General features: G+C 56.5%; 5 protein-coding genes across 22 annotated transcripts; 3 read left to right on the forward strand and 2 right to left on the reverse strand.

Annotated features, from left to right (window-relative positions):
* The first annotated feature begins 2116 nt into the window (after nucleotides 1–2116).
* On the forward strand, nucleotides 2117–132444 carry SCUBE1 (signal peptide, CUB domain and EGF like domain containing 1). Of its 3 annotated transcripts, XM_032647262.1 has the most exons (23): nucleotides 2117–2204; nucleotides 5852–5983; nucleotides 23844–23972; nucleotides 48785–48919; nucleotides 72156–72281; nucleotides 76811–76927; nucleotides 79568–79657; nucleotides 95185–95301; nucleotides 101661–101783; nucleotides 104246–104362; nucleotides 105869–105991; nucleotides 115164–115283; nucleotides 115634–115738; nucleotides 116720–116836; nucleotides 117623–117760; nucleotides 118457–118660; nucleotides 121701–121862; nucleotides 123179–123346; nucleotides 125290–125451; nucleotides 127031–127228; nucleotides 128761–128913; nucleotides 129299–129378; nucleotides 131566–132444. In XM_032647262.1, the coding sequence occupies exons 1-23, from the start codon at nucleotides 2117–2119 to the stop codon at nucleotides 131716–131718; spliced, it is 3057 nt and encodes a 1018-aa protein (XP_032503153.1). In that variant the 3' UTR covers nucleotides 131719–132444. The 3 variants fall into 3 exon arrangements, with proteins under 3 accessions (XP_032503153.1, XP_032503154.1, XP_032503155.1); XM_032647263.1 differs by lacking the exon at nucleotides 79568–79657; XM_032647264.1 differs by lacking the exons at nucleotides 127031–127228; nucleotides 128761–128913; nucleotides 129299–129378; nucleotides 131566–132444 and adding an exon at nucleotides 126082–126357.
* Nucleotides 132445–150685: 18241 nt separating this feature from the next.
* On the forward strand, nucleotides 150686–168631 carry TTLL12 (tubulin tyrosine ligase like 12). Of its 6 annotated transcripts, XR_004351740.1 has the most exons (15): nucleotides 150689–150952; nucleotides 154659–154831; nucleotides 156905–157103; nucleotides 157896–158055; nucleotides 158135–158268; nucleotides 160840–160916; nucleotides 162140–162256; nucleotides 162340–162534; nucleotides 162859–162970; nucleotides 163694–163845; nucleotides 164215–164296; nucleotides 165300–165441; nucleotides 165915–165983; nucleotides 166609–166747; nucleotides 167202–168631. XR_004351740.1 is itself a non-coding variant. In XM_032645264.1 (14 exons), exons 1-14 carry the CDS (start codon nucleotides 150749–150751, stop codon nucleotides 167351–167353), a joined length of 1965 nt encoding a protein of 654 aa, XP_032501155.1. In that variant the 5' UTR covers nucleotides 150686–150748; the 3' UTR covers nucleotides 167354–168631. The 6 variants fall into 6 exon arrangements, 2 of the variants coding, with proteins under 2 accessions (XP_032501155.1, XP_032501157.1); XM_032645264.1 differs by lacking the exon at nucleotides 165300–165441 and having other exon boundaries at nucleotides 150686–150952; XR_004351737.1 differs by lacking the exons at nucleotides 166609–166747; nucleotides 167202–168631 and adding an exon at nucleotides 164627–164734 and having other exon boundaries at nucleotides 165297–165441.
* Nucleotides 168632–172021: 3390 nt separating this feature from the next.
* Nucleotides 172022–183673, reverse strand: TSPO (translocator protein). 3 transcript variants are annotated; one of them, XM_032646615.1, is made up of 4 exons: nucleotides 183536–183673; nucleotides 175105–175315; nucleotides 172936–173074; nucleotides 172022–172458 (listed from the first exon to the last, which is right to left on the reverse strand). In XM_032646615.1, exons 2-4 carry the CDS (start codon nucleotides 175284–175286, stop codon nucleotides 172270–172272), a joined length of 510 nt encoding a protein of 169 aa, XP_032502506.1. In that variant the 5' UTR covers nucleotides 175287–175315; nucleotides 183536–183673; the 3' UTR covers nucleotides 172022–172269. The 3 variants fall into 3 exon arrangements, with proteins under 3 accessions (XP_032502506.1, XP_032502508.1, XP_032502505.1); XM_032646617.1 differs by lacking the exon at nucleotides 183536–183673 and adding an exon at nucleotides 183424–183527; XM_032646614.1 differs by lacking the exon at nucleotides 183536–183673 and adding an exon at nucleotides 179183–179572.
* Nucleotides 183674–190352: 6679 nt separating this feature from the next.
* On the forward strand, nucleotides 190353–198492 carry MCAT (malonyl-CoA-acyl carrier protein transacylase). Its single transcript, XM_032645500.1, has 4 exons — nucleotides 190353–190859; nucleotides 192030–192117; nucleotides 194692–194909; nucleotides 197910–198492. Exons 1-4 carry the CDS (start codon nucleotides 190440–190442, stop codon nucleotides 198327–198329), a joined length of 1146 nt encoding a protein of 381 aa, XP_032501391.1. The 5' UTR covers nucleotides 190353–190439; the 3' UTR covers nucleotides 198330–198492.
* Nucleotides 198493–199385: 893 nt separating this feature from the next.
* On the reverse strand, nucleotides 199386–219120 carry BIK (BCL2 interacting killer). Of its 9 annotated transcripts, XR_004351756.1 has the most exons (6): nucleotides 218503–219120; nucleotides 206507–206656; nucleotides 205165–205272; nucleotides 204804–204948; nucleotides 204333–204432; nucleotides 203674–203708 (listed from the first exon to the last, which is right to left on the reverse strand). XR_004351756.1 is itself a non-coding variant. In XM_032645506.1 (5 exons), the coding sequence occupies exons 1-5, from the start codon at nucleotides 218658–218660 to the stop codon at nucleotides 204406–204408; spliced, it is 588 nt and encodes a 195-aa protein (XP_032501397.1). In that variant the 5' UTR covers nucleotides 218661–219120; the 3' UTR covers nucleotides 199386–204405. The 9 variants fall into 9 exon arrangements, 7 of the variants coding, with proteins under 7 accessions (XP_032501397.1, XP_032501398.1, XP_032501396.1 ...); XM_032645506.1 differs by having other exon boundaries at nucleotides 199386–204432; XM_032645507.1 differs by lacking the exon at nucleotides 204804–204948 and having other exon boundaries at nucleotides 199386–204080; nucleotides 218503–219117.
* Between the last annotated feature and the right edge of the window lie 10868 nt (nucleotides 219121–229988).

The raw sequence follows: 229988 nt of genomic DNA on the forward strand, positions 1-229988 counted from the left end.
GGCCACCACCCTGCTTCCATTTCCTCCTTGATCTGGGGGGACAGAGCCTGGAAGAAGAATCCCCTGCTACCGTCAAGCTTGGGAGGCACCTGGCCAGGGGTGAGAGGCCCCCTGAGGAGCAAGCACATTAACGGGCATTGTTTCTAGTTGGTTAGAGCCCCTGAAAGGACCTGCCCTCCTGCCCCAACTCACCGTTCTTGTCCTGTTACCTAACGCACAAGAACTTTCTCCCCCAGAAACCCGAAGCCACACCACTGGGAGGAGGGCAAAATAAAGCCTGATAGCAGGGTCTCCCAAATTAAGCCACCAGCTGGAGCAACCACATGGAAGGAAATGTCTGGTGTGATGGGGGGTAAGGCTGGCCTTCTCTGCACGTGGGGGACCCCTTGCCTCGGCCAGCAGGCCAGTGCCAAGCTGTTTGTGGTATGAAGTCAGAGTGGGAGCAAGGTGGCTGGACAGATTCAACTTTCCAGGGCTGCGGAGACTGCCTACAGAAGGTTGTGTGAGTGTTTGTGTGGTCACGTGTCTGTGTGTGAGAGGCTGCGTGCTTGAAGTGTGTGAACGTGTGTGAGGGTATGTGTCTGTGAGGATGTATGTGAGCGTGTGTATGAGTGAGAGCATGTATGCCTGAGGGTGTGTGTTGGAGGGTGTATGTGAGTGTGTGTGTGTGTGTGTGTGTGTGTGTGTGTGTGTGTGTGTGTTGGGGGCAGGATGGGAGCTGGTGGGGAGAGGAAAGTTGGGTGTGGACTGGTGCAAGCAGAGTGGACAAAAAGAGGAAAGTCTTGTCTTTCAGGCAGGCCTGGAGAGCAGGAGAAGAAAAAAGGAGCTCTTATTGGTGGTTGTCAAGGAGATGGGCCTTGGGGTTTGCTGAACTTTCTTCCCTTAAAGCGTCCTGCCTGGGGCTGAGAAGGGCCATTTATTTCCAGCCTCACCTCCCAGGCGGGGGTCTCAGGTCTGAGTCCCAAAGGAGTCAGGTGTAGACTCCAGGCCAGGCCAGAGCAGTTCTTGGGTGGAAAGACCTGAGGCTTGCTCTGCCTGCCCCCAGCCCACCATCCAGCGGCTCTGGCACTCGGAGGCCCTAGGCCTTGCATTCTGGGGCTGGGGCGTGGGGAGGGGGGCGGTGGTGGTGGGCATCAAACTTTGCTGGGTAAGAGGTCAGCCCCAAGATGGGCTGCGCTGGCCAGGACTGACCGCAGAGCAGACACGGAGTTTTCCTGGCGTCCCTCCAGACGTGGATCCTGCGGCACTCCTATGACAAGCACGTTTATAGGCCATTGTCCCTTGGGGAGTGGTAAATAGTTCATTTGTGGGTTTTTTGTTTGTTTTTTTAACATCTTTATTGGAATATAATTGCTTTACAATGTTTTGAACGTAAATTTTTAAACGGATCTTCAGGATTTTTTCCTGTCTGGCTTCTTCGCCGCTGCATTGCCAGAGACTGGCACACAGTAGGTGCTCAATAAACATTACCGAATGGACAAACGGGCAATTCTAATTTGAGCGATTTGCGTTTCTTTCACTACAAATGGATGCCGCTGGGCCTTTCTCGACCTCCGAGGGAGGGTTGGCAGGCTCCCTCCTCTCCCGTGTGTGTGTGTGTGTGTGTGTGTGTGTGTGTTAGCGCGCTGGTGGGTTGATGGGTACTGCCCCCAAAGGAGCGGCCACCCTCGACGACAGGGGCTGGGGGGCGCGGGTGGGGGGGCGGTGATCCAGGGACAGAGGGAGGGAGAATCCTCAGAGGCAGCTCCAGCCTGGCCTAGACCGCGTACCCCACGGCCGAGCGATCCGGCCCCTAGCCCCCACCTGCCGCCCGCCCCGAGAGGAGGGGGCGCCCCCAGATGCCCGGTCCGACCCGCCGACCCGCCCCGCCCCTCCCTTCCCCTCCCCCCGCTGGCTGGGGGTCGGCCCCCATTGGCCGGCCTCTCACGGAGCCCTGCCCCCCGGCAGCAGCGGGCCAATGAGCGCGCGGCTGTCAGCTCGTCAGCCGCGCCGGCTCGGAGACTGTGAGCCCGAGCGTTGGCCGCGGAACCAGCAGCTACGAGCGCTCGCCGAGCGGCCGGTCGGTGGGGTCCTCGCGCCCCGCACGCCCGCACGCACGGCCCGGCCCGCAGTGAGCATGGGCGCGGCGGCCGTGCGCTGGCACTTGTGTGTGCTGCTCGTCCTGGGCGCGCGCGGGCGGCTGGCGGGGGGCAGCGGGCTCCCAGGTAAGCCCTGAGCCGGTGGGCGGCGGGCGCTCGGCGGCGGCGGCAGGGTCCCGGCCGGGCCCCCAGCCCCGCGCCGTCGGGAGGGCCACAGCCCGCGCGGCCCCGCGCCCCGCCCTGCCTTTTTGCAAAGTAACTTCTGCGGCCGGCGCGGGGCGCCCCTCCCCGCAGCCCGGGCGGAGCGAGGCTCCCGGAGCCCGGCGGGGCCGCAGCATGGGGCGGGGTGGGCTGAAGCCCCGTGGGTGGGGGGAGTGTGAGGGCGGGAGGAAGAAAGAAAGCACGACGGCCCGCCGAGGGCCCCCCGCCATCCCCCGCTCCCCGCCTGAAGGTAGGAGGGAATGGGGACCCCGGAGCCAGACGGGCTCTCCCCCAGGGGAGACGGGAGCGCGGGCGGCAGGAGGCCCAGAGGGGAGACCCGGAGGAGGTGAGCAAGGGGAAAAGGACGGACGCAGAGAGAAAGAGAAGGGGGAGGTGGTAGATGGAGAGACAGACGGACAGAAAAGGAGGCACACAAAAAGACACAGGAAAAAAAAACCCAGAGAAAGACAGACTGGAAGAGTGGAGACCAGAAAGACCAAAGAGGGAAAGGAGGGAACCGAAGGGACTAAGGAGGCAAATGAGCAGCAGGAAGGAAAAGGCTCAGAAGAGGGAGGTGTGAGGGCAGGACTAAGGGATGGGAAGGAAGAGAGAAAAGGAGAGGTGCAAGCGGAGAGGCACCGGAGAAAGGGGGGAGGACTGGGGGAGGGAGGAGGCGGCGAGACAGAGGGAAAGAGAGGAGGATGGAGATGGCTGGAAAGCTATGGACAGATGGACAGACAGGAGGGGGAGGGCTGAGGGAAGACACAGACGAAAGGAGATGCGTGGGAACCAGAGGGAGGGGAGCCCAGACATCGGACACGGTGAGGGGGTCCAGGAGAGAGAGGCAGGAGACACAGGAGAAGGGAACCAGCATCGAGCATCAGGCATGGGGCATGGTTAGGGCAGGCAGCAGAGGCGAGGTGGGAGCTCCCCACGGATTTCGCAGGGACCCCGGCACTCCACCCCTTCCCCTCCTGCTCCCTCGGGTGTCTGGAGGGGGCTGTCCCGCAAAGCTGAAGACACATTCTCTCCTCCCACATCTGACCCTGTCCCATGGAGGAGCTTCCTTCCTTTCCCTCCTTGGAGGGAGGGGAGAGACCCTGCTGCGCTCTCCCTGGCTTCTCTGAGCTCCCCAGGCTGCTGCGTGGGGCTCCCTGGGGTCTGTGTTTGGTGGCAGGAAGTCTTTCCTGGGAGTTACACCCTGAGTGAGGATGCCGGGCCATTTAAACTATTCCACAATTGGAGCTGAGCTGTCTTTCCTGTGGCCCCAAGGGAAACTGGGCCCTACTGCCACACCCCCATGTGTCTGTGGGTGTCTCTCCTGGGCTTTGAGGTCCCTCAGCCCTGTTTGATTGTTCCTGTATGTGCCTGTCTCCCTCTCTCTTGGTCTCTCCGCTGTGTCTGTCTGCACTCCCCAGCCCCAGCCCCCCACCCCATGGAAGCCTTGTGCTATGAAACCACTAATGTCAAACAAGCACCTGTGATGGGAGCACTGGGCTGGGCTGTCCAGGCCAGGACTGTGGCCAGGGAACCTGCAAGAACCCATGGCCTGTGTTTCCTCTCCCTCTGTCCTCAAACTCGCGTGCCCTCTCCCCAGCACCCACCGAAAGACATGTTTAAAAGGTGTGTTGGGAGGTTGCCCCCACTGCCTCTTGGCTGACATCCATCCATTTCCATCCCACGAAGACACGTACCTACGTGTGAGACTGGGGGCACAAGGGGCTCCAGAGCCCCAGGCAGTTTCCCTCCCTCATCACTGTGCACTGACCCTTGGGAAGTGGGAAGAGCTGTATCTGTGATCCATTGCCCCTGCTGGTCCTGTCTCAGAAGCGGCCCCAGTCCTCTCCCCCTAGAAGGGTGCACATTGACCCTCTCTGGTCTCTGGCTTCCTGCCCTTGAGGCTGTGCCACCCTTCTCGGGGGTCCCTCTGTGGTCACTTCTCCAGAGGGGGATGTTCTGCTGGCCCGATGTTCCTGCTGGCCCCTGGCCATCTGATGGCTGGCTCTGGTCTCCTACACAGACTGCCTCCTGGCCCCCATTCCACCTTCCTCTGGGCAGCTGTAGAGGATGGGCTGCTCACCTGAGCAGATACAACCACCCTGAGAAGGGATGCCACCTTGTGCGTGCGTGTGTGTGCGTGTGTGTGTGTGTGTGTGTGTGCGTACACGAGCATGCAGGGAGGTGATTCTGGTGTGTTTCTTTTTGATGCCTCTCTTCCTTTAGGGGCAGACTGGGGCCTTGGGGACTAGGGCACAGGAGGAAGAGTCCTGGGCTGGGGGCAGTGGTTCTCTCACAGAGGCCCCCATGCAGATTTAGAGCCCAGAGGCTATTCAGGGGAGTAATTCAGAGTGGACAGTCTTGAGGGCCAGACAGGCTAGGGAGTGGCCGGAGGCGTGAAGAGAGGAGGACATTCCAGGACTTCCCCAGGCTTGCCCCTGGGGGACTGCCCTCAGGGTGGCTACTGAGAGTTCCTTGTGCTCCCCTCTGGGTCCTTCTGCCTGTCTGTCATCCATCTGTATTCTATTCTTGGCTGGCTGGAAGCAACACGGCATGTAGCAAAGCTCTGGACCTGCTGCCCTGAGGCGGAGTCCAGGCTCTGCTCCTAATGAGCTACCGACCTGCTACAGGCTTTTCTGGGCCTCAGTTTCCTCATTTGTAACCCAAGGAATGAACCTAGATTACAGCTACGGTTTTCTGGCTGTGCTGTTCCGTGCTCTGAGGGTCCTCTCCCTGTCTGAGCTGTGGGGCGGGGGGAGGTGTATACACAGATACACAGAATCTATTCTACATTATTTGCCCAACAGCTGTTCCAACTGAAGGTATATACGGGTTGTTGCGGGCAGGAGGTGGGGAGTGCCAGGAACCCTCACAACCTAACTTTAACTTGGGTTTGGAAGTTGGAATAAGAGAACCAGGACTGAACCTAGATTTCCGAGGTGGGGAGACTGGGGAGACCGGAAGCGTTCCTTGAGACCCGTTAGCCCCATCGAGGGTATGGGTCTGTGGAGGCCAGGTGAAGAATCCTTTATTTCCACAGCCTAGGGGCTGGGTGGGGCCCACGTTCAGATCTCCTTCGTGGGCCTGCTGGCCTCTGCTTCGTGGCCTCTGCTCAGTGCGCCATGCTAGCCTCCATTTCCCCATCTGTAACCCAAAGGGGATGGATTTCAGTTCCTCCGAGGACGCTTCTGGCTCTAAATTCTAGAATAAGGAGAGTGGAGGAGGGATGGAGAGATGCTTTGTGAGGAGAGCAAGACATACAGAGAGGCTTCTCCTCGCTCTGTTCCTCAGCCTCCGTTTTCTCATCTTTTTAGTGGGAAGAATAGCTCTACTTACTGGAATTGTTGTGACAATAAATAAGACCTGGCATTTTGGTAACGTTGTGCTTGGCACAGGGTAGCCACCCCGAAGATGCCACCAGCCACTGCCTGTCACACCAGGTGGTCATATGATGGCTGTTACTGTTAATTACCCCGGTGATCGATGGAAGGGCGAGGGACAGAAGGAACTCCCTGCCCCGCGCCTGCTGCCCACTTCTTCAGGCCACACCTCACTCGTGGTTCTCCCTCCAACAGGGGCCGTCGACGTGGACGAATGCTCGGAGGGCACAGACGACTGCCACATCGATGCCATCTGCCAGAACACGCCCAAGTCCTACAAATGCCTCTGCAAGCCAGGCTACAAGGGGGAAGGCAGGCAGTGTGAAGGTGAGCCCAGCCCTCCAGCCAGACCCGTGGGCGCCACCGTCATTGCAGGCGGCCTCTGTCAGCCTTGGGAGGGAGGCTGCGGGCTTCTCCGGGAACCTGTGCTGCTTCCTTGGAGGAGATATTTGGAGTCGTGGGGTGCTTAACTCTCCCTGGGTTTGAAACTTTGGTTTGTTTCTCTTTTTTTAAAAGAAATTGAAATGGAGCACTGAGTGATATATTTGTCCATCTGTCCCTGACTGGATGTGTGTGGGGTAAAGGCCTGGGGTGACCCCACCAAGGTCCCTAGTTTCAAATCTGAAGCTACCCGTGTACCCTGTGTAGCTTCCCCAAGGGAGCTGCGCCGTAACAGCCACAGCGTCTGTGGGGCTGGCTCAGGTCTTCTGTCTTGAGGATGAGAGCTCGGGCGGAGACTGGTGGCTGTGTGATGTCCGTCTGTCTGTCCAGCCTTCCTTCCCTGCACCTGGGGTGCTGGTTTGACCGCGTGGCCTTCGAAACCTCCTCCCTAGCAGGCTGAAGGTTGGAGGGAAGAGCAGCCTCAGCTGTCTTCAGAGCCAGGACTTTCCAAGCCGGACAGAACCTTTGGGCACATTTGTCCCGGAGGGTCTGTGTGGTCATTCTGCCTCCGAGGGTCTGGGGCAGGGCCCAGCATCAGGGGGCTGGAGACAGCTCTCTACGTGACTGCTGTGCACCCCTGAGTGAGAATCAGGATTCAAGTCTTCCCTGTCTGCCCCCGCTTCACAGATGAGGAAAACTGAGGCTCAGATTGGAGGAGCCTCTCCTGCAGGGTGCCCATGTTTCACAGTGGCAGGGCCAGTACTCGAACCCAGGTCTCTTAATTCCCACCCAAGGCTCTCTCGCATCTCCTTATCTTCTCTCTGAGCCCTGCCAGCTTCCCTTTTCAAAGTGTGAGACTCGTGTTAGGAAAGTGGCACCTGAGAACAAGGTGGGTGCCTCTTCCTTCTGTATATAGCTTTACAGGAGCTGGGTTTTATAGGAGACGTGGCTCTGCCTCCTTGGGATGCTGACGTTGTTTATCCATCTCCTTTGTTGAGCATCTGCTTAAGGCTGAGTGCTGGACAGATGACACTGTCCTGGGTCGCGCCTGGTTTGGCCACATCCCTGGCCTCGCTTAGGGCCCAGAAGCCGGAGTGGGGAGCTGGCGCCTACCCACGGACCTCTGGAAAGAGGCCAGGCTGGAGGCAGATAGAGCAGGCTGGCTGCTGGCAGGGCCCAGACCTTAGCTTGGTGGTTCCAACTGACACATGTGAGGCTCTGTGCAACTGTTTTCTGACCTTCTGCTCTGCCCTCTGGCAGGGCCCAGGGTGACCCCCATCTCTTCCGGTTTAAGCCCCTGACCCAGCCTGTTCCTTCTCCAGCCCAACTCCTCAGGTCGCCTCCTGCTGTCCCCTGCCCAGGATGCCCATGCTTTGTGTCCTACCTGTTGCCCGGAAGTCCTGCAGAGTCCACTTCCAGCTTTCCGGTCTGCTTGAGCCCAGGTTGGGGGTCACACTCACTGGGTCCGGGGGCCTGATGTCCTCAGTGTGAGGACAAAAGAGAACGAGGCTTGTGAATGTGCTTCAGGAACTGCCAGGAGCCCTGTCTCTCCAGCCTGGCTCTGGCCTCTGCCCTCACTTCCTGAAGCGCAGAAGGCCCTGTGCCCTGGCCACACATATATATACCAGGCCAGTCCGTGTTTCTGAGACCCAGCTCAGGTTTTCCCCCTTCTGGGAGCTCCTTTCCCTCCCTTTATGTCCTGGCTAATTCCTAATGAATCTTCAGGGCATCTGAAGATTGAATGACACACTGTGTAGCATACCAGGGCCCTGGCAGCCTCAGTGGCTGGCTCACGGTAGGTACTCGGTATACAGTACGTGCTGAGCATACAGGGGAAGGTACCTTTACTGCATTGTCATCATCGTCATCTCTTCTCACCACCTCTCACAGTGGTTTTAGGCTCAGATGACATCATGTGTGGTGAAGACCTTTGAAAATCGCCCACTGCTGTATACCTCAGAGGTGATAGTTAGGGTGCAGCCTGGCCCCTCCCCTAAAGGAGCTTCAAGCCTAGTTGGGGTACATGAGCTGAAATTATGTATCAGTGGAAATTCTTAAAGAACCGGTGAGGATTGTACGGGCGGTAGTTCAGCAGCTGTTGAGCTGCCGTGTGGACAGCCTGGAGAGCAGCCATTGGGCGCCGAAGGAGGGGCCGTTTGGCTCCTTGCTCCCGAAGCGCTCTGTGAATGAGCGCTGCTCTGCGTTCTGGGGACCTGAGTGGACACTGTCCCACTTGCACTGAGGTTTTCTCATCCTGGGGGACCCACCTACAGTCATCGGTCAGAACCGGTGGAGCCTGCTGGAGTGCTCACCCGTGGGCCATCAGACCCCCACTGGCTTCCCCAGGAGGACCTTGCAGAGATTTCTGGAGGCCATGGAATCTGGAGGGGCTTGCAGGCCCTGGGCAGTAGTTGCCTAAAGGGCCTTGGGGATCATCCAGGTGTTCACTTCCCGGCTCACAGGTGGAGAAATGGAGGCCTGAGAAGGCAGGGGTCTTGTCTGAGTTGGGACTAGAGCCCAAGTTTGGTGGGCCCGTTTCTCCACGCTGCCATTTCTGCACACAATTATTGCTATCTGGGGCTCTCCGTTCTGAGAAGAGGGAATGAACGGTCAGTACTCAGTTGAACATAGTGGTTAAAGCGTGGCCTTTGGAGCCAGACCGCTTGGGTTTAAATCCTGCCTGTGTAGCCTGGACAAGTTACTGGACCTTCTTTTGTTTATTTGTGAAATAGAGATAATAATAGTCCTACCTCATAAAGATAGTGTGAAAATTAAGTGAATTAATGTATATAAAGCATGTGAACAGAGCCTGACACAGAGGACACACCGAATGACCATTAGCTGCTGCTACCGTGATGGTGATGGCGGTGATGGCGGTACTGACAGTGATGTTAACAGTGGTGACGCTGACGATAGCGATATTGATGATGAAGATGTAGTTGTTGTTGATATCGATGATCACAATGTCGTCCAGTATATGAAAGGGGTGAAGCCTTGTCTTTCCAACAACTCCCAGCTGGGAAATGGGGTGTTCTGGTTCATTGACTATTCGGATAAACCGTATACATATATCCATATCACCACAGAGACATACAGACGTGTGTGCCATTCACAGATGACCGTTTACCAAGAATGTGCAGTAAAAGATACGAGAGACAGAAGGCTTTCCTTTGTTCCACTAGCCCTACTCCAGGATTGGCAAATACCATGCTGCCCCCTTCTCCCATAGCAGACATCAATAATCAATCACCAGGCCCTCCAGACAGCCATTTCTACTTTAGATGAAACCTGCTTTCCCTCCCTGGGCCCCTTTATCTGCAGGTCCTGAGCTGGTGTGGGTTTTGCAGAGCCTGGGGTTGGAGTCTGGGGGGAAATGAGTTGCCTTGTCCTGGAGATCTGACAGACTTTGCTGCTTACCGTGGTAACCACAGAGGGCAGATTCTCAGCAAAGCAGGTCCAGAGAATGTGGCTTCCACAGCCTCCCTAGCTCTCCCCAGGGTGAAGTCAGCCTATGGCCCCGCCACGTGGGACTGAGTGAGCCTTTCGCACCCTTCACTGTGTTGCCTTGAAACTCCTGCTGCTTGAGGAAGACCCTTTAGGAAACCTGGCACCTGAAGCAGCCGGAACCCCCTTCCGGGGACGGTTTCTCACACGCCTCCAAGGCCATCTTGCCATGTGGCCAGTTCACGTGTGACGGTGATGATGGGGCTTCCACGTGTGCAGCCACTGTGTGTCCAGGGGGCAGCCTGGGGCCACATGTGGTCAGCTTAACGCTGGCAGGGGGCTTGCTGTAGCCAGAGTGAGGTGCCTCAGACATTGTGAAAGACCCTGAGCAAAGCTGAGGAGAAATCAGTGTTTTCTTGATGATCTGCGTTTTGACAGGGTCTGAAGTTGCTTGAGGTAAACTCATGGATGTGCAGAGCTGGAGTGAACTCTACCGGGCCTCCAGCGCAGCCCCTGGGTTTTACAGATGACCGCCCCGTTTGTTGCCCTCTCCAGGCCCATACAGCCCTCGTTTAGCCCACGTCACACTACGTTGATGTTTCCCATGTGTGGGCTTCTCCAAGGCAGGGTCTGTCAGCTATGACCCCTAGAACCCAGCACCAGGCCTGGCACAGGGCTTAGAAGGCCTCTGTTGGGTGAAATGGTAGATGGATGAGTCCCAGCGGTCACCTCCTCCAGGAAGCCTTCCCTGATGCCCCAGACAGGTCAGCTGTCACCTGTAAGCATCCCTCCTTCAGAGCTCCTGTCACACTGGGTTGTGATGACCTATGTGACTTCACTCAGGGTTGGGCCCAGAGCTGGTGTTGGTGGGCAATGAATGACCCTTATCAATCTCTGGGATATCAGGAAAGGCCTCCCAGAGCCTCCCAAGCTTTGTGGGGCTTTTTGTTTTGTTTTTAATTAATTAATTAATTTTATTTTTGGCGGTGTTGGGTCTTAGTTGCTGCGCGCGGGCTTTCTCTAGTTGCAGCGACCCCGGGCTACTCTTTGTTGTGATGCGGGGGCTTCTCACTGTGGTGGCTTCTCTTGTTGCGGAGCACGGGCTCTAGGCGCACGGGCTTCAGTAGTTGTGGCACGAGGGCTCTGTAGTTGTGGCACAAGGGCTCTAGAGCACAGGCTTAGTAGTTGTGGCGCACAGGCTTAGTTGCTCCGTGGTATGTGGGATCTTCCCGGACCAGGGCTCAAACCCGTGTCCCCTTCATTGGCAGGCAGATTCTTAACTGCTGTGCCACCAGGGAAGTCCAAGCCTCCCAAACTTTGAAGATTTTATAGATGAGGAAGCTGAGGCCTGAGAGGGGAAAGGATTAGTCCAAGGATATCTGGTGGGGACCAGTGGCAGAATTAGGTTGAGGAAATTGGGCCCAGGGAGGTCAGTCTCTAACCACGTCACCCAGCTGAGAGACGGCAGGGCCTGGATTCCAACCCAGGTCAGCGGTGGGGTCCCAGCAGTGGTCCAGGCCCCCATAAGCCTGTTTGAATGCAGTGGAAGGAGTTCCTTAGCTATGGAGTGTTAGAGGGGGCTGGGGAGACCCTTTCACACCTCCCCTCACTGCCATCAGCTCATCTGAGCCAGGCCCTGTGAGCCCTGATAGCTGGGAGATACCCCCTCAGCTAACCACTTTGAACTGCTGTCATTCTCTATCCTTTCCTCTCTAACCACACCCCAGCATCACTGTCTTTATCTAGCTCCTCAAACTTGCCAGCTCCTTCCTACCCCAGGCCCTTTGCACATTCTATTTCCCCATCCCTCTTCATTTAGCTAAGCTGCTATATCCCCCCTCACCAGGGGCCTTGTGCATGGGCCTTTAGGGGGCCGCCAGGGCCAGCTCTGTGCTGGCCTCCTGGTCTGAATTAGTTGGTCCTGTGTGTACTCTTTCTGCCGAGGGGGCAGACTGGGGACAAGGAAGGGGCATTTCATCCCCTTTAAATGCTTCAACTCATTTAACCTTAATTGCTTTGTTTTCATAGACATTCGCTAAGGAAAAGGACCAAATTATAGCCTGAATTGGGTCTTACTAATCTTAATTAAAAGCTCTCATTTATAATCAGGACCAGACCCCAAACGTGGAGAAAACCATCCTCATATGGCTTGTTTAAATAACTGAGACCCTCTTGATAATCACTGTTTAGTCTGAACCAGCAGTGCACATCACCCCTTCTATGTGTACTTAATTTTTTAGACCATTTATTCAAGTGGTTTATTCCACTTGCATGTTCCAACTCGGGCCTTTTCCAAAATGTTATAATGAAAACTCTTGAGGGAAATAACTTTTTGTTTTGGCCACAGTATATCAAATATATTACTGTTTTCCCTTTTTTGTGAAAAGGAAAAAAATGACAACCTTATGGGCATCAGAGATCACAAAATTAGCATGTATGTAATGAATGTAAGTAGTCACTTCCTGAATTTTATATCCCCAGGGTCTACTTGTCAGTCACTCAAGTTAGGTAGATTACAGGGCATGCTATTAAGTGTTTTAACAAAACTCCTAATAACACATACAGTGATCCATTTAGTTTAACATCAGAAGAAAACTCTTAAGACCAGTTGGCCTTCTGAGGGAATAATGTCTATGACCTTATTCAGTCATTTTCGTCATCATTATTACACACTTTATTGAGACTCCAGATAAAATTCTGCTTTCTGGGAGTCCAGGAAAGGGCAGTAAGAGGTGGGCTGGGAGCGGGGAGGAGGGGAAATTCTTCTTCAAGTCTTAAAACGTGCAATTATGCATGCTAATGTGTGCCCTGCTGAAGATGCGCTCAAGTCCAGCAGACCAGCGGGCAGGAAGAAATTGGATGTGACTTAAAATTCCAAGCTGCTGTCAGCCAGCAATTAGGCAGCGCTGCTTACAACTGGTCCCAGATCTGCTGCAGAGTTTAGGCTTCTTGGAGTCCACGTCCATTTCGGGAAGGAAAAATTGAAAGCTCAGATCGTTGGCGTTTAAGCATTGGAGGTGATTGGCTCCCTCAGCCTCAGTTTGCCCATGTGTAAAATGTGTCCACTGGACTAGATACAGTTTAGCGTCAAGAATGTTCACTGAGTACCTACTCTGTGCCAAGCCTGGTGCTGGGGCCAGGACGTTTTCCTGACCTCCCTGGTTAGGGGAGAGACAGATTGGGAAAGACGTGATCATAACAGCACGTGGAAAGTACAGCAATGGAAATCCAGACCAGACTCAGTGGGGGTGAGGACGAGAGAGGGCGCATATCTCTGCCTGGGGAGGGGGGAGTTTGAGAGGGCTCCCTGGAGAGGTGTCATCTGGGCTAAGTTAGGAAAGCAGAGCGGGTCTCTGACGTTCCTTCCAGCTCTGATGCTCCACGGGAGTGTCTGTAGCAAGGATGCAGAGGCCTGCTTTTGTCCTTGCCGACTCAGTAAGTCCAGCAAGTGACTTAACCTTCCTGAGACCTGGTTCCTTACCCATCAAACGGGAGCAATGACACCTGCCTCCCAGAATGTGCGTTGCAGTGGGCTTGGGGAGGGGAAGCCACCTCGCCGTATGTGAGAGTGCGTTGAAGACAGCGCCAGGGCCTGCACGTCGAGCTTTCTTTCTTCTCTAAATCCCCATTTCTCCCAGGGTTAGAGGACCTCTGCCCCCACCCCCTCCCCTCGTCTCCAAGCTCCCCAGGCAGCAGGCCTCTTCGGCCCCTTCCTCCAGGCCCTCTAGCTTCCTCTTGGCCGCTTCTTGTTACAGAGGCTGGATTTGTTTTTCCATTGGAGGAATGCTAACCAGAAAAAACCATTATTTCTAAGAAAATAAACTACGGGCCTGTTGGCCTTTGAATGCTACTGAAGTGGATGGCAGCCTTCCCCAAAGGCCTTGAGACAAAGAGTGCCAGAGGGCTTGTGTGTGCCGGCAAGGTCAGGGGGTCTCAGAGGGTACTTGGAGGGGGTCCTCCAGATGCGCCAGGGCTGCAGCCCCTGGGAGGAGAGAGTGGAAAATCCCATCTGGCCAGCTTGGACTCCTGGCCTGTTAATTATGGCTGCTGCTGTGGCTCAGCCCCGCTCCCTCCGTGGGCTCCAAGATGCACCCTCTGTCCCGGAGCCACCCTGCCTCTGTCTGGGCCTCCTGCCCCTTGAGTCGAGGGGAGTGGAGCTGGGTGTAGGTCCGTGGAGGCCTGGGTGCCAACCTGTATGACCTTGGGCAGGTCTGTGGACCTCTTGGGCCTTAGTGTGCGGACTGCAGAGTTCAGGGCTGGGGCCAGGATAGCCCAGGCCCCTTTGGAGCCCTGCAGCGGGCAGCTCTGTCTTCAGTGTGCCCCTTGCCACGGTGGCGCACAGTGCGGGCTAAGTCTGTAGGGGTTCCAGGTGGGCCCCAGCTGGACTGTGAACCGCCCGTCCCTTCCCACTGACAGCCCCAAAGGCAGGCCTGGCCCAGCCGGAGCGCTGGCGGCAAGGCTGTCTCCACGTGAGATGTTCGTCTGTCTCTGGATCACCCTCCCCCTCTAGGCTGGCAGCTCCTCGTGGCCAGGGTCTGGACTGAGGGCCAGGGGCCAGGACGGGGAAGGTGCTGGTATAGGAGGGAAGAAGTCGGGGAGGTGGCTTGATCCTCCACGAGGACCGTGGGCCCTGGCTCCCTGTTCACGGAGACGTGGGGAATTCTTCAGGTGATTGTGTCAAGGTTAGGATGGTGGAGTCTGGAAGCAGCCTGCCTGGCTTCTTCCAGTTTTGGCTTTGCCACTTACTAGCTGGGCGGTCTTGCGCGAGTCACTTCAGCTCTCTGAGCCTCAGTTTCTCTTTCTGTGATGAGAGAAGTTAAGCCGTTCTTACCTGGCCTATAGTAAGGGTTTAGCCACCTGCCATTAGAAGGTGGGGGTGGGGAGTTGTTCCCGATCTTATTGTCATTAGAGAGAAACTCCACTGGGGATTTGGAGAGAAAGAGAATGAAATCAAACTGCACCAGGGCGGCTCCGGCCCTTGCTGCTGGAGCACAGAGGGTGGCCTGTGAGGTTAGGGGAAGACGCCTGGGCTGGGAGTCTTGGTTCAAGCTGCTGTCGGCCTCGACCTGCTGATAGGTTAGCTCCGCAGTTTCCCTCTCTGGGCTCGGTTACCCCTTCAGCAAATCCAGGGGCGCATCAGTGGAGCTCTAAGACCCCAGCTTACCCATTCCAAGCGGCGGCTCAGGCTTTCAGGCAACTTTCAATGACCCTCTTGTTGAGTTCCAAGGGGGTTGGGCCCGTGGAACAGCCCCTCTGAGCCTGCAGTTTGCTCAGCGGGTGGGAGAATGACCATGCCTCTGACTGGTGGGAGAGAGGTGGGAGCCTCAGCTCTGGGCTGGCAGCCTCCTGGGGCTCCTCCTCACTTCCATCTTGAACACTCGGATAGGTGAGCTCTCTGCCAACCAGGGTGCTTCGGTACCCACCGGGCCCGATGTCGGAGCCTGGGGACAGACCCCAGTGAAGGGTCCAGGGTGCTTTGGAGGGAGAAAAGGAGTAATTAACTGGTCCTTTGGGTTTGCTAGGCCAGTCCTGCCTGTTACTTGGGAACCACAAAGCCCACCTTGAGGCCGTGCTGGGCAGGTGGCATTCGAGGTCAGTCCAAGGTGAGCATCTGCACCCCAGAGACTCGCCAGCACGGTGGACGAGAGTGCCGAGAGCATTAACTTAGGAAAACAGCTGTGTTGAGATATGATCCACATACCGTACAATGCACTCACTTAAAGTATACGATTCAGTATTTACAGAGTTGTGTATCCATCACCGAAATCAACTTTAGACCCTTTTCATTACAACAGAAAGAAACCCTATACCCCTTAGCCATCACTCCCCAGCCCCCCAGTCCCCAGAAACCACTAATCTGCTTTCTGTCTCAATAGTTGTGGCCTTTCTGGAGACGTCATATAAATGGAATCCTACAAAACGTGGCCCTTTGTGACTGAGACGGCATCCTCTGAAGTCAGGTAGCCTGGCTCACTTCCTGGCTCCACGGGTATTAGCCGTGTGACCTTGGGCAGGGCAGGTAACACCTATGAGCCTTGGTTTCCCTTGCTGTCAGAAAAAGATGTCGGTACCCACTGCTCAGGGTGCTCATAGCAAAGGGCCTGCGTACGGCCTCACACGTCCACGGAGGCTCCAATCAAGATGGCTACTCATTCGTTCAATGCCGAGCAGACTTTTGAGGAGACACCATGCTACTGCTGAGCCTGCAGCCGAACAGGACACAGTTCTTGCCCCATGGAACTCACAGCCTCGAAGGACACATACATCACCAGTGAGAGTAGCAATAGTGTCCATTCAAGGAGCTGTGGCGTCCAGAGGGGTGGGGAAGAGCCCTGTCTGCCAGGGGATTTGCAAGAGCTTCAGGGAGGAGCTGATGCTGGGGCTCAGTCTGCAGAAGGGTGTAGGTGTCTGTGAAGGGGAAGGAGCTCCGGGCAGCACAAGCAGAAGCGTGGAGGAGGCCCGAAGCCGTCCGGGCCACTGGGAGAGGTCAGCCAGCAGCTCAGACCCCATGGTTACCTTGGATCATGGGTTGGCTGGGGGGAGGACCTTCCCACCCTCTGGCTGAGCCATGGTCATTGTGTGCAGTTAGGAATGAAAAAGTATATAGATTTGTGTTGGTTTTGCATGACCTTTGACCTTTCCCATAATTAACTGCTGGGCCCACTTCTGGCATTGTCTCAGCAGAAGGGAAACCTGATCGATGGATGCCAGGGGTCCACCGAGAGCGGGTCTCATTACTCAGTCATTACAAACCCAGAGCTTAACCCTGTGCCACCGGCAACGGGGGGGAGGCTTAATCCTTCCTGCTAGGCGGCCCTGCGAAACTACCTTCCCGCGAATGTAATTAGCCAACAAACTGGATTAAGATTTATTCACCAATAAGGACTCAACTTCCTAAGCCATACATCTCTCCCAGAATGGCTGCCTGATCTAAGGAGTGCACGGTTTTTCCTAAAGCCCCCAGACAAAGGAGAAGACATGCAAACGCCCAGCCAGGGAAGAGTTCTTTGTTAGAGCATTTGGTCTCCACTGTCTGCAAGGAATTTTGAGAAAAATGCCAATTTCAAGGGGAAACGCGAAGGTATTTCCGGTAGTGATCCCTGAGAGCGGAGAATCCCCATTTTGAGAACCTTTCCGGTCAGTCTGATTTTTAGGACTAAAATGCCCTAAGTGGTATTAAAATGAGAAGAATCTCTGACTCGTTGTAGTAGAATCTCTTATAGGCACTACAGAGTAGATATATATTTTACGGGGCAGCGAGAATCGGTTTTGAGTTAAATGAAGAAAGCCGTGCTCATCCCACTCGAGTCCTTACCAGTGTTGCTGGCACATAACCGCAGCTGTGGGATCGTGTGTGCCTACTGCCGTTTTACTATAGGAAAAGTGGAACTGCCTGACCTTTTAAAATCCCATGAGCAGCTCCCCGTGCTGTTTTTCTCTGCTCCATTGGATGTTGGAAGCTGTTTTCTGTTGGGAATTGAGTTCTCATTAAAAAAAAAAAAATCCAGGCTGGAGAAGGAGCAGGGATGTTTAAGGCGAGCTGTTGAGACTTCTCATCCTCAGCATTCAGGTCAGATTTTTTGTCCTGCCCACTTTCTCTGGTATGAACCATCTCTGTCACCGCCCCTCAACCTCAAGAGCAGGTACAGACCTTGGAAATAAAAGCAGTGATGCACGTGACATCTCGTCCCCACCTTTCTCCTTGATAACTTTTTGGAGCATGAAGCACCTTTTATAAGTATTCGTCTCATGCACCCCGAGGATGTGGCTCCAACGGGAACAGAGCCTGCGTCTGAACGCAGCCCCTGGCTGGAGGCCTGAAGACAAGGTCCTCAGCCATGCTAGGCCTCGTTCTCGGCATCAGTAAAATGGAATCAGCAGTCACACCTGCTTTCCACACAGCTTCATCACTCCGATCTCTGCTTCTGTGGTCCTGTGGCCGTCTTCCCTCTGTATGTCTGTGCTTTCACATGGTTTTCTCCTTCCTGTCCTAACATCCTCTCTGTGCATCTATATCCAAATTTCCTTCTTATAAGAACACCAGTCACTGGTTTAGGCCCACCCTACTCCACTGCAGCCTTACCTAAAATTTGATTACAACTGCAAAGATCCTATTTCCAAATCAAGTCCCATTCACAAGTACTGAGGGTTAGGACATCAACACTTCTTTTCAGGGGACACAGTCCAACTCACAACAGTCCTTTAAGAGTAAATATCTAGATCAGTCTCCCAAGGCAAAAGAAATAAAAGCAAAAATAAACAAATGAGACCTAATCCAACTTAAAAGCTCTTACACAGCAAAGGAAACCATAAACAAAACGAAAAGACAATGTATGGAATAGGAGAAAATATTTGCAAATGATGTGACCAACAAGGGCTTAATTTCCAAAATATACAAACAGCTCATACAACTCAGTATCGAAAAAACTAAACAAAACAAAAAACCAAAAAACCCAATCAAAAAATGGGCAGAAGATCTAAATAGACATTTCCCCAAAGAAGACATACAGATGGCCAACAGGCACATGAAAAGATGCTCAAGATCACTAATTATCAGAAATGCAAATCAAGACCACGATGGGGTAGCAGCTCACACCAGTCAGAACGGCCATCATCAAAAAGTCTACAAGTAATAAACGCTGGAGAGGGTGTGGAGAAAGGGGACGCTCCTACACTGTTGGTAGGAATGTAAGTTGGTGCAGCCACTATGGAAAACAGTATGGAGCTTCCTTAAAAAACTAAAAATAGAGCTATTATATGATCTAGCAATCCCACTCCTGGGCATATATCCAGAAAAGATGAAAACTCTAATTCAAGAAGATACACGCACCCTGATGTTCATAGCAGCACTATTTACAATAGCCAAGACATGGAGGCAACTCAAGTACCCGTCAACGGACAGTTGGTTTAGAAGATGTGAGATACACACACACGCACGCGCGAGCACACACACACGCACACACAATGGAATATTACTCGGCCATAAAAAAGAATGAAATAATGCCATTTGCAGCAACATGGATGGACCTAGAGATGATCATACTAAGTGAAGTGAGTCAGACAGAGAAAGACAAATATTATATGATATCACTTACACGTGGAATCTAAAAAATAATACAAATGGTGCTATACGCAGAGCAGAAGCAGACTCACATATATAGAAAACAAATTTATAGTTATCAAAGGGGAAAAGGAGTGTGGGAGGAAGAAATTAGGAGTATGGGATTAACAGATACAAACTACTAAGCGTAAACTAGATAAGCAACAGGGATTTACCATATAGCACGGGGGACTATATTCAATATCTTGTAATAACCTATAATGGAAAATAATCTGAAAATATATAACTGAATCACTTTGCTGTACAGCTGAAACTAACACAATATTGTAAATCAACTATACTTCAAGTTTTAAAAAAAGAGTAAAGATCTCGAGAGCTTGGCTCTGCCCCCCTCCATTCCTTTACCCTCTCTGCTCTCCAACCGCCTGTTCCTCATTCTCTGACCTTAACAGTCCTTAGAAAGTGGTCCAACATAGAGAACAGACGGGTGGCTGCCAGGGGGAGGGGTTTGGGGGAGGGATGGAGCGGGAGATAGGGGTTAGCAGATGTAAACTAGTGTATACAGGATGGATAAACAACAAGATCCTACTGTATAGCTCAGAAAACTATATTCAGTATCCTATGATAAACCATAATGGAAAAGAATATTTTTAAAAAGAATATATATATATATATATATATATATATATATATATATAACTGAATCACTTTGTTGTACAGAAGACGTTAATACAACATTGTAAATCAACTATACTTCAATAAAAAAAATTCTTTTTAGGTGGTCTGAGACTGATGGGCATCTTGGAGGCCTGCAGGACCTCCTCTGGGGCTGATGGCTCTTTGTTATGTTTTTTTACAATAATAAATCTACTAGCTTTGGCAGGGATTTTTTTTTTTTTTGGTTGATTTGTTTATGTGTTTATCTCTTATGTATTAAAGGAGGAGGCTCACACGATTTTAAAGAACAAAAATTCAAGGCACATACACAGAAAATCAGGGAAGGTTTGGTTTGTGAGCAGACGTTCTCCATTCAGGACGGATGCTGGTTGGGTGGGTAAAGCAGGTTGGCCTCGGAAGCCTGTGAGAGCACTTCAGGCCTGGGGATTGGAGAGGAACCGATAATTCTAAGGGGTGCTCAGATCTGGGGGAATTCTCTGGGACTGGATTAAGGGAAGAAATGTGAGCAGCAAACGTTCCTGCACTCTTCAGCGAATCAGCACCCACTGTGGCCTACATTATGGGGAGTCAAAGGAAGGAAAAGGCTAGAGTTGTTTTATGGACTCTCCAGCAATCTCTTTATAATGTCTTTTGTGTATGGTGATCGAGTAGTTTATCATTTTGATAGTGAAAATGTTGCTGTTAAAAATTATACCCAGACAGCAGGCATAAACTGGAACTATGCCAGGCAAATATGGTTGTGTGATTATCCTAATTGGGGAAAGACGATTTTCTCAGACCTTATCACCCTCAAAACAGCTTGTTCAATGGAATTTTATGGATGTGGTGACTCTATAACTGATCGTGTTTCCTTCCTTGCCTTGGTTTCCAGGAAACTCAGAGTCCTATTTGAGGCCTTCCTTTTGTCATTGTGCTGGAATTACCAAATGTATTTCTGCATACACTGCCCAGCTTTCCCTTATTCTGCAACCCTCATTTCTTTTTCTTCATCCTAACATCTGTTCTTTTTGAAAACCTTTTTGTATGTATTTTGTAGGCTGTTTAGATGCAGGATGTTTGAAGTCACTGATGGATGGATGAATAGGTGTTTGGTTGGATGGATGGGTGAATGTTTAGCTGGATAGATGGATGAACAAGTAGGGGTGCGTGTGTGTGTGTGTGTGTGTGTGTGTGTGTTTGGATAGATGCGTGGGTGTTTGGATCAATGAGTAGATGGATAGATGGTTAGACATTTAGATGAATAAGTATTTAGATAAATAGATGCTTAGGTGAATGGAAGGATGGGTGTCTGGCTGAATATTTAGATGGACGGATGCATGCTTGCATGGGTGGATGTTTGACTGGATAAGTGGATGGGAGATAGGTGATTGGATAAATGGAAGGGTGGTCAGCTGACTGGATATTTAGATGGATAGATTTTAGCATGCATAGACAAATGGAAGGATGGTTGGGGTGAGTATCTGAATGAATAGCTTATTGGAGGGACTAGATGGACGGATAGTGGGTGGGTGGATGGATGTTTGGATGAGTGGATGCATGACTGACTGGCTGGCTATTTGGGTTGATGGGTAGGTGCACACACAAGTGTGGGTGTGTATGGATGTGGCGCAAGTGGAAGGATGAAGCTGTGAATGGACGTTTTGATGATTAGCTTACACTTTCTTGGTACATAGGGTAAATGTGCCAAGAGTGAAATAACATATATAAAGTGCTTTGCCTATCAATGCCTGGCATGTCATGGGCATTCTAACTTACTAGAAAGGATATGGGCTTTGTAAACTGAAAGACACTTGTTTTGATCCTTGCCCTACCACTTACTATGTGACCTTGAGCAATTACGTCTCTGCCCTTTACTTTGCTTAACCATAAAATGGAGTTAAAATACCTACTCCAGAGGGTTGCTGTGAAAATTAAATAAGCTGGTATATGTTTCAGGAGTAGATACCTGCATACTGAGGTACAGCATGAGAGAGAGAGAATTCTTCTGCCCAAGCATGGAATAAAAGTCCTTCCCCTCGGTCTGACTGATCCAGCCTAAGTCATGTGCCCACCCTGGGACCCGCAGCAGTTGCTATGCCATCTACTGTCTGAGTTAGACTATTCAGGCTCCACCTGGACAGGTGGAATCAGGCCATCTTTTTTTTTTTTTGGCTGTGTTGGGTCTTCGTTGCTGTGCGTGGGCTTTCTCTAGTTGCGGTGAGCAGGGGCTACTCTTTGTTGCGGAGCACGGGCTTCTCATTGCTGTGGCTTCTCTTTTTGCGGAGCACGGGCTCTAGGTGCGCAGGCTTCAGTAGTTGTGGCACGTGGGCTCAGTAGTTGTGGCTTGCGGGCTCTAGAGCTCAGGCTCAGTAGTTGTGGTGCACGGCATGTGGGACCTTCCCGGGCCAGGGCTGGAACCCCTGTCCCTTGCATTGGTAGGCAGATTCTTAACCACTGCGCCACCAGAGAAGCCGTCTTCTTTTGAGTCACCTGCCTGAATGAAGGAAAGGAGGGAGGCAGCAGTTCGCGAGCTGCTGATTCGGATCGGATGAGAGATGATGCTCACGTGTACAGGCAGTGGACATGGGTGACCAGTCAGCAGACTGTACCCACGTTAAGAGTGTAGAAAATTCACGTGTTGGTAGCTGATAGGTGTCAGTGGAGAGGTGGAAGGATAACAGTATTCACTGGGATGGGGAACCCCAGGGAAGTGCAGATTGATGAGTTAAAGTTGGGCCGTGTTGCCTTTGGCGTGAGTGTGGATGATCCAGGGGGAGAGGTGGTTGGATTGGTGTATCTCAGGCTCTAGCAAAAGGTCGGGGCTGCAGAGATTGGGAAGTAATCAATATCTGTCTTTATAAATCCATGTGCCCTTTCAAACACAAAATCTTACATCCTGCTTTAATGTTATTTAAAACGTCTAAGTGCATTAAGTATAATGATTAAAAACAATTCAAATGACTTACAGAATTGAGCCTGCTTCCCAGCTGACACTGATGGCCTCTGCAGCAGGAAACCCCCTGCGTCTTGCACCTTTGGGGATCCAGGCAACCTTATTCTTCCCTCATCGTGGCAGGGTGGGTGGGCACCAGGAGGAGGCTGTGCAGCTCAGACCCTGTATTCTAGCACTTTCAGTGCTGCAGTTTTCAATGAAGTTATTCCCTCTGCTGGCAGTGTCCCAGACAGTGCTTGATCACCTCCAGAGTCAGGGAGCTCACTACCTCCTGAGACAGGCCCTGTCTTCCAGATGGACATACCTACCCGTGAACATCAATTGGCCCCCTTGGCTTTCCCCTGCTGTGAGTAGCTCTGCCCTCTGGACCGCTTGGAGAGAGCATGGAGCTGGATGTCTCCCTGTGCCAGCTCCTCAGGCACTTGCAGGAACGGCCAGGGTTGCTCTCAGTTCCCTCTCTTCAGGCTGGCCCCTTCCTGGCTTTCACAGCTGGAGCCTGGCCTCAAAAATCCCTCTTCGACCAGGTAGAGGAGAGACTGCTTCTTCCCATGTGGTAGCCTCTTGCAAAGCACTTCTAGTACTGCTGAGACGGGGCAGTACTGCTCCTGGTTTGCCTGTGGGAACACTTCCGGTTCCACTGGAGAACTTCTGGTTCCGCTGTGGGACACTTCTGGCTGCCCCCTTTCCTGCTTCTCTGCAGAGCCTGTGGAGGTCTGGGTGGGCAGATTGAACACCCCCTCCCTTCTGCTGCCTTGGGGGGTTGCACTGGTCGAATCCCACTTACAGCCCTTCTAGGTGTGTGACCGCTGGCAAGGGTTTGGCCTTCTTGTGCCTCGGCTTCTTCGATGCCCTTGTAAAATTGGAAGAACAACGATCGTGCCTGTGTCTCAGAGTTAGCATGGGGACTGGGTCGATGATGGCGCGCGGTGTCGCCCCCCGGGACTTGGGCATAGGAACAGCTCCTTGAATGTTAACTAGACTCGCTTCTGTTGCTCTCCAGGGTCTCTCAGATCTCTCTGGAACTTCAGAACTGATAGCTCTTTGACCCCTGATGGGAAATGTTGAGAGAGACTTAAAACAGGAAAAAGAGGGACCTTTACAAAGGCTATTGGCCATTGTTTACGAGACAGAAGGCTTTGTTGTGACAAGGAAACTGGAGCGGTAGAAATTCAGACTTCAGACGCTGATCTGGAAGGAAACTCTGGGGGGAGTATGTGGACTTTTCTCTCATTCCAGAGGCTACATATTTTGGTGGTGTGCAAAGTTCATTTATCTCATACCCCCTGCCTCACAAGTAATGAGGTCTCCACCTCTGGGAAGCTTTCAGATATCCTGAAAAGAGGCAGTTTGGGGGGATTTTAGACGGGGTCCCTGCGTGCTGTTAGTGTTGAGAGGGCTTCAAAGGGGGAAGATAGGGGTGGGAATCTCGCCTGCTTCTCTGTAGGGGGGATCTGAAAATCACCCCAAACATGCCTGGCATGTGGCCCTGCTCCCCAAGGCGGTGGCCAACCTCGTGGCAGAGCCAGGATCTTCATCTCTGTAACCTTTGGGCCCCCCGCCCCCAGCAAGGACTTTAGTAAACACCTGTTGAGTCATCCCCTAACCACTCATGTCCTGGTGACTTCAGCAGTGGGGAGAGAGGGGACCCCCGGGCTCTTCCTCTGACACCTCTCATGCACCTCATTTTGCAGACATCGACGAGTGTGAGAATGACTACTACAACGGGGGCTGTGTCCACGAGTGCATCAATATCCCGGGGAACTACAGGTGCACCTGCTTTGACGGCTTCATGCTGGCACACGATGGACACAACTGCCTGGGTGAGTGAAGCAGCTGTGCCCTGCCCGCTGGGCACACCCTGCCTGTTTCTCAGCTCCAGCTGGCAGCGCGGGGGGTCGTGGGAAGGATTGCCCTCTTTTGGTTCCTTGTCTTAGTTTGCTACGGCTGCCGTAACAAAAGAGCACAGCTTGAGGGGCTTCAACAACAACAATTTATTTTCTCACAGTCCTGGAGGCTAGAAGTCCGAGGTCACGGTGTTGATGTGTCTCTCTTTATTCTGAGGCTTCTCTCCCTGGCTCGCAGCTGGCCCCCTTCTCGCTGGGTGTTCACATGGTCTTCTCTCTGCGTGCAGGTACCTGATGCCTGTCTCTCTCTCTCTGTCCTAATCTCCTCTTCCTGTAAGGACACCAGTCATATCGGAGTAGAAGCTATCCTAACAACTCATTTTCAACGTAATTACCTCTTTAAAGGTCCCATCTTAAATACAGTCACATTCTGAGGTACTGGGGCTTAGACCTTCAACATACGAATTTGGGGGAAACCACAGTTCAGCCCATAACAAGGATTCTTACACACCTCCAGATTCTCCTGGTTCAAATACATACATTTTAAAAACAGTTGTGTAAAACTTATGAGTAATGCAAACTTTCTGGGTAAAATTGGGAAAACGTAGAAGCACAAGATAAAACTGGAAAGTATCTTGGTTACGCTGCTGTGTTTGCCTTCAGGCGTCTCTCTGCAGCCAGGTGTGGTTACACTGTAGTTGCGATCAGGTACCTGGCCCCTGTTATCACCCTTTTCCTAGTTGCCTCATTGTTTGATAAGTGACTAACAACCCGGGGTTGCTGTAACTGAGGGGCTTAAGCTACAGAAATTTATCCTGTCATGGTTCTAGAGGCTAAAATCTGAAGTTGTGGTGTCCACAGCGTTGGTTCCTTCTGGGGGCTTTGAGGGAGGACCTGTTTCATGCGTCTCTCCTAGCTTCTGGTAGCCTCAGGCTTTCCTTTGCTTGTAGATCACATTCTCCCTCTGTTTTCACATTGTCTTTGCTCTCTGCATGCCTGTCTCTGTGACCAAATGTCCCCTTTTTCTAAGGACACGGTCATATTGGATTAGGGTGTACCCTACTGACCTCATCTTAACTTGGTCATCTGCCAGTAACCTATCTCCGGAAGGGGTTACTTTCACCGGCACTGGGAGTCAGGACTTCGCCATCTTTGGAGGGATGTAATTCAAGCCATCATAGAGGTGGTTTGCAGCCTGTGGCAGGAAGAATGTCTCCTGGTAGAAACCACGTGGTCCCAGAGCAGATGCCCCGGTCCCCCAAGCCCTCTTCTGCTACCGGCTGCTGAGTGACCTGGGGAACGATGGCTGGAGCCTAGAGGGTAAGACCGTGGACTTGGCCGGAGTGTGGTGTGGCTGTGAACCCGTTCTTGACATCTCTGAGCCTCAGTCACTTGTCGGTAAAGGGAGGGTGTGAAGAGCAGCTGTCTCACAACGCTGCCGTGAGCAGAAATTGCGATCCTGCCGTGACGGCTGAGAAGTGTGGCCGTCCCAGGGCCCTCAGTCCTCAGAGCGGTTCCTGTAACAGGGGTAACACGCTGTCTGCCTCACTAGGTTGTGTGTGAGGACACAATGGTGCAGTGAAGTGGCTGGCCCTTGGCGAGTATAAATAGTCAACAGACAAGCATTAGTGTTACTGTAGGTGACTCAGCCACCCTTTCGTGGTTGGACGTTGAAATTCCTTGCTTATTTCGTTTGTTTTTACCGTCAGAATCCAGAGGTGATTCTGGGCATAAAATTTCTTTTCTTGTTTCCCCAACTGTTTCCTTAGCAAGTCTTCCTGGAACTACTGGGTCAAAAGGATCATTTGGACTTTTTTATGGCTTTTGATGCAGTGCTTCCTGGAAGGGCTCAGTAAAGCTCCCATTGCAGCAGCTGGCTTTCTGGTGTGCGGCATGGGAAGCTGGCTTTCTGGTGTGCGGCATGGGAAGCTGGCTTTCTGGTGTGCGGCACGGGAAGTTGGCTTTCTGGTGTGCGGCATGGGAAGTTGGCTTTCTGGTGTGTGGCATGGGAAGCTGGCTTTCTGGTGTGTGACATGGGAAGCTGGCTTTCTGGTGTGCGGCATGGGAAGTTGGCTTTCTGGTGTGTGGCATGGGAAGCTGGCTTTCTGGTGTGCGGCATGGGAAGCTGGACATCCCAAGTGCTCCGAAACATCCAGACTTAGTGGTGTATTCATCTTCAGTTCCTCTGCCTGTTCCTGTTGAAGGCATATTGGATCTCAGATGAGCTTGTTATGGGAAACAGATCCATAAACATGTAATTACACCCTTAAATAAGTGCCACAATGGAGGTCTGGACTGTTAAAGCCCAGAGGGGTCTGCAAAGAGCTACCCCTGCATGGGGTTGGGGGGTGGTGGGGCCTGACTCCTCGGGGGGACTGCATCGAACAGGATCTCCAAAGGTAGGCGAGCAGTTTACTGGGTCGAGGGCAGAGCCTGCGTGGAATGCTGTGGGTGGCTCCTTGGGGCTGGGCTGGGGGGGGGGGTGGGGTGGGGGGGTGCTGGGAGGAAGAGCGGGAGGTGGGGCTGCCGAGGCAGGCAGAGCCTTTGGTGAGATCGCGGAGAACCGAGGCTGTACAGCGTTCATTGTGCCGGACGCCAGGTTCAGTGCTGTTCAAGTTTTCTCCCCTTTAATCCTCCCAAGAGCATAAGCATTTAACTTTACCAGTCGCTCGGCCCTTTTTTCAGATGATAGAGCACATTCCAGAAACTGACTAGTCCGTGAAAGCAGAGCTGACGGTCTCTGTGGAGCAGCAGGCAATATCCCCAGTGGTCAGGAAGACGAACCTTGGGAACTGCCAGTTCTGGGCTCAGATCCTGGTTCTGCCAGTTTTCAGCTGTGTGACCTTTGGCCTGGAGGTGATACTCGCCTCCAGGCCTCAGTTTCATCACCTGTAAGACAGAATTCGCAGTCCTCTGTCTGGCACGGCTCTTGCGAGGACTGAGTGGGATCGTGGATGGCAAGCATCTTGAGAGTGCCTGGCACCGAGCACACAGACGTGATGGGCATCCGGCTGGTCATCGGCTTGCAGACCAGATGTATTGCGGTGGGCTGGTCCGATGCCCCCGAGGCCTCGTGGGGGCCCGGCCTGCCGTCTGCAGCCCCCGGGTGGTCACCTGTTTGTAAACACCCTTGTTCTGTTTTTTTTTTTTTTTTTTTCCGGTACGCGGACCTCTCACTGTTGTGGCCTCTCCCGTTGTGGAGCACAGGCTCCGGACGCATGGCTCACGGGCCCAGCCGCTCCGCGGCATGTGGGATCCTCCCAGACCGGGGCATGAACCCGCGTCCCCTGCATCGGCAGGCGGATGCTCAACCACTGCACCACCACGGAAGCCCATCACCCTTGTTCTTGGCTACGGCAGGTGTACCCAACGCCTCCAGACTAATGGAGTCTGTGCAGGTCTTTGTTTCAACAGGATTTTCACGGTGGATTCTTTTTACACTCATCAATTTAAGGAACTGGGTAAGACTCCACCCACCCCCGCCTCCGAGCACAGATTGCAACTTCCTACGGCTCTAACTCACACATACGGCAGCCGACAAAAGGCTCTCTCTGTTGCTTCTCTGCTTTTAGCTGGGGCAGACGCTTCCCGACAGACCTCCTTATGTTTGGGCTTTTTCCTTCTCAAGACAAAACTCCGGCTCTAGAGAAGACAGACCTTGGCTCCCACTGGCTCCAGCCCCGCCTGACCGTGTAAGCTCTCAGAGCCGCAACTCCCTTACCCATGAAACGCTGAAAAAGTACCCAGCACAGTGTCAGGATCATGGAGGCTTATAGACACTGGCTGAAAGAAGTAACACTGTACGAGGAAGCTGGACTTGCAGTTGGAAGATGTGACCCAAATTCTGTCACCACCACTCATGAGTTCTATGTTGGAGACCAGTTACTGACTCTCCATGTGTCAGTGCCCCTAACTGCAGAGTGGGTCAGAAATGCCTGTCTCGGTGTCACTGTGACAATTAAATATGAAAGTAGACCTGGAGAGCTGAACGTACTGATGTGAAATTCTCCGCGGGTGCTGGGTGTTGCAGAGGTTTCAAGCCGGCAGCCCACAGCCCTCCTCCAGCCTGTAAACGTGTTTGGTCTCTCCCCGCCGTGTTGATGATATGACCGTGACGATGGTGGTGGTGACTGAATTATTTGTCAACATTTATAAATCAAGGGGTGTCACATAAAAATCAATATTTCCAGCACTGTTCCTGCTTGGCCATAGTCACCCGGCCCCTGACTTTGTGGGACTTGGGCAGGGGTGCATATCCCATGTGGTCAAGTGTGGAAGTCATCACGAAGCTTCCAACTAGAATATGTTCAATCTTTTGTACCTTGACAAGTGTTCCTAATGCCTTGGAAGGCTAGACTGGAATTTAGAAACCTAGGACTCCTTGGGGTTTTGTGCCAGAAAGTGGTAGCATGGGCAGTGCCTGCTCTCTGCCCCTTCTTCTCACCCCTGGCTCCATCCTGCACCACAGGGAGCCTGAGGACACCCTAACCTGAATGTGTAAGCTCTGACCATTTGCCCCCAGACCATCTTCCCTTTGGCTTGGTCCTGTTTTTTGTCCCTCTGAGAAGAGACAGGCTTGGGCCATTTGGACAGGGAATTTGGGGGTCTCAAACACCCAGAATGTGGTCTAGAAGGATGGGTATGTGTTCCAGGTGCCATGACCCCCTGTGGACTCCTTACTGTATTGGAAGGGCTGCAGCCACAGGAAGGGCAGCACAGGGACCCTCAAGGCATTGAGCCAAGAGCAGGGGCACCTCTTGCCCACGTCTCAGTGTGGAACCAGCAGCAACCGGCAGGAGCCGCACCACGGCTGCCCCCTTTGGAGGGTGTGTGTACATTCCCGATTGCTGCACTCCCCACCATTCCCTGTTGCTCACAACCTGTTGGTCATTTAACTGCCTGCTCCGTCTCAGTAGGAATTGTGTTCACGCTGCCTGATGAAGCTTCCAGCACAGGGCCTGCCCTCAGTGGGTGTTTGGTAGGGGTGAGAAGCTGACTGAGTGGTTGGAAGGTTCTGTGTTCTGCATTCTCGCTGCTTTGTGCGGTCCTGACCGTCTCTGGTCAGTCACTCTGAGCCCTACTCCACAACCCATCACCCGTCAGGGACAGTTAGGCCTGTTTGCGTCTCCTGTTGTTTTGTCTCCAAGTCTGGGTCAAAAGTCTCGTCCGGTTGTAACATTCCGCTCTCAACCACCGCTGAATTCCTTCGGGATGGTGGCTGGAACCGAGCCTGGTCAGCACAGTCTGAAAAGCATTCTGAGCTAACTAGGAGGAATGAGGCTGATGGCTGAAGGGTTATTTTCTTGCCTGGGTTTTCACAGTTGAACCTTTTCTCTTTTTTTGAGCAAATGAGGTTATTTTCTTGTGGAGATGGCTTGCCTGGGACTGTGTTCTGGAGGGTGGCCAAATCTGTCCTCTGGGGAGTAAAACCCTGTTTCTATTTGACATCTTTATTGAGGAATTTCTCAAATATAACAGAAAATGACACCAGAGGGAATTGAAACCATGATGAGATCCTTGCTCAACCCCAAATGACTGCTTTTAGCATTGTAATTACTTGAAATAGCAGTAGTTCTGTTTGAAAAATATTATTCCAAACTCCATGCAATTGGACATAAGAGCAATATTTAGGCTAATAGAATAAGATTTTTTTCATCTTAAATTAAAACCAGCAGTGGGTAATTTTTTCCCGACTCCACAAAGCAAGGCTCCTTTCTCCCTAAAGCCATTAGTTCACTTAGCCAGATGTTTTCTGCGACCCCGGTCTTTATCTTGACTTACTGAAAAATACGGTTCTCAAGTTGCCCACAGTCTGAATTTCGGACTTGCTTCTCAGCACTTTTTCCCCTGATGAAGAGGAGTCATCTGGAGCCAGGTTCAACAGAACAGTTGTTTTGTTAACCGGATCGCTACATTCCCGTTAACACTTACGGAGCACCTACCGTATGCCCGGCCTTGTGCTAGGTAGTCAGCTTCTCTTAGGTGAGATGAGGAACTTCGGCCGCACCTCTGCCGTGCACCTGGAGTCGCCCAGGATGTCGTGCTCACGTTCTGTCGTTCAGTTCTCACAGCATCCATAGGCAGAAGCCATTAGTATCCCCTCTTTACAAATGAGGAAACTGAGGCTCAGAGAGGGAAAGTGACCTGGGTGAGGTCACACAGCCAGTAAGTGGTAGGGCTGGGACCAGAGCCCAGGTCTGTGCGTTTGCCAGTTCAAGCCTGTAAGCCACTGCCCGCCCCTTGCCTCATGGCACCCGGAACAGAACCAGCTCTGGGAGGCTGGTCCGGATCAGGGAGGGGCTTCCTTCACTGGGGGTTAGATATGCCCTGCTCTGAGTTTGAGAGTCACTGAGAAACCCTGGCGTCTGCCAAGCCAGCCTGGTGGGTGGCGTGCTGGAGGGCGTGAGGGCGGCCCCTGCTCCAGAGACTTCCCCCAGATCTGTCCTGCCTCCCAGGCCAAGGCAGGATCTTGCTGCCCACGCAGGAGCCTTGTGTCACCCTTGAGCTTCTTTGGGGCGTTGTCTCACCCCGTGTGAACAAGCGGAGCCCTGTTATGACCGAACCCGCTCGTGTGGCTCCCATCACTTTCACGGGAGCACCCGGTTCTTCTGCCCGCCGGCTCACGAAGCCCTCAGGCCAGGGTGCTTGCTGCCAGCCTCCTCTCCTCACCTCTCATCCTTGCCCACCTGCACCCTCTGGCCCGGCCTTCCTTACATCCACACGGTCCTCCTACCCTTCCCTGCTGTTCAGGGCTGCTCCCTGAGACCCCTCCCCCAGCATGACCTGGTGAGGTCCTACTTGTCATTCGAGACCCAACCTCCATCTCCCTTTGCTCCAGGGTCTTCTGTGACCACGTGGCACACACCTGCACTGTGGCTCTGCGCTGGGGTCCTCCCTTCTTCTCCTGCAGGCAGAAGCTATCTTGTTTATCTCGTCTTCCTCCTCTGAACCTAGTGTGGCGTCTGGCATATCACAGGCACATAATAAACATTTGTAGAATGAATGAATGAATGAGTCTGAAGAGGATCCTCAAGCTCGCCACACTTCTGTGCTGGGCACATAGCAGAGATCCAGGCGAATCAGATGGGGCACGTGTCGCAGGGCTCCCAGGCTCGCGAGAAACACAGAAATGTTCACGCTTCTAAATGACAGGTAGAAAGGGCTGTATCCGCAGTGACACGAGCCTCCAACCTAGTATTCATCCATTTGTTTATTCAAAGAAGTTGTTCTGAGCACCTGCTGTGTGCCAGACCTGGTTTTAAGTGCTGAAGACACAGTGAGTGGTGACCGAAAGCAACCAAGCACCCGCACTAGGGAGGGGGGGAGACAGTGCACAAGTAAACTCACAACTCAGTAAAGTAAGCTCAGTCAGGTCAACCCCAGTGAAAAATAATACAATAAGGTGGTGGGAAGTGATGGGGGCAGGATGACAGTGTTGGAGAGGGTGGCGTTCCTGTTACTGTTGCTGCATAAAAACCACCCCACACTTAGTGGCATAAAACACCCCTTGACTCTGCTTGCAGATTCCGTGGGTGGGGGATTCAGACAGGACGCAGCAGGGACGGCTGTCTGAGCTGCACGGTGTTTGGGGCCTCAGCTGGGAAGACGTGAGGCCAGAGATGACTTGATGGGGCTGGACTCATCTGGAGGCTTCTCTGCTGACGCCTAACGGTTGGTCCTTCCACATGGGCTGCTGTGGGCTTCCTCACGGCCTGGCCGCTGGGTCCCAAGAGAATAAGACGCAAGTGCGTGGAAGCTTTCCAGTCTAGTCTCAGAAGTCACTTTCACCCAGCTCTACCTGTCAAGGCAGTTACAAAGGTCCATCCACGTTCTTGGGGGGCGGGCACTTGGGGGAGGGAGCCTCAGAGAGGAGGAGGAAGCTGCCCTGTGAAGATCTAGGGAAGACCTTCCCTCCAGGCAGAAGGGAGGACAAAGGCGGTGGCCCGAGGTGGGGACAAGCTGCGCGAGTTTGGGCACAGGTCACTGTGCCTGGAGGATCTGGCAGGAGGGAGAGGGTCTGGAGACGAGGTCGGGAGCAGGCAGGGCCCAGTCATGTGCAGCCTTGTAGACCCTAGAAGGGAGTTGGGATTTTATTCTAAATTAGTTGGGAAACCACGGGACATTTTAACCAGGGATTGACATTTTAATTAAGAGATTTGCTTTCTGGCTGCTCAGTAGAGAATGTATTACCTGGAATAAGAGGCAGAGACCCCTGTGGCGATTTGGGTCAGAGATGTTGGTTGGCCAGGTGACAGTGGTGGCAGTAATGAGAAGCGGTGGAATTCATGTATGTTTTGAAAACAGGGCCAAAATGAATTGACGATGGACTAGATGTAAGAAGTGAGGGGAAAAGAGGAATCGAGACGGACTACTAGTTTTTTGTTCGTTTGTTTTGTTTTGCTTTGTTTTTGCGGTACGCGGGCCTCTCACTGTTGTGGCCTCTCCCGTTGCGGAGCACAGGCTCCGGACGCGCAGGCTCAGTGGCCACGGCTCATGGGTCCAGCTGCTCCACGGCACGTGGGATCCTCCCGGACCGGGGCACGAACCCGTGTCCCCTGCATCGGCAGGCGGACTCTCAACCACTGCGCCACCAGGGAAGCCCTGGACTGCTAGTTTTTTGCTCGGAGTTACTGTGTAGCTGTGCTGCTACGGCTGAGATGGGGAAGACTGGGGGGTAGGACAGATTCTGGGACGGGGAGCGGGGTGGGCTGAGAATCTGTTTGGCCAAGTTCAATTTGAGATAATCAGTAGCCATCTGAATGGAAAAGGTATACAAGTGGGGTCGTCAGGTCTGGGGTTCGGGGAGAACGTGAGAGCCTAGAGCTTCTAAACAGCGTCAAAATCCAGAGCTCTTAACGTTCATTCGTTTCATAAGATTCCACGAGCACCTGCCCGGTGCCACGTCCTGGGCTGGGAGCTCGCAGCCGGGAGATGGATGAAGTAGTCCCGGCCCTCAGGAAGCATCGGGACTCGGCCTCCCCAGCTTTGAATCCTGGATCCATCACTTAACTGTGTGACTGTGAGCAGGTAACGTCACGTCTGTGGGCCTCTGTGTCCTCGTCCGTACGGCGTGGCTAACAGCAGTGCTTATTTGACGGGGGTGACGCAGAGACCAGATGAGATAAGCTTTGCAAGGTACGTACCTGGCACACGACGAGGGCTCAGCAGATGTGAATTACCTAAGTATCACTCATTCCTGGTGTGCAAAGTCAGAATACTTTTTAAAGAAAACGGATGTCCTTTCTGAGCTGGCGGAGAGGCAGGGAGGCGAGCCTCGTCCCCGAGCTGGGGGTGAAGCTCAGGGGACTGTTCCTTGTGTTCCACACGGTGCTCACCACCTTCTCCTTCCCCCTGCACTGGCTCCTGTGCTCGTCCATCGGCACGGGTCACGTGGCATCAGGGCTTCCAATCCCAGCTCTGCCGCATAGTCATTTTGTGACCTTGGACCCTTGACCCCTCTTTCTCAGTCTCAGTTTTGTTTTCTACAAAATGAACATGATCCCTGTCTGGTAGGATCAGATGTGCAGGTGACACCACAGGGCAGCAGGCAGAGGGAGGAGAGGAGGAGAGGAGCCTGGGAGGCGGCAGCAGGGCCCAGGGGCCGGGCTGCACACGTGGGAGGGAAGCACCGCAGAGGCCCAGATGCTCCGGCGGCGCAGCGGTCACAGCTCTCCCTGCCGCCGGGCTGGTCCCCGGCAGGATGAAAGGGCCGCGCTCCAGCCCTTTTGAAGGCGCCCTCTCTCATCCTGGAGGACAGCTGGAGACAATGTGTTGCTCCCTTGAACCCCTAACGAAGGCTCGAGTTGCCTCTGTTTATTTGTCTTTATACTTCAACAGCTCAAATGCATTTCTTGCTGGGAAAAAAAAAAATGCTGAACATTTTAATGTAAAACTAAACAGCTTCAGACAGTCATATACTTACTCCATAAACACCAGTGTTTTTCAAGGTAAACTGGAGAGGTTTCTTCCTGTTCTATTTACGCCCTCCCGTCCCTGCTTTTCCCTAGTCTGGCCCACATTCAGGTGGTCTAAACACGCTTGGTTGGAGGGATTTGCTGTCCGAGGACAAGTTGGATTCAGACTTGCTTCTCCTCCCAGCTTTTTACAACTGTTAATCTGATGGAAATTCTTTGGCTTGAAGAAGAGAAACACACGGGACAACAGTATGCATCTTTATAAATGGGCTCCCTTCTTTCCCCAAGTCACGACAGAGCCAGGGAGATCGCGGAGCAGGGAGGGAGGTGGATGGATTGAGACCCAGGTTTTGTTTTGGGGGGTGGAGTGGCCTCCTCCAGCCTCATGCCTGCAGCCAGCTCAGGACCGGGGGGGCCAGGGGGAAGGGGTGGGGCAGAGCAGCGGGGGCAGGCGAGTGCTGGGGGAAGAGGGCAGTGGGCCAGGAACCAGGCTCTTCGGGCCATGGACTTGCCAGGGGACCTTGGGAAACTCCCTGCCTCTCCGTGCCTCAGTTTCCCCATCATCTGTGAAATAAGGGATGGGATTTGACCAATGGTTTTGAGATTTCATGGGGTTTTGTTTCCGTTTGTTTCAAGCAGAGTCATACAGTGGTCACATTACTCTAGCTGAAATGGGAGGCAGGACTGGCAGGGATGAGAGCCCTGCTCTCCATGGAGCCCCTCCCCACCTCCGCAAGGCCCCTGGGGCCAGGAGCAGTGTTTGGAACCCCTGTTTGGCCTGGCTGCTGTGTCAGAGCCCTCCTCCCTCCAACATCTTGTGATTCGATGACTTGGTGGCCTGGAGTGTCCTCAGGGACAATGGCCAAGCTCCTCGCCCCTACCAGCTGCAGTCCCTGTCTCCTTCTTTCTCAGAACTGTAATCTCCAGCATGGCAGACAGCTTGCATTTCCCTAAATGGTACCCCGCTTTCCTGCTGTGGCGTATCCTTACACCTGCTCTTCCTTCTGCCCGAATCACCCTTCCCCGTGCTCTTCATTAATGCTTTCGTTGGCTGACGCCTACCCGTCACAACTCAGCTCGGGCATCAGCCCCTCCAGAAAGCTTTCCCTGAGTTGCCTACCCTTCCCCTGGGGGCCTGCAGCCCCCTCAGGCTGCCCTCTGCCTCAGCACTGAGCTCCTGGCTTGTCCCAGGACACCGGGGGCGGGTCTCTCCTGCCCCGGGAGGTCCCGGAGAGCCCTGCTCCAGAGTGACTTAGCCCTGCGTTCCTGGGCCCAGTGTAGGCTGCTTGGTGTGATGGAGGGATGGGCGGTTGGCCGGTGAAGCGGGCAGGAGGTTGGATTCTGACTCTCCAGGAGAGCGCGGTTTGACAGTGGGGCGTGCACAAGCCCGGCACGGGGGCAGAGCTTCAGCGCTCTCAAAACTTCTGAGATCTGCGTGGCAGTAGCAGGGGTGGGCGGTGGGGGGCTCTTAGCAGCCCGCGTGACTGCAGCCCCCCGTGGCTGGCTGAGCTTAGGACTCCCCTGTCCCTGTCCTCACGTCCAGGCCCAGCTCCTTCTAGCCTCTGCTGTAGATGAGGGGGGAGCTGGGACTTGGAAGCAGACGCGACAGCCTTGGCTCCCAGCTCCCTTCCTAGCCGTGCTTCGGGGCCGGCACTTCACCATTCTTACCCCGAAAAGAGGAGTGATGGTGTTCCTGGGAGGGAGCTGCAGGCATCGGTCCGTGTGGCGGCAGGGAGGCACCCAGCGGGCGTCAGGAGCCTCCCCTTCCTGCTCTCCCTTTAGTTGCATGTTCAGGTCAGAGACCACATCACGATACGAGGCGGCCCCTCCCACTGGTAGGACCGTGTTGACATCTGCCATCGGTCGCCCTGTGGCAGCCTCACCTTTGAATAGGTCTCAGTTTGGTGACCTGGGGAAGAAGTCCTGCTCTGTCCCAGGACAGAGAATGCCAAGTCCATAAACAGCAAAGAAAAACACCCAGTTGCAGAGGACAGGCCAGGCGAGCAGACACGTTCCTTCATCTTTGTTTGCAGTTCATATGCCAAGGGCCGGGTCAGAACTCAGAGAAATAAACAGAAGATAAGTGTCTTGTGAAGCCTCTTTAAAAATACTTCACCACCAAAACATATGCCCCAAACCAGAACTGAACCGTGTGCCTAAAAAGGGGCATTGTCAACGAATAAGCGTGTCCCAGCGTGTCCAGTACGGTTCTTCCTCTGCCAGTAACCTTGCTTACTTTGGAGCAGTCTGTGCCCTGGCTGGTGGTGGGATCACCCTGGACGTTTGCTGGGCCTGGCTGCCTCTGCACAGATGCCGCAGCGACCATGCTTTCCCAGCGCCGACCGGCTGTTTATAGTGGCCGTTCGCCACCCCCACGCCTCGCCTGCTCCAGCCCCCTCCCTGGATCTGCCTCATCACAGCCACATGCAGCTGGAAATAGACGAGCCGGCAGTGAGGGCTGGCACTCCTTGTGTGTGGGAAGTAGGTAGCCATGGTGCCAGCCTCCCAGCTGCTTGGTCTGGGGTCTTTGTTTTGGTTTGGTTTTTTTTTTTTGGTTTTTTTTTTTTTTTTGCGGTACGAGGGCCTCTCACTGTTGTGGCCTCTCCCGTTGCGGAGCACAGGCTCCGGACACGCAGGCTCAGCGACCGTGGCTCACGGGCCCAGCCGCTCCGCGGCATGTGGGATCTTCCCGGACCGGGGCACGAACCCGTGTCCCCTGCGCTCTTGCTTCCTCCCACCTGGAGAACGTCTTCCCTTGCCTGTCCCGAGCGCTCTAGTCCATCCTTCTGCACCCCTTCCCCGGCCTTCCTGGCAGCCTGACTGGGTCCCACCACCCCCCCACCCTTGGACCGACCAGAGTCACGGCGCTCGTCACGCAGAGTTGAAAAGGTCTGTTTACTTATCCATCTTCCACAAGTGTAATAATCGCACAGAAACACTCAGAGAAGTCGATAGAAAAGACAGAAAACAATCCCGCCAATAGCTCGCCACCGCAACAGGTCAACAGCTTTCGCGTCCTCGTGTTCTTGTCCGATACCACCTGTGTGTAGAGCTGACTATATACGGTTATGATCGTGCATTGATGTTTGTACGCCGCTTCCCCCCGCCCCAGGAGACTTTTTTCCCTCTTGGTGTGTAATCACACGGCTGGGGTGTGGGACTGGAGTCAGAGTCCAGGATGTGGAGGGCCTGGCGGCCTGTGCGTGCTGAGTGAGAGCTGCTGCTGCTGCTATGGCCGTCTGGTTGGGAGAAATGATTTGTAACCTCTGGGTCAGCAGCTGACCCCCTGAGTGCCTGTATCTGCCAGGTCAGGGCGTCCAGAGATGATTTAGATGTGCCTGGCACTCTCAGGGAGTTCTAGGCTCTGTGCAGAAGTACTCCCAGAGTGGCATCCTTGGTGTAATGAGCACTGCACCAAGTACTGGGGGGGGGGGGGAGGGGGGCCATCTCACCCTGCCAGCAATAAGTGAAAGGTCACCAGGTGGGGGCGGAGGTGGGGTGAGGGCAGCAGGGCACCGCAGACGCAAAGCCTAGAGGCGAAAAGGCTCAGTCAGGTAGGAGAGTGGGCTCAGGCGCGGACAGTGGTGTGGGAGACGGTGGCCTGTCAGCAGAGCCACGCGTGCCAATTGCTCTCTGAGCCCGAGATCTGGAGATTTAAACCTGCAGATGTAGGAGTGGCAGGGGATCACCTTTGGCTGCGTCTTGGGCACGTCAGATGCAAGCCTGGCTCCTAGCCCCTCCTTCGACAGCCACCAGGGCCCTACGTGCTACTCCAGCTTCACCAAACCCGTGCAGGCGTGCGCGCGCACACACACACACACGGCAGGCATCCCACGCCCAGACACACCTCTCCCTGCGCTGGTCCTCGTGCAGTTTAGGCAGAGGCTCCCCTGCCTCTCAGCTTGGTTCCCGATCCCTGGTCTTACCCGGTCTTACCACTTCTCTCCCCCTGGTTGGGCGGCTCCCTGAGGGCAGGCCTTGGCCTCATGCCCACTGCCTATCCCCTGCCTTGTTGAGTGAGTGAATGAATGGGCACACACACGTGGCTAATCCCCGTTCTCTCGGGGAAGACGTGGGCATTAGAAAGGTGACTTCAGGTGAGACGACTGCAGACACACTCTAGGGCGGGGAAGTCAGCAAACCGTGTGCAGTCACAGGGGTCTGACGGGGAATGATGAGCAGTAAAAAAGCTTGTGGCCTTTGCCCTGGAATACCACTTCTGGGAATCCATCTGGAGGAAAAATCCCTAAAATAAAAAGGGCTACGGCTACCCAGACATGTCCCTCACAGGGGAGTTTACTAATGGGGTGGAAGAGAGACAGCGCACCGAGGTGGGAGGGGGGTCCCTTACGGCCTGGACAGCGGCGGGTGAGAAGGGCGGCCAGGACTGAGCCCCAGCATGACAAGGGCACTAACTCAGCTTTCAGTGAAGAAGGGTGGGACGGTCACGTACAGGGTGATTTGTTAGCACTAGAAGAAACTCAGGTTGTGAAAAAGGGCCGAAACACAATATGTTCATGATTGGGGTTGTAGCTAGAGTGTAAATTTGTTGATCTTTTGTTTTCCGCTGTTTTTCAAAATTCCTTGTAAATTCAAACTTTGGAATAATAAAAGTCTTATTGGACAAGTGATAGGGACCCATGCTAAGTTCTCGAGGGCAGGAATGCTATGGAAAGGTCATGCCACAACCTGGGCTGGAAAGGGGCGGGGTAGGGTGGGGCTAGCCATGGGGAGGCACACGGTCCTTCCGGGGCTTCAGCCAAGCCCGGTGCTGCCTTTTCCACGAAGCTCCCTGGTGCCCACATCAGCCTCCACCTCTGCCCTCTTCCAGCCCCTCTGCCTGCTACTTTCTTGAACGTGTCAACCCTATTGGCGTAAAACCATGTCGCAGTCTTGCTGTGGCTGCATGACCCACCCAGTGCCTGGCAATGAGGGACTGCTGAGCGTGGGAAGGAACAGGCCGGCTCGCAGACAGCCACGTGAAGGAGCCATGGCAGGCTGAGCCCTGCCACTTACAGAGAGCTCCCAGAGCCACTAGTGGAGGCCGCTGGTGGGAAGGAGGACGGGAACGGGCCTCCAGGAAGCACCCACAGTAGCCTGATAAGTGGAAAGGCTCGCATTTTATATTCAGCAGCTTTGGAAGGTGGAAGGAAATGCTGAGTTTCATTGGGAAGATGTGATGCTTGAAGGTATGCAGAATTCCAGGCAGAACCAGTGGTGAGAAATTTGTGCTGGAAGCAAGGCATTTGACCTGGCCAGAGTCAGGCGTGATGGACCAGCCAGAGGACCTGTGTGCATCGGGGCGGCATGGGGAGCTCCTGGGCCCATCTTGATTCTGTGGCATTTTTCCCAAGGCAATGGGAAAGACGTACCCTCTGCCTGCCCCATCCACAGGCCCGTGGAGGTCATCACAGCCAGCTGGGCCTGTTTCATTTCTGAGGATGTTCTCTAAGAATCCTGTCAGAGCATTTCCCCTTCTTTTCTTAGAGCGTCTTGCTTTGGTTCCAGGGCTTGGTTGGTTGGTTGGCTTTTGTCCCCTTCCCTCTTTCCAGTCCTACATTCTTATCCCCATCAAAAGAAATTTTTAAAAACTCCAGTGCCTCCCATAGATGTCCAACCCGGATCGTGTTTACAGCTGTGCCGTCAGAGGCCCGAGGGCGGGCGGACAAAAGCGTCCAGTTCCCATGCTGGCTCCGTCACCCACACGCTGGTGACCGAGGCCAGGCCGCTCACCGCTTGGCGCTCCTGCTGCTCCTGCCCCGGGCTGAGGCCGAATGGGACACTGTAATGAGAGGGGCTGCACAGAGCAGGGGCTCCAGGAACCGGGGGTTCCCTTCCGTCTCCTGCAGCCTCGTCTCCTGCCCACGCTAGAGAGATTAGAGGAGGAGCTGGTCTTGCCATAGACGAAGGGCAATGAAGTGTCATTCGGCAGGGCTTTCCACTGTCTCCAAACCCCCGCCCCCTCCACCCGCTCCTGAAGCACTACCGGTCAGAATGGCTTTTCTTCAGCTGAAGACTTTGGTCCTCATACTGGCGAAAGCACCCACAAAGCAGGAAGACACTTTGGGCTGTGCTGACTTACCAGGAGCCCCACGTGGCTCCGTTCGCTCACTGAGCCCCAAAGCTCACGGGCTGGCAGTGTTTGAGGGCACCTGTTCCCGCTCCATCCTGATCCCGCCACGAGCTGCCCACAGGCGGGGCTGTGCCCACCGCCACGATGGGGCTCACTGCTGGGCGAGGCTGAGGCAGGCAGGCATGTGAGCACAGCTCTTCTCCCACCAGCCCTCGCTCTACGCCCCGAGGACCCACCAGCCGGCACTCAGTCCCGTCACTCATCTAGAGCTGCCTCACTGGGCAGCCCCTCCAGGGCCACACAGCCCATCCCTGATGGGACGGGCCGGCAGCCAGGGCCTCGGGGCCAGAGCTGCCTCTCCCAGCCAGTTCTCAGTCAGTCACTCGGTCCGCAAACACGGATCATGTGCCCCGTGCGCTGTTTAAAACCCTGAGATACAGCCACACTCAAGATGTCCCTGTTCTCAAAGACTCTGTATTCTCCGGGGAGACAGAGAAACAATCACAAAGCAGACACCCGTGCGTGGACGTACCCGGTGACTAGCAGGTGTTTTGGCTGAAGCAGCTGTGGGTTGGGCTGCCACTTGCTGAGATGCAGAAGGCTGAGGGTGGGACCGGGCTGTGCTTTGTTCTGCTCTGTTTTCTGTTGTGGGAAGTGGAGTTAGGAGTTCGCCATGGGCCGTGTTCGGTTTGTCCTGCCTGTTGGACAACCAAGTACAGGCGCCGATCTCTGAGCCTGGAGGATGGTGGAGCAGGCAGGCCTAGAGGTTTGGGCAGTGTTGGCACGTTAAGTGGCCGGAAAAGCCATGGGACGGGGTGACATCTTCCAGGAACGGAGCCCAAGAGGAGCCCAGGCCTTATGGATGTGGCCCCCATAGGTGCACTGACCTCCTGGGGCCTGGGGCCACCCAAGGCTCCTTTAAAGGAGGGATTGTGCGTGAAATCAGAAAAAGTGATCCCACAAGGGTCTAGTATCGAGAATTATATATCTTATGTAGAACTCTTACAACTCAGCAGTGAAAAGGCAAACAACCCAGTTTAAAAGTGGGCAGAAGATTTGAATCGCCATCTCTCCACCGTTAAGCAGCTGGCAGGCGTGTTCCCCCAAGAAGGGCGACTCCGGCGGTGAGCAGGCCAGAGCCTACGTCAGGAGGGAGAAACTCCGGGAGCTGAGGCTGCTCTGCTGGGAGGCCGGAAGGCCGAGGCAAGACTGACCCTGCCGTATAAATAAATCGATTCGATTCAATTCAAAAAAAAAAAAAGACTGAGCGCTCCCTTCGGATGCGCTTTGTTGTCGGTTTTCCAACTTGGGGGGGACTTTGCCATCCCCCAGAGGGTGTTCCCGCCTGTGACCCCTGGAGCACTCACTTGTGCTGGCTTTGTTCAACAGTTGTTAACATGTGTCGGTGGCCTGCGTGCGCCAGACACTGTGCTAAGTGCTTTACCTCCGTTATTTTCTTAATTCCCAAAACAACTCCAGTTACTGTTATCCCTGTTTTATAGAGAAGGAAACCAGGGCCCAGAATGGTTAAGCACCGTGCCGAAGGCCACACAGCAAGTAACTTACTGAATCTTGTACCCCAGCTGGCGTGACCTGGGGGCCAAGAGCCAGGAGCCGTAGGTAGTGGTCACAGGGGGACACCACGTAGGTTATTATAAGGTGGAGCGGCCGTCAGCTGGAGTTCGGCAGCAAACTCCTGGTCCTTAGATGTTCCTTGCTGCTCGGCCATCACTGGGAGACCGCAGGCAGCAGCTGGGATTGAAGGTGAGGCCCAGATGAGGGATGCAGTGACCAGACCCCGAAGGCCAGCACAGCAGCCTCAGCAGAGCTCTGGCCCGCCCTGGGCTGGCTCCTTGGGTCTGGGTGTGAGCAGTGGGCTTGCTGGTCTGGAAAGCTGACCCCACCAGTCACGTGCCTCATCTCCCAGCGCCGAGCTGGGACTCAGGCCCAGCCCAAGGGGCTCGGCGTCAGAGCAGGGCTACGACGGGAGACCCTGTGTCTCCCACACACAGCCGACCTGCTGGGGGGCCAGGAGCCCCAGAGAAGGCGCCAGCTGATGCCTGGACCAGGAGGTAGGCGGGTCCCAGGAGACTCAAGTCACACCTCCCGCCTGCCGTGCCAGCACCTCTGACAGCTCGGGGAGCGTCCCGGATCTGGGAGAACCCAGGCCCCAAAGCTCTGAGACCCATGTGTATTTTACCCGGAATCTAATCCATCTGGTTCTCATTTATTTACACTTAACCCATCAAATGCAATTTTGCAAGAGCCGCTCGATAGCCAAGAGGACTTTCTGCCTAAGCCTCCCTTCTGAAAGGAGCCTCAGAAGGGGGAGGGCTGGGGCCTCAGCCCTCGGGGACCAGGAGGGCGTTCTCAGGGCTCGAGGTTGAGTTTGGTTTCTGAGATGGGCCAGTGCCTCTGCCTCTGTTCCCGGACCCGTGCTGGGAGCTGGGGTGCTGGGGCCGGGCACAGGGCCTGACACACAGTAGGCTCTTGGCAGCCAGGAGAACATGGGTGGGGTTCAGGCAGAACATAGAGTCTCTGTTTCAAATTGTGAGGCGTTCGTGGGAAGCACAAAGCAGCCAAAGCTGTATCCAGACTTAATTTTTAGTTATTATGAATAGCTGCGAACCTGGATTCTGCGTCCAAAATAGGACAGACAGTCAGCTATTAATAAAAACAAACACCGGCACCTTGGGCCAAGAAGCAGACCTCCTGGGCAAACCACAGGCCTGCCTGCAGAGGCCTTTCAGAAGCAGGCCGACCCGCGGCCCGTCGGTGCCGGCTCTGGGATGCCTTCTTGCTGGAAAACAGCCGCGTCCGTCCCACACACGGGCCCATCCCAGATAGGACCCTTCAGCAGCTGGCGGGAGTGGAGGCGGCCTTCTCCCTGTGAGTGGTGGGCACTGAACAGAAGTGGGCAGAAACCACAGCTGAGGTCCGTCTCTCCCGACCCCGGTGCCCGGACCTATGCTCTTGCAGGGCAGAGTGAGGCGGGGGCACCTGACCCCAGACCCCTTGTTTGGACTTGATCTTTGGTGCCGGGGTGCTGTGTCTTGTTCCGACTAGAGTCGTCCCAGTGGGCCCTGGGATTGCAAGGGAGAGACGAGAGGCCGGGCGATCCAGGAGCGTGTGGACGCCTGTAGGGAGAAGCTGAGGCCCAAGGCAAAGCTGTGCCCTGGGAGTAGAGGCAGGACAGACGGGCAAGGCGGAGAGGGAGAGTCACCAGGCTTGGTGACTGCTTGGGCGTGGGGCAAGCACCCGGAGGGAGGGGGCTTCTCAGGCCAGGGTGGCTGGGAGGGGGGCGGGCAGAGCCAGAGCGAGGCCCCTCTTTGGCCCTCCTGGGCGCCCTTGTCCCCCTCCCTCCCTCTCTCCCACCTTCCGTGTCCTCACTGTGCACCCGGCGTGGGGCCTCGGGCTGGGGAGCAACCTCCCAGGAGCCCAGGCCATATGTCTTCACCCCAGACGACATGGGACGATCTATTGCAGAGGGTGTCCCCAGCGCCACCAGCTGGGGCCCCCAAGGCAGCGACTGGCTGCCGTTCAGCTTCCTCCCCCTGCCAGCACCCTGGCCTGCCACCAGCACCCCGACCCAGAAGGGCGGGGGCTCCAGCAGTCCCAGACGCAGCTGAAGACAGGTCTGTGGGAGACGTGGGAGGGAGAACGTTATCCCGGGGAGGCTGCAGGCCGGGACCTTCCCAGAGGGTGACCTGGCTGGACCAGGCAGCCCACGATGAGCTCTGTGCCAGACCCTCACAGCACTGGAGCCTTTGGGGTCCTTTCTCCACACTCTGTCTATCTCTTCTGCTGCCCGTTCAAAGGGTTTCCCGAGAGGAGCCTCCTAGAGTCTGCCCCAGAACCCACGGGGCCTCCTCTCTGCTTTGTAGCCAAGTCCCTGTGCCGAGGAGCTCCCTGCCTTTTGGGAATGTTCAGCTGTGGTCATAAATAATGACGAAGGACCACGAGCTGCCAGCAGGATTCAGCGGTGGAGCGCTCACCCATCCCGTCCCACCCAGAGCTCGCTCAGGGAGCGTGGATTGTGGATCAGAAACAGGCTCGGCCTCCACCCGAGGCCTTGGTGGTTGGTGACACTCTGGCTTGTTGTCTTCCCCAGGGACTGTCCCCTCTGCCAGCAGGACTGGTGGGAGGGGGCCAGGAGGACCCAGACAGGGCTGGCTTTGCGAGCGCCCTGGGGGAATCTTCTTGAGGAGGGATGTGCAGGCCACAAAGCTTCCAGAACTCCTCTCCTGCCCAAGCAGCTGCGGCCCTTCCCCACCTGTGCCCCGCTCTGCACCTTCCACGAGACTTTGCTTCCGCATCTCTCACTTCTTGTTCTCCAGCCTCGGCTCCCATCACTTCCTCCACAAAGCCTCCGCCTCCACGCTTGGGTCCCTCACGCCGCCGGCGGCTCGCTGAGCAGGGGCTTAACCAGTGGTATTCACTTCGGGGAGTGGAGCACATAGCAGGTACTCAGTGTCTGCGGAGGGAATGAGCAAATGTGCTTCCGGTGGATTTCAAAGGCAAGAAGAACTTCTGTCTGGACCAGGAGGGAGAGGGCGTCCCAGGGAGAGGTGCACATGTGCGCGTGAAGGCACGTGTGATTGACGGGGGTGGTTTCAGAGAACAGCGGGCGTCGGTGGGGCGGGCAGAGAAGTGGGCAGGCTATGCAGAGCTCTGAATGAGCCCCTCGGCCCGCCCAGAAGGAACCGCCACGGCGCCCTGCTCCAGGGGACTGGCCTTGTGCGGTAGAGCTCCCTGTAACTGGTGTGTGCAGCACTCGTGTGCCCTTCAGTGTGTCCTGCTCACTCCTGAGCACCCACTCAGCCCGACCCTCTGCTGGGTGCAGGGATGTGCAGGAGACTCTGGGCTGACAACAGCCCAGAGCAGAGACAGGATGGCCAAGCCCGAGGTCCGGGGCAGAGGAAGAAGGTTGTGAACAAGGGTCTGCTTGGTCTGGGAGCCAGGGGTCAGCAAATTCTGCCCGGCACCAGGAAGACTTCGGAGAGGAGGGAGCTCTTGCCCTGGGTTTTAGAGACGTGAGCACGTGGGCCGGGGGACGATTGTAAGAACAGATGCCCGGGGAGCTTACACTCGCCTCTACGATTGGGCTCGAAGGATCCTCACTCAGAGAAGCCACGTCACGGAAGAGTAGAGTAAGGGCTTTGGATCCAGTCTCCCCGGGCTTCCTATCCCCCTCCACCAGTTCTAGAGCACTGGCAAGTCTCTTCCCCTCTCAGCTTCTCATGTGAGAATCGGCTTGATAAGAATAACGCCCCCTGTGTGGGGCTGTTGTGCAGATGTATGAAGACAGTGCCTGAGCTCCCCAGCCGGGCCCTGGCCAGCAGTGAGGGCTATTATTTATGATGACGAGGCTGCCAGCCCCACCAGTCAACGTGAATACTCATGTAGGAGGTGGGGGGCTCCCGCATAGGGGCCCAGCAGAGCATGGAGCAGTCAGTTCCCCAGGAGAGAAGGAAGAGGACCGCGCGTATCTCAAGCACTCCAGGAGGGCTTCCTGGAGGACACAGTCTGGGTCCTTCCTGTGGACGAGGCCTGGGCATACCCTCGGCGGGCCAAGAGGCCGGGGGCGGAACTCAGGTTGCCCGACTCCCAGATGTAGGCTGTCTCCTTGCCACGGGGCACCTCGTATAACAGAATGTGCCAAGTCCGTGGGGACCGAGGAGCAGTGTGCGCTGTGCTTGCCAAGGAGCTAATTGTTTCCCACAGTGCCTGCCGGGCCTGCTCCGGGCCTCCAGGGGAACCCAGTCTGTCCTAGGCCGGCGGGCAGGCATCTCAAGGACCCAACTGCTTCCGTTGGTACCATTCAGACCTCACCGTGGGTCCCATTTGGAGGGCTGGGGACACAGGGGTGTGAGGGGTATGAGGCCAGTCCTCAGCCAGTCTCTAGAGAAGGTGGTGATGACTGCAGGCTACCCAAAAGAATTCTGAGACTGATTTCCTGCCCAACTTGGGGGAGGCCTGTGTTTGGGCCACAGTGGAAAAAGGGTGCGGCGCGGGCAGCCCCCTCTTCCCTCCTGCTTAATCTTAGGGCTTTATCGTTTGGGAGCGAGGGTGTGGGGTGGGGAGGGGGAGAATGTTTACATGGCTTCTCATTTGTTTCAAATTATTCGTCTGCGTTGGAGTCATTGTTCCCCGCTAGTGTAAACAGTGGCAAGGCCCAGCCACCCTGCCAGCTCACTGAGGCTTTGTAGGTGTGTGACGTCAGTGCCCTTTGGTTCCTAGCTTCCAGTGGGGTGACAGGGTGGGCCAGGCCAGATGGGGGGAACCGGGGGGTTCACTGATGATGGGGTGGAAGTAGTGTTTCCACACTATGAATTCAGCGTTTGAGGGCCTGTATCTGTTGCTTGTTTTACCAGTTGAACCTTTGCGAGGGCTGGGGAAGCCGAGGTACAGAGCAAAGAATCTGAGAGCCATGGGAAGAACCTCAAAGAGCGTGACTCAGCCTGCACTGCGTCCCAGGAGCGGCTCCCCGTGTTCAAACCTTATCGTTACGCGTGTGCCGGCACGTGGGCATCGGAGCCTCTGGCAGGTGTTATTGGGACAGAAATGGGGCTGAGCCGGTATGCTGGGACTCTCCTTAGTTACTCATGCAGGCTGGCCCCAGCTTCGTGTTTGCAGATACTTTCAGGGTGACACCCAGCTTGAGTTCGTTTCAAGAGCAGCCAGTTCTTCCTCACCTTAGTCTGAACGCACTTGCTGGTGTGGCCAGCTTAGCAGGGCCTCCAAAGGCGCGTGCTCAGGAGCTGGACAGCAGGTTTGAGTCCTGCCTCTGCTCCAAGCAGCTCTGTGGCTTTGCCCAGGTTACTTCAGCTCTCGGTGCCTCAGTGTCCTCATCTGTAAAATGGAGCCGGTTACACAGCCTATCACTCAGTGTTGCCGCAAGGACTGAGCGTGTGGGTGGAGTGAGGCCCTGTGCCTGACACACGACGAGCTCTCCAGGAAGGTTAGCTTTATGTTATGAACAGGACACAGTGCCTGGCTCAGAGCTGTTCATGGTCTGGTGCAGGCGGGGGCGGACACCGCTGGGGTGTGGAGGGGAGGTGCCCCCAGCAAAGGTGACCCTGGCACTGGGCCTTTAGGGAACCATCAGTAAGACTCGTTGAGTGTAGAAAGGTCTTCCGAAAAATCCCTCTCTATCCTTCCCAGCTTCCCCCGGAACCCCCTGTCAGTCTCTGAACAAGAGCCACCTTTACCGTTTTAGCTCTAATTGTTGGTGGCTTTTATAGTTCAGAGCTCTCCCTCCGTCCTGGCTGCCACAGGGCTGACATTTGAGCTTGCGGAAGAATAATGACCTGCCTCGCCGTCAGCCTCAAAGGCAGCAGTGTGGTCTCATGGGTGGGGAAGTGGTCTGTTGTCCCTGAGCCAAAGTAGGACCCAGCTGACATAGCACCAGCACTGAGTCCTCCCCGGGTTCAGTGCAGGTCAGTCTGCCTGAGTCTGTACCTTTTCACATCCTTTTGGTGCCAGTACTAAAAGACGGCTGTGTTAAAAAGAACTGTTTAGGGGGCTTCCCTGGTGGCGCAGTGGTTGAGAGTCCTCCTGCCGACGCAGGGGACGCGGGTTCGTGCCCCGGTCCGGGAAGATCCCACGTGCCGCGGAGCGGCTGGGCCCGTGGGCCATGGCTGCTGAGCCTGCGCGTCCGGAGCCTGTGCTCTGCGGCGGGAGAGGCCACAACGGTGAGAGGCCCGCGTACCGCCAAAAAAAAAAAAAAAAAGAACTGTTTAAAAAGTTCAGTGCCAAAGCTAGTGAGTGTGTGTGTGTGTGCACGCCCATGTGTCGGGGGTCGTGGGATTGGCTCAAAGCAGCCAGTAGCTCACGTTGCCTTTGTGGTTTCATATATTTGCCTGTTAAAATGACAATACAGACACGGCACATTAAGGTTTAAGAAGCCGTTCTTTCATTAAACAAGCTGACAGTGTAGGGGGTTATGACTTGGGTAATTGAAACACGCTGTTCTGTTCAAGACCAGAGCTTCATAAAGAGTCCTTTCAGCCAATAGCACCCTTTGTGCCAGCAGCCTCTGGTCAAAAACGAGTGTCGGCCCTGAGGTCTGTCTCTCCCGGAGAGTGGGAAAGACCGCTCGGCAGCTTTCCGTAGCAGTCTTGGCAGCCAGAGGTCAGGGCCTTTTAAAAACCTCCCCTTCTCGGGGCTTTTGAAATCAGTTCTCGAGGCAGAAAGCAGGCTGCCCTGGCCTCCAGCCTCTCCCTTGCTGCAAGGTCTGTACTGCTGGCTGCAAATCTGAGGTGTGACTGAAGAAAGGGGACGGTGGGATTTGGTTTGCCAGGCTCTTTGAGCCGGGGGTAGATGGTGTTAGTTGCAGGTCTTTCTGGAGAGGGAGGGTTAGGTGACATCAGTGAGAGCCCAGGTTTGGGAGGCGGACCACCAGGCTTGATTCCTGCCTCTGTGGGACCTTGGATAAGTAACTTGGCCTCTCTGTACCTCAGTTTACTCATCTGTAAAATAGACCCAGACCTAGATCTGATGTACAGGGTTTCTGTGAAAATTAAAGGTGTTCATGCAGGTAAGACACTTAGAGTAGTGCTGGCCACACAGGAAAGCCAGGGCCAGCTAGCATCGCAGCCTTTGTAAGTGTCTACCTCTGTGGAGTAACGCCATGAAGTACTGCTGGAGGGCACCACCGTGCGGTACCACCGAGCGGTACCTCTGTGGTATCGCTCTGCAGCCAGGAGAACTGATGGCATCCATGTCCTTCCAGGTGACCACGCCTCACTTGTAGCTCCAGGTGTGATCTCTCTTGTCCCCTTCTCTTCCTTTTCTCACAGATGTGGACGAGTGTCAGGACAACAACGGCGGCTGCCAGCAGATCTGTGTCAATGCCATGGGCAGCTACGAGTGTCAGTGCCACAGCGGCTTTTTCCTCAGCGACAACCAGCACACCTGCATCCACCGCTCCAATGGTGAGTACTGGCTCGCGCTGCCCAGTCACGCCCCCTCCCCTGTGGAAACAAGTGGCCTCTGGGAACCCCCTCTCTGCATCTTGATCCTGGGGGCCTCAGGGTCAAGGCAGGGAACTCTGGTGCTGGCCTGAATGGCTGTTGTGTGCTTCTGGTGTCGGTTCTGCAGGGACACCTCCCAGCTCCCGCCCTCTGCCCCTACAGCAGGGCTGTCGGTGTTTCTGGTGTTCTTATGTGGGGACGAGATGGGGCCGCAGTTGGGAAGATGTGTCCGGAGAAGCTATTTTCCGTTCTGGGCTGGGGGCTGGATGTGGCTAGGAAGAGTGGGGCCCCATTCCCGACGGTCCCCTTTCCCTGAGCGGGGCTCGAGGTCTGACCGGGCCGAGGGCTCGTTTCTCAGTCTCTTGCGTGTTCACTGGGTCACCAGCCAGCAGAGGGCCTTTGGGGTCAGGAGCCGGCTGCTAGGCCGGGTGGGATGGCAGGCCAGCTCGGGGCAGTGCAGAGGGTCAGAGGAGGAAGACTCCAGCCAACTGGAGTGCCTGGGGAGCCTGGGGACAGCCCCAGGCTGGGACAGAGCCCGGCCTCCAGCTGAGCCCAGCAAATGAAGGCCCTCGGTGTCAGGGCAGTGGTGGTCAGTTTGGGCCCAAAGCAGCAGGGCTGTGCAATGGGACAGCCGGCCAGAAGCCAGGACCCACATGGCTTCCAGGCAGAGGGAGCAGCATTCTGGAAGGCGTGGAGGCACATCCTGGTTAAGATAATGGCAAGGCCCAGAATCTCCAGGCGGGCTGTGTGCTACAGCAGAGCGGCTGTGCCCTCCTGCGGCCTGGCTGTGCTGTGCCTTCAAGAGAGTAGATGCGGAAGGAGGACCAGGCAGCCCCATGGTTCCAGCCTCAGCCCCTCGCCGTTCGCTGACCCTAGACAAGGAGGAGGTGCTGGAGGGGCCCTGTAGGGCCTCCTCATCTCTGGTCTGTGGCACGGTTCACACTGAGAGGCAGCGAATAAAAAGGGCGGGCGCTGGGCTCCGGGTCCGACAGGGTGTGAATCCAGCTCCGCCACTCCCTAGCTGGGAGCCCTCCCTCAGGCGGCTCTGCAGCTCCGAACCTCAACTTCCTCATCTGCAAAACGGGGGACCCGGCAGGGTCTTTGGAGGATAGGACCAGATCCTGGGAGTAAAGTGCTGGCGTGCGCTAAAGCTCACAGAGGCTGTGAGGGGAGACTTGGGCGCCCTGGGCATGATCCTTATTTGAAAACAGTTCCTGAGATAGAAAAGCAAAAAACATTTAAGAAGTACAAATCCCAGGGTAATTAAGCAGAACCAGTCTACCGGACTCCTTAGAGCTCTTAGTGTTTGTTTAGGCGGTTTCCTCAAAGGCAAGACAGCCCGATAATCCCCATCCCTGCCGGGTCCCCAGAAGGACGGAAAGGCCGAGCTCCGAGGTCCCTGGGCACCTGTTCCAGGCGCGTTGTCCAGACGTCCACGGCACTGTAGAAGGCCTCCCAGCTGTGGGGCTGTGGAGTCGAGCTGCCCAAAGCGAGGACCCTGGCTCCACACTGAGTTTTATAAAAAGCAGATTTATGAGGAAGAGTGTGAGTGTTGGGGGTGGGACAGGAGTCCTGCTCTCATCGGGGAGAGGGGCTTACCGGGCGGCGGCTGCTCTGAGCCAGCTGTAACGTCCCCGACGCCGGGACGGCCGGAGCCCCCGTCAGCCGGGCTGTGTGTGCCCTGTTCCTTTGAAGAGCAGCTTTCCCGCGAGCGGGGCTCCAGGTGCAGCCGTGCCCCCCGTTGAAAAGAGGGTGAACGGGAAGGGGGAAAAGAGCATGATGCAAGACAGTGGCCGGTTTGGAACCAGGTCCTGGTTTGGCCTGTGAGCATGGGTTGTTCTAAGGACGTTACAAAGCAAACCTCAGCATCGGCCGGCGGTGGGGGGCACGATGATGGGGGGGACAGCAACAGTGGCTGCTGTGAGGTCACACGCTTACTCTGAGCTGGGCCCTCACAGCAGCCTGGCGAGGCCAGGGTGTTATGACCCTGCAACAGGTGAGGACCCTGCCCAGTCAAGTTAGGGGACCTGCCCGAGGTCATACCTTAGGGACACGGCAGTCAGGATTCCAGCCCAGGTCGCTGGCTGTGACATGATGAGGCCGGTAAGGAAAGAAACCAGGGGGGAGGAACAGACGGAAATAGGCAGGCGCTGAAGGCCTCTTTGAGGAAGCCACGTGTGAGCTGAAATGGAACAAGAAGGGAGAGCAACTGTGAGGCCAGGTGGGGTGTGTGTAAAGGCCCCGAGGTGGGAATGGACCAGACTCCCGGGAAACGCAGAATGAAGGGCGGGATGGTGGGCACAGTGATCCCAGGATGAGGGGAGCTTGGCAGGGGCCAGACCATGAGGCTGGTGGAATGTGGGCGGGAGTTTGGATTTCGTGCAGGGAGCAGCCATGGGAAGCTGGGTAAGCAGAGGCGGGGAAATGATGCTGGAGGGGAAGGGCGGGGGACTTCTAGGGAAACCAGATGCTTCGGGGGCTGGGCCTCAAATTAATCGTGCAGTGGAGCCTGGAGTCTACGTGCCTCACCCCACCCAAAGGCCTGGGTGGCCAGATTTGGATTTATAGGTGAAGCCAGGAACCTAGATGTAACCAGAATACAGATTTGGGGGACTAACCCCAATCTACATTAACTGACAATGTTAGTTGTCAGTTCATCTGGGCAATGAATCAATCTAAAAAACAGGAGACAACTTCTTGGATACCCGCCGAAGGACAAGCGGCAGCATTTCCAGGGTTCCCGAAGGCTCTGTGGAAGGTCCCAAGAGGACAGGACAAGTGCGCAGGACGTTGGCCAGCCGCTCGGTAGTGCCTGTGGGCGGGGACGGGCCTGGGGGACTGGCCACGCTGCTCCCTCCTGAGCCTCTGTTGGTTGTCAGGACAGTTGCTCATCGTGATTGTGTGTTACCTTCAGTGACGATTGTTAGAGCTCAAAAGAGCATGTTCAAGGTGCTGAGACCCAGCTTGTTTTGTACCTAAGTGGCCTCTGTTCCCCAGATCAGATTCCTCATGTCACCTGACTCTTCCTAATGCCTGTCAGCCCCTTGGAGCCTCCCCTGAGCTGGGTTTGATTAGAGGGGGCCAGACACGTGGGCAGGGTCTGCTCCAGGCTCCCGGCCGAGAAACAAGGCCACGGGGCTCAGCCCTTCTGAGCGGCCCCACCTCCCAGGCGATGACACAAACCCTGGCCGGAGGCGTGTGGATCTGGCCAGGCTGGGGTTGCGGGTTTTAGGTTCTCAGCCATTCTCACCTCCACTGGTCACGTGGCCTCTGCAGTTACTCCTGCCTCGCTGGGTCCCCTCGTCTATAAATCGGGACCAGCAATCCCTCCCAGGCGAGTGAGGGCTCCGTTAGGGGAAATGCTTTGAAGGGGTCAAGTGCAGTGCCCGCCCTAGGAGCGGCAACTCACATAGACAGCTTCTTTAGGCCTTTAGAACTCATGCTTGATTTGGGGACACAGACTGTTCCTCTCTCCCAGCTCTGGGTGGGAGGGGACCCACAGCTGTGGAGAGCCGTGGCCTGTCTGTCTCTGCTCAGCACTTCTTTGAGCCGGTTCTGGCTCCATCACAGCCCGCACTCACTTCCCACTCAGCCTCTGGTCCAGCAAGCCGTTAAGTCCCTCTTCCACCCCACGGCCTGGGGGAAGCCGGGCCAGGCCACTCCCAGCCTCCGCCTCCCCACTGTAGTCATGCTCCCAGGGGGCCTCCGGGGTCCCAGAGTAGACGGGCCACCAAGGAGCTAGCACGTTCGAGCTCCCTCCCTCTCCCGTGCCTGCTCTTTTTTTAAAAAGACTTATGTCATATCTATGCTCCAAGAAGGTGTTGACTCCTGGATGAACTTTTCCCTTTCCTTCCAGGGACGAATCCTTTCTTTCAGTCTGAGCAAAATTGATTTAGGGAGACGAAGGAGCTCCAAAAGCTCTGACGAGCTGTGCGATGGCAGGTCACTCTCCCATTCATTCATGTGGTGGGTGCTGGCTGGTCCCCAGGATCCCCATGTGGTCAAAAGCAGGCATGATCCCTGTGAAGCTTTGCATCCAGAAAGGGGATGAAATGCTAAATCAGGATCCTAGGAGTTACCTTATGATAGCTGAGAAAACCACTCTGGAGGGAGGGACCTAGCGGCTCCAGCGTGGTCGTCTGAACTGCAGAGACAGTAATGAGAATGGTCTCCTGGCCGGCCTGGTGGAGGATTGCTCTCTCACCGGCACTGATCCTGGGCCACCACTGTTGCCGATGGTAGCGGGTTTGAGACATGTGTGCCCTCTCCCCAACGCAGGAAGCTGTCCTGCATGGCCGGGCTCTGAAGCCTCACCAGGTGCCCGCAGTGGTCCAATCTGTGGTGGTGTTGGAAGGCCCCAGAGTGAGAGGAAGTGTCACATCGTCCCCGCAGCTGTAGGCAGCAGGACAGGCTGGCAAGGGTGTTTAAGGGCCTGTACCTGTCAAAGTTCATCCCCGAGGGCCCTCTGGCACAGAGGGGACCTGTCATCTCTGTGTTATGGCATGACTAGGAGCACAGGTTCCAGGGCCCCACCGCCTAGGCTGGAATCCCAGCTCCAGCACCTGTCATCTGTGTGACCTTGAGCAAGTCAATTAACCTCTCTGTGCCTGGTCTGTACAATGGGGATAGTCCAAGTCCCTACTTCACAGAGTTAAAAAGATACTGAAAAGAAAGTCTCAATAAATGTGGGCTCTTATTATCGTTATTTATCACAGATGAGGAAACAGGCCCCGAGAGGGCAGGGCCTCACCCTCTCTGGGCCAGTTTCCCGAGCCAGCAGCAGAGTCGGGGCCTGGGTGCACACTGAGCGAGGCTCTGCTGCGTGCTGGCTGCTGGCTGAAGCCTGAGCGTCAGCCGAGGGTGAAGAGGCGATCAGGAGTCAGGCCTCCTCCTCAAGGAACTCCCTTCCGAGGGGTGAGCCGGTGGCCCTCGCACCTGGCTTTGTCTGTGCTCAGGGCAGGACATGCCCATCAAGACAGCCGTGCATCCAGCACTAGCTCGCTCGCTGCTTGACTCGCCCAGGGCTGCAGAGGTCAGACCAGCCCCTGCCCTCCAGGAGCGTCCAGCCCTGTCCTCCCTGTGGAGGTTTGAGCAGCGCGCCAGGCCCCTGCTAGGCACGGGCAGTCGGGAACCCAGACATAAAGAGGACATTGGGCCTCTGTCTGCCCCTGCTGCTCCCCGGGCCACCCTGTCTACTGACTGGTGCCCCACTCAGCCCTGGTGAGAGCGCCCAGTCACTGCACAGCCTGTCCTGAGCCGGCCCAGGAATCACTGTCAGGCTCTGCCTCGTCTGTGCTCAGAGGGCTGCCTGTCTCCCACCCCCCACCGTTGCTGGCCACCGAAGGCAGTTTTCTACCTGCCGCCTGCGTCCCTGCAGCCTGGGAGTTCCCTGTGGGCGGGGACCGTGTTCCCCACCCCTCTGTGTCCTGTGCTGACATGGGGCCCATGGCAAAGGCCTGAGGGAGGAGGGAGAGTGACGCTCAGTTCTTGGCGGCTCCCTGGGCCCGGATGCTCCATCCACATCCTCGGGTTGTGCAGGTAGGTTCCTGGTCAGCACGTGCTAGTGGACGCTGTGGTCTGCCCAGGCTCTGGACCAAGCGGTAGGGGCCCAGAGGCTCTGAGAGGCCATCGCACAGCTGACTGCACGCCGAAGCCCTGCCGTGCTGCCTCCTTTCCCACGTTGGAGGCACTGGAACTGGCCACGGGGCAGCTGAGCATCCGTGTCCCTGCAAGGCTGAGGCCCGTGCAGAGCGGATGCCAGGCTGGCATTCTCTCAGCAGGGGCGTCACGGGTTTACCTGAGTGCGTTTCATGTTCTGTTTAATATCCTTCTGAGCCTGTTTAAATGCACATATAAACATGGGTAGGAAACCGCACTGCCCGCCCACCACCGGCATTCCTGGTGACACTCAGGGCCGCGTTTTCACAAAGCTTAAGATTTGGCATCAAGGGTAATAGTGGCTCCAGCCAAAATCAGAGGTGGGAGCCAGGAATAGGAAGTCTTGGCTTCTTCTGCATTCAGTGGTGATGGTGACGGTGAGAGCCGCACGTCCTGGGGGCTTACTGCATGCCAGGCACCGTGACGAGCACTTGTCACGCACTAGCGTGTTGCATCCTTACAGACTAAGGAACCGAGGCACGGAGAGGATAGGAAACTTGCCCAAGGATGCAGCCAGGGGCACGGCAGGACCCCGTGCTCTGGCGGGCTGGCCTCTGAGCCTGGGCAGCCTGTGTGGAGGGTTCCGATGAGGTTTGCGGCCGGCCCAGGCAGGGTGAGGCCTGCGAGAAGCAGAGATGTTCCTCAAGTGTGAGCGTCCCAGGTACCAAGTGTGCCTCTTCAAGCACCAGGAGTTCAAAAACATTTCGTAGTGGAGATCTCCTGAGATGGCCCACCCGATCCCTTCTCTCTTCAGAGGAACAGCCTAAGTTGGCCCGGCCTCTTTTCCCTACAATTCGCAATTTTTGTTACAAACTAAGTGACTGAGACAGCCGCTCCTCTGAAGGCCAGAGAATGCTTGTTAATGTCTGTCGCCGTGCTGAGTGGCCTGGCTTCTGGGCTGGAGGTGGCTCTTCTGATACTGCCGTTCCGCACCCCTGTCTGTAGGGGGTCTTGATGTGAAGCCAGCAGCCCTGGGTCCACACGCAGAGGCGGGGACTGTGTGAGCCTGAGGGCTCCTGGCTTCTCGGGAAGGGCCTTGGGCTCTGCCACAGCTGTTTGCTCACAGGAGCCGTTTTCACCTGTTTCTGAGTTTGCAGGTATCCTCTGGGAGCTCTCTGAGAGCTCATCCCTGCGTGAAGTGTTTTTAGGATCTGTTCATTTTGTCTGTAAGTTTGTACTCAACTGTAGCCAGAGACCAAACAGTAGGGTTGGAAGTTTGAAACTTTTTATTTTGAAGTAATTGTAGAGTCCTAAGGAAATGCAAAAATAGTAAGGCAAGATCCCACATACCCTTCACTCAGTTGCCCCCAACGGTCACGTCGTACGTCACTAGAGAACAGTGTCGAGTCCGGGAAGCTGGCGTTGGTACGGTGTGCGAGTCTGGTTCTCGGCCACTTTGTTGCGTGTGGCTCTGTGTAACCTCGTCAGCAGCCACGAATTAGCATTTTAATAATAACTGAATAGCTGAGTACTCGTCCAGGCACGTTATGAGCACTTTGCCTGTCTTAGCCAGGGGGCTATATAAGTTAACGTTCAAACCAGTACACTTTTGAGAGTGAAAGGAGGCGCTATTAATTGTGACAGGGCAGCAGGTATACACTGGGACCGTCCCACGCAGACCAAGGCATACTGTCACGCTAAAATTACCTCATTCATAACCCCTTGAGCCCTACGGGGTAGGTACTGTTACTTCCCACGTACAGATGGCAAATAACGAGGCCGGTGATGCGCCCGGGGTCACGTGGATCCTAGGAGTAGTACCAGGACTGGCACCTAGGCGGTCTGGGTTCAAATCATGACCACCTTCTGTGGCTGCCTCCCAGTGTTTAAAGAGACTACAGCTATCCCGTGGTTCACCCCTTCTTTGGTCAGCCATGGAAATTGGGTTCTAAAGAGAAGAGGGACTTCCTCACCCAGTGTGCCGGTCAACCTGGATTGGGGCTGTGATGCTCAGGTCTGCACCCAGGGTGTGGCGTGGCGTGGCGTGGCGTGGCATCGCGTACTGGGTGGTCAGTTCGGGCCCTGGGCCACAGTGCTGAGGGGCTCAGGCAGCAGCCTGTTAAGGTCACAGGGAACTTAGTTCTGCCTGAGGGCTGGGAGCCTGGGGGAGGTGGAGAGGGATCGAAGAAGCCCCTGAGGGTGGGTGGCCTCTGAAGGAGCTGAAGAGTGGAGAGTGGGCGGCATGGCCGGGGGCTTTTGGGGGGATTGCGCAGCAGTGATGGGAAGGAGAGGGCGAGAAGCTGGCGGGGCCCCCTGGGTCCAGACCTGGGTTGAGAGTAATGGAGGCAGCTGACATTGGAAAACAACGTGGAGCAGGGCTCTGAAGATGGAGAGGCAGAGACCCTAGACAGACGAGCAGTCACAGCCCTCTCTGGGCCTGAGTTCTGGGATGGTGTCTGAGCAGGGAGGGCCCTCAGACACTTGTCACCCTCCAGCACTGTCTGACTGAGGAGGTGATTCTGTGGCAGAGCCTGGTGGGCTGGGTGCCAGCGCTGGTCCTGACCTCAGGTCATTTCTGTAAGCCACGCAGCCTCAATGGAGAGGAAGGGGGACTCCGATATGAGCCCCTTCCCCGTACCTGATACTTTTCTCACGGGGTCACGTGTAGATTCCAGGTCCTGCCGCTCCCGCCCCCAGCGCCCTTCCTGTCTTCCCACCCTGTGGTCGTCCAGCTGGGCCCTTCGTTCAGGCCGGCCTGGCCTCTCGCCTCTGGCCGGGGGTTGTCTGCTGTCTAAGGTTCCAACTGTATCCCGGAAGAGTCAGTGTGCCTGCAGCCTTCCTTGCCCACCGGAGAGAGTGGGTCCTAGAGCCTGAAACCAGACCTGGCTGCCAGAAGTGAGAGGGTCAGGAGACCGTGTCTGGCAGGGGTTTGAACTTTGTTGTGACAGTGACGGGGCCCCTATCAGCCCCAGGGGTGGGCGTATGATCCACATTTGGGGAAGATCGCTGCCCACTGTGGGCTGGAAAGGGAGATGAAGCGATTTTCTGGGAAGTGGCCCTGGTGGCCGTCAGGGTCAGGACCTCACCGGGGGCCGTGTGGGTGGACAGAACGGTGGCTGAGCGGAAGGCGAGCGGCAGGGCAGGCAGGCCCTTCCGCAGAGAGGTGCGGCCCCCGCATCACGTAGGTGCGGAGTACTTCAGTGGCGGTTTGAAGGAGGGTCCAGTGGCTCTGGTCCGCGTGGGGCCTTGTTCTTGCGAGAGTCCGGAACCCTGGAGGGGAGCCTGGGGCCCACAGCGGGACCGGCCAGTCTCTACTTCTCATGAGGCTGAAGCCCGGGTCCTGCTCAGCCTCTGGCTCGGCGTCCTGACCGCAGGTGCCCGGGGCAACTCATACACAGTGCGAGCCCCCACACTCCTCGCCCACTCGGCCTGGGACCCGAGCAGGTGGCCGGGATGGTGGGTGTGAGCTCAGGAAACAGGCTTGGTCGGGGGGCAGGGGCTCGGGAGTTTTCTGAGCTCCCCGCAGGGGGCATGGGGACAGCCGTGCTCTGCCTTCTGTGCTGCACTTAAACCCTCACCGGGGCCAGGCCGGGGAAGGGGGCTGGGCTCCCCTGTGGCACTTGGAGGAGAGCCCTCCTTCCAGCCGCACTCAGACCCTGAAGTGGAGCACAGGCCCCGCGGCCTCAGCCGCTTCGGGTCAGCCACCGCCGGGAGCCTCTCCCTGAGCCCGCCGCCCAAAGCCCACACCGCCGCAGGACCGGCTGGGGACCCCTCGGCAGAGGTCCCCGGGCAGTCAGGCGCGGGTCGCTGGGGACGGGCCAGGGCAGAGGGCCGGTGGTTCTCAGGGGAGATGGCCGCCCTTGCCGCCCCGACCCGGCGCTCATCCCGGGCCCTCCCCTCAGGCTCCTCCAGGCTGGTCCTTGACCCTCCTCTGGACTTTGCCTGCTGTCGGGCCGCTCCCGCATCTCCTCCCGTCCCAGCCAGCAGGGGTCCTCGCCCGGCCCGGCCCCACCCTCCGCAGCTCGCAGTGCTCCTGCACCCTGACCGCTGTGATGCTCGCAGCTACCCCGGGAAGACCTTCGGGTGAGCACTGTCACCCCAGCGCGGGAGGGAACCCCAGCTGGGCCACAGTGCAAGGCGGCCCTCAGGATGGGAGGCCAGCTTTCTGACGCCCAAGGTAGTTTTTCTTCTCCTGTTCCACCCCCACCTCCGGACTCAAATGCCTGTGGACAGAGGCTCGCGGTCCCTCCCGAGCCACCCCAGCCGAACGCCAGCTTAGGGTCCTATCACTGTGCCTGGCTGGCCAGCTCCCATTGCTTCCTGGGCCGTGATTCCCACGTGATGGGGTGTGGGCCAGGCCTTGACCTAAGAGGCCCCAGCGTGCTTCCTGTAGGACCAGGGACATCCCCTGCCCTGTGCCAGGGCTTCCTGTCATCAGCTGTGGGTCCTAGGTTCCCCGTGGGTGTGTGTGGCCGGGAATTTTCTGTTTTAAAAGAGGGGGAACGGTGGCCATGCCGGAGAATACCCCACCCCAGCCTCAGGGCTGCCCCTCTGGCTGCTCCGTGGGGCAGGCTCTTCCCCCAGCCCCGGCCTACAGACCAGGTTGGCGGGAGAATAAACAGCTCTCGCATTTAGTGGGAGATTATGGTGCTGCCGGAGAAGGCCTGTCCCGGCCCCTTGCAGTCCAGAACGTCCCTTGAGGCGGGGACGATAAATCCAGCCCGTTATTTTTTACGAGCCTCCCATCCCATAAACAACTCCTTCGGTTGGTGTGCCCAGCTTCACGCCCTGGCCTCCTGGCCTGGCCTCCTGGCCTGGCCTCCAGCCAGCCCCTGCCAAGCAGCCCTGCAGGGACCCCAGTATTTGGTGGCGTTGGTGGTGGGCTTTCCTCCACGCTGCAGGAACTCGGCCTCCTAGTGTGGACGGCGCAGGGGTAGCTGGCCCTGGCCCTGGCTCCCTTCTCGGCTGCACGTCCTGGGGCCTCAGTTTCTCATCTGTGAAATGGGAAAACATTAGTGTTCATTATAGAAATTGTTATGAGGACCAAAATGAGAGAATATGTGTATACTCTGGCCCCTAGCGGAGTGCCTGGACCTGAAATCGGTAAAACTGTCCGCTGTCACGGGGCATCACTGTGTGCCAGGCACTGTGCCCAGACTGTGATGGGATGAGCGGATGTGCTGTGTAGCTGTATTACCCCATTCTGCTGGTGAGAAAGCCAGGAGATTTGTCCGCAGTGAGTAAGTAGCACAGTCAAGATTTGAACCCACATCTTACCGACTCCTGAGACCAACGATATTGAATGAGCAAATGGATAGAGGGGTGGGAGCAGGACTTGCCGACTGCCCGGAGCCCCTTGCAGCCCCGGGGCCCTGCCTCTCCACCCTCCTCCCGGGGCCAGGCTTCACCCTTCCGCTCAGTTAACTGTTTCCCCGGCCCCCCGGCCCATCCGCCTTCTGACAGCAGTGGGAGCCACTGTTCTGCGTGACCTTCTGGCCATGTCATTCCCCACTGAGGACCTTCTCGTGCCTCCTCTCCCTGCCGTGCGTGTCATGAAGCTGCCACAACGAACCCTTGTCTCTCCCGCACCAGGAGCTCGGCCTTCACCGCCTTCCGAGGCCCTCCAGAGCGTGGCCCCTCGCCCATCCCCCACCTGCCTTCTGTTCTCCCTGTGACCGGGGAGCCCTTTACCAGTCATGGGCCTTGCTGTGTGCTATTTCCTCTGCCTCAAGTGCCATTCCCCATCCCCCTCACTTCCTGGAGAACTCTTCGTCATCCTTCAAAGCCTATCTCGCTTCACCTCCTCTTGTGAAGCCGTCTCTGACTTCGAGGCAAGCGTGGCAGCCTCTCTGCACGAGCTGATTCCTCTACTGGAGCACTGATCCTCCCTGCTGCCTCAGACTCGACCCCTTGTCCCCCAGGCCCACACGGTGGCTGACCCAGTGCGTGCCCAAGTATCCGTTTACCGAGTGAAGTGACCGTTCGGCAGTCTGTTCAAGTTAGAATAAATGGTGGGAATCGGCGTGAGTTGCCAAAGGTGGTTGTTCATGCCCTCGATACGATCCCTGGGGAAAGGGAAAGGTGCTCAACATTTATTGAGTTCCTACTGTGTACCACGTCCTCGGCGCCCTTTAATCCTCAGAGGACCCTGGGAAGTAACAGCTGCCGCCCTGTTGTGCAGGGGAGGGAACGGAGACGCAGGCAGGGACAGCGGGCACAGCTGGTTTGGGACGAGCCAGCCCAGAGCCCGGTGTTGGCGACTCCAAAGCCCAGCACGTGGCGGGCAGTGGAGGTGAGGCACTGGCTGAGGCGCCTGGGAGCTGCTCGTGTCCTTAGGGAGTCTCCTGCTGCCACATCCCCCAGCGTTCTTGTAGCTTCTCTTCCAGGGCCCCCCAGAGCTGCTGGGGGATCACTCGCTCAGCCGCCACGTTGGCCTTTCCTGCACCTGGGCTACGTTCGTCTGGTCACCTGTCAGGAGAGAGAAACAGACCTGCTCCCTGGTCACAGCCCGGCCATGGCCTGGGGCCTGTGTGAGCTGACTGTCCCCCCCCCACCATGGCTCCCTTTAGGGTCCCTGTGGAGGGAGGGATAAGGTTGCCAGATAAAATACAGGACACCCATTTAAATTTGGATTTCACATAAATAATGAATGCTTTTTTTGGTGTAATTATGACCCATGCAATACTTGGGATATGCTTATACTCAGGAAATACTTGTTTATCTGAGATCTGGACTTAACCAGGCATCCTGTGTTTTTATTTGCTGTGTCTGGCAACCCTGGGGAAGGAAGGGGGCACCCCTAGCCTCAGGAGCCCAAGCAGAGTGAAAATCCAGGAGGCAAGTCTCACAGGCCTGTGGTCCCAGCCACCTGGGCCTCAGAGAGGCTTGGATGTGCTCGTGGTGACGCCTAGTGATCAGCCAGGGAACTTCAGGGGACGGGAAGAGGAAGGACGGTTAGCCCTGGGAGGGGATGGAGGGGGCAGGGGTCCAGGGTGAGGGGCGGCTCAGAAGGGACAGGCACTGCAGAGCTGGCCAAATGGGCCCGGGGTAGGGGGTGGGCAGGGCAGTCTTTACTGAGCACCACCTCCACCTTGAGGGGGTGGACAGGGACCCTGAGCTGGAGCCATCACCTCTTTAGGGCCCTTTAATGACCTCCCTTCTCCACTTCACAGAGGAGGAAACCGAGCGAGTTCCAGGCCACATACCTTAGAAAGGGCTGGAATAGGCATGGGAAGTAGATCTGGTAAAAACCAGGCCCGCCCCACCTCAGCGATGCCGACCTTCCTGTGGCAGCTGCAGCTCTGCAGACGTTTGTCCACGTGTGTCTGCACACACTACTGCGTGGTCCTCACAGCCATCAGGCAGGCTCCCTCCCGTCTCACAGGCGAGGCTTTCCAGGGGCTCCCAGGGCCAGGACTGGTCAAGGCACCAGAGGTGAGGGGCTGAAGGGAGGCTGGGGTCCGTCCCTGCTCTCCGAGAAGGCCAGCCCTGCCCCTCTGCTCTCATCTGGCACTCCAGGAGCCAGCCACAGTCCCAGCTGGCCATCCGTCCATCTGTCCACCTGTCCGTGTACACGGAATCTGCCCACTCAGTGAGCAGCTGCGGCAGAGGACTCGGTCTTAGCTGAAAATGCCCCTGTGACGTGTGTGCATCCTGGCTGGCTCTGCTGGCGGCCTCAGCACACGGCCTGCACGCAGGTGGTGCTCAGCAAAGGTGTAGAATGAGGGAGGGAGGGAAAGGGTGAGCCTAAAGGCTGGTGACAGCCCTGAGCCAGCAGTGCCTCGTGAGCCACCTCCTGATGTGACGGAAGGAACACTGAACTTGGACTTCCCTGGCTGCCCAATGGCTAAGACTCTGTGCTCCCAATGCAGGGGGCCCGGGTTCGAGGCCCGGTCAGGGAACTAGATCCCCCATGCTGCACCTAAGAGTCTGCCTGCCGCAACTAAAGATCCCGCGTCCCGCAGCTAAGACCCAGTGCAGCCAAACAAATCAAAATAAAAACATTTAAAAAAAAGGAAAACTGAACTTGAGGGTCAAGGCATGGGGAGTCAAGGGAGCCATTGGGAGTCAGGAGGTTCCACGTGGACGCTGTGCTCGCTGCTGCATGGCTCAGGGCAAGTCCTGTCCGGTGGGCTTCAGCCTCCTCAGTGGGAAAGGAGAGGCTTCATCTGGGTGCTCCAGAAAACCAGTCCATTCTGGCTGTTTGCTTGTATGTAAACTCAAAGCAGGATGGCTTGGTTTCAGAGACGGGTCTCTGTCTGTAAGTGAGCAGGGGCTTCGGGGCCAGCCACGCTGTGGGTGTCGGTTGCACACCTACAACGGCCTCAACTGTGGTCCAGCCACTGGGAGAGCAGAGCAGGATGAAAGGCACAGACAAGAAGCGGGCTGGTCCTGCAGAAGGAAGGGCCTGGTGTCCGGGAGACCCTACCTAAATATTTGTGGAAGGAAAGCATGTAGGCAGGTGAGCGGATAAACGTGGAGGGCGTCGGGGGTCAAATCACACGAGGGCTGGACTGCTGAGGCTGTACCAGCTGGGCAGCAGGTGCTGCGGGGGAGGCAGGGTGCACACTGACAAGGGCCAGTCCCCCCGGGGCCCTGGCAGGGGGCATCCAGCCTGAAGGCAGGGGTGGAGGTGGTGGGACAGCCCAAGGGTCCGTGTGCGGGGAGTGGGCAGTGGGGAGCAGCGAGGAAAGGATCGGGCTGATGAAAACAACGGGGCGCTGGAGGAAGAGCAGAGCAGAGTCCCCTCAAGGGCCAGCGAGGCAGCCAAGTGAGCAGAGGGCTGCTGGGGTGTGAAGTGAGCACTTGGCCAGGGGTCGGGTCCCTGAGCCACCACGCAAGGTGGGGGAGCCTCAGCATCATCACCTGTCTGGGGGGCCTGCTGACGGTACCTGGCACTCAGGATCGTGGAGATAGTCCATTAGGGAAGTTTGCAAAGAGCCTGGCATGGGGTCTGGCATTGAGGAGCTCTGGGCAAGTGGAAGCCCACAGACTTACTCCTGTTTCCCAGGTGGGGCCACCCCTAGGGATGCAGCCTGGGGTGGGCTGGGCTCGTGGTCAGCTGGGGGTCTAGCCTGGGGCAGCCGGCTGCTGGCGCCCCGGCCGGGCCTGGAATTGCCCGGGAGGATGTAATTTCAGGGCACAGGGTGGGAGACAGAGCCCTGCGTTCTGCTAAGCCCAGGCCCCGTAATGAGAGGCTCTCCCAGCACCATCCAGGCACAGATGCTGTTGGAGTGTAATTAGGGGATCGAGGTGGAGCCGGACCGGCGGGCGGCCGGGTAGGCGGCACAGGCTTGGGGCCAGCACTGCACTGCAGGCAGCAGCCGGGCCTGGGCCTGCAGACAGACACGTCCTGTTGCCCGGGTACCGGCCGCTGTTCTGATGCAGAGTCCAAAGCCCAGAGTGGCTGAGCCCAGGCCCCTCACCAGTGTAACCAGGTTTAGCGAACATCTCTCAGGCCTGAAATGGGCACTGTGCGGTGGCCGGGGGGTGGGGGGAGGGCAAAGGCATGACTCAGGCTTGGGCCCTGCCTCTCAAGGACCCACCCCCCCCAGTCTGGTGGGGGGAGCCCAGCAAACCCAGAAGTTACGGTTCGTGTGGTGGGTGTTATGAGAGAGGGGAGTCCAGAGGGCTGTGGAAGCCCAGGCCCCTAATCCATCCGAGGGACTTGAGGGGAGGGTGGAAACAAGGAGGGCTTCCTAGGAGAGGTGACACCCAAGCAGAATCTCAAATTGCTGGCCGACAGCCAAGTGTCCCTGTTCCCTAGAGCCATGGCAGGCAGAGCATGGGGAGGACCTAGAGTGCCATACTGAGAACTTTCAGCCTAACCCTGGGCCCTGGCTGGGGTGGGAGCGTTGACGGGTTTTTAGCAACGGGAAGATACAGTCAGGTTTATGCTCTGTAAAGTTCCTTCTGTAGCTGGAGAAGGGCAGGTCTTCAAGTCAGACAGAACAGGGTTCAAGTTTCAGCTCTACCACATCCTACCCAAGTGACCAAGGGCAAATTGCTCAGTCTCTCTGAATGGTTCTGTAAAATGATGACAGAACTACTTACCTTGCAGAGCGATATGGTAAGGGCCCGTGTTCTCACGTCTGCCTCTGTGCCGCGTGAAAAATCAGGCATCCTGGGGAAGTTGGCATTTGCTATGGGCTTGGAGAGACAGAATGTGGAAAAGTGGACGTAGCCAGGGAGGGCAGGGCTGGTTTGGGGAAAGGTAAGGAAGCGAAGGGACAGCTCGGGTTTCCCTGCCCCTCCCCTGGCCGTGAGTGCTCCATTGCCTCCTAGGAGGCCACGGGGAACGCAGGTTTTGAAGTGAAACACGGTACGCCTGTCTCGTCCGTGTCCCTTGGGCAAGTTACCGAGCCTTTCTTGGGTCCTACTCTCCTCACTTGCACGGTGGGGATAATAGCATCTACTTCGAAAAATGGTCCTGAGACTTAAAGGTGGTTGTTCACGTAAAGTGCTTAGGGCACAGAAGGCACTCAAGAGTGGTAGCTACGGTGGGTCGTCATCCGTCTGCAGCGAGTTTCAGTTTCCTGTTTTGCAGCCCAGAGCTGCCCCCATTCTGTCTTGCTTCAGGGCTGCCCCTAGATCCAGCCCCCTCACCTCAGTTATTAACCTCTCGGCGCTTCAGTGTTCCCATCCGTTAAGTGGGCCAGTACGGGACAGAAGCGCCCTGCTGAGGTGGTGGGGAGAATTCGTGAGATAACATGCGTAAAGCGTGTGGCTCAGCCTGGCACACAGGTGGCTCTGGGCGGACGGGCACAACTGTTGCGCTCGTCACCTCTCCCACGGTCCCATCCTTGCTGCCGCCCCTGTGCCTTTCCCCCCACGGCAGGACCTTGCTAGCGTTCCCTTCAGCGCCCCCATTAGAAGCATGTGGGAGCCCGTATTTGTTTCTCTCTGCCTGGCTCGGCGAGCTTGCCGAGTCTGGGCTGGGGAAGGCAGCAGCCTCTTCCTGTCACCCCCCACCCCCAAGGCTCCAGCCTCTTTCCTGGGCTCCGTAATTTTCTACTGATGAGGTGGAAGGGGAGGAAAATCCCTTCCTCCCGAGTTGGGGGAGGACGTAACAAGGTGATTGTTCTCTTCTCCCCGCTCTGCCGTTCCCAGCTTGCCTTCCCTTCCTGCGTGTTTAAGGGACAGGGATGCGGAAAATGATGTTATTGATGAAGTCGCCATAGCAGCGACCCCTGAGAGGCACACATTCCAGCTTTGTTACTCTGGGCCGGGGGGGCTACGAGAAAGGCTGGCCCCTAAGTACAAACAGATCGGCCCCCAGCCCCACTGCCCTGCTTTAGATGCATCCGTGAACTTTGCTCTACAGAAGACGCGATGTACGCACTGGTTTGGGGCAGGCAGAGTCCGCCATCGTTTACCTCTGTCCTTTGGGAAAATAGGCGCTGGTGGGAAAGGGCTGCGGGGGCCTGTCACCGGGCCTAGAGAGTGCAAGAACCTGGGGAGGGGCCCGTCAGAAGGAAGCTCGGGGCGCTTGGGAGAGGAAGGTGCAGCCCGGAGTTCTTGTGCATGGTGTGGCCCCGGCACGTCTTTCCCCAACCCTGATCCAGCCTCTCGTGGGCTTGTTTGCAAAATGGGCACAGCCATACCCACTTCTCAGGCTTACGGCGAGGGTTACACTAAATGAAAGTACAGTCAGAGCCCGAGTCCCTACATCATGTCTTCTGGAAAGCTGAGAGAAAGGGGCTCTGACGTGTGTCCCAGATCCGGCCTTTGTCCCTGTCCCCACACACGCTGCCACCCCTCCAGGCTGCTTCGTCCCTTTCAGGGTGGTAACAGTAGCCTCCCACCTGCTTCTGGCCCACGCTCTTGCCCCAGCAGGTTGCCTCCATGCAGCATCCAGAGATCTTTCCAACACAAAGTGCGTCGCTGCCCAGTTTACAACCTTCCAGTGGCTCCCCCTGCCCAGGATAAAGTCCCTCAGGCCCTTACCTGCACCCTTAGCCAGCCTCACTGGCCCAGAGGAGGGGCCTGCACCTCGAGTGAGTGCCTGGGAGGCAGGTCCGACAACTATTCCCTTTTCACAGGTGAAAACTAAGGCTCAGAGAGGTGCAGGGGTTACCCAAGGTCATGCAACAAGCGTCAGAGTCTGAATGCGGACCTGGCGACGCGTCAGCAAAGCTTCTGTGTCCTCGTTGCTCCCCGCCCCACCCTGGGCACCAAGGAGACACTCGGTCCGAGTTTGCAGAACGTAATTGGATTTGGATGGATTGGATCAAATTAGATTCGACCTGGCGGGCAGCCTGGCCTGACTGGCACCAGGCCCCTGAAGACCAGGATTTCTGGGAGCAACTCTGAAATTATATCTCACTTCCCCTCGAGGAGGGGAGATGAACGGGGCTTTCTGCTGGACTCAGCACTGCATGGTATCACGATGGGGAGTGAGGCCGAGGGAGTGGCTGCGCCTGGCCCCGGGGCAGCTGTCTTGTGGCCCAGCTCCCAAGAGTAGACACGGTACAAAGCAGGGGGCCACGGGAGGACAGAGGGAGACAGGGCCCTTCGGTCCCGCAGGCTCGCAGAAGCCTGCTCTGTGCCCAGTTCTGGGCTCCGCCCTTGTTCTGGAGAAGCCTGTGGAGACAGTGTGCCAGCCGGAGCTGGCGGGAACGGGCCGGGCTGCCTCAGAGGAGCTGGGATGGAGCTACAGCAGGGTGGGGGACCTGCAGTCCCTTCCAGTGTGGAGCCCAGGACCATTCTCCTGGAGCAGAAGTGCTTGGCAACACGCACCTTGCATGCCACCCCGCCCCGGGGTTCACCTTTCACATCCGAACTTCCACTTGGCCCCATGGGCCTCAGCAGTAGCCCTCCCAGTACTACCCCTGTTAGCTTGCAGTGCTCAGGACCGCCTTCCTGGGCGGACAAGAAGGGAGAGCCGTCCGCTCTACCCCTGAGGCTCTGAGGCACAGAGGAAGCCACGCCAGGCTCCACGTGTTCCCTGCCCCGCCCTACGCCTCCACGGTGCCTCTGCCACCGTGGCTTCATCTGTAAGGTGAGGGGCTGAAGTGGGCCACCCTGGGGTCTCTAAGCCTGTAACCCAGAGCCTCCCAGAGGGGCTGGGGCAGAGCTCCCCAGGATACTGTGCTAAGTGAGGGGGAGGGGGCTATCCACGAGTGCCTGCAGGACTTCTCAGAGCCTTTAACGTGCGTTGTGAATTCCCTACCTCAGGCGACCTGGGATGCTGTGTTTCATAGAACACACAGCAGAGAATGCCACAATAGTGCTTTCCAAATTCTCTATGCCTCTCGCCTTGTCCCCTAAATAATAGGCAATGGGTTTAATCTGCTCTGAGGTAAGAAAGGCTTCATTTCTCTCTCCTCTCCCTCCCTTCCTCTTTCTCTCTTCTTCCTCCCTTCTCTCTCTTTCTCGCCCCCATTCTTCTTTGCTTTCTTTCGGTTACTGTTTGCTGACCCCTAACTCGGGGCAGGCCCCGTGCTGGGTACTTGGGATACAGAAAAGAATAAAGGTCAGGTCTCCCCTCAAACTACCCACGGTTGGCAGGAGAGCGCAACTTAGCAGCTACACGGATCTTACGCAAGGCAGAATGAAGCAGCAGCAGTGTAGAAAAGCTCTAGGAGCAGCCCTGCTTCCTTAGGAACCCGCTCTGTGCCACACACATCGCACGGTCTTCTCATTTGAGCCTCACGGCAACCCTCAGAGGTACACGTTCTGACAACTCATTTGTCAGCTAAGAAAAGGGAAGAAGGTATCTGACCAGAGGCTCAGGTACGAGCAGGCGATCCCTGGCCCCGGCCCCTCCTGCACGAGGCTCAGCCTTCCTCGGAGCATTTTGACGGAGTGAGCACTGGCCAGGCTGGCCTGCCGGCCTGGGGGCTGGACTCTCCCTCTGGCGCCTTTGCATCCGCTCCCCAGTAAGATCTCCTGAGCATCTGCCATGTGCAGCCAGGGTTCTGGGCGCGGGACACAGCAGGGACAAGACACGGCCTCTCGGAGCTTGCTGGCTGGTGGGCAGGGCGGCCGCAGGTAGACAGGCACAGAAGCGCAGAGCCGGCTCTCAGCGTTGCGCCAGCTGGAAGGAAGAGACAAAGCCAGGACCCGCGGTCTGCAGGACAGAGCTTGAGCCGCGCCCAGAGAGTGAAGGAAGGCATCAGTTAGCCGCCGAGGGGAGCCACTCAGCTCAGTGCTGCCCTGAGGCGTGGGTCTCATAGGCCAGCCTTTTAGCGCTCCCCTTGCTTAGGACGCCGCCAGAGTGACCTTGCTCATAAGAGCCCGTCACCTTTCACGGAGCAGCTGCAGAGGGCGTGGGCCAGGCCTGCCCGAGGCCGCTCTGCTATACGTCCAGCCCAGTGGGAAGGCCGGTGGTGGCTGCAGAGGGAGAGCGGGGACTCAGAGGACAAGCAGGTGAGAGGTCGGGACCCCAGCTGCCATAAAGCACGGCCGCTCGAGGAACGCCACGCTGTTTGGAAAGGCTAGAGAGGTGACACCAGCAGGAGAGACGAGGCTTCGTGATGGTTCTGCAGGTGAGCTGAGGCTCCGCCCTCGTGCTCGGCGGCAGCCGGGTGAAGGTCAGAGAGGAGCGAGGGGTTCTGTGCTTCGTTGAGGGGCTGCCCGGAGAGCTTCACAGTCTGAATTTGCCTTGAATTTTCATAGGCTCTTCATTCTGAGGGCAACAGATAGTAACAGGTACCATTTGTTAGCCCAGCTCTGTGCCGGGTTCCTCGTTCTGTTCACCCCCAGCAAATGCATGCTGCCTGTCCATCATCTGAGTCCCACAAGGGTCGCTCAGTGACCCCCAGACCAGGAGAGCCACGGCTGGGAGCCCAGCGGCCTGGGTTCCAGGCCTGCCGTATGATCTGGGACAGTCACCCCTGCCTCGAGGCCCCGTTTTCCCCATTTGGAAGATGGATGGCAAGGAGCCGTCCAGCCCTGACCATCTGTGGTCCTGCCGGCCATGAAGCCGAGCTTCTCGTGGCCCACGGAAGCCAGTGCCGCCCCAGAGTGGAGGGGAAGGTCACTCAGTTCCCGCGTCCACGGCTGGGCAAGGGGCTGAGTCACCCGTACAGAGGAAGCCGTACCCCCGGCCCCTAGCTAGGCCGTTGTGGCCTTCTTTGGGGTGGTTGCTAGGGTCATTTTTAAATGTGATGGCAATGCTCTCACAACCACTGTGTCAGGAGCGTCCAGAAGCGCTCGGGCCGAGCAGAAACGGTCCAGCCGGACGTGAGCCTGGCTGGTGGTGGCTGCCGCTCCCAGCTGGGAGACCCAGACCCGAGGCTGTTCCGTTTCCCCTCCCTTTGCTGTGGGGACCCGGAGCATCCCCTCCTGGGCAAGACCTGCCCTGGACGGTGAGCTCACTGGGGAGGCCCAGAGCTCAGCCTGAGTCACCTGGAGAGCAGAGGGGAGCCACACAGCTACCCCGCAGCGAGGAGAGCATGGGTGTCCAAAAGGCCCTTGACGGGCCTGAGGGCCAAGGAAGGCTTCCCGGGGAAGGGAGGGCCGTAGTGGCACGGGCCTTACAGCGCACACACCTTTCGGAGCCGCAGCAGTAGCTGACTGGCCCCTAGAGCGCCCAGTCTGCGGCAGGCCCAGCCGACAGAGACTCCCCGCCCGTACAGGCAAGGGTGACAAATGCCTGGCGAACCAGGGGCCAGGGCTCCAGACAGTATGGTCGAGAATCATACCCACCCCCCGCTTCTCCTCTGCAAGGACCCCTCCTCTCAGCCAACTCTCCTTGTTTTAGAAAATACCGTTTTTAACCAAAGATGTACTCACATTGATGTGTAATAAAGTTTAAATTTCCGTTTTTAAATAAACTAATAGAGATAAATTTCCCCATTTAATCTCTAGTAAATACTTATAGCCATGACACAGAAACACAAGCTCTTTGGGCTCCAGCTGGACAATTTGACTTGCGTAAGTGAGAAAATCAAGGTGAAGGAATAATGAGAATAATGAAATCAGGTGAAACCGGAGGTCGGTGCGCTGAGCAAAACGCGTGCTTCATTCATTTTGACTTGTTTTTGTTTTCTTCCACTTCAGACTTTTTTCAGTCTTTGTGGTAGCTGCCGGGTTGTTTGTGTTTTCAAACATCTGTCAGTTCTCCGTTGCCCCCGCCCATGCTTCAAGTGGCCGAGGTCGAGATGAGTTAGTTAGTCCTGCCCTCGAACAGGAGGCCCGTGCGTCACCTGGGGAAGGAGGTCTCGGGGCGGTGTGGGCGGACAGCAGCCCTTCCTTTCATCTGCACTTAGCCTCTTGATGGACTTGTGACCTCTAACCTCTCACTTGACCCCTGACCTCATAAATTCTGGAAACTCCTCACAAACCACCAGGAAGATAAACATCAACCGGGGTCAACTGAAGGGGGTCCCAAGCCGCTCCAGGCAGACAGGGAGGGGGGATCAAGTCTTCTGGGGTGGAGGGGATTTCCCCAAAACTGTGGGTGACTCAGGAGAGGGGCCAAACGGCCCACCCCAGGGAACCCTTCTTCTCCCTGGTCACACCAGGGCCCTCAGAGTGCGTTTTGGCAAGATGCTTGGCAGGCGCTGACTGGGTGGTGTGTAGAGGCCAGGCCTCCGGAGGTGGATGGTCCATAGTTCCTGCCCTCAAAGCCCGTGGGCAGCCCAGCTCTGCACTCAGCGAGGCCTCTGGGAGGGGAGAAGACAGGGAACCTGGCTGGCCTTGGGAGGGACAGGGCTTCCGAGTCGGCCAGAGGACGAGCTGCAAAGGGCCTGCCGGGCAGGGCCAACATGGACAAGACTCCAGATAAAAAACGCCCACTGCAGCTAGAGCATGGGGGTGCCAGAGCAGGCAGTGGCGTGGCCCAGCCCTGAGCCGCTGCCACAGTCTCCCATTTCTGAAGTTTCCCAGCCAGCAGGGGAGTCCGTTGCTAACTGCCCTTTTAAGTTGAAGCCTCGGAGGAAAAGGTGCCTGAGGTTTGCAAACATATTTGCTTTAAAGAGGAACATCTGCCAACCAGCAGGAATCTCAGGCTGCGATTAGGAACACAGTGACATGTGTGGCCTGGACCCGGAATAAGCACGGAGGGCGGAGGGACGCCTGCTCGGGGCTCCGGGCCTGCAGGGCTCTGCACTGAGGCTGGGGCTTCCGTGGGTCCCGGGCAGCACTGCAGCTGGAGGCCAGCTGGGGTGTGTCAGCACCCTGACCTGTCAGCACTCCTCTGTGTGCCCAGCCTGAAATGCAAGTCTCCACCTGCCCCACGGGGGCTTGTGGCATCTCCGTACAAACTGAAAAGTGCCGCGCACCGCCATCGTTTTAAATGCCACCCACATCTGCTTTCGTGGGGAAACCATCTAAACCCCTGACCTGGGAAGCCTCCTGCAGCCCATGCCCTGTAATCTGACCCAGGTCAGGAGCGTTTCCTCCGTGGGTCCTGCAAGCTCATTTATGGTCTCCGAGCAAGGCCTGGCTCTAGACCTGGGCCCCGTGTCCTCAGTTTCCCCCTAGGGGATCGCCATCTGGATGACTAGGTGCACCCCCCGTGTGCATGTCATGCACGTGCCAATGGCAGCCCAAGAACACTACGTTTGCTTGTGACATTTCATCGGTTATCTTCTAAGCCTGAGATTTTCTCTCTCCCTGGTCCCCAACCCCTCTCTTGTCTGTCTCTTCCCAGAGGGTATGAACTGCATGAACAAGGACCATGGCTGTGCCCACATCTGCCGGGAGACGCCCAAAGGTGGGGTGGCTTGTGACTGCAGGCCCGGCTTTGACCTTGCCCACAACCAGAAGGACTGCACACGTAGGTAGATGGAGGCAAAGGGGTCAGACATTCCCACGCGTCGCCTGCCATTGCTTTGTGGGGGGTCTGTCCAGTCTGCTGGACGTTGCCTGAGAAGGGCACTCAGTCCTCTGGGGGGGAGAGAAGGGCAGGGCCCCCCCCCCGAAGGGGCCTGGGAGGCATGAGGGACAGGGGCCATAAGCCCCAGGCTTGGGGTTTCCCTGGCATCGTACCACTGACACAGCCCCAGACCTGGGCTGGATCTTATGCAGGGCCCTGTGTGACAGCCCTGCCAGCGCTCATCATGACCTCCTCCTTCCCCCTCGCCCCCAACCCGAGAGACCCATTGGCCCTGTGCTCGAGCTCTCCAGCAGGAACGGAGGGACTGTGGGTTCGCAGTGGGCCAGGGCAGCCCTTGGTAACAAAATGGTATTAAGAAGGCAAGGAGGGGACTTCCCTGGTGGCGCAGTGGTTGAGAATCCGCCTGCCAATGCAGGGGACACGGGTTCGAGCCCTGGTCAGGGAAGATCCCACATGCCACAGAGCAACTAAGCCCACGTGCCACAACTACTGAGCCTGTGCTCTAGAGCCCGTGCTCTGCAAAAGGAGAGGCCACCGCAATGAGAAGCCCACGCACTGCAACAAAGAGTAGACCACGCTCACCGCAACTAGAAAAAGCCCACGCTCAGCAACGAAAACTCAGTGCAGCCAAAAAATAAATAAATAAATTTATTAAAAAAAAAAAAGAAGGCGGCGAGGAGCTCGGTTCTGGGGGGGCGGTCCCAGCGCAGGCTGCACTGAGCTTATTTCCAGGATCAAAGACCAGAGCTCATAGCCTAGCCCTGAAAGGCCCACCGTAGACGATGATACCCTGGGAAATCTGGATTGAATGAGGCCTCTGGTCAAAGGTGCCATTTCAGGACCAGCTTGGAGGTCAGCCTGCAGGACGCAGGCGTAATCCAGCCTCTTACTGTGGTCACTGGGCACTCCCCAGTAGGAATGGGAGCCAGCAAACGAAGTGAGATGGTGGCTGAACACGCTGAGTCCTCAAAAGCTTCGAAGGTGGTGCGTCCCCCCGACAGTGTGTGGGGAGCGGCAGGATGTGGCCTCTGCTCGCCGGGCAGCCAGGATGCCCAGGTTGATGTGATGTTTGCTGTGTGTCTGAAAAGAGTGGAGGGTGGCTGGTGTGACTGCTGCCCGTCTCTGGCCAGAGACAAGCACTTCATACCAGGCCCACCTTCTGCTGCAGAAGAATGAGTCCAACTCCCAGGCTGGCCACTGAACCAGGACACAGACGCTGACCAGCTCTCCTAAAGAAAATGGGCTTTCTTTCCATTCTTCATTCTGCGGCCTTTGCCAGCCCGTCATCCTTAGTCATCGTGACTCTTCCAGTTCTCCTCCGCTCTCCTCAGTCATCGAGATCTCGGGGACCCACATGCCTCAGACATAGTCCCTGTCACCAAGGGAGCTCGTGCTCCAGCCCCCACACCTGATTCGTCCGTTCCCCAAGGTGAAGACACTTCCTCCTGCCCAGGTTGGTCCCAGACGTGGACCAGCCTTCCTCTTCTAGTCACTCCTGCAGGGTCGCAGTGATCAATAGGTACGCTGTCACCAAGGGGAGGACCAATCAGGGACGCTGTTGACGGGGAAATGCCCGGTTCTAACCCAGGCCCTCCTGTCCTCTACACCAGATGGATCCCTTTAGCTGCAGAGAAACCTCCTGCCACCTGGCAACCTTCAGAACAGAGAAGGAATAACTCCAGCTTCCCAGTCCTCCCCGTGGGGTAATCTGAGCTGCCTCAGGACACAGGCCAGGGACCAGCGTGTGTGGCGTGGGCAGGCTTGTTGACAGGCTCGGCCAGGAGGAAAGCGCATTCCTTCAGTCCGCAAGCCTGGCTGACACCCGCCTTGGCCAAGCCCTAAGCTAGGTGCCCGAGAGAGAGCCGTGGGCCCCAGGAAGTGGCTGAGACTGACTCACAGGCTACCTAACCCTATGATCCCGTGTGGGGTGAGTGCTACGAGGGGACGGTTTGCTCAGAGAGCATCTCCTGAGGGACCAGCCTGGTCTGAGAGGTCAGGGATAAGGAGAGCTCTGTGCACGGCCGAGACTCCCCCGCCCCACCCGGACAGAAAGAGCTACGCCCGCGCCCCGAACTTCTGGTAAAGCAGATAGAGTCCCACCCTCTCTGCTCAGTGGCTGGGTGTTGCCAAGGTGTGTGGAGAGTCCAGTACCCATCCTGGAGCCCAGGAGTGGGTGACTGCCCTGCAGCCCTCCTGCCGAGGGACGGCACCCCTGGCTGTCCACCCCATCAGCTTTGGTTTTCTTCTGTGTGGTTAATGTGGATTAGCGTAAAGTTAGCTCTGAGACTTCCCGCTAGCCCTTGAGCTCACTCGAGGCCCAGGAAGTTCTAGATCTGGAGTTGGGTCGGGGGCTGAGGCCTGGCCTAGGCAGCCGCTGTGAATGAGCGGGACCACAGGGGACTCTGCCCGAATTTTCCTCCCTCCAGAGCCCAGGACTCACTCCAGGGCCAGAGGAGGTTTTCTCCATCCTTCTCTGGGTCTTTCCGGAGCTCAGGGCTCCAGTGTTTACTTCCGTGTACGTGCCATAGGCTCTCTACGTGCTCACAGCTCGGCCCGTGTGGTCTGGGAGATGCACACGGGCCTGCAGAGAGGGAGCAAGAAAGTGGCCCTCGCTCCGGTTGCCTCAGACAGGCCCGTGTCCTCCGTAGAGCCACTTGCAGGGTGCCGTCAATCTCCTGGAGCCCAGAGCCTGGAAAGAGCTGTCCCCTCACCGGTCCACCCCTGCCCACCCTGAATGGGGCATCTCTCAGTCCGGAAAGGCACGTGATGTTCAGCCCAAGGTGGGGCTCTCCCCTCACCTGAGATCCGTGCTCAGCGGCAGCCCCCTGGGACCTTGGCTTCCCTGAGGCTCCGCCTGTGCAGAGCGATGAGAGACCCTGACTCCAGGCTGCCGGGCACCCACAAATGCGGGGAGAAGAGACACTCCCACACAGAGGGGCCAGAGGGCTTGGTGGCAAAACCCCAGCTGTTTCCTGAAGCAGTTCTGCGTGTCCTTGAAATGTCGCCCCGGAAGCTGGGTCCCTCCTTCGGATGGTCATGAGCTCCCTGTGGAAGAGGCAGCCCGCCAGCCGCTGGTCGCTGAGGACAGTATCTGGGACAGTGAGTAGGACCCATTCTCCTCGCGCCCTCCTCACCTGGCAGGGAGACTGCGTGTGGCCGGGTCGGCAGGGCCAGCGTCGCTCAGGCTGGAAACCCCAGAGCCTCCGTGCTGTTCTCTGGGTGGAAGGAGGAGTACCCGGGAAACGCAGCTGCAGAACTCAGCTCTGAAACACCTGGAATCCTTCACCGGGGAGCTGCCACCACGTGACCTCCCTCTGGCCCCAGCCCTGCTCACGGGTCACCTGTTAAAACATCATTCAGGCTCTGCCAGTTCGGAGTTTTCTGCCCCTCTGACTGTGGTTGGTCTGAGACTCACTTCTGCATACCTGATCATCATTAGGGTTTTCAGATAAATTCAGAGTGTAGATAGAATTCTGGACAAATGGGTAAGGTCTCCAGGAAGACACCCTGTCCTCAAGGCCCCGGTGTACCATTTGCACACAGATGACGGGCACCCTGTCATCTTACAGCGGAGTAAAGCAGGGGCAGCAAGAAGCCCTGCCATGGAGACCTTGGATCTCCTTTTGCGATATCCCTCACCCCTGTGTATTCTTTTCAATCAACTTGAATTTCTCCTTTTCCCTGCTTCAGACGGGCTCCTGCTTGTTCAGCCCCCTTTTCAGCGACCCGGGTTGCTGATGCTGTGAAACATTTTAAGATCCTGGGCTGAAGGGCAGCAGCTCCTCCAGGCCATAGGCCCTGCGCACTATGTAACACGTTTAAATAAAAGGTCATTTTCAAACCTGAGTCCGAGATGACGTTAATTTGCATATGTTCTGTCTGTTTGGACATTCCCTTGGGAGGATTAGGGCTTAGAGTGGATAGAGATTGAGGTGGCTGCTGGGACTTGGAGGGAATAGGCATCCATGGGGACATCCTTCCACGTGCCCCAAGACGTAAGCAAAAGAAAGAAAGGTCTACGAGAGCTAAGGAAATGAGCGCCACCCCTCACATGGGCCTGCCCCCTCCCACCGCCTTGAAGAGTATGCCTGGTATTCACAGACATTTGCCCCATCGGGACAGGCTATTGTAAAGTGTCTTTTGCAACCTAGGAAGGATAAAATTGTCTAGCTTATCCCTTTCTTCAACTAACACCATCTGAGTGCATCGGCTGTGTGCCAGCTCTGTTCGAAGCCCAGACGACCCAAAGTCCATTCTCTGTCCCACCCCAGTTCGCCTCTAGGGAGTGAGCGATTCCACCCAAGACCCCAGAGGGGCTGATGTCCAGGGAAATGTGTGCCTCTGCGCTGACTGTCTCATGTCCCCACTTTCCTCCCCCATCCCTTAAAGAAACAACCAAGGGCGATAAACTAATCGTTTTTGTTGTCATTCTGTTTACATACACGTATGTACTCTTTGGGCCTAACTAGTAACCTGTAACTATGGAAACGGAGGCTGCCAGCACAGCTGTGAGGACACGGACACAGGCCCCACGTGCGGCTGCCACCAGAAGTACGCCCTGCACTCAGACGGTCGGACGTGCATCGGTGAGTAAGCGCTTTTGCCGAGCACCAGCTCGCTGCACCGCCCTGCCCCCCGGGGCGCCCGTGTGGCCCAGAAGTGGCCACACCCCACTGCATCCTGCTTTCCAGGAAGCGCCCCACGATACTGATGGGGCTGGCGGGCGACCCCGAGGGGAGCTTTCTGTGAACACTTCCCAGGGTCGCCCATCCACCCAGACCAAGCGCCTCTGCTTTGTGTCACTGCGGGTTTTCTGAGGGGCCTCATCCTCCGTGTGCAGGTGGTTCCAGGCAGGTGATCTGTGGGGAGGAGGGTGGTGTGTGCGCCTTTGGAGGGCAGCTTCTGTTCCTGAAGCACAGGGGTTTCCTCCCCTAACGTGGAGACACACCGGAGACTTGGCCAGCCTGCATCACCACCTCCTTGGTGGTGTGAGCTGCCCACAGCATCTGGAAAACCAAGAGGTTTTCTCAGAAAACTGCTTTCAGTCTTGGTTGTCTAGAACACCAGGGGAGAGGGCTGGTGTGAATCCCGGGTCAGGTCTGGGTGTCTTTAACCTAATGCTCTCCACTCCCAAGCTACGGGGCCTCTCGCCGGACCTCCTCTCCCACCTAGAGCCCATTCTTCTCGGGTGCCCCCTCCTGACACCCCTCGGGTGTCACCTCACCTGTTGCAAGAGTGTCAGTTTCAGTCTCTGTCACCTCCGTCCTCCTGGTCCTTAGTTCCAAGGGGAAGCTTGAGTATTTGTGATTATCTCAAGTTATAATCACTAGTAAGTTCTTTCCCCACTCAAAACTAACAGCCTATTTTTTAACTGAGAAAAAGAGGAATTTCAAAGTTGGTGCCCAGAGTTCACCCTCCTCTTTCTCTTCAACACTGGCAAAGTTCAGCACCCCCCCCCACCGCAAGTCAGTTATCATATTCATTTTTTGTAAAAATGCCCCGTTTTTTTATTATCGACTCAGAAGATATTTCTTGAGGGACTTTCAAGTAACAGAAAAGGGTTGGCAAGCAAGCAAAGCCATGAAGCCCGGAGTCTGCTGTCACCTTCTGTCCCCTGTGGCTCTGCTCCCTTGTGCCCCGGGGGAGTCGGGCGGAGGGGCCGGGCCGGGCAGCAGCGGTCGCGTCCCAGTCCCGGGCTGTCGTCCCAGGTGCTGCCTGCGTGGTTCTCCCTTCCTCTGTGTGGTCTCTCCTCTCAGACAGCCATTTTGGGTTTCATTTTATCTCATTCCTCCTGCTTTTCTGGTGATGGTCCCTGATTGCCTGTCTTGTCTGATAACTGACGTCCGTTAATGATTTTCAGAGCCAAAAGCCAAACCAAACCAAAGAACCAAAAAAATAAAAAAATAAAATAATCAAAGCAGAACCCGGTCTCAGACCAGTGTCTCTATTGCAGCCTGATCCCATCTAGAACTCCCTCTCCCACCTCTCTCCCTGTCTCCACTGACCCCGGGGGCTCTCCCGGCCCGCCGGCCCCCTTCCTGTCTCGTCTGCTGGGGTCTCCCACAGCGTTTGCGTCTGCAGTGGAGCTGCCTCCTCCAGCCCCTGGACCAGCGCAAACAGCGGCCGGCCAGACACACGCCCAGCCTCGTCTAACACTTCTTGTCTTTGTGCACCTGGTTCATCCTCTCTTACTTTTTTATCCTTTAGTGTCTGCTGCACGTGAAGGTCCCTGCTTGGATCTGCTGTCTAACGTAGCTTCCCTCACCTGCCCCTTCCCCTCCCCTCTCCTTAGAAATCCTTTCCCAGACCCAGCTCCTGGGCCCTGGGCCGTTACTCCCCGCTGGCCCAGAGAACCTTTCATCTGCCTTTGCTCACTGCTCCCCGGGCTCCCCCGGGAGCGAATGTCCCCACACATCTCCCACTGAGCAAAGAAACGCGAGCCAGCTAACCTCACGTGCTCCTCTACGGGGGACATGCCGGCAGCTCCCGGCCGCCCGGCCGGCTGTCTCTCTGTGCACACTCCGAAAACGGCCGCCCCTCTTTGCAGCCTCTCGTCGAGCACTTGAGTGTCTCGCTCCAGCCCTCCATAGACAAGCAGGCAACCAGCACTGCCCAAATCGACCCCCTGGCTTCTCTGTGTCTATTCGGTTGGATCCACTGTTGAGTGTGTGCGTGTCTGTCCCTCCGTATGTTTTGTTCTTAATTCTGCATGAGTGTTGGACACATTTTCACGCCCTTGAGACGGGGCATCTGCTGTCCAGGCGCATCCATCACCGGACCTCGCGGGTCCTGTCCCCCCCTTGTCCTGGGCCTTGTCCTGCGCCTGCCTCTTCAGCCTGAGCCGGGGTGTCTGTAGCTGCCTGGGTCTTCGCGAGCTCCGCGGGGATGCTGTCCACCTCTCCGGCCCTCCGCACGCGGGTCCTGTCCGTTCTGACATCAGCCTCCTCCTGTGTTTGTTTGCAGATGGGCCCTGTGTCCCCACCCCGTGTCCTCTTGTGGTCATATCCCTCTTCTGCCCCCCTCCCCCGCTCTGCCGCCTCTTCGCTCTGCCCTGAACACGCCATCTGGAGGTTCCTGGGATTAGCCCCTTGGCGAGGACGCCGCGCTGGCCCGGCGTGCTATGTTGGCTTTGTGTGCGCCACGCCAAGAGGCTGACTGTCTTGGGCCGCGGGAAGTGGGCTCTCATTAACCACCGGCTCCGTGTTTGTCCCTTACTTGTGTTTTAGAAAAGGATGAGGCTGCAATTGAGCGCTCTCAGTGCAATGCCACGTCAGTAGCTGATGTGGACAAGCGGGGGAAACGGCGGCTACTCATGGGTAACACTTTTCTTCCACTTCCTTTGTTGTACTTGCACCTTTGTTCGTGTGTGTGTGTGTGTGTGTGTGTGTGTGTGTGGTATGTGCTGGCGTGTGGGGTGTCTGTATGCGTACTTGTATGTCAGGCTGTGAGAGCTGTGCTGGCGTGTGGGTGAGCGTGTGTGGGGGCTGTTTATCCGTGTGGTGTGCCCGCGTGTGTGTGATCCTGTGTGCTGTGGGTGAGTGTGAGGGGCTCTGCTCCAGATGTGAACTCACTTTTTCCTTTTTAAGGTTTTTACCCTTCATCGGGTACACGTATTTCTCTGTGTGTTTGTAGCAAAGAACCCAGAGGCAGTGTCTAGTGGCTTCTGCGTGTAAGGACATGTGCTCTGTAAACCCCCTCTACTCGCAGTAATGCCCACATGTGCAGTTAGGGTTGCAGGGTCAGCAAAGCAGCGCTGAGACGCAGAAGCAAAGTGGGTGTTAGTGTAGAACAGGGGTTCAGACAGCACGTCCTTATCTGTCTCCTCGCCAGAGAGGAGCCACGTGCAGGGGGAGAAAACCTACATCTAGATGCAGGGCAGCAGGGTCTCAGGGGTGTCCAGTCCACCCTGCTTGCTTTATAGTTGGGAAATCTGCTACCCAGAGAGGGGAGGACCGGGCAGGGTCACCTGGCAGCCCCTTCTGGCCCCAAGGCTCCCCAGTCCGTGAATGACCCCAGCCCAAGCCCGCTTTTCCCCAGCCCGCCCCCCTCGGGTCCCCGCCCCCCCTCGGGGGTCCATGTGATGTCAGCTGCGCTCTGAGCCCTGCCCTGAGCTGGATGCAGACTCTAGGGAAGCTTGCCCGGAAACACCTGGGGCCGCTCTGGGCGGCTGGAGGCCTGCTGGTGTAGCTGATCCCGGGCAGGGTGAGGAAAACGGAGAAAAGAACTGCTCTGCAGCCGAGCTCGGTCTGCAGAAGAGCCATCTGTCTCCACATTCATTCGTTCCTCTGGCCCTCAGTCAGTGCCAGTTCTGGGGTCGCTGGCCCCTGGGTGGCACTAGCTGTCAGGCCTCTGGAGCACAGCTATCGGGTCACCTGGGATTGTCACGACCTTCTTTGTGGCACTCCTGTTAGGTCACACCAGCCTTGGGAGCTGTGAGGTCAGGTGGTGCACTTCTCACATCTCGGAGGAGGAAACTGAGACTCACTGGGGTGCCCTGGCTTGCCCAAGGTCACACGTAAGTTACCCTGCACAGCTGAGCTTAACCCAGAGGTCATGGCCACGTGGGCCATCTTAAGTGTCAGCGTCACAGGACCGTGGAGGTCAGAGCCTAAAGGTCCCAGAGAGGTCACTCAGTTTTGTGGTCCTCGTAGGGACCTCAAAGGAGCCCAGGCATCTAGGGAGGAGTCTGAGTGGGGCTGAGGGAGGGATGTGGCCTTGAGTGCCAAGGAGTAGGCTTGAGGTCTCCCCCAGTTAGGAAGCCGTGGGCTGGCCGACAGCTCTGTGAACCCCTGGTCCGTGCTGGGCAGGACAGATATAGCCCTGTTCTCAGGCGAGAGCGCTACAGGCCAGAGAGGCCAGAGGACTCACTCTGGTTACACAGGGACAAGCTCAGGCTAGAAGCCCGCTCTCTGCAAGTTCTCTGTACGAGGCTGTCTCATTGACTTGGGCCGTCTGGCTTGGCCTGGAAACCACGAAGGAGTGGGCTTAGAGGCTCCAGCAATCAGGTGTGTCCACTGCCCTGCACAAAAGGCTGAGTCAGTACTAAGGACTTTCCGAAGAGGTGGCTGGCAGCGGGTGATGGGAACCTACGAGCTTCTGGTGCTCTGAGGCCCAAGAGGGCCCAGGCTCCTAGGCCTCACTTACAGGAGAGGTGGGCACTGCTGCCTGAGGCCAGAGCTCCAGAGCGGGGCAGGACCAGGAACTGGGCCCCCAGGTGCCAGGCACCCTTCCCGGCAAGAGGATGGTGGCAGACGAGGGCTGAGCTGAGTTGGCATCAAGCAGGTGGGTGGGTACCTGCTCTTTCTAATTAGAGTTGGCAGGGAGAGTGGCTCAGAGCCAGACCCTGGTGCAGGGTCTGGGAGGTGAGGAGGGAGCACTGAGGACACAGGTCCCCTCACCCCGAGCTTGGGAGGCAGAGATGGGGGAGCAGATCGGGGGACTCGGTGCCAGACACAGGAAGGGCCAGGGAGATGGGTGTTGACTGGCTACCCCTGCGTTCCCACCTCTCTGTCCCCACCCCCACCCCCTTAGAACCTGTCCTGCCCCACAGACAGAAGAGACCTCTCCCTCCTCTGGTCTCCTGACAACACTTACAACAGGGGGACAAGGGCCGACGGCCAAGACCACACGCCTGGCACTAGGTCACTGTCCTCAGAAGCTTCCGGGAGAGGCACTCTCTAGAGCATAGGTGAGCTCCTCCCTCAAGAGCTCATACCTCTTAGCACCCGTCCCCTCTGAGAGCAGCCCACGCGGTACACACTTAGGATCCTACTGGACTTCAAGCCCAACTAGTAGACCCCACGAGGCCTGGCTGCTCCCAGGCTCGGTTAATAGAGGCAAGGAATGGAGATGAGGGAGGTGACCATGCCCATTCTGCCCTGCTGGTCAGAGCACACCTGGGACATCACGTTCAGAGCCCGGCCGCCGTGTGCAGAGAGCAGCCTAGACGGAGTTGGGTCAGCATCGCCAGCCTGTGGAAGGGAGCACAGGCAGTTCATCCAGTGGATCCTGGGGCTGGTGGGCCGCTTGAGCCCTGTTTTAGGTCCTGGGGCGGGGATGGGGTGGGTGGGGGCATGGGGGTAGAAGAGACAGAGGGGAAGGAGCTTGTTTTGTGGCCCAGGAACAGACGAGGAAGCCGAGACGCTGAGGAGTCCAACAGCAGGGTCAGACACTGGGTTCCCCTGACTGCTTCACTGGCCAGCATGGGAGGTCAGAGACAAGGGACTGTTGTGAGAGAAGCCTGGGGGCTCGAGTGCCCCACAATGGTCTGCTGTGAGCAGAACCCGTTGTAGTCATGGTACACGGCTCCATCGGAGCAGGGCACGTGTGCTGCAGTCACCTGGTGGCTGAGATGGCCTGGCAGGTGTCTTCCGGCCCTGAGGTGCCGGTTATCTCCTGTGTGGCTGGAGCTGGTTTTTAGGGTGGGTCAGACAGGACTGAGAGAAAGGACTCCCTTCCCCCTCCGCAAGCGAGTGGGCGCAGGACAGCTCTTGCCAGCCCGGAGAGGCTCCGTGAGCACCCACCCATCCTCGCCACTCTCGGTGGTGACCACACCTCAGCGACAGACTTGTCCTGCAGGCCCAGGGTGAAAGCCCCTTCCGTGTCTCAGAGAGGGTAAGTGACCTACCTCCTCACTGCAGGCTGCTCGCCCCAGTATCTCTTCCCCAAATGGAGATGGAGAATTTAGGTTTTATGTGCTTTCCATTTGACCCAGAACTATTTCAGAAATATTTTGCGCCCAGACTGCAGAGGTTACAAGTCCCTTAGATGTCTGCAAGTCGTTTAATTAGCAGTCTCACCTCTTAACACAGCCAAGAACCAGGATGTAAGCAAAAATCAGAGCTTCGTACAAAACGTGTGGGACACTTTACCCACACTTGAGCCTCTCAGTTCCTCTCCGGGAACCTGCCTGCTTTTGTTTCCCCAAGGGCTAGCATTTTAGCTACGGGGTTCCGGGTTTTGAAACGCTAACCCAAGCGCTGACTGAGCTCCGGCAGCGTCCCTCCCTCATTACGGCGCTGGCTGCTGGCCTGGGGCTCTCAGAGGCTCCCCTGAAGGGACAGGGCTCTGCAGCACTGTGGCCTGGGGCCATTCATGGCCAGGTGGCTCTGCCCCACTCTTGGGGTCTCAGTTGCACCCAGTAATTGCTGTTTCCAGCTACCCCCAGTCACTGAGCACAGGCCAAGAACAGGTACAGTTATGTTTAAAGAGGCCTCAAATATGTAACTGATTTTAGATTCCCATGAACATCAATTTAAATGTTGGGATTTGAGGGTTGGAGGGATAAATTTCAATTACCTGGCCAACTGACTTGCGTGAAGCATCTGAGTCCCCAGCTAAGTTTACCACAGGCCGCCTGGGACCCTGCTTACAGCAAGATTGATGAGACACCGCGAGTCAGACTTGTCAGCTCCAGGTCTTAAATCGGCTCTTCTCCCCCAAGTATGCTTGGGATAGATGCTGTGTTCGTTTCCTACTGCTGCTGTTAACAAGTTACCACAAGCTTAGTGCCTTCAAATAACACAAAGGTATTATCTCCTGTAGGTCAGAAATTTGACTTGGGGCTCACTGGGCTAAAGCCAAGGTGTCAGCACAGGCTGCGTTCTTTCTGGAAGCTCTAGGAACGAATCCATTGCTTTGCCTTTTCTACTTCTACAGGCCACCCACATTCCTTCACTGGTGGCCGCTTTGTCCATCTTCAAAGCCCACAGCCCTGCATCTCTGACCCCGCTTCCATCACCACACCTCTTTCTCTGACCTCCCTCTTCCACCTTTCAGGATCCTTATGACCACATTGGGGCCCCCAGATAATCCAGGGTAATCCCCCATCTCGAGCGAGGGAGATGCAAAGTCTTTTTTACCACGTAGGGTCACAGGGGATTAAGACATGGACATTTCAGGGGGCTGTTATTCTGCTGACCACAGATGGTTCAAACTTGGGCTGGGAAGAACCTTCCAGGTCATCTGGCTGCTGCGAGCTCCACTGAGACAGAGCCCACATCTGCTCTCTTCACTGGCTTGATTCCCCAGGACCACCAGTCTCCCAGCACAGGGCTGGAAGGGTGGGGGCGCTGGATGGGGCCCGAAACCCCGCCCCCACCCCTTCGGTGGGCTTCCGGCGGCCCCTGCGGTCTCCCCAGCGCCCACTGCTCCCCCAGGCGGTCAGTACACTTTGGGTCACTCCCTCTGCTTTCCAGTCAGCACCCCCAGTGTCTCCCCACAGCCCTGAGAGGCAGCTGTCCCCACTTTACAGACGAAGAAGTGAGGCCCTGGAAAGGAAAGAGACACGGCCCAGGCCACGCCATCAGTGAGCAGTAGTCTGGGCCAAGGTTCAAGGCCTGTGGACTCACTCCCAAGTGCAGGGCCCTAAGTCAGGAGAAGAGCAGGCCTGAGGCTCAGGATATAGCTCAGATGTGTAGACTCAGCATCCATTCCAGGTGGAATCGTCCCTCCTTAAAGCAGATTCACAGCCAGCCCATTTGAAGGGTCCCCCTAAGCCCAGGAAAGCAGAGTTACCTGTGCTCGAGGCCTAGTGACCACAGCAATAGTTAACCTTTAGTTCCAGCTCCCTCTGGGTCTTGCATTGTCCCCAGTCCCACCTCCCAGCCACCTAGAGGGTTGGTGCTAAAGTAATTCCCATTTTACTGGTGAAGAAACTGAGGCACAGAAAGGTAGCTAGGAACTCCTCTCCCTGCACTCCCACAGCTGGCACCTCCCCATCTCCCTGCCCCTCTGCACTTCTGGGCAGGGAGCCCAGGTTCCCCTTCCATTGAATGGGTACAACGCCATCATACGTTCCCTGGCTGGCCTCAGAAGACGGGGGTGTAAGCGGAAGGATGGGACAGGAGGGATGGCTGGGGCCTGGCACACACATAAGACAGCACTCGGTAAGGGAGCTGTTGAGAGAGTTCCCGGATGGGGGCCAGAGGGGCTGGAGACCTGGAAGGCAAGGGGAGACAGGCGGAGTGCGGCAATGACGGTAACAATGGCTGACATTTGTGGGGCACAGACTAAACCCCATGCTGGCCCCAGCCTCATATAACCACACAGCCACCCTGAGAGGTCACTTCTCTTGACACTCACACTCCTTCTCCCCAGCTCCCGGCTACTCTGTCCACTCAGGGGTCACCCGCCCACCACTTCTTTTCTGCAGCCACCATCTCTAGGGTCCCTGAATGTCTCCTAATTTCACCAACCTGTGTCCCAGGCCACCTCGTCCAACCCCTAATTCCAGACCCACACATTCAGTCACCGCCTAGAAGCCACCCTCCACCTGTCCCTCAGGCCCCGTACACGCAGCCTGTCCCAGGCTTCCTGCATCAGTGAGTCATGCCACCTGCCACCCTATACCCAGGTGCCATCTTGCACAGTTCTACCTGGTAAAGGTTTATCCAGACCTAACTGGTCCTCCCCTGCCAGCCCCATCCCAACTGCTCTCCCCTCGTCCACCAGCGCCCTGTTTTGTCGCAAGTCTGGGACCTCCTGACTAGGGGCAGAGGTCAAGTTTGTGCCAGCTCTGATGGCCCCTGGGGACACAGTGCAGGGCCTTGAGCAGAGCAGGAGCTCAGGAAAAGCTGGTTGGCTCGGAGCAGGAACGAAGGCTTCCTGGAGGAGGCGCCCAGGGGTGAGTAGGGCCTCACTGCTCACTCTTCACGCAGGCAGGTGTCTGGCGAGGAGAGAAAGGGTGGGGCCTGGAGCCTGGATGAGCCTGGCAATGGGAAGGGTAGATCCGAGGCAAGGGGGGTGACGACACAGGGCAGTTCCCCAGGTCAGACTCGGCAGGAAGGCCAGCTGGAGGGAGAGGGCGGGTGAACCTTGCAGCCCGGGGAAGGCCCCTTCCCCTCCAGCCGCAGCCTCCCTGCTAAGAGGGCTGAGCCCAGGCACTGAGCTCGTGTTCAGCAAGGACCGGGGTGGTCAGACTTCACCCCCGTCACTGAACTGGTCCCACGTGCGGCTGGTCTCTGGTCAGCTGGGGTCCCCGGCTGAGGCTCTGAGGCCCTGTCCTCATTTTAGTCGCACACACGTCCTCAGTCTCTCTCTCTCTCACACGCACCGTGGGCTGGTGGAAGGAGGTGGGGCCTGGTGACTTATCTGTGTCGGGGGGTCGAACTTGGGGGAGACGGAGGGTGCCAGACAGGGCTTATCAGAGAAAAGGAGGGGAGGCAGGGCACTGGCTGGCCCCGGGTGGGCGGACCGAGGCTCGGAGAGGATGGGACTCACCCACAGCCCCCCTGTGAGTCGGGCAGAACCAGGCATCCTGGCACCTGGGCCCTGGCACTCTGGGGACCAAGTGTGGCTAGAGGGAGCAGTCCAGCCCCTGTCCTGAGAAGACGCAGAGCAGCCAGCCGGAAGTCCTTGGCTTCCTTTGGAGCCTGAGGCCTTAGAGCTTTCGCCTCCATCCGGGCCTCAGACGAAATTTGATTCTGATTCTAGCCGGTCTGTAGGCTCATCTCATCAAGTGTGAAAGCCGTGGGAGGCTTCACCTCCACAGGCAGCTGACACACAGCACGCTTCTGACTGCCACTTTCCCAGCCCCCAGAAATGAGAGTGGGGCGAGGGCAGGGTCCCGGGAGTGGTGGGTGTGGGCACACCCTCCCCGAGACCCTGAGGGCGGCTTCTGTGAGGTGGGACTGCAGGTGGAAGGGGTCCCTGCAGCTGTGTGGGCAGTGGGCTCAGAGCGCACCTACCGGGAAGCCTGGGCTGGGACACACCTGAGCCCTACGCACTCCTTCCGGGCCTGACTCACCTACGAGACCATGTTCCCCAGCCGCCCCACCCCGTCCGCCGGTCCCCTCTCCTCTGTCCTGCTTTAACTCTTTCATTGAGGATTTGGTCCACGTGGGTCCCCAGTCCCTTCAGGGATATACCTCAGTGTCCCTGGCTGCCTGATCGCCCCTCCGCATGCCCACTTCCTGATGTTTTTGCTGGTCAGCGTGGCTCCCCTGCCCAGCCACACTCAGGGGGGCCCTGGAGTGGTAATACTGATTGTCCACCAGAGCCACGAATGGAAGGCATCCCCAAAGAGGCCAAGGCACCTCTTTTTTTCTCAGTACAGTTTTCAGAGGAGCCCCGGAGTATAGAAACAGATGACAATGACCAAGCGCCTCGGTACCCCTGCCCACTGGTTCCAGTCCCACCCACCTGGGTAGGGCCTGCCCCTCAAGCCCATGCTTGCCTCCATGTGGGTGTCTCTAGCTGGCTCCAGCCAAGGGCAGGCCAGGTGGCGGCCGCTGACTATTGACCAACGCATCGCCAGAGCTCAGGGCTTTCCGTGGCGGGACTTCCTGGTCTGTCCCAAGGAAGTTGGGGCGGTTTCGGGTTGCTCAGCCAGGCTGTATCTTTCTTTTAAGAACTGTGTGTTTGTCCTCAGAGCAGGGACACTTGATGGGAGTTGTGCTAACCGTGACTCCTCTTTCTGGTTTGTGCTCCTGGCTCAGGCTCTGGAGCCAGACCTGGGCTCTGCGCCCCCATCACCACACTCACGTCTCTGAGCCTCGGCTTTCTCTTTTGCAGAAAGAGGGCTGTAGTCCCTACTCTGAAGCAGGCTGGCGAGACCCTTGGCATGCGGCACCTGGCCGTGTGTGTGGCAGGCGCCAGGTGCTCGGTCACATCCCATTCTTCCCCTGGCCGTTAGCATTTTACTGCCAGCAAGGAGTACAGCCTCGAGATGGCGAGGCCCAGGCAGTGAGGCGGGAAGCCCAGGGCCTGCCTGACCTTGGTCAGGTCGTAGGTGAGCTGACGCAGTCAGAAGGGGGACCTGGAGAACGAGAAGGGTGAATAAGCACCTCTCAGAGGCCAGCCAGTTGCCCAGAATCTGGACCCTTCCAGGAGGCCCGCCCAGCTCACAGACTGGAACTGTGGAAAGAAAGGGCAGATGCAGACCCCGAGGGCCAGCTTCGCTCTGCCCTGCCCCCGGCCCTGGCCCCAAGAAGGCACGGGGGGGAGGCGTGGGGGGCATACACCAGGGCTGAAGGCCGCACCCGGAAGCAGGGAGGTTTGTGCACGGGGGCTGGGCCCTGTCTTCCTCAGCCCCAGGCTGTCATCTCGCCTGTCCTTCCCCCTGTCCTGTGTCCCCGGGGCAGCCATCAGGAACCTGGAACGAGGCTTCGCCTCTGAGCAGGCTTGGGGCTAAGTGTTTGTGTGCCTAGACATATTCAGTGTTCCCAGGACCTGCAAGGGTGCCATTCAGCGTTTCGGATGAGGAAACTGAGGCCCAGGGAGGTGAGTGGCTGGCCCAGCTCCACACCATCCTGCCCTACCCCCGCAGCGCAGCGCACTCCCTCCAGGGCAGGGGGGCTGGTGACGGGCCTGTCTCCCCGCACTTTGCCCAGGGCTGGCGCTAAGAGCTCGGAGAGTGTTGGCAGCTGTTGGTGGGTGTTCTGGGGAGAAGGGTCTAACACCCAAACCTCCCCGCTCACACACCGCTGGAGGGGCGGCGTAGCACCAAGGAAAGGTCACCGGCCAGGTGACCTTTCTCAGGCTGCTTCTGCCCACCAAGCCTCCTGCACCTCCTGTGGAACGGGTATGTGATGCTGTGCCCGCGCTCCCAAGGATGGCCTCACGGGAGAGGCTGCCTGCAGCCCCCCTGTCTGCCCTCAGCACCCGTCCACTTAACTGTCAGAAAAGGCAAGAGGCAGAGGCCAGGGATGAGGCTTGCTGCCGGGGCCCTGCTCTGCCACCTGCTTCAGTATAAAACCTCCGTGTCCTCTGGGCCATTCGAGATTCCCCCAGAGCATACAAAGAAACCTCCCCCCAGGGTCAGCTCACCTCTCCCCTGCAGCTCTCGCCGCAGACCACAGGGCACCGTCCTCAGGTCCGGGAGGTTCTGCTCTCCGAGCACTAGTGTGAAAACAGCCCTCACCGGGCAGGCCCGTGACAAAGCCTTGCCCTGAAATCCCAATCCCCCTGGTGTCTGCAGGAGACAGTTCTCCGGACAGAAACCGACCCCACAGCGAGCGGCCCTGCGCAGGGCCCAGTTCCCCGGCAGGTGGAGCCCCGAGGGCTGGCGTGGACCCACTGGCCTGTTACCTCCTTGCAGCCGGGCTGCAGTCAGCACAGGGCCGAGGGGCGCTCACAGTCACCGGGCCGCGTGCTCCAAGGCCAGGCCAGCCCCTCGAGGACTGTAAGATGAAGTGGCCTCAGGCGGAGGGTGGGGCTGGGCGAGGACTACTTTCCTGCTTGCCCTCACGCTCAGGCTTGGGAGCCCCCTGCTCGTCGGGTTGCAGTCCTGGCCTCCACGACCACCTGCCCCCAGCCACCTCCTCCGCCCAGGACCTCCACACGCACTGTCACCATCCCAGCGGCCACCAGCCTGCACCCCAGGGCCCAGCTCCACTCAGAGGCCCAGGCGCTCTGGGGTGGCTTTGTCCAGCACCATGGGTTAGAGCGCCCCCTGCAGGTGTTGCTCAGAAGCGGACGCGACCGAGGTGGAGCAGGGCCTTCTGGGCAGACGTGGAGAGGCGGGGACCCAGAGGCAGGGTGGATGGGAGCAGGGCGCGGGCACGCAGCAGGCTGGCCGGGTGGCCGGGGAAGCCACTTCTGTCGGCCTGACTCCTCACTTTCCAGAGGGACCCCATGAGGAAGATGGACCTCACTGTGGGGCTCGGTGAGGGACTCAGACCTGCGGACAGTGCTCATGACGGGCTGCAGGGTGATCCGGAGGTCGGGGGGCCAGCATGTAGAGACCGGGCAGCCGGGGAGACCAGGGCCACTGTGTGAGGGCCTTGCCGGGGAGCGTGGTCTTTATCCCAAAGTGGTGGGAATCCTAGAAGGCTCAGGAATCAACTGAGGGGAAAGGGTCAGAGGTCAGGGTGTCCGTGGCTGGGCCAGGAGAGCCGGTAGCCGACCCTTCTTCGCAGCAGGCTCCAGGTGATCTTGGCGGCAGAAAGGCAGGTGGACTGGCCCCTACTGAGGTCTGACAGACCTCGGCAGGGGCTTCGGGCTACTCCCGCCACCAGGGTGACGCCATCAAGGGGCAGGGCAGACCCTGGGCTCATGGGGTCTCTGTAGGTCGCTGTGCCCACACCTGGCCCACCGCTCAGAGCCTCTGGGGGCGGGGCCAGAAACCTGCACGGTCGACAAGCTGCAGGTGGAAGACCCTTTGCCCAAAGCCACACAGCTTGTCGGGAGCTGAGTGTGGCACTCGGGCCTCTGGACCCGCGTCTCACCGCAGGCGGCTCACCGCAGGCACCCTGTGGTCAGTGTGTCGTGCTATTTGCAGACGGTCTCCGAGGCCTGAGGTCCCTCCCACCCTCTCGCCCTTCAGTCCAGCCCACCTCCACCTCAACATCACCTTCCAGCGCCCGTGACTGTGGCTGCTGCCGGTAGACTCATGGTCCCCCGTGCTGTCGGGTTCATCTCCGACACTGTCCCCCACCAGGCCCGGCAGGGGACAGGGGCTCGGTCACCTCGCATCCTCTCATTCTTCATGGGGCCTCCAGAGTCCTGTTCTTTCATCTGCTGATTCAGCAGAAATCAGGCCCCTCACCGTGCCGGTCCTGCACTGGGTGCTAGGCACTGGGGTCACCTGGAGAGTGAGTAGTCACTGGGGGATGCCCAGATGCAAGCCCAGGGCCTGGGGGAGCCGGGGTGGGGCCAGGAGAGCTCGGGAGGGGCCTCCTGAGTCATGACAAAGGCGGGAGGCTGGGCCATGGCAGCCACCCTGCTCGGGGCAGGTGGGCTGAGCGCTGGGGGTGAGCCCAGGGATAAACCACTAACCCCTGAGGCCTGGTTCGGTGTCGGGTTCATCTCCAGCTCCTCTCTCACGGCCACCCAGCACCAAAGGAGTCGATCCCAGACTGGTTGCACAGAGGAGGGAACCGTCGCTGCCCCGCTAGGCTGAGACCTCCAGAGACCAGGGACTGGGTGTGAGGCACGTCTGCCCAGCGCAGAGCAGGGGTCGGGTCAATCAGCAGCTGCCTTTCGGTACTGAGGCTCCACAGGCGGAGGCCCTAAGGCTGGCACCAGGGGTGAGCGTGCGGCCACCACTGTGACAGCTCACCGAGCAGCGTCACGCGCGCACCTTGTCTGGGCCTCGCGAGGACCAGGTGGCAGGTGTTACATCTCCACGACACGCGGCCAGAAGCTCAGGCTCTGAGACGTGAAGGGACTTGCCCGAGCCTGCGGGGCAGCATTCCGAGCAGTGTTTGCTGCCCCTGTGGCTCCTGTGTCAGCCACGACACTGTGACTGAGACTGTCCTTCAGGCCGGACCTCGCCCCAGACCTAGGGTGGTGCAAGTACCCAGCGCCAATTCAAGGGGCGTCCTGCTGCCTTCCGAGCCCCGGCCAGGCTGCACGGCAGGTCCTGCTGAGTGGCTGCCCCTGCCACCGCTCCCCTCCCCGCTGACCCCGCCCGGCGTGGCCCAAAGTGGAATTCCCCCAGGGAAACACTAAAGATTGGCCTTTTAACACATCTGGGGTTTTCCCATCTGCTGAAGAGGGGCTCACTCCCAAGCCCCTCCCCACTTCAGTCCCCCGACGCCATGCCCCGCCTTACCCCCTTCGCCAGCCCAGCCTTGTGGGTGAGAGTCCTCCCCTCTCGCTGGGTGAGGAGGCCCGTGGGCGCACCTCGCTGCCCCCTCAGGCCACTGGCTCTGCTGCCCCACTGCAGGCCGCCCCCGAGGATCCCCCCCGGAGGCCTGGCTCACTCAACAGCCTGGAGCCTCGCAGTCTTGGGTTCCAGTACTGGCTTCTCCCAGTGGCTGTGTGACCTGTGCACTCACCCGGGGCCCTGCCCTTAGAAGGGCCCACAGTTGGCTGAGTGCTCGGCTATCTGTTGGAAAATTCTTAACAATTTTTGAACAGGGGCCCTTCACTTTTATTTCACACTGGGTCCCACAAATCGTGTAGCTAATCCTGCCTAGAAAAGGTCCTTTACTCCTCTGAGCCTCAGTTTCTCCACCTGCAAAGGGCCCATGGTGGGGGAAGGCACCTCCTAGGAAGCATCCTTGGGGCAGGTGGAGTAGCACCCGTGGAGACAGGGCGCACTGGGCGGGAGCTAGAGAGCCGAGTACGCGCTTGGCTGTGCGGGCCCCCGGCTGGGGCTGGCTGGGGCTGGCTTGGATGGAGATCTGAGCCTGCTGGTGGGTTGGAGTACACCCACCGGGTCCCACCAGCCCTGCCCCTTACCAGCCACGCTGCTCTGCGCCGACTCCCAGTGTTCCGCACCAGTTCTGCACCTGGAAGGCGAGGGGCCGTCCACAGAGCTGCTGTAGCGTGGGGGAGCCTAGTGCAGCAATGCCTGTGGGATGGGCTGGCCAGCACCCAGGGGAGCCCGAAGAGCTCTTGTACCAAACAGTGTCTAGGGTAACACAGGAGACTGAAAGGGTGCTCGCTACAGGGGAGAGACCTGCCCTGAGGGCGCAGAGAGCGGGTGACCATCCAGGCTTGACCCCGGCCCCAGCTCAGCCTCCTTCTCCTACCCAGAGGGCAGGTGCGGCCAGCAGGTCTCCAGGGCCCTGCTCGCTCGGGAGGCCCAAGATTCCGAGTCCCATCAGGGCCTCCAGAGACAGGAAGGGCCTGCAAGCCCCCTGGAGCCTGGTTGGCCGGGTCCATTTTTCAGGGACACAGTCCCCGGTGCCCACGCCACGTCCCACCTCCACCACCATGGAGAGACCCAGTGGTCATCCCGCTGTCGCCCAGTAAGGCCTCCCAGCTGTGCCCCAGCCCAAGCTCTCAGCACCTTCTGCTACCTGCCCCCTGCCTCTCCAAGGCCTGAGCCTTAACTACCTGCACCTGGAAAAGAGGCAGGTTCTCTGCCCCCTCTCCAGAGAGGGGCTCTCCCACGTAAAAGGCTGGAAAGGCACATGGGGGTGCCGTGGCTCTGGAGTTGAGGGCCGGAGGCGGGGTTTCCCTCTCTGGTTGTAGCCTCAGGGCAGGAAGCTTAACACTGTTGAGCAGCTGCTCCAGGCTGGGCCCTGGGCCAGACGCTGTTGAGTGTGGGGTGTCTTTGATCCTCCCCTCAGCCCTGGGAGGGAAGGCTTGCTGTCCTCACCTGCCAGGTGTAGGTGCTGAGGTCGAGCCCCGAGGGGCGGACTCGCTGGGTCACTCAGTGAGCGACAGAGCCAGAGTCACACCCTGGCCTCCCCACCTCCACTGCCCCAGCAGACGGGCGGTGGGGGCGGCAAGAGGGCCTGCGCAGGCGTGTGCGGGTCAGAGCTTGGCCCACGCGCACGTGGAGGCCAGCCCGCATGCGCACACGGAGGGCGGGGGCCTCCTTTCTGCGTCTGGAGGCTGCTCGTGGAGGTCTCTGCGCTGACCTTGACCCAAGAGCAGGCAGGAGGCCTCCCAGCCACTGGGCAACATGCCCCACAGCAGGCAGACAGAAGCTGGAGGGCTAGAGTATGGGGAGACACGCTGAAAGCCTGGGAAGAGGCAGGGGCAAGGACACTGTCCTACCGCGGTGAAGACTTCAGCCTCGAGAAAACGGGCAGCGGCCCCAGGCAGCAGGCAGCCCCCGAGTTCAGGATGTAAGGACAACCGCCATTGTGGTCACCCCACAGAATCACACACACACACACACACACACACACACACACACACACACACACACACACACATACACAGAGCGAAAGCCCAGTTTCCTCCTCTCCCTGCTCCGTCCACCCCCTACAAGTTGAAGTTCAAAGGAAAGACATTAGCAGCAGAGACTCCTGGCAACTGGGGGTATGTATTCATTTAGTCATCACTCCTGTGTTCATCCCCAAACTCCTCCCGGAGAAAACGGAATGCACCTTGCAGGGATGCAGACACCACAGAAGGACAGACAGAATAAATGGGGTAGGGGGAAGTTCTGGGGAGAGACCCGCTGGGGCCAGGCAGCCAGGGGCAGCCACGGTAGACAGGCAGGGGATTTCAGGTTATAAGAGGTGGGGGACCTTGGCACTTCCCTTCCTAGCAGCAAAGGGGAGAGGGAAGTTCCCACAACACCAAAGCACGCCAGATGCTCAGGAAGAAACCCAGGTTGAAAGGCTCAGAGGCCCGGGAACTAGGCTTCTCCACGTGCCCCGGTGACCCGGCTGTGCCAGCCCCTTCTCCGGGCCTGGGGAGGATCATTCTCACCGCACGACGAGCTCAGTGACCTTAGTTATGCCCCAGCCACTCCAGCCCTTTGAATTTGCAAGAGGAAAAAAAAAGCACTAGACTAGCTTCAAGTGGACAAAAAACAGACGCCTTTGGCTTATCGTTCAGCGAGAACAGATGTTGGGCCGAGAGCCTCATCAAGGGGATGGATGGTGTGCGGGCTCTGGGAACCTCCCCTTGCGACTCCACGGCCGGGGCCACAAGCCATTCCGCGCCGAGACGAGTTTGGGAGCCCCAGTAACTGCCAGTCTGGGTTTGGAGTCCGAGTCCAGGCAAGGCAAGGGTTTAGGAATCTGTCCCTGGGCGGTTAAATACCAGCCCAGCCGATCTCAGCACTGGCCCTGGTGGTGGTGTGGACCCTGTTGGCACCACTCCCTGCAGTTTGCAAACAGTTTTCCCATCCGTCATCATCAGAGGGGAAACAGTGTCATTCTCCCATTTTACAGATGGGGAGCCTGAGGTTCAGAGAGGCCCCACAGCTAGAGTGTATCAGAGTCAGAATTTGCATTGGAAACATTCATTTATTTATTTATTTTTGGCCACACCACGCGGTACGTGGGATCTTAGTTCACCAACCAGGGATCGAATCCGCATCCCTTGCATTGGAGGCACGGAGTCTTAACCACTGGACTGCCAGGGAAGTCCCCAGAGCCAGAATTTGAACTCAGGTCTCCTGTCTCAGGAGATTCCCCCCACGGGTGGGGAAAGGTGGTGGCTTCTGTCCAAGGAGACTGAGAGTGTCTTTTTCTCTTTCCCTCCTCAGAGACGTGTGCAGTAAATAACGGAGGCTGTGACCGGACGTGCAAGGACACGGCCACTGGCGTGCGATGCAGCTGCCCAGTTGGATTCACACTGCAGCCGGATGGGAAGACGTGCAAAGGTCAGTGCGCGCCACCTCCCTCGCCGGGCCCCGGGCGGTACAGGCAGGGCAGGAGCGGGGCAGCACACTTGGGCCGGGTGTGCGACCACACATGGCTTCAGGGGCGAGGGTGGTCAGCTTCCACGTGCATTTCTGTTGGAGAAGCTAAGAAGAGGAAGAGTCAGCGCCAGCGCTCCCCAGCAAGGCTCAAGGGAACCCGGTTCCACTGTATATTGACAGGTTCAAGCGGGGCTCTGATATCGAAGAATGGGGCTTCACCCTGGGTTGAACAAACGCGGTACCTTTTCTTTGGGCTTCCTGGGCCGGCAGAGGTTCCTTGTGGCCTCCCAGGGGGCAGGGCCAGGCCGGCTCCCGTGCTCACTCACCTTGGCCGGGGTGCGTTCTGCAGAGCTGGGGGCAGCAGGGCACAGGGCTCAGACCAGGCCAGGATGGTCTTCTTGTCGGCGTTAGAAAACTGAGGACACTGTGTGTCCTCGTCACTGGAAGAGGGAAGGTGTGCGGGGGGATCTCAACCGGAGGACTAAAGATGCAAAATTAGAAATAGGGATTGGGAAGGTCAGGAATGGGCCGGTCTGCCGGCTGCTGGAAGCCAGAGAAGGGTGAGCTTTCTCTGCCCACTGTCCCCGGCTCACTCTGAGGTTCCTGAGGGCCCGTGGGGGCTCAGCCGTGTTGGGGACCCCTCAGGAAACAGGAAGCAAAGGGGCTGGGAAACCAGAGCTGTCTGAGCCCTAGGACTGAAGGGGCCAGCCCTACAGCACAGGGGCACCAGCCCAGACAAAGACCTGGGGTGTTATGGAACCCCCAGAGCTGCGGGCCTTGGGCCGGGAGGCAGCCCTTGTGAGGAGTGAGGTGCAGCCCCTCAGCACTCCCCAGACCAGCCCTCAGATCCCTGCCCAGGCTGGCTGCCCTCCTCCCATCACTCTGCCGGGAAGCGGGCAGGCCCGGAGGCCAGCATGGAAGGGCAAAGGAGCTAGAACTTCCAAAGCCCAGTGGGTGAGAAGATTGACAGCAGAGGCTCCGGTGATTTTAAATAGTCTGAGATGGGCTTCTGAAGCCTGTAAAAATAGACAGCATATGACTTCTCCTCCCCAGCCGCTCTGCTGGGAAGAACCTAGTGATTATTGACGGAAATAACCGTTCTTCCACCTGTTTATCTGAAAATAAAGTCCTTCTATAGCCTCCGCTCAGCCCACTTAGAGCGAGGTGTGTTCCGGGTGGGCGGGGGCTCTCTGAGGCCTTGCCACGTGGGCTTAATGCCAGGAGGGCTGGCCAGGGTCCACTGCAGACCCAGCCGTCCTCAGCCCAGCAGTGTCACAGCAGGTCCAGCCAGTTGCCCTTGGAGCCAGGACAGAAGAAGGTAGAATCGGGCCACCCACACCCCGTCCAAGGCACAGCGCTGACGCAGGGCCAGAGGGGTAGGGCAGGGCTTAATTCCGGACTTGAGGCCAGGAGCTCACCGCTGGGAGCTGACCTGTCTGGGCTGGATAGGGGCCTCGGCAGTCAAATCGCCCACAAGGAGCACCTAAGGGGACGCTGACTGCTGCCCCCTGCCCATCCTTGCTGGCGAGAGGGGCATCCATCCTCACCCCACCTTGAGTCTGGCGTAGGGGGAGATGTTGAAGGGAGCTGTCCACACAGCCCCAGGCCCGCCAGTCTGAGCTTCTGACCATGTTTCCTGTGTTGAAACAACTGGACCCTTTACCCAGAGCTGCTCATTTGCCTTTAGCCGACCCTCCTCACTCCCACTGCCCTGGAGTCAGGAAGTCCTCTCGTTCACGCATGCACCAGATGGGTTTTCTGGGCTCCTCCTGTGTGTAAGTGCAGGGGAGACCAGGGAATGAAACAGAAATTCCTTGTGCCCAGGGATCTTCTATTGAGTAAAGAAGACAGACTTTAAAAATTAAAGTCTGGGCAGGGGGTAGGGAGAGCGGGGAGGATAGAGGAAGAGGCTCTAATCCAGGCAACATGACTGCTGTGCAGAGGCCTGGGGTTCCAGGACCCAAAGCAGCCAGTGTGCCCAGATCTGGGGAAGGTTCAAGGGAGGTCCAGGAGAAGGGGTTGGCCCTTCATCCTGTGAGCCTCGGCCAGGCCCCAGACACTCTTGGGCAAGGGGGCACAGGCCAGGCTTTCGTCTGGAGACAGTCCCTGCCACTGTTGGGACGGGTTTCTAGGCAGGGTCGGGCAGAACAGGCTCGAGGTGACAATGGTTTGGGCCCGGGGTGGCAGCGGAGGTGGAGAAGAGCTGTCTGAGTGTTGTTATATTTATTAGAATTTGAGGATCGTGGGACTGGTCCAGGACCACATAGTAGGAACATCAGAGCGTCTTCAAATCAGGGAACTCTGGAAACCAAATGTTGACCTCGAGACCCCAGGGTTTGGTGTCTTAGAACCTTGGGCTTACGGTCTGAGTTTCCCGGGGCCTGGCTGGAGGGGCGCAGGGCAGGGTGCGGGGGCTCGGGGCAGGGGGCAAGCCAGCTGGGGATCCCCGACAAACCGAGGCCCTGGTCCTGGGGTGCTGGCTCCTCGGTCAGCGTGCACGCCCTGGTCTTGGCAGGGCCCAGAGGAGGATATCGAAGGTTCAGTGTTTTCTGGAAGCCAGAAGGTCATTGCTAAGCAAGACCAGTGGCTGGAGGTCTGGGAAAATCCAGAGCTGAAAACCCAGGACGGCCGGGGATCACGTGGGCAGGTGGAGGCCTGCCCCAAAACATCAGGGCCATGGGGGGCTCTGCAGGGTTTGCCCCGTGCCCTTGCTTTGTCTCAAGAGTGTGGACAGTCCAGTCTCAGGGCTCCCTGGTTGGCTCTGTCCTGCTTGATATTGGGAAGCGGGCACCTTGCTAATCGGCCCTTCTGAGAGGACGGAGGTCTGGGGCCTCAACTTCCTGAGCCAGAGCCTGGATTTCCTCAGGGACACCAGCCCCTCCTCCCAGCACCTGCCAGAACAGTCTGGGAGAACTACGCCCAGCCCCGCCTGTTGGCCCTCTTCCCTCACCTGCCCTGTGCCCGGCCAGCCCAGCCCAGCAACCTGCCCTCCCCCTAGGCTGCTCCAGAGTAATGCCAGCCCACTCCCACAGGCCCGCCCTCTGCTCCCACCCAAAACCCTCATCCACGTGGCCCCTGAGTTGCCAGGCTGTGCCCCCTCAGTGGGGTGGGCAGAGGGGGACAGGAGCAACCAACCTACTGCGTGTTCCCATAGCTCACCCCGCACCTTTCCCCCCAACACGCACTGATGTTCAAACATTGGGTGACGCATCGAATGTTCCACTAACCTCTCAGCCCCCCGACTCGCTTATTCACTCATTCATTCATCCATTTGTTCAGTGCCCCATCCTCCTGTGCAGGCCTCATGCTGGGCCCTGGGGCTCCAGGTGGGAGCCAGGTGCCCCGTCTGTCATCCCGCTGAGGGCAGGTCCCATGACAAGGGAGCAGCTAACTCTGGAGAGAACGTCAGGGAAGGCTTTCCAGGGGCTGCTCGTTCCCCAGGCAGGGTGGGGTGAGGGGCTGCCGAGACAGGATCCAATCGTGCAGAGAAGAGGAGGGCGGGGCCGCCGGGCTGGGCCAGGCTGCGGAGGGGAGACTGTGAGCCTCTGTAACCAGGTAGGGGACTGCTGGCCGCTGGTGGGGCCCGGTGGGAGCACAGTAGAGAAGGAGGGAGGTCTTGGAGGGGCGGGAGGTGGAAAGGGGGCAGAGGCTCATCAGAGTGAAGGCCGAGGGGCCGTGCGAGCCCCCTGCCCCCTCACCACAGCTGAGTCTAGAGCCTGGGACGGGGCCTCCCCCACTCTGACCCCCAGGCAGCCCGCTACACCAGCCTGGGCCTCAAGCGAACAGCGCCTCGCACCTCCTGTCTAGCTGCTATGACAGCCCCTGAGCCGCCAGGCCCAGATGGGGTAGGGGATGGGATTAGGGGGTTCCAGAAGGCCTGAGGCATTCCCAAGGAGGCGAGCCCCATCTGCGCATTCAGTCGTAGTGAATGATGCTGGAGAGGCACCTGCTAGCGGCCCAGTTTGCAGATGGGGAACCTGAGGCTCAGAGAGGTGCCTTGCCCTGCCCAGGGTCACGGAGCTGAGAGGGCCCTCCGTTCTCCTGTCAGAGGCTTTTAGCCAGAATCTCCCCTGTCTTCCTGTAACCCCCAGGGGAGGGGGCGACGGAGAGCCCCAGCCTCTGTCCTGGACAGGCCCTCTCTGCACTTGAGGTCTGCTTCCTCTGAAGGCCGCAGGGCCAGCGTGCTGCACTGGCGGGGCCGTCTTTGGAGACACCTGGGGCTGGGCTCAAGTCGGCCTCCTGCGTGGAGCTGTGACCTCCCCTGGAAAGTGGGAGATCTGGCCTCGGGTTGTTTTGACCATCACACGAGACCTTGCCAGAAAGTGCTTGGCCTGGCCGCCAGCACGAGGTGACGCCCGCCCAGCAGGTGCCGTGACCCCCAGAGGGTCCTACTACTTCCTCTGGGGCGTGGGCTCATCCTGAGGCCGCTTTGTTCCTGAAACACCGGCTTCGGAGCGCATGCAGAGTTCGCAGTGCTGAGCGGTCTCTGTTTTTAGCCATCATTTTGGTGCACACGTAGAGTACCTCCTGTGTGCAGAGAGGTGTAGGCCCAGCCCGTGAGAGGCGGAGCCAGGGTCACACACACCCTAGCGGCCTCCCCGCCTCAGATTCCCCGCCCTTCCCATCTTCCTGGCACCAAAATCACCAGCATACGCAAACAGAATGGGTCCTTGGGGCAGAGGTACCTCGGGGAGGCTGGCCGAGGGCAAGGAGGTGGCGGGCACACCCCCTGAGTGTCCTGTGTTCCCCAGAGCCCAGCCCCACCCGGGCCTCCACAGGAAAGCAGCTCTGGGTCTGCCCCTGCCCGACTCGCTGTGCCCGTTCCCCTCGCAAAGGCTCCGAGGGTTGCCCACCCAGGGGTCTCAGCCCTGCTCTCTTTAACGCCCCCGCCGTTCTCCTGACGTTTGGGGGTTTGTTCTGGGGTGAAGAGCATTCTGTGGGGGTGCTGCCATAGGACTTTTCAGCAGGTGTCAAGTCCAGCCTGTTCGATCTGAGGAAAAGAGCTGGGAGCAGCGTGGTGAGAAGCTGCGCCTGAGACCGGAGTCTTTGGAATAGGACCAAGTCTCCTCCGCGGGGCTCGGGGAAATGGGGACAGATTGACCTTGACAACTGGCGGTGCCAGTTACACGGGACAGGGGTGTCCGGGCCTCACACTCAGGCCAGGCTCAGCGGGTGCTGGAGTCTGAGTCAGCAGCTCTGTTAAGATGTGGCCAGTGACCAGCACAGAAAGCCCACTCTCTGCCGGGGGTGGGGGGATGCCTCTTTCACCGCTTCCTTTTGTGCCCTCCTCCAGTCAGGGTGGGGACACCTTCCTGGACGTCATCGCCTACTTCTGTTTCCAATTGCTTGGCTAGGTCTGGGGGGCCGGCGGGGGGTGACCAGCATGGGGGGCCCGGGAGCCGGAGCCCAAGAGGAACTTCGGAGTGAGAAAAGGTACCTCAGGGACAGGGTCTCTGACAGCTCAGTCTGCCAGATGGACCGGAAGCCCAGGGAACAAGCCCAGGGGAGCAGGGCAAGGAGGGTGGGAGGGAGCTCATGGGGGTTGGGGGGAGCTCGTGAGAGAAGAAGCTCCCATCACTAGAGGTGTGCAAGCCGAGGCCCACCGGCAGGGATGCTTGGGGGCGTCACGCTGGGGGGCCTTCAGGGTGCAGCTGCAACTCGTGACATGCCCAGTGAAGGAACAGCTCAAACTCACCTCCAGGCATGGGGAGCGGGGAGCGGCAGGAACCAGGCTGGGAAGGGAGGCGGCCCAGGAGCGCCCGTTCCGGCCACCAGCCACGGCGCCTGGAGCCAGTTACCTTCCCAGCCTTGGTCTCCCCGTCAGTAAAGCAGGAGCAATAAACCTACTTTGTAAAGAGTTGTTTGGGCCCTGGCTGAGCACCGGCGCCTTAGGGATGTTATTGCACTTCATCCTCGTGATGTCCTTCCAAGTAGGGGCGCCTCTGATCCTTATTTTAACAGACAGGGAGCCGAGGCCCCAGGGGTCCACTAGCTCGCCCAGCCCAGAGTCACAGCCTCCGGGAAGCAGCCCCCTTCTTCCCTGGCACCTCCCCGCCTCCCTGGCACTTCCCCGGGGATGAAAGGGCGTGGGAGCGTCCCGGTCCCTGTTGTTTGGCCCGGCACCGCAGACACCAGTTCCCCTCCCTTCGGTGCACGAACGCCAGGCTCGCCAAGTCCTGGGGGCAGCGGTGTCTCCCGTCCTCCCACCCCCACGGCTGTGAGCCAGCCCCCCTTCCTGGGCTCGGCCGGGGGACCGAGGCGGCCCGGGCAGCACAGCCCAGCCCACTCTCTTCGCCTCGTCCTGCCGCCCGGCTCCGCAGACATCAACGAGTGCCTGGTCAACAACGGAGGCTGCGACCACTTCTGCCGCAACACCGTGGGCAGCTTCGAGTGTGGCTGCCGGAAGGGGTACAAGCTGCTGACGGACGAGCGGACGTGCCAAGGTGAGCCGCCCTGGTCCTCGTGGGGTCCCGCCCCTCTCAGGCCACACAGGCTCCCAGCAGGGTAGGCGAGCCTGGGGTGGGCTTGTCCGCCGGCCGGGGCGGGCCTGAGGGGCCGGGGGTAGTTTTTGTGTCCCTAGCCTGTGCGCTTGCCCTCCTGTCTTCCCATCCTTTATGATTCTAGGGGCCCTGAGAAGCCATCCAGCCCCACCTCTCCCTGACATAGAGGGGACCTGAGGCCCAGGGAGGGGTCGGCCCGTGTTCCAGGTGGCGCCGGCTCCACCCTCCAGAGGGGGGCCTCCCAGGCCACCGGCAGTGGCTTCAGAGGCCGGGTGGATGCTGCCACCTGGTGGAAGCTGTAGCACGTGGCAGGCGTGCTCCAGCAGCCCTTCCTCAGGGTCCCTGGGCACCTGCCAGGAGCAGGGGTAATGGGAAGAGAGACCTGGGCAGAAGCCAAGCATCATAGCCCGGGACAAGTCCCACAGACATCCTGGATGCAGTGAGAGCCCAGAGGATGGGCAGTGGAGAGACGGGTCAGGGAAGGCTTTGGGGGAGGGGACACTGGGGAAGTGCTTGAAGGATGAATAGGCATCTTCCAGGAGGAGCCAGGGAGGCAAACCCAGCCAGGACGTGGCGCTGTTGGGCTGAGGGGGTGTGAGGAACCAGAAGGAGCCCCGTGGAGCTAGATGAGGCCATTGAGAAGGAGCCGGCTTCGGGGATACGCGCAGAGGGTGGGGCCGGGGGGTGGGGGGCCGGCTCAGCTCCATCGCTGTTACCCTGTTGCCTCCCGTCGTCTCGTCTCCACGAGGTCCCAGGAGCCACAGGCTGCACCGGCCGCATCTGGCTTGCGGCTGTAGCATCGGCCTCATAGCGGTGCTCGGAGGCCGGCCTGGGGCAGCACGAGGCCCCGGGGCCCCGAGGAAGGCGAGAGCAGCGGCTGGTGAGGGAGGGTCCAGGGCCAGCCTGTCCTGGGGCTCAGCACGTGACCTGAGCCCGTCGCTCCCCCTCCCTGGGCTCGGCCTCCGCCTGGCTGCTCGGGCGACCTGGCCCTGTCTTCCTCTCAGGGCACAGGGGCCCGCTGGGAGCACAGCACCTGTCCAGGTTCCAATCAAGGCTCCTCTGCACTTTGACTTTGTCTCTCCGTCTGCCTTGCCGCGTTCTGTGGAGGGCTGAGGGAGGGCCCTTGGCTTTGCATCCCCAGCTGCCCTGGGAGAGGGGCGGGCAGCGGTGGCCGCGGAGGAGGCGATGGCGGGACTGCTCCGGGCTCTGGCTGAGTCTCCTCCCCCCTCTTCCTGACTCAGCTCTGCAAGGCCCTGGGACTCCGGCCCACCCCTGCTCCAGCACAGCCCCTGGGTCCCCAGCTCCAGCAGGCACTCAGGGCCCCTGGGATGGGGACCCCAGACACCTCCCCAGCCCCCCTGAGCTCCGCACAATCCCTGAGGATCCAGTGCTGTCACCTCCCAGCCTCTGCCCAGGGTGCCCTTCCCCCACTCTCATTCCTTCATTCCAGGCTGGCCCCGTCCTTCAGGGTCCAGCCCAGGTGCCACAGCACCAAGGGACCTTCCCAGATCCACCCCCAGGAGGAATTACATCTTCCTTTGAGCATCCACAGTGATTCCTTCCTCGTGCTAGCGTTATTACTAACTTATATGTTATGAGTGCGTCTGTAGTCACGTGAGCAAATGTATTCAAAGAATAAATTCCAGCTGCAGTGCCCATGGAGAGGCAGGTCAGTGTCTGCCTTGCCCTCGGGACCCCCATCAACTGTCCCATGGGGGCTACCCTGCTCAGAACTCACGGCCAGGATAGATTTGTCTCCTGCAAACACGTAGTTCATTTCCTCCTTTCCAGCAACAAGCACGCTGTGGCCCTCCCTCGTTCCCTTTTTACCCTGGCTGCCAGGGTGGTCGGAATCAAATGTCACATACTATCAAGGCTACTTTGTTATTCCTCATGGGTAGCATCATCCCTACCCCCATCCCCCTTTCTGTCTGTGCTGTTTTCCCCATTTTCTCCAGAGACATCTTGGGGTGATGGGGGAACACACTTTGGTCGGCATTCAAGTGGTCTGTTTTCAGGTCCCAGTTCAGCCCCTTCCTCAGGCAAGCCCGTTAGTTTCCTGCAGGTGTGGATTAAATACCTACCCTAATCACACTGGAATGGGAGATATCAAAATGGCAGGGATTCGTAATAATCCCTTCTACTCAAAACATTTCTGCCCTGCCCACCTCCAGAAAAGACGTGAGGCAGCTTCTCACCCAGACACATGAGGCTAATGGAGACGGAATTGAAAATTGGGCAGCGACACGAAGTCTGACGTTTGCTGTGCGTCGGCTGTGCGCTGAGCCTGGGGCCCCAGGGCTGTCGGGCACAGAGGTCTGTTGAGTGACTGAGCGAGGGGCAGGCCGTGCCATCCACCGCACCCTGAACCTCCTCCCAAATTTTGTCTCCCTGTGACCACACAGACATCGACGAGTGCTCCTTCGAGCGGACCTGTGACCACATCTGCGTCAACTCCCCGGGCAGTTTCCAGTGCCTGTGCCGCCGCGGCTACACGCTCTATGGGACAACCCACTGCGGAGGTCTGCAGCTCGCCCGCCAGGGCCACCTCCCCCCAGAGGCACGCGCCCGGCCGCACGGCCACCTGCACTGCACCCCACACCCCGACCTTGACCTTGACTCTGATGGGCCTGGGAGGGACTGGTGGGCAGAGGGGCTCAGCCAAGGGTAAGGCAGGAGGGTGGGGGGATGGGCAGCAAGCATCCACTGGGTGCCAGGCCTCAGCCAGGCTGTGGACACGGGCCTGGAAACAGCAGTTTCTGGGGAACCCCAGTCCGGAAGGGAGGATGGCTGCACAGAGGATCCCACCAACAGTTCATTCCAGTGGAGGGGGTAACAACAGAGAAGGGCAGAGGGTGGGGACAATGGGGGGATCCTAAAAGAGGAGTGTTTGGGTCACGGTGGGGGAAGCATGCCAGAGGGGTCAGCGTGTGCAAAAGCACTGAGGCAGAGGGAGCACAGAGGGACTGAGAGGCAGCCAGTGGGGCTAGGGTCCCATGAGGGAAGGGGCACACGGTGGGAGGTGCAGACAGAGGGGACACGGGGCTTCGTGAGCCCCAGGGGACTTGTGGCTTTATTCCCAGTGCAATGAGAAGCCATTGGAGGGTTTATGCAGGGATGTGACGGGCTCAAGTTCACATAACGAGATCCCTCCAGCTGCCACGTTTTTAGGAGGGTGGAACCCAGGGCACCAGTGGGGACACGGCTCCAGGCATGGGAGTGAGAGCTACTGGAGCCTGGTCAGGGTGGGGAGGGATGCGGAGAGAGGGAAGGTTCTAGATGCCTTTAGGTGCCACGGATGATGGGACATGGGGATGTACAGGCTTGGGGGGGTGAAGCTGGCGGGGGTGTCAAGAATGGCCCTGAGGTCCCTGGTGTCTCTCCCTTTCCTTTGACCTGGTGGTAGCCACGATTTCTCTGCTGGGCAGCTGTGAAGTTTAGGTGGGCTCAGGCACAGCTGGTGCTAGGAGCGTGGCTCGTGGGGTGAGCTGCAGATTCTTCTGGAGGGACTCCCAAAAACCTGGGCACCAACTTCTGCACGCAGGTCTTTGGCCCAAAAGAAGGCGGGGCCTCAGGGGAGACTTCCTGCGCCCAGGTGCCTGTTGTGCAGGAGGGAAACTGGCTGGGAAGGGCACATCCGAAGTCCCACAGTGAGATACGGCCTCAGGACCCCGGGGCCGGTGCTGGTCATTCCGGCCCCACAAGACCTGACTGCAACTTTATTTTGTGCCATTTCTCTGCCCTCCCCCAAGTCTGGGCTCAGCTGCCCAAGTTCAGCAAACCACTGAGGTTCCTGGAGGGGGGGATGTGTGTTGGTGTCTGCGGGAACCCTGTGTGTGTGCAAGCTCGTGTGTGTGCCATGTGCAGCCACATGTGTGCATCCAGTGACGGTATCAGGCTGGGGTCAGGGTCAGGGGATTCTCGGCTCTCCTGTCCTGGGTGGGTCCTGCCCTGCCAGCCCCAAGGGTGTGGCCTCGGCTGGACCGTCCAGCCCCCCCTCCTGCCCTTACGCCTACCTGTGCTTCCAGATGTGGACGAGTGCAGCATGAACAACGGGAGCTGCGACCAGGGCTGTGTCAACACCAAGGGCAGCTACGAATGCGTCTGCCCCCCAGGGAGGCGCCTCGACTGGAACCGGAAGGACTGCGTGGGTGAGTGCCCTGAGGCGAGACATCGCGAGCACCCCTGAGAAGGGCCTGGGTGCCAGCTCCTCCGCTGGTGCCTAGATGGCTGGGGCTCCTGGGCAGGTGCTCTCTGCTGGTGGGATACGGCTGACGGGAATGAGGGCTGACAGAAGAAGAGGGGATGCAGCGGGGAGAGCACGCTTGGAGGTGCAGAAACGGCTTGGGGCGGGGGCACGGGGAGCACGGAGGTGGAGACCTGGGGGTCAGCGTGTGCAGCCAGAGCTGTGGACTCAGGAGGAGCTGACACTTAAAAGCAGCAGAGCGTGGAGGCCTCAGTAGCCCCAGCTCCCCTTGTCCTGCCAAGGAGGCTGGTGGGAGGGGAGGGGTGGTTACACGGGGTGCAGCAGCAGCAGAGCCTGGACCGGGGAGCGCCTGGGTCTTTGTACACCCGCCACTGGCCTGGCAAGGGGCGGGCCTCCTAGAGAGCTCAGGGCTCATGCGCCCTCCGCTGCTGAGCTCTGGGGCCTTGGGGCACCTCTCGGCTGAGTGCTGGACAGTCCACATTCACTGCTTCCATAAACACTGCTGTATCCCCGGCACCTAGAACAGGCCCGGCAGCCACAGACACTCAGTGAAGGATTTGTTGAATGAATGAATGAAAGTATCAGAGAATGGATACCGTCACTTAGTAACCCAAGACATTCAGACAGCTGAATTTGCTTACTTAAGTAAGAATTGCTCTGCTGCTCCGGCAGTCTGGTTGAGCAAAGCAAACCGCTGGTTCTGCCTGGAGTTTGGGGGAAGAGCTCCTGCGGAGTTGTGCTGGCTAAAGGCAGGTGAGGTCAGTCTCTTTGCGGGGCGCTGAGGGAGACCGGGCTCACACCAGCCTCAGAAGCCTGACCGCTGAGTGAACTGGCCCAGAGCTGGCTGACTTTCCACGCCCACACCCTTCAATTGGCTTTCCGAGGTGTGTCCACTGATTATTAGGGTCATGTGAGGTCTGGTATTTACTGCTGACCAGAGCTATCAGGTACAGGCTTTCTCTAGGGATGTGAGGACATGTTTCTTTGTTTGTTTGTTAATTCTCAGTCCCCTTTTTGGTCGTCCCTCCTCAGTCAGAGCTGCAGGAGAGGCCACCAGGGCTTGTCCAGATCTTCACCACTGCCACCAAACCAGCCTCTATGAAGAGTCATCGGTGGAGGTCAGATCGTCAGGTCACAGTCAGTCGGGGAGGTTTTATCCCGTTTTTGTCTCTGAGCCATTTGCTGGGACTCTACGTGAAAGCAGTTGATATCGTAGACAGTAGATGTGGAAGGATGAGACAGACAAGTGTGACTGCAGGTATTACCAGAAGGTGCTGGAAGCAAGGCCCTCTAGAACCATGATTGAAGGGTTCCCAGGGCTGACCAGGAAAACCGGTCCCACCCGCTCCCTAAGTCCACGGTATGCAGGTTGCTCTCTCATGTAGCCTTGAAGTAGACTGTTCCACCTCACCTGTACTGTGAATCCAGGTTCAGAATGAAGCGCCGGCAGGGCCACAAGCTCCCCTGGTTGCCCAGAAGATCCAAGGTCATACTATTATCTATAACGACTTGCACTAGGCAGTCAGAGTGCTTTGTCCTGCCCCCCACGCCATGCCCTACGCTGTATTATTCGCTGTATCCCCCTAAGTGAGGGACACATTTTGGATGACCACTAAAGCTGTCCAGTCCCTCTGGTTGGGGCCAAGAGCCTCCACCGTCTGCATCACCAGGTATTATTATGTCCCTCAGAAGGTGTTCTACCGTTAGATGCTTTGCAAGGAGGCATCATTCACTGAGGGTACTGGGGAGTCGTTCACTTGTTACAGTCTCAGAGACCCACAGGGCAGTTAGCTGAGGTCCTGGGGTGGCACCCATGAATCAGATGTCCATGTGAGACACGGGGTCAACCTCAGTGGAGCTGTAGATGTATTGTCTGTGGGTGGTATTGTGACAAACAGTCAGATACATTGCAAGGCAGCTGAACTGGTCTCTCCTGATGGGAGGGCATTTTCCTTTTTTATGTATCGCCTACAAAGACGATCATAATTACGTCCGTGTAACATACTTTATAACATCTCTAAATGTTGGCTTTCCTAGCGATAGCTTGGGAGAACTGATTTAAAGAATCAGGATGGTAGGGGCTTCCCTAGTGGCGCAGTGGTTAAGAATCCACCTGCCAATGCAGGGGACATGGGTTCGAGCCCTGGTCCGGGAAGATCCCACATGCCGGGGCAACTAAACCTGTGCACCACAACTACTGAACCTGCGCTCTAGAGCCCGCGAGCCACAACTGCTGAGCCTGCGTGCCACAACTACTGAAGCCCGAGTGCCACAAGTATTGAAGCCCACGTGCCTAGAACCCGTGCTCCGCAGCAAGAGAAGCCACCGCAATGAGAAGCCCGCGCACCGCAACAAAGAGTAGCCCCCACTCGCCGCAACTAGAGAAAGCCTGCGTGCAGCAACAACGACCCAACGCAGCCAAAAAGTAAATAAATAAATTTATTTAAAAAAGAAAAAAAAGAATCTAGGATGGTGGCTATTACTAGTAAGGCCTAGATCTAGGTGAGTTATTTGTAAGGGAAACATGATAGGGTAAAGCAGAAGTATACAGCCTTAAATGCATAAGGTGGGAAAATGTGATCCAAAGAATGAAGAGCAAAGGTTTGCAAAAGAGCGTGTGGAAATCAGTGGTTACAGACATCTAGGAGAATTTATTCCAGTGGTCTTAGGCACAAGCTCTCTATTCTGTGTAGCCGTCAGCCGGTTCTGAGAATCTCGGGTAACAGTCAATTTCTGTGAACTGTCTGCTTTTGGGGGTTCTCTGAAAAACCTCAGTTTAAGACCTCTAGGGCTTCCCTGGTGGCTCAGTGATTAAGAATCCGCCTGCCAATGCAGGGGACACGGGTTCGAGCCCTGGTCCGGGAAGATCCCACATGCCGCGGAGCAACTAAGCCCGTGAGCCACAACTACTGAGCCCACATGCCACAACTACTGAAGCCCGCGTGCCTAGAGCCCATGCTCCGCAACAAGAGAAGCCACTGCAATGAGAAGCCCGTGCACCGCAACGAACAGTAGCACCCCCCCCCCCCGCGCCACAACCAGAGAAAGCCCGTGCACAGCAATGAGGACCCAACACAGCCTAAAATAAATAAATAAATTAAATAAATTTATTTTAAAAAAATCTGTAAGTGGTGACTTTACAGTAAGTTCTGAAAAATTCATTTTTGTTTCTTAAGAAAAATTAGGGGTAATAAAGACTGTGATATTTCTGAGTAATTCATGAATAACTCTCCCAGTAAAATGTGTCTGTATGTTACTAAGTAAATAAGTTGGAATATCCCAAATAAGGAGCACAAAATCTAATAATATTTTAGCTCCTATGAGTGCTGTTATTGTTTTCAACAAGAGACTGCTTCAGTTCATCCAGAAAGTAAACATACTATTACTAGAGCGTGATTATAACCCATGCAATCCATCTGGACGCGCTCAAAGTGTCCCTTAGGGCTTGGTTCCGGTGCATGTCCCATCTTGACGCTTTACCCAGGATTCTGAAGGTCACAGCCACACCACGAACTGGCCATTTCCTCTGCCACCCTGGAAAAGCTTCTCACCAACGTTGTCTAATGTCACCACCAGTTTGTCCCTGCAAGGATGGGTTGCCTTAGGAAAGATGTTAGCAAACGTCTGAGTGAGGTGGTCTGGTGGTCCCAGGAGGCCGCTCTGGCTTCACCAGGCATCGTCCTCGTGCCTCTTACAACTTGCTCCCCCTGCTTCTTTACAGAGTAGGAAGCCAAACAGTGTGTGTGTGTGATGGGACCCTTGGGCTCCTCTGTCCTTGCCCCGGGACTTCGGCCAGAACAGCCTGTTTCACGTGGTGATCCGGAAACACTGCCACCGACTTCCACCTCTTCTGCTGCAGGCCTCTGTGCTCCCGTTACGGGCAGGAAACCTCTCTGTTTTCAAAGCGTTCTAAGGTTGACTGCTTCCGCTCGTGTACATATTTACCTTTTACGTTTAGCAATTTAACATGCTAGAGAGAGCCACGGGTGCGGCCCTAGAGCCACCTGGAGCCCCTCCGGGCTTGATTCCGGCCTGGAAGATTCTTGCCTGTCCAGCCTGGTACTATCTCTCTTCCTTTTTTTTTTTTTTTAAAGTACTATTTTTTTTTTTTTTTTTTTTTGGCTGCGTTGGGTCTTCGTTGCTGTGTGTGGTTTCTCTCTAGTTGCGGCGAGCGGGGGCCACTCTTTGTTGCGGTGCGGAGCACGGGCTCTAGGCACACCGGCTTCAGTAGTTGCGGCTCGCAGGCTCTAGAGCGCAGGCTCAGTAGTTGTGGCGCGCGGGCTTAGTGGCTCCGCAGCATGTGGGATCTTCCCGGACCAGGGCTGGAACCCGTGTCCCCCGCGTTGGCAGGCGGATTCTAAACCCCTGCGCCACCAGGGAAGCCTCCTGTCTCTCTTCTTTTTGTTTTTTGCTCTTATTAACAGCTTTTTTGAGATATAATCACGTGCCACAGAATTCACCCATTTAGTGGACAATTCAGTGTGTTTTAGTATAATCACAGAGTCACGCAATCACAATCCACTTTAGAGCATTTTCATTACTCCCCAAAGAAACCCTGTGCAGGCACTCCCCATTTTCCCTCAAGACCCCCAGTCCTAGGCAGCCATAATCGACTTTTGCCTTTTATGAATTCGCCTACTCCGGACATTTCATGTAAGTGGAATGCAACGTGTGGCCTTCTGTGACTGACGTTTCATTTAGCGTAATGTTTTCAAGGTTCACCCACGTTGTAGTGTGTGTCATTGCTTCACTCCTCTTTACATTCCACTGTATGGTTATACTGCATTTTGTTTATCCACTCATCCGTCGACGGACATTTGGGTAGTTGCCAGTTTTTGGCTATTATGAATAATGCTGTTATGAATATTCATGGACAAATTTCTGTATGAACGTATGTTTACAGTTTTCTTGGGTATATACCTAGGGGTGGAACCGCTGGGTCATATGGTAACCCTGTGTTTAAATTTCGAGGAACTGCCAGACTGTTTTCCAAAGTGGCTGCAGGATTTCCCATTCCCTCCAGCAGAGTGTGTGAGGGCTCCAGCTTCTCCACATCATCACCAGCACTTGTTATTAGCTGACTTTTTGCTTCTAGTCACCTTACTGGGTGTAAAATGGTATCTCATTGTGGTTTGTATTTGTAATTCCCTGGTGGCTAATAATGTTGAGTATCTTTTCATGTATTTATTGTCCATTTGTATATCTTCTTTGGAGAAATGTCTATTCAGATCCTTTGCCCATTTTTTGATTGGGTTCTTTGTCTTTATTATTCAGGTGTAAGAATTCTTTATATGTTTTAGATACAAGTCCCTTATTAGATATAAGATTTGCAAAGATTGTCTTCTCATCCTGTGAGTTGTCTTTTCACTTTCTTGATGGTGTCTTTTGAATCACGAAAGTTTTTAATTTTCGTAAAGTTCAGTTTATCTCTTTTTTCCTTTGGTTGCCTGTGTTTTTTATGTCACTTCTAAGAAACTGTTCATTGCCTAATCTAAGTTCCCAAAGATAACACCTGTTTTCTTCTAAGAGCTTTATATTTTTAGCTCTTACATTTAGGTCTTTGATCCATTTTGAATTAATTTCATATGTGTGACACAGGGGTCCAACTTCATTCTTTTGCATGTGGTTCTTCAAATGTCACAGCATCATTTGTTGAAGAAAATCCATTCTTTTTCCCCGTAGAATTATCTTCACGTCCTCTTGAAATCAGTTGGCCGTAAATGTATGGATTTGTCTCTGGACTCTCAGTTCTGTCCCGTTGATCTATTTGTTTGTCCTCATACCTATACACCACTGTAGCTTTATAGTGTTTTTAAATCATAAAATGTGAGTCCTCCTACTTTGTTTTTCATATTTCAAGATTGATCTAGCTATTCTCGAACTTCCCTTGAATTTCCATATGGATTTTAGGATCTCTTCATTTTTTTTTTTTTTTTCTCTTCATTTTTTAAGATAAGTCCCATCAACAAAACAATATTAAGTTGGGATTTGGTGTAGAGCATCCAAAAGATCTGTTCTGGATATGAACACTTCTGAAGTACAGACACACAGAGACGAGTCTCTCCTTCAGGAAGGGGTAGGAGAGGGAATTCTCTGGCGGTCCAATGGTTAGGACTCGACACTTTCATGACTGTGGCCCGGGTTCAATCCCTGGTCCGCGAACTAAGACCCCAAAAGCCACGTGGTGCGGCCAAAAAAAAAAAACAAGAGGAAGGGGTAGGAGAGTTGCTCAATGGTAGTATGAGAAAGAGAAAGGAGCCAGACACCATGATTAGTTCACTGACAAGCAGAAAAGGTACTGGGTGTTTTCAGGTCACAGGAGGGATCGTACTGCATGTGGTACCCGCAGATTGAAACGTGGTTCTGGTACAAGATCTGAAGACGTTTCAACTACTTTATCCAAGGCTGTGATTGCTCTGAGGCAGGAAGGACAAGCCTTGGTCACGGATGCTCCCCGAGTTGTTGAGTTTGTCCCCTGAGAGCCTGGCCTAACCTTTGCATGTTGATACCAAAAAAAAAAATGATTTCTGGCAATCAGGGAAGATTCAGTCTGGACTCTTCCTGGGCTCTCCTCCAATCGTTCTGCTGATGTCGTGGAAACTTTGCCCCAGGGATTCAGTTTTTTGATCATACATAATAGAGGTATATTAAGGTTCCCATCGGCTGTAATCTGAATCATGTGTAGGAGAATTTTCTGAGACTTCTAACAATAACCCCGTAGGTGTATTTTAGCTGGCACTTCCATTTGCAGAGGAGATCCCTCCCCACAATACATGCAGTGCCTTTGACCTAGAGAAGGGAGGCTTGTTTTCTGATAATGACCCCAAAGGAGCAGTTACAGCCTGGAACTCGGGAAAGAACTGAGGGTTGTTAGAAAGTCCCACTACCTGAGTGGGGTTTTTTTCTTTCTTTTTTTTTTTGAACATCTTTATTGGAGTATAATTAGTTTACAATGGTGTGTTAGTTTCTGCTTTATAGCAAAGTGAATCAGCTATACATATACATATATCCCCATATCTCCTCCCTCTTGCATCTCCCTCCCACCCTCCCTATCCCACCCCTCTAGGTGGTCGCAAAGCACCGAGCTGATCTCCCTGTGCTATGCGGCTGCTTCCCACTAGCTATCTATTTTACATTTGGTAGTGTATGTATGTCCATGCCACTCTCTCACTTTGTCCCAGCTTACCCTTCCCCCTCCCCGTGTCCTCAAGTCCATTCTCTAGTAAGTCTGCGTCTTTATTCCCGTCCTGCCCCTAGGTTCTTCAGAACCGTTTTTTTTTTAGATTCCATATATATGTGTTAGCATATGGTATTTGTTTTTCTCTTTCTGACTTACTTCACTCTGGATGACAGACTCTAGGTCCATCCACCTCACTACAAATAACTCAATTTCGTTTCCTTTTATGGCTGAGTAATATTCCATTGTATACATGTGCCACATCTTCTTTATCAATTCATCTGTCGATGGACGCTTAGGTTGCTTCCGTGTCCTGGCTGTTGTAAATAGAGCTGCAATGAACATTGTGGTACATGACTCCTTTTGAATTATGGTTTTTACTTGAGTGGTTTTAATAAACCAAAGCAAATCAAGTTCATGTGCCCTCAAGCCTTTTACAGATCCCTGACCCTTTTCAAATTTGCTTCTTCTCATCTTCTTGCATATTCTCTCACAACCAGATATACTTACCATAAGGCAAATGTACTTTTTTCCCCTTTTTTTCCTTACTGCCAGTCGATCTGCCTTCCCTCTTGCTTTTTAGGCGACTTTACACTTTTCTCTGAGGGCTTCGATGTCCTAAGGTGGTGAGATGGATGGTTTACACAGCGGAGAGTCAGATCTCATCTGCATGTGAGCTGAGTAAGCTAGCTTGCCCCTGTTCCGTGGGCGCCAGCAGGACTCGTGGGACCCCCGGGTCAGAGTCCAAGAGCTTCATAACTCACAGCACAGCCAGCAGCCCCCCAGGTCCCGTCCACCCAGGAGGATGCGCAGACAGGAAATTTGCATCCCGGCTGAAGGACGCCCAGCTTGGGAAACTCACCCCTCGCTTTTGTAGTGAACGGAAGCCAGGCTGCTCTTGTCTGGAGGGAGATGTTACCTCATCCCTAGAAGGTGCTCGCTGTGAACAAAACCCTGAGAAATGGCTCCGGGAAAGACGCATCAGTACTCTGCATACCCCACGTCCCCACAAGGACGTGCGGGCACGTGCAGGGCCGGGCGCGCACAAGAAAGCTGTGCTGTCCATCTGTAGTTGCTGACAATCCCCTCTAGGAAGTCAGAGGAAGTACAGGGAACTGCTGAGGGCTAACGTCTCCCTTGGAAGGTTGTGGACGGTTGTCCTTCTGTTTCTTAACCAGTGAGAACACGGGTTCTTCAGCGGCCCTTTTGGTTTGTATTATCTGCAGGTGTTTTTGTTCATAGTTTCTTGATCCTTTGGGAACAAAGGCCTTTTGGTCTTGAGTTTGTTTGGGGGCCAGATGTTTCATCTGGAGGGCCATGAGTTTGTTTTCATTTCTAGATTGTGTCCTTTTAAGACGCTTCCTTGAAAATGTTCGGCCACATGTTTAAGATCGTCCAGGCTGGCAGTGCCCCTACTGCAATTGGTTATTCCAGCTGTAAGTCCCCTGTTTCAGCCTGTTCCCTGGGGCGACTCCACATGAGAAACTCTGAAGAGCTCAGTTCCGGACGTCGTCAAACACCTAATGGATGTGTCTGGGGGCTGCCCCAGAGAGGGCTTCCCAGTGACCCTCCCGTGCTTGGTCACTGCCAAGAAGCCCATGGCCATTTTCAGCCGTTCCTTTCCCCCGATGGGCAGGGACACCTGCTCTGGAGGATGCAGCCCTGCCCTTGGATCGGGGCACAGGGAGTGGACCTTCTCACAGAGAGCCTGGACTGGTGTTGGAGGGAGAAGGGAGCAAACCGCTCCCTGGGCCCAGCGTCCCCCTACGTCCAAACGGATGTGGACCCTGCCATCTCCCAGCCCCCTCCCACCAAGACGGTCTGGCCAGGGGACGGACGTGTGGTGGGAGTTCCTGTTGGTCCATGCTCAGGGGCCCTGCCAGCTCCAGAAAGCCACCCCTGGCCCCTCAAGCCCCTCTTGTGTCTTCCTTCTCCTCAGAGACGGGCAAGTGCCTTTCTCGGGCCAAGGCCTCACCCCAGGCCCAGCTGTCCTGCAGCAAGGTGGGCGGTGTGGAAAGCTGCTCCCTCTCCTGCCTGGCCCACACGCTCTTCATGCCAGGTAACCCAAGGCTGTCCCCGGGACGGCATGGGGGGCGGGACTCCCTTCCCTGGGATCCAGCCTCTGCTCCCTGCTGTTCTCCAGGAGAGGAGCCCAACCTAGGAATGAGGACCCCCAGCCCTGGTCACTGAGTGACCCTGGGCAGCTGTCCGGTTCTGTGGGGGCCGCAGTGTCCTTCTCAAAAGTGCAGCGGCCCAGCCACTTAGCCTGTAGTCGTGTAGCAGAAACGGACTGACGTGAGGGTCAGTCCTGACCTTCACTGCATTCAGTGACCCCTCTGAGGCCCCCAGGATGTATGGGTGCTGGAAGGGGGGGCACCCAGGCCCACCTCAGCCCTGGCCTCTCTACAGACTCAGACGACAGCTACAGCCTGAGCTGCGGTGTCCCGGGCCTCCAGGGCAAGATGCTACAGAAACGCAACAGCACCGGCTCCAGCACCGGGCCCAGCTGCTCAGGTAGTCCCTGGCCTGTCCACACCACACGCACCTGCGGGACCCCTTGACTTTCCGTCCAGCACCAGGCCAGGGGGAGACAGAGGGGCATGGCCCAGGGAAGGCCTCCTGGCTTGGGGCCTGCCCAGTATGGCTCAGGGTGCCAGGGAGCTAAGAGCAGGGCCAGGACCCAGAAGCAAGCAGGCTGTAAGCTGAGTCCCAGCCCAAGGGCAGTGGACCACGGAAGGGCCCTTCTGGCTCAGGGCCACGGTTCCAGAGTGGTTTAGTGACCCCAAAGTGCTATGGGTCTATGGATGTCAGATTCCATTTCAGTGAAGGGAGTCACATCTGCCTCGGCCACAAGGTTCTAAAAACTCCCAGAGTCGGCGCTCCCCTGGGAGACCACCCACCCGCCCCACCGCCCCCCAGGAATACTGGAGGCACGCACACTCCCATGCACCTCGGGACACAGCCAGCTCCCCTGCCAGCAGGAGGTCGTGCTTCACAGCTTCTCCTGTTCAGGATGCGGGATTCAATGACATGCTTAAGACGTACAGGATGTAATCCTAAGCTTCTGTGACTATAGGACTCTTTGGTCCAAGGGTCTGCTCTGCTCTTGGAAGGAATCAGCGGCTCTGGCATCTGTATCATTGCAAATCCCCTTCCCTTCCTTGCTTCCCTCTCTCGTCCGTGCCGCCCCTTTTCCTGAAAGCACCAGCCGCATAAAGTAGCTCTGGTGATGGGGGAGAAGGCAGGAGGCTTGCCCTTCCTCCTCCACCGACCGCTGGCTGGATGGCCCCTGGGGCGAGCATGACCCCACCGTCCACCCTTGCACCTTTTTCAGGGAGAGAAACAAGGCGGCAGAGGTCCCCACCCACGGCTCCCAGTGGGTTTGTCCCCCTGGCAGACCCCTCACGCTCAGGCACTCCCTCCGCAGCCCCCGGCCCCACCACCTCCCTGCCCAAGGGAGAGGCCGCCACCTGGGGGGATTTGGACTTTCCCCAGGTGCCCCTGCCACCCTCATCAGGCAGAAGGCCCGGTTCAAGATTCGAGATGCCAAGTGCCACCTCCGGCCCCGAAGCCGGGAGCCGGCAAAGGAGGCCCTGAGGCAGCTGCTGCTGGGTGAGTGGGCCGCCCTGGCACCGCCCACACGGGGGGCGGGGGGAGGTCCCCAGGCCTGGGGGCTGGGAGCCCAGGGTCCAGCGGGACTGGGTTTCCAGGGGTAGGGGCCTCTCTTCGTCCTCACCACCGTGGTCCCTTAGCCCCAGGAGCCACGCTTGGTGGACCATAGACAGTGGTGGTGTCCCTGGGGAAGAAAGCCAGCAGTTGAGTGGAAAAGCATCCCTGGGGTCCATCGGCCCGCCTCACACAGGGTTAAATGAGCTCCCCCAGAGCAAGGGCTTTCCGCGCAGCGTGGTCGTGTCCAAACGGGAGGAACCCCGGGCTCACTCAGCGGCTCTCTCTAGAATGAGGGTGGCCCAGAAGGGTGTTCCAGCCTGGGGGAGAGCCTGGGGGAGCGGACCAGGAGGAAAGCATGCCCGCTCTGTTTCCACGAAGATTCCCGAACACCTTAGGGTTCCTCCTCAAACCTGACGAAGCTCGGCACCCAGCAGGCCTAACGTGGGCCGAGCGGCCCCGAGCTGGAGCCGCACGGCTTTGCTAAGGAAGATGCGCGAAGCGCCTCACGTGCAGTGGTGCGATGGCCTCGGGAGGGCTGGGTGCGGGGCCTGGCTCAGCCCCCCCGGCCCCTCCTGAGACCTGGCCTTCTCCAGCCTCAGTTTCCCCATCTGCACATGAACTCTGAGGCAGGGCGGGACCCTGGCCACCAGCAGTCTGTGTGCAGGGTGAGGTAGGACCGTGCTCCCCGCCCCGTGCCACCTTTGCCACAGTGGCCCCTTCCTTGTCCAGAAAACTGCCACGTGACCTTTGTGACCCTCAAGTGTGACTCCTCCAAGAAGAGGCGCCGTGGCCGAAAGTCCCCATCCAAGGAGGTGACCCACATCACTGCAGAGTTCGAGGTTGAGACAAAGATGGAAGAGGCCTCAGGTGGGTGAGGAGTCCCCGCAGGAGGTGCTAAGGACCTCAGCGAGGACAGAGGACTGGGAGGTCTGCTGGGCATGAAGCCAGGCTCCCACCCAAGCCACGGCTACCGGAGGTGGAGGCCAGCCAGGCAGGCGGGGCACCTGGCAGAGCAGCTGCCCAGCCCAGGGTGGAAGAGGAGGCCCGGGGCCGTGAGAGGAGTGGGGCTGGGGCCCGCAGTGACAGCCACAGGCCTCTCCCCACTGCTCCACGCCCTCACCGGGGCCTGGAAGGGCCCATGCCTGCAGCCTCCCCAGGCTTGGACCGTTGGGCCAAGGACCTGTCTTTGCCAGGTTCCAGCAGGGGCCTTGTGGGATGCTGGCTCGTGTTTCACACCAGCAGTTCCCTCTGGGCTGTAAATGAGAGCTGAGGTGAGCTGTGCCCTGGGCAGGGGACGTGTTGCAGTGGCAGAGGCCGGGCTTCTACTCAGATCTGCTGCGGGGCCCTTGAGCGGCTCATACCTCCCGGAGCCTCGGTCTCCTGGAGCCTCGGTCTCCTGCTGGCACACATTCGCAGCAAGGGCGCCTCGGCCCGGGGCCGCTGCGGGAAGGCTCTGAGCAGAGGCGCGGCCCAGCGCAGCGCCTGGCAGGGCAGCCTGGCGGAGAGACGGCTCGCAGCGGCGGGGCGGGGCGTCGCGAGCTCGGGTCTCGCCCGCCCCTGCAGACACCTGCGAGGCCGAGTGCCTGCGGAGGCGAGTGGAGCAGAGCCTGCAGACCGCCGTCAAGACTCTGCGCAAGTCCATCAGCCGGCAGCACTTCTCCGTCCAGGTCGCAGGCACTGAGTACGAGGTGGCCCAGCGGCCGGCCAAGGCCCTGGAGGGCCAGGGGACGTGTGGCACAGGCCAGGTGCTGCAGGACGGCAAATGCGGTGAGTCCCTGCCCTCAGCCACTCCAGTGTCGCCCTGCAGACTTTCTCTGTCCTTCCTTCCGTGTGGGCCCAGGTAAAGAGCCCACGGGAGACAGACACGTCAGGCCAGGACAGGGGGAGACAAGGAGGCCTGCCGGGGAGAAGTGCCATAGCACTTAGACGTGACGGCTGGCATTAAAGAGCGTTCCCCTGGCGCCAGGACCGAGTATACGTGTGACCCTGCCCGCGGTCCTGAGGAGGGGCGGGACAGCAAGGCCCCAGCCGAGGGGTGTGAGGGGCATGGGACCAGTCCGTGTGGCTCGAGAAGCCTTCCCAGCGGAGGCATGTGGGAGCTGAGGGCAGAGGGGGAGCAGAGTGAAGATGCCCGGGAGGCTGAGGGCCCCCCCGGCGGGGCGGGGGTGGTGCTGCCAGGCGCAGGGAAGGCCAGGCCACCGCAGGGGCCGTGGGCAGGGCGGCCAGGTCCAGTGAACGAGGCTGGGGACCTGACCGGCCCCCATCCAGAGGGGACAGGTTTAGAGACAGCCCCCGGTGGCTCAGAGGTGAACTTGACAGAGTCCTGGTTCTAGTGGGGTTGACGGTTACGTGGGAGAGAAGGCAGGCAGCCACCGGGTGAGCGTATCCACAGGCCAGATGAGGGCTTGCTAGCCCCAGTGCTGCCCTGGGCGCGCTGGGAAGTACTGGCCCGCGCTGAGCCGACAGCAGCCTCATTCGCCTTCTGCCGTGGGAAGGCCAAGTGGGGAGCAGCAGAGCAGAGACCTAGCCAGAGATGGTAGAGCCTGGAACCAGGGGCTGCAGGAGAGGCGGACAAGGAAGAGAGAAATTGTGAGCACGCTTTGGGGAGGGAGGCGAGGGAGGAGGCTTCAAGGACAACTCCGAGGGTTCCGGCCACTTGGGCAGAGATGGCATTGTTTTCAGATCTGGGAGAAACTTGGGGGAGGGGGCTGGCGGAGGCGGGGGTCCCACCTGTCCTTGTTAGTCTGAGACGCTCGTTGAGTCGTCCTGGTGAAGGCGCTGACTAGGTTGGAGCCACAGATCTGGAGCACAGAGTGTAGCCTGGGCCGGAGACACAGGCTGGGAGCCGCTGGAGAGGAGGTGGGATTTAGGAGTGGGGGGAGGGGCCGTGGAGTGGACACAGCGCCGTTTCCCCGCAAGGGGGGAGGGGAGGGACTCGGGGATGTCATTCTTTTATTTTTAGCCACTTATTTTGAAACCGTTTCAAACTTTCAGAAACACTGCCAGACAGAACAAAGAACTTGCGTATTTTCTTCACGCAGATCCCCCCCACCGCGATGTCTTACAGCATCCGCGCCGTCATGCTTTCCCGTGCGTGTGGCGTGCTGTGTGCCTTTACATCACCTGCTAAATTCCACCAACTCTTCCGACAGCATCCCTTTCCTCTCCGTGTTGTGTCTAGTGGTCATGTCTCCAGAATCCTTCATCTGGAGCAGTTCCTGGCTCTTCCCCTGCCTCTCCTGTCCTGCCCCCGGCTGGCCCTGAGTTCTGTAAGGTGACCCTCAGCTGCGTCTGGTGTTTCCTGGTGACCAGACAGACTCAGGGCCTGCGTTCTTGGCAGGAAAACCACGCTCCACGTCTGCTCTTCAGCGCCCCCGTCAGGAGGCACAGGGTATTGCCCTGGTCCACCACTTGTTCCTCCACCTTAATTCACCGTTTTCCCTCTGCAATGGATTAGGATTTCATGGGGATGTATTGCAGTGTGCACCGACACCCCGCTCCCCATCAAACTACCATCCACTCGCTGACAGCCGCCAAATTAGCCACCTCTACAATTGTTGCCAAGCCGTGTTCTCTACTTCTGTCATCCCGCCTGCATTCACTAACATCCTAGTGCAAGAGAGAGCTTTCCCTTCTCCCACATGTTGGCATGTATCTATATATCTATGCATTTATGTCAGTGTGGACTCACAGATTCCTCACTGGCTTGTAATCCACTCCTAAGGTGACTTAGTTCGGTGCTCAGGTCGTCCCCGCTTCAGCCAGTGGGCGCGCCATCAGCTCGGCCCCTGTGTCCTTTCGACATGGCTCCATCACTCGCTGAGTGTCCGGCACTAAAGATGTTTCAGACTCAGCTTGTGCTTCCCCTGCCTTGGAATGAGCCAAAACTCCAAGGACCCCTGTTCCTTTTAGAGGAGGAGAGTGTGTAGAAAGCGAGAGCTGAGGTACTCATTGCTACTGGAGTGTCACTGCCCTCTCATTGGACAGAACTAGAAAGTATAGGTATGCATGTATTACATGGAGACCTATGTACCTATGCTATTCCTGTAGCTCTGTGTGTGTGTGTGTGTGTGTGTGTTTTATAAAACCATGAGTTCATACCAGTACCTCCAATTCAGTACCTCAGTATTCGTTCTAACTTTTTTTTCCATGTTATTTTTCCATGTTTCTAAATATCTTGTCCCATGACGCATTCAGCTCCCTTTCAACTTAACTTATCTTCTCAGTCAGTTCCCTTACTTACTCATCAGTTTTGCTTACATGGCCAATGCAGCCAACCACGCTGGCTCTCCTCAGCCCAGCATCCCTGTATACTCAGCCCCCAGGCCCCTGTCACTCCCCCAGCCCCTCTGCACCTGAGCCCCACGTCCTCAGGTGCCAGCTCCGCCACACGGGGAAGGAAAGGGGAGCTTGGTATGGACGAAGTTGACTGTGGGGCATCTAGGAGGCCGTTGGTACACAGGCCGAGGGCCCAGGGCTGGAGGGCGGCACGTGGAGCAGAGAGGGGACGAAAGTCCCTGCAGAGACGCTTACGAGAGGGCTGAGGCGAGGGGTCTGCAGGGGACCCTGAGTAGCAGCAGCCAGGAGGGCGCATGAGACCAGGGCAGGGTCCTCACAGATGACCGCCGCCTGGCTCCTCTGGGATGGGTCTGGGCCCCTCTGTGCCCCTGGAGCCACAGGGGCGAGAGCTGGGCCCTATGTGGAAGGACAGAGCCTGGGCTTGAGGCATCAGCAGACAGACGGCCAGACCGCCTGGCCGCATCTCCCCACCTCTGCCCCCAGCAGTCTCTCCACATTGCCTCCGCAGTGGCCTGCGGGCCTGGCACCTACTTCAGCGGAGAGCCAGGCCAGTGTGTGCCGTGCACGCCAGGGACCTACCAGGACGGGAACGGCCAGCTCAGCTGCACGCCGTGCCCCAGCAGCGACGGGCTCGGCCTGGCCGGTGCCCGCAACATATCCGAGTGTGGAGGCGAGTAGGGGCCCTCCCTGCAAAGAGGAGCGGGGGTGGGGGAACAGGGCACCTCCCGTCTCCACCGAGGTTCCCAAGGCAAAGGCCCGGGTGCCTCGTGGTCTTTTGTAAAGCTCTTTGCCGTTTCCAGAGCCTGTCAGGACTTCCACGCAGCTGCACTTACAAAGTGCGTTGCAGACCCACAGTGCATGTGTCAGAGTGCGTGGCGGTGAGCCGGCGCTGGGCTGCACTTGGTGCCTTTAAAACTGCACCATGCAGGTTGGAAAGGACTTTACAGTTTACCACTTGCTAATTTACAGGTCAGCTTATAGCGGAGGTACGTAGTGCTTTATAGTTGACCAAACACGTGACACCTCATGGGGCACCCATCCTTGCCGAAATGCTTTGTGGAGTGCGGCCAGATACTTGGGGGAGAACTGTGCTCTACACAGAGAACTTTACACTTGGCCTGTGGATGGTCTGCAGAGCGCTTTTTCAACTTACCGAGCACAATTTGGTTTGCAAAGAGCTTTTCCATTTACTTACCCCCACTTAACCTCATCTGCGAAATGGGCGTGTAGCCTTCCCCCCATCAGCCTCCCTTCCCGGGCCATTGTGGGGCTCACCCAAGAGAATGGATGGGGAAAGGTGTGCTGTGAGTGGGACCCTTAGGGTGGCGGAGACCTCCAGCCTTCTCTGGGGGACAGAAGAGATCAGAGCCCAGCCCTGAGTCCCTGCAGGCTGGCCCCTGTCCCCTCCAGGAGTGTGGTCTGTGCCCCAGGGGAGGTAGTACCTGTCAGAGAGCACAGAGAGGCCACTGAGGGAGCAGAGAATTCCAGGGTCGGGGCTGAGAAGGCACTAAACCCATGCCTCGCTCAGCGCCGGAATACCCTCTACATCCTGGCTTCTTGCTGGAACGTGTTGTCTCCTCCCTTTGTCCCAGCTGTGCCCTAGGGACCTCACAGGTCCCCTCCCTCCGCTCAGGCCCAGCCAGGCAGATAGACAAGGCAGCATCAGCCTGGAGCTTAAGAGCCCCAGGTCCTCATGTGAAGACAGTGTGGCCCGCCCCCTGGGCAGAGCCCCCTAAATAAATGGCCTCCATGACCTCCCACCTCCGCATGTGGTGTCCACACTTCTCAGCTCTGGAGCAAGGCCACTTCTCAGCCCACGGCCCTTCTAGCTGGTGGGAGGAGAAAAGCCAGGCCTGACCAAGACCACACGACCCCCCGCCTTGGTGCCTTGGTGCCTTTCCCAGGACAGGTGAGGGCTGAGCTGAGCGCCGCGCCTGGACCGAGGCGCCCTGCCCCACAGCCTGAGCCGTGACCTCTGACTTGCAGGCCAGTGCTCTCCAGGCTTCTTCTCCACCGACGGCTTCAGGCCCTGCCAGGCCTGCCCCGTGGGCACGTACCAGCCTGAGCCTGGGCGCACGGGCTGCTTCCCCTGTGGAGGGGGACTGCTCACCAAGCACGAGGGCACAGCCGCCTTCCAAGACTGTGAGGCCAAAGGTGAGGACTCCCCCACGCACCCCTCCGCTCAGGGTCAGTTTCCCTGGATGCCCCTCATTTCCTGCCCTGGCAAACCTCCACGGTCAGAGGAGGAGCCTGGAGCCTCAAGCAGTGGACGCTGGTGACGAGCTCTGTGCCGCACACGGGGACAGGGACGGCGGGGGTCCAGCACAGGCCTGCCTGAGGGCTCGGATGAGAGAGCCAGGCAGGCGCTGAGGCTCCAGCCTGGAGCTCTGAGCCCCCCGCCGCCAGCTCCTCAAGACACTGGGGAGGCTTTGAGCGGCACTGGGAGGAAGGTTGGGAGGGGAGGAAGGTGAGGAGGGGCAGTGGGGTGAGGTCAGAGGTCAGAGGTCGTCAGGGCTGCCAGGGCCCTGCAGTGCGGCCCCTCCTCCCCTCCACACCACCGAAGCTGCACCGCCGCCCCAGGCTCGACTCTCCACGGAGGGACAGTCCTCCCCACCTGCTGATGGCCCGACATACAGACTCTGAATCTCCCCCAGCTCTCCAGCCCACCTCCCCCGGCTCCTGCCAGGTTTTCCCCCCTTTACCGTTAGCCTCGCAGAAGGAGTGTCTAGACTCCACTTCCTCTCCTCTCATTCTCTCCGAATCCCCGCCAGCCAGTCCGACTGTCACCGCACTACACCCGCCCAGCGTTTGCTCCCATCAAGGCGGCCCACAGGGTCCCTGAGTTGCTGGAGCCCAAGTCAGTTCTGTCCACGTCTCCCGAGACTGGGACGTGGCCCCCTTGGGGCGCTCTTCCTGCCGCTTCTCCGCCTGGGCCCCAGGCCCCGCTCAGCCTCCCCCAGCCCCGCCCCCAAGTGCTGGGCCGTCCCAGGCCCCTTGCATGCGCTGCTCTTGAGTCTGGATAAACTCATCTGCTCGCTTTAGGTAGCATCTCTGCACGGGTGCCGCCAGCTTGTTTCCCGTCCAGCCTCTCCCCTGAACTGGACTCTGCCCTCCCGCCCTCTGCCCTACCAGCCCGAGTTTGGCCAGAACCACAGCTCCACATCGTATCTAACAAGCATCTCAGATTCCACAGGTCCAGGCTCCCCTCCGGTGCACGGCGGCTCTTCCTGCCAGGTGCTCACGGGAGCCTTGGCGTCACTCTAAGCGCTCTTTCCCCCTCACCTCACACCCAGTCTGTCCGCAGCCCCTGCAGCTCTAGCTTCTAAACAGCCCGACTGCGCCTCCCCTGGCGGTCCAGTGGTTAAGACTCCGCACTCCCACTGCCGGGAGCACGGGTTCGATCCCTGGTCGGGGAACTAAGATCCTGCATGCCGCACAGCGCAGCCAAAAATAAAATAAAAAATAAACAGACGCAGAGTGACCCTGACCCAGGCCACCGCCACCCCTCCCCGATGGCCCTGGCCTGGCCTGCCTGGGCCTCCACCCCCCCCTCCCCCAGAGCCCACCCCCAGTGCAGCAGCCGGGGACACGGGGCAGCTCCAGGTGGCCTTCCTCTCTCAGAGGAAAGCCCAGCCCTCACCGTGGCCCCCGACCTCTGCTCCGGCCACAGCTGGCACAGACACGGCCCACCTCCGGGCCAGCTCCGCACTCTTCGGGTCTCCACGCCGGTCCCCTCGGTGCCGCCTTCCCTCGCCTCCCTCCACAGCCGGCCCTACGGCATCTCACTTTCCGTTTATCATCCCCAGTGGAGGGACAGACGGGCATCCCACGCAGCCGGAGTACGATGTTGGCGCTGGGGCACGGCTCGGTCTGCCTGGCTCGCTGCTCAGAACCCGTGGTCCACAGCACACCCTGCACTGTTGCGGGCAGGGGCAGGGAGCAGAGGGATCGGCCACTCAGGGACTGGGCGTGGGTGGTGGAAGGTTACCGGGCAATGGTGAGGGGCCCTGAACTCTGTGCTGAATCAGCCCTCAAGGGCAGGGAGCCCCGGGGAGAATGCCACCTGCCCTTTCCCACCGGTCCCCCCCCAACCACAGTGCACTGCTCCCCCGGCCACCACTACGATACCACCACCCACCGGTGCATCCGCTGCCCTGTCGGCACCTACCAGCCCGAGTTTGGCCAGAACCACTGCATCACCTGTCCTGGCAACACCAGCACAGACTTCGACGGCTCCACCAACGTCACACACTGCAAAAGTAGGTGCTGCTTTTCCCACGGCCGAGGAGCTGCGGGTGCTGGGAGGGGACTGGGGGCAGGTTGTGAGGGCAGGGTGAGCCCTGACCTCAGGTCGTGTCCGCGGTGACACGGACCGGGAGGCCGGTGACTCCTCCCTGGCCCGTCACATCCGCACATGCACTCGGTGGGACACCCTGGTGTGGAGGGTGCGGCCGGCTTGGCCGGCCCCCTGCGCTCCACGGAGCGACCCGATCGTGCCGTGGTTGGTCGGTTCCCACGGCTCACCTGAGCCTCAGTGCCGGGCCAGGCCCCCCTCCAGGCTCTGGGTCTGCGGAGGGAAAAGTCAGGGCCCATGCCGAGAAGGCTTGTGGGGCAGCCGCCCGCGCCAGACGCTGCAGCTCTGAAGGCACAGGGTGCTCGGGGTGTACCAAGGGTGCCGGCGGAAGAGGGAGACCAGACGGCCGCCCTGTGTCTGTAGGAAGCCCCGTTTTAGCCAAAAGAAACGTGGCAGCGTAAGACAATCTGGGAAATAGGTCATCTCCGAGCCCCTCACCAGCAAGCCCAGAGGGTGCTGTCTTTAGGGATCTCTCATTCAGAGCCCTTTAGGGCATACGTTCTGGTATTTTACCCTTTCCCTAATCACTTTCCAGCCAGTGACTCCTTTCCTGGGCTGCTGGTCATGTTTGGAACAGCCTGATGGCCCGTGAAGGAGATTTAATCCTCGACGTGGACGCCATCCCCTCTTCCCCGGGCTGCCCCAGCTGGGCTCGCGGCCTCCTGCGGCAGCTCAGCACAGGCAGGGTTTTAAGTGTTTAAACGTCCTAATGAGGAAAAGTGGGGGAAAAGTGGGAGGGAAGCTTCTGGAATGATAAGGTGAAAATGAAATGTTTCCCAGAAATTTTGATGTGCGGAGATCTTTAAATGAAAATGTGTGAGAAAATTATGTATATTTAGTATTTACACTCAGTTTTCTTTGCATAACTTCCTTTATGCAGTTAAGCTAGGAACCGTTTAGCTCATAAAAAAAGTCACGTTTGGCCTCTTTGAGGATGCACGGCTTAGCTAGACTTGCAAAGGTGGGGAAGCATATCTCTTGCTGGTCCCTGAGCCTGCCTGCTCCCTGGGGAGGGCCATACCTGGCACCTGGCGGGCACTCAGGGGATGTTGAACAACGGGTTGCACAGTCGAGTGAGTGGAGAGAAAGGGGACATTGGGGCACACTTGGCCTTGGCTGAGACACGGAGGAGAGCACGGGCTGGCGGGGAGCTGGCAGCGGCGGGGGCATGGACGTGCCAGCCGGCGGGGCGAGCAGCTCCAGGCAGGAGGCCAGGACGAGGCCCGGCCGCGGAGGTCCAGATGAGGCAGCCCAGGATGGAGGCACCCGGGGCTGGGCCTCCGAGAACCAACACAGAACGAGGACCCGCCCCCTGCTGAGAGGTCCCCGAGGGAAGACCGGCCTGGAGCCTGGCCTGCTGGCGGGGAGGACCGGGTAGAGGGGGGCCAAAGAGGGGGCAGAGCACCTACCAGCCCTGCCCTGGGCCGCCAAGGCTGCTGAGGGCCAGCCGGGCCTGACCAGGGCACGGGCCGTGGTGCCCACAGACCAGCACTGCGGCGGCGAGCTTGGCGACTACACGGGCTACATCGAGTCCCCCAACTACCCTGGCGACTACCCGGCCAATGCCGAGTGCGTGTGGCACATCTCGCCGCCCCCCAAGCGCAGGATCCTCATCGTGGTCCCCGAGATCTTCCTGCCCATCGAGGACGGGTGTGGCGACGTCCTGGTCATGAGGAAGAGCGGTACGTGCCGTCCGGTGGGGAGGCCTCAACCACACGCCCACCCTTCCCCCGCGGCACAGCTCTGCGGGGCACTCACCTCTGACCCCAGGGGCTGGGCTTTCCAGAGCTGTGTGGAAAGGTCCGGAGAGCTTAGGGTGTGTCCTAAGTGTGGGAATCAGGACCTGGTCAGGTGTGGTCTCGATGCTGACCACAAGCCAGTCTCTCATCCCATTTCTCCCGCATCCTGCCACACCGCCCAGGGTGAGCCTCCAGGAGCACCCCCTGCCCTGCAGGGCCTCTTCCCCACTCTGTGCTTGGAGGGGTGGTGAAGGGCCAGCCTGTGCACTCACACAGGGCACCGCTCCCCTGCTCTGTGAGCTGCAGCCTCCCAGCTCCCCACCCCCATGGGGCCTCTGGGTGAGACTTTGAGCGATGAGCCAGCCCCTTAGCAGTGGGTGGGCACGAGCGCCTGCCCAAATGGCCACGGCAGCGAGAAAGGTGGGGAGCCCTGAGACCCCCCCCAGGGACTGGGTAGAACCCCTTATGGCCTGTGCCTCGGCTGGGGACCTCGCTGCTGTGCTAAGGCCGCAGTGCCCCCAGGGAGCAAGCTCCAGGTCAGAATGTTAGGGAAGAAGGAGGGGGACAAGACAGACACAAAAATGTGTCCGCCCACCGGGGCCTGGGGTGTGTCTGATACACAGAGACCAGCCAGAGGAGCAGGAGGGGGGGGGGACGGGGGAGGGGGAGGGCCCTGTCCACTGTGTGCCGTACCCACTCAGTGTAGCTGATGAGCAGGAAATGGCCCCCAGTGTGTGAATGGGAGGCCTGGGAGGCCAGGAAGGGCAAGGTACCCGGCCAGCGTCCCACAGCCAGTCAGAGCCCAGCCCAGGACCATCCCCCGCCCATTCCCATCACCAGCCTCCCTAGTCCACACCTTCCCCTCCACTGTCTGTCCACAGAGCTGAGCTCTAGGGAGGCCAGCCTCTCCCACCTCAAGGACACCTCAGGAAAGCTCCCCCAGGGAGCAGTGAGGAAGTGGGGCACCCTTTGGCCAGCCCCAGGCACCCCAGGGGTCAGTAGGCTCACCCTTGTTCGTCTGCTCACCGGGAGAGGAGACTGACCCCCCACCCCAGCCCCGGCTCTGTGCTGGGTGCAGGCGTGGGCTCTGTCCTTGAGGAGCAGTTGGCAGGGAGACAGTGACAACCCTATAGAGAAGGGCTGCTGTAGTACAGTGTTCACAGAGCAGAGAGGAGACAGAGTAGGGTGGGGGTGGAGCAGTCAGGGAGGCTTCCTGGAGGAGGAGGCACAGAAACCTGTCTCCGAGGGACAGGTAGGAACTGGGGCTGAGGGTCGGGAAGGGCGTTTGGGGCCGAGGGAACAAGTGCGGGGACTGGAGAGCTGGAGTGTTTGGGGGACTGGGTGCTGTGGGTGCTGGATGGCTGACTGAGTGGGGAGGCCAGAGGCCTGTGGCAGGAGGTCAGGGACCCGGTAAGGAGCTGTGGATCTGGGGCAGCTCAACCATGACGTGCCTCCGCCCCCTGCCCCGCCCCCAGCCTCACCCACCTCTATCACCACCTATGAGACCTGCCAGACCTACGAGAGGCCCATCGCCTTCACCTCCCGCTCCAGGAAGCTCTGGATCCAGTTCAAATCCAACGAAGGCAACAGCGGCAAAGGGTTCCAAGTACCTTATGTCACCTACGACGGTGAGCGTGGCCCCACTGCGCACCCAGGCTGGCCCTGGGGACACAGAAACAAATCACACCTCCCCGTCCTCAGGGAGCTCCAGCCTTGGGGGACTGTGGGGTCCAGACAGGCCCATAAGGGGGACAGGGTGGTGCAGATGAGGGAACTATTAGTGGTGTCTGTGGGCCCCAGAGGGAGGTGCTACCCGAGCAGGGTTTTGAGGGTTGTATAGGGGTTTTCTAGCTAGTCAAACCTGGAGGAGACCAGTGTGGGTGGAGGAGACAAAGGCACGCAGTCTGAAGCCCTGGGGGAGGGCCGAGGCTGACGGTAGCAGGAGGCAGGAGGGACTTTCGCCTTCAGCCTCTACCCTCACCTTCCTCCCTTCCCCACCGGTGGCCTTCGCAGAGGACTACCAGAAGTTAATAGAAGATATCGTCCGCGACGGACGGCTCTACGCCTCGGAGCATCACCAGGAAATTTTGAAAGTGAGCTAGCTTTCCTATGGGAAGGGATCGTATAATCCTGGGATGGTGGCCTGTGATGATCCAGGGCCATCCCTGCCCCCAGCCCCAACCCCAGCCCTGCACAGAAGTGAGGAGAGGAGAGTGATAACAGGAGAAGAGAAGGTGATGGGAGCAGGCAGCCAGGGGCAGGGCTGGTCCAGCGCATGTGTCCTTCTAGGCCAGGACCTGCTGACGTGCCCGTGGGCAGGTTCCTTATGAGCTCTCGGCCTCACTTTCCTCATCTGTGAAATGGGGAGAGCTCGACAGCGTGGTCTCTTCAAATCAGGAGACTCCTCCGCTGCCTTTGGGACTCACTCCCTCCTCATCCCGCCCACGTCCTGAGAAGTAGAGCCACCTAGTCATCCGGGGGCTGTGGCCGTCACACACGGGCACAGGTCGGGTCAGGGCCCAGGTTGTCACCGTGAGGAGCCAGACTCAGGGACCTGCTTGGCCTCTGGGGGTCGGGCCCCGGCCCAGCCCTGGGCAGACAGCACCCCCAGCCTGGGAGCCGAGGGTGGCGCGGAGGGTAAGAGCGGGGCCGGCCAGTCCCTCGCTAACTTCTGCTCCAGCTGCCACCTCCCAGCTGGGTGTCTGAGGCAAGCTGCCTGAGCCCCGCCTCGTGTCTGAGAAACTGGGATGGCTCACAGAGTCTCCGAGCCCAGGCCTGGAGCACTCCTGCACACAGTAGGCAGTTTGTAAGCCAAGAGGTTTGCCCCCTGCTGCCCTACCCGGATGATACCTGGGGATCTCGGGGCACGAAGCCCCTCGTCGCCCTCCTCAGGTACCTGTCTGTTTAGTGGGAACCAGAGGGTCGTCCTGGCCTCTCTGACTCTGTCCTGTTGACAGTGCCTGACTCTCTCGTCCTCACCCCGGCCCTCTGTCCTCAGCTCCACCCTGCAGCTGGGAGCATCTTTTCAGAGCTAGAAGTGTTCCCATCTCTTAGGATCAAGCCTTGGCCAGCGAGACCCAGCCTGGCACAGCTACCACCTGCCTCCACGGAGGCTCTCAGGCCTCCGCTCCCCACCTCACTGGCCACAGTCTCCCAGGAACGCTCGCCCCATCCTCTCCTCAGTGGACGTCCTCCCGTCCCTGCTGCTCTCAGCCCAGGCGTCCCATCCTCTGGGCCTCCCTAGCCAGGTTGCGCTCTGAGGGCCCCAGGTGACCCCCCGCTTCTTGGCCGTCAGACCTGCAGTTTAGGTTTGTCCTGTGATTATTTGGCCCCCGGCCCCCCCCCCATGGGGAAGGAACCACAGGGCTTCCCCCTCAGCACTCTCCCCGGCACCTGGCACTGCGCCCAGCACATGGGAGGAACTCCACCAGTGTCTCCAAGGGCATGGGTGCATGTGTACACATGGGAGAGGGAGTGCGTGTGTGTGTGTGTGTGTGTGTGTGTGTGCGCGTGCACGTGTGCGTGCGTGTGCCCGCTCACACATGCCGGGACGAGTCACACCCCAAGATGGCCGCCTGAGACGATGAGCTCGTGGGGCAGGAAGCACGGGGTGCGGTGGCTGCCGGTCACTGGAGGTTCTCCTCCAGGGCAGCATCGCCCCACTTTACAGGTGATGACCCTGGGCTCCGAGAGGGTGCCCAGCTGGTGAGGGACGGCGCCTGAGTGTGGGCCGCCTGGACCCTCGCGGCACCCCTAGGCCAGGCTCTTGGCTCTCAGGACTGCACTTCCTCTTCCGCCCAGCCCTGAGAGGAGGGATCGTCACCCCATCACTCAGATGAATAATTCAGGGTCAGAGCAGCAGGGCCGTTTTCCCAGGGCTAAGGCACTAGCGGGGAGATGGTGCAGCTGCGGTTTCCAGTCCGGCCTGTTGGCCTCCAAAGCCTTGCTGTCTACTCCGTGTGCTCTGGTTTTCAACCTGGGGGGGTTTGGCTGTTGTGTTTTTGCAGCGCACCCTTTGAAGATAAAATGTGACTGGAACAACAAGAGTTAAAACGAATAGACTATTAAAAAAACAATTAGGCTATTAAAACCGAAAAAGTATTTGTGGCAAAGCGTCTGTAGGGCCCTGAAACACACCAGCCAGCCCAGCCTCTTCCCCCTTCCCCCATCCCCGCAGACACCCTCAGGCCCCTCCAGGGCGCCGGGCATGGCAGAGGCGAGCGGCCAGGGCCCTCCAGCCTGGCGCCAGGCCCCTCACCCTGGCCTCACGTGTCTCGCAGGACAAGAAGCTGATCAAGGCCCTCTTCGACGTGTTGGCGCATCCCCAGAACTACTTCAAGTACACAGCCCAGGAGTCCAAGGAGATGTTCCCACGGTCCTTCATCAAACTGCTACGCTCCAAGGTGTCCCGGTTCCTGCGACCCTACAAGTAACACTGGTGCGGCCGCCCTGCGTGGGGTGCCGGCTACCCGGGGAGGAGAGAGCTCCTCCCCTCCACAGTCGAAGCTACAGGCGGCTCCGTGGGCCTCCACGCTGCCTTGGGAATCGCCGTGGCGTCTGCCCTTCAGGAATCGCTGGCCAGCCCGTGGCGGGCGAGACCACATATGCAGGCAGAGACCCCAGCCCGGCTGCACTCCTCTGATGCCGCCCCCGTGGGAAAACGTTGCTTAAGGCAGCCTTTCTTGCTCCTTCCAGGACACCAATAGCGCCCTCTCCTGAGCTGGCACCAGCGGACGCCACCCGGACCCAGGACGCTCGGCCACCGCCCAGGCGGGTCCCGGGCAGAGCTGACCTTTGGAGGCTACACGTGCCCTTTGCCTGGTGCTTCAGGGGAGAGAGGGGCATGGCTGCCATGTCTCGGGGGGCTCTCAGAGGCAGAATCCAAGACAGGAGGCCAGGCCGTGGAAGCAGGGGTGGTGAAGGCTCGTCTGGGGGCTGTGATAAGACAGTGTCGATGCTGGCAGGGCGTCCACACCCGCCAGCTCCTCTGGCCGTGGGCCCAGGACACGGGCGAGTGCGGTTGGGCTCTCAGGATTCTGTGATGGGACAGAAAAGAGGTGCTGGGAGAGGAAGCTGTAGATTTCTGCTTTCCCGTGATAGAGCATCTAATTAAGTACTGTGTGTATATGAATATAAAGATAAAGATAAATATACTTCTATTTGTGGGTACTTTAGCAACTGTAAATATTAATCTCCACCCCGTCTTCTCCCAGCTGTCGCTGGCTTCCCTGACTGATTAAACCGCTCCTCCAAGCACTTGCCACGTCTGTTTACAAAGGCCAGGAGCCTCCAAGACCGGGGGTGAGGCAGGTCGGCCCTGGACACGCGGTGGAGTACAAACGCTTGGGGGACTGGGCTCCATGCTCTGCCAGCATGTTGCCCTCCAGTGGAAAGCAGTGTCCCTTCGGACCCCTTCCTGGGGTCACAGGGCCCAGTGGTAAACTTTAGAAGGGGCCTGTGTCTGACCCGAGGCCATGACCGTGGAGTTCCAGCTGAGGACGCTTGCCACCGGAAGGCAAGGCTTTGCCCCTGTGAGCACAGGCTGTGCTGAGCACCGGGGCCCAGGGAGGAAAACGGGCCCCGGGACGGGGGGCCGCCCCCAGGCAGAGGCAGGCCGGCTGTCGGAGGCCCGGCTTCCAGTGCAGTCTTCTTTCTGCTGCATCCTGTGGCCTCCCTCTCAGGGTCGCTCTGTAAAGAAGCAAAGTCTGGAGTGTGACTGGGCTGCACCGTGTCCCACTCAGCCAGGAGCCAGGGCCTAGGATGGAGCTAGCGAGGACCTCCGACAGGCCGCGGCCTCGCCCACTGCCACGCTGCTGCTGCTACCAGCCGCGGGACACGCAGATGCTCTGTGGCTTTAGGGTTAACAGACATTTAGAATCCCAAGGAACACGGGCAAATCCTCAAACGAACTCCCGTCACCCGTTCTGGTCGCCTCTAGGTGGTTTCCTCCTCGCCCCAGACCCACGCGTGCCGCTAGGGGTGAGCACGCCCTTTGGGAACAGCTGTGGCGCTGAGGGCGTGAGGCCTGGAGGTCCCGGGCTGGGTGGTGAACAGGTCAGGGTGGATTTTACAGTCCACAGCGGGGCTCGGCGCTCAGGAGTTCCTCACCGCCGCTACCTGCGTCCTCAGCGGCGGGTCCCCAGCTTGACTAATGCTGCCGTCGTCACCTTCTCTTCCAAAATCCAACTCAAGTGGGGAGGGCGCTGCACTTGGTCGGTAGCTCAGTGTCAGCTGGGGAGCCCCGTCCAGGCCACACTGCCCCTCCCCTGGTCACAGTCCTTGAAGGCCAGTCAGTTTCCAGAAAGAGGTCTGTCCTCCGCGTCAAGCCCCTGGTCCTCCCCAGAAATTAGGTGTGTCCTCCAGAATCAGCCCCCAGCAATAGCTACCCAGGGGAGGGCACTGGGAAGGGTTTTGGGTTTTGGGGGTGGTTTTTAATGCTCTCAGAAAGGACTTTTTTGATCCAGAGGGGACCAGAAAGAGCTCTCATCTCTCTTGAACACTTTCTGCTGCTCCTTTGGGTGGTTTCCAGCAGTTGCCACCCACATGCCCACTAACCTACCCACCCTTTCGGTGGCTCCACCCCGATCCACGGCTCTCGCCACCACTGTGGTCAGACCTTGCCCCGTGTCTCCCAGGCAGAGCAGGACGGGGCAGTGCAGATGTGGGCCCCGCACCGTCTCGAGTGCCAGGGAGCCCACAATCCAAATTCGCCAGCCGCCCGCTGTCACCATCCAGCCCTCCCTCCCCAGTAAAACCACCTGCCGCGCCATCAGGGGGCTCAGAGTCCAGGGGTGGGGTCTTTCCTGAACCTCGTCAGCCCTCAGCCCCATGCTGGGAACCCTGGGGGTCCCACTTATTAAACGCAGAGCTGTCGCCACTCCTTGGGGCCTGGTGGTCCCAGGAGATCTACCCGGGCAACAAAGCTTGTTTCTTCGTGTTTCCATGTCGTGGACACAGGTGGTAGATTGGCTGACACAAGGTGGCTATTCCACCTGGCTCCAGGTGGAGGTGGGGAGAAAAGGGAAGGCGGACAAGGACTGGCCCAGGTAGAGCCGTTACGCGGTGAGTCCTGAGGAAGGACAGAAGCCGAGACAGGAGCGCAGAAGGCCTGAGCTGCCACGGGCTGAGCCAGAAGGAGCACATCCCACTCCTGGATGGGACGTTGGCCTTGAGCAGCGACAGACCCATCCCAGCCAGGGCCTGCCTGGCACGGACCCTCAGGGGCTAGCCAGTTGATAAACTCCAAGGAAAGGAGCTAAGCAACACATTTCTGGAAGCAAAAGCCTGCCCGCTGGCCAGGGCTGAAAGCAGGTGCCAAGGCCTGGCGACTCTGATGAGCTTGGTTCTGGCCCAGCAGAGCATCAGGCTGGGGCGACTGGAGCAGCTCTGCAGGGATGGCAGTGGAGACTGAGGGACCTCTGCCCCGTGGGCTGGGCACTTCCTGCTTCCATGGAAATGCGCCCAGGAAAGGGAAGGGATCCGCTCAGGTCTAGTGGCCAAGCCCTCAGCGAGGGAGTGTTGAAGTCGCCTCACCTGCTTCCCCGAACGAGGCTCCTTTTCCCCAATTGTGCCTTGCAGCTGCTGCGCGGTGCTGGCCCCCCCTCCTCCCCCGTGGCTCTCCGTTTAGGGTCAGACAGCAGGTCGCACCTGCCAGGGGTGGTGGCCTCTTTCCTCAGTCTCACCCCGCTCTTCGCCTCTGTGGTGACAGGCTGGAGGAGGCCGTGGGGCCCGAGGTGGTGGCCTCGGGCAGCTTTCCCTCCTGCCACCCATGGGTTTGGGACACGCAGATAGAGTAGAACTGAGACCCCAGGCCAAGAAGTTTCCAGAGAGCGATGGCCCACGGAGACCCTCTTCCCCACACCTCTTACAAACCCACCTCTCCTACCTGAACCCCCGTTCTCCCAGAAGAACAGCCAAGGTCACCCCTCTTCCATGACAAGAGCCCCCCCCCCCCCCCACCGCCTGCTGGAGCTGGAGCAGCGGCCTAAGTGACATTTCAGGGGCTGAATAAGACTTCCAGCACCTCCGCCGCCCCAGCTGAAAACTAAGAGACCGAACTAAGTTGGGTCATTTAGCAAAAGTTTGCTGAGCACCTACTGTGTGCTAGGCTCCTAGAAAGGCAGAGACCATAGCCCACGGGCTGACAGGATGCCCTGAAAAGCCCTCTGGTCACAGAGATAAAGGTGATGGAGGCCTGGGTGGCAAAGCCCAGCGCTCCCGTCAGAAGGCCATCCCTCCCTCCCACGCCTCCCAGGACCCCGGGTGGGGTGCAGGGCACCTGCAGGAGGGGCAGAGCAGAGCCTGGTCACCAAGCTACACTTCAAGAAAGACACCTCGAAGGAGAAGCTGCAGCCAGCCGGGCGGAGACAGAAGCACACAAGCCAAGACTGCGGACCCCGGGAGACCAGCCAACACGCCCAGGACACCAGTTTCCGCCCTGATGCCTCGCCCGCTGCCAGCACCCGGCACGGTCAGTGCTCCGGAAGGGGGGCTCCTTTCTCGTCACCCAGGGACCGTGGCTGCGTTTGCCTCCTCTACTGCATGCTTGGGGGGTTTGTCAGCCTGGCAAACTGCATCTTATACCAAGGACCCCTTTCCTCACCAGAGATACACGTGGTGGCAGCTCAGCCCCTCTAACAAGGGCAACAGCGCCGAGCCGTCATTCAGGCCAAAGGCAGAGGGACTCGATGTCTGGGACACTGCCCGTCGCACAGGTGGAGACCGAGCAAGTAGCTGCTGCTCTCCCAGGGCTGCCCCTGCCCCTCAGCGCCCGCACATCACCTGCAGCAGTGAGTCCGGAGCACTGACTATGCGCCAGCCACAGGGCCGGCCCTGTGGCTCCATGGAGACGCATGGGCGTGGCCGCACACCCCCTCCTAGCAGCCTGCACGGATGGCCCCCCAGAGCAGGACCCTTTGTTTCCCTGAGGCCTCCCAGCCCCTGGATGGAGTCTCTGAAATTGTCTGTCCCCGCAAGTCTCAAGAGGAAGCAATGAAGGGCCAGAGTCGCCTCCCTTCCCCCCCGCGCCCCCCGCCAACCCCCCGGGGCTCAGCCCCATAACATGTGCACGTACTCAGTGCTCTTCAGGCTGGGAGGCCCAGCGACAGGCCCAAGGCGAACTGTTAGGAACTCAAACCCAAGCCCCTCTAATCCCAAAGTAGGAAATGTCCCCCTGTGAAATGCTGATCACTGAATGTTACAGATTGGGAAACTCAGCAGGGCAGCCTGGCAGTGGAGGGCCCGGGGTGGGGGGACATGAAGGAGAGGGCGAGAGGGAGGAGGGGGTGTGGACCTAGTGACCTCCCCCCTCTGGAACAAGTGCTAAAATCTCATTCAGAGAAAGACGGCCTTCTGCCTTCTCCCCGGGTGGACAGGTCACTTCCATTCAAACTGAGCCTGCCCGGTACGCCGGGCCATGGCTCAGCGCTCACCCTGGGGGGCTCTGGGTGCCTTGAGCCGAGGCCGGCGCACAGCCCTGCAAGATGCCAAGTGCCCCTCCCCTAGCTGCCCTTCTGCCAGCTCGTCAGCGGACAGGCGTGGGGAAAAGTAGGGGTAAAAGGAAAGCTAGCTGATGCCAAGTATTTTGTATTTCAGTCCAGAGGCCACGTAGATCTGCAGGGAAACTTCTCATTCCGCTGAGCTCAAAACCTTAAACAGTCTGAGTGAGCAGACCCAGCCCATGTGGCTCCTGAAACAGGCTGTCTGAACACCACTGGGGGCGGTGCAGGGCTGGGTGGGGGACCGCAGCGCTGACCCTCGTCCTCGCAGCCTTCAGTTTGGGCTTCCGCGAAGGCGCTGGCGGTACTGTACAGGCGCTTTGGCGATCTCTCTGCCTGCAAGGGTGACAAATATCAATGTAGCCACATTTCTATTTTAGTTGCCTCAAATATTCAAAGTTTTGTTTTCTCCGTCATGTTCATACATATGCATGTAATTAAACATTTGTGAAAAATCACTTTAATAATAAACAGGAAATGAACTTAAATACTGCCCCTTCCTCTCATTCATCAGTGGTTAGGACAGAGGCAGTAGGGGGCGCGGAGGCCGGTGGAAAAGGTAACTGGAATCAGACCGTTTTTTCAGAAATTCCCTGGCTGTATTGAAGACTGAAAGTAAAGGAGCTACACAAAGCTTCCGGCACACAAAGCAGCAGTTTGAGACGTGCGTGTGGAGGACACCCAAAGTTAGGAAACGCGCTCCTGAATGAGCCCCCAGAAAGTGAAACGTCCGTGTCTCAAATCCCATTTCTCCTCATGACCGTCATCATGAAAGGAGAGGTGTTCCTTTACACAGGTCACGGTCAGTGAGCACCGGGGCATCTGGGACCCCTGAAATTAGATGCACGATCAGTGTTCCGTGTGTGTGCGCGTGCGTGAGCCTGTGAGCACACACGCATGCGTTTCTCCGGGAATGTGGCCCATGGCTTTCATCAGATTCTCAAAGAAATCTAGAACCACAAAAAGGCTAATAGCCACTGTTCTCAGTAATGTGGAGACCCTCTGGTACCATGCACTCGACAGGAGAAAGAACAATTTTATAAATGACATTAATATCCCAAATTACACAATAAACACCAGATTTTTTTCTTGGTTTAATGAAGTGATTTAAAAGCCTAAGGAAACTTCTGGGAATGTACCCAAAAGAACTGAAAGCAGTCTCGAAGAGATATTTGTACACCCGTGTCCATAGGGGCATTATTCACGATAGTCAAAAAGTAGAAACGGGGCTTCCCTGGTGGCGCAGTGGTTGAGAGTCCGCCTGCCGATGCAGGGGACACGGGTTCGTGCCCCGGTCCGGGAAGATCCCACATGCCGCGGAGCGGCTGGGCCCGTGAACCATGGCCGCTGAGCCTGCGCGTCCGGAGCCTGTGCTCCACAACGAGAGAGGCCACAACAGCGAGAGGCCCGCGTACCGCAAAAAAAGAAAAAAAGTAGAAACGACCCAAGTGTCCATCGATGGATGAAGAGATAAATAAAACAGCGTCTATCCATACGATGGAATATGATTCAGCCTTAAAAAGGAGTGAAGTTCTGACACGTGCTACAACATGGATGAACTTTAAAGACATTATGCTGAGGGAAATACGCCAGTCACAAAAGGACAAACACCGTATGATTCCACTTATATGAGTCCCTGGAGGAGTCAAATCCAGAGACAGAAAGTAGAATGGGGGTCGCCAGGGGCTGGGGAGGAAGGAGAAACAGGGAGTTGGCGTCTAATGGGTACTGCGTTTCAGTCTGGGAAGATGAAATGGCTGGAGGTGATGGTCACACGAGAATGTGAATGTAGTTAATGCCACTTAACTATATATATATATATATATATTTTTTTTTTTTTTTTTTTTTTTTTTGCGGTACACAGGCCTCTCACTGTTGTGGCCTCTCCCGGAGCACAGGCTCTGGATGCACAGGCTCAGCGGCCATGGCTTACGGGCCCAGCCGCTCCGTGGCATGTGGGATCTTCCTGGACCGGGGCACGAACCCGTGTCCCCTGCATCGGCAGGCGGACTCTCAACCACTGCACCACCAGGGAAGCCCAACTATACTTTTTTTAATTAACTTTTATTGCAGTATAATTTCTTTACAGTTTTGTGTCAGTTTCTGCTGTACAGCAGAGCGAATCAGCCACACACACACACACACATCCCCTCTTTTTTGGATTTCCTTCCCGTTTAGGTCACCACAGAGCACTGAGTAGAGTTCCCAGCGCTATACAGTAGGTTCTCATTAGTTATCTTTTTTATACATAGTACTGTATATATGTCAATCCCCATCTCCCAGTTCATCCCACCCACCTCTTCCCCTCTTGGTGTCCATATGTTTGTTCTCTACGTCTATGTCTATATTTCTGCTTTGCAAATAAGTTCATCGGTATCATTTTTCTAGATTCCACACATAAGCGATATTATATGATATTTGTTTTTCTCTTTCTGACTTACTTCACTCTGTATGACAGGCTCTAGGTCCATCCACATCTCTGCAAATTGCACCATTTCATTCCTTTTTATGGCTGAGTAATATTCCATTGCATATATGTACCACATCTTCTTTACCCATTCGTCTGTCGATGGGCATTTAGGTTGCTTCCATGTCCTGGCTGTTGTAAATAGTGCTGCAATGAATATTGGGGTGCATGTATCTTTTGATTAACTGTATTTTTTTAAAGGGTTTAAATAGTAAATGTTATATTATGTATCTTTTACCACAGTTTTTTTTTTTTTTTAATTTTAAGGAGAAAACAATGATGACATCCTCTGAGCACACAACACACGGTATTTCTACCAAAACTCCCATGAAGACACAATCAAAAGATACGGGCTCTTTGGACTGGAAAATGAGCTGAGAAGCAGGGCAGCCCACAAGTGCAAGAGAAATGGGGTGGTGAGTGTGGACTTACTTATTCTCCAGATTCCAAAATCCAAGGTGAATTCCAGATTCTAAGAGAGCAAAAGGCCCACAGTCCAGCTTGTTCCGGCCTTGCTCTGTGAGCTGTGGTGACTGGGGAGGAGATTCCAGCTCTGCCTCAGTCTGGAACTGGCCTGGTCTACATTACGCTGCTCCCAGACTCTCTCCAAACTCTAAGAGAGCATCTTGGCATATAAAGTGTAGATGCCATCTGTTGCTTTTCCTTTCCATTTTAGGATTAAGAGATTAAATACATAATATATTTGCACAAATGAAATTCACATTTTCAAGCAGTTGTTCTTAACAAGCAAGCTTCTGGGAGGGTCAGTATAAATAATATTTTGCCAATAGATCGAAAATTTAGATACCAAAGGAAATTCCCTGGTGGTCCAGGGGTTAGGACACTGCGCTTTCACTGCTGAGGACACAGGTTCGATCCCTGGTTGGGGAACTAAGATGCCGCATGCCACACAGTGAGGCCAAAAAAAATTTTTTAATTAAAAAATGTTTAAAAAAATAAAATTTAGATACCATGGATAAATTCCTAGAAAAACCCTAACTTAACCAAATGACACAGAAGAAGTAGAAAATTAGAATCATCTTACCACTAATGATTGAATCTGTAATTTAAAACTTTCCCATAAGTGTGTATGGAAAAGCAAATGGCTAAAAATGGCCAAGACCCTTCTGCAGAAGAAGGATAATTTGAAAGAACTAACCCAAGCCAAAATCAAGTGCTACTAAAATCTAGAGAAATGAAAATTGGATGAATTTCATATAGAGATGAGCACACGGACCAACTGACGATCACTGAGCCTGGAAAGAAACCTGCACACATTTGGGATGACAGCGGTACATGACATGTCACTGGGGAAGAGTTGAATTTTCAGTAAACAATGATGGGAAAATTGCTTATCCATATGTTAAAAAAAAAAAGAAATTGGGTCCCTATCCCATACCTCACCCCAAAAAATCAATTTCAGATGCATTAAGACTTAAATATGAAAGGAAAACTTGAAAACTTGTAGATCTAGAAAATATATATTTCTGAACTTAAGAGGGAAAGATTTCTTAAACAAGACATTAAAAGTACCAACAATTAAACCAAAGATAGGGACTTCCGGGCTTCCCTGGTGGCGCAGTGGTTGAGAGTCCGCCTGCCGATGCAGGGGACGCGGGTTCGTGCCCCGGTCCGGGAAGATCCCACATGCCGCGGAGCAGCTAGGCCCGTGAGCCATGGCCGCTGAGCCTGCGCGTCCGGAGCCTGTGCTCCGCAACGGGAGAGGCCACAACAGTGAGAGGCCCGCGTACCACCAAAAAAAAAAAAAAAAAAAAAAAAGATAGGGACTTCCCTGGTGGCGCGGTGGTTAAGAATCCGCCTGTCAATGCAGGGGACATGGGTTCTATCCCTGGTCTGGGAAGATCCCACGTGTCGCGGAGCAACTAAGCCCATGCGCCACAACTACTGAGCCTGCGTGCCACAACTACTGAAGCCTGTGCGCCTAGAGCCCGTGCTCCGCAGCAAGAGAAGCCACCGCATTGAGAAGCCCGCGCACCACAACAAAGAGTAGCCCCCGCTCACCGCAACTAGAGACAGCCCGCGCACAGCAACAAAAACCCAACACAGCCAAAAAAAATTAATAAAGTAAATAAATTTATTAAAAATAATAAAGAAGATGAACAAGTTTTACTACATTAAAATTTGAAAGTTCTGGGACTTCCCTGGTGGTCCAGTAGGTAAGACTCAGTGCTCCCAATGCAGGGGGCCCAGGTTCAATCCCTGGTCAGGGAACCAGATCCCACATTCATGCCACAACTAAGAAACCCATATGCTGCAACTAAAAAGATCCTGCATGCCGCCATGAAGATCCCGCATCCCGCAACTAAGACTGGGAGCAGCCTAAATAAATAAATATTAAAAAATGTTTTTTGAAAGTTCTCTCCTTTTTTTAAAATGTTTATTTATTTATTTTTTTGGCTGTGTCGGGCCTTAGCTGCAGCACGCGAGGTCTTTCGTTGCAGTGTGCGGGCTTCTCCCTAGTTGCAGCATGCAGGCTCAGTAGTTGCGGCGCACAGGCTTAGTTGCCCCAAGGTGTGGGAGATCTTAGTTCCCCAACCAGGGATCGAACCAGCGATCCCTACCTTGTAAGGCAGATTCTTAACCACTGGACTTCCAGGAAAGTCCTGAAAGTTCTCTTCTTGAAAAGATACCATACAGAAGAGTCCAGACAGGAGAAGCCATTTGCAACATGTTTAGCTTACAAAGGATTAGTATCCAGATTATGTAAAGAAACCCTACAAGCAATAAGAAAAAAAGGCCAGCACCTCGACTTTAAAAAAGAGAGAGAGAGAGAGAAAGAGGAAACGGGAGGGCCAATTAGCAGCTGAAAAGATGCTCAACCTCATTAATAAAAATAGAAATACAGGGCTTCCCTGGTGGTGCAGTGGTTGAGAGTCCGCCTGCCGATGCGGGGGACACGGGTTCGTGCCCCGGTCCGGGAAGATCCCACATACCGCGGAGCGGCTGGGCCTGTGAGCCATGGCCGCTGAGCCTGCGCGTCCTCAGCCTGTGCTCTGCAACGGGAGAGGCCACAGCAGTGAGAGGGCCGCGTACCGCAAAAAAAAAAAAAAAAAAGAAAAATAAATATAAATGAAGACAACAAGGTCATACCACTGTGACACGAGGCTGGCAAAAACTCAGTCTGATAAGAGTAGTAAGAGTCAGAGAGGCTATGAATCAACTCTGCTAGGTATAAATGGAGGAGCTCTTACGCATGTGTGCCAGGAAACATACAAGAATATTCACATCCTCGTATTTACAAGAGCAAAAAGCTGCAGGTAACCCAAACGTCAATCAGTGGAAGATTGCAGTAGTCACACAATTAAATATTATATAACAGTGAAATTAATTATTACCTCATGCAACAATAGGGATATATGTTTAAAACATAATGTTCAGGAACAAGACCAGGATGTCTGCTCCCAGCATTGCAGTGGAGGTTCTAGCCGGGACAGTTAGGCAAGAAAAAGAAATCAAAGGCACCCAGGTTGGAAAGGAAGTAAAACTCTCTCTATTTGCAGATGGCCTGAGGTTGTATATAGAAAATCCTAAGGAATCCACAAAAAAGCTGTTAGAACTAGTAAATAAAATCAGCAAGAGTACAGAGTATAAGATGAATATGCCAAAAATCAGTTCTATTTCTACACATCAACAATGAATAATCTGGAAATGAAATTGAGAAAAATTCCATTTACAGTAGTATTAAAAAGAATAAAATAATTAGCAATAAATTTAACCAAAGAAGTGCAAAGCTGGGGAGTCCCCTGGTGGCCTAGTGGATAGGATTCAGCACTTGCCCTGCTGTGGCCTGGGTTCCATCCCTGGTTGAGGAACTGAGATCCTGCAAGCTGCTTGACGCAGGCAAAAAAAAAAAAAGTACAAAACTTGTACAAAAACAGGCCGGTGTTTCCTCAGATAGGTAAACTGAAAACACATATTCACACAAAAATTTATACATGAATGTTCATAGCAGCATTATTCATAATAGCCAAAAAGTAGAAAGAGCCCAAATGCCCATCAATTTATCAATGGACACACCAAACGTGGTATACCCCTACAATGGAATACTATTCAGCCATATAAATGAAGTACATGCTAAAATACGAATGAACCTTGAAAACATTATGCTGAGTGAAAGAAGCCAGTCACAAAAGCCACGTGCTGTATGGTTCCATTTTTGTGAATGTCCAAAATAGACAAATCCAGAGACAGAAAGTAGATTCGGGGTTTCCAAGGGCTGAGGGGGAGGGGGATGGAGGATGGAGGATGGGAGATGAGGAGTGACTGCTGACGCCCATGTGTGATGGAAATGTTCTGGAATCAGACCATGGTGATGTTTGCACACCATGCAAGCTTGTGAATACACTAAAACCCACTGAATTGTATACTTTAAAAGTGTGGACTGTCAAGGTTGGTGTGATTCAATAAGAAATACGTATTTGGTCTTTGAGTTCCATTTGGAGTCTCCAGAGTGCTGTATCTCTCGTATGCTAATGAGATGTCTGGGGGCTCGGGGCCCCTAGATGGCTTCAGGATAGGGGCTGGTCACCAGAAAGACCACAGTGTAATTAGAGGGTTGGAACTTTCAGCTCCACCACCTGACTTATGGCCAACGATTTATTCAATCACGCCTATGTTGTGAAACCTCCATAAAAACCCCCAAACAATGAGGTTCAGAGAGCTTCCTAGTTGGTGAACATGAGGAGATGCCGGGAGGGTGGTACACGCAGGAGGGCTCGGAAGCTCCTCCCCTACACCTGACCCTATGCATCTTGTCCATCTGCCTGTTCCTGAGTGGTATCCTTTATAACAAACCAGTAACAGTAAGCAAAGCTCTTTCCTGAATTCTGTGAACCATCCTAGCAAATTATCGAACTCAAGAAGGGGGTCATGGGATCCTCCCTGTATTTATAGCAGGTTGGTCAGAAGCACAGGTGACAACCTGGGACACGTGACTTGCATCTGTACCGGGGGAGTCTTGTGGGACTGAGCCCTTAACCTGTCTAACTCCAGGAAGATAGTGTCAGAACTGAATTGAATTATAAATTATAAAGAGTTGGAGAAATGTTTGGTGTGGGGGAAAAAGCACACACATTTGGTGTCAAAAATGTTGTGAGTGGGAATTCCCTGGTGGTCCGGTGGTTAGGACTCCACACTTTCACTGCCGAGGACACAGGTTTGATCCCTGGTCAGGGAACCAAGATCCCTCAAGCTGCACAGCACATCCAAAAATAAATAAATAAATACAAATTTAAAATGTTGTGAGTGAAAACTGGTCTGAACAAAATAAAACACCATAACACGGAGTGGAAAAGAATATCCCATGGACTTCCCTGGTGGCACAGTGGTTAAGAATCTGCCTGCCAATGCAGGGGACACGGGTTCGATCCCTGGTCCGGGAAGATCCCACATGCTGCAGAGCAACTAAGCCTGTGCACCACAACTACTGAGCCTGCTAGGCTCTAGAGCCGGCAAGCCACAACTACTGAAGCCCGCGTGCCTAGAGCCCGTGCTCCGCAACAAGAGAAGCCACCGCAATGAGAAGCCCGCGCACCACAACAAAGAGTAACCCCCCGCTCGACAAAACTAGAGAAAGCCCGCGTGCAGCAATGAAGACACAACACAGCCAAAAATAAATAAAGCTATTAAATCTGGTCAAAAGTATGGACCATTTAAAAAAAAAAAGAATATCGCATAAATCATAACTCCATATCTTTAATCTCAAAAACTAAGCAGTGTACTGTTTAATTAAACATACAATCATATGTAATGAAAGAATTTTTAAAGCATGGAAATAATAACCCTCTAATCCAGTACAATGACTCCCCTTGCCAGGGGATAGAAGGTAAATTAGTGGAGGAAAGCAGAGTGGTGTTGTTGGTTAATAACCTACGTAGGGTTTCAGCTATAATTTTGTACGCATTGACTATTTAAAAGGATAACAAAGGGAGAGGCACGGTTTTAACACATTTTCTTAGGAAGATGCCATTGGGAGACAAGCCCACGGTCTCTTGGTCAGCGGTCAGCGCAACCGGCCAACTCGTTCCCCTAGCGCGGAAGCAGATCACTGCCTCTTTGGTTGAGAACAGGCTCCATGGTGCAGGAAAAACACATTTTCTACAAGCACCCTCAGCATAGCTCCTAGCAGGAGAAGCTTTCGGGACCAAAGGTCACCTTGTGCCTTGGTCATTCTTTCTCCCCCAAACGCTCTCTTTTCCTCTCTTCTTGTCCCTGCGTGGGGGGGTGGGGGGAGTGGTGAGTGAAGCAGAGACGTGACTTTAGGTTGCATATTCATACGCTATTTGTCTTTCTCTGCCTGACTTACTTAGTATGAGAATCTCTAGGTCCATCCATGTTGCTGCAAATGGCATTATTTTGTTCTTTTTTGTGGCTGAGTAATATTCCACTGTATATATGTACCACATCTTCTTTATGCATTCATCTGTTGATGGACATTTAGGTTGCTGCCATGTCTTAGCTATTGTAAATAGTGCTGCAGTGAACATTGGGGTGCGTGTATCTTTTTGTATTATAGTTTTCTCTAGATATATGCCCAGGATCACTTATATGTGGAATCTAAAAAAATGAAACAAATGAACTTATTTACAAAACAGGAATAGAGTCACAGATGTAGAAAATATACTTATGGTTACCAGGGGGGAAAGTCAGGGGGAGGGGATAAATTGGGAGATTGGGATTGACATATACACACTACTATATATAAAATAGATAACTAATAAGGACCTAGTGTATAGCACAGGGAACTCTACTCAATACTCTGTAATGGCTTATATGGGGAAAGAATCTATATGGGGAAATCTATATGAGGAAAGAGTGGATATATGTATATGTATAACTGATTCACTTTGCTGTACACCTGAAACTAACATAACATTGTAAATCAACTATACTCCAATAAAAAAAATTTTGTTATTGTTGTTTCAGGAACTTCCCTGGTGGTCCAGCAGTTAAGACTCCCATTGCAGGGGGCCTGGGTTCAATCCCTGGTCAGGAAACTAGATCCTGCATGCCACAACTAAAGATCCCTCATGCTGCAACTAAAATCCCACAAGTGGCAACAAAGATCCCACATGCCACAAGACCCAGCACAGCCAAATAAATAAATAAATAATTTTTAAAACTGCATATTCAGAGGCCCCCTGTGGAGGTAACATTTCAGCTGAGACCTGCTGAATGAGTTGGAATTAACAAGGTTGGAGGAGGGCAAGGGATCCCAGGCCAAAGGAACAGCACGTGAAAACCCTGGAGGCAATGGTGAGGCATTGCAGTCCTAAAGCTGAAGAAGGCCGGCAAGGTGGGGCTCAAAACTGAGGAGAAGAGTGTGTGCTGAAAGGAGGCTAAAGAGGTCAGCAGAGCTGGACCATGCAGGACTTTTGAGGTCACATGAAGGGCTGAGTTTTTATTCCTGGGCACTGGGTAATCACAAAAGATTTCAAGTAGGGATCTGATTCGATTGGGTTTGCATTTGGGGAGGAGAATGAGAAACAGGCCTGCCCTGTCAAAGGGATGGGTCAGAGACATTCACATGACCTGACCAGTGTGAGAGAAAATCTGTGAGACTCAGGCTCCCTTCCCCAGTGGGACTGGATCCCTGGCAGGATGTAGGCTGGAGCTATCGCAGCTACTTCATCACACAAGAGGGTAGCCTATCAGAGAGGGAAGCCAATGCATAGAAGAGCAGAGCTGAGACAAGGACAGAAAACGTAGATCCTGGTGATGTTTGTGCCCCTTGATCAAGCTCAACCTGAAGTCCACTGAACTCCTTTGTTATGTGTTATGTGATAGTTCTGGCTGCCATAACAAAATACCACAGACGGGGCAGCTTAAACAACAGAAATGTATCTTCTGGAGACTAGGAAGTCCAAGATCAAGGTGCAGGTTAGAGTTCTCTTCCTGGCTTGCAGATAGCCACCTTCTCACTCTGTCCTCACTAGGTGAAGAGAGAGAATGCTCTGGTATCTATTCCTCTCCTTTTAAGGACACCAGACTTATTGGTTTAGGACCCCACCCTTATGGCCTCATTTAACTTTTATCACCTCCTCACAGGCCCTATTTACAAACTCAGTCACATTGGGGGTTAGGGCATCAACATATGAATTTCGGAAGAACACAATCATCCAGTGCATAACTCTGTGGAAGCCAATAAATACCCTTTTTCCTTAAGCCAGTTTGAGTTGGATTTACTGTCCCATGGAGTGGGTAAACTACAGACTGATACGGAGGGCGAGGAAGATGCAGACGCTAAGACAACAGATAGGTTTTCAGCCAGTGCAACATATATTTGCTCGTAACAAAATAATTATTATAAGCGTGATATATATCTGTATAGGCACAGACTATAAGGCAAGATAAACAATATAACATAGTTGCTATTAGTGATCAGGCCTGTGAAGTACACAGTCATTCTTACCTAGTTATAATATAATATTATGTACTAAATATTCACAGTGAGGTCCTGCTGTCCCTGCCTACCTACCACCTGAGTTGTGCCTGTTCTGTGGCCTACAAGATGCATGAAGCCTCCAGGAAATTACGGAGTTTGTGTGCATGAGTCACATGTAGGAGTTAGAGGCTGAGTGGTCCTGTTGCAGATTGAATAGAGAACTCTGGACACTTTTGCTGTTCAGAGGGTTTTGTGCCCTCTTGTACGGTATAAATCCACAGCTTTTTATTTATATTTTGTTTACTAGTATTTCTTGTCTTATTGTGCAATAAACCTTTTCAGGAGCAATAAACTTTTTTAAAGTCCACATTTAATTTAAAATTAAGTTTTATATTTCCATTTTTCAGAGTCGATTATGAAATTGAAACTTCGACAGAATGTCTGTGGACATTTACATTTCACCCCGGGGGCCAAAGAGATATTAACTGAAAACCAAACCAGATGACACAATTCTCATTCAGAAGTATCACATTGACTTCGAAAGTTAGTAATTATTTTAAGAAGGCTGTGCCCCAAAATGAATTAACGTGTGAAGCTGCAGAAGCGGGTTGACATTTCATTCTGTAAATCATGACTCTTCACTTAGATCAAATGACTTTTTATACATTAGCTTCACTCGTTTTTCTAATTCCAAGTTTTCTTGTGCTCATTCCACCGTTAATGTATTGGCTCCACTGGCTGAGGAATTATTCCACTGTGGGTGCCATATTGTTATCAGAGTCATTAGATGCCGCCATTTCTTGCTTCCGATTCATGGAATCAAAATTAAGGTTTTGGAAGTTCATTCTCTCCAAAGTGCAAAACTAACATCATTGTGAATGCTACTCAGCTAATATAAGTTGAACAACGAAGACATTTTTTTCTTGCGGTGATAATACTCACATAAAGTTCAACAGGCACAGCATAGGGGGACTAACATTCTTACTAAATTAAGAACCCCTCAGGAATTCCCTGGCGGTCCAGTGGTTAGGGCTCTGTGCTTTCACTGCTGAGGGCCTGGGTTCAATCCCTGGTGGGGGAACTAAGATCCCGAGTGCCGAGCTGCACGGCCATTTAAAAAAAAAAAGAACCCCATGAAGCAGAAATACACCTGGAATTGGATGTGGTTAATAATTACATCCAAACAAGCTGTAAAACTGAATTAGAAATCATAGTTGTCAAAAATTTACAAATATTTTTTCACAGTTAGAGTAACTGAACGGCAAAATTTTCGTGACAAAGCTGACATTAAATACAAAAAAAGCACTTCAGCATGGTGGTAACATGTTTTTCCCTGTAACATGTTTCTTCACCATGTCAATGAAAAAAATTAATCAGTCGATCTAAGAAAGAAATGAAAAATTTTATTTGAGCCAAATTGAGGATTATTACCAGGGAAGTCTTTCAGAGAGCTCTAAGGACTGTCCTGCCTGTTAGAGGTCAAAGCACAGGGATATAAGTTTTTGAGACAGAGGGCTATATGTTAAATGACAGTTTACACAATCCAGATCTACGTGTACAAAACAAGTAGTAGGTCATGGGTCACGGCTGCCTCTTCTAAGATTAAAAAGGAAGGTTATCTCCTAAGGAGTAATGATCCTTGATGAGATTAAGAAAGAAGGTTATCTCCCAAGGAGGTCGGGTAAATGTGGATGTACACTAAAGGGCAGGGAGAGGGACTTCCCTGACCGGTCCAGTGGTTAAGACCCCGTGCTTCCAATCCAGCAGGTGGGGGATCAGTCCCTGGTCAGGGAACTAAGACCCCACATGCCATGTGGTGCGGGCAAAAAAAAAGTAAAACAATTTTAAAATAAATTAAAACGCGGCGGGGGGGCGGGGGGGAGCAGGGAGGAGGACCAAACAAGCAGATAAAAGTTTTATGTTTTTCTTATCTCGCCATAAAATATGAATTTTATTTCATCATCATCAACTAGAGTTTGGAAGTTTGAGCTTTTGCATAACAACGTAAGTGTCCTAGTCGCACTGACCGAGTCCTCTACATTGGTGCATTTTGTTCAAATTCAGCTTAAAAGGTTTAATCAAGGACTTCCCTGGTGGCGCAGTGGTTAAGAATCCGCCTGCCAATTCAGGGTGACACGGGTTTGAGCCCTGGTCCGGGAAGCTCCCACGTGCCATGGAGCAACTAAGCCCGTGCGCCACAACTACTGAGCCTGCACTCTAGAGCCCGCGAGCCACAACTACTGAGCCTGTGTGCCACAACTACTGAAGCCCGAGTGCCTAGAGCCTGTGCACCACAACGAAGAGTAACCCCAGCTCACCACAACTAGAGAAAGCCCGTGTGCAGCAACGAAGACCCAATGCAGCCATAAATAAATAAATAAATAAGTTTTAATGAAAATATTCAGCAACTGAAGCACAAAAAAAACCCTTTAGTCTTTGAGCTTTCCAGCAAATTACAATTACTGAGAAGTTGCAAATGGGAAAATAACGAAACGCACCCCTACGGAAGCAACAGAACTTGGAACAACTAGGACGATCAAAGAATGATTTTTGAAATTCTGTAACTGCACTCTGCGCTTGGGAAGATGTCAGTGTGGTCGGTGCGGGACACCGATGGTCGGTGCGGGACACCAGTGTCTCTGGGTCTCGGTTTCCCCTTCTGGGCACTCCCTGGAATCCCTTCCGGTTCCAACCGCGTGGAGTCTGGAAGGCCTCACTCCCGGCATCCCCCGGGGTAGCCACGGGCTGAAAGAGAAAACACCGCCCCGACCAGGCGCGCGTGCGCACACGCCGGCCGCCCCAGGCCACAAACGCACCACCCCCGTGCGCTCACGCACGCGCAGTGGCGCGCGCGTACCCTTTGGAAGGCCCTGCCTTTGCGTTCCCCGGGTCCCGCGCCCCAGCTTTGCGCCCCGGCTGCCTTCGGCGAGCCAGGAGGCCAGGCGTGTGGGCGGGCTTGCGGGCGGCGGTGGGCGGGGAGCCCAGAGGAGGGCGGGGCGGGCGGCGGGGCTGGCGGGCGGGCGGGCAGAGTCGAGAGGGCCGGGCCCGCGGGCTGCGGCGGCGCTGGACTTGGCGCTGGCGCTGGTGGAGGCGACATGCAGGCCGACGCGAGGCTGGAGCGCGGCAGCCGGGTCCTGACGCCGCAGTCGGCGCCGAGCTTGGAGCCGGACCCGGAGCTGGGCCCGGACCCGGAGGAGGACGCGCGGGCCAAGTTCGCGGCGCTGCACGGCCCGGCGCTCCGCGCGTCGGGGGTCCCCGAGCGGTACTGGGGCCGCCTCCTGCACAAGCTGGAGCACGAGGTGCGGGCTGGGGTGACGCGAGGAGGGCGACGCGCCGGGCGGGGAGAACCGGGGTGCAGGGCGCGCCCGGAGCGCCCCGGGCTCCCTTTGAGAGGTGCCAGGGAAGCTGGGATGCGGGTCCTCGAGGCGCGCATCCTCCAGTCCTGGTCAGCGCGAGCCCGGGGCGCGCCGGGGGTGGGTCGCTCTGGACCCTTCTACCAGGAAGGGTGTGGTCTGCGGGCCGGCTCTTGGCCGAGAGCTGCTGGGGTGGGGCGGCCGAGGGCCTCCTGGAGGACGCGTGCGGAGGAGGTTGGGAGGGCGCCCGGGGGAGATCGTGGCTGGGAGAAGGAGAGCGAGCGCGTTCCGGGGCGGGGCGGGCTTCGGTGAGACGCGCAGCGGAGAGTTGGGGGGCGGCGTTAACGGACGATGCAGGGAAAACGGCCGGTGGTTTGAGGATGAAGAGCCACGAATGCCTTAACGACCGACTTAGACTTTAACTCCATGGCGGTAGACTTTAACTCCATGGCGGTTTGTGGCCTAGGAGTGGCGGCCAGAGCCTGTACCTGTGTCCCTGGTCCTGCCAGCATCTGGGGCTGGGCCAGGGCCGCGGCGAGAACTGGAACTGAAACGAACTTTGGCTCCCGTTGTGTGCCAGGCTCTGTGCTGCGTCCTCCACACATCCGAGCCGAGAGCAGTCCTGGGGCGGGGGGTGGTAAGATTCATCACCCACACTTTATACAGTGAAGAAAACTGAGGCTCAGGAAGAGGAAGTGACACTCCCAAGGTCTGTCAGACTTCAGAACTAGAAGCCTGCTTTCAGCCACTACCTGCCTCAGGGAAAACAGACGTCCAGTGAGTTTGTGTGGCTTTAACTGTTTAGGTCGTAGAGTTCTTTCGTGTTTCTTCATTTGATTTGAGCCCCGGGTCACCTTCATTTTGCATATCAACGAAGACAGGCTGTGGGAGGTGGAGACAGAATCTAAACAAAAATGAAAAGAGCTCACACGCTTCAAGGGTCTCCCTTTTTGTGGGGTCGGCTCTTTTCTGCTGGCCTGTGCTCTAGCCTGTTGTCTCCAAAGGGCCTCCGCAGGGTCCCGGCTGAGGGGTGGGCCTTGGGTTTTGGTGGTTTGCCCACGTGTTGAAGCCAGAGCACGTTCACGGGCGCTCTGTTGGGGCCTTATGAGCTGGAACCAGGCTCCTGCAGGGACTGCCTCCTGGACCGAGACAGACTGAGCAGTGCAGGTGGCGAGGTGGGACCCTGGAGCCAGGAAAAGGCTGCTGAAATCAGGGTTGGACCAGTACCTTCCTGCCCAAAACACAAGTAGTTGCTATAAAAAAAGGTGCAGTGTTATTGGTACCTACCTTTTGTAACAGTGAATTCTCTTCCTCCTTATGACTTGCCCTCAGTTCACCAGCATTTCCTGAGCACTTACCCTAGTCCCAGGCCTGTGCTGGGCAGGAGGGGACCCCAGTGGTTTGTTAGGATAAAAAGGTCTTCGTGTACTGGGTGAAAGGAGCACGAGGTGGAAACACCCTGGCTCCGGCCCTGCCAGCCTCTGTGGGCAGTGAACTCACCTGGGCAAGTCACTTGCCCGTCTGAGTCCATGTCTCCCTCTGGAAAGTGAAGACCAGGAAACATGGCTCCGACTTCCACAGTCTTGGTGGGGGACTGGGTGGAGAGGTGTACCCAACTCATAGTCACCAGAGTGTAATGTCCCCTCCATCCTGGCTGCAAGATCTGCAGGCCGCCTGGCCACTGTCGCTCTGCTGAGGGACAGCTAGTACTTTTCCGTGACCCTCCCTTGCCGTTACGGGTTATGGGCAGAGCTGTGAGTCACCACTGCCAGACCCAAACCTGCAGCCATTGTTCTGCCAAGCCTGCTGCTGTGCGCCCAGGTGTGGGGGAGGTCCACAGGCACCTGCTGACCCAGGAATGGGGCCCCTCCAGCCCCCCGCGAGCCGGGGACCCCGGTGCCTTGGAAAGGATGGGGAGTGTTTTACAGTAAATTTCAGCTCTTTTCTGTCTGCAGGAACTTCCCAGCTGCAAAACCATTGCCCTTCCTTACCTCGTTAGGGCCTCCTCCAGTCCCTCTGTGAGGGGATGGTGGTCACCCCCATTTCACAGCTGGGAGAAGCCACGCCCTGTACTGTCCCCTCCCTCCTGTCAGGTTTGGGGGTAGAGGGCTGGGATACGGGGTTCTGGGTGGAAGCCCAAGGTGTGAGTCCCAGCCTCTGAGCTGCTCTCTTCTCATCTCCAAACTGGAGGGAAGGTAGTGGCTTCACCCTGGGATCGGGGGTGGGGGGGTTAAAGGCGCCATCCCAAAAAGTGCCCGAGCTCCCCTGCGGATGGCCCCGGTCGGCTCCACAGCCCTTCCCACCCCAGCTTCTCTGCCTGGAGTCCTTGCACCACCACGGCATGGCCACACGTTTAAATCTTCCCCTTCCTTCACCGCTCACCTCAGGTGACGGCTTCCCCGTAAAGTCTTATCCGGCCCTCCAGGCCCCCGCACCACTTACCTGGTCCTCTCAGATGGCCCCTCTGCCACTCGGGGCAAGGTCATGAGTGATTCATCCTCACACCCCCAAGTGCCCGTCCTGCCCAGCACATCCCAGCTGCTTGTGCCCGAATGGATGGCTGATTTCCAACTACTGGGATGAGTTTCTCTTCTGTTTTTAATAGAGTCATGAGAAAGGTTTTAGGGGCAGCTGGCCTTCGCTGAGTCCCTGCTCTATGCCACGGACTCTCTGTGTACTGTTTGATTGATGTATCGCTCTCAGCTCTGCTGGAAGGTGGCTGATGCCCCCTTCCCAGGTGAGAGACTAGTCTCAAAAGTGTCGTGATGGTAGCAAGTGCTTACAGAGGGTTTGCCAAGCTTAGCTTCTTCTAAGCTCTTCACGTGTGTTAATCATTTAATCCTCCCAACAAGCCCCTCAGGTAGGTTTTCGTATTCCCATTGTATGGATGGGGAAACTGAGGCACGGGGTAGTTCAGTGTCTTGTTCAAGGTCACGTAGCCTGGCTGCAGAATCTGCCCTAAGGCCCCTCGCCGACTTGTGGCAGACGCCAGGTACATGTGTGTGGCTGTGTGGGGACCGACTGGCTTGTCACCTTCACCAGCTGCATGTGGTTGGCAGTTGCCCTTTGCCAGGGAAACTCAAGGACCAAGGCCCTTACCTTCTGTCCCATCCTGGCCCAGGACCTCAGGAGACTAGACCCAAGCCACGGTTTGTGCAGACCTGGGCTGGCGTGGTGGTGGCAGGAGGCTCTTGGGCCCCTGTTTCCTTCTGGGTCACCTCCCCTGCCCTGGTGTTGGGTTGGTGGTGCTGGTGAGAACAAAGTTGGGGTGCAGTCCCTAGCCACCAGGATCCTCACTCTTCCAGTCATTTCCAGCGTGACCGGAGCCACCCGCTCTGCCCTTTGAGCCGCATTTTCCCTGTAATGCAAGAGGCCAGACTAGATATCATGGGACACATGCATGCAGTCCCACCTCCAAGCTTGGGTCCCACGGGCTGAGGGGCCTTGGATGATAGCGCCAGCGATAGTGGGGGAGGTTAGGGCCTCATTCTCACTGATTAGGAACCCATCTCCCCACCTGTAAAATGGGTAGCTGGGCAGTAAAGAGGTCCTGCTTCTCCTAGGGGTTCAGTTTGTCCTCGAGGCCGGGCTGTGGCGGAAGGAACGGGTCAGGAATGGGGTCTCCTGCCAACACCCCCTCCCGTGGCCCCAGGTTTTCGACGCTGGGGAGATGTTCGGCATAATGCAGGTGCAGGAAGTGGAGGAGGAGGAGAGTGAGGACGAGGCGGCCCGGGAAGCGCGGAAGAAGCCCAACCCAGGCGGCCAGCTCTGCTACAAGGTCATCGTGACCAATGAGAATGGGCTCCAGGCGGCTGACCCCAACAGGTAGGAGCCGTAGGCCGACGCCTTTCACCCGCACCGTGGCCATCAGGGCCGGGCTCCCTTTTACAAAGGTGTCACCAAGGCCGTGGCCGCTAGGGAGGAGCTGTCATTGCGAGCACACGTGCTCCTGGATGCCAGGCGCTGGCCTCTTAGCCCTGAGACAAGGTCCCTTCAGCCCCGACACTGGCGACACTCCTGCGTTAGTCGTGTTTCATGCTGTCCTGAGAGCAGCGGCCCCTCCACGGAGGTGTGACAAGTTCCCGTTTTGCTGGTGAGGAAACAATGGGGAAGGACTTGCCTAGGGTCACACAGCTGGTTAAGGTCGTGGGTGTTGACCCCAGGGCAGCCTGGACTCATGAGCCCGGGCTTTTCCAGGGACCCCGGGCCTCGCCCCGGTCCTGCTGAATCTCAGTCTCTGGGTGGAGCCCTGCGCTTTACACCCCGGCTTGTGAGGAGTATGGCCTGATTGATTCCTCGCGTGAGGGCGCCGAGGCTGGGAGTGGGCCTGGGCCTGGCACGAGGCCACAGGGTAGAAAGGCCAGAGTCGATCCTAGCCCCCAGGCTTCCTGCCTCCCAGGGGCCAAGAGGGGCTGCCCTCCGCCAGGAGAGGCCCACAGGCCCCTCGGCCCGACGTTGCCGGAACCCTGAGCGAGAAACTTGCTGGCCTCTGGGGGTTTCCGGGCCCCTGTGACCGTAGCTCCTCCAGGAAGTCTGGCTCCTTCACCAGCCCCTGGTGGGGTGGGAGGGCCCCCACGGGTCATGACAGCAGCCAAGCTCCTCCACCCCCGTGCCCTCCGACTCAGAAACTTGCAGGCTCCCCTTTCTCGTTAAGTTCGGTACAGCGGACCCGCGCGGGCGCCTGCTCTGCTGCCGCCTGTGCCAGCCGTGAGGCTCGGGCCCAGCGGCCACCTCGAGCAGCTCCCGGCCTCTGCCCCCTCCACGCACACCGCCAGGCAGGTTTGGGGAGGGATGGGGCCGGCGTCTGGGCTGGAGCCCGGCTCCGCCGTCCTTCCTGCTCCTGGGCCTTTCTTCCCTCCAGACCTCTGTGAGTCCGCTCCACCCCGCCCCAATGGTCAGGCCCCAGCCTCCATCCTCCCCCGCCCCCGCCATGTCCAGCAGCCATTGTGTGCGTCTGCCCAGGTCACCCCCAGACGCTCCACTTTGAAGGCCTGGCCGTGTCTCACACGGTCATAAACTACGCACGAGGGCGGGACTAAATCATTTGTTTCAGGATATGCAAACAAAAAATAACGTAAGTGCAGTAAAATAACTACTACTGAGCTTGCCCCCTAACCTAAGAACCGGAGTGGTGGCTGTGCCTCCATGTTAGCAGGGCGCCAGGCCAGGGCTGCTTCCCCAGCAGGCAGAACCCCGTGCGCTCAGAGCCTCCGAGTCCAGCAGGGCTTGGATGGTGTCCGGGCAGCCTGGCCTGTGGGCTGGGGGCAGTCGTGTCCTTGGGCCTGCAGTGGGGACACCCAACCCTCCACCACGCTGGTGTGAGAGCCATGCAGCTGGCCCACCGGGCTCCTGTAGAGAGACCGGACTGTGTGGACTGCAGGTGTCCGTACACGTGGGGACTTGAAGCCTCTCCCGCAGAAATCCCTGGTGCTTCCCAAGAATTGCCCAGAAGTCCCGGGCAAGCACGAGTGAGCTCTGAGTGGGGCTCCTTTGCGTGTCTGCCTGCAAGTAGCAAGGTTGGGGGGCGTGGGCCTGCCCTCCAGCAGTTCAAAATCCAGTTGAGGACAGTTAACTGTCGCGGTGATCGCCGTAGTGATCACTGAATACATGAGGATTCAGTGTACGGTCAGCATGCTGTCTTGTCTCATTTGGTGCTCACGTCAGCCCGGTGATAGGGGGTAGGGACCGTGTTGCCCTGTTTTAGAAACTGGAAAAGGGAGAGGCACTGTCCCAGGCCCGCGTAGCGGGTGGTCGGCAGAGCCAGGATCCCCACCCAGGCCTGGTGCGGCGTCCCGGCCTCCTCCTCAGGCGGATCCCGCCTGCTGGCCCTCTTTCCACCCTCCCTTCTTGCCCTGCCTGCCTGGTAGCCTCGCGCTCACCTGTAACCTGTGCCCGCAGCATCTTCCTTATCGACCACGCCTGGACGTGCCGCGTGGCGCACGCCCGCCAGCAGCTGCAGCAGGTGCCCGGGCTGCTGCACCGCATGGCCAACCTGATGGGCATCGAGTTCCACGGCGAGCTGCCCAGCACCGAGGCCGTGGACCTGGTGCTGGAGGAGATGTGGAAGTTCAACCAGACCTACCAGCTGGCCCACGGGGTGAGCGGGCAGCCGGGCCCCAGGGGAGGCAGACAGGCCTTCGCTGCCCCGTGCCGTCAGGGCTAGCGGGAGGCGTCCTTTTACCCCGCAAGTGAGCAGACTCATCTTCTGTGGCCAGTGGAAACTACCCTGGTTCCCCGTGGCTCTGTCACGGACCTGTTACTCTTTGCCTCGGGCCAGCCGGTGCCGGGGACCCAGGTGTCCATGCGGCCTTTGGGCTCACGGACCCCAGTGACCTGGCTGCCTCTCTCCTGGCCTCTTCTGGTTCCGTCACCCTCCTAAAAGCCCTTAGTGATACCCTGCTGCTTTCGGGAGTAGAGCTGAGTCCCTTCAGCATGTCCTTGGGCTTACATCACCACCCCCCTCCCCGGCCTCCCCAGACCCACCCTTACGTTCCAGCCCCTCACCACCTTCAGTCCGGGAAAAGGCAAAAGTTGCTTCTCCTGATCTCAGCTTAGCTGTTGCCTCCTCCAGGAAGCCTTCCCTGAACTCAGAAGTCTCCCCCCTCCTCCACCTGCACACAGAACCAAACCATCCCTGTAGCTACTAGGCTACGTGCCCTCTTTCCGTACACCTTTGCCACACACGTGATCACACGGCAGCCCGCTGGCCTGTTGTCCTTGTCTGCCAGGGCAGGGCCGGAGGCCACGGGTTCAAGGGACTGAAGGCATGTGTGGTAGGTGCTCCAGGCTCTGAGAGTTGGGCATAGACGGGCCGGTGGTAGGTGTTTGGGGCGGGGATGGGGCGGGGAGGCGGAGCAGTGGGCGAGGGTGGCGTGTGCTCTGCCCGCAGACGGCCGAGGAGAAGGTGCCGGTGTGGTACATCATGGACGAGTTCGGCTCGCGCATCCAGCACGCGGACGTGCCCAGCTTCGCCACCGCGCCCTTCTTCTACATGCCCCAGCGGGTGGCCTACACGCTGCTGTGGCCCCTGAGGGACCTGGACACGGGCGGTAAGTCAAAGCCCGCCCACCCCGAGGAAGGGCCGGCGCTTTTCTGCCACCCCCTGACTGCCCGCATGTCCTGGTGCAGAGGAGGTGACCCGGGACTTTGCCTACGGAGAGGCCGACCCTCTGGTCCGGAGGTGCGCGCTGCTGCCCTGGGCCCCCGCCGACCTGCTGGACCTCAGCTCCTCCACGCCCGAGCCAGCCGACGAGCACTACCAGGTGTGGCCTCCAGCCCCGCCCCCTGGGCCTGTTTGCCCGGTGGCTCCTGGAGCTTTCCTCACCCGGTCACCAAATGCTGCTGAGCACCAGCTGGCTGCCGTGGGAGGGAGAGGAGAGTCTGGGGGTGTCTGAGGAACAAGGGGCTCAGAGCTCAGGGAGCAGACGTGAGCTGCCTGCGGCCCAGACCCTGGGGTCCCGATGCTGGGAGCCGTCCTTCCCGAGGGTTGGGTAGAGCTGGGGGACTGGAGGTCAGGGCTGCTGTTGCCTGTTTTCAGGGGCTGGGGGGTGGGGGCAGGGGGCGCTCTGTGGCTCCACTGTGAATCCCAGCTCCGTACCGCTTCTCCATTTCCTGACACCTCCCTCACCAGGGATGTGAGGACACTACGTTCAGACACAGCATGGGATGTCTTCTGGCTCACAGTAGGCCCCCAACAAGTGGTCGTCATCGGTGTCCTTGCTGGGGATGACGGCAGTGCTTCCGTCCGTGGTCTGGGTCCCACCAGGGACCACTCACAAGTGCCTGGCTGGTGGTGAGTTAGTGCAGGGCCCAGTCCGTGAGGCCGGCCAGGTTAGGGACCCAGGGTTGGTGCAGCCTGGGGTAGGGCAGCAAGTAGAGCCTGTGGGAACAGAACCAGGCAGGGCTGAGCAGGAATTAACACCCTGGCCCTCTCTCCTCCTGCCCTGCCCTCTGACTTCCTGCCACTGCTTCCCGTCAGCTGGTCCCAGTTGGAAACCAAGAGATGCACAGGCCTCTGCTTAGCACTTTACGGGCATTGCTCTGCTATAATCCTTACATTAGGACATCTGGACGTATTTTATCTTCATTTTACTGAGGATGAGGAAACTGAGGCACAGAGAGGTTAAGTAACTTGCCAAAGGCCACACAGCTGGTGGAAAGGCGGGAGTCCAAAACCAAGGGGTCCTGGTAACTTGTGGGCAGAGGCTCCGACCTTGCCCCACATGTTGAAGTTTCCCTGCTCCCACCAGCACATCACATGCTCACCGAATGCCCCAGAGGATTGTGCAAAGGAGTAAACTAGTTAATTCGCATTAGAGGGGGGAGCGCGTGTGGCGTTAGCTGTTCTGTGATGCTGCTGACTGGGAGGGCTGGGCTGACACAGTGGCCCTGTTGGCACTTTTCCCTATGAATTTAACCTAAGCCAGTGGTAATTGAACTGATCCTGTCAAAAACTCAGGGATCACCCTTCTCAATTCAGAGGTGTGTTTCAGAGCCTTATAGAGTGCCTGCACCTAGTACGTGCTTAAACACTTGACAAGTCAGTGAATGCGAAGGGCGGCGGTTTAAGAATGGCTTAGGAACAAAGGCTTCCGGATCTTGAGGTTGTTAAAGGAACGTGAATTGAAATTAGCATTTGTGGGGGGTTGAGGAAGATGCCCTCCACTGGCCAGGAAGAGAAGAGAGTCCAGACACTGGTTTTCTAAAGCGTTCGGGTTGTTTCTCCCCATTTGACCCATCTGGATCAGGCCTGCGCCCTGGGGTTGCATGTATTAGTTAGCTAGCGCCAGGTAACAATTTATTCCAAAACATAGCAGCTCAAGACAGCAGACATTTGTTGTCTCTCGCTTTCTGTAGAGAGGTGGAGAGCGGCCCAGCTGGGTGCTTCTGGCCCAGGGTGTCTCGTGAGCGCGGTCAGGCTGACGTCTGAGGCTCGATGGGGCTGAGGACGGGCCCCCACGTGGCACACTCACGCCTGGCAAGGTGGCGCCGGCTGTGCGCAGGAGGCCTCAGCTCCTCCCCAGCCGTGGGCTTCTCCGCGGGGCTGCTTGAGTGTCTTCGGGACATGGTGACTGACTTCTCTCGGAGGAGGTGATCTGAGAGAAGGCGGGGAGGAGACTGCAGGGCCTTTCGTGAAGTAGCAAACTGTTGTTCCACTTCTTTCTATTTGTTATAAACAACTCGTTCAGCCCAGCCCACGCTCAAGGGGAGATGAATGAACTCTGCCTTTCAAAAGGAATGTAGAAGAGTTTATGGACGTGTTTTATTTTATTTATTTGGCTGCGCCGGGTGTTAATTGCAGCACATGGGATCTACATTGCCACGTGTGGGATCTTTTCAGTTGCAGCATGCGGGCTCTTGGTTGCAGCATATGGGATCTAGTTCCCTGACCAGGGATCGAGCCCAGGCCCCCTGCACTGGGAGCACGGAGTCTTCACTGGGGGACCACCTGGGAAGTCCCTATGGGCATGGTTTAAACCATCACACCGCTTAAGCTCAGAGCAGCTTTTGGGGGCTCCCCGAGGACCAGGTAGCCCCCTCCCAGGACAGGCTGGGCACCTTCTGGGCTGCTTGTGACTTGGAGGAAGCATTTAGAGCAATGTGTACGTTGTTCTTTTGACACAGAACGGGCTGTCTGGCACCTGAGGGGTCTTGAGCCCCGGAGTCCTGGGATGGGGGTGGTCAGAGGGCTCTGGGTGCTGCGGTGCCTGCGAAGGGCTCTACCTGAGGTCCAGGTGTGCCCCCTGGGATCCCAAAACCCTGATGTACAGGATGGGGAGGCGTGTGCTCCTTTCTTTGAAGGTCTGTTTCTACCTCCAGTGTTTTCCTTCTAGGCCATTTTGGAGGAAAACAAGGAGAAGCTGCCACTGGCCATCAAGCCGGTGGTGTATCCCTGCGACCACGTCTTCAAGTGCGTAGCCCACCCTGCCCCCAGCCTGTACTGAGCCTTTGCCTCGGTCCCTTTCCTCACACACGCCTCACAGTCCCCACAACTCCTGGAACGGTGCTCGGTACAGGGCGGCCTCAGTAAGTCCTCTGCCCCCTGGTAGCACAGCAGTGACGGAAACACCACGGGCGGGGTCTCAGGCTCACCGAGAGAGCGCCCGAGAAGCGAGGGTGAGCTGGGGTGCGCGCGGCCTCTGGAAGCAGGGAGCCAGTGCCGACAGTGACGGTGCTGGGCACCCAGGAGAGCCGCCCAGATTGCCAGGGGGGCCGCGCCCAGGTGTCTGCAGGTGTGGGCTGGCAGCTCAACGTAAGGCCGGACAGGCCAGCAAGCCCAGGCTGGACCTGGGGTGGAAGCAGATGCTCCCTTTTTACGGGTGAGGAAGTGGAGGTCCTGGGTGACGCCCACCAGGCGTCCAGCTGGCTTGGCGGCAGGTCCTGGGTCAGCCAGGGGCAGGTTGGCCTCTGTTTCCAGGGGGAGGCCCTCCCTCTGGCTGCCCACACCTGCTCCAGCTGGAACAGACACCATGTTCCACTGACCCCTTCCCCCAGGTTCTGGGGTCTCCTCCCACTGGCCCTCAGCCTGGCCCTCCTCCCCTTACCTGAGTTCACCGGCTAGCATCCCTCCACCCCCTCAGGTCGGAGGCTGCACGGAGGCCCCCTTAGCCTCGCCCCCTCCCCACAGCTGTGCTCCACGCCCCAACCATGGACTAAGCGCCCCATGCCGGCCCCGCCCGAGCAGCCAGCTCCTCGCCTCTCTTCCTCCCTGGACCGCCGTCCAGGGCCAGGCCTCCCTCCCACCTTGAAATTCCACAGTGTGGCCGCATCCACCACCCCCGGCAGACAGGCTCCCAGGCCCTGTCCTCTCCTCCCCACGGGGCCGGTGTGGAATGAGGCCTTATCGGAGGCGCGTGTCTCGGCCACACGCTCACCTGCAGGCCCCCGGGGCGCCGGCTCCCTTCTCTGAGGGCAGAGGTCCCAGCGTGTGGACCCGTCCCGTCTCCACGTGGGAGGAGGGAGCCCCTGCCTGACGAAACACTCGGGTTCTCCTGGTTCGTCCTCGGGAGGAGCGTGAGGTGGCCCTGTGGTGCCATCTCACAGGTGGGGGACCCGGGGTCGCCAGGGTCCGAGTGGCCCCGTCGCTGGGCAGACAAGCGGCGGCCGACCTCCGCCCACCCCGCCCCCCCCCAGGGTCTACACGGACGTCCAGCAGGTCCTCGGCCACCTCAGCCACCCGCGCTTCACCTTCACCCAGAGCGAGGCGGACGCCCACATCCTCTACCACTTCTCGCACTTAAAGGACTACAGGTGAGGCGCCTCCCAGCCCAGTCCCCACCGCCTTCCGGGGCCCCCGCCCCCGCTGACCAGTGGCACCTACCTGGGCCCCGCAGAAGGCTGAGCCGGGAGAGGCCCAGCGTGCTGCTGAACCAGTTCCCCTGCGAGAACCTGCTGACGGTGAAAGACTGCCTGGCCTCCGTCGCGCGCCGGGCCGGCGGCCCCGAGGGCCCGGCCTGGCTGCCCCGCACCTTCAACCTGCGCACCGAGCTGCCCCAGTTCGTCAGCTACTTCCAGCAGCGGGAGAGGCGGTGAGGACCCCCGCCCGCCCCCCGGAGCCACGGCGGCCGAGACCCTACGCCCATCAGACTCCCGTGGTCCCCGCCACCCCCCCTGGCCCGCCCCCTGGCTGAGCGCCTGCCGTGCGACGGCCACGGTTCCGGGAGCTGCAGGCTCTGGGTGCACTGCTGCTTGGCAGCCCTTCCTCCCGGAGGGCGGCTCCTCACTGCCGAGGCCCAGCCCCTAAGGTCTCCTCTGGGACCCCTCCCTCAGCCCCTGCTCTGCTGCCACAGTACTGGGGACACAGTGCCCAGGAGGGTGGGCCCAGGGCACAGCCTAGTCATCTCTGCTCCCAGGGGCGAGGACAACCACTGGATCTGCAAGCCCTGGAACCTGGCCCGCAGCCTGGACACCCACATCACCAAGAACCTGCACAGCATCATCCGGCACCGCGAGAGCTCCCCCAAGGTGGGGCCCTGGGGCTCCGGGAGGGGGGCTCTGCGAGGACTTCTGTGCGTAGGTCCCGGTGTCAGCGTTCTTCAGCTCACAGGAGTCTCACCACCCCCACTCCTTCCCCTGCCCTTGCCAGTGGGGGGAAGGGGCTGTGTGACAGTCGGGTGAGAGGAAGGAGCCTCTCTGGGTGTGTCTGACCTGCATCCCCGCGTGCGTACCGCGCCTCACAGGACCACCCGGCAGGAGGGAGGTGGCCAGGCCAGGGAGCCCCGCAGGGCCCTGGACGAAAGCGCTGTGGTGGCATGGGGCCCATCAGTGGGGGAATTGAAGGGCACAAGGTTCTGCACCTGGACAGAGGCCCGAGAGAAAACGCCACTGCGATGACCCTTGTGAAGTTTTCCAGTGGTGGGATGGGGAGTCAGTGGATTTACGGCTGAGAATCTGAATCCCGTTTTCAAAGCTAAAAACTGGTGGTATCTTTTTCTTCAATTAAAGATGAAGATAAAGAACTTGTTGCAACTAAGACACAGGTTTGAAAAGACAGGAAGACGCGGAGTGCAGGGAGCAGGTCCCTTCGTGGCACCGGGACGGGAGGTGGGCTCAGGAGTGACTGTTCCTCCAGATGCGGTGACAGCACTTGGAGGTCCCACGAGTGGGAGCCGCAGCTGGGGAGGTCGGGGTGCTCTGTCCTGGCCCAGGTGCGACAAGCCACCTGTGAGCCTGCATCTGTGTCCTCAGGTTGTGTCCAAATACATTGAAAGTCCCGTCTTGTTCCTTCGAGAAGATGTGGGGAGGGTCAAGTTCGACATCCGCTACATCCTGCTCCTACGGTCGGTGAAGCCCCTGACGTTGTTCGTCTATGACGTGTTCTGGCTGCGGTTCTCCAACCGGTAACTGGGGAGACTGGGCTGGGGCTGGGGGCTGGGCGGCAGGGCCCCTCGTTTATTCGGAATGAGAACGCCTGCACGGGGGCTCCTTTACCACCAAGCACCCGGCAGGGACCCCGCTGAGCCCATTTCTGTTAAATGGCAGTAATTCTCACACTGCCTGTGTCACCACCACCTTGTGGAACGGGCACCTGCTCCCTCAGACCACGACGATGTTTACCGGCCTAGTGGGGGTCTTCGTGGTTAACCCCTGGCCGGGGGGGCAGGGGCAGTGTAGGGCTACCCCACTGTCGGGGGAACCGGCGCCTGGCCAGGGGGCTCAGCATCTGCACGCCCGGGACCCACTTGAGCGTCTGTCCGCTTGTCCTGCAGGCCCTTCGCACTCAACGACCTGGATGACTACGAGAAGCATTTCACTGTCATGAACTACGACCCAGAATTGGTGCTAAAGCAGGTAGGGGCCTGGCGCGGCCTGGGGAGGGGTTCCCGTGGAGGCTGGCCCAGACGGGACCCGACACCCGTCAGCTTGTCTTCCGGCAGCTTGCCTAACGGTCAGGGGAGCTGCCTTCTTGTACCTGCGTCCCCTCCCACAGCTGCCCCCGCAGCTCTGAGGGGCACTTGCTTGGCTTGAGGGGGCCCCTGAGGCTTCCCGGTCCCCTGGCAAGTCTGAGCAGAGCAGGGTCTCAGCCGGGAGGCGCAGGCCGTCTTCTGTTCGGCACCCGCTGAGCATGAGGACGCTGGTAGGGGTGGGGAGGCACACAGGTTCGTGTCCCACGGCCCCCAGGGCAGGCGGCTCTGCTGGCCTGTGACCCTGCCTGGACCCTGGGCCCTCTGTCTTCCCTGTGCTCTCTGGGCACCGCAAGCAAAAGGCGTCAGCACAGCTCCTTTCGAGGTGAGGGCGTGATCCCCCAGCTGGCCGGTGGTGCACCTGGGACAGGTAGGGGAGGCACAGCCTGGGTAGAGGCAGAGGCTGGCTCTGGGCGGAGGCAGAAGGGAAGGAGAAATAGGCCCCCTGACGTGTGTCCCACGAGGTCCTCTTGGACCAGCAGGTCGGTTATGGCTGTTTGGGGCAGACGGGAAGTAGGGCACAGGCACTCTCCTGCCCGGCTCCACACAAGGCCTGCAGGTGGCCTCTGGTCCCGCCTCCCTCGAAGCAGCCACTCCTGAATGTGGGGATTGTGTTTCCGAGGCGCCGGGGTGATTTGTTAGTAAATGTGCCCCCACCCCACCCCGCCCCCAGCTCTCGCTGTGCCATGTCTGAGAAGTTCTCTAGGGGGCGCTGTGCCGTCCAAGTGGCCAGGCCACGTGCACGGCCGGCAGGGCTGCTGCTGGTCCTTCCTCCTCTTGTCCTGGGCTGTGTTGACAGCTGGTCCCTAGGAGCCCGAGCCCTTGCCGGGGTCCCGGGATGTTGCTGAGGTTGTCTCTGAGGACCTGAGTGCCTTTCCTCTACATAGCAGGTGTCGTCCCGAGGGTCACATTTCCTCTGAAGCCCCCGCGTGTGGGGATGCGTGTCCAGCAGGGCGAGAACGTTGGGCTTCCATAGGGAGCCCGTCCTGGTCCTCTCTGGGAGAAACCTGAGCTGACGGCCAGCTTGCTCAGGTGTGTTTTGGGTGACGTCTTGGCCTGAGAAGCCCCTGCTGTCCTCAGGCACTTTGAGCCGGGGCCCGGCAGTGAGCTCAGGCCTGGGCCCTGCAGACTTGGGTCCGAGCTCTGCGTCCAGTGACCATCGTGAGAGGGACGTGGTGACACGTTGGCCCAGGCCTCCCAGTGTTCAGTGCCTCACTGGAGCCTCACAGCAACCGTGCCAAGCGGGTTTGCTGGGCGGGAAGCGTTGTCCCGTTTTACAGATGGAGACACTGAGACTCCGAGAAGTGAATGTGTCCAGAGCCCAGACCCCGTGTCCTGCCTCCCATTTGTGCCCTGCGGGGGTGGAGCTGGAGAGGCTGCTGGCGCCAACCTGGGGCCCCGGCGAGTATCAGGGCTCCACGTGAGAGCAGGGCAGGCCAGGCCTCCCCTGCCCCTGCCCAGAGGAGGCCCCGGGCAGAGCTCGACGGACCCTGTGTCTGTTGCAGATGCACTACGACGAGTTCGTCCCGGAGTTTGAGAAGCAATACCCAGAATTCCCCTGGAAGAGCGTCCAGGTGAGTGCTGGCAGAGCTGGAGGGGCGGGGCTTGCCTCGTGGACCAGCGGCAGGCGGGGGGGGGGGGGGGGGGGGGGGGGGGGGGGCCTTTGCCTCCTCTGGATGGTCCTGCTCTTCCCACCAGGGCTGGTGAGGGAGACGGTGTGGGCTGAGACCCCCTCCTCCCCTCTGGCCTGGGTGGGGTGTTGTGAGGGTTCCTTGGAGGGGGCCTGGCGGGGTATTCAGGACACCCTTGGGACAGCCTGACGGCAAAGGGCTCTGTGTGTGCCAGGAATTGCACACCTGAGGGCACACAGGGACGTGCTTAGAGACACAAGCTGGCTGCCACTTGCTGGAGGGAGCGTTTCGGGATCTGCGCTGCCTGGCTCGGTGCAGAAGGGGCCGTGGGCTCCAGGGCAGGGGACCCAGGCAGCTCTGCAGGAGGTGGATGCCAGGAGTGAGGGAGCGGGGCACAGGTGGCTGTGGCCAGGTCTGGAGTCACAAAGGATGTCGGAGGAGATGACTTGTCCGTTTGGGGACCAGGGCTCAGGAAGGGGCTGTGAACCCCATATGAAGAGGCTGCCCTGAAGGGCTGGACCCAGTGTCAGCCGTGCGGGCCCCTGACCCTGCCTCCCCCGGCCCCCAGGCTGAAATCTTCCAGGCCTTCACGGAGCTGTTCCAGGTGGCATGTGCCAGGCCGCCCCCGCTGGGCCTCTGCGACTACCCCTCATCCCGAGCCATGTATGCCATTGACCTCATGCTGAAGTGGGACAGCCGTCCAGATGGTGAGGGGGCTCCCCTGCCCCATAATCCAAAGTGCCCTCCCCACTTACCCAAAGGTGGTCATTCAGCCCTCCCCACCCAGCCCACATGGGGACAGAGGGAGGGCGTCGCTGCTCCCTCGCCACGGTCAGCACTTGCCTCGAATTAACCTGAGATCTGGGTCAGAGGAGGCCCACCTTTCAGCGCCACGGCCTGCAGGGCAGAGCACGAGCGGGGAAGGCAAGTGGGCGGCAGTGGTGTCGGGAGAGAGCTCACAAGGGGCGGGGCCCCACGTGAAGGGCAGGGGGAGCGGCAGCCCTGGCCGCGCACCTTCCTTCCAGAGTCCCCGGGATGTGGTGGCTCGTGTCGCTCCTGGGGCTGCAGGTGGCTCCAGGCTTCCCCCTGGGCAAGCAGGCCTCAGGCCGGGCCCCCCAGCGCACCTCCCGGGAGTGAGATGCCCGTGCTTTTGCGCATCAGGGAAGCGAGTGATGCAGCCGCAGCTCCTAGAGGTGAACTTCAACCCAGACTGTGAGCGGGCCTGCAGGTTCCACCCGACCTTCTTCAACGACGTCTTCAGCACCTTGTACCTGGATGAGCCTGACAGCTGCCCCGTCACCCGCCTCGTCTAGGCGCCCGCAGGCCCTGCTGTGGGTGCTCATGGGCGGATCGCAGCCTCTGTTCCCGGAGCTGCTTCTGCACCGTGCCCCCGCCCCCCGCCCCCACTCCTCCTGCTCACACCCTGGTGGCCCGGGACCCCTCCCCGGTTGGTCAGGAGCAGGGCCAGCTGTGCTGCCCCCGGGGCTGAGCGCTAGGCCCCCGCTCACACCCCCTTCACTGCCGTCTGTGTCTGTTCGGTGATTAGTCTCAGCTCAGCTAAGGGCTTTATTCTGGAGAGTTTGCTTCCTGGGGCGCTGTGCTTCCAGAGGGCGTTCGTGAAAGGGATCTGGGGAGCGTGACGCGGTGTTCTTTCTCAGAAACGAGCTTCCCTGGGAGCACCCATGGGAGCCCAGCGGTTAACAGGCCCAGCTGGCTGCTTCCCACGCTCTGCCCCAGGCCCTGTGACAGGTGTCCCCAGGTCCCTGCCGGGAGCCTGCTTCTCAGACCCAGCCTCCTCCCCCTTCCCCAGCAACCTCCCCTGAGGCCCCGGGGCAGGACAGCCACTGCCTTTGGTTGCTGTTGCCTTTCCATGCGGCCCCGTGGAAAGGGCCAGATGTGGCACCAGCACCAACCCGCCCGCTGGGCACTGCAGTGTTTCCAGCCTCGCCTGAGGTTGGCTGGGACACTCCAGTCAGGGGACTCGAGGAGAGGTGTGGGCGGCAGAGCACCAGGCAGTGGGGGGCTGAGAAAGATGCTTCCGGGGAGAATGCCGTCTTCCACCAGCTAGAGTCAGAATGTGGGGTTTTTGTAACTTTTTCATTTATGGGAAGAAAATACAAAATTTTCTTTTTCCTTAATTTTGTTTCTGAAATTTTGAGTCAGTTTCCAGGGTAGTTTGTGTTGCCACAGTGGACCCAGCCCAGCTAACCAGACGGCAGGTCTGACTTTCATGGAGGAGCTGCCTGCAGAGCTTTCGTGTGTGTGTACATGTGTGCGTGCGTGTCGTGTGTGTGTGCGCGTGCATGCCTGCGTGTGTTGGGAGGTGCTTGTTTCATTCTGAAGCCAAGAGTGATCCTTGTAGCAAAACTGGACTTGACTGCACCTCCCACTTCTGTGTCTTTTGGGGTGTGTCTGTCCACTGTCTCTGCTAACCAGAATTTCAGCCTGTGTTCTGGAAAACACCCTTTCCTCCAGCCAAGTAGAGGTTTAGAGGGCAGGACACCTCATCTCTGGTTTTCTCCGTGGGAGAGCTGCTGCGTCCTGTCCCCTCCCGGACTTGATTTGTACCGCAATAAAGTATGCCTTCTCTACTTTTGCCTCCCTTTCTCTTTGGGGGCCCTGGAACCACAGGCCTGCGTGGTGTATCAGTTGTTTTCCTTGCTCATTGTCAAAGAAACCCAAAATATCAAGACGTATGCTTTGAGAAACAGAAGAAATGGGATAGTATTTAGGCCTCCAAGTCCCTGTCTTTGGGCTGCTCTTAACAAAATATCATAAACTGGGTGATTTAAACAACGGAGGTCTCTTTCTCACTGTTCTAGAGGCTGGGATGTCCTAAAGTCGCAGGGGAGGCAGATTTGCTGCCTGAGGTGGGACGCTCTCCCTGGTTCATAATCGGCTGTATTCTCACTGTGTCCTCGTGAGGTGGGAGGAGCGAGGGAGCTTTCTGGGGCCTCTTTTAAAGGCATTAATCCCATACGTGGGGGCCCCACCCTCATGACCTAATCACTCACTTCCCAAAAGCCCCACCAACTAACCATCACACTGGGGGTTAGGATTTCAGCATGAATTTGAGGGTATAAATAGGCAATAGTTCCTGACCCAAAGCTTGGTTTCCTAGCACTGGTTCCATTTCAGAGTGGGTTGCAGTAGGGACAGATGTGGAGCTGAGGCCCATCTCTGCATCATGACCAACACCCGGGAGCCTCGGTCCCGCTGTGAGCCCTGAATCCTGGCTCCGTGCTTACACCTGGGGCCCTCAGGGATGGAGTTCCCTCCTGCCTGATTCCTCATCCTGGGGGGGGGGGGGGATGATAGGAGACTGCCCACAGGACAGCGGGGGATGGTCCGTGGACCCTGTCAGCCGGCACAGTGGCGCCCCCTGGTGGTTTTGAAGGTTAAAACGAAAGCAGAGGGCCCCTGACACCCAGGCCAGGGCCCTTCCTGTGCCCCTCAGAACGGGTGCTCACACCAGGCTGTTCATCAGATGCCTCCCATGATGTTCCTGCTGGTTCCCAGTTAACTTGGGACCTGGTTGCCCAGTGCAATCCCAGTGGAATCAGCATAGTCGCTGGGATCAAAGGACCACGTGATCCAGGCTTTCCACAATTACAAATGTGCTTTCCCCCGATTCTAGAGGTCCTTACACCTCTGATCAGTGAAAATCAGACAACCCCCAGGAAGACCATCAAGCTGGGCTTCCAGGGTCCCAGAAGACTCGTTGCTGTGGAGACGGTTCCTATCCCTCTAGATACTTTCTGGTACCCATCTTCACCTGAGTCAGTTTCTCTGGGTTAAGAATTCATAAGTCAGACTCTGACGTTTGGGCTTGACAGGAGAGTCCCAGTAGCAGTGATAATTGTACCAAAGTTCTACAGGATGACACAGAAGAAATCCAAAAGGTGAAGCTTGAGATGCTGGCAGTGAAATTCAGAAAACGTCCCCAGTGATGACCTATGGCCAATAAACACGGCAGCTCTTTCATGGACACAGAATAGGATCTCTTGCTATAGGAGAGGCAGGCTTTCATCTTGCAGGGTCCAGAGCACAACCATAACATCAAAACGCCCGGCAAACAGAGTCGCTGTCGCTTCCCTGCTGATGACCAGCCAGCCCAGCCCTCTTGGGCTGTGTGAACTCTTGCTCGCATCTTTTATGGCTAGTCGGACCGAGAAGGGTTCAGACACACGGATTTAAGGAGATCTCAGTTGAATGAAGCAGCTCCAGGAGAGACGCAGACCAGAAGGACTTGACAGATCTGTGTGCTGTGGATTTTCCCATTAAACCGACACAGAGACTGTCAGAACCCTGAAGCCCCTCGTGGGTGGCGACAGCTCAGAAATGCCATCTAATCGAGAAGCACGGGGAGAGCATCGTGAGAAAGTAGCAAACAAAACAGCAGAACGCACCCTCCTCTTGCCCGTTTTCCCGGGTATTTCTATGGCCGTGTGTGTTTTTGTGGCCGGTAGAAAGGATGTGGGATGTTGCTAGAGATGAACAAACCCACGAATGTACGGAATGGAAAAAAGGGCTCTGCGTGAGCACCACTGAGAAGATTCCAGAAGCCTCAGGTACATTCAATGTGCTAAGTCTGGCAGGCACACGGGTGCCCACGATGCTCCAAGGAGCACCCCTGACCGTCTTGGAGAACTTTAGAAATAAATTAGTGAAAAGGATGTGCAGAGTCACCTATCTGACCCTTCTGCTCCAATGAGCATCAGAAGAACTGGGGAGGGACTTCCCGGGTGGTCCAGTGGGTAAGGCTCTGCACTCCCAATGCAGGGGGCCTGGGTTCGATCCCTGGTTGGGGAACTAGATCCCGAATGCTGCGGTGAAGATCCCGCATGCCACAACTAAGACCCAGCACAGCCAAAAATACATACATAAATAAATTTTTTTAAAAAAAGAACTGGGGAGCTGGCCGAGGGCTCAGCTAAGTGCTCGTGGCTACCAAGCTGCTGGATTCCTGAGCACAGTCTGTGGGACGTGAAATTCCACCAGAGTTGAGTGAGGGCGAAGTGACAGCCACTGAAAGAGCTGCCCCTTCTCTCAGAAGAATGCAGTCAGCTGTCTGCCCATCTCCTGGAGCGTTCCATACTGTTCGGTCACGTCCGGATGTGAGGACAGAAGAGGCAAGGTGAGAGGGAGGAGCGGCAAAAGCCACTGGCTGCCAAAATGAGTGTGAGCTCTAAATACGGAAATTTTATTTTTACTTAATTTGAATTAGCTTATTCAATGACCGAAACCAAAACAGACACGCAACAAAAAGGCCAGTAGCTTGGACCAGCCCTGGTCCTAGGAGTCTGCTGCCAGCCGCAGCACGGGTTGTAGGAACTCAGAGGGCGAGGAGTTGGCGCTCCAGCAGCAGCCTGGGTAAGAGGCTCTGCCCGGCCCCACTCCCAACAGCTGCCCGCACAGGTCATGGGTCCCCCAATTCGAAGCCGGGGGTGACACCTCCAAATCTGGGTGGACCTGGGCCGGGGAGGAGCTGTCTGCTGGGTTGGGGCATGGCCAATACTGCCTCTGACCTCGCCTCCCAGATGGAGTGTTTGCGAGGCTGTCCCTGACGGGGTGAGGCTGGCATGAGTCCCAGCACCCCAGGGACAGGTTGGTCGGCGTCCCCTGCTCTGGGCCCAGCCCCATCCTGGCTGAGGCCAGCAGAGGACCACGCTTGGCACCCGAGCAGAGTCAGGCATTGGACCAGGCAGGCTGTGAGCCTGTGCCCTTCAAGTGGCTGGGTTGGGCTTCCTGGACGTGAAGGAGGTGGGCAGGGCCTCCTCCCTCAGCTGCAGCTATGCCAGTGTCTGCTGCTCCACCCTGGACGGGCCACCTCGGCTCTTGGAAGGGTCCCGAGAATTGTGGCGAAGCCCCGGCCGGGCCCAACATCATCTGGATGATACAACTCAGACGCATCCATCAAGAGGACGAGCCCCTCACCCTCCCCACGGCCAAGGGTCCCACCCAAGTAAAAAGGCCACTGCCAGGAGGTTAAAAAACTTTATTTGGCTTATAAAATTCCACATTCTGACAGCGAGCTTCGAGCAGTGCAGAAAGCACAGGACTCTGTTTCTGGGGTGGGGGCTCGGCCTGGAGCACCTCTGAAACTGCTGGTGACCCCTGGGCTGAGACTGGACACACAGGCAGCCTGGCAGCCAGGAGAGCCCAGGGGCCACCACCACCAGCAACGCCTGACCCGCAGCGGCTGCAGTCCTCGGAGGGCGGGGCGCCTTCATTCCGAGAGCCGACGGCCACGGCTGTGGTCCTGGTTGTCCCGCCAGACGCAGTAGTTGAGCGTGGCCGCAAAGGCCAGCCAGGCCAGGTACGGGTAGAGCAGGCAGGCGGCCGGTGGGCTCACCTGGTGCCAGACCACGGCCGTGGCTGCCGCCACTCCACCCATCAGCAGGAGGTCCACCAGGGCCTGCACAGACACAGAGGGATGACAGGGAGGCCTGAGGCTCCACGTACCCATGGGGCTGTGTGTCCCAGCTGCCCACTACCACTACGCCTGAGGGAACTCTCCATCCGCCTCTCAGTGACCTGGTCAAGCCCCTCCCCCATTTTCTGCCTCAGTTTCCTCATCTGTAAAATGGGAACAATCGCCCTTCCCTGACTATGCCATGTGTGGGGTGCACAGCACCAGGTGTAATGTGGGTTCTCCTATACCAACGGCCCCTAAGCCCATCAGAGCCCCACAAGGTTTCCTGCATTGGAAGAAGAGCAGCTGAGGGGCCCTGGTACCCTAAGAGCTTCTGAGAAGACGTGAACCAGGAGCCAAGTGCCTCCCCTGCCCCCGCCTTTAGACCCTGACCCTGGGGGTCTGGGATATGATGCCCCATGTCCCCCAAGGGAGGGGCCGTCTCCAGGGACCAGGGAGACAAGCCAAGGTCACACTCACCCAACCCATTTGTCGGGCACCGAAGAAGAGGGGGGGCCATGCCCAGTTCAGAGCCAGCTGCCCAGCGTAGAGGCCCAGGGGAACCACAGCCTCCTTCGAGAAGCCCCCCAGCTCTTTCCAGATCATGTAGGAGCCATACCTGAAAGAGAGGCTGCCGGTCAGGGCACCAACAGGCAAGAGGCCAGGAGCCTCCCTGCAGGGCCGGAAGCCAAGCTCACCTCTGGGACCACACTCTGATGGCTCAGCCATGCCCTGCCACCGACTGCTGTGTGGCCTCAGGGAAGTTGCTTAACCTCTCTGGGCCTTTGTTTCTCATGGGGTTGCTGTGGAGATTCTACTTAATACACTGGCAGTGCCTAGGGCAGTACCTGGCACATGGGACACTCAATAAATATTTGACATTATTATCTTCATCAGTGCTGTAAAGGGGGAAGCACATAAGGCATGCAAGTAAACAGGATGGGACTTTTGGGCTGGGCCTTAGAGGATGAGTATGAGTTTGCCAGGGGGAGGCAACGAGGATATGCAAAGGCTTAGAGGCATGCACGAGACCCCTGAGTGAGCCTATGTTACTGGTGAAGTCTGGGGGGCACTGGGGAGGTGAAGCAGAAGAGGGCCTGGTCATGGGGCTCTTAGGGCCACAAGGACAACAATAACACCACCAATAATAATAGCTAATGCCCTCCAGCATTTACACACGCAGGCACCGCTCTTTCCGAGCATTAGCTCATTCATTCTCGTGATAACGTCATGAGATGGGCAGTACTACCACTCCCATGTTACAGGTGCAGAAACTGTGGCACAGACAGTCAAAGCGCTAAGGGCTCGTGGCAGGCGATCAGTAGGTGAGTCAGCATTTGAACCCGGGTGGTCTGAGGCCAGAGCCTGGGCTTTTTATTCTGTGAGGGGTTGGACCTTATCTGGACCACAGGGAGTTTCCACGGGGTTCCACAAGAGAGGTGCCAGATTTATGCTCCATCAGGATGTTGATGGTGGTGGGAGGCCTGGAGGCTGGAGCAAGTTAAGGCAGAAACAGTGGTGCCTGGGCCGGGACGGGGAGGAGAAAGCAGGATGCAGGAGGGCCTGGGGCTGGCAGAGGGTGTGGCCCAGGTGACACCCAGGTTTCCAGGACTATCTTACTCCCATCAGAACCCTGGGGCGGACTTCCCTGGTGGCCCAGTGGTTAAGAGTCTGCCTGCCAATGCTGGGGACATGGGTTCAATCCCTGGTCCGGGAAGATCCCACATGCCACAGAGCAACTGAGCTTGTGAGCCACAACTACTGACGCCCGCGCGCCCAGCGCCCGTGCTCCACAAGAGAAGCCACCGCAATGAGAAGCCCGCGCCCCGTAAAGGAGAGTAGCCCCCGCTTGCCACAACTAGAGAAAGCCCGCGCGCGCAGCAACGCAGCCCTAAATAAATAAATAAATAAAAGTGTTTTAAATTAAAAAAAAAAAGAACCCTGGGGCGTCAGCCTGGTCTCTGCTACCTGCCCTCTGCAGCCCCACCCTGCACTGGGCTGGGACAGAACCAGTATGCAGGGAACTTTCCAGAGAAGGGTGGGAAGCAGACCAGTCTCCTGGGTGCGGTTCCCACTGGAGCCACCGGGGGGTGGCGTGGGGGGGGGGCACTCCCCCATCCAGTCCTGCTTTGCCTGGTGGCAGTTCCTGGGTCTAGTCCAGGAAATCCTGTAGGGTCCCGACTCCAAAGCCCTGTGTCTGTGGGAGGTCCCTTGTCAAATGGGGGGGTCATGAAAATTAACCGAGACAAAGCCTGTCACCAGGCAGGTGCTCGACAAATGGCTACTATTACTGCTGTTCTTACTGCTACCGACCTTGGAAGCATCCACATGCCCACGTCTGAACTTTGCACACTGAGCCGGCCTCACCCGGCTGTTGTGAAAACAGCCAGAATGCCAGTACGGGGTTGCCCGCCCCTCCCAGGAGGCCCCAGAGGAAAAAGTTCAGTTGTGCAACCAACAGGCCCCATAGTTTTCTCCACCCTCACTTGCCAAACGAGGCCAGGAAGTGGTGCCCGCTGCCCCGGGAACACCTGCACAGTTCCCACTCTGGAGGAGAAGCTCTGCCCTTGGGCCTGGGCCTCGCCCTGCCCTGCCTGCCCCGGCAGGTGGACAGGCCCAGCTGCCAGGCCAGCACCCATGCCCACCTACCCCATGGCCGAGTACAGCGTGCCCCAGATGGGAGCCAGCGTCCAGCGGGGCGGGTGCCACAAGGGCTTCTGCAGGCCGGCGTACCAGCGGAGACTCTCCTCGCGGATATAGTGGGAGCCCAGGAAGCCCCCCAGACTGGGCACCAGCGTGAAGCCCACGGCGGCCACCCAGGGCGGGGCCATTGCTGCTGCAGCTGCTGTTCCGGAAAGTTCTGAAAGAGAAGACAGGGCTGGGGTGAGAGGCGGTGATGCTCCAGAGCTGGGGTGGGGCCTCCCCTGGCGTTTCCTGAGGACCTACTGTGCACAAACCAGGGGTGGGTCTGTTACCAGCCCCTCATCACTCATGGATCAACCAGTCAATTGATGGAACATGCAGGAGGTGCAGAAAAGATGTGTGAGGTTGGGGGGCCGGTGCTGAGTCCGCCCTGCAGCCCCACCCAGCCCAAGGGCCCCAGGGAGTGCGCTTCCACCCCCACCCCCACCCCCACCCATGAGGCTGCCCTGTCGGCTGCACGTCCACCCCCGCTCCAGCTGCCAGGCTCCTGTGCTCTCTCACCCTCACCCTTGACCTTGGGTCTCCTGGCAAGTGACCCCTCCTCTCTGCTGCCTCAATCACGGCCAGTTTGGGTCCCCCCACCAAGAAGGCTGCCCAATTCTCCCTCCCCGGGCGGTATTGTGAGGCCGCCTCGGTCCACACCCTGCGCCTGACGCTCCAATACTTCTCATTCAGTCATTCGTCATTCATTTCAACAACAGGTAGCAGACAGAGCTTGGCTCGAATACCCGCTCCCCACCAACATACTGTGGCCTCCGGCAAATGAACAGGACATCAACGTGGCCGACCTGGGTCCAGCCCAGTGTAGGGGGGTCTCTTTGTACATCATCCCACGGGCCCACCCTGAAATCACCTCCCCTTCCCTGTGTTCCAGAGAGGGAAAACAGCCTCCCTGGGGTCACACAGCACTCTGGGGTCAGGCTCTGCCCAGGTCGAAAAGCTGCTGGGCCCTGACGCCCAGGGCCATGGACGTGGTGGGTGGAAAGGGACAGAGTTTAAGGCTGGTGAGGGCCCCTCAGCAGCCCTGAGAGGCTGACGGGGCTCAGGGCAAGGAAGGCCTGGATGCTGTCACCACTACCTCCAGGGCTGGAGCCCCCCAGGCAGGGACAGAGGGGACCCAATCTTCAGGTCTCTCCATTCTGCTCGTCAAACACTTCCCCTTGCCCAGCAGCCCCCAGGTCTGTGCCGAGGACCTACTAGGCGCCCAGCAGTGCTCAAGGCTCCCGGGGAGCTGAGCTCATTGGGGCTGAGAGTCCAGCCAGACAGCAAGCGGGGCCCTGGGCTGGGGTCGGGGGCCAGCTCTGCCTAACCTGCTGTGGGACCCCAAGCCTATCAGCACCCCCAACTGGGCCTCGGTTTCCCCACCACAAAATGAAGGGGCTGAGCTCCTGCTAACACGCCCTGACTCTAGTTGGAGAAGCCGGAGTGTCTGTAGGAGATAAGAAGCCACACAGATGGATTATGTTCAACAAACTTGCAGGACGGCCTGCTGGGGTGGGGGCTGGGCACCCACGGCGGATGGAGCGGAAGAGGCCCAGACCTCAGACAGGGCACCCCGACCCGGGATCAGAGAGAAGATGGTGCTAGAAGGGCACGGAGCACTTTCTCCCAGGACACGGGAGGGGACTGCGGCGGGGGAGGAGAGAGGCACGAGGCAGACGGGGCAGCAGGTACCGGGAAGAGGCCTTGCCCATCCGGAGGCAGTGGGGAGCCATCGGGGCTTCCGGGTGGAGGGCGAAGGCTGCCCAGGGCAGAAGGGGCAGCTGCTGGCCTGGGGCGGCACGAAGCTCCGTGAGATGCAGAAGCAACCTCAGTGCCCAACACCGGGGACTGTTAAGGATGGGTCAACCCCCAAGTCCAGCTTGGAGGACTCTTTAATGATGTGAAAACTGTCCTCAACATAACATTAAGTGCAGAAAGCAGAATATAAAATTGATACAGAATTATCCCAATTTTAGCAAAAAATGGATATGCATTTTAAAAACGGTAACAAGTGCGTGAAGATGTTAGCAGCCATCACCCTCATAAAACAAACACCTCCTGGGGAACGGCTGTGAGCCTGGCCCGGGCACAGGCCCGACCCAAACACTGTCTTTCTGTCCTCACCCTTTGAGGGACCCACACCATCTTATCCCACCTGCCGACGGACCCATGGTGCAGAGCGGCGGGGGCGTTTGCCCAGGGCCCCTCCACAAGCGGGTAGCTTGGGAGTCTAAGGCCCACACGCAGCAGAGGGATTTACGATGCTTTGTTATTGCTTTCCGAAATGTCTATAATGAGCATACTTTCAAAAGGAACAGTCGGAGAGTGTCAGGCATCCAGCAGAATCCGGCTCTGCCATCTAGTGACTCTGATTCCTCCCCCCCGGGCCTCAGTTTTCTCGCCTGTCGAGTGGGGACAGTGAGCTCATTCCCCACGATCACTGCACAGATGAGCCATGAGGATGAACACTGCCCAGGGCTGGCTGGTGACAAGTAAAGGTTCCTGTGCTTCTCCCCCGCCCCTCTCACCCCACCCCCCGGCCCTCTGGTTTCCAGGGTGCACACAAGTGTTCCTGGGGTGGGGGCGAGGGTCTGATCTCACCACAGTATGAAGGCCCACCTCTCCCGGGGCCAGGAGAGCACTGGTCCCGTGCTGCTGCCAGGTGGATGTGGAGCCCTGGGACCCAGCCACCACTGGGTCATCTCGGGGGAGCCCAGGCCACCTCAGCCAGCTTTCTCACCTACGCCATGGGGCACAGCCCTGCTCAGCCTGTTTAATAAATGTGTTGAATCCACAGCCAAGTGACAGCCCTTCGGCAACCCTAACAAGCTGTGTTCAGTGCCTGAGGGCTCCCCTGGACCGTGACCTGAGCTGGGCAGGTGGGAGGGCTTCACCTCGCACTGACTCTCACACACAGATAGGGACACGGAGGCCCAGGGGGTCGGGGGCTGAACTGTGCCTTTTCCCAGGAAGGTCCCAATTTATGCCCACTTTGTTCCAAAAGAATGGCCCCCCTCCCTCTCAGCAGTGCTCCTTTTACAGGTGACCAAGGTTAATGCCACCAGTGTAAGACACATGACACGGTTCACAGAAGTGGACACACTCGCTCTGGTATTCGTGCCCCAAACACAAACCCCAGTCCAATCATGAGAAAACGTCACAATCCCAGACGGAGGAACATTCGACCAAATACCTGGCCTGCGTTCTAGCACTCTTGAAAAGGGTCAAGGTCACGAAAGGCAAGGAAGGACGGAGGGAAATGTCACCGACTAAGGACAAATAACAGCTAAACGCAATGTGGGATCCCAGACGGTTGGGGTCCTGGGCCAGCTGAGCACGTTAGCGGGGTTACCGGCATGGTGTGAATTTCCTGGTTCCACTAGGGGAAGCTGGGTGAAGGGTACGCAGCAACTCTCTGCACGACCTTTGTAACTTTACTGCAAGTCTAAAATTAGTTCAAAATGAAACATTAAAAAGAAAAGAAGGGGCTTCCCTGGTGGCGCAGTGGTTGAGAGTCCGCCAGCCGATGCAGGGGACACGGGTTCGTGCCCTGGTCCGGGAAGATCTCACATGCCGCGGAGCGGCTGGGCCCGTGAGCCATGGCCGCTGAGCCTGCGCGTCCGGAGCCTGTGCTCCGCAACGGGAGAGGCCACAGCAGTGACAGGCCCGCGTACCGCAAAAAAAAAAAAAGAAAAAAAAAGAAAAGAAGGACCCTGGTTTGGACACTAACACGCACAGTCTCTGCTTCGGTCCCTAAGCCCCACCCCGACCCATCTGCCACCAAGGCCCCTCAGAGTTTCCTGACCATTTATTTGTTTTCTATTTCTTATTGCTCTTGGTTAATGGAAATGAGAGTCATATAACATAAAATGAACCATTTTAAAGTGCACAGTTCAGTGGCATTTGGTACATTTCCCAATGTCGTGCAACCATCTATACCAAGTTCCACCCCCAAAGACGCCCACCCATCAGCTCACTCCCCGTTCCTCCCTCCCCCGGCCCCTGGCAACCACCCACCTGCCTTCCGTCCCTGTGGATTTACCTTTTCCACACATTTCACATAAATGGGATCCCACGTTATGTGGACTTTGGGGGTCCGGCTTCTCTCACTGAGCGTGTTTTCAAGGCTCACCCACGTTGTAGCCTGGGTCCATACTTCTCCCCAAGGCGTTGTGGGCAGGGGCACTCGTGTCACCCCGCCACGGCACCCAGCCGGTGCCCGGGAAATCCCCAGCGTGCCAGCCGACGGGGCTGGAGAGCCCACCACCCTGGTCCCTTGCTGTGCAGAACAAACACACCCAGGAAGAGGTGGTGGCTCTCCCCTCTGCGGTGACAGAGTAAGGCCTGAGCCCACGCTTCTGCTCAGCTTTCCAGGCTGCTGTGTTTATGCACCACTGGGCCAAGGGGATTAAAGGGTCTGCCCAGCCTGAGGGTCAGAAAACAGGTCAAATGCCCCACATGGAGACAGCTCAGGCAAGGAGCTTCCTGGGGCCTCACGGGGACTGCCAGGCTCTTGAATCACCCGATTAGGGGACCCACCAAGCTGAGTCATGCTGGGCTGGGCTGGGCTGGGCTGGGCAGGGCGGGGCAGCTGGCCCAAGCAGGCCTGAGAGAGATCCATCCCGTGATGGGGTTAGGGTTAGGGTTTGGGTTAGAGTCACTCCAGTGGCCAGGAGGGGGCGCAGGGCTCAGGCAGAGACGCAAAGCCACCCACCTGCCCTTTATCTGTTTCCGTCAGAAGGTGACTAAGCGCCCACCTTGGCCCTGCCTGCAGTTTTCTTGGTGAAGCCAAGCCAAAGCTCCTCTCTGGGCCTCGGTTTCCCCTTACATCAGGTGGGTGTAACCTGCCCTGTGTGCCTCATGGGGCTGTGGGCAGGCTCAAGGGAGGTCCAGATAAGCCAGGGGATGTGGGGGTCAGTGTTGGGGACCACTCATGCCTCCAGGAGAAGAAGCAGCCACATGGCGCAGACCCAAGGCTGAGAAAATGTCAGCCGGTTGGTCACCCAACGCTCAGTGGGTGAAAATGCTTCCAAAAGGCCCCGCCCTCAAGGCCTGGGGCCACTGAAACACAGGCCAAGAAGGGCAAAGCAGAGAGCTCAGGCCCTGGGGTCAGGAGACCTTGCAAGGCCTTCGGGAGGGGTGGGGGGCGGAGCCTGGTGCAGGGCCCAGCTGTATTCATCCTGGGTCGTCGCGGCTTCACAACAGCCGCAGGGGTGAGGCCAGCTGCTTCTCTTCTCAGGCCCCGAGTTCCACATCTCTCGGCCTCCATAGTGGGCTCCACTTTCCAGATGAGGAAACCGAGGCACAGGGAGTCACAGAACTTTCCAGGTCTGGGTGACTCTGAGACCTCCTGAAACACCCCTCCAGCTCCTGATCTGGGAGTCTGCTGGCCTCAGCTCTGGGCCACACAGCCAGTCACAAGGATGGGCTGTGTCACCTCCCCTCTTCAGCTTCCTCCTCCATCGTGACCAGGTGCTTAAGCCCTGCCCCAGAAACCTGCGGGGGGGCCCAGGGCTCATCTCAGGCCACTCCCACCCCACCTCAGCCATTCCACCCCCTGCCTGGGCGCCAGAGGATTCTCTCAGGACCAACAGCCTCACTCCCTCCAGCACCAGGGCCAAGTTCCCAGCGCCAACGAGGCATCAGGTCCCAGCTGGGCCCGTGGGCAGCAGTTTCGGGATCGGAATCCTCCCTGCCCCTGGGGTGAGACTCAGGATCTCTCTCCTAGCGACGCTTCACTCCTGGGCCTCTGCGGCCCGTCTGTGAAGGGGAGGTGGCGGCAGTGGGCCTCGGGAGGAGCTTTCTGTTCTCTGAGGCCTCCCTATAGAAGGTGACAGGAACGGCTGCTCAGAAACAGAACAGTTTTGCCGCTTCTCTGGTCCCCACCTCCGAGCTGTACCCAGCCCCTCCTGGGCCTTATGTCTCCTTCAAGCCACCACCGATGGTCTCAGGGACCTTTTTTTTTAAAATGACTCACAGCTAATCGTCCTCATTATAACCTCTGTTAATCTTTTTCATTATGAAAGTATCCAATGTAACAGACAGCAGGTCTGGAAACCCAGCTGGTCTGGGATGTGGGGGGGGCTGGGGGTGACAAAGGGGAATCTGCTTTACGGAGAATGACTATTGAGACAGCATGCTCAGGCATTGTTTGCACAATCAAAAATGAGTAAAAGAAAATATAAATAAGAGACAGATTCAGAAATGAAGTAATGAAAAGTCAAAAGTGTATACGGCACAAAGTACGCTCGCCCCCTGTCAGCACCTCCCCTACCCCCGCTCAGCGATCCACTGTCAGCGGTTTCTGGTTTCTGGCTGAACCAGCTGGACACCATTCAGTCATGGCCAGGCAGACACACACACACACACACACACACACACACACACACACACACATTCCAGGCACACACTCCTCTGGGTATGCACTGTGGAGGAAGCAGGGCTTTGAAATCAGACCACGAGCATTTGAACCCCAGCTGCACTGCTCCGTGCCCCTGGGCAGTTTCTTGGGTGAGCGTCAGTTTCCCCCCAGTTCAGAGGCTCCCTTGGAGGCCCAGGGCTCTTTCTGAGGCTCCCTCTGCGGAAGCTGAGCAGCCTGTCTCCCTGCTCCCCGAAGAGCCTTTCTCCTCAGCCCCTTTCCCGACCAGTGGACAAGAGCTACTGCTTCCTGGGAGCGGCCCCTGGCCTCCCGCTGCCCTGTGTCGGGGTCCCCACGCCACTCCCCACAGAGACACTGGGGCCCTCGGCCCACATCCAAGCAGCCTGGCCTTTGGGCCGCGGGCCTGCTGTGCACCAGGCACTCTGGGCCGTGCTCCTTGTACACAGCCTCCTCCTTGGCCGTGACCCTTTGGGACACCCTCAGTCACACATCCTTAGGGGAGGCTCGAGTCCTGCCCCTGCCCCTGCCGTCCACCCTGCACATGTGGCTGGTACCAGGTACCATCGTGCCCTAGCAGGCCAGCCCGAGAGGCTCCCAATCCGGGCCAGGCCACAGGCCTCGGCAAGGCTGGCTCTGGCACTCAGCCATGTGTTCACAGCTGGAAGCCCCCCTGTAAGCAGATAGGGTCGAGTGCCCCCCAAGGAAGAGAACCACTCATGGCTTTCTTGACACAAGAGAAGCCATTTTAGGCCTAAGCCGTTTTGTGATCTAAGCCTGGCCACAGGGCTTGCCCTTGAACAGGCCTCTAATAATCTTAAGGGAATGAAAGAACAGACAACTGTTATCAGGCAAGAGAAATAACAATAGCAAAGATAATAAATCAGTTGTAAAGACTCCCAGTTCTGTCTCAGTGGTAAAGGTTACCCCGAAACACGTTTTTGAGCTGTTTTGCAGAATTTAAACACATCTCCCTACCCCCACCCCAAGTGCTCAGCTACCAGATCAGCTGGAACCTAAGGGACAAGAAGCTGACCTTTGCTGACCCGTCGTAACTTCAATCAACTAAAGCTTGGACTCTATAGACCTCTGCCCCAATTCTATGTTGAATTCTCCCCTGCTCAAGCCCCTTCATGAATATGCAGCTTAAAACTTCCCCAGTTTTGCTGTTTGGGGAGACACTTCTTTGGGAAAGCTCGAAGGCGCTCTCCTTACTTGTTGGAAGAAATAAATCCTTCCTTCTCTCCTCGGCTTGCTTGTGCCTTTTGGCTCCGCACCACCCACCGAGAGGTGAACCCAGTTTTCCGGGAACACCATGACACCTCCCACCTGGGCTCCCAGCTCCTTTGCAGGAGGGGCAGGGGACAGGCAAGTCCCAGGGGATGCCCTGCCCACACCGGGACGTGTAGGTTACAGCGCACCTGAGCACTTGACGGGGATCTAGGGACCCGGTCCTAAGGCTCCGCGGGGCCTTCACTGCCTTTGGACAAATAACCTCCCCTTCTCTGGCCTGGGTTTCCTCCCCTAGAAATGGGGTGTCTCAAGTGGATCAGGAGCCCGAGGTCTCCCAGGCACTTTGTGACCCTCAAGGTATCCCGCTCCTCCACTCCCGCCCTCTGCCGGCCGCGGCTGCTCAACTACCGGATTGGGCGGAAAGGCGGGGTGCCTGGTCCCTCCCGCGGCTCCGCTTCCCGCGGGACCCGAGGGCCCAGCGGGGTGCGGCGGGGCGGGGGTGCCCAAGTTCCCCCTTCCGCGCCCCCAATCCCGCCGGAACCCGGCCGCGCAGGAGCGCCGACCGCTGAGGCCAGGGCCGGGGGGCGGGGGGGGTCACCACCCCCCTCCCGCCGGCCGACCCAATGGCCGGGTCCCTAGTGCTGCCCCCCGGCCGCCCCATGGGTCCCCGTCACCTCCCGCCGCAGTTTCCCCTCGGGCCCCGCGCCGGCGGGCGGGCGCTGTCGGGGGTCGCTGCCGCGCGGGGCCCCCTTCCCGCCGCCTCTTCGAAGCCCCGAACCCACTCACCGGCGACGACGACTCGCTAGGGGAAGGGCACTGCGCGACGGGAGGTGGGGGCCGGGCCCGGATCCGGACCCGCCCGCGAGGCCCCGCCCACCCCGGCCCCGCCCGGCTTGGCTGGAAACCCGGGCGGCGGCTGCCGACCGCCCAGCGGGTTGGGGCGCTCCCTCCTCTGGCCGCCCTGACAGAAAGACGCGCCTCAGCCTCCCCCGGGCACGAGCGCGCCTCCCGGACGCTTCTCCTTCCCACCGTGACCGCCCCGCCGCGCAGACACTGCCGGCTCTGCGGGCAGGTCGCGTCTCTTCCGGTGCCTCGTTTCTCCTATCTGTAAAGTGGGCCGATAGAGATCACCGATCTCAGAGAGGGCAATTACGTCGCCTGACGGCAGAGCCCTGAACATCCTTCTACACAGCAACCCTGGCCACCATCTCCGGAGGAGGGCCCCAGTTCCTTTAGCTGTTGCCCCAGGACAGGAGGCAGCCCTGGCCCAGCCTCTCTGCGGCTGGCTCCCTCCGCCTCCATCTCCTCATCGGTAAAATGGGCACAGCATGGTGGGACTAAGGAGGATGCCACATGGTAATGCAGGAGACCACAGGCGCTTGGCATTCAGTGACCATCACAGCCCAGAGGTGGCCTCCAGTTTGCCAGGTCACCCTGATGGGACAGCGTGTCCAGGCCCAGGCCTTGAGCACTTCACCGCCTCATCTGCATGCACTGCTTCTTTATTACTGCAGCCCAGGGCCTGTCACTGCCCCCTTGGCTAACTTGGCCTGGCGGGGCCCGCAGACTGCCAGAACCACAATTGCCCGAACTGGACACTTGGGGTGGGGGTCGGGAGGCCCAGGTGAACCCTGCCTGCTGCTCCTGGGCTGACGTCTGACTTCCCGAGGCCCTGCCTTTTTTGCCTTCATGGACCTCTTCTACCTTTGACTGCGTTTGTATAAAGGCAGGTATAATCCAGGCTGGGTTCTTTTCACATTTTTCTTCTGATTTTAAAAGAAATGAAAATATTTTCCTGGATCCCTCAAGGTACCATGGGCCCACACGTTGTGGGTACTGTCCCTCATGAAGTTGGTCTGGCCACGCCTTCCAGCAAGCTGCCAGCCCTCACCCTCTTCCTCTAAGGAGGTGCCCAATGGCTTGGCTGAGAGGCAAACCCGCCTGCCGCGGAAGACCCGTGGCGGGGAGGCAATGCAGCTTCCCTCCCGCCTCTCCCCTCCTGCTTGCAGGGCTCAAGGCCCACAGGGCATCCTGGGAGGCAGCGATTTCTGGTCCCAAATACTTGCTGGGCACCAGGGCCCGGTGCAGGGGGCGGGCAGAGGACAAACACACTAGGCCTGCCCTTTTCACAGGTGAGCCCCTGCAGTTCAGAGGGCCAGTGGCTGCCATAGGGATTAACACTGCAGGTCTAGATGAGATGTGGATGCCCCTCCTGGGGCGCTGGGAAGCCTCCCGTTACTTGTGCCCCCCTCTGCCCAACCGCACACACCCCACCTAAGCCTGGGCAGCGGCCATCATCCTCCCTAGCTGGCCCCCAGGGAGTCCCTTCCATGCCCCTCCTCTGCTCGGGACCCTCTGTGGCTCCCTTAGGATACAGTCCAAGCCTTTTACCTGGCACTCAAGGCCCTGACTACCTGACCCTATCCCACCTCCATGCCTTTGCATACACTGTTCCCCCTGCACAGAGGATCCTTCACTCCCACCCTGGGCAACTCCACGTGTCCAAGTCTGACTGCTCCCCAGTGTCACCCCAGGAAGCTCTTCCAGAACGCTGACTCTGTACCACCCCCACTCTAATCGGGCAGTGACCTCTGAATTTCACAGCACTGAGCATAGGAGCCTCTCCTGGGCATTTGGCATGTGCCAACCTCAAGGGATGTATATATTGAGTACCACAGGTTGCCCAGCTCTGGGCTCAACCCTGGAGGGTACAACACAAGCAAACGCAGCCCCCGGCCTCAGTTGATCGAGGAAGGAGACATGGAAAACACCCTCCCAATCCCCAGAGAATACTCAGAGAGGTGACAAGGTCACACAGCTTGTCAGTGATGCAGTCAGGATTTATACCCCGGCAGTCCAGGGCCTGCGCTCTTAACTGTCGTGTCATTCATTAGGCTTCTCAATTCTAAGTGTGATTTGAGTACAGTATTTTCTTATATTTTGTGTGTTTACTTTCTTACATGAATAATTCATATTTATTGTAAGGGAATTGGAAAATACAGGCAAAAGGAAAAAAGTCACCCACTCTCCCATTACCCAAGCACAGTCAACACTTTGTGAGTTTTTCTATGCCTTTTTCTAAGCACGTGCACGTGTTTCTTTACAAGAATGCCTTCATGAAATAATTGGTTTTGTAATTTGTTTTCTTCCCCTTACAATAAATCAGAAACCTCTTTCTACATTATCAAAAATTTGTCTACATTTAACACGTGTGCGCTTTAGAATAATAACAAGATGCCGTCTGTCCACCCCCAGGTTAATAATACGAAGATTCCCAGTGCCCTAGGAACCTCCTGGCGCTCTCTCTGGTGATTGCTGCTGCCACTCCAGAGGTCACCTCTGTCTTGACTTTTGGGTTAAACACGCCCTTACTTTCCTTTAGAGTTTTATTAAGACCCTTAGGTATGTCTCCCTGAGCCCTATATTGATTCGCTTCAAACAGCTGAGGGGCAGCATGCAGCTGGCTGGAGAGAGTGGACACGATGGCCGGGGCAGAGGAAGACCCCTACGAAGGTGAAACTGAACTGAACCACTGGGGCACAGACTGGCCTCAGCCTCCCTGAGCATTGACAGGAGTCCCTCTGGGGCAGCTGGCGGGCAAGGCTGGGTGTGCAGCTCCCCTGTCGGCACATCCCGCCAGGCTGTGGTGTGGACATTCAATATGAAATAGAGGCATGGGCTGTGTGTCTTCTTGCTTCTGAGCTCACTGCACCTGTGTGAGCTCATTTCCTGGACAGCACATCTCGCCCTTCCTGGTCCCCCTGTGTTGGCGATGAGCCCATCCTCCAAGAATGCAGTCTTTTTTTTTTTTTTTAATATGTATTTGTTTTGACTGCGTTGGGTCTTCGTTGCTGCGCGTGAGCTTTCTCTAGTTGCGGTGAGCTGGGGCTACTTTTCATTGCGGTGCGGGCTTCTCTTGCTGCGCAGCATGGGCTCTAGGCGCGTGGGCTTCAGTAGTTGTGGCGTGTGGGCTTCAGTAGTTGTGGCGTGTGGGCTTAGTTGCTCCGCAGCATGTGGGATCTTCCCGGACCAGGGCTCGAACCCATGTCCCCTGCACTGGCAGGCGGATTCCTAACCACTGCGCCACCAGGGAAGTCCCCAAGGATGCAGTCTTAAGAAAGGCTACATAGGAGGTATCTTTTTTGAGATCCTGCACTCTGTCCTGTGGTTGACTGACGTTTGACTGAGTCAAAATTCAAAGTCGGAAATCATTGTCCTTCAGCATCACGCCGTTTTCCAGCTGCCATGGTGCCGATGAGCAGACTGAAGCCATTCTGTGTTCTGAGCCTTTGTGTGTAACCCCCTTTGTTCTTCCTGGGAGATTTTAAGCTTTTCGTCCCCAGAGTCCTGGAATTCCATGCTGATATTCCTTGATGTGGGTCTAATTTCATCCAATGTTCCAGCTCTCAGGAAACTCATATCTTTTATTTTTCAGAAACTGGATTTTTAGAGGGGATGATTTCCTTCCCTCCATTTTCTCGCTTCTCTTTCTGGAATCCCTGTTACTCAGAATCCTGGACTTCCTGGGCTTGTCTTCTAACTTCCCTTCCTCTCCTGCTTCTCATGGTTTGCTTTCTTCTTTTTCTGTAAACTTCTGTGACGTTTCCTCACCTTTCTCTTCTTGGCCCTCTATTGATTTTTTTAAATTCAGCTATCCTATTTTTTTATTTCCAAGGGATTTTTGTTGTTGTCTGAAGGTTCTTTTTTAAAAAAAAAAAAACTTCCTGGACTTCCCTGGTGGTCCAGTGGTTAAGACTCCATGCTCCCACTGCAAACTTCCTATACATTTTTCACTGATGCAATCAATGTCTTCTTTTACCTCTCAACTATCAAGGATAATTTTCTTAAAACAATTATTTTCTTCTCTCATCATAGTCTCTGATTCCTATGCATTGTAGTTATTTTATTTTATTTTTTTCTGTATGTAAGAGGCTTTCCTCAGATGCTTGGGAATCTTTGCCTGGCTGCTCATGATAAGAAGACAAAAGGAAAATAAGTCTTTGGATGGTATTTGTTGAGTTAGCTTCACTGTAAGTTGAACTTGTTGGTCATTTGTCTGGTAACTTCCTGGGCTGTCAGTATCTTCAGCCTTTTCCTCTTGTACTGGTCAGACTCCCCAAGGCCCTGCAGTTCTTGCCTGGAGGGTAGGTCTGGTGGCACATTTCTGGGAGCATGGGAGGAGATCTCTGCATTCAGCAGTCAGTATCCACCTGTTTCAGCAGAGAACCCACATTCACCATGATCCTTGGCCTGCCCAGCCCTTTCCAGAGCTAAGCATTTGCCAGAATGAGGGAGGGGTATCACCCAGGGGCTAAAGAGAGGGAAGACATCTAAAGATCTAACTGTTCTTCAAAGACACCTGCAAATAGTTCTCTTAATTTCAGCCTTTTTTTTTTTTTTGCGGTACGCAGGCCTCTCACTGTTGGGGCCTCTCCCGCTGCGGAGCACAGGCTCCGGATGCGCAGGCTCAGCGGCCATGGCTCACGGGCCCAGCTGCTCCGCGGCATGTGGGATCTTTCCGGACCGGGGCACGAACCCGTGTCCCCTGCATCGGCAGGTGGACTCTCAACCACTGCACCACCAGGGAAGCCCAATTTTAGCCTTTTTTAACCCTTAGATCTAGAAGTGCCTAGGGCTACCAGTTCCTAAGCATTTAAGGATTCTGTTGTATGAATAAGGGTTGGTTCTCAGCCTTCGGCCGTCTGGAGTCTGCTGAATCAGATAATACTGTTCATCCTGGTTTCCAGCTTGAAGAGATTCTGTTGCTGTTCCTGTTCTCCCTGTCCTTGTGTTTTATGTCTTTAAAAGATTCCTTTCCTCTGGGTTTATGTGCTTCTGGAGGCAGCGTGTGCTCTGTTCATGTCTTAACCTGAAAACCTCCTCCATATCTTTTATCACCACAGCATTGTATAGATTTGCCATCACTTATTTAACTAATCTCCTCTTGCTGGATATGCACCTCATTTCCTCCTTTTCCGTGTCAAAAGCAAGGCTGCTGCGGATGACCTGAGAGCTCATCTGATTCTTTTCTCAGGACAAGCTCACTGTAGTAGACTTGATGATGTAAGTCTGATCTCGGAGAGACAGCAGTAAGCAGTCCTGAAGAGAGATTGTAGTTCCCTGCCCAGGAGTCGAACCTGGATAGCCTAGATGAAAACCAGGAATCGTAGCTGCTAGACCACGAGGGGCTAGAGACTAGAAGCAAAGGGGCCCTAGCTCTTTCCCCCATTTGAAAGCAAGAGTGTTTCAAGGAGGCAAAAACTGTAAAATCAGGTACAAAGTTTATTATTAGAGACACAGCATAACATGTGGAAGAGCACACAGACAAACAGTTTGTTTGAGACAGAAGCAGGGCAGAAATACACACCTGGAGGGAAAGGCTACCAGCCTCCTCTCTAATGAGGGGGGGCCAGTAAGTCAGAAGCTAGCCAGAAATATACCCACAGAGAGGAGTGTGGGAGTCCTGAATGAGGAGCTCAGTAAAGAGGTGATTTAAATCACGTATATAGGACAGTTCTTCGGGTCTTGGTTTACATTTGGCCAATTATCTCGTTTCTTTTTTCACAGCTGACGGGTCCCAGGACCCTCCCCAACGTGCATGTGCAACATTTTGCTAAGATGGATCCCACTGCAGAGGCCTTCTAGCTGGGTGTATGTCCACACATACTATGGGGTGGCGGCTGCTCCCTTTCTGACCCCCAAGGAGCCTTCCTGCGCATGTGCAGACAGAGAAGTTTTTATTGACCTCAGGAGTGGGCGCCTTATCTCTTTACCTTAGAAGAGCTCAGCTTCTGCCACTAGCTTTGTCCTTGGAGTGCCTGGGTGAGAACAAAGCTTCAATTTTACTCCACTTGACAAACCCCAGCTGTGCAGCCCAGCGGCCCATCTATCTCCTACCTCAGGTCTACCTAGATCTTTCTCATTCTGAGGTGTGGAGTGAGCGTGTGTGTGTGTGTGTGTGTGTGTGTGTGTGTGTGTGTGTGTGTGTCCTGCGCTCCTTAGAAGAGGCTGGCAGGGAATGAAAGAGGAGCAGGGGGCGTAAAGGGGTGTAGTTAGAGATGAGGTCAGAATTAGACTCTCTCTGACCCAGCCTTGCACCCCCAATTTCCAGTCCTCCTTTTATCACTAACCACCTGTCTTTGAGCCCTTGTCTACTCATGTGTAAACTGAGGATAATAATAGCACCTATTCGTCACAGCGTTGCTGTGAGGAATTAAACAGACTAATGTCTGAAATATATCTAGGGCTTTGTTCAATAGGACAAGTATTAATTGGACGATTATTTTGGGCCTGGCACCGTGTCTGGTTTGTAGGAAACATAAAAGGACAGCGCTGGGAAAATCAGATGCAAGAAAGAATGTGGAAGCGTTTCAAGTACTTTTTCCATGCTAGGTTGAATATTACATTGCATTGGGTTGTTTACTTAATAAATATGTTTGAGGGCTCACTGTGGTGTGGTGTCGTGTTTTATTTTTTCCTGCGGAGGTTTAGGTAAGCGTGTGGATCACCCGGCGCGCAGCCGACAGTTTCAGAGCAGGGGCGGAATCTGTAACAGCGGAACCTTTCTTCCCGCCCAGCGGTGCCTCTGCCCGCCGGCAGGAAATGCGTCAAGGACCGCGCCGCGCTGCACCGCGCCGCCGCTGTCGGGCCTCGGTCGCCCTGGTAACGCGCGTGGGGCCGGTTCCTCAGCATGAACGTCCGGGTCGCGCGGGCTGTGTGGGCCTTGGGCCGGGGCGTGAGGTGCAGGAGCAGCGCCTCGAGCTTCCTGCTGCCTCCCTCGGGCGCGGTGGACGTGGAGGAGCTGCTGCGAGATGCGACAGCGGCGGAGGAAGGGCCCCGGGAGGCCTCGGTGCGGCGGTTGCCGGGCCAGTGCTCGGTGCTGCTCTTCCCCGGCCAGGGCAGCCAGGTGGTGGGCATGGGCCGCGGTCTGCTCCGCTACCCGCGCGTCCGCGAGCTCTACGCCGCCGCCCACCGCGTGCTGGGCTACGACTTGCTGGAGCTGAGCCTGCATGGGCCGCAGGAGGCCCTGGACCGCACCGTGCACTGCCAGCCCGCCGTCTTCGTGGCTTCGCTGGCCGCCGTCGAGAAACTGCATCACCTGCAGCCCGCGGTGAGGCCCGAGGCCCTGTTGCAGGCCGGGGAGAATGGGCTCCGCCCGAGCTCTCACAGCTCCAGCCTGCCAGGCCGGCGTGCTCCAACGTCTGATCTGTTCGGCAGATCCTTACTGAGTTCCCACCGTGCCGGGCACTGTTGTAGGCCCAGTGGATACAGCCTACAACAAACAAAACAAGGATCCCTGCGCCTGGGGAGCTTGCATGTTAGGGCAAGAAGATAGATAATAGAGAATAAATGTGCTATGTAAATTACGTAGTGTGTTAAAGATAAGTGTTTCAGAAAGAAGAATAGATCAGGGAGAGGGGCCGGGGAGTGGAGGGCTGGGTTGCAATTTTAAATGATCCTTAATCATTTAATTAATTACTAAATGATTTTAGCATGATTAAGCTTCACCCTTAAAGGAAGGGTCATTGAGAAGGTGATATCTGAAAGTATCAGTTCACTTGAAGTTGTGAAATGATTGCTATTAATATTTATTATCACAACAGTAAATGTTAAGCTCGTACTTTACCCCCATTTCATCATCACAACAGCCTTGTGAGGTAAGTACTGTCACTGAGTGGGTAAGGAAAGAAGACTCAGATATTAAAGGAATTAGTTTAAGTGGTCATGTCGAGTCATGATAATAACATTCATCCAGTGCCTGTCCTGGGCCAGGTCTGTGCTGAGCGATTTAGGGGTGTTATCTCCATGTAATTCTCTCAGCAGCCCTGTGAGGTCGGTCCTGCTGCTCTCCCCATTTCACAGATGAGATAACTGAGGGGCAGACGTTAGGGAACTCTCCCAGGCTAAAAATCAAATCCAGAGGTGATTCTGAAGGTCATGCTCTTAACTTTTGTACTTAGCGTTCTCTGTCTCCATCAGCCTGAGGGGCAGCACTAGGGCAGAAGCAAGAGAATCCAGAGCCCTGGGTTGGCATCACAGCTCAACCAAGGAGTCCGCCAGTAGGCTTTAACTTGACTTGCCAGTTAAAGTTCCTCATCAGTAAAGGGCTGGATCAGTGATAGTCAAGGCCACTTCTGTGTGTTGTCTTCTGGCTGGAGCACCAGGCCAGCAGAACCTGGCTCACTGAACTGCTGAACCCCTGTCAGCTTGCAAGTGCAGAGCCCCGGACTGAACTCGCCTGAGAACTTGGCCTCATGTTCTTCTGCATGTGTCGCTGCAGGTTATTGAGAACTGTGTTGCTGCTGCAGGATTCAGTGTGGGAGAATTTGCAGCCCTAGTGTTTGCTGGAGCCATGGAATTTTGTGAAGGTACATAGGAAGAGGTTTGGGGTTTTTTTGTGTTTTTTAATATTTATTTATTTGGCTACATTGAGTCTTAGTCGTGGCATGGGGGATCTTTTCATTGCGGAGCGTATGGGCTTAGTTGCCCTGTGGCATGTGGGATCTTAGTTCCGTGACTAGGGATCGAACGCACGTCCCTGCATTGGAAGGCGGATTCTTAACCATTGGAACACCAGGAAAGTCCCAAGGTTCGGTTTTATGCATGGGGTATTGTCTTGCTGGGCTTACTGAGGACAAGGGGCACTACCAAAAATAATTCTGGACCTACTCAGGGGTAATAGAGAAGAGAGCCATGGGTGGGGGTGACAATGGGACCTGAGGACCAGACTTCACCTTGATTCCCTTTTAAGCTTGAAGGGTTCATCAGGGAATTTCTTTCTTCCTGTAGTCTTGTGAAATCTTCTTGCTTTAGTGTCTCCCACTACTTACGTGCATTCTTAGTCCACTCGTGTACCTCCAGTGCCTGTCGTGTGGTAGATCATCAGTAGATTCTCATTAAGTGAAAAAGAATAAATCAGTGTTTGATCTTGAGCCATATCAGTTCCACTTTTTAAGATTTTTGTGTATAAACATGTAAACATTTTTGCTTATAGCTACATACAAAGGACTTGAATAGACATTTCTCCAAAGAAGATATACGAAGGACCAATAAGCACATGAAAAGATGTGCAACATCACCAATCATTAGGGAAATGCAAATCAAAACCTCAGTGGGGTACCACTTCATACCCACTGGGGTGGCTTTAATTTAAAAAACAAAAGAGGAAAATAATAAGTGTTGGCAAGGATGTAGGAACCTCACACACTGTTGGTGAAATGTAAAGTGGTGCAGCCATTGTGGAAAACAATTTGGTGGTTCCTCAAGTTAAGCATAGAATTACCATGTGACCCAGTAGTTCTACTCACAGGTCTATACCTAAGAAATGAAAACATGTCCACACAGAAAAACTTGTACACAGATGTTTATAACAGCAGCATTAGTCATAATAGCCAAAGGTGGAAATGATCCAAATGTCCATAATCAGATGAATGGATAAACAAATTGTAGTAGATCCATCCAGTGGAATATTATTCAGCCATAAAAAGAAATGAAATACTTATGTTGCAGTGTGGATGAACATCAAAAACGTGCTAAGTGAAAGAAGCCAGACACAAAAATCACATATTTTTATATGAAATGTCCAGAAGGCATAAATCCAGAGAGACAACAGATTAGAGGTTACCGGGGATGGAGGGGAGGAGAAATGAGGTGTTTTATGGGCTGATGGAAAGTTTTGAAACTAGAGCTGGTGGTTGTACAACATGAACAAAACAAATACCACTGAATTATACACTTGAAACTGGTTATATTTTATGTGAAATTCACCTCATTGTTTTTTAAAAAAGCATTATAGGAAGGAAGCATTATCAAGGAAGTGGAAAAAAATTTTCATATTTCCACATCCTAATAAAACTGTTTTATACAAATACAGTTTTATGTATATGTAATTTGCAGGATTATTGACATTCTGTGTTTTTTCACTTGACAATTTGCATAGTTATTTAATGCCTGCCTGGGAGGGTTTCCACGTTCTTGTGGGTTCTCTCCTGCCTGTTAACACAGGCTTTTAATGTATTTGCTCCACAGTTCTGCTTGTGTAAGGGCTAAAAGTCCAGTACAGACATAATACGGTGCCGGGTGAACGAAGGTGTGTTAGAGAGAAAGGGTGCAGGGTTTGTTCCTCAGACTTTGTTGTCCCGTCAAACCCTGCATCGGTCCCTTAACCGCTCCTTGGTCTGGCCCAGGACCAGGATGATAGCTGTCCAGTAATTGCAGTCCATTCTTTTTTGTTTTGTTTTTAAATTTTATTGAAGTATAGTTGATTTACAATGTTGTGCTGATTTCTGCTGTACAGAAAAGTGATTCAGTTATACATATGTGCTTTTTCACATTCTTTTCCATTATGGTTTATCACAGGATATTGGATGTATATCCCTGTGCTCTACAGTAGGACCTTGTTGTTTATCTATCCTGTATGTAATAGTTTGCATGTGCTAATCCCCAACTCCCAATCCTTCCCTCCCCCACGTCCCCTCCCCCTTGGCAGCCACGAGTCTGTTCTCTATGTCTCAGTCTGTTTCTGTTTCGTAGATATGTTCGTTTGTGTCGTATTTTAGATTCCACATATAAGTGATACATGGTATTTGTCTTTCTAACTTCACTTAGTATGCTAATCTCTAGGTCCAGCCATGTTGCTGCAAGTGGCATTATTCCATTCTTTTTTAGACTAATATTCCATCATATATATGTACCACGTCTTCTTTATCCATCTGTCAGTGGACACTGAGGTTGTGCCAGGGACAGCACCCTGCCTTTTGATGATGGTGGTACCATATATGTATGCTTTCAGATACGTAGAACTGCGGCTTGTAGACTGGTGATGGATACCCATATCAGTGTCTCCAGCACACAGTGTGGAATTTGTGCTTTGTTTTTTGGGTCTGGGTTTCTCTTCTCCATTACGTGCCTTGATTTTTCTAAATGCACTTCTCTCTGGGTAGGTTTGTATGCAGTGAAAATCCGAGCTGAGGCCATGCAGGAAGCCTCGGAAGCTGTCCCCAGTGGGATGTTGTCCGTCGTCGGCCAGCCTCAGTCCAAGTTCACCTTTGCCTGTCTGGAGGCCCAGGAGCACTGCAGGACTTTGGGCATAGAGAACCCCGTGTGCGAGGTGTCCAGCTACCTCTTTCCCGACTGCAGGGTGATCTCCGGACACCTGGAGGTGGGTGTTCACGGGAGCAACCTTCCTAGACCCCCGTCCAGTCCAGTCCAGAAGGTTGGAATTATTCCACACCTGGGAGCGCACAGAGTGTAACAGGTGCTCTGCCCAGCCCTGGTCCTTGGGAGGCATCTGGGGGCCAGGGATGTGTGTGGTAGAGCGAGCACTGCAGGGAGAGGCAGGAGGCTGGGGTACTGTCTCCGCTCCACCACGTACAGACCTTGGGCAAATTTCCAGCCCACGTGGAAAGTAAAGGGGCTGGGCCAGATAATCTCCAGGGCCTTCCTGTGATACGTTCTGGGCTTCCCACAGCCTCTGATCCAGTTGCTTCTTTGGAGAGAGAAGCTGTTTCCTGCTGGGTTACTCTGCCCTGCTCTCCATTTTCTTAGGTGTCTGTTTTTGCAGCCTTTCCTTCTGTCCATCCTTCCACTCACTGCTGCCCCAGACATCCTTTCTCGGGCAGCTCCTGTGTGGTAAGCACTGAGGACACACGGACGGATCAGCCGGGGTTCCTGCTGTCAAAGGAAGGCTGGCTGTGAACGGATGACTCCAGGTTTCAGGGCACAGTAAGGGTCGGGCTGACTACCAGGTTGCCAGGAGGCGGTGCCTGGAGGATGAGGTTGCCAAGAGCAGGGGCATCCCAGGCAGACAGGAGCGCCCGACGGAAGGGGCAGTTCTGTACCGTGTGCCTGGCTGGGGAGTGTTGAGTGCAGGCCGGATGGGTGCTTCCCCGTCTTGTCTCCTCCGGTCCTCCATCTGGTCCTGCGCTCTGTGGACGGGAGCTCTACAGCGGGAAGCTGAGGCACTGAGAGCCAAGTGCTTAGTGGTGGTGGAGGCAAGGTGAGAGCTCCCGTCCATGTGCCTCTGAAGTTCAGGTTCCCTCCACCCTCCACTTGACCATGCTGGCTCATCTCCCTGTTGAGGCCTTGCCAGTACGCAGGTGTCCTTACGTATCTCCTCTGAATCAGTGCGAGCCTCTGGGGCAGTTCTGAGATGACGCGAAGACCAGCTACGGTGGCCCCAAGCGAATCACGGAGCTGGTTGCTTATTCCCATTAATAGCCTTGGAAGGAAGCCCATAAGTGGGCCAGGAGGGGCCCCCCAGTCAAGGCAGGAGTCTCCCAGGCTCCCAGACAGGTGGGCATCCAGTGCAGGTGGCGATTCCTGGGATTCCCAGGTTTGGCCTTTGGTGCTGTTGGAAGTGCTACAGCAAAGAGCTTAGGTGCGGGCAGGGTCCCCTGAGCAGGTGAGTCCCTTTCCAACAGTGGATGTGAAAAAACTCCTTGCCCTTTGTTAGACCCATGCCTGGCCTGAGAGCCAGCCACAGGAGCCTCTGGACCCTGAGGCTGTGTCCTTGACTCCTGTGGCCCTGACCTGGGACTTGAGTTGGATGAATCCAGAGACTTCCCATGGAAAGCACTTAGAGACCATGGCAGTGGTGCAGAAGTGCCACCGAGTAGCTGTCTCCGTAGATGCCGGTGATCAGAAGTGTCCAGGCGTGGTGGGAAGGGCTTGGGCTGTGAAGTCCAAGAGTCTCCTGTTCAGAGAGGTGCTGGGGGCGCACCCCTCAGTGAGGTGGGGATGGATGGAGCGTGGAATTGGGTGTGAAGCACCAGGTCAGTCAGGTCAGGCTAGACTCTGCTGCAGTGACAGCCCAGACCCCTCCGTGCTTCCCACACGCATGGTTCACGCTCCATGACAGTTCGCTGCGCTGGGCTCTGCTCCACTTGGATTTCGCCCCAAGGCTCAGGTGGCTGAGCAGCCTCCGGGTGGAACAGATGGACTCACTCAGCAGAGGGAAGTGACACGTGATGAGCCTCGGGCCAGTCGCGCCTGGGCAGCAGGCTAAGCTCCTGCGGGGCGGGGCCCACAGAGAGGGACGAACGAGCACCGTCCAACCAGAAACTTTCATCCCTCCCCTTTCGGGGCACAAATAGCTTCCCCGCTGTATTTTTTTTTTTTTTTTTTGGCCGTGCCGCACAGCTTGCAGGATCTCAGTTCCTCAATCAGGGATTGAACCTGGGCCACGGTAGTGAAAGCCTGGAATCCTAACCGCTAGGCCACCAGGGAACTCCAGGCCCTGCTGTACTTTTCCCGGTGGACATGGATGGGCTTGGTAACAAGTTAGTAATTGCTGCGCTTCTGTAGGGTTTGTATACCGAGCATAGTTCTTCATAGCCCTGTGACGTAACTGTTGTTATCACCATTTTACAGGTGAGGGAACTAAGGCACTGACAGGTAAAGTGCCCGAGGTCACGCAGCTGCCACGACTTACCTTGAGTCGTCAGGAGCAGCTGGCCAAGCTTCTGAGCAGGCCGTGGATGGTGTCAGGTTGGAGGGACGTGGCAGACGGTTTAGTGCATAGGAAGGCCTTTGGTGGATCCCAGTGAAGGGCTGTCAGGGTGGTAAGCCTTGGGCTGTGTCCCGAGGGCACGGGGTCTCTTAAGAATATATACTGTTCTAAAGATGTTTGCAAATGGTTCTAAGTTTGGGCCTGTTAGTCCCAGAGGCCCCTTTTAATCAAGCTCTTGTCTTCTCTAGAGGAGCCCAGATGAGGGGTTTCAGACCTTGGATTGTGAAGTGAGGCTGGAATCTTGTGAATTTTCATCTTGAAGGTTATGGAGTAACAAGAAAACAGGCTTAAAAAAATTATGAAGAGTAGCAGAATTCTAAGTGAAAACTAACACTTACTAGATACTGCTTTTTCATTCATCAGATACCTCCTATCTGATCACTTCCCAGCAATCTTATGAAGTAGGTGAAATTGTGCTCATTTTATGGATGGACTAAAAGAAGTTCAAAGAGGTTGTCTGGGGTCACCGGGCTAGTGAGGGCTTCTGGGACACTGACTTGGCAGCTGTGCAGGATGAAATAACCTGTGCTGATGTGTCGAGATAAGCATATCCTACACGTAGGACTGTGACGACATCAGCCAGTGGTGACTGCCTCTCTGTTTCTTCCCCTAAGATTTGGTTGGCTTAAACCTCCCTTCTTTTGCTTCCAGGCTCTGCAGTTTCTCCAGAAGAATTCCTCCAAGTACCACTTCAGACGCACCAAGATGTTGCCAGTTAGCGGTGGGTTCCATACCAGCCTCATGGAGCCAGCTTTGGAGCCCCTGGCACAAGTTTTAAAGGCAATTGATGTCAAGAAGCCTCTGGTGTCCGTCCACTCAAACGTTAATGGGAGTAGATACATGCATCCAGAACACATCCGGAAATTGCTGGTCCGGCAGGTGGTCTCCCCGGTGAAGTGGGAGCAGACGATGCACGCCGTATATGAGAGGAAGAAAGGCACCGAGTTCCCCAGAACTTTTGAAGTAGGACCTGGGAAGCAGCTGGGAACCATCCTGAAGAGCTGTAACCTGCAGGCCTGGAGGTCCTACAGTCACGTGGAGGTGCAGGAGGCTGACGAGGACCTGCACTAGAACCTGTAGGGGCCTCCCGAGGACCTTGGCGTGGAGGGCGCGTGGCTGAGGAGGCCGAAGGGGCTCCAGTGGGCCGAGCCCAGCCAGGCCGCCGCCTCCAAGTGATCGGGAGGGATTGTTGGCAGAGTGCTTTGAGCGCCACATAAAAAGCACTGAAAACGAGTATTTCTTTACATGACACAGTCCATTTCTCCCCCCCTTGAAACACGTTCGAGTGCCGGGGAGAGATGCAGCTCTGACGGTTCTGTGAAGACTGGTGAGTTCCTGCCCTGCCTCTTGAGCAGGCCCCTCCGCCTCTCGGGGGCTCAGGGGCTCCTCTGTACAAGGGGCGGGAATGACCTGGCTGGCAGGTGTGTTCTGGGGACTGGGAAGGCCTGGCCTGCTGCTGTGGGTGCCGTGGGCAGGTGGCATGGCCACAAGGCTGACCAGTGGCAGATGGGCTCCTGCTGCCCCAGCATCCTCTGGCCACACACAGCCAAAGCCTTAGCTCCTTTGTCACTGAGGTTAAAGGGCTTTAGGACCCAGTGGGCTTTGGCAGCCATTCCGTCCACCCCTTCACTCAACAGTTGGGAGACCCAGGGCCCCATCTGTTTACTTACTGCACAGAAAGTATTGAGTGCCTGCTGTATGCCAGGGAGTGAGTGGCCTCTGCCTTGGTAGGGAAGAGGGTCCTTTAGCAAGGCGGGAGTGGTGCGGGGAGGGCGGCTGAGGGCCCTGTTTCCTCCCCCACCCCGAGTCATCCCTTTAGACTGCAATCACGGAGTGCCGGCTGTGTGCCCAGGGCCTGGTTCGGCTGTGTGCCCAGGGCCTGGTTTGGCTCAGGCCCACCCGCAGAGCTTGTCCTCAGCTGCTCCACACCAGAAGCAGGGCGCAGACTCTCTGCTCCTAATATCAATATTAAATACGAGTCATTCTAAACTTCTTGGGTGATTTTTTTCATTATCCAGCAATAGTAGGAAAACCATATTGGGAATGAAATCCCTGAGCTTGTTTTTTGGGGTTTTTTTTAAGATTTTTTTTTAATTTATTTTTAAATTTTGGCTGCATTGGGTCTTCGTTGCTGCACGTGGGCTTTCTCTAGTTGCGGCGAGCGGGGGCTCCTCTTCGTTGCGGTGCGCGGGCTTCTCACTGCGGTGGCTTCTCTTGTGGAGTGAGGGCTCTAGGCATGCGGGCTTCAGTAGTTGTGGCTCACGGGCTCAGTAGTTGTGGCTTGTGGGCTCTAGAGCACAGGCTCAGTAGCTGTGGCACACGGGCTTCGTTGCTCCGTGGCACGTGGGATCTTCCCGGACCAGCGCTTGAACCCATGTCCCCTGCATTGGCAGGCAGACTCTTAACCACTGCGCCGCCAGGGAAGCCCTTTTTTATGTTTTTTTGATGTGGACCATTTTTAAAGTCTTTATTGCTTCTGTTTTGCTTTGGTTTTTTGGCCTTGAGGCATGTGGGATCTTAGCTCCCGGACCAGGGATTGAACCTGCACCCCGTGCATTGGAAGGGGAAGTCTTAACCACTGGACCACCAGGGAAGTCCCCTGAGCTTGTCTTTAAATGTTGCTGTTGTGTAGGCACATGTCAAGCCCTGGGTAGGGTTTCTCTTTTTTAATTGAAGTCTAGTTGATTTACAGTGTTGTATCAGTTTCTGGTGTACAGCAAAGTGATTCGAACTCAAACCCCAAATTCCTAAGGGTTTCTCATTTTTAGTTCTGTGTTTCTCAACTGGGGCCCTGTCGGCCTTTGAGCAGAACTGGTCTTCATTGTATGGGACTGTCCCGCGCTTGTGGGCAGCTGTCCTGGCCCCTAGCCATTACATGCCAGTAGCATTTCCGGGCATTGTGACCCCAAACATGCCCACACGTTCCCACAGCCCTTCCACGCTGAGAACCACTGCATATATTGCCACAGAACCCAATTTTCAGCATGGCCTGGGTTTGCGTGCTCTTTGGAGCATAATGAAGAAAGAACTATTATATTTCTTCAAACTTTGTTTTAGAAAATTTCAAACCTTCACAGAGAACTTTGTTATTGTTTTTAAACAATGCTGAAGCTGTTGGAATCCCCTTTGCTGAGAGCTCTGAGAAAGCAAGCTCCCTGCACGGCCCAGGCTGTGGGTGTCTGGCTGGTCTGCGGGCAGCTCTGGGTACAGCCCCACGCAAGGGAGCCGGAGGAGCGGTGGAGGGCGGGTCTGCAGGCCTTACTGCTCCTCTGGACATAGCTCTTTGCCTCAAGGGCTGCCCAGTAGGAGGGAACTCAGGGACGCAGGTGGGCAGGGCTGCATCTCTACTTCAGGACCCCCGGAGGGTTGGGTGGGCAGGCCCTTGCCCTGCCCCTGCTGACCCTGAATCTGGACAAGTGACAGAGGCGAGGGATTGTGAAGGGAGCTTTGGGAGGAGTCCTAGGGTGAGGGCCTGGGGGCCATGGTGGACCCTACATCCTGTTCCCTGGCAGGACCTTGGACAGTTCCTGTGCCCTTGGGGAAGCTACCAGTGCTGTCCTTGGTCCGCAGGATCTAGCCCACCCCGAGTTGGGACTCGCACCTGCCACCACATCTCTGGTTCCATGTCCGTGGAGAACCTTGGCCTGCTTCTCCTTCCAGCCACTTGACTCTCCAGGTCTACCTGGAACTGGGCACCGCTCCCCTCCCGTGGTCTGTGTGTCCACTTTGCGTGCGGCAGTGCCCCGGGGCCTGCCACAGAACTGCTGCAGGAGGTCGGGGGGGGGGGCAATTCTCTAGGAATAATGAGGCCAGTGGGTGACTCCTGCCCTCTGCCTGAGAGGGACAGGCCTCTGGCTCTTCCTTTTAGGGACCGGAGAGTGCTTTCTGGTACTGCCGTTGACTCAGATTGAAGCCACTCTCAGCTCCTAAGGGCTGAGCATCTTTCCGCTACTGTGGAAACTGCCACGTGGAGCAGCCAGAGCGGGTTTGACTGGATCCCAATCTGATTGGGGTGGGAGGACCCTGGTGTGACGGAAGCCTGGGTCCCCTTGCTCAAGTCCCCTACCTCTGGGCCTCAGTTTCCCCCTAGTCGGGTGGGCTTGTCTGGAGCAGATGAGACTGAAGTGCTGGCCCAAATGGCGGGAACCGCATCTGCTCAGGAGGTCGAGCACCGGGTGGGAGCTAAAGCTGTAGCAAGCTAGCAAGGCCCCAGGGTTGTGTGAACTGGGAGACGCAGTGGGTCAGACGCTGCCCCGAGCTGGCCAGTCTGCCTCCATGCCCAGGCCTGTCTCCCAGCCCAGGGCCTTTGTACTGCAGTTCGGATCCCCCAGCCCCTCCTCAGAGAGGACTTTTCTCACCCACCGCAGGCCCCATCATTTTCTCTGTCCTTTGGGGCCCTCAGAACACATCCAACAATACTCTTGGCTGATTTATGTGCATTTTTTCCTTCCCTAAAATGAGTGTGAGATCTGAGGCAGGCACCCATGCTGTCTTCACATCCCCAGAACCTGCCCCAGAGCTGATGTAGTACAGTGGGGGCTCCTGATACCCATGGGTGGGAAGAATGTTGCAAACCCCAGGACAGGATGATCCTGGGGAATGTATCCCCAGACTCCTGCAGGGAGAGGCCACTGCCCAGCCAGCATCAGCTGCCACCTGGGGGCCCCATATAGTGTTTCCAGTCTGTCTCTTCCCTGAGGAGCCCCACACTCCTTGAGAAGCCACAGGCAACCCTGGCCGCAACCACGTGGGTACATGGTTGGGTGGGCAGTTTGTCCTGAGAGCTCAGGATGGAGCAAGCTGGGTGGTCAGGAAGGACTTCCTGGAATAGGTGCCTCTGGCTTTAGCCTTGCTACATCCTTGGCCACTCTGATTCTACAGTGGGTGCCCGGGCCTTGGAGTTGGTACATCCACACAGGGTGAGGCCTGGGGTCACTTCCAGGTCTATAAGCTTGGTGGGGATAGGGTACTTGTCTGGGATAGAAAGTGACCTTTCCAGATGAAGCAGCCTGCCACAGATGGGGCATCCAAGCAATTGCCTGGGAATTGGGAGATTCTGGGCTCACCCTGTGAGGTTCTGAGGGCCCGACATAGTGACACCTTACACAGGAAAGGGAGTGAAGTCAGGCCTTAAAGCTGCAAAGGGCCAGACGTTGGGGAGCTGTGGCATAAGGCCTGGGAGCCGCGTGGTCCCTTCAGTCATGAGGATTGGAAGGTGCTGGGGGAGTGGGCAGGATGCATCTCCTGCGGGGTCTGGAGTGGGGGCAGGGTCTGACCAGCCTGGCTGGAAGGAGGAGAGGCAGCTGCATCTGCTGGATCAGCTCCGGGGCTGAGTGGAGGGCAGGGAAGGCTCCCCAACCCTGGGCCCAGGAGGGGGCAGGAAGACGAGGCTGCAGGAGGTGCTGGGCTGGGGGAGAGGAATGTGGGTGGGGGAGCTGGAAGAAGGTGGCTCACCCCAGCCCACGGTTGGCATGAGGTAGGGGCCTGGGGGTGGGGAGAGGCAAAAGGGCCTGGCAGGATCTAGAAACAGCGCTGGGTCCAGGTCTGGGGTGGGCCGAGCCTGCAGGGTGGGAGGCCTGGCATCCTGCCCCTGGTGCCCCCTGCCCAGCCCCCTCTCACCACACCGCTGCGAGAATCCCCACAGACTGCACTGCTCCAGAAGGAAGCGCTGGATAAGCAGATGTGAGGAGAGCAGGCAGCCCAGTTATAGGAGGCACTGACAGCCCAAAGGAAATAATCCCTAATGGCAGACTTCAGGCACTAAGGCTGACAAGGAGGGATGAACCAGCTTGTGTTGGGCCAGACACACCAGCATTTGCAGGTGCAGGAAGGAGCCGGGAGGCTGTGTGGTACACGCGGGTGCACAGGTGGCCAGGAGCACGCCCTGCCCTCCCCCAACCCCACAGGCAAAATGCAGCCCACACTGCAAACCCCCGCAGAGGACCAGAGGCTGGCTGGAAACCAACATTTTATTGAGCTCTCCTCACCCCGCAGAAATCTATTCCAGCAGATTCTTTTTACCACGGGCATCATGGATACGGCGGTGTGGCCAGCACTCCCCCTGCTGCGCACTATTTGACCGACCCCAGAGAGGGAGACGCCTCCTCAGGACAGGCCCCCGCAGAGCGGGCCGGGGCCAGGAGAGCAGGTCATTAACCAGTAACGACCCCAGAGGTAAAATAAATTCATTTCTCTTACAAAAACAAGGGAAAAACTAGTATGAACCTCAGTGTCCCAGCACTCAGAGTTTAAATATAAAAAAGGGGCAATAGAAAACAGTTAAACGCCAGCCAAACCGACAAGGCCACCTCCAGGGTGGTGGCGGAGTGGGCGGGGGTCCAGCCCCACCCCACGCGGGCCAGCAGCGGGTCAGTGGAGGCGGCGCCCCCAGCTGAGCGTCACCACCAGCAGCAGGGACAGCGCCAGCTCAGGCCACGGGCTGGGGGACACCTGCGGGATGAAGGTGGGGACGAGTGAGGACCTCCAGCCTGCAACAGGCCTGCTCACTACACACCCGCTGTGTGGCCGCAGCAGGGACAAGGCAGGCGAGGGCGGGGCGGGGGAGCGCTCAGCTCAGAACTGGGGGGGGGTCTGGGGCGAGGTGTGACCAGAAAGCCGAGGGGCACAGGAGGGGTAGGAGAGGCCAGTGGCCCTGAGGACACGGCAGGAGTGGAGGCCAGCCCACCAGGGGCTGCCTGTCCGCTGGGAACTGGTGTGGGGGCCGTTCTGCTGTGCTGGCGGGGAGGGAAGGGGAGCAGTCAGGGAAGCTGCTCAGGACAAGGAGCCGCTGTGAGCCACCAGTCTGCCGCATGGAGGCGATTCCTGGCAGAGGGAGAAGCACGGCTCAGGTGTGGAAGCAGGCAAGGATTCGTGCGTCTGGTCCACAAGCCAGAGTCTCAAACCCAGAGGCCTTTGGGACCAGGCAGCAGTAGAAACGGGGGAAGCAGGCAGGACCGCGTAGTAGGGAGTGGTGCGGACTGTGGCATCCAGAGAGGGTATGCCCCGCGGGGCAGCTGCTCTGCAGCTGGCACCACTGGCAGGAATGTAAGTCAAGGTCATGGAATCAAGGCTTACCCTGTCCCTGAGGGTCAGGAAGCTCCAGAGGCTTCTGTTCTCCCTGAGGTTAGTGAAAGCCACCATAAAACTTCTAAGAACGTCCCTCAGTCCTATGTGGCTGTAGGGAAAAACAAGCTGTAAGACAAAGGGGGGCAGGGCCATTACGCAGGAACAGGGGCGGAGACGGCCTTGGCTGTAGGTGACAACTGTCACCCTATCCCCCTTCCCTGGGCGCCTCCACCAATGAGGCGCCTCTCTCCGTGGGCTGTTTGTGGTCCCGTAGTCATCCTGCTAGGGGTCTGGACTTGCGTCCCAGAGCCGGACCCAGGGCAACGCCCCGCTGCCCACCGGCCCAGAGGCAGGTCCAGGAGAGGAGGAGCCGTGTTCTGAGAGGCCCGGGCTCCTCAGAGGAAGGCTGCCTCCCCGGAGACCAAGGGACCGTGTCAGCTTGCATCCCGGTCTTTTGTGGTAGGGTCTCTCCGTCCCCACCTGGGCAATTCTGTGAGGTTCCGAGAACCTGCAAGGAAGCCGGCAATTCCCGGAAGCTGAGTCCTCACGCGAGAGGCCGTCCCATGCAGAAGGCTCCGCCCACACGGCTGGGCACAGAGCTCCGTCTTGGCTCACTCGGCAATTCCTGTCATTTTAAGTCCAGGCTCTGCTGGAAAGGGGCTACCTCGGCTCGATGAGGGGAGGACAGAAAGGCGCCGGGGTCTGTGGCCCAGGCCAGCTCCAGGAGCTGGGGACCCAGCGGGGGAAGAGGGAGCTGCGGGCTTCAGGGCTGCCCAGGAGCGGAGCCACCGGGGGCCAGCCCTGGTCTGTGGGGGTCCTGGGCCGGGCAGGGGCTCGTCACCTGTACACGGTCATCCGGATGGGCTCGACGAACTGGGGTAGCAGCAGCCTCAGCTCCATCTCGTCAGCAATGGAGGCCAGCTGCATGGCCAAGTAATGGGGGCCGTCACTGCAGGGAGGCCACAGGGAGCTAGCTGTTGCGCTGGTGACCCACAGCCCCAGACCGACAGGTTCGTCGCGAGGTTCGGGGGCAGGGAACCTTCACACACCCCTCCTCTGGCTCCCACTTTGCTTCAGAAGAAGCCCGTGGGGTCCCCTCCCCTGGAGTGCAAGTCCTAGACCCCGGGGAGAGGGCTGCCCAGGAGAAGCCTGTGCCCACCGCCCTCCCCTTGTGGGAGTGCAGGGAGACACTGAGAGCCTGTGACAGCAGTCAGCTTCCCTTTCCCCTCCCAGGATGACTGAGTGCCCCAGAGAACCCTGGGAGGGACCCTGGCACATGTCCCCTGGACCCCAATCCCGAGATTACCTCTGATGGCACCACCCCTTCTCAGAAAGGGGGGGCTACCTGGCCCCTGTCTAGGCCCCCCATTCTCACTGAATGAGTCCCTGATGGAAACGGGGCCGTGCACACGCCCACCGGGCACCTGGGCCAGCTTCAGCTCTGCTCTCAGCGGGCTGCCCACATTCCATCCCGGTGACTTGGCTGGGAATTCCCAGGACGCTGAGCCCCTCCCAGCCTCGCCTTGGCCATCTGCCCAGTCTGGGGTAAGGGTTTGCTAGGGAGGGCTGGCCGGCAATCAGGTAGTGGGTTGGGTTCAAGTCAGGCAACACTGCCCCGGGCTCCATCTACAGATGCAGCGTGGAAGGGCAGGTGGCAGATTTTCAGGTCCCTCCAGCCCTAAAGTCCCGACCAGTCCCAAACCCCAAGTCCAGGACCTAACGGCTAAGTGATTCCTGAGGCCTAAAGCAGGGGGAAGCATCCAGAACCCTGGTGCTGATGCTGGGAAAATCTCTTCCTGGCTGCCCTGACAACTGGGTCAGGTCTGCATCTGAAGTGGCCTCCTTCTGACTTTCTAAAACTGAATCCATCTCTTAAGAGGCCTTGAGGTGACTGTGGTCCTGAGGGCCAGGAGGCACCCTGTCTTAAGGCCACAAGCTTGAGTCATTTTGATGGCCAGTGCCATCCTGGGACTATGAATATGCTGGGTGCTCTGAGGGGCCCCTCTGTGAGCTGCTGTCAGAGCACAGCTGCCTCGCCCAGGGCACCTGCCTGCGTGACCACGCCCGGGGAATTTCCACTCTGCAGCCCTGTCTGGAGAACCCAGAAGACTCTGCTAACCACCCGGCCACGGTCACTGACCAGGAATGGGGGTGGGCGGGGCCCAGAGGCAATTGGGACCTACCTGTAGGGGGAGACAGGGTGGAACTCCAAGATATTGGTCACGCCGGGTAGCCCCTCACCTTGGTCATCCAGGAAGCCAGGGCCATGGTTTTGCAGGAAGGTGTACAAAAAGAGGTTCCTAGAGAGGGGTCTTGCTTGATACATTTCTTCTCTGGAGAAAAAAGAAGTAGACTGGATGCTTTGGGGTGTCACTCACTAGTCACCTTACCTCTACCCTAGCTTCCCCGGCATGAATCCTGCTGTGTATGCTTGCTGTGTGCCTCTGGGCAAGTCACCGTGCCTCTCTGTTCTGTCATACACCCCTCAGGGATTTGGAGAAGACTCATAAGCGCCCTTGCCTTTTTCTCTTTTTTTTTTTTGCGAAAAGAGAATCAGGGAATTCCCTGGCGGTCCAGTGGTTAGGACTTGGTCGGGGAACTAAGATCCGGAAAGCCGTGGGGCACGGCCAAAAAAAAAAAAGAGCAAATCAGACTACAAACGTATGTTTCTAATACTGGCCCCCAAGAGGCCTGTAGTCAGACTAAAAAACCCAAGTGTTTGGTGTCACAGTGGCCTAAGGCTGGGCTCCAGCAGGAGAGCCAATTCGTTGGGTTCTGCCAGGTTCCAATTGCTACGCCCCTCGAGCAGAAAAAGCAAATGCAAGCTACACGAGGAAAAGTCACCCACAATCCCAACTCCCAGAGGGATACTGCCAGTTTCTAAACACATTCACAGCACACACATTTTCAAAAATGGGATCACTCCTGGGGCAGGGAGCGGGGCGAGGGGGGACGAATTGGGAGATTGGGATTGACATATATACACTACTGCTGTGTATAAAGTAGATAACTAATGAGAACCTAAAAAAAAAAAATGGGATCACTCCTTACATAGTATTTTATAACCTCCTTTCTTCGCTTGATGTCTCACCTCTCCACTCCCCTGGCTCCCTGCTAATAGAACTAGTTTTTGGGGTGGCCCTGATCTGTGTTCATCTAAGGCAGTCTGACACTCCTGTTCTCAGTTTCCCGGCACGCCTTGCAGCTAGTGGTGGGCATGTAACCCAGTTCTGGTCAATGAGGTCTCAGAAGTCTGACATGGGGGCTGAAAGGGAACAGACACGGCCTGGGCAGCTGTGTTTACATGTTCACATCATCGCTTGTGATGGCTGGTGAGGCCTGTGACCGTGTTCACCAGAATTTACCCCACACTGTATCAAACAGCCTTCAGTCCGGAATATAGTGAATGAAGAACCAAAGGGCCTGAGTTCAAATCCCAGCTCTTCCACTCAGCAGCTGTGTGATGTCACAGTTTTCTCATCTGTAAGGTACCCCCCCCCCCACTGGGCTGTTGGGGAATGAAGGAATCTCCTTTAAGTACTTTGAGCAGAGCCTGGAACACGGGGGGAACAGGCACTGTTATGACCTCTGTACTTCAGTCCATTATTCTTATAATAATAATAAATTGTAGGGAATTCCCTGGCAGTCCAGTGGTTAGGACTCCCCGCTTCCACTGCAGGGAGCACGGGTTCGATCCCTGGTCAGGGAACTAAGATCCCACGTGCCGCGGGGCACGGCCCAAAAAAAATTAATTGTATTAATAACTAATTGGCTTACACCCAAGTCTCCTGCTCCCCAGGCCAGAGTGGACCAGCGTTCATCCCTGAAGTGGACTACAGGCAGGACGTGCACGGGCACAGAGACACGGAGCTAAACAAGCACGCGTGCGCGTACCACGTGCTTTCAGCATTAAAGGGTGACGGCTGGAAATGCAAAGAAAGACAGGGCAGGGGCTTGTGGGCACACAGGTTAAGGTTCCTGGGTCCTCCAGGTGTCTCGGGGCAAGTCTGGACAAGTTATTCTCCACAATGCATCCAAACTGCATGCAGAGATGGACATGATGTCATCAAGGGCGCAGACAGGTATTTGGGGGGTCTGGGGCACTCTGGCCTTTGAGAAAGAAAACCACATAAGGACAGCATTGTTCCAGAGAGAATAAATGCCCAGAATTTGTATCAAAGAGAGATGGTTGTTTCAGTTTCCTGAGAGGGAAACAGTTTTACATCTGTTCCAGATGCAAGCTCAGTGTGAAAGGCAGGTCCGCTGGGGCTGGAGAGATCAGACGTGTAAACACAGCCACAAAGGCCACAAAAGAGCCCCGGCCTGACATATGCCACCCGCACCTGTCAGGACAGCCCCTTCCCCTGTAGGCTGAAAGGAGCTGTCAGGTCAGATCTGGTGGGTGGAGGGAGGGTGGCCCCGGGCAGGGTTGGGGGAAGGGTGCTGCCACCTGCTGAGGGCACCTGCAGGCAAAGTGTTAAGAGCAGGCCTGACCCAGCGACTCCCCCAAACCAGCAGGGAGGGTCACGGGGACTTTCCTAAGACCCCACACCCAGCAGAGGTACCACTCTGGGTGCCTAAATCTTCACACATTTGTTCTAGAGACTGCTGGGTATCGGCGAAAAGCCATGAGGTGAATCTAGATCCACCGGCCATCCTTGAGGAAAAAGTAAGACGACAAAACTAGTATGGTTTGAAGCCACTTCTGTAGCCAGGGGTGACTTTCATCCCTTCCCCTTTTGATTAGGGGAGGCTGAACCAAGGTCACAAATCCTACTCCCAGGCCCCGGACCCCCGCGGGGTTGGGGCGGTGCATGGACACCACTTTGGGGCGGGGTGGGCTCAATTAAGTTAGGTTTACCTTAAGAAAACTGTAAATGAGTCTTAAGCTAGATCAACATACAAAAAACAGCATTCCTACAAGGCAGCTAGAAAATATTATAGACAATAAATACATCTACAGAAATATAAGGGTTTTGATCAGGAATGAATTTAAGAAAGGATGCTTAAAATCTTTATGGACAAAAATTTTAAATTCCATTAACGGACTTAAAAGACCCAGATAAATGGAGACAGGTTTTAACACTGCACAGGTTGTAAGCCCTGTGAACTTGACCTTGTGTTAGGCTGGCATTTCAGGAATTGGGACCAGGAGCTCTTGCTGCCCTCAGGCCCCAGGCCCCAGGGTGTCTATGCAAATGGCTATTTTCCAGGGAAAGCTCTCTTCTCTTCCCAGGGATGGCTTATGGTCCCGTAGACACCCTTCCCAAGGGGTCACAAGGGAACTTCACTGGGCACATGGCCTGAACCTCACCTTGACCCACCGTCTCAATATCCCTCGTCCCCAGTAGACATGCCTAGAATCCCTGGGCACCTTGTGTACCAAATGGGATGAGGGGCCCTACCAGGCAGGTGCCTGACCAGGGACAGGGGCTACTGGCAGCTTGGCCATGCTGGGGGTGAGGCCTGTGCTGTGTCTGACCAGCTCCACGGATGGCTAAGCAACGGAGTGGTGCCTCCCCAACCAGACTGAACTGTTTGGGGGCAGGACCCGCGTCTGCACCTTCAGGTGGGTCCCCAGACCCCTCCGGACCTCTCTTGGGCTGGCCTGGGAAGAGAACAAAGACACCAGACTCTCTTCTCCCCTTGCTCATCATCTGAGCCCTGCACGGATGCTCCAAGACAGGTGGGGGGATCTTGGGTTAACGTCCTAACGCACCCACTCACTTGCGGTGAGATCTTGGGCCAGACCCTCAATTTCCTTATCTGTTAAATGGGGATAATGGTCCCAAGATAATAGGGTTCCTCTTCCAGGCAAGAACAAGCACTAATTGTCTTATAATTCTGGCTCGTGTCTGGGTATCTACTATCGTCAGGCAGTGATTTAAGCCCTCCCTGTACATGGATTAACTCTAAAATGCTCCCCACTTAATCCCGTATCTAAGTCAGAGAAGTGAAGGTTGAATCCAAGTCCTCTGCCCTCTTGCTTCTAGCCAATGCAAAGGTTCTGGCTGGTATCAATGGAGGAGAATCAGCAGTCAGGCCTAGGCTGTCCTTGGGCCTCTAGATCCGAGCGAGAGAACAGTGTGGCCAGAGGGCTGGGGGCAGGGTCCCTATGGCAGCCTGCCATCTCTGGTCCCTCCCAGCTACCGCATCACCCCAGTGGAGGCCCAGGGCCGGTCCCTCCTGTCTGGCCCTGCTCCTGCTGGGGTCTCCAATCTGATCTCCACTCAGCAGCCTCAAATCTGACCCTGCCACCCCCTCTTAGCTCCCCAGTCCCCTCGGGAGACATGCTACACCATTACCAGGGCCCTCTTCTCCCCCTGGTTGCCTTAGCCCTGCCACCCCAATCCTGGACCTGGTTCCCACCACACTACAGGGCACGTGCCCAGACGTGCCAAGCCTCTAGTCTTTGCCTGGGCAGTGCCACTGGCCATCCTCAGTCTCCTTTTGACATCCCTGTTGGTCCCTGCTGGGTGTCCTTGGGTAAGTCAACCTCTGTGCCAAGCTTACTCACTCCTCAATGAGGACGCTAGCAATAGCCATTTCACGGGGGACAAACAGAAGCTGGGACTTCCCTGGAGGTCCAGTGGTTAGGACTCCTGAGCTTCCACTGCAGGGGGCCCGGGTTCGATCCCTGGTGGGGGAACTAAGATACCGCAAGCCACATGGTGTGGCCAAAAAAAAAAGTAAAAAGAAGCTGCCCTTACTGTTAATCTCTGCTTCCTGGCACACAACACAGAGCAGATAAATGCTTGTCGAATGACTAAACAAAGCCAAGTACTGAGGTCACTGCAGCTGCAGATCCAGGAGCCTGGACTGGTTTCAAGCATCTATTTTTTTCCAGCATATTTGCAAATGAGTAGTTTAAAACCCTTCTTTGGTGAAAGGAAGGCACACCCACCCAGGCTGCAGCCCACACACACCCTCCTGCACACGGAGTGGGGACCCGTCTTCCTCCAGAGCTCCGGATGCAAACTGCTGTCCCCACAGCCGTGAGGACGCCTGCAGGGCTTGGAAGGGAGGGCAGGCTCTGGACCAGCCAGCCTGCAGTGTCACTGGCCGTGTCTCTTCCACACACACACTGAGATGGGAACAGCTGCCCCCTCTTTGGAGGGGGGACCCTCAGTTGCCCGAAGCCCAGCCTTCCCCCTGTCCCTGCAGGCCTTGCAGCAAAGCAGGAACAGGTGATGACCCCTCTGGGACCACATCAGAGCCATCTGGTAAATGCAGTCCTGGGTGCCAGGCCAGTGGCTGCTGGGTGGATCCAGCTGGAAAGCCCTGGTCCCCAGTCTTTTCCTTTGGGGCTTCCCACCCCCTCCATGAGCAGGGCAATGCCCTGGCTTACAGAGCACCCAATGCTCAAAGCGTCAAGTGGAAAAGCCCTGACCTCAGCAAGACAGACCCAGCTTCCAGTCCCAGCTCTGCCACGGCTGTGTGACCAGAACCAGAGAGGGCTCTCTAGCACAGAAGCGGCACAGCCTCCAGGACTGTTCAGAGGAATAAAAGATACCACTGTTGCCCATTTTCTGCCACCTAGCAGGGGCTCCACAGCTGGTTAAGAAATCAACAGACCCAGAAGGGAATGGGAAACAGCTAGCCCCTACTTCTCTGGGGGCCAGTTTGACAGTCTCTACCAAAGTCACAAATGCACACGAGCCTTTGATTTCTGGAAATGCGTCCTCCAGTGAGGCCGGCCTGTACCTGGCAGGACCTTGCTGGGCCAAGATCCTGAAGGTGCAGGCACACAGCAGGGGGCCCGACTTAACTGTGCTGCTACAGCGGTTAAGAAGAAAAGACAAACACCTCCACCTGCGTGGGTGCATCTCCTGAAGGAGAAAGAAGACTAGTAAAGAGGGGAAGGGGCCTCTCTGGGACAAAGGTAGGAAGGAGACTGAGTTTTTACTATAAATGTTTTCCTCTTCCTGAACATGTGCTGGTATCACTGATTCAAAAAATAAAGCAAAAGCAACTGTTTCAAGTTCATAGCTTTAATTTGCGGTCTGAGATACTGATGTTTGTCTTAAAGGTCTGTTTCAGGAATCAGGCATCCAACCCCTCCCCAGCCCCACTCCCCGCCCCTGCACCACCGCTCCCTCCCCACCTGGCAGGAGAGGTCCAGACTTAGTAACCTGCAGATGCCCCAAGCAGCTGGTCTGATGTGGGTGGGGCTCACTTCCCTTAAGTGAAGGAGAAATACCTGGGGAACAAGGAGAGAGGAAAGAAAGGAGGGAGAGGGAGAGGAAAGTAAGGAGAGGGAAAGGTTATTTCAAGCAAAAGGTTGGAAATTCACCTGTGGGGTGGGCAGGAGTTAGAAAGCTGCAGCTTGGAAGGGACCCCCCTCAAGTCCTACTGCCGCAGCAGCACCGGAGCCCTCCCTCCACCTTGAACCCCAGCACAGGTGCTGGCCTGAGCCACCTGGGACCAGGCACAAACACTGCCAGCCACCGAGCAAGAGATCCAGGCTTGGCTTGGCTTGGCTTCCGGCTGGGGTGGCCTCAGGCAAAGGCTGCCCACTCTGGGCCTGGTGCTTACTGCTCAGTAACCCCACACCCTTTTTATTTGCATCTAGAGTCCAGCCTCCGTCAGGGTTGCAACAGGGTAGGGCTTGTCACACACATACGCGGGAGGAGCTACATTAAATCTGGCCTCAACCCCAGGACACACCCTTGGCCGCAGTTTAAGGTCACAGTTTGGCTGGAGTTGCTCAGGGCTGACTGGGCTCCAGGTCCCCAGCGCCTGGCCCGATGAGCTCCGGAATGTCAGCGGAAAGAACGATGCAAGACCAGCGCCCCCGTCTCCTCCCCACCTGGGCAGGTTGGCCCCGCACAAATGGAAGGAGCTGGGGCCTCTGGGTAGCGTGGAAAGAAGTCACGATTAGCTGTGAGACAAGAGCAAGCTAAGGACCTGCTGTTTATGCAGCTGTTGACTTCTCACTGCTTACACAGTATTTATGAATGGAAACGCTGTAGCAAAGGGGCCCTGGGCTGGGCGCACACCTGGGTTCTGCTCCAGCTTGGCTGTGCTACTCTGGACAAATTCCTTAGCCCCTCTGGACCCCTAATTCTTCACTTGTAAAACAAGCATTGGGGACAGATTCTTTTCTGTCCTTTCCTGCTCAAATATCCATTAAAAAAACAAACAAACTGTAGAGAAAGTGTAAAAGATTAATAATTCTCTTGACAACTAATTTTGAAATGGTTTTCAACCAGTTTGCTGAGGTCTGAAAGTTTCTGTCCCGCCCCAAATTCCTCAGTCGAAAACCTAATGCCCAGTAATGGGAAAAGGAGGTGGGGCCGCTGGGAGGCAAACAGATCATGAGGGCTCTGCTAGTGGGTTTCCTCTCTTCTAAACGAGGCCCATGAGAGCTCCCCTCCCCATCCTCCACTGAGGATACAGGAAGTCTGGGGCACCCTGACCTTGGACTTCCAGAATCCAGAACTGTGAGAAATACATGTCTGTGGCTTATGAAGCGTCCAGCTTGTGGTATTTTGTAAGAATACACACTTCAATGAATTGAACAGAAAAAAGGCAGGGGAAACACGGTGAGGAGACCCTGGAAGGCCAGGTCGGAAGGGATCCCAGTCGACCAAGTCCTGCTGACACCCCTGTGCTTCTCCATCACCATTAGAAAGGAAAGGTGCCAAGATACCGCCTGGGTCTGCCGTTTAAGAAGCACGTATTTCAAACAGTAAATGCCGAAGAGGGTGTGGAGAAAAGGGAACCCTCCTACACTGTTTTTGGGAATGTAAACTGATGCAGTCACTATGGAAAACAGTGTGGAGTTTCCTTAAAAAACTAAAAATAGAGCTTCCATAGAATCCAGCAATCCCAATCCTAGGCATATATCTACAAAAGGTGAAAACTCAAATTCAAAAAGATGCATGCACCCTCAATGTCCATAGCAGTGTTATTCACAATGGCCAAGACATGGAAACAACCCAAGTGCCCATCAACACATGATTGGTTTTAAGACGTGGTGTGTGTGTGTGTGTGTGTGTGTACACAATGAAATATTACTCAGCCATAAAAAAGAATGAAGTATTGCCATTTGCTGCAATATGTATGGACCTAGAGATTATCACACTCAGAGAAAGACAAATATTACATGATATCACTTATATGTGGAATCTAAAACAGCACAAATGAATTTATTTACAAAACAGACTCAGACACAGAAAACTTATGGTTACAAAAGGGGAAGGGGGGGATAAATTAGGAGTATCAGATTAACAGATCCACACTATCATATACTATTTTTTTTTTTGGCCGCGCCAGTCGGCACGCGGGATATCTTAGTTCCCCAACCAGAGATCCAACCCGCTACCCCGTGGAGTCTTCAACACTGGACCACCAGGGAAGTCCCCACACCATCATATATAAAATAAACAAGGATTTACTGTATAGCACAGGAAACTACATTCAGTGTCTTGTGATAATCTATAATGGAAAAGAATTTTTAAAAATATATACTGTTGGGGCTTCCCTGGTGGCGCAGTGGTTGAGAGTCCGTCTGCCGATGCAGGGGACGCGGGTTCGTGCCCCTGTCCGGGAAGATCCCACATGCCGCGGAGCGGCTGGGCCCGTGAGCCATGGCCGCTGAGCCTGCGCGTCTGGAGCCTGTGCTCCGCAACGGGAGAGGCCACAGCAGTGAGAGGCCCGCGTACCGCAAAAAAATATATACATATATACTGTTTCTGAATCACTTTGCTGTACACCTGGAACTAACACAATACTGTAAATCAACTATACTTCAATTAAAGTTCCTAAGAAGAATTTAAGTGAAGGACTACGCCCTGCTTTCTTCAGTTCTGGGTCTCCCTCCAGCGCTGTGGCGTCTCAACCACTCACGAGATCCTGTCACGGAGCGCTCCAGTCAGCAGTCTTGGGGACTCCCATTTCCTCCCTGGGACAGATCTCAGCTCCCCACTCCCACCTTTTCACACCCTCAACCCCACCTTTACACCCTCCCTCTGCCTTCCCCAGGTTGGCGTCGGGGACCTGCTTCTTCCTCCAGGCCCAGCCCAGAACCCACCTTGTTCCAGGACAGAATTATCTGTTCCGTACCCAGCATCCTGTGTAAACAGACCTGGATTAGGCACTTAGCCCATTACGGGTCTCATTAAATGTTTACCTGTCTATCTGCCCCGGCTCGGAGCAGGAACCCTGTGAGCGGGGACAGCCCAGTGGGAACCAGACAGTACAATGTCCAATAGAATGAGGGAACTGGGCTCACAGGACAGTCAGCTCCTGGCTGGGGCACCCTGGACTGGACAGCCTCACCTTTTGAGAGGAGGCAGAGGCTGCATGCATGGTATACGGTCAGCGCTCACTAATGGGAAGCTCTCGTCTGGTGAGCCTGGAGCTCAGGAGAGGCGCATGCCCACCCTGTGTCAGAGCTGGGATTTCCCGGATGCGTCATTGTTGGCACACGGGAAATCCGGCCCATCTCCCTGCCTGGACTCAGAGCCTCCTCTGAGGTCCAAGCCAGACACAAGTGACCCTCCCCAGATAGCCACGTGGGGCTGCCCGCTCCGGCCCAGAGCTTGCATCTCCTGTCAGACTCTGGGTGACCCCGTGTCTTCTCCCACCTCCAGAAAAACAGGTTTACCAAGCAGTGCCTGACAAGGCCCAGCGGGTGTTTTGTGTTGTCACATCCTAATATTGACACTAGGATAATCAGCTGCCCTCCCCGAGCCGCCCCAGTGCCCTGACCACCAGGCCTGCCTCAGGGCCAACGAGGGACTTGGACCGGGGACTTATTTGCTTACATCCAGGGCCCGGCCCCAACCAACCCGCGGCAGGACAAAGCCACGACTGCACACGTCCACTCCAGACCCGCTGCAGGCTTCCTGGTGGCCGCCGACAACAAAATCCCGAGCGTGCCGGGAACTTCCTTGAAACCCCTTGGAATTGTTCTGAGCCAAGAAAAAAACAGCCGGACTCTCGTGGGATCCACTATGTCCACGGCAGGGGAAGCAAGAAGCCATTAATTGTCTACAAACTTAATGGGTTCACTAAAAACAGGATGCTTTCCAGGGAGAGGGGAAAACACCTCCGAGGTCAGGGTCAAGACCCACCGATGGATGGAGCCCTTCGCGGTGTGCCCCCTTCCATTTACTAGAGGATTGGACATGAAAAAATGGACTATAACACTGCTCTCTGCTTTCTTTGCAGCTCAGTTTTTATACCTACTAACCACTTAAGAAAATTTACAATAAACATACATACAACCCTCTAACCAGCTTCTTCCCAGAGTGCCTAGGCTGTGACGGGCACTGGAGATGCTCTAATGAGTGTGACCTTTCTAAATTCCTCTTCTAATGGAACTACAGGCTAGTGTAAATCACACGAAGTGAGCACACATAATTCCCACACTGTCTCGAGTGTCCTGAAGACAGTATAGTCAAGTCTTAGGCCAGCCCACACTCTGGAGTGTTTCTCCCAAGACTGTTCCTCACTTTCTGAGACGGACCACATTCTGTCTATGGAATGTGTATCTCTCTAAATAAATCCACTTCTTACCTATCCAAAAAAAAGGTACTAGGCCAGAGGGACCGCTGGGAAGAGTGGGAGGGCTGTGGTTTTAGATCAGGTAGTCAGGGAAGACTTCTCAGAGAAGGAAGCAACTGAGTTGAGATGATGTGTCTGACATGCACAAAGCCCGTGCCGTTAAGTACATCACTCCATTTGTTTTAGGCCTCACACCCCCCCATGCAAGGCCACACAGGATCCCTGATGCTTGGAGAAATATTCCTGCTGACATAGTTCCACCAAAAAAAAGAAAAAGAAAGACCACCTGGCAGCCATCTTAGAAGATAGATTAAATATGTTCTCCACCCTTGCAGTGGTTAAGAATCCGCCTGCCAATGCAGGGAACACGGGTTCCATCCCTGGTCTGGGAAGATTCCACATGCTGAGGAGCAACTAAGCCCGTGTGCCACAACTACTGAGCCTGCGTGCCACAACTACTGAAGCCCGCGCACCTACAGTCCACGCTCCGCAACAAGAGAAGCCACTGCAATGAGAGGCCTGCGCACCACAACGAAGAGTAGCCCCCGCTCGCCGCAACTAGAGAAAGCCCGCGCGCGGCAACACAACGAAGACCCAGCACAGCCAAAAAGAAATTAAAAAAAAAAGTTCCCCACGCTAAAGGACATTTTGAGACACTCCCTGAAAGCCCACGCTCTGGAAGCCACCCTCTCCAGACCCCTCAGGCATTTTAAACCAAACCCAAGCAAAAATAAACCTGTACAGTCTAATGTTGGTAAGGCTGAAGAAGCCACAGTGACCTTGAGGTTAAAACGGTGAGAAATCCCCAAATCCTGGAACGAGAAGGGAGGGGAGATGGGGGGGTGGTACACAGACAAGCAGCACCAGCAGCCAGGTGCTAAGACTGGAATCCAGGCCATTTAGGGATCAGGTGCAAATCACCCAAAAGGTGCTGTTCCTAAGGACCCATTCCAAGGGCATGTCCAAAATAAGTAGAAATAAGATTAAAGTGTTAACTCCAGAGAAGTCAGTAACAGCCACCAACACTTGGGGATGGTGTTCCTCCGTCCCTGTTGGGAAACCTCGTGGACCCATTTTACAGAATGAGCAAACTGAGGCTCAGAGGTGGAGTAGCCCGTCTAAGACAACACAGCTGGAAAATGGCTGCGTGGAGAGTTTGGCCTGGCTTCTAGGAAACGGCTCATAATGCCTCCTGAACTATGTCTCAGTTTCTCCATCTGTAAAATGAGGCCTACCATCCTTGGAGGCTGGCCAGCACAGAGCCTTCCCTAGCGTAGTAAGGATAAAGCCGATAACCCTCCCTTCCTCCCTTCCTCCCTTCCTGGGCAGCTGGAGCAAAGCCTGCGCAGAAAACCAAGCCACATGGGTGCTTGAAAAACAGCAGCGGCAGCAAGACCAACAGCAGCAACACCCGGCCCCCAGGGTGGCTCCTCCTGGCGAAAATTACGGTAACAATGAACGGTTTACAAAACGACTCACACCCAGGAGGTAACGAGCCCGGGGCACCCCACCCCCACCCCCAGGGCTGGTTGGGGCCGCGCGGGGCTGGCGGCTGGAGCCCTCTTGGTCACCGGATAGAACGCGCCCGGCGGCCCCTCCAGCGCCGCGGCGCCCGGCGGTCCCCGGTTTACACAAGCGAGCCGGGCGCCTTCCCCGCGGGTCGCACCTGCACTGAGCGTGGGTAGGAGGAGGGCGCCGCGCCCGCTCGGCGCGCAGTTCCTGTTCCGGACTTCCCGCGTCCCGAGGCCGGCCGGTCTCGGGCCCCTCGAAGGTGCGCGGCTCCGGGGCGCCCCGGCGTCGGCGGGGACCGGTGCTCGACGCCATCTTCCGTTTTTTGGTGACCGCGCGGCTGTACCGTCTCGGCCCTGGGCCTTGGCCCTGGGCTGGCAGCCCCGCTCTCTGGCCCGTCCCCCGAGGACGTGGGAGCCCGGCCCCGGAGGCCGCGCAGGAGGGAGGAGCGGGGCGATGCGGCGCCGGGTTCCCGGGGCGCGGCGCAGAGGGGCCGCCCCATTGCACAGATGCGGAGACTGAGGCCCGCAGGGGTCCCGGCTGCCACGGTCGCCAACCGGGAACTGGAGCCCCCGCCAGCGAGGAGGTGTTTCGGAGCCGGGGTCCCCAGACGTCGCCCGCGAGTAACACCCGGGACACGGAAACCTGGGTACGGGTCCCCCACCTTCCAGCCGGCGCCCAGGGCAGCCCCCGGGCGCTTACCTGCCGGGCTCGGGCTGGGCAGAGGGGCGGACGCCAGCGGAGTTAGGGTCACAGCAGCGGGGGCAGGGCTCAGACTCACCTCGCGTCGGCGGTGGCAATGGCGGTGACGGTGGCGGCGGCCGCAGCTCTCGAGCCGGGAGGCGTATTGTCTACGGCTAGGGGCCCGCGCGCGCGACCATATAAAACGCCGGGCCCCGCCCCGGCCCGCCCTCAGGGCCGCCTCCCCGGCCAATAGCACGGACTCCAGGACCCAGTCGGGTCCGAATGGCAACAGAGCTGCTACAAGTGTCATCTGTTTACTTGTTTACTGTCTTTCTGCCTCCTGCGGTCTGCAGGTTTGTTTTGTCGCGTGCGCTGGTTTGCTCCGGGGAATATTTGTGGATGAATCCCCTGGCTGCATTTGGGTGGGTATTCCGGGATCTTTATATCCTCAAAGAACTCCTAGGGGATTGATGCTTTTTTCTTGCCCGCGAGGCTCAAAGAGGACTTAATGACCTGCTAAATGACAGCATGAGTTCAGCGTTCAAATATTGGCGCTCTTAGTGCTGGCAGCTTCAGGAGTTAGGTTTTGTTTGGTTTTTTTTTTTCTTCAATTTTTTAAACTGTGGTAAAATGCACATAGCAAAATTTGCTATCTTTACTATTTTTAAGTGTACTGTTCACTGGTATTAAATACATTCATGCTGTTGTGCAACCATCACCACCATCCATCTCCATAACTCTCCATCTTTCAAAACGAACTGTATACCACTAAAAAATGACTCCCCATTCCTCCCTCCCCCAGGTCCTGGCAACCATCAGGCGTTAGGTGTTTTTAAGCCTATTTCACAAATGTGAAAACTAAGACTCAAACTTCTGTAGAAACAGCATCAGCAGCATTCCACCAAAGCCTGGGGTCTTCCTGCCCCACTCCTTCCCACCCCGCGTCCTTCCAGCTGCACCATCCGTCACACCTCCATTCCCACCGCCATAGTGGGGGCAGCCCACCCTGCTCTGGCGCTCCTGGGCCTAGGGGGAGATGGGTGGCAGAGAAGGGCCCCCAAAGCCTCGGGGGAGGGACGAGAAATCAGAAAAGGTCCAGGTTGGGTGGTACCCAGCCCTGGGGTGAGCTAAGGAGGTGTAGGGTCTCAAGTCCCCAACCTGTTATTGCTGGGGTGTGTTGAGGTAGAGGAATGCAGAGCAGAGCACTGGGGTTACAAAGTAGCTGTTGTCCCAGGAACAAAACAAAGCTTGTTTACCTCAGTCCTGCTGCCTATTGGAACAGAGAAACAGCAGTGTCCAGGGAGCTCCCCTCCCCTTAGTTCTGCCATTTGCTACCTGTTGGAGATCCCCTCACCCCTTCTTCCCACCTCTGGAGTGATGACACTGATACGGATTTTTCCTTCATTGTTCTCATCTGTGAAATGGGATGACGGCATGCCCCCTCCCCCCCCCACCACCCTATAGGGTTATAGGGAGGATCAGAGGAGATAATCATCAAATGTTTAGTAAACTCCCAGCAGAGTTTAAGCTTCAAGGCCCCTCCCACCCTCTCTTCTGGCCTCTTCTGATTTTGTAATCCTTTCTTTGAGGGCCTCCCAAATCACATTGACTCCAAGCCCTACAACTCCTGGATTTCCCTGGGCTGCTAATAGCCACAGGGTGCTTTACAGGCAGAGGGAGGAGCCCTCCAAAATAGGGACCTGTCTCCAAAAGCAACTCTTCAGATGAGAAAACAGACTCAGAGGGGAAGCAATGGCATGGTCTCATCTATGTGTGTAAGAATGCTTCCAGAGGGGTCTCAAGGCTGAAGCCATGGTGCCAGGTACAGAGTAGGCATTCAGTAAACATTAGCGGAACAGCTGGAGGAAGGAGGACAGTTTAGGGACAGATGGAGGATAGAAGTGCCCAAGGAGGCGGTGGGTGAAAATATTTGCCTTGCAAGGTCCCCAAATAATATGCAGATCAAATGGACAGGAGGAAGCAAAAACCTTTTGAATGGGAATTGGGCCTGTAGAAGGCCTTGCCTTCCTATCAGTCCAAAAAAGATTAGATGGCAAATGATAATAGCAGTAACAATAACAATAGTAGCTGCCAGGATCTCCTCAGATCCCTCAACCCCAGGGCTAAGCACTTTCTATTATCACCTATAATTCTTACCACTGTCCCATGTTGCAGACACCAGTATACCCACAAAGGGTCCATGTACAGGCAAGAGAGACCTTGTGGACCCATTTTACAGATCAGGAAACTGAGGCTCTGAAAAAGGAGGCCAGCCACTTGCCCGAGACCACCCAGCCCTTAAGCAGCAGAAGCAGATTGAAGCCTGGGTCTCCCTACTCCTGCTGCAGTGTCCTTTCCACCCTCATGGCTGGCCTCCAAACCTCCTGGGCCTCACCTTCCCCTTCCCCATCGGGATTTGCTGGCCTGTCCCAGGGCCATCAGGCTGTGGATCCTGCTGTCAGAAAACACCATGATCCCGTGGGCAGTCCCTTCCTTCCCTGGGAGCCTCCCTCCTGAACAGCTGCCTGCTCCAGAGCCTCTGGAGCCTCCGAGTCCCAGGCAAGACCCTCCTGCCGAGGCCGTGACCATGTCTCTCCGCAGTTCAGGGATCCATGACCCAGCAGACCCTCTGCTCCAACTTAGGGTTGAGTTTTGTCCTTACTGTGACTTTCTTTGATCATTCATTTAACAAATATTGACACCTACCATATGCCAGGCAGGGGGGTAGGTGATGGGGATCTAGAGACGACACATTCATGGCATTAATACAGGGCCCACATCCAAGTGGGGGAAACAGTGGAGGAGAAACCAGTGACAGGAGAATAGAACTCTGGGCAGCTGGGCACACAGCATGCACTCAAGGAGGGAGAGTAAAGCCAGGCAGTGTGTGAAGAGTGGGGGCGGGGTGGGTCTTTTAACCAGGGTGTCAAGGGAAGCCTCGGTGAGGACGCAACCTTCCTGCAAAGGCTTGAGAGAAGTGAGGACGCCTTGCAGAGAAATGAGAACATTCCTATGAGAACATTCCTCCAAGGCCCAGGAGGGGAGGAGAGGGCAGGTGGGAGACCCAGGGAGAGGGCTGGCCAAGCATGTTTGCCAAGTGCTGGCCTTGGCATCCAGGACCCACCTGTGGAGCCAGAGCAGGTTTTTTAAATGGCTGTCTTTCCACGTGCCATCCCAGACTATTGTCCCAGCCTTGGGACACCTTACCTGGAAAATCCTCCAGCTTTGACAGGGACTTTGTAATATCAGGAGGGACCCATCAAAGGGCTTCGAGGTTCTCTCCTGAGCTGGGCCTGAGCTTCTTGCCAGGAGCTAGAGCAACCTCACGGTGACATTCCACCCACGCCCACCTGGTGGACACCTTGTGGGGATACCTTCCCAGGACAAGAGGCTGTTGAGAGCCTGGTGGGCTGGGCGTGTTGCCTGGGTGAGTTCAGGTACCCTGCGTGGCCTCCTGAAGGGTAGATCTCCTCACTTCACGGATGAAGAAACCGAGCCTCGGAGATGGGTCCTAAGAGGTCCATGACCACACAGCCAAGAGATTGCAGGGCTGGGGCTTGAACCCAGGTCTCTCTGACCTGTCTGATTTGGGGGTCTGTAGCTAGGCTTCAGGAAGTCTGTGAACCCCCTGAAGTGAAACAAAATGGCAATTGGGGTAAAAGCATTTTCTGGGGAGGGAACCTGCAGCCTGGTGGGTGAGGGCTGGGACTTCGGGGCCACACAGCCCTGAGTTAGAATCCCGACTCTGCCACCTAAAACTTGCGTGGCGTCAGGTAAGTGCTTGGGCCTCTCTGAGCCTCAGTTCCATCCTCTGTGAAATTTCCCACCTCCCAGGGCTGCTGTGAGGATGAACACACAGGAAGCCCTCAGCGTGATGCCTGGTACCCAGTAGGTGATGGGTAAACCCAGAGGCTCTTATTGCAGACAGGGATTAAAAACTGCGGAAGAGTTTGAGGGAATTCCCCGTCGGTCCAATGGTTAGGACTCCACGCTTTCACTTCCGAGGTTGTGGGTTCGATCCCTGGTCAGGGAACTAAGATCCTGCAAGCCGCGGTGCAGTCAAATTAAAAAAAAAACAAAAAGCAAAAGAACTGGTGAAGAGTTTGACATATTCACAAAAGAAACTGTATCTTGGAGATGCGTCATTTATTAAATGAAATACACTTTACAGATCAGTGTGTCCAGTACAATCCCACATTAAAAAAAAAATCCATGTAGAAAAGTCTAGAAGGAAATACAGTCCTGCAAAATGGGAATAGTGATCGTCTCTGGGCATAAGGGTGATAGGTGGTTTAATGTTTGGCCTTGTGTTCTTCTGTATCTTCCCAGTTTTCTATACAGAAGTACATTAACTTATGCTAGTATCCGAAATACATCACTTTTTATTCCAAGAAGAGGAAGAAAAGTATGTTTGGTCTCATCCCAGGCCGGAGCTGAGCCAGAGACAGCAGCAAGCGCCTTTTGCTCCGAGTGAGACAGAACCAGGCTAGAGTACACAGTGGGGCTTAGGCAGGAAGTACAGGAGCTCAGAACCAGGATAGAGTACACAGTGGGGCTTAGGCAGGAAGTACAGGAGCTCAGGAGAGGGAAAACTAAGAGCTGGGATCCTAGAGAGGAGGCAAACATATCAGGAAAGGCTTCCTGGAGGAGGAGGTATTTGAAGGCACCCTGGAAAGGGGCTGGATTCCAACTGGAACAGAAAAGTGGGTTTGGCCTTATTGCCCTGTGGGTACCTGGGAGCCATGGAAGGCCTCTGAGCAGAAGAGGGAATAGACCTTTGGGAATTGGAATCTGGCAGCCATGTGGGGAGGTATTAGAGGGGAAATGATGCCCCGGAGTCTCTGAGAATGTCCAGGGCTCCTGAACGGGGAAACCCCAGCCTCCATCCAACTGATAACAGTGCCCAGGTTGCCCCTCCCCCAAAGCTCCGCCTCCTTTATTTTGTGTTCCACACCCAGCCATACTCACTGTCCTCCAGTTAGTGAGGCCCTCTGCGGACAGAGCTGTTGTGAAGCCTCTGGGAACCTTATCACATCCCCATTTTACAGGTAAGAAGACTGAGGCTCAGAGAGGCCAGCTGAGCTGCAGGGTAGAGAGGTGTGGATGCTGAGGGATGAGAGACGGGACCTTCCCTTCCCTGGCCTAATGCATCAGAGCTCCACTCTCCCTCACTTGCTGGGGAACGGGGATGGTGACACCCAACTCACACATCATGACTGTTCCGGTCACCCAGTGGTTGGTGGGGCTACTGCTCCCCCTCTTCCCCGCTCGCTTTATCTTCCTTCACGGCACCTTCTGCTCTTTGCACATGTATTTACCTGTTTACTCGTCTATTGCCTGACTCCCTGCCCCCCACTGAGACTAAGCCAGACTTGGCTTGTTCACAGCTCTTGTAGTAGGTGCTCCGTAAACACCTGCAGAGCAAGCGAATGCCTGAGGGTGAGCATTGTGGGGCCAACACGCTCGTCTATTTTTGGTCTGTTTCCTCCCTCTGTCCCTCCCTAGGTTTTCAGACGCGCAGACAGTTCTCCCCCTTGAACGACATTTTTTTTTTTTAACATCTTTATTGGGGTATAATTGCTTTACAGTGGTGTGTTAGTTTCTGCTTTATGAACGACATTTTAAAATTGCTCACGGCTTCCTTCTCTTCTTTAGCAAGGCGTGTGAGGGGAGGGTGACGCTTCTCCTTGTAGGACCCCATGTAGGGGGTGAGGATGCACATTTACACGGTTGTCCCTGGAGCTGTGAGGGAAGGTGGGGGGATTCACAAGGAGCCCATGGGGGTTGGTCCCTCTCGGAGTCTGGTGATGGTGGTCCTGGGCCGGGGAGTTGAACCTTTGCATGGCTCAGTTTCCCCTGGGCATTGGGTTCAGAGACCTGGATCAGGCCAGCCCTGCCTAGACTTGCTGCCAGGCAGGTGTAGACTGACTCTACACAGGGCCAGGCAAGGCTGTGTGACCGGTGTAGCCACGAGGACCCCAGGCTTCAGGGTCCGGAGTCCAGGCTGTGTGACAGCTGAGGGCACTCGGCCTCTCCGAGAACTCGCAGGGACTGCGGGGGTGACTGAGGTCAAGGCCAAGGACTGGCGCCTGGTGTGTGGTGGGTCTCCGGCCGAGGGCCAGTGGAGATGGAGAGGAAGTCATCGGAGTGGGGTGGGGTCCCTGGGTGCCACCTGGGGAGGCCCCTGGGGACAAGAATCGGTGGCAGTAAGATGATTTTTGAAAGTCAAGGCTGGTTCTTGGCAGCTTGAATAACATCTTGGAAACCCAGAGAAGAGAGTTACCCCAGCCACCTTTTTGGGGGGACTCAATTCCCCCCCAAAGCTTTGGCAGGAGCCTCCTCACAGCCATGAATAGGCAGATGGATTTCTGCCCTTCTGGTCCCTTAAAATTTTCTGCTTGTTGCAAACCCCTTGTAATGAGCTGGCCCAAGGCCAGCAGTGCCGCCCAAGCTCCAGGCAGCTGAACTACTGGGCCCCTTCTAGTCTCGGGCCAGCTCAGAGGGCCTCTGAACTTGAGGAGCTGGCGGGGGCGCCTGATGCAGGAGAGCCTCCGGCCTTGGAGGGAGGCCACAGCCGGCCAGGAGCAGAGCGCCACCAGGAGCGGGGACCAAGGGGCCTGGAAGCAGATGGCTAAGGCCCCCAGGAAAGCAGTGGAGAACAGAAGTGGGCAACCAGTAGACTTCACAGAAGCTTCTCCATCTCCCTTCCTGATATGTAAGAGGCACTCCAGGCCAATGCAGCCAAATTAAACTCGTCTCCCCCAAACTTACATCTCCCACAGTCTCCCCGTCTCAGCTGATGGCAGCTCTGTTCTCCTTGAATGTGGGTCAGATCTGGGGACTCTTTTTTTTTTGGCCATACCACACGGCTTGCAGGATCTTAGTTCCCCAACCGGGGATCAAACCCGTGCCCCCCGCAGTGGAAGCGCAGAGTCTTAATCACCGGACCACCAGGGAATTCCCTGGGGACTCGTTTCTATTGAATATAATGTGAAAGTCTGAGGTAGACCCACATGTACTAACGCGGAAGGACATCTGTACCTGTGCTGTGTTAAATGAGATAAAAACGTTGTAGAATAAGTATAATGTGAATTGATTTACGTAGAAGAGTGTTTTTCATTTGCCTTGAAAGTTCTGTAAGGAACACACTAGAAGGTCAAGGTTAGGTAACAGGTGTGGATATCACTCACTGGTCTTTTCTTTCTCTTGTACATTACTTGTAACTTTTGCCATAAACATGTATTACGTTTCTGGTCATAAAACAGTAACTTTTTTTTTTTTTTTTTAATTTTTGGCCTTGCCGTGCGGCTTACGGTATCTTAGTTCCCCAACCAGGGATCGAACCCGTGCCCTCGGCAGTGAAATCGTCGAGTCCTAACCACTGGACCGCCAGGGAATTCCCAAAACAGTAACTTTTTAACAGTGAAAGAAGTCAGACACAAGAGAGAACATACTGTATGAATCCATTTAGATGAAGTTCAAGAACAGGTGAAACTAATCTACATGATGGACGTGAGACTAGTGGGCACCTCTCGAGGTGGGATGGGTATTGACTGGAAAGGGGCGTGAGGGAACTTTCTGGACTGATATGCATGGTGGTCGCAGGGGTACCTACACCTGTAAATATGCACCGAGGTGAATGCTTCAGATTTGTGCACTTTTGGGTATGTGAATGAAAACTTGATACTACAAACTAAAGTGTAATAAGACAAAGCACAATGATCAGACCTGAGACGGCCAAGAGCGAGGATTTTAATCAAGACCCAGTTTTACAGCTCCCAGGGGTGCTTGGCAGGCTGAGCCCACGGTGGAGCCAGAGGGGCCAGCTGTGCTGGTGACAAGGAGACTATCGCAATTGAAAACAGAACCAGCACGTTTCAGAGCAGACTGTGAGGCCTAACCAGCCAGGTCGCTCAGCTCAGAGCCACGACAATTTAATAGACACGCGCTAGGGCCAAAAGACTAAATGGCCCGTGTGACCAAAATAACCTAATCTCATGCAACCTGTCAGGGGGACAGAGAACAGCCTCTACTCGGTCAGACAATTCCAGGAATCCGGGGTCAGGGAGGGGGTGATATGTGCTCCTGAAGCGTTGTAGAGGCCCTGGACAGCAGGCTGTGGACATCCTGCAGTGGCGGCCACCATTGTCCTCTGCCAGGAGCAGACTCAAGGCCCAGGTTATCGCTCAAGTTGAGTCTGGCGGGAGGGACGAGGCCCACGTGGGCGCCGGCAGGAAGGAGCCCCAGTCCTGCAGAATCTCCTTTCACCCAGAAATAACATCCCTTCTGACAGCCGAGTTTATCAGCGTGATAGCAGAGTTTTTCAAAACAATAACAGCAGTCCTAGCAGCTCCCTCAGCCGGCACTCAGCAGGGACGGCTGGCCATGGTGTCAGCGGGAGCTGCTGTCCACACCTCTGCTCTGGGAGAGGAAGCCCCTAGGAAGACCTGGTCTGTACCCCGAGACGGGAGGCCATGTACCCCACATGCTGGGCCCTCAGTAGCCATCTGTTTCACAGATAAGTGAATTTCCCCTTCGCCATCCCCTTTCATCCTCACAACAACCCTCCAGGCTAAGAACTGAAGGTCCCACTTTACAGAGGAGGAAACTGAGGCCAGGCAGGTGAAATGGTGCACCCGACTCAGGAGCCAGTTTCTCATTTCAGGCCCTGGGTTTCCCTGTCTCATGACTGTTAATTACCACTCTCTCAACTCCCCTTCTCCTGCCTGGAAGAGCGAGGAGGACCTGGAGACAGCATTTGGGGATGGTTTCTCTCACAGGAAATCATTTCTTTCTTTCTTTTCTTTTCTTTTTTTTTTTTTTTTTGGCCTCACTGTGCTGTGTGGCTTGTGGGATTTTTGTTCCCCGACCAGGGATGGAACCTGGGTTCTTGGCAGTGAGAGTGTGGAGTCCTAACCGCTGGACTGCTAAGGAATTTCCAGGAAACAATTTCCTTGTATTTAAAGTTCTTCAGCGGAATTCCCTGGCAGTCCAGTGATTAAGACTTTGTGCTTTCACTGCCGTGGATACAGGTTCAACCCCTGGGCAGGGAGCTAAGATCTCGCAAGCCATAATGTGAGGCAAAAAAAAAAAAATCTAAAGCCTTGTCCTTTTTTCTGAGGAAGTGTATGTATTCCCATATCCCCACTAATAACAAAAGAAGTGCAAATAAAGCAATAATGATACTGTCCAACATCTAAGCCTTTGATAGCACACAGCGCTGGCAAAGCTGTGGGGACACTGTCTTCTTGGGCACTTCTTGGGAATACACTTGAATGCAGCCTCTTAGGAGGGCAGCTTGGTCAGCGTCTCAAAACACGCCAGATGCATGTGTTCTCTGACCCAGGTATTTCACATAAGGCTATTCTGGGCAGAAGGGATAGCGTGAGCAAAGGTGTGGAGATCGGAAAGCTGAAGTGTGGGCGTTTGACAGAAAAGGCTAGTCTGGCCCTTGGCCTCGGAAGGGAGGGAGCTGCTAGCCCCGCCAGGTGGCAGGACATACTCGTCCCCGCAAGGACTGGGCTGAGCCGACTCAGTCAGTGAGTCGAATGCGCTTCAGGGGAAGGAGAATTCTGGAGAGGAGGCCCCGGCTTGGAACCTGGTCAAGGTTGGAAACAGATGCTTAGCTGCCTGTGCTGGGCTGGCGTGCACAGCCTGTGAAGCCCTTGCAGCATTTATTTCTTTTTTCTATAATCTGGGGAAGCGTGTTTTATGATCCCAGTTCCCAGACGAGCAAGGTGACAGGCTCAGCAACAGGCCGGGTCTACCATAAAACTCCAGTTTGAACTCAGGTGTGACTGACGTCCAGCTTCAAGGTCCCTCATTCGTTCATTCCTAACTGGAATCTTACATCTCCCCTGGCAGCATGACTCGGGACAACAGAGGGTGTCCAAAGCCCCTGCCCTCAGGGGACTCAGCATCTAGAGGAGTGGTTGGAACTGGGAAAAACTATCCAGCCAATGGCGTAGAGGTCTGAGTCCTCTGATACCCCAGTGCCTTTGAGGGTGGGATTGTTGGATCTGAGGGAAGAAATGAAACCTAGTGCAGCCCTTTCAGGACCAAATGTCTGCCTGGGCCAGAATGTCCTTGCACATTTTCTATGGGACGTGGCCCAGGTCTGTGTGGGCCCCAGGAGAACTGCGGGGCCTGGGCCAGCCTCCTTGCCTCCATGAGCCTCAGGTTCCGTCTGTGCTGAACAGGGATAACGGTGTCAGCCTCCAAGGCCACAGAGGGATGATGTGGAGACCCTGGTGTGAACGGGGCTTCCGTTCTCATGTTCCCACGGGAGGCTGGGTAGCTTAATTCGTTGGCAGGAACTTTTCTATGACCTCCTTACCAACACCAGCCCTCCCTGTCGGCCACCTCCAGATGTTTTCCTCCCCACACCCTCAGTCTATAAACAGGGGCCAGCAGTAGAGTTTCGGAGAGTGGGGGTAAAGCGTGTGGTGCGATAGGCTGGAGGGTGGGACGAGGGCATATTGCATTCGGGTCCGCAAACTTCCCTGGTGGTCCAGTGGGTAAGACTCCGCATTCCCAATGCAGGGGGCCCAGGTTCAATCCCTGGTCAGGGAACTAGATCCTGCAGGCATGCTGCAACTAGGAAATCCGCATGCCGCAGCAATGAAGATCCTGGGTGCCGTGACTAAGACCCAGTGCAGAGAGAGAGAGAGAGAGAGAGAGAAAGAAAGGAGAAAGAAATAAATATTTTTTAAAAATAAATAAATAAAATAAATTCGGGTCCGTGCACCTTACCCAGTTTGTTGAATTCCAGTGGCAGTGCTGCAAGGCCACGTGCACAGACACTATGGGGTGTGAAACCGAGGCCCAGAAAGGAGCCTGTAGACCCGAGCTCAGACCTGAAGAAAAGGATCAAGATTCAGGCCTTGTCTTCCCAGTCCTTACTGGTCACCTTCCATGGGGCACAGAGACGAGCAGACACAGGCAGGCAGTGGGGACACA

Source organism: Phocoena sinus, chromosome 10 (genome assembly GCF_008692025.1).
Source record: "Phocoena sinus isolate mPhoSin1 chromosome 10, mPhoSin1.pri, whole genome shotgun sequence".
Taxonomy (NCBI): domain Eukaryota; kingdom Metazoa; phylum Chordata; class Mammalia; order Artiodactyla; family Phocoenidae; genus Phocoena; species Phocoena sinus.

Bases quoted from the DNA above. Each gene is read 5' to 3' on its own strand.
- SCUBE1 (XM_032647262.1), top strand. From the start codon at position 2,117: ATGGGCGCGGCGGCCGTGCGCTGGCACTTGTGTGTGCTGCTCGTCCTG. The intron at 2,205-5,851 runs GTAAGCCCTGAG...TCCCTCCAACAG, and splicing joins GGGGGGCAGCGGGCTCCCAG to GGGCCGTCGACGTGGACGAA. The intron at 127,229-128,760 runs GTACGTGCCGTC...CCCCGCCCCCAG, and splicing joins CCTGGTCATGAGGAAGAGCG to CCTCACCCACCTCTATCACC.
- TTLL12 (XM_032645264.1), top strand. From the start codon at position 150,749: ATGCAGGCCGACGCGAGGCTGGAGCGCGGCAGCCGGGTCCTGACGCCG. The intron at 163,846-164,214 runs GTAACTGGGGAG...CTTGTCCTGCAG, and splicing joins TGGCTGCGGTTCTCCAACCG to GCCCTTCGCACTCAACGACC. The intron at 166,748-167,201 runs GTGAGGGGGCTC...TTTGCGCATCAG, and splicing joins GTGGGACAGCCGTCCAGATG to GGAAGCGAGTGATGCAGCCG.
- TSPO (XM_032646614.1), bottom strand. The intron at 173,075-175,104 runs GTAGGTGGGCAT...CCTCTCTTTCAG, and splicing joins ACGCTGTACTCGGCCATGGG to GTATGGCTCCTACATGATCT. The intron at 172,459-172,935 runs GTGAGTGTGACC...GTGTCTGTGCAG, and splicing joins GTGCCCGACAAATGGGTTGG to GCCCTGGTGGACCTCCTGCT.
- MCAT (XM_032645500.1), top strand. From the start codon at position 190,440: ATGAACGTCCGGGTCGCGCGGGCTGTGTGGGCCTTGGGCCGGGGCGTG. The intron at 190,860-192,029 runs GTGAGGCCCGAG...GTGTCGCTGCAG, and splicing joins TGCATCACCTGCAGCCCGCG to GTTATTGAGAACTGTGTTGC. The intron at 192,118-194,691 runs GTACATAGGAAG...CTCTCTGGGTAG, and splicing joins AGCCATGGAATTTTGTGAAG to GTTTGTATGCAGTGAAAATC.
- BIK (XM_032645502.1), bottom strand. From the start codon at position 218,660: ATGGCGTCGAGCACCGGTCCCCGCCGACGCCGGGGCGCCCCGGAGCCG. The intron at 206,657-218,502 runs GTGCGACCCGCG...TTTTTTCTCCAG, and splicing joins CCTACCCACGCTCAGTGCAG to AGAAGAAATGTATCAAGCAA. The intron at 204,433-205,164 runs GTGACGAGCCCC...TTTTCCCTACAG, and splicing joins ATCCGGATGACCGTGTACAG to CCACATAGGACTGAGGGACG.